A 211,493-nucleotide genomic window follows, 5' to 3' on the forward strand; every position below is an offset into this window, starting at 1 on the left:
TATAGCATGTTGGAGGGCATCATTCTGTATATATTTTAACTTTTGATACTTTATGAACATTTTATTTTGAATGCCAGAGACCTTTACTTGAGATTAAAGATCCCCCTATCAGACATGTATTAAGACATATAAAACACTCTGCATGGAACAATAATTTGTGTCTATGTTTTTTCTACAAAAAAGTGTAATTACCTCCTTAAAATCCTTAAAATGAAATCATCTCCTCCCTTCTTCCTCATTAAAAAAACCCACAATCTATGAATATGAAAATTTCAGAAGTTTAACTGTTGGACACAAGACATCTCCTACTTTATTGTAGAGTCCATCCTCAGTGTTTGTGCACTGGAGGCTTCAAGTTTCCACATCACACTTGTTTAAGTTGAATATTGGACCAGGGTTTGCTTCCAAACTAGTTGTGATGTCACAAATAATGCTCATAGGCCCTGAAAATTGGATTTTTGGTAAACACAGAGAAACTTTTCACTTTCAGCAGATCAATGTGAAAACAGATTGCTAGTGTCAAACTCTGCATGTACATCATTTTGCACAGTGAAGAGAACAATACCCAACTGTCAGAAAAAGAAGAAAAACATATTTTTGAGAGGAGGGGGACTATTTAATTATTTTTACAATCTGGTATTGCCACTTTCACTTGAACCCTCCACTGAAAAATGTATTTGCTTATTTTTATTTCACCTCATGCTAGAAGGCTGTTTTCACATTTATGAAGTGAAGAGAGAAAGTTTCTCTGTGCTCACTTTAAATCTGAGTTTAAGCCATGAATATGTCATGTGACATCACAACTAGTTTGTAGCCAATCGTGGTCCTGTATGCAGCTTATACAAGCGTGATGTGGAAACTTGAAGCCTCCAGTGCACAAACACTGAGAATGGACTTTACACTGAAGTAGGAAACATCTTGTGTCCAGCTGTTAAACTTTTGAAATGAAACAATATTTGCATATGTATAGATTCTGTATGTTTAACAATGTAATTCAATTTTTTACCATACCATATCAGAATGCGATCTTTTACCATATCAAATTATCATTAAAAGCAGAATATTTTTATATGTCTTAAACATGTCTGGAGGGGATTTTTAAGTAGAAGATATGAATACTTTTTCCACAACTGCAGTCTGCATATGAACATTTGGATCATGGCCATGTTCAATAAAAGATCTAATCCGATGTAGTCCAAAAGGATAAATCAGATAGTTATTAGGGGGAAAAAAATGTTGACCTGTATTCATTCTACCACGAAACCAGTGGAGGAAAATACAGAAACATCAGTAGCTTAACAGATTGGTAGGATGGGCGAGTGTCCAAGTTAGGAGTTGAAGGGAACAGCTTGAAGGCTAATGAGCCAGTCAAGTGGATATCCTCTAGAAAAATATGTCAGGAGCTGCTCTCATCTCAGTGATGTGCTTAACTGAAATATGGCTTAATTCCTCTTTGGACACACAGACCCTTGTTGGAATCTTTAAACTAATGAAGCAGAATAAACCCTTTTAACCTGTTGGACAACATGTGAAAAATACCACATCACTACGTTCAGTATGTACTAAACTCAGGAGAATCTCTATAAAACATAGAAAAACGAGCAGTCAGGTGTGCAAGAGTGTATACAAAAAGCTAAATATACATTCCAGTAAATGAATTGTAATATAAAATTAATAAGAAACTGCATGCTTAGCAATTTATCACTAAATTGCAGTTTTAATTTACATTTCAAACTGATGTGAAGCGAAAGCTGAAGGTGACCAGACCCTGCTGACCCCGTCAAGCAGATAAATGAACGGGAAAGATGTAAACTACCCATAGTTCCTTCTGTCTTTCATCTGTGCACTTAGCAGAGGCTATAACCTGCTCTGGAGAAGACAACAGGAAGTCTACCAATTTGACCGGCCAGCAGCATTTCAGTCTTTGACACACTCAGAGCCATTAACGCAGGCTAGACTTATGTATATGTTTGTGCATGTATGCACATCTACATTTGCACGTGGGTATGTCCAAATGTATGAATATGTTAACAAAACCTACAGGGAGGGTAGCCAATGCACCCACCATATCTCAACAAGTTGTGCAAATTTGTCCATCATACAAGTTTATCAGTTGATTCAGTCCCTTTCAGGAGGTGGACCCGCAGTGGAGACAAAAACAAACGCAAATATACATGTATAAAAGAAACAGCCAGGCAGGAATGTGAAGAATAATTCCAACCGATAACCACACAAGCAGCTCTGTGAAGCTGTACTTTTGCACAGCATTGCTTTGAGTTAAATGCTAACATTAGCATGCTAACATGCTCATAATGACAATCCCAAACCATATTATAAATCATGTTTAATAGGTATAATATTTAGCATATACACCATCTTAATTTAGCATGTTAGCGTGCTAATATTTGCTAATTAGCACCAAACACAAAGTACAGCTGAGATTGATGGAAATGTCATTGACCTGGTGACGGTGCTAAATGAAAAGTCAAGGGATCATCAAAGTTATTACAAATCATTCTGCAGGAAACATAGATGTCTGTGCCAAATGTCATGATCCATTCAAAAGTTGTTGAGATTTCATTTGACTACAAATGTCAACCTCATGGTGGCACTAGAGCAAAAACCAGCGAATCCTAGCCACTAGCATTTGTCAAATTGAAGATGAAAATGTGATATGAACGCCTTTGTACCATATCTTAATAGGAATTAAGTTAAAATCTGTCTTTGGTGTTCTGCAACCTGTTTTTGCCAAAATTATAATTCCATCATAAAAGATGCCAAGCATAAAGGTCGGACACTTAACTTATCATTATTGGGTTTATTAAGAAATATATATTTTATATACATATATATATATATATATATATATATATATATATATATGGCATGATTAGAATTGCATTATACATGATGGAAGACATTCATTTTCTTGTTACCTATCAGTCTGTCGAATAAAGGATTCAGTCCTCTGCCGAGTCAGTGAGATTTTCGAGGAACTGGAGCACTGTAGAAGCAAACTCCTCAAACTGGTGTCTGTCTGATGAATATAGGCAATGTTCATTAAGTAGAGTCAGGCATACCAGCCTTATGTGAATTCATGAGGGCAGGGGAGTGGGAGTGACTCTCCCCTCATGGTGACAGCTCTCCTGGAGTGAATCACTAAATGAGCTGTGAGCAGTAGCCCCCGCAGAGAGTTCTCATGGTGGAGCTGCTGAAACACATTCACAGTTCCCAACAGAATATCACCTGGACGAGGAAATTCAATCTAAATCCTGACATTGTTTTATTGTAAAGCAGGGATAACAGACAGTATAAGTCTGCATTCCAGACTCAACCCAGATAGCTACACTTGTAAAGAAAAACGTCAAAGGGGCCGTGGGAGAGAGAAAACGGTCGGGATTAATAGACGTTCTGCATCAAATACTTTTGACTCTGAGTTTTCTGCTGTGGTGGGTCCACAGCTGTTCTTCTTCACAGCATCTACATGCAAATGTCACCTGGCAAACAGGCCACCATGTAATAAGTCAAAATTAGAACCTTGGTTTATCTCTCCATGTTTATGAGGCGAGACAAACAGTAGCATTTTCCTTTTTTTTCTTCCATGAAATGAAAGCTGGTCCTGAAGAAAATCCCAACACTGAAGCTGGGGCAAAAAGTTTAGAAAGCTTTAGATAAAATCCCCCTTTAAGTCAGTCAGTAAATGACAAATATCATGAACATCAGTGCACTGGTTTGACACTTAAAGCTGCAATAATTGACTTTTTTGACCATTTGGGGGCTGCAGAACAAGCTGAAAGTTGTCTCATCATCTTATAAGGGTAACATGCCAAATGTGTTAGTAAACAGTTACTTACACATCTAGCAGACACAGAGCAACATTAATTTTGAGTTGTTTTTAAGTCCAACATTCACTCCTAGCTCAATATTTATTTCTCCTGTGGAAAATATCTGGCTCTTTAGCTGCTGTAAATGTTATGCTATGTTCAGCAACTAGGTAACTTTAGCTGTGTCTCAAATCACATACTTCTGTTAGTACACTTTCATGTAGTACACTGTGTACACTATGTACTTACTGGTGTAGTGCACAAATCTTGACAGGGTAGTGTTGTCTCAAATCAAACACAGCTGTTGTGCACTTACCAGCTACCGAATCATTACAGATTGCTAAATTAATAGGTAGTGTGTCTCCCTCAAGCCCAGGTCCTCTACCAGAGGCCCGGGAGTTTGAGGGTTCTGTGCAGTATCTTAGCTGTTCCTAGGACTGTGCTATTCTGGACAGAGACCTCAGATGTTGTGGTTTGTGAGTCACAGCCCCCAGTACACTGATTACCACTGGCACCACTGTTGCCTTTACTCCCCACATCTTTTCCAGCTCCTCTTTCAGCCCTTGGTATTTTTCGAGCTTCTCGTGTTCCTCTTCCTGATGTTGCTGTCGCTTGGGATTGCTACATCTATCACCACTGCCTTCTTCTGTTGTTTGTTGATCAACACCATGTCCTGTTGGTTAGCCATCACCAGTTTGTTAGTCTAGATCTGGAAGTATACATATATATATATATATATATATAGCATAGGCGTCAGGTGTTGGGGAACCAGGACACCCTGATGAGAAATGGGCTACTGGAACAAGACATAGATGGAGTAGAGCAGGGAATAGGGATCTGTTGGAATGCTACTATACAAGTAACCCCAATGAGAGGGGCTACATGCAGAGGTTGTGAGATATATGGTTGCTTCAAAACCTAACATCTAAGCTGACAAAGAAACAAATACTAGCTCAGTGTTCCAACATCCGCAAATGGCCACCGCTATCACAACTAGAGATTGATGAGGTACAACGAACATGCTACGGCAAGGGGGAGCCAGAACGATGGGTCGGGGGGAGATATCATCATCCCCACAGTCTGAGATTGGGTACCAAGCCCCAACAAGCCTTTACGACACATATTCTCTTACCACAAAGGCAACTGACCTGAGATTGAAAATCATGACCAAGCTGGACACCCGGCACCCTGGGCACTACGTATTATCCCTACAAGGACCATAACTGAGACCAATCAGCTGATATACACCACAGCAACAATGATCCTAGAGATGCTTGGCTACAAGATGAACACCTTAAGCCACAGAGAGCATGACCCCCCATTGAGAAGGAGGCTGGAGGCCAAAATCAAGGTGACACGGAGAGAAGTTAGTCAACTCTCAGAGCTACAGAAAGGTGTGGGGATGAAAGGGATACCTAGGAAGTACAACAAACTGTCTATACCTGAGGCACTGGAGACTGCCAAGCAAAGGCTCACAGCTCTGACTACCTGCCTGAAGAGATACATAAGAGAAGCAGAAGCCAGGAGAATAAATAGGATGTTCTCCACAGAACCATTCAAAGTGTACTCTCAGTGACAAGGTAATAACACGAGAACAGATCCACCCATGGCTGAGACTGAACAATACTGGAAGAGCATATGAGAGAAGGAGGCATCACAAAACACTAATGCTCAGTGTCTAGTGGATCTAAGAACAGACCACAGCAATATCTCAGAACAAGATCCAGTAACCATTACAATAGCAGACATCCAAGAAAGGGCATCAGATATGAAGAGCTGGACAGCACCGGGCCCTGACATGATCCACACCTACTGGCTAAAGAAACTAACTGCACTCCATGAACACCTGGCAGCACAAATGAACCAACTGCTGATGGATGGGATGCACCCAGATTAGTTAACCCAAGGACAGACACTTCTGATCATGAAGGATCCCCAGAGGGGCGCAATTCCATCCAACTACCGGCCAATAACCTGCCTCTGCACAACATGGAAGCTCCTGTCAGGCATCACAGTGGATAAGATGAATAGGCACATGGCCCAATACATGAGCAGGACCCAGAAAGGAATTGGTAGTAATATCAGGGGAGCCAAGCACCAGCTACTGGTCGATAGAGTAGTCACCCAAGACTGCGAGACCAGGAAGACCAACCTGTGCACCGCCTGGATTGACTACGAGAAAGTCTACAACTCAATGTCACACACGGATACTGCAATGCTTGGAAATGTACAACATCAACAGGACACTAAGGGCATTCATCAAGAACTCAATGGGGCTATGGAAAACAACTCTGGAGGCCAACTCAAAACCAATTGCACAAGTTACCATCAAGTATGGCTTATACCAAGGTGATGCACTATCCTCCCTGCTGTTCTGCATAGGCCTGAACCCACTCAGCCAGATCATCTCAAAGAGTGGCTACGGATACCGGTTCCGAAGTGGAACAACCATCAGTCATCTCCTCTACATGGATGACATGAAGCTGTATGCCAGGAATGAGCGAGACATCAACTCACTGATCCACATTGCCAGGATCTACAGCAACGACATCAGAATGGACTAGATAAGTGTGGTCAGATGGTATCAAAGAGAGGAAAGATGTTATTGAAGATGTTATAAAGTTATTATAAGAGAGAGACTCTGCACTAAGGACATTGAACTCTTATCTGTGTCACTAAGACCCCAGTATCTGAGTTTCCCCAACTTTTTGTTACAGTGGTGTATATCCATCCAAGGGCTAATGAGGTGAATGTACCGGAGACCATTGAACAGGTGATCCAAAGGCAACAGTCTATTTCCTCTGACTCCCTAGGGGACTTCAACCACTGTACTCTGAAAAAGACCCTGTGCAGTTTCCATCGGTACATTACCTGCCCCACGCACCATAATAAAAGCCTGGATTTATGTTATGGATCCATTAAAAGCGCATACAAATCCATAGCCAAGCCACCCACTAGGTCAGCTGATCACAACTCAGTGATCCTTGTTCCAGTTTATAAGACCATTGTGAGAAGGGAGAAAACACAGACTAAGAAGATTATAGCTTGCACTGATAATTCCATCCAACGTCTGCAGGGGTGCTATGACTGCACAGATTGAAAGGTATTTACTGACTCTTGTGCTGATATTGATGAACTCACTGATGTTATCAGTAGCTATGTATGTTACCTTTTTTGATGACATGAAAATTCTAGTGAAATCTCCTTAAATGTGTATCCAAATAGTAAGCCCTGGGTTACAAAGCCACTAAAGGCCCTCATGAATAAGAGAAACAAGGCATATTATGAGGGGAATTTAATGGAAAAGTATAGATTGCAATGTGAAATCAAATGTGAAATAAGGAGGGCAAAACAAGGCTATAAGAAAAAGCTTGAGAGAAACATGAGTAAAAATAATTATGGGTCTGCTTGGGATAGAATGCACACAATCTGGAGCTAAAGCAAAATTCATATCTGCATCAGCAATGCTTGTTTTGTTTGCTAAAAGGTCTTTCATTGTTGACAATACATAAATGACGATTTCTTTTATTCAGTCAGTATTGTGTTTTTCTGTTTGTTGGTTTAGAAATCTAAGTGTGACAAGTGAAGACACTCGTGGCGGGATCGTGAAGCACTGCAGCAAGGTTATAGGCAGGCTGGTCTGCCCAAATTATTCAAGAGACAAGCCCTGCAGAAAGCCTTCTTGGTGTTGACCACCTACTACACTCAGAGTTCCAACTCTCCCCTCATGTACCCATTTCAAGGTACCAAGGCTTAAAACAAACACAAGCATTCATTCGTTCCTACAGCTATTAGCTTGTTAAAGAGATATGCACTCTCACTTCACCGTAGTAATACTTTACTGTGATGTACTTTACTTTACTGTAGACTACAACCTACTGCGATGTGTGTTTGATTATGTCTTTTTTAACTTTTGTATTGTTCTTTTTGCTGTCTATTGCTGTGTTGCTCTTGGCCTGCGAAACAATTCCCCTGGGTCATAATAAAGTTGAACTTGAACTTGTGGACTTAACACTTACCAGTCTCTGAAACAGCAACAGTGCAAGAGAGCTAAAGGTTGTGATTCATACCTCTTGCAATCACACAGTCTCAGCCACAGATCTCTGCTTGTAGCTCTGATTTTTTAAAGATTGACCTCTGGATGGGTAAAGATATTGTCATAATACTGAGTCATGTTTTCATACTGTGCCTCGCTGTATATGATTACCTCTGTGCCTGTGCAGCTTGACTCACAGGCTTATTGTAAATTCCACTTTATTACACTGATAATCTGAAACAAAATGAGTTTCTGATATTTTTCCAGACTGCTTTTTTCAAATTTTCCATAAAGTGCTGTGTTTATCTTTGGTTTAAAAGGGTATATCATGATATTGCATATAGACAGCAATGCTTACACATTATACCTCAAATTTGTAACTTTGAAAAAAGTAGTGTGTATTGTGTTGAATGTAACTTCAAGTTTTTAACAAACAAGATCATGATGAACAAGTGTTCATTTGCAAGCTTTTCAGATTTTTTCCTCTTTTAACACATTTGGGCTAACTGTTTCCCCCTGCCTCCAGTCTTTTTGCTAAGTTAGGCTAAATATCTGCTGACTATAGATTCATACTTAGCTTACAGGCCAGAGAGTGGTATCATTCTCTCTAACTGACTCTTGGCACTGCACTATTAACCAAAATGTCAAACTATTCCTTTAAAGACAGGGAAATGTTCAGACAAATGCTCAGATGTAAAAGAAACCACCACACTGTAGCTATTTTAACATAAAAGCTAATGGCTGTATAAAACTAAGCTTTCAGATGTGTTGGTTGTCTTTTACAGGTGAGATTGAGAATGGTCCTTTTTCCACAGGACCTTTGCATCTTCAAGGACCAAACTCATTTGCTACCTAAAGCCTTATTGTTCATTAAGAAACTGACCTTGCAGGGTATGAAGCGGACTGTCCAGGTGAGAGCAAAGATAATCATATGGATCAGTTGTCAATGGTGTCACACACCCTCCTGTGGTCTTTACAGTGTACTTAGAGTCCGAGTAAAGGAAAACGAGAGATTTCATTTTAAACACAATATATATATACATTGTTGAAAACGTGAAAAGACTGTGAACTATGTAGTACTGAACTGTGGAGATGGAGCATTTCACCATATCTGTGTTCAGGATTTTTTGGGTGGGCCTGAAATGGTGGCTCTATGACATAGAGGGGTGATTTTTTTTAAAAATATTATCCATGTTGCTTGCCTTACACCGACAAACAAATTTTAAATGGTGTATTTTTATACGGGACTTAGGTATGAGCGTTGTGAACACAGAGGCTGTTCAGTTGGGCTGTGCTTTCAGCACCTTCAGCAGACCCGCCAACAGCCTTTCAGAGCAGAGAATAATGCTTATTTTCCCACGGTTCTGAAATCTAACTTTATATACTTAGCAATTTTTTTAATCATTCAAATTTGTCTGGGTGGTTAATAATACATTTTTCACAGACTTTAACAAAGCCACAGGAGCACAGAAGAAACAGATCCAAGTAAACTGTTCACAGTGAGGTCTATGTGTATCATCCCTCTGAGTAACTAGGGCATTGTTTCTGAAAAGAGATGCTGCTGTTGAATTGTTCAATGCTGTGAGCACCACAAGTAAAATTATATTCTTCTCCATTGTATTGAGGTAGTAGAAGAAATCGCAGAGATAGATATCGCAGAACCTGAGTAGTTCACTAACAAGGCTCAGAAAAACAAGGCTTACTGTGAAAAGCCTCTTGCATGAGTCTAACAAATTTAGCCAGAATCACGCTGTTTCACAAAGCCAACTCAAAGGTACTATAATCAGACTATGTCAGATCTGGTTTACGAGCTGCTCAGTTCATGACATCAAGCACAGATCACATCACCTCACAGTGAAGAAAACTGTGGTGTTGGCAGCCCCAGAGCAGCACAGTAACACAGTAGTAATACATCAAAAACACCTTAAATACCTCTGTTAGATCATTATGTTTCAGTGCACTACTTCTGTTGCAACCCTGTCTCCTAGAAATTACTTTTTATATACCACTTAATTGCAACAGCAAATTCATTTTGCAGTAGCATAATGCTGACCGAATTACTTTTGACTAAATGTTATTAATTATAATGACAAAATGTTATTAATTAACATATCTGGCATTTGGCAGGAAAAAAAAAAGTTGCAGCCCATGTCAAAATGTGACATGGGCTGCAATGGACAGCTCTTCATATCCCAGACTTTTCTCTTCCCCACAACAAACATGCTTAATTACAGCCGAAATCTGTAGAGAAGAACTCCCTCTGTAAGGGAACTAAATCTGTAATTGCCACCCGACCACTAAATGCATCAAAGTCAAGCAATAGGCCACTTCAATATCAATTGCACAGTAATGGATGCTTCAACTGGCTGTTCACTTGTCCTTGAACTTATAAGCTGCCTGGCATGATTTCTGCTTTTGAGGTTCATCACAATGGAATGAAAACTCATGACCCTCCTTTGTTGTCACCTAGAAACTTTTATTTTCTTCTCTTTTTTTCATTATTATATTAGCTAAGGTGTATTCTGAGTGCTGTACTTGATATGAGCAGAAGCACTTCCATATAGGGAATGTCAAGCAGGATCCTATTAAAATATTGTAGCTAAAGAGTATATTTCAGTCAGTGTACATTTCAAGTCTGGGTCTTGGATAGTTTTCATGCAGGCAAATACTGTCAACGCAAGCCATTCACAGCAAAACCAATGAAAAATAATAGTTTCACTGCTGCACCTGAGGCTGAAAAGAAACCAATTCACTACATGGTTACAATCTAATTATGATTTACCCAGAAAATCATGTCTGACTCTATGAGCTCAGGTTATTAATTGGTCTCAATGGCGCTGCAGTCATCATCTGCATGAACAATACCTTCATTTGTTCATACCTCTGTGCAGTTGGATGTTTACCTATCTGCCATGACGAAAGCAGTCATGGTCTAATTAAGGTCCCCATTTACTCACAATCCAGCCAGTTTCCTTCTTTTCTAAGCCTAAACAATCAGATTATACAATGAGGTATCAGTCAAGCTAAATGGTAATGAGAGCATGGAAAAAGAGCCTCCTTGTGACAGGTCGCCATCATCTATCAGCCTTTATCCTGGACCACACAGACCTCTTTCAGGTCTGCTTCTATAATCAGCCATGATATTGGTGTGTGAAAGCTCATCACATTACCAAGAAATGTACCAAGGAAATATTGATTTGTATGTTTTATCCACAGCTGGCCAATACATGTTCACACAGCACTGTGACCTTTAACCACACAGATATTGGACATGGATGGAGATGGAAGAGTTTGGGTAGTTTTTTTTTTTATCCCTGCCAGCTCATATGTCTTTATTTGAAGGTTGACATGGGTACGCTGTCCAGGCAGAAGTTTTATACAGTACTGTAAGATGCTGCGGCATGTTGTGATGAATGTAATTAATTACGGCGGTGACGGTAGGCAACCTGCATCCATATCCCTCTTCCTCCATCTCCCCTCCTGCTCTGAGAAAGCTCCATCCAACTGTCCCCACCAGTTCATCTCTATTAGGGAGCAAATGAGCTGTCGAGCTGCCCGCAGAAGTGTTCAGACAACAAAGAATGGTTTTCAGCCCTCTGGAAAGGCTCCTGTCACCCCTGTATGGGTATCTACCTTCCACTCCACATGCCGAGGCCACTGATCGATCAATAACCTAGACACTGATTGCTTCTTTAAAAGAAAAAGTAAGCCTTTATAAGCCACTTAAATACATTGATTAAAAATTTAGCTCCGCAAACATGCTCATTAGGAACAATTTTGGTAATAGGAGTGGGCATTGCTCATGAAATATCCCTGTTCTCTGGGTAATTGTAAATTCTGACCCAGAAACAAAAGCTTAGAGAAAAGACAATGGTGCCAGGCCCAGCCACTCATTTGTCTTAATCTGGATAAACTCCTTTATCCTTCATCTGCCTTTAATTCTCTCACTTCTTATTTGCTCTGTCATCAATACCGGCAACAGCCAAAGTGGGCCAGCCAGCAGCCAAGGAGAGCGAACATTAACACGGCGTCCCTGACAAATGTCCTTAAGAACAAAAAATGCTAAATAATTTCAGGAAAGTTGAGGAAATTCAAACATCAGTAGCCACTGAGGCCTTCATGGTGCGTCAGAGGCAGGAGAACCCTAGCAATGCTGACCTTTGGGTGTCGGAGCAATCAATCAGCCTGACCCTGTAGGTGCTCCAGCTCTCCAAAACAGCCCAGTCTGTACCCTTGATATCTGCCTAATAGGAGGCATTACATTAATCTCGCTAGTGACACTGGTTACGAGAGCGCCAGACGTTTAACTTCCTGGGTGCTACAATTCAACCTTCCAACATGCAAAAGACTAAACTTTTATAAAATAAAAAAAAATATGCCATCAAAAGATGACCTTATAGATTTTTAAGGCCTGTTGTATGTGTAAATTTAAGTTTCTTGATAATGGATGTCAAAACTCAGAAAGTCTTAAATATCGACCAACCAACTTCTTTTAGATCAGTAAAATCATCATAGTGAGAAAATGTTTTTCTTCCCAACTGGGTTTGTTGAAATACTGTGACTCACCAAAAGGACACAGACATCATTTGTTGCAAATCATTGACAAATGAACTTTCAGAATACTCTAAACCATGTTTTTTTCAAGGTATTAACATTTTAGGAAAAGGTTAATGTTTCATGATTGACAGATATTTCATTTCAATGCTCAACGCCCCCAAAAAAGCTAAATGAAAACACCCTGAATCTAAACACCTTAAGGTGTTTTGTGGTTATTTGACTGCTCTGACTAAATCATGCTGCCTCATAGCTGCATAAAAATGCGCTGGTATTAATCACAGCTGCTGCTGTTCAGTTGTCATCATCCAAACAGAATGTTATCTAAAACTCTAATGTTAATCCTTGTACTGATCCATGTTCCTACCTATTGATCTTTTCCTGGTTATGTCTGCCATACTCAACACAACTATTGCATTCTTTAAAGCTACTATGTGTAGAGGTTTTATGCGACAGTGTTAAACTCTTTGCTGTTCTTGATGCTACCACCAGATGGCATTAAGAAATCCTAAATGTAGGATGTAAGATCTAGATCAATATATAAGAACTAATCAATATTTCATTGTTAAAAATTGACATCAGTGTAAGGTGTGTTCAGACAGAAAGCAAAGCGGATTTTCGCCTTGCTTCATTCACACGAGTTTGACTGCTGGACCATTTGTGTTTATTCACCCCAAACATACCCAGACCAGAATCCTAATTGGCCCAATCAGGTTGTTTCAGTTAGATCCATAGATATGGATATATATGCCAACAAAACACTGCTATGCCCACACCTATCCAGCAAGTGGCAGCATACAGCAAGCAAAATCCTTGTTTGCTTCTTCCTCTTTTTGCCAAGTCATGACAGTCATTCAGTCAGCAAACAGCATGAAAAATGGACAACGAAATAGGAGAGATGCCATCAAAAAATAAAAATATCTGTGTACATATTTTAATACCTGGGAGACTATTTTCCCACTCCCACTAGTCAATTAATCGATTAGTTGCCAACTATTAAATTAATTGGCAACTATTTTGAGAATCGATTAATCGTTTTGAGTCATTTTTCAGATATTTCCTAATTCTCTGACACCAGCCTCTTAAATGTGAATATTTTCTGGTTTATTTAGTCTTTTAGACAGTAATTGAATATTTTTGTATTGTGGACTGTTGGTTGGGACAAAACAAGAGATTTTAGGTTGCATCTTGGCATTGGGCAATGGCGATCGACATTTTTCACCATTTTCAGACATGTTATAGACCAAACAACTGATCGATTAATCGAGAAAATAATCTACAGATTAATCGATAATGAAAATAATTGTTAGTTGCAGCTCTACTTTGTTCACTCCCTCTGGGACAGTCTCAACAGCCACTTTGCTGCTCAGTGGACTGTCTCTCTAGTTTAGTTGAATCAATTTTATCTTGCTGCAGGACTTTCTACAGCTGGTCTTACTGACTTTGTGACACTGCCATCAAACAGGTGGTTAAGAACCTCCTGATTGCCTTAGATTTAAGTACTCCCCCAGTTCAGGTGCTATTTGATCTTACTGCCACTCTCAATACAGCTGATTGGAGTGTACTCCTGAGCCATTTCTGACAAAATACTGCACATTATGGCCCAGCTCTTTCTTGACTTCTCCCCAAGCTCTCAAATGGAATGCACTGTGTTTCTTTCAACATGATATCTGAATACCCCAAAGGTAACTAAGGTGCAGCACAAGGTTCAGTGCCAGACTCACAGGAGTTTTTTAACTTCATGTTGTATTTTGTAAGATCCTACATAGTGACCTAATTTATTTATTATTAAGTGAAACATAAGCATTTCAAAGACCACACACAACTCAAAAACATGGAATTTTTCAGTCTGCTGTAATTAAGGCCGTGGATTCTACTGAAATGTTCAAACTGAAACATTCTCAGCGTCATATGATCATACTGAGCACCATTTATCTTAGGAGGAATTCACTCTCTACCTTTCCTACCACAGACAGCACTGATAGAGTGAATAAGTGTTAAGAGAGTTTTGCTTTGCAAAGTTGTGCATGTGTGTGTGTGTTTGTATGTGTGAGAGAGACACCAGTGCAAGTGAATGTAGGATTGTGGTTGCTGTGGCTCCTCCTGCAGACAAATGCAGATTCTGTCACTGGCCAAACTCCCATCCAACCACCAGATTACATGTACCTTATGCTTTAACCCCTTTCTCTCTGTTCATGTTACTGTGCTTTTACTGCTCTGGTTGATACATGCTTAGCCATCCAGGCATGGGATTTCTGTAAGAGTAAGACCATTCAAATATTTATTTTCATCATCAATTGCATTATTTCCAAGTGAATGAGAAGGGAAGCAAATATTATTTTTGATTTTGATGGGGACACAGTAGTTTCAAAACATGAGTCTGTTTGCACCAGAAAGGGTGAAAATCAGTGTGCTCCAGTCTCTTTTTTATCTAAAGTTTGCTGCCCTTGATTTGAGAAGCACCTGATGCAGCTTTACAACACTCCAAAATGTGCAGAGAACTCCTTTTTACAAAACAAATATTAGCTTGGTGCTAATGTGACCTAATCCCTAAAAATGTAGAAACACCTGTAAGAAATTTACCAGTCAACAACCATTGATGTATGAAGGAAAGAAATAACACAGCCAGATATAATCAGGCTATATCAATCATGTGGAAAAAAAAAGATAAGTCTTTTCTTTTTTCCTCTCTTTTTTCTAATTTTTTTCCCAAATATTTACTGAGAAACTACAATTGTGTAAACATTTGTAGAAGTTTGCAGAACATTAGGAAGTTAGTAAAATATTTCATGTTTTCTTATTATTTTCATCTTTTAAAGCTCCGTCCACAGAAATAGAATCCAACAAATTCCAAAAACCCTCTGCAGCCCAAACATTATTTGAAGGCAGAGTATTGGTTGAATTAAAATTAAACAGTTGGTCTCCTCACACAAATATCTTGGTGTTTTTATTGACGATTCATTAACCTGAAACAACCATGTGGACAGTCTCTGTAGCAGATTACAACAACAACTGCACTTCCTACATCGACTCAGAGTTCATAGTATTGATCAAAAATTTATTATTATTATTTATTTATTATTATTATTTAATTTAGACTTTTATCAGGCAGTTTTAGAGAGCCTTATCAGATAGAGCATCACAGCTTGGTTTGATAATCTCTCTGTGCTGCTAAAGTCCAAACTGGTCCAGCTGATGAAGACTGCATGGAAGATTACAAGGGTAAAACAACATACATCCCTGCAGTCTACTTAGGAACAGACTACACTAAGGCAAGCCAATAGGATAGTAACTGACCCATCCCATGTTCTATACACTGAGTACCAGCTACTGCCCTCAGGTAGGAGAGTCATTCGTAGCAGAATAAATAGATTTAAAAATTCATTTATCCCGGTGTCAATAAAACTTTTAAATAGTGGCATATAAGGCCAGGATGGACACTGGATGTTTTATGTAAGGGATTTTTAATGAAAAAGAGATTTTCTCTGTTTTTTATTGATGTGACTATTTTCTCTGTTTGCCTAGGTACTTTAAGAACCATGGTATGTTACTTATTTACATCTTTGTATATTTTCTGTATGTAAAATGGTTTTAGTACCTTGTTTGTTATTTATAAACTCATTTGTATTTTGTCTTTGTATATGAAATGTTGTCTTTTAATGGCTGCAGCATGGGTGAAGAGCCCAAGACAAATTTCCCAAAATAAAGTTAATCTTAATCTTAAACCTCAATGTTTGAAGCCAAAGAATAGCTTCACTTTTAATTCTAACAAGTCGGAATTTATTTATAGATATCTTAAATTATACATCTGATCAGTTTTCAACTGATTTTGGTGTTTTGACATGTCAAACTGAAATTGTAGATGTATATATAAAATGGATTGTTCTTTGTAACCATTTTATGGTCACATGGCTTGCCATCCATGAATCCCCACCTGATTAAATCTCCACACTGATGACTTGAGGTAGCTGGGATGTATGAGGCTGCAGGCAGCACGTGTGTTATGTCAATACCTTGAGGTGGCTGGCTTTCCCTTCATCTCACAGGGGAATTGAATCAAACACACATCTGTAAGGTTTCGTGTCATTTACCTCTTGCACTTGACTTCAGTGAGGAAAGAGAAAACTCTCTTTATAGAATTGTCACACTTTCTTTAATGCTTAGAGCATGGCTCACTCACACTGGATACAGACATACAAGCTGCTGTAGAGGAAAGAGCCCCAAACAGTGGGGCAAATACTTTTAATCAGTTTCATACCAACCTTTAGGAGTTGTTGTGACTACTCTATGCGTAATTATACCCAAACAGACATGGCAGGATGTGTTTCAGAATAAACAGATGTTCTTTGTCTCCCTTTCACACAGGAACATACTGTTCAGATGTAAAAAGTGATTTCTATGACTATCACAAAGCATTTTAACCTTTCACAAGTTCACACAAGCATTTATACATATTCATAAAATAATTTCCTTCACAAAGGTCAGCCGCAATATTTCCATTGGTTATGTGAAGTGCAGCCTGCAGCCAATTAAGTGTTATTAAAACATAATTAATCCGATGCTCATTCCTACATATTAGAATGCTGCCAACTGCCATTTATTCCATAATCCAATACGCCAAAAATAGCAAATGGGTTGATTGAACATCATCAATTACATATGTAGTACATTTACAAGCACAAAGTTTAATCTATTTGTAAGCACATTTGCATCAGCCTGCACATACAATCTACCTCATGCTGTCCAGTCAAGGTGTTATGGAGTCATTTTCCTGTTGTTCCTGTTGCAAACACAAACCAATAAATTGGCAACTTATCTTAATAAGTCAGCCTTCACATGGGTATCCATGGGAAATTTTAGGGGGATGATATTCTATAATCCTTAAGTATCAGTGAAGGTATGGTTCCCTCCTGTCCTACTCCGCCAAAGCAAATAGGCTGCCCGCGTGCTTGGCCAAAAACAATGTTTTTGTAAGTTACGGTCAATCAAAGCCGAGCTGCACCACCCAGCGCTTTCATTTCCCTCAAGTCCCCCAAGTTATTGCTCCCTGATCTGTGCTGTAATGCAGCTTTCACTCTCTGATTTCCAAACGACTGCAAAATATGGAAACAAACAGACAGAATAAGAAAGTTTTGTGTTGAGAGATGTGTGCTGAGATGGATGGGACTCATCATGACTCTCTTCCTGACAATGTTTAAAGAGGACCTATTATACTTTTCCCTATTTTTAGCCATATATATAATGTTACAATGTCAGATGTTCATATTAAATGTGACCAAAGTGTCAAATAATGAGTTAAACGTATGCAGAAGTAATCCCTGTGAGCAAAAAGCACTGGCTTCAGACTGCTCTGAATGCTTGGTTTCCAATGTTTTTTTTTCCACAGGTCCTCTTTAAACTGGTTTTACAAGGATAATCATGGCTGAATCTGTTGTTTAATTTGTTAAATGAAAAAAAGAAAAAAAAACTAATTTTTTTTTTTTTTTTTTTTTTTTTTAGAAGACCAAAGTCAGACAATTTCAAATTCTGTACATAGGGGCTTTTTTATATAATGTAAAAATTCCAGTTCTGTGTATTTCTTGTATCCCCAGAGACTCTGAAGCCTTCCTGAATTGTACTATATATATTTCTGACCTATAACCCCAAGCCCAAAGTTTAAGCTAAACAACACACTGAATGTCTGTGGACTGTTTTTCACATTACTGTATCACCTGAAACTGTTCAAGACTTCTTAGTAGGTTAAGTGTCCACACCAGAGTATCCACATATGTCCGGAATTCACATACCATGCATGGTATCATATCTTTATCAGGCACTATACATTTAACTGCAACCAAATGCTTTAGCCTGCAGTGTGTAAAACCAATGTGTACACCTGATTGTTATGAACAATCTGCAGTTGATTCATATTCTCAGATCACCACTGATATACAGTATGTCCAAGTCAAACTGACATACATGAGGGCAGAGACATCAGGCTGCAATCTACTCACGATCCAGGCACACAACCAGGAGGCTGTTGAGTTTCTTGGCCCTCTTCTTGATGCAGGTTGCCATCTAGTGGTTTTACTGAGACTTCACCCTTCCTCCAGTGTGAAATGAGGTTTCACATCACTATTACAGAAGAAAATCTGTATAAAATTAGCAAATTATATTCCTGTGAATTTACACAATGTAGTTACAATTTAGACAATGACTAATTCACTCTACAAAAATTATAAAAGACAGATAAAATATTATTCTGTAATGTGAACACAAAAGACCAGGCATAACTAATTCAATGATTCCCAAATTGGGGGGTGCATAGACCCTTTTTTTTTTAAAGGTGATATTTTGACCTGTCAGACACAAGTGTCACTAATAACAACACTTATTGCAGCACTGCACTGCAATAACTGGAGCTGGAGCAGCATCATAATTGATGTTATTAGTTCCACCTGTGCTTTCCTGTGATGACAAGTCAGAATGTCTTCATTTGGGAACAATAAAGAAACACAAGTCCTGTGATGCCAGGAGGACTATCAGGATCAGGATTCAGGTCAGCAAGATTTATTAAAATAGCAAAACATGTCAATTACAAGACAGACACACATTTGACAGGGAAGAAGAGAAAAACTGGTGATTTCATCAGTCAAATAAGAAGCAAGTAAGAATCTTGCTCTGGAGTGTCAATATAGCAGAAGAGTCTTGTGTTTTTTGTTTGTAAAAACTCTGGACAAAGTTTAACTTTTTCATTTGCACAACAAAATTCTTGAAAGAATCTTGGGAAAAAGAGGCAGTTTATTGTATTTAAATACAATTGAACTAGGTCCATTTTGTGACTATAGTTGTCCAAGTTGATAAAATTGTAATCAATTTATGTGTCCTGATGATATGTTCACTCAATCTGCTGTAGCCCCTCAATGATTTGTCAATTTTTAGGAGGTCTGTAAGGCACCGTATTTGCAGGATTAGACATCTTTTTTTTATGCTCAAATTGTTTGAAATTTTGACTTCAAGTCCATCAGGCTGCTTTATTTGTCTTTAACCATATAAACGTGTAGTATAATCACAGCTCTGGTTTTGGTGAAAATATCAGATATATGTTTGTGTAATAAATGTGCTAAAACGTGCTGTTAGATGATGGTGGGTTAACATGAATGTTTGGTTTGTTAGTTAATAATTCCCTGAGGAATCAGTCATGTAAATGACCAGACACGAAAATAAAACAATTCATTCATTCATTTTTTCATTCATTCAAATTTGAAATTGATTTTGGTCTGTAAATAAACAAACAAAAAAGATGACTTGAGAGGCCACTGCTACTGAAAAACAGTGGGTTACTGCACTCAGCAAAGAAAATAATTCTGATTTTCTTTTCTTTGATTTTTTTTTTTTAAAAAAACGTTGGAAACTGATTTACTTTTCAATCAAATAGGGGTCTATTTTTTGTTTTTATTTATATATTTATTTATTTAGTGTCTGTTTTAATTCTTGATAGTCGACCAGCGAAGCAGCATTATATTTAATAGTTTTATAATTAATCATAACTTTGATGTACAAAACTTGTCAGCAGCTGGACTAACTCTCACTGTTATTGACATCATTTCCTTTTTAATAAAAGACACCTGACAACATTATAGTCCATCCCAAACTCTACACTTTTTATGAGGAAGAATTCATTACATCCTTTTATGAAGAGTAGCTTTTGTGAAGCTCTAGTGCTCCTCATCATCTTCATACAGCTTTTAACACACAAATCAAAATATCAAAGAGTTTTCATTCATATCAACCAGCAGCAACATAACATTAGAGACATTAGAGAGCCAGTGTAGTAACAAGTATATTTTTGCCACTAGAGGGCGCTCCTCACCAAATTATACAGGTTTATATTTCAGATTTCCTCTGCTTTGATTGATGTACGTGTAATTTCAAGTTTGAAAATGGTCCCAGTGCTTTTTCTTCCATTTGACCTCCCGCTTGGTGAATGACTGCAGATGATATGAGAACAGTAATGTAGTTTTACATGATGTCTTCTCACCTAAAAATAAAAAACAAAAAACAGTAGCCTACGTATTTTGAAGGGTCAAACACTTTTTTTATTTGTAAACGCAGGGTAAATTGGATTATATCTATATGTATCTGTACTGTTTATAATTATTTTGTTGTTGTTTGAAAGTGCAGAGAGGCACTGACACTAAAAGCCCGGTGCTGAAGCTGCTCGGTGACTCTGAACACAACTGCAGACTCCAACAAGCGTCTTTTTGTCCAAACATCTTCTTATCTTCGCTGCCTCTGCTCCGTCAATCCCCATTTGTGTCGAGATTACACTCACATAAGATTATCTTTACGCTCTTTATTAACCTATTCTTTCAGTGCTTAGACAAAGGCCTGTGGTAGCTGTACGCGCCATCAGCAGGCCAACAGCCCATTATTACAAATCACAATAGAATTTACCGACATAAATCAGCTTTATATTCGTCTGAGCAACAGGTTTATACAGATTTATTTTCTGTATTATTATTGTTGTTATTATTATTTCTATATTATTAGTATTATATATGCATATGTCTATTATTAGTATTAATAGTATTATTATTATTGTAGCCTAGATTCGTTAATGAATTAGCCTATTAATTAAATTATATGTGACAAATTATTTTAGGTGTGATCCAGTCACTGTCTTCGTGTTCAAATCGTAGAAAGAAAATATAATTTTATATCGCTTCAATCATCTTTCCGGTGATCATCTCATCTATCAGGATTTTATACCTTCTAATCGTTTAGTGAGCGTCACGTCTATTTATTTTACAAATATGAGTTTAAGGGTTTAAATTTTAGATTACCTGTAAATTTAGAAGATGGAAATTGAGATGATTCATTATGTTAAAGTGCGATGATGGTTTGAGGGTGACGGGCTCTCTGGCAGCTGCTGTCTTGGCTGCAGATGAACTGGAAAAAGTGCCAATCTTTCAGTCATTGATCTCTCACTGGGTCAGCCTGCAACTGCTTTATTTAACTCTTGACACTTTACAAAAATGAAGGAGACTGAGCAACCCGCTGTCAGCACGCTGCTTAAAAACTCTAATACGATATATGTGTTTTTCAATAGGCCTAGTGATCATTTTAGAAAGACTTTAAAACAAGATAATAAAATCAATGTATATAATCAGGGGGAAATGCGGGTATAAATTAGAAACAGAGGACCATTTACAGAATTAGAAAATGTGTATATACTGCATCCCTTCATCGTGAAGAAATACAGTCAAAATTGTGAATCACCTCGCGTTGAAAACCTTTTAAAATCCACAATCTTTTCCCCGGTGAGCAAATGGGCAGCAAGGTGCATTTGCTGAAGCCTTTCAAATGCTAACGTGGCCATATTTCACTCTTACAACCTTCTCACATCTCCATAAAATATTCCAGCACTCAGAGTGATGACTGGAGCCTGGCGCTTTTTCTCACACACTTTCACCGTAATAACGCAGTTTGTCTGAAAAAACACACATTATCTCAGTCATAGAAAAGCGAGCTCTGTCCTTTAAGGAGTTTATACTCTGTAATGATCAGTACAGTGTTGTCTGAAAGGCCAGTGGCTGCTGCTTTAAAAAAAAAAAAAAAAAAAAAATCCAGTTCTTTCAAATATGTAATGGGAAGCGTGAAATAATAGGGATGTTCAGCAAGATGGAGTAAAGTGAGTGAACAGTAATCTTTAATGCAGGAATAACTCGGTTTATCCGACCTCATTTTCCAAAGTAGCGGGATCAATCACAAAATATTAAAACACGATGAAGAAAAGTCCAAGCTGCATGTCATATCAACGTATGTATTCTAAAGAATCAAAATAATGTTGAAATGATTCGCTTTTCTTTAAACCGTCTCACGATATTTTATTTTAACTAATAAAATCTCCAATCTGCGTCAAATTCACTAAAAACCACGAAAACATCCTTCTTCGCCCCCGCCGGCTCCCGTATCTACTTTAATATACTCACACTGTCTTCAGTAGGAGCTTATAATGTAAATGTATACTCTTTGTCATATGTGGAAACAAAGATTTCCACCGTGTGAGACGCATCATTAACAGCGCCGCAAAAGATCTTAATAGAGTGTAGCTTCTGGTGCATTCACGGTCACCTCCGACTCTCTGACTTCCGCAATTTTCAAGTCTTAAATACAGCAACAATCAAGTTGTTTTACTTGTTGATAGCAAAATTATTATAGCTTATAGATTATTTTCTATAGTTCAGCTATTTGCCACTGTAGAAAAATTCTGGAAAACTGTGTATGTATATCAAGCATGGTCTGTTAAAATACATTTAAATTACAGATAAAAATACAACAATTCTATTTTTCAGAAAAGAGAACTTTATAGAGGCCTAAATAGAAAAATAACCTATACGTTATCCTACTTTTTTCGGTTGTTGGTTTGCTCTGAAACGCCATTTTTCCGCAACATGGATCATCATCTATCATGAATAAATCCAGTCAGTCCTATTTAGCGCTGAGTTGGCTCGTTCCTATGCAACTCAACTGGAAACTCTCATTTCCGACAGTACATCAACGCAGCACCCGTCCAGCGGAGACGCACATGTGAAGCAGCGGAGTTTCCGTCTCCTCCAATCAGGACGCCGTTTCACTCAGCCCTGTCCAATGGGAATAACGCGCGTGCAGGTGGCTGCGCTGTTATCAACGGGTCCCGCTTCACTCTCAGCATAGAGCGAGTCCATTTATGGAAAGACAGGCCGAGCCCTTAATGGTTCCCATCAAAACCACTAAAACCATCATCAGCCCGGCCGACTTCCGCGAGGATTCCTGTGGCGGGCGCATGCAGCTCTCTCCCAGCTGACAGACTGACACCAAAACAAACACGCGGAGAGACATTTTTGGGGGTTGAACAAGCTCTTCACTTCCCAAGAGAGAAGAAGTTCAGCTTTCCTCAAGTTTTTCAACATTCCCAGAGTCTGCTGCTTCTTTATCCAGGATACTGCCGGAGGAGGCGGCAGAAGTGGCCTGGCTCCAGAACAGCACCAGACCGCTCTGTGCCGTTATCCACTCTGATATTAGTTTAATTTAATATCCTGTTTTTATCCGAGCGACTTTGGTGGTTCATGTTCACAAATGTTAGCTGTCGGGCAGATGGAGGCTAACCGGCAGAGTGCTTTCGTCCTGGGCAGCACCCCGCTGGCGGCGTTGCACAACATGACCGAGATGAAGACGTCCCTGTTCCCGTACGCGCTGCAGCAGAGCCCGGCGGGCTTTAAGGCACCCCACCTCTCCAACCTCAGCTCTCATTTAGCCGGGGCGACCCCTCACGGAATAAGCGACATCCTGGGGAGACCCGTCGCCACTGCGGGACAGCTGCTCTCCGGCTTCCCCAGGATAAACGGCCTGGCCACCACCGCAGCCGCCGCCGCAGCAGCGGGGATGTACTTCAGCCCGGCGGTGTCGCGGTACCCGAAGCCCCTGGCCGAGCTGCCGGGGAGGGCGCCCATCTTCTGGCCCGGGGTGATGCAGGGTTCTCCCTGGAGGGACCCGCGAGTTCCTTGTCCCAGTAAGTCCTGGTTCTCTGTCCGTTTTTGCGCGTTTATGAATAGTTTAAATTCAGAAAGAGTCAAGAATTATGCACGAGGCTGTGAGATGTTTTTATAAAGCTTTGTTTCTTATTTTAGACACTGTTTTAGGCCTGTAAGAGTTCTGCTACACAAACATAAACAACTACACTTACATACAGGCCTAGTTTCACACAAACATCACAGCATCTAAATATAGTTTTATGAATATTGCACTTGTACCAAAAGAATAAAAAATCATTAAGTAATTTAGCCAATTAAAATTATTTTTGAGCATCAAAGACACATTATAACTCCATATTAGAGCAATAAAGGAATCTAATGTGATATTTTAAAATAATAATATTTTTATAAACTTGTAGTTACACACGAGACAGTTTGTCAGTAAACTCATGCAGCTCAGACACTCTGAGCTGTTTTAGGAATATTTTAGGCACATTTTTAGTTGAGGGATGGTTGTTGAGTAAATGTGTAAACATTAAGTGTAAAATAACATGTTTACTCCCAGTCTGAATAAACCTCTTTATGTATCTTTTTCCAGCCCAAGCTAACTTAATGATGGACAAGGACGGCAAGAAGAAACACTCCAGACCCACTTTTTCAGGACAGCAGATTTTTGCACTGGAAAAAACTTTCGAGCAGACGAAATACCTGGCCGGCCCAGAGAGAGCCCGCCTGGCCTACTCATTAGGAATGACCGAGAGTCAAGTCAAGGTAAAGACTGTCAGCACCTGCTGAGGAATTTTTGGCAAATGTGGAAAATATCATGTGGCTTCTCTGCAATCTGAGAAATCCCACTTTTGGCTGCGCAGGCCAAGAAAATGAGTTATTACTGAACAATTACATTTACAACTTGCTTATATTATCCTTCTCAAAATAATAATAATTGTTATTGTTATTGTAATTATTATTATTGTGTTATTTAATAATATATGATATATAACGTGATTAAGTTATATCCAGGACTATTTACACCTGTTATGATTAGTGTGAACTAGTGAACCATTTCTCTTTGTGCCTTCACTTTATTACTCTCTTATTTTTGGACCTGTTGAGCATCTTTGCGCGTCTCTCCCTTCTCAACAGGTTTGGTTTCAGAACAGAAGAACCAAATGGCGGAAGAGACACGCAGCAGAGATGGCCACGGCCAAGAAGAAACACGACTCTGAGACGGAGAAGATGAAGGAGAGCTCGGATAACGAGGACGACGACGAATACAACAAACCACTGGACCCAAATTCAGACGACGAGAAAATCACGAGACTGTTGAAAAAGCACAAGGCCACCAACCTGGCGCTGATCAGCCCCTGCAGTAACAGTTCGGACACCTTGTGATGCCCACAGCTTGGGGTGGGGGGCAAAGTAGGGGGGCCAAAGGGTCCAACAGAGACTTTGTCGCACTCTTTCCGACCCCCTTTCCACCTGACATTATGAACATGCGTCCGAGGTGATCGCATTTTGTCTTGACAGAGCAAGAAAACGCGTAAAAAGCAAGAGACGCACTGAAGACGCGCTCACCAAAACGTGAATCCAAATCCACTTACAGACGCGTATAAACGGAGATATGACTTCTGTCAGAACTGGACCATCAGAAGACTCATAATGACAAGTTCATGTCAGCTGAAAGGACAAAAATATTGGGACAGGAAATTTGTTTTGGCGACGCAATTCAGTTTTTACGCATACAAGTGGAGTTTTAACAACGGGTGTAAATGTAAACAAAATATTATATACACACAATCTGGATCAGTGTTGGGCTTATCACACACACTCACACTAATAGTGTGAATCATTACTCTTATTACACGAGTAATGCTACTCCACTCTGGCAGTGTAATTCACACACTTGTTACATTATTTTCCATTACACCTCTCCTTCAATGATTAGCAGCCTTTGTCACCTTACAGAGTCATGAAGGTCGTTCATTTCGCTCTGAATGAGACTGCTGAATGTTCTTATTAATTGATGATATAAATCTTAAGACTCATAATATTTTCACTTGGAAGAAAAGTACATAATTGCCAGTCTTTTTTCTTTTTTTTTGCAGTAAAAGTGCACACAGTTTTTGGGCAGCTTAAATCTGTTTTTTTGTTTTTTGTTTTTGGTGAAAACAAAGGCAACCACTTTTATGTACAGGCTTCATTTCTGAGGGATGGTGGGTGAGATTTTCATCTATGACTGTCTGCTTTTATTGAAGCTGATTTATTAGCAGCCACAACACTGATCCGGATGTCAGACGCATGTGTAATATGGCAGGTGTAAACGGGGCCTGTGATGCTTTTAAAGCTCAGTTTAACCAGGGTATCCACTGTCCTAAAAGGCGAGAGAATAAAGAGGTGAGAGGAGGCGCAGGTGCTGCAGCCTGAAAATGAAAAATGTACGTCAGATTGTATTGTATATATTTTTTACTGAATAAGTTATGTTGTTTGAACCAGTGGAAACGTGGCAGCCTTTTCTCCCCCGCAGCCCTGACGCGCTTATTTCCCTCTCAAATATACCTGCTGCTTCCTTTTTATTCCTGATTGTCGCCCATTTCTCCACGTTTTACAATTCTCAGTTCAGTACCGGCACACAAATGTAAAGACACAAACTGCTGTAAATAATCACTGTAAAAAAAACAACAAAAAAACAGCTTGTTTTAACGACATGACAGTACACACTTTTCTTTGGTTTCATTTGGAAGAGTTTTATGTTTTTACCTCATCAGACAGCGGAATAGAAAACTGGACATTGTTTATGTTGCTATTAAAGAGAGTATTATTGCTTCCGGGAAGGTTATAGGAAGAAAAAACACTTTGTATTATGAATAAATTATTTAACAAGCATTTTAGTTTTATTATGGGTTTTGTTTTAATGTATGGGCTTAATATAAATTAAAGATAAATTCATGACTATCAGTAACTGAATTTCATTATTGGTAACTGTGACGCTGATGTGCTGTGAGAGGGATTATATTATATTACAGACTGCACGGAAAACAAGGACCTGAAGTTAGAACAACAACAACAACAATAATAATTTCACAATACATTTAATTTAGCTCACGTATTTTTTTTTTTTTACCAAAAAACAAAGTGACATTTTCGATTTTTTTTCCTTCAGGTTCAACTTAAATTTTATTTTTCAATAATTTATTCCATCAGGTTACATTAAGTAATACAGATTCTATAAAACATTAATATTGTAGCACATGATACACTGTTAGATATTTGAAAAGTATTATTATTAAAGGTGCAGCTGTTTAATGATTTTAAGGAATCAAAGCAGGAAACGCGCACTTCGTTCTAATGACGGCTGTTTGATTTTGCACTCATGTTTCCTGCAAACTCAGAATGAAGCTCTACAGTCCAGATGTCCTGCTATCTGACCTCTAGTAGAATTTATTGTAAATATATCCAAGAAAACTATCGATTATGGGTTTATAATGGTTTCTGTTAAACAGTTATAGATTTGTGTTCAACTCAAACCCAGTAGCATAGAGACGCTTGACAGAAGTGCTCCCTCTCTGTCCATAATCAAGTATTACAGCTGGATTCTTCTCTGTAGGTTGAATCAATGGGAGCTTTATGCACCGTGTCATTTGGATTAAACCAATCAGATATTAGCACTCATAAAATCTAATCCCATTTAGGAGTGAGTGTGATAATCTATATGATGTGATTCAGAATGAAGAAAACGAAAAAGAAAAGTACTTTGATAAAAGCCCCGATATGTAAGAGTGACTTTTTAAATTCTCCACCATGAAGATAAATATACACATTTATATTCCAACACGTGGAATGATGATTATTTATTCTTTGGTATATATTTGGTATATCTCCCCCAATTGAATTTAAGATTTGTCTGTGTGTTTGTATAGAATCCGTCATAAGATTATTAGTGAAACTCTGAATTGTTTAATTTTTTGGATAAGTTCATATAAGCCAAAACTCTCAAAATATCTTCTCTTCTATTTACATTAGACTCTTCAATCTCTTAATTCCTAAAGCAGCTTCTTATAGATGTATATGACGTCAGCCGGATAAAAGTGCGTTAAAGGGCCTCCAAACATTTGACAGCGTGAATTCGCTCTTTTAATGCACGGAATCAGATTTTTACAACATATCCTGCGGGAATATTAACAAATGCGGTGATAATAAAATCTAAGTAGATAAACCCAAAGGAATGTTATTTTTCGTTGAGGCTGGTGTGGAGGCCCATCATCAGCCAGTTCAAACTGGTGTGACAGAAAGAAGAGCTGTGTGTGTGTGTGTGTGTGTGTGAGGCCTGTCACTGTGTAATAATACTCTGATGCTCTTGTGGAAGGCTCATTGATGAAAGCCTTTTATTTAGAACTCTTATTGTAGTAAAGAGGTAAAATGAGGACAAACAGCCGTTGAGCTCTAATGGTTTTTATTGCTTGAGAACTGCATCACCTACAGTAGAGGCCAGGCCGTCCAGAGGGGCTAGAATAAAATCTCTATCTGCTTTTTATAAGATGGAGTGAAGGAAAACTGCGGCTTATACTCCTACAGTATACACAATGACCAGCAGGAACAAAAACAAGCAGGGCTTCTTTTTTTTTTCTTTTTCTTTTTTTTTTAAACTTTTTGCCTACGAACCAAATCACACAAGACAACATAAATTCTGCTGCAGGCACAAAATCATTTCCACTTGCGGTGATTTAGATGAAAGAAAAAATCACTGAGGATCAATCTGACGGCTTCACACAGTCTGAAATCTGTAGTGTAGTAAATGAAATCGATAAAAAGAAACGCTGGCGTTTCATAACAGCCGTCTCCCATCGCCTCATTTAATGCTCAAATTATTTGCAATGAAGGCTACATAGAAAACAGATAAAAAGCAAGTCTTCCTGGTCTTTCCCCGCATTTAGAGTTTCTCTATTATTTTTTTTTTTAACATTTCATAATCAATACCTTTACCGTCTGACTTAAGTATTTAATAACTCTTACACACTTCATGTCTGTGTAGGATACTTGGCACCATAATGCAGTAACAAAAATAGACCAAAAAAAAAAAAAAAAAAAAAAAGTTTACATTTTAAAGATACCCAAGCCTATCTAAAATATCACATTCAGAACCATAATATTATTAAGTAGAAATAAGTTAGAGTAAGAATAATAATGAAATAATGTGAGAGTGCTATATATGAAACATTATCTTATATACTTGCATGGTCTATGGCACTGCTTAAAACATTCTTGGATAGGCAATAAATCACGTTGGCTGAACAGTTGCTCTGTTTCTCTTCTCTTGTACTGACTATTCAAAGGTCACTGTGGCTGCAGGAACACCCAAACAGTCACTCTGTCTGCACACGCTTCAGCATAAACATTTTGGTAAGAATTATAAATTATCTCTTTAAAAAGTACAGTATATAAAATGAGACTCAACTGATGTGTCAGGCATGGCAGTGTGTTGTGCACACAACAACAACAACTCAAAACAAAAAATATATATATATAGAAACAGTTGAAATAAACTGAAAAGATGCATCTATTCCAACAAAAAAGGACCACAAAGTTTGGTCAGAAAAGAGAACGGCACTAAAACCATCAACAACTCTATGTTATACTGTCCAATGTACAAATAAACCTAACAATATAGATATACAACTTTTTTTGCATTGCACTTTTCTTTTTTTAAAACACCTTACATACTGTATGGAAAGTAGCTTCTATACATAGAGGCATACCTAAAAATGGCGAGTACGGTGTCTAAAAGTATGTAGTAGGACTGATTTCAATTAGAGTTTTGGCAACGAGGCTGTGGCATGGAAAAGAGTCGTCCGTCCTTTTCTTTTTTTTTCTTTTTTTTTTTTTCTCTCTGGGGGAATGGGGTTGCATGGCAACGGTGAGGTCAGCGATGTGTGTCTTGTCTGGAGCCGGGCCCTCGGGTGCTAGTCCACATCTCAACAAGTGTTTTATGGAGAGAAAACGACTGAGTTTTCATATGAATGAGGTGTCAGGACAACTGCAACTGATCAGCACTGCTGAAAAGTTTGTCTAGGTTCTTCAGTGTACGCTTGTGCAAAGTGTGTGTGTGTGTGTGTGTGTGTGTGAGTATGTGTGTGTATATATATGTATATATGTGTGTATGTTGGTGTCCTGTTTGTTTCTCCTTGTGTTTTCATAGAGGTGCTTCACGGAATATCTTCTCCCCCCTTTGGCAACACTTCCCTGTGGAGAAAAAGAAAAGGAAAAGTTTTACTCCAACACACTCACATATTGTTTTCAAAGAATAAATGACCCACTCTTTTCTTTTCAAAGTTCAAATACAAGATGCAGCTAGTTTGTGAGTACATGTCTTAAAATGACTGCAGCATTTTAAGCAATCAGCAACCATGATGTCTGATGGTATTTATCATCAGTTTAATGATAAATTATTTTAAATAAAAAGGCAGATTTGCCTTCAGGAACATTAGTGCAAAGTAATGAAAAATCAAGCAAATCAAAGCAAACAATAGCAACAATGGAAAGAATTATAATAAAGAAAAAAATAATATTTACCACGACATCACTGCACCACACAACACTTGTGCTTATTTGCATTAGGTTTACCTGCCCCCGCTGTTATTCGGAAGGACAGGAAGACAGGCTGGCAGGGGGACAGAGACAAATCGGAGTTAGAAAAAAGAAAAAAAAGAGAGCAGTTACAGAAGACTTTATTAATGCTCTTTGGGACAAGTGTGAGCTCTTTTTCCCTCTCTGAGCTCCTAGGACACACAGGTTAAACTCACACTACCAGCGCTGTGCATTTTTGGGCCCGTGTGCTAACTACATCGGACATTTTTTAAACATAGCCAGCTGTGATTTTAGCAGTAGTGTGTGGCTGGGAGGTGAGGGCCGCTGCAGTGGCTGTCAGTGTGCACAGGTCACCTCGCACACACACACTACTGTCTGTGTCACACTAAGTAATGATGAAAGACCTGACTTAAGGCGCCTCTCTTTCAGCGGAAGACCTTCTGTCTGACACCGCAGAGACTGAAGCGACAGTGTTCAACACTTTCTATACAGAAAAATAAATCCTCTCTGCTGCTGTGACCTCTCGCCTACTGTTTGGCTTTTTTTTTTTTTTTTTTAAAGGGCAGATAGTTGTTTTTTTTTTAATAAAGCTGCTGATAAGTGAAATTAAATGTCAATATTTCATACATATGTTCATATTTAGACATACAATATGTAACACACATAGCTGTTTCCCTAAAATAAGTGCAGATGTGTTGAGAGAAGTCCATCCTTTTCCATTCCAGAGGCAGACTGCCTGAATCACACACGGACACTTTAATCACCACAACACACACTCACACACACACACACAGACACACACACAGACACAGACACAGAGAAAGAGAGAGAGAGAGGGAGGACAGGAGGTGAGCAGAGCCCCTGTTGTTACCTTGTGGTCCCCCATGCAGACATTGGGCCCAATGTTATCATAGACTATAGACTTCTCTTCATTTTCAGGCTGCAGAGACACAAAACCAAAACCTGAGTACAGCAGTGAACAAAACATCACAGTGGTTAGATGAAGGTGCTGCGGCGCAGCGTGTGTTACACACTGAATACACACAGGATGCACAGTCAGCAGCACAGTGTTTGTGTTTACACTGTACAACCATTACAGGCTTGTGTCGGCTTTTATGACACGTTCATGGATGAGCAATCAATGTACGAGCTTCATTAAACACAATTAGCAGGAAGTAAAAGTAACCTGGAGGTAGCAGATAAACATGAGCTTCAAACGTGGCTTTCAGCTCCACTGTAGAGGTCAAATAACAGTTTTCACAACAACAAAATATATGATGTGTCGATAACATTCTAATTTTATCATGAGTGCGGCAACTTTCTGTGGTTTATTTGCTACATGCCGTAAGATGTTTAGTTTCTATGTACACTACAGGGATTCTCAGCCATTCAGTTTGAATGAATATGAATTTGTAAAGGTTTATTCTACACTATTAGACTGGATAACTATTAGTAAAAATATGACAATTCACATGAAAAAAAAGAATCACAACCAACAGAAAGTGAAAAAATCTGTATCAATCATGTTGTTCAAGTGTTTAATCAAACTTTTATGATGCTAGATTTAATCATTTATTGATGACTCAGGAAACATCGCAAAGACTTTTTTTTTCTTTCTTCAGTGTTCTCACAGATTGTGAAGGAGCAGCAGCACAGCGTCTGAATTATGAAAAACACAAACATCCACTGAACTGAACGCACCTTTTAGAAAGTGTTTTCACTTTGAAACGTATGCACTGCGGTGAAGAGAAATGAAAAGGAGGAGTAATTTACAAAGTGGGCATTTGCCTCTCGACCAGATACACTCCCACCATAATCTAAGTGCCTATCTGAGGGAATCATGTTTCAATATCACTTTCTGCACACAAAGAAGCTGTTACCCACTCAGACATGAATCTGCAGACTGGAGTATAAATCATACTTGTCTGGTTGAACTAAAGACTTTTTAAACAGCCACCCAACCCCCGCACGCACACACACACACACACACGCACACACACACACACACACACACACACACAGAGGCTGGTGGGTGCTACCAGTTGTGACTCGGTGAGCTGTGCTGGCGCTTCAGAAGAAAGACACAGAGAGCTTGAGAATGAACCATAGAGTGAAATCCAAATTAACTTCAGACCAATCCTGCAGGGGAGCGGGGTCAGCACGCGCTGTGCCGCCACCTCACTCTACCTTTTCTAGCAGGCCACGCACTGGCACCTCTCTATTTGTCTGGCGGCCGGCCCCGAGCCGCTGCCTCCCAAAGCCGGAGATACATTCATCAAACACACACTTGATAATTTACAAAGGCAGCATAAAATTGTGGATTTTCGGGCTGCATAATCTTTAGACAGATAAACAAATTACCCGGGGCCCTCCGGCAGAGAGGGAGCGCTCGCTCGGCTAAACATTCATTACCGGCACTCCTGGAGCTGGTGCTGCGCTGCACAGCCAGCGGGCAACCTTTGGCGTGTTAGGGCTCGGCAAGCAGAAAATAACATGATGGCGAGTTAACCGACCGTGCCATGATAGATGACGCCACACACCAGGCTGTTTACGGACCTATGTCTCAACAATCTGTAATGCTCGGAGCCTGAGAGTGTGTGCTCAGTGAATCATCAGCCAATCTGCGAACACACTAACTGTCTGCATTACAAGCAATTAGCCGGTGCTTGAGGAGAAGAAAGCAAACAACAAAACAGCTGTGTGCACGTGAATCACTTTTGACATCATTCTGACACATTAAGTGGGTGATATGTGAAACAAACGGGGGTGTCATCATTTTAAAAACACTTTAGCCATTGTGTTTCTCATCTTACTGTAATACACGGTTATTGTTTTAGTGTGGCTTCAGTCAGTGAAGAAGAAAGATCAGGAAGGAATTTCTCATTTGTGGTGGACAAAAGAAAGCCAAACTTCCTGAGCGGCCCCCTGCTGTGGACCGTTAGTGTACAATACACTGCTGCATCTCTTTCAAACACATTAACAGATGAAAGCCTGCAAGTCGCAGCTCTGAAAAGACTCTAAATTTAAAGTTCACAGCTCGTGTGCTTAGAATCCAGAGTTCGGGATCTAAAAATGGTTGAAAATGTGGCTTTTTTCCAGATGAAAAGGTGTTGTCTCATGGAAAACACAGCTAAAAAAAAATCTGGGAAAACTTTGCGAGGCTGCATGGTGGATTTCTAAGTAATCCAGCAAACAAAATAGTGAGTCAGAAGTGAACAGACTGCAGCACAGGCTGTGGGAGGAGGGGGGGGGGGAGGTGGCAGATTGGCTGCAGTTTACAATGCTGGGATGGATTTGAAGGGGAGTGGGGGGCCTGCAGGGTTCGACTCTCTGAGGAGGGAGACAGATCTGTGGCTTTATGAAGAAGATGGGGCCCACTGGAACTCTATAAGTGCCGGGATATATATACTGTCTTGGTGGACCCATAGCTTAGCGCTCCAAATTAATATTCACAGACACCGCATCCTTCCATCTGTGAAGTGACAGAGGAGGGGGAGGAAAGAGCACGGGTAACAGTGTGGATCAAGGACGATGGAGCTGTAGATAATAGAGAGTGATGAATGAAAAGGCACCTGTATTTCTGAGGGAGAACTGCTGACATTTTGGTCACAATATGTAGGAAATCTGGATTTTAAAAGCTTCTGAATTGGATAAAAAGCGTCAGTTTGGATGAAGCTCACCTTTAAGACCAGGTCTCGGGCAGTAGAAGACATGAGGATTCGGTCACACCAGGCAGGGCATCTGGTGTTCATGTACTCCTTCCCCTGATTGCTGTCTTCACTGTATGGATAACTGAAGACACACACAAGCAAAAAAAACATTTATGGTAATTTCTACACATAAAAGTTGTATCCAAATAAAAACGAACTTTACAATGAGAATAATAAATGCATAGCACTATACAAGAATAACAAACTGCTGTACAAAGAACAAGACAATAAAGGAAAGCCAATCAGGAAAGCAATAACTGTGATGCATATGAATCAGCAGGGCTGCAGAGGAGCAATAAATATGAGACGTCACGTCATCTGCCTTATCTCAGAGACAGATCAAAATGTTTTCCCGGGAAAACAGGAGGTCCATTAGTATGACCAATCATCTGAGTAATCTCTTGAATCAACACACATGGATGGCTCAATCAAAGCAATCTTTCTCTGCCAACTGTACAGGTTGTGAGTGTGTGTTTGAGAGAAAGAGAGAGAGAGAGACAGAGAGAGAGGGAGATGGGGGGAAAATAAGAAGAAAGAACGAGAGCGATTTAGATGGAGCGGGCCAGAAGGAGATTCAGTTGCCCATATGTATGGCTACATCCCTACACGGTCATCAAAAACAGATTAGGTGCGGCGGGAAATGGCCAAGAGAGATTGTATCTTGGAACAGCAGGGAACAATCGCATGATTTAAGCGACGGCGGGGCTGGAGTCGGGCGAGGAGCCATCGAGCTGATACAGATTTACATTGTTGAGAATTCAATTTGCCCCTTCGGCTCATCAAACTGCTTCAGATTTACACGCCACCAATCCAATTTGTTTGTCGGCGCTCATCAGGATGTAAGAGCGGGCTTACATACTGTAATACCAATCCAATTTGCTCCTTCAGTGCCACGCGTGCTAACCGTAGCGTACCACAAAGTGACTCCTCTCCCAGGACGGTGATATCCTAATGATAAAATAAACACGCGCGCACACACACACACACACACACACACACACACACACACACACACTGTGCTTTTGATTCATTAGTCTTGCCAAGCTCTGATAACTTAATTGGACTTTGTGCTAAGGCAGAATACATTCAATGAGTATTTGTTGTGATTGCTTTGCATGTACACGCCTGCATTCATATCACTGTAACTAACACTGATAGAGCTGCTGGTACTATGACTTACTGCTTTCACTAGTAAAAATGAATGTTGTAAGAAAAGCACCACTACTCCAGGTGTTTACAGTTATCCCACAGCTGGTCTAACACCAGTACACTGTGATATGGTGACCATTTTTGTAAACTGTGAACAAATGTGTGTGTGTGTGTGGTGGTCTGTGTTTGTGGGGTTAAGGCTGGGGCATGAGAAGGCTCACATGCACACACACACACACACAGAGCCCCCCCACCAGGTGTACAAACAGACCTGTGGAGAGCTACTTAGAGAAGTTCCCTGCCTCCAATTAGCATTAATAGCACTTAAACCATGGGGGAAATGCATGGGGGTTTTGGTATGCTAATCAAAGGGCTAAAGAAGTGATCCCGGGATAAAAGAGAGCATGAAGAATAGGATGAGTGAAACAGAGATAGACAGGGAGGCAGAAGAGAGGGGATAAAGACGGATCAGACAGAAAGAGGCAAAGTGAGGGTGGAAAAGAGCAAAGTCTTCAAAGGGCTGCTGGAGCTGCTTGACTTCAGGGTGGCCTGAATGCTCCTGCTTCCTGAGGGACGGACCCTGGCCTTAAACAGCCTGTGAACAATCCTGCTATCAGGGTCTGGAAGCCACTCTGTTAGAGCTTTATTGACTAACAAGCCTGGGGTCATTTTGGTGTTAAAGAGATTGAGAGAAAATCAAGTTTTCCCCTTACCTCCTTCAAACAATGAACTCCCTCCTGATAGCAAACTTCCCCCGAGCACTTCAGCGACAAAACTTTGCTTCGTTCAGTTATTTTTGATGACAGAAAGCCATTGTAAAAGCTGATTAAAATACTCAACAATGGCCATTAAAGGGCCATTCTGCGTCCCTGTGTGTGTGCAGGTATAGGTTGTTCCCATTTCTGTTTTACCGCACCCTCCATTGGCTCCAATAGAGATAACAAGTCTTAATGCAACAGCAAACAGTGGAATGGCGCGCTGGGGCCAAAGTGATTAATGTGTCCGATTAGCAAGCTCACAAACTTATTGCGGAAGGTAAACGGTCCAAGAGGGCATGTGGGCTGGAGGCCGTCAGCTCCTATCAGACCCTTATCGCCCACAGCAAGACTAATTACACTAATTAATGGGTCAAGCTGATAACTCCAACAATTGTGTATCTGTATAGGAGGGGAAGCTGTACTTCAAGGGATCCACCCACTCATACACACACACAGCATGTATGTCCAAAACATACATGCAAACAGCCACATATAAAGCTTTACTAACTCTGGTCCCAGCGCTAACATACCGATAATGACTAAATTAGGAGAGCACCTTTTGAAACAGAAAGGTCTTAATAGGAAAATGCAGCCATTAACTGTCATTAGTGGGGTTGAAAACAAAGGCACGGAAGATGTGACAGTTATTATACAAGCAGGGTTGCTATATTTGGCAAACAAATTATGATTTGATACAGTACCAGTCAAAAGTTTAGACACACCCTCCCATTCCCTTAAGGAAGTGTGTCCCAACTTTTGACAGGTGCTGTAGATGTTATTCTGTCCTGAAAGTGATGCAACTCAACAGGACCAATTATGTTTTGATAGTTTGCAGACATTAAGAAATTACATGTGCTATGACTCATTTTCTGTACTTTTTTTGTGCACCGCAGTCAGAAAACAGCGACTGTGGATATTCACAACCACGGGTAGTGCTTCATATATGCTATGTGCAGAATTTTGTTTAGACTGAACTTTTTGAATTTTGAAGCAGAAATGGAGGAAATATGGGTTTTACATACAATTCAAAATAGTGGAATAACTATCATGGGAAATAATACTGATTTGGATTTGTCTTCAACCAAGAAGGCTGAGGGAATAAATTGCACTCTACTCTGTAGGGTTCAGGATCTTTTGAAGAAAATTTAAGGTTAACTAATCCAACAAAATATTACTATAAGGCCAAACTGTTTAATTTGGACATATGAAATTTACAGCACTTACTAAATCCAATCTTGTGAAATATAAGGCTATGTACTGTATGTCTACAGTATACTCAACTGTTCTGCAGGTGCATAGATCTTCAGATGAGTCCAAAAGTGACAGAGCTAAAAATATCTGCACAGTGCAGCCAGTTCCTTTAAACATACTGTACATCCAAGTGACCAAGTTTAAAAAATAAAATTAATTAAAACTTACAGTACATTATATGCTTACATGCTGCAAATGTGCGCAATCGAAAAAGTGACTAGAGAAAAGTTCTAGATATGACCCTACTGATGGTCTGAAGACTGAAATATCTGTCTTGCAACTTTGTCTAGGTCATAAAAGTGTAAACGGATAACTTGCGTCCAATAAGAATGTCACAAATACGGACAGTTCTGCTTTCCTCAACAACTATTCCTTACATGAAAACCTATATAGTGGTGCAACCTGACTTGCTTACAGTTACTTTTTGAGAAAATTTGACATAAGAATACTGTTTTCTGGCTTGTTGGCTCCTTCTTTGGTGTTGCTGACCACATCTCAGATGACATGTGTGTGCACGGTCAGACATGGAGAACTTCTAGCACCCATTGAGAGCTGATTCATTTATGCTTGGTTTAGGGTTTAATGTTTGACTGGGCCGCTGACACATTACTTACATGTATTCCGGCTGGTGTCAGCTTGTTTGTCTCGCCACAGTAAAAACTGGCAAAGTGAGCACAGGCCCTACCTTTAGTGTGTCACTCAGCCTCACCCAGCAGAGGGAGAGGCTGTTGAGACATTCATTACAGTGCTGTACAAGCTACTGTATCTACACCACACGTTATTTGTATAACATTGAATAGCTTAGCTCCTTAAAACAATGAACAATAAAACTTAGATATCACTTGAAAAGGAGGATAGAAAATCAAAAGATTCAACCACAAAAGGAATAAGACAAACTAAAAAACTGAGATACTGTAGTTAGGCTGGGCTACCAACCGGCCTCCCCAGGACCAGACACTCCTGGCATGGACTGCTCCAGGCCAGACTTCCTTGTCCCATATTCTCCTATCTCTCCATCGAAAGCTATTACCTTGTTCTAAATAATGACAAATATGTGACAGGCCAAACAGTGGACTATTCAGTTGTTCAGTATTTAATGAGGGCAATATAAACTTGGGAATATAGGTAGGGCAGGAAGCCAAAGATAAGAGTCATACTATCAGTGACATGAGGTCAAGGGTGCTAAACAGCCTCATGGGATGTTGGAGTGGCTGTGGCAGGGCTGCGATTGGCTAAAAAGTCAGGAATGACTCGCTGCCTCTACAGCTATGTTTGTTTGCCGTTGTCAGGGGAGGCTTGGCAAAACACAACACACACACTCATACACAGATTCAAAAAGATCAGCCAAATGCTATCAATAAAGCTGAATGTTTGCTTCAGTTTGTAGAGCTGGGAGGCTCGCAGGCACAACATTGGCATAGTGCAGTACAAACAGAATGAAATGCCATCAGTAGCTCATGGCTCACAGCCTGCTGGGGTTCGGCTATTACATGTTCTGCCTTTAGCTGCTCTAAATGAAGACGAAGACACAGATGGCATCCATTTAATCGTCTCTGTGTAAGATTGTTTTAAACAAAGCCTCCATTTCAGTGGCATCATCTCAGACGAGAGGCAATGACACATGACAGTGGACAATCTTCAGCTATTATCGCCACAATGGCCCCTCATCATTTTCACAGGCTCTCTAGTAGTTAGAATGATGGATGCTCTGATGGCTCTAAAACAATGTTCCTGTTCAGTAGATCAGCCTGTAACGCTGGATCCTGTGGCTGATGTGAGCCAACACGAGCCACACACTTACAGTGCCTCGGCCGCAGTGCTTTAACCCAACATTGTCATTAAAGTACATCTGTGGTTCTCCTTAAATGGAGTCATACATCCAGTATAGGATGGCTGTTCACATTGAAGAGAACAAGACGCCTCCTTCATATAGGATGCAAATAGCAGGGCTATAGGACCAATGTGATCACGGTCAAATACACAACTACACATTGAGAGAGGATGACATCATTAGTACAGGCCTACAGAGATCACGGGAGCTGTATGAAGAGTGTTATTCACAGAACAAGGACAGTTACTGTATACAGGAGAGCCATCTGTGTGAGCACTTCCAATGAGCTCAAAACGAGTCTTGAGGAATTCTCCACCGCTCTGATAATTCACTCATATGTACTTATTAGCAGTTATGGAGGAACTGGCAGGTGGCCATTTGTGTCACCTGATCAAAATTTCCTCTCCTCCAAAAGAGCAAAGTCATTCTGCCTGATATCAGCTTTCAAACCTCCCCCTTCCTCCTTCATGAACCTCTGAAAGTTGTAGCTTTTCCCAGCAGGCAAGTCACTTTGTTGGCTTGTCCTCATAGTCCTGCAGCGTTTGGAAAATGTATGCTAATGTGCCAAGGTTGGTCCCAGGGTGCTTCCTCTGAGTTTCCTGCCAGGCACCAAATAGTAAAGACACAACTGTTTATCAGTTTCTGCCTCCTCACTGGCTTCACCTCCTGACCCCCGGGCCATGCTCTGCTCCTTTCCTTCGTTCCATGTCTAGACTTAACAAACACAGACACATGGGACTGGAGCCATCCTTTCCCCTCTCATGCATTCCCATCATTCTGTCTATATATACTACAACAGAAGTATGGTTGAGCATTGGAACAAATGAGAAAAATACATGCTATAAGGATACATTTTCTCTGTACTAGTTGATTCCCAAACAAAACATTTCTGCACATTTTTGACTGTCGGTTGGTCCACAGACTGAAATATCTTGACAACTACTGGACAGATTGCGAAGAAATTTAGTACAGACATTCATGTCCCATAGAAGATGAATCCTACTGACTTTAGTGAACTACTCACTTTTTCTCTAGTGCCACCATGAGGTTCACATTTGTGGTTCAGTGTGAAATACAACTATCAGATAGATTGCCATGATATTTACAAAAGATATTCAAGGTCCCTTGAGGATACATTCCAACAACTTTGGTGATCCTGACTTTTTGTTTAGCACCACCAACAAGTAAATACTTTCACTTATGCTATGATACTGTGTATCTCAACATGTACTCAATGGATTAGCACATAATCTGATACGTCATGGTTCCCAGATGACTGGTGATCCTCTGACTTTTCCTCAAGTACCACAGTGAAGTTGACTTTTCAGTTCTTCATTGAAATATCTCGAAAACTATTGGATGGATTGCTGTGAAATTTGGTGCACACATTCATGGTCCCCACACGATTAATTGTTATAGCTCTGATCTCCTGACTCTTCATCTAGCACCATCATCTGGTCAAAATTTAATTTTGTCCAATACTTTGGTTTATGACCGAATACCTCCAAGACCCATGACATTCCCATAAACCTGCTAATCATCAACATGCTAGCATTATCATTGTGAAAATTTTAGAGCCTACTAGCAGTGTTTCACAGAGCTGCTAGCATGGCTGTAGACTCCAAGTCATGTTAGATTAATGGTAAGCCACACTCTTAACTTCGGAGCAAGTCAAATACTCGTTTATAGCAAGCACATGCCCAACATGCAACAGCAGTTCCTGAAAGAGGGGAAAGAATGACTGAACTGATTCACCCTTTTTGCCCAGATTTTCCGAGCTGGTGTAGAGGTTGAAATTTCCATGCTACCACTGTCCATCCAAAGATACACATTTATACATCTATGCAAATGCAAAAATACCAACTGGTAGTGTTTCTAGTGAATTCCCAGATGTTATGTACTGTATATGTATTTCCCATGGCTTCTTCCTCTGTCCCACTTTTTCACTTTGCAACAGATATGGGACAGCAACTGCCTTTTCTACTCCTGGCTTTTCCCATTTTTCCTTCCACCAACCGTAAGCGATTTCCAAACCATTTCCATGCCCTGAAATCACTCATGATTTGCCTATTGATGGAGTTGTACCGCTGCTCTGATGTCACTCAAAATCTCCCTCAAAGCCCATTCCCAGTAACCATGTTACAGGCAGAATACATTCCACTGCTCCCTCATTGTCCACGGCATTTCCTCCTGAGCTGGGGTCCCGATTCAATTTTTGCATCGATCTTGTGCAAAAAAAGGGCAAAGAAATCGGATCAGAGGAGTACTAAAAGCTTTCCTTTAAATCAATCACAATGCATGAATAAGTTACTTGTGCCTTAGTATGTTTTAGGGGATATTACCTTAGTTATGCCATTTCAAATATGAAATCAAAAGTATAATAATGTACAGTAAAACTTACCATTATTTTCAGTCAAATGGCCATGCTGCAGCCTATGTAAAGATAATGATCTAATGGCTGGTTGCAGTCTCATACATTACACGTGATGGAGAAACTGTGTCTAAATAAATGAGTGGTTTCTGATTAATAGACTCATCTATTCTCTCACAGTACACTGGTTAAGAAATCTGTGTATGACTATATGTGTGTGTGTATGAGCGGTCCCGCGGCCTATCACTGCACGGCAGCCGACTGGCTCCAGGTCCAGCTGTGACAAGGCATGGGCAAATTCCTCACCTCGGTGCCCGAGTACTTAGACTTGTCACGGCCAACTTTGACAGACGACTTTTTGAAAGTAAAGCGATATGCTTTTTACAGCTTGCAGCCTCTGCAGCGATGCAGGGGGAAGAATTCAAGTGTGTAAATATGGAGGCAGAAATCTATGTCGGCCAAAAACTGGATGTGCATTCCAAAAAATGTAAATGGGAGCTGTTGGCCAGGGATGCTTCAGCTGTGGTTATCTAGTAAAAAAGCTGGAGATGATTGAGGCTACTGCCACGTATGTACATGAGTAGCTGGAACCAATCAGTCAGTTTGTGTTATCCAGTTCATCCTTGACAGCATGTCTCATTTTGTGACAACTTCTTACCCACCACTGGACAACAGGCAGAATTAACTTGCAGATTAAATGTTTGTGACTAGTATTGATTTATAGATTTAAACAAAAGTGAGCCGTGTGTGTGTGTGTGTGTGTGTGAGGGTGTGTGTTGGTGAGGGTGTGTTTTGATGGCCTGCATTAAAAAGAGTAATAACCTCACAGATGGCGAGGGGCTGGTCCGGAGCAGGCTATGTGATGGAGAACAATCGTTGAGGCTTGATTGCTCAAGGAGCACAAGGCAGACCTGACAGGGGGAGGGGTTCCAGTACATGTGTGTGTGTGTGTGTGGGGTGTGTGTATGTGAGAAGTGGGAGGAGGGGGTTGTTTAAGTTTAACTAGGCCACTGCTACCCATTACAGGGCTGACAATGATGTGGTTTGTCGCGCACACAGAGTAGATCAAATCAAATTTCATATGCTGCTCCCGGGTTTCATCTATTTGATTCATCATCACCTCAAGTATGTGGAAATCATTTGTATTCTCACACAGCAGCACATTCATTCCTCCCTGTGGAGAGATGATTCAGTATTATATGGATAGGTGCAAAAGTCAGCCAGTGTAAAAGGACAATAAATCCACCTGTCACTTATGCAAAGTGATGTAAATGGGGTCCCTGATTAAGACACAGAGTCATTTAAAAAACAGGGACTTGCAGAACCTTGACACACACATACACACACACCTACTCAGTCTCGAACTCTCACACTCTCACACATGATAACTTAATCTCAAACTCACACTCAAAGCCACTCACACATACACACACGCCATGTATCTCAAGCTCTCTTTCTTTCTCTTTCTCACACACACACACACCCACACCCACACACACACTAAAATCCCCCGCCGCCCTGCGCCTGCCACTAGAGCAGTTTATCAAGTAATTATTGTTTGATTACAGCGTTTCATTATCTGCACTGATTGAGTCACAACCGACGGCAAAGGTCAAGCGCCATTAACGCGCTGCTCCCGAAACATATTTCCACGCCGGCCGCGTGTTTGCCCTCCCTCTCCTCTGAAAGGGCTAATTGCAAATGCATTTGTTTGAGGAAGAGGAGAGGAGACCACCCACTCCAATCTCCCCCAAGTCCCACTGAGACGGAATATCAATGCCGCCCAAAGCGTTCTCTTGGCGGCACACGCACCACACACACACATATGAAAAAACATACACAAGGGAGCAGTTTGGGGCCATATCCAATCATACTTAACAACTGATACCCATCAAACACAGATCCAGCAGCTCTCATAAAACCATTTTGGACAATAAGGAGGTGATTGACTCCTTCTGATTGTACATAATAATAATGACTCCTTGTGGCCAGGATTTGGTCAGCTTAGTCACTGCATCTACAACACTAGTGCAATGCCCGTTCAAAACATGCCTGTTTGGAACAGGCCATTGCTTATTGTTTGTCGAGAACCGCATATGTATGTATCAACTGACAAATGTGTCAATTAAAACGATAAGGAATTAATGAATTAAATGGTTTAAATCCAGACACAAACTTCACCAGTGAGACTAAACTGAGGTTGAACCATAGAAGCAATTTACAGTCTTCCATTGGTTGATTCTGCAGCCAATCAAATGTGTCTGCACTCTTATTGGCTAGTTTTACAACCTCTGTTTTTTCTCTCCTCTGTGGACTCATGTTTTCCTCTCCGACAGTTTAACTGAGTGGGGCGCGTTCCTTTGTCCTGCTCAGCAAGTCAGAGCTCAGAAGCCCCACCCCGCTGTGATGTGATGGTGTTTATATCAAACAGCCCTTGCTGCACTCAGACACAGAGCTAAGCGGCTTGCTGTTTGCTTGTTTATTCAAAGTTTGATAAATGTGTTGCACTGCGCTTCCTTGGGTCCTCAACAGTACACCTTCCAAGTGTGAAGTTGATTGGATGAAAAATTGTTGAAATACTAGAAGGACACACATACATACAGACAGAGATTCCTTCTAGAGAGTGATCATGTAATCATGCCCTGTGGTTAACTAAAGAGGTCTTAATTTCCTTTATGTCATTATTCAGTGAAAACCATTTATCTCCAAATTAGACGATTTTGAATTTTTGAGATAGTCTGAGGGATTAAGTGTTATTTTATGGGTTGAGAAATTTCTACCACCCCTTAGGCTAAATAAGACATTTAAAACAATTATCTCAAAAATGCATGTCACAGTGAGTGACAAGGGTTCTTCTGAATATTGGATATAGATTGCATTAAATGAATTCCTTTGTGTTAAAGGAGCTTTTTTCTTATGTCCGGTGACTGCAGCTGGGCAAAAATCACAGGCCAATTATGTACTTGCATACTCTATGTCCTGCTAATACTCAGGATGTCTGAAAGTTTTGTCGTAAATGTAAGAGTTTTAATGAACTTCTGAATATTTGGTGGGGTGGAATTTAAGTCAAATAACCCCTGACAGGGACATGATAACTAACACTTTAAATTCAACATTTAATCAAGGCCTAGAAGATTTCACATTTTAATCATAGATATTTTAAAAATTCGAGACATGACATCACTGCAATAATGTACTACAGTAGCAAAACATAGAACAGTAGTGTAGCGTTGTAGTTATAAGGAGTGTGAATGCATAAGGTGTGTTGCATGTGATGTAAAGAGGGTCCATACCTGGGTGGGAAAGAGATCTCCAGTTCATGCAGCCGATCCTTGAACAACGACAGCTCTTTGTCAAACTCTAAAAGCTGTATAAAAAAAAAAAAGAAAAGAAAAAGCAATCAGTGGAGGGATGAGGAGAGACAGAAGCATCAATAAACTCATTACAAATGAAATCATATTACTTTTTTTTTAAAAAACCTTTTTTTTCTCTTTTCCAGCTCTGCTCTACATTCACACAGATACAGTAAACATCTTCCCTTGTCCTGATCTTTAAAGCTGGTTGTTGACAACAACCAATATTCAATTTTTGTGATCAAGTATATGTTTCTCAAAACCTTGATTTAATAACAGAACAGTATGAGACTTCAGGTTTGTCTTTGGTAAAAATAGGTAGGTCAACAAACATACATGCTAAGATAATCTTTATTCACACCTTGTCTTATTCAGACAGTTTTGCTGGATGGCTTGTACTACAATAAACTGATCCATAGAAAATTCATTGGCAACTATTTTGATAATCAATTAATCATTTAAGCTCATTTTCAAGAAAATTTCCAAACATTTGATGGTTCCAGCTTCTCAAATATGAGAATTTGCTGTCTTTCCTTGTCTTTCATTATAGTACACTGAATATCTTTGGGGTGTAGACAGAACAAGAAATCTGATGACATCACCTTGGGCCCTTGGAAATTGTGATGGGCATTTTCCACAGTTTTACAGATAAAATGATTGATTAATTGAGAGGATAATCTGTAGATCAATCCATGGTAAAAATAATCCTTTGTTGTAGCCCTTAATGTCAGAATTCAGAGTTTCAAAGGAAACTGAAAAGGCCCGATGAACACTGAAGTCAAAACCCTTCTAACAACAGGCTCCAGTCTCAGTGAGGTGTGGATTATAATAAGCCGAATGAGAGTTGATGATACCATCTTTTGGCTTATTCAGTCACGTCCATTTACCCAACACTGGCAAGAATTGACAGCAGTTGACCAGTTGTGTGTGTGTGTGTGTGTGTGTGTTCCTAGCCCTGTCCTACTAGGGGTCTATCTCTCCACACTGACAGTGCATCCACACGCTCTTCATCAATCATGTCTCCTCACCCAGCTGTATTCACTCACTAGAGTGTACACACACACTTCCCCCAATTTCCCCCCTTTCACAAAACCCATAAATCATTAGTGAAAAGTGCAATTAGCAGCTTCTTGTACACATTAATTATCTAGGAGATGAACAGGTAGCTAGGGCACCTGCATGACTGCCTCCCTGAGAGATTGACAGCGACGTTTCCCAGCAACTCCCCCCCTCACCCCCGGAGGGCCTTGTGCTAGCCCCGCCCTTTCCTTTAAGACAGGAAGACATCAGAAGGGACCCAAGACATGTTCATTTAGTGGTAAATTGGGCCGTTGTACATGTTTCAAACACGAGGCTACAATTATGGCCTGATGAAGACCTCATTCTAGATGGGAAGAGTCTGACAGCAGCTCTATAGGCAGCTTGACGTTAATGACATTACATGGGTGTATTACAATATGTTGATAGGTACATGATGAAATATCCACAGAGATGTACACAGGGGTAATATTTAGAAGAAGATCCTCCCAAAGTGGAGACACGGGAGGAAGGGTGGACATCATATGAGTATTATTATAACACTGGAATGTAACTACTGTTTTCCATTTACGCTGACATATTTATGCTATCCGTCTATGACTGTGTGCATTTGTCTGTTGGGTACATATGTATAAATACGCCAGCATGTGCCTTCACAATCGCGCTTGGTGTTTGTGTGTATGTGTGATTGTGTGTCAGTGGTGTAGAACAGTGGCCATTACTTCCAGGCAGAGGGGCCTCCCAGTCGGAGTCTCTGTGGTTCAGGAGGGCAGATGTGCTGCATTCATCAAACTCACACTGCCGGGGTCACAGGAGAGACTCACACACTGTGGATGAAGGATGGCAGAGCAGGGGATGCAACCCCACGCTCCACTGTGCACCCCGTCTCACCATCCACCCACTGATACCTTCTTCTAGTGTGTGTGCATGTTATAGTTTGTCCAATACAGTACTTTTAAGGCCAATATCAATATTTGAGTTTTTTAAAAATTGGACAATTACCATAATGACTTTAATATGAGATGATATTTTTTTTCTGGAAATTATAATTGAAAAAGAGGGGGTTGTATTATATTTGAGGTACTCGCACCATCAGATGTCCTTTTTGAATGGGTTAATGTAACAGCGGCAACAACAAAGAGTGTTGTGTTATGGGTTGTTTGTAGCCTTAATGTTGCCTTTGGGATTTTCTGATGGCTCATGTAACTTGCTTTGCTGCATGGAGGAGATAAATTCCTGATGAGTGAAACAAGGCGAAAGCATCTTCCGAAATCATTACTGCAGAAACGGACCGAAGCCCAAAGCAGTCAAGAATTACTGCTGTATCACAGAATGTCCTGATGAGGACCTTAAAAAAGATATCGGGCCCCTTCCAGGAGCCTGACAGGAGAGAGTGTAAATACGTGACTAATAAACAGAATGAAGAGGTACGCTTGCTTAAGCTACATAAATGTGGGATTTACTTTCTGCTTTAATGAAAGTAATCAATGTCACATTTTTTACAAGAGAAAAGACTTCAAAGATGAGGATTATTGTTGGACTAAGAGTATCTCTGGGAAACCTTCCCAGCAGAACTAGATTTTGTTTTGTAGTCATCTTATATTCCAGCCAATATGGTAAATATGTTGCGATACACAGTAATTTTTCAACAAACAATTTTGATAAGGATCCCTTACATTATTTTTGTTAGAATTGTAATTTTATATTTGAAAAAAAACTTGTCAGTACTCTCTGGTGGACAAACTCTTTCTGAATTACTGCAAACATATCTTTGGTATTTTAGTATTGAAATTTCTACTCATTTATTGTCCGACATATACACCAATACTGATATATCTGTAGCGAGCTAATATTGGCTATTACTGGATATTTATAATGTGTGTGTGTAAGTGTGTGAGGTTGACATAAAACATGGGAAACAGAAATGGTGGAAAGTGAAAGTGCATGCAAGAGGATATTTAACAATCCAGTATACTAGTATAATAGCATAAGCTCATATTGATATTTAAAAATTTTGGTAACAAGCCAGTTGGTATCACTATATTCTGTATGTACACGTGCATCTACATGCTCACAGGTGTGTCTGTTTGAGGTAAAGCTCCTCAGATTATAAGTGTTCGACACAGTTAAAACAGCAGGAGATGAGCAACATATGGCTGTGTTGGTCTACTATGTGTTAAGTGAATGTTGAGTAATTCATTCAGGTGGGTGGAAAACCCTGCGGCCAGAAATTTCACACTACATTTCATCCCAGGTCAATTAAGCATAATGCTCCGCTGCCGGGTCAGTGGTTTAAAAAAACAGCTTATATTGGTTCAAGGCCTCCTGACATTATAAAACCAGGAGTAGTTTGTCAACCAGAAATGACCTTGGGAGTTGTGGAGGAGGTGGTGCGAGATGATGCAGCTCCGGCAATATCACGGAAGGGAAAAAAGATGAAGAAGTGTCTGGGTAAAAACTACCCTGTCATGGGCTCAAATTTCTGACTTTGCTTGGATGATCAGCACCCTCTTAAATCAGTGTGGGGGTGATAGTTAAGAAGCAGGAAGTTGAGGGGGGTAAAAAGAGGGAATACGAGGTCTTTGGCCCCCCAACCGTCCCTCTCGGCGTGCTGGCGGCTTGTCCACCACCTGTAATTGTGCTTTGATTTACGCGTTGTCAAATATCCCCTGTGACAACACCTGCTGCCATTAAAACCCATCAATAAATGTTGGGGTGAAAGGTCATTTAATTTGATTTTTACACCTCACACTTGGCTTTCATTGCAGCGGCCATATTTTCCCTTCTTTTTATGGGATCTTCATTATTTCGTGTGGAAAAGCGATAAACTGTCACTGACGGGGGGATGGCAGATTGGTACAGAGAGGGGGCAACGCAAACAAAACTCAAAGCTACAGCGCACTGAACCGCTGAACTCTCAATTTTTTATGTCTATTAAATTATGCAGAGAGGGATGAAATTAGATGATTTCTGATTCAATGATGAGAAAAATGTCAGCAAAAAGACACAGATGTCCACAATAAGGGCTTAATTTGGACTTTTTTTGCACCTAGAGTTACTAGGCTATGACTGTAAAAACTTAATCTTTTTCCAAGAGTACATACAGCCTAGTGTGCATGTATGCTATCTGTTCTGATAAGGCTAAGTAAGCAATCAATACTTTCCCCAACTATTCAGAATAGAGATGAGCGACACTAAGAGACAGCCAGGGACCCAATGCAGCATCAGTTTATACAAATCCTATAAGGTCAGATTTCATTTAGCATGGCTTCTGTATTAGCACTTAAGAGCTCCGACAGGGAAAATATGAAACAACTTTGGGCTGGAGAGGCATTAATTTTTTTTTTTTCCAGGGCCCGCTCATGTTTAAAGCGTCTCGAGGCTTTTGAGTAATGCTGAGGGCGACGCTGCCAGCATGACAAGGAGAGGCAGGCCAGACAGAAAGGTTCATCACTTACTACAGCTAGTACACAAACACACCCTCCTCTCCCAGTCCCCCATCTGCCGACACCACACTGATAAAGTTACAATAAAGAGATACTGAAACAAAATCAATGGGGATGGAGGAGGGGGACGGCCCCCCGGGTGTGTGTCTGTGTGTACTCCAGGATAGGACGAAACTGTGTGCTGATTGCAAATCTACAGATGCACAGCACAAACATGACCAGTACGCATGCGTGCGCGCGCACACACACACACACACCACAGTCCTCCCATCTCTCCATCGGAGCAAGGCCCCGCGCTGCCCCTTGACGCCACGAGCACCCGGAAAATTTAATCTTCCCAAATACTCATCAGGGCTCTCCATCGTCCCGCCGTGACAGCGCTGGGGATAATTAATTATACAATTTCGATGGGAATATCGACTAAACAAACCTATTAATCATAGCAAAAGTCAATAGGCATGGACACATTCAATCATGTCCCGGCCAATGATTACTCCTCTCAAAATACAATAATTATTTTCAAGAGCTGCCTCGAATTAAATTTCTGTCAAGCTGGTACAAGTCTTGCAGTTGATGAAGGATGCAATGGATTTTTTTTTTCTTTCCCCTTCCCCAGTGGAGAAGTGTGAGGAGGGACATTTATCCTTTTGGAAAGGTAGTTTGTTTTATAAGGATCATAACATGGTGTGTTTAACTAGACCATGACCATCAGATTATCTCTGATGCCCCCATTATGTCGTCCATCTTGTCTGGCTTGGTGAGGAGGAGGAGGAGGAGACGGAGGAAGGGAGGGAGGTGGAATTGGGGGGTGAGGGGGGGGGGGGGGGTGCCCCAGCAACCTACAGCTGCTGTTGCACAGTCAGGGTCCCTACACATTTCTGCTGATCAAATTCAATGATTTTTCCATGTCATACAGTACAATGTGCAAGGTCAATATCTGCCAACATCTGTGTCTTCCAAATCCCATCTTTGGTTAAAAGGCTGAAGCGTGTCCTTTGTGGCCTTTTTTATACCTTTATCACTGGTATATGCTTTGTATGCTTTTCTTTGGGAAAGAGGACACGTGTTAGTTGATTATTCTCCTTCAAAAATAAACAGATGTCCAACTGATGGGTCTAGCAGATTGACTTGTTCATATAACAGAAATTGTGTGACTATGCGTTACTAAACCTACAGAACTTTATTTTAAATTCTTTTCATTCTTTTTCTGAGTTTCCAAAAATATCAATACAGTTAAATATCCCCTCCAGATATGCTTTAAATACTCTACTTTAAATAATAATTAAATTAACCAATTCATGATGATAAATTAATTTACGTTTTTGCTAAAACCGACACTTGTCCATTTTGAGTGATGAGCTTCTAGCTTCTGTAGTGACATTGTTTGCTACATGTCTGATGGTGCTGACTGAAACTCTGCAAAAAAAGGCTTAAACAGCTTCCTGCAGCACAATCCACTGTCACACCAGTCCCACTTATAGTTCATACATGCCTGATGTCTCCCAAAAGCATTTCATATCCAACATTACTGCCTATGGTTGGCAAGACAAATATGTAAAACTTTCATAAACAAAATGTAAGACTTTAAATACTTTCTAAGCCCTTTTTTATGAAACTAAATTCAATGCTTTTCAACACCTGCAGATAACCTGTATGTAATGCCATGGCACATGTAGGCAAAATATCACAAAATCAAAGCTTCATTGTTATACATCACATTAGACAAAACCTTGTGTGTGTGTCTGTGTGTGTGTGTGTGTGTGTGTGTGTGTGTGTGTGTGTGTGTGTGTGTGTGTGTGTGTCCTTCAGAGGATTTTTAGCAAGGTCCAACTTTGCACTACTTAATGCAATATGTGGCCATATAAAAGTTGAAGTGTGTATCAGGTGTTTTCTTCTGCAGTCACTTAAATGTTCACCTCATCTAAACTCAATCTCATTTAAAAGTTATTCCAAAGACATTTGGCCTCTCAGTGGGGACAAAGACAGTGTGTGTGTGTGTGTGTGTATGAGGCCAAAATGATGTGAGAGCATCAGTCAATGCATCTGCATGTCTCAGGTCAGCAGCTGCATTAATGATATTTTGTACATGTGCTTGTTTTTCCTTTACACTGCTCTTTCTATGCCCATTATCCAAATATAAAAGACCTCAAATCAAATCTTGTGGCTGCAAAGAATCTTTTGATTTTCATTCTTGTGCTCTGTCCAAGTTACAGATAATCAGTTTGAAATGCAGTAAATGGCAGCCATTGTTACTACGCAGTGGAAAAAGAAAGTCTATAAAGTCAATAAAACAAATTAAATTAGTAATAAATAACTTGAAGAGGAGAGATGATGGAGAGAGGATGAATATATAAAGGGTTAGAAAGCCAAGGAGGTGACTTACTGAGGTCCCATTGTTTTCCCGGAAAACGTCCTGGTTGACATAATTAAAAAGCTTCTTTTCAAGTTGAAGAACAACCTAAACCAGCAGCAAGAGAGGAAAAGGGGACTGATTAATATCAATATTAAAGTGAAGTGTGCTTAGTAATCAGAGAGCTAATGAACAGCAGTGTGCTGCAGTGGTCAGCAGTACTGTTAACTCTACATGTGTTTCACTGACGCATCACACCACATTATGTTGAATGTAAAAACTACCTGTAATGTCTCAGAAAGAGGTTACAGGTATGTTAAAGGGGAACAACAATGAGAATTTTTTGAAATAATCAATATATTTAGGAATTATGTTTATATTTCCATTTTTGAACCATATTTCCATTAAGGCTTGGTCACATCAGCATTTAAAACAGCAACATTTCACAGCTAAATCATTTGTTTTTAGTTGATAAGCTACATTCAATGGATTTGCACGCAGGGGAAAAGTAAAAGTCCACTGAAATCTTTTGTGTCTAGTTCAAATTTGATTAACTTTGACACACAAATTTTCGCTGTTGACCATTAGCAACCATCTTGAGAGTCCTGACCTTTCCAGGAACACAGCTGGAGAGTCCAAAATGGAGGAAGTTATTGTAGCTTTTTAGTTGTGATGCATCATCCAGTTTTATTTAATCCTCCTCAAAATATACATTTTTCCATAAAAGAGATGTTTTTTGAAATTATGAGACATTAGAGAAGTTAAGAGCTGATGGAAGAAATTTCTCCTTTGAACAAAGTGTGAACTTAATGTCCTGTTAGTATCCAAGGTAAAGAGCTTGCTAACAGTTGGCAAGCTAGCTAACTCAAAGAGCTTTTATCCTCCTCTTCGGCCTGTCATGTGATTAAATCATGTACAATCCTAAAAAAAAATTTCACCTATGAGCAACTACCGCTAGTAAGCTCCCAAAGAAGATACATTTTGCTATCTCAATTTCTGGTGTGACCAGCCTTAAAGAGATGGATTTGGATTTTCTGAAGTGGGGTTGTATGAGGTACTTAACCATAGTCAGTGTAATACCTGCAGTAGATTTGGGTCTTCCCGGTTTGGAGAAGCAGACAGGAGTATCGGCAAAGAAGCTAAGCAATGTACTGCTATGGATGGCACCTGCAGCAAAATGTATTTTTGCCACCTAAAAAAATTATCAGTTTACATTTACGCTATATTTAGAATATTTTCACCGCTTTACCTTGCCGTCAGACAGCCCTTTCCTTTGGCACTAAATTTTCTCAACCGTAGAACTTATGTATTCCTATGCATGCTGCTTATTGTTTTATGCCACATCAGCACTCTCTGACCCAAACAGCTGATCTATGTTTTGCTGCTGGCCCCGTCCACAGCAGTACATTGCTTAGCTTTTATGCTGGTACCCCTGCCTGCTTCTCCAACCTGGGGGGTGTGTCGACCGCCATCTACTGCAGGTAATAAACTGACTGTGGATAAGTACCTCATACAACCCCACTTCAAAAAATCCAAACTATCCCTTTAAGACAAATTTGATTTTATTGAAATTCAACAAAACAGTATTATATACGTTTTTTTCAAATCTATGTTCATTTTAATAAGGTTATGACAAGTCAATATTTTGACAGGCAGTTTACCTTTCGGTCATTATCACTTTCTCGGAATATTAGCTTGTCGACTTCATTGGTGTCGGCGGTTCTGACTGTCTGCATGGTGGCAGTGGAGCAGAGACTCTGGAGGTGAGAGAGGAAGAAAATGAATCATCACAAAGAGACAAAGAAGCAGGAGAGGAAGGTAAAGGTATACCCCCTACGAGAAATGTATGCACTTTGTGTGTTGATAAGAAAAAAGAAAGAAGTGAATAGAATGGATAACTGTGGCTGTCACCCACACATCATAAAAACACACATGCACACATACACTTTCTACAGTAACATTTATGCTCTACGGCCACACTTTTACTGCAGTCCTGGTACCCAACACTATGCACAATCCTGTGATGCATCTGAATGATTTTTAAAGAACCGTCCCACAAACAACCAGCTCACTGTCCCTTCTCTTTATTTGGGTCTATGTACTGACCCCATGGACTGTGTGCATGGTTAAATTCCCCTTTGTGGACTCTTTTAACAATTAGTTAAACATTCGACCATCTGTGTTTGAAGACAGTTGAATGAGGTAATCCCTCAGCCAGTGGTTCCCATACCACACGGCAGAGACTGGGTGACCTGATTGAAATTCAAAGCACAGATTAGATAATCGGGTCAAGCCAATATAGCAGGCAGAAAAAGGCCCTTTAGACTGAAATGTCACAAATCAGTCCTGCTTCGGCCACGAAGAAACGGCACACCAGATTAGAACAAACACCATGCCCTGAGAGAAAGTGGAACAACTTCCCCCCACTGCCTCAAATCCATTTCTTCATGCTCACCCCCCCTTCCCCAAAAGCAACTTTCTAAAGCCCTAACAAATCGCTCCATCTTTCACTCATTTAGGCCATCCAAATGCAGGGTCAATATGGTCCCCTGGCAGCCAAATGCTAATGCGCTTAAGTGCGCTTAAGCAGCTTTGTGCAATGAATAGGCCAAGGAAGGAGCTAGTGAGAGGGGCAAGAGATACTTTCCCTGTCAAAAAGTCATTGTAGCCACAGCTAGCAAAGACAACCACAGAAAGTACTTTTTTACCATCTCTGATTAGTACCCAATGCACATTATGTGAACCTAGTATCATTTCTGCTCAAAATGTTCAGTACATTTTAGATATTAATAGCAAAAACTACAAGACTCCGGAAAGTCTAGTGAAGGTTGTGAGTTTGACATATTAAAAAAATATTTTAAAATGGACCTTAGTGGTTTTGGATTCTAAAAGCATCAGGGTCTTGTAATTCTTCCAAGCGAGCCCCTTCTGTCGCCTGCTTTGCAAATCCAAAAATCAGTCAAGCAGAAATCCCTGGCCACTTCACAGTTACCGCCGAAGCCAGAAGCTCACACTGCTTACTGGCACAAAAAGCATCAATATTTAAAGCACAGAAATAGCCCCTCCATTCATGTTCAAATAATTTTGATAATCCAGTAAGCGAGGCTCAAATCAAAGAGCGGTCATCACGAAACAGGAACATGTCCTCAACATTTGGCAGTGGTACATTGACCAATCACATGTAAATGAGTGTAGATATGAACAGAGGGGACGATACATATAGGTTTCTTCTTAGAGAATAGTGGAATGACATATTTCCCAGTGAGATAATTGGTCTGCAGGTTTTGTATTCACGTTAGCTACACCTTGTGCCAAATGTCAGCTCAGTAAGAAAAAAAAGACAATTAGCTAATGCTGTCTTACCTTGTAGGAAAATGGCTTTTCCCAGAATGGTGACATTTTAGATTCCTGGGTGAATTAAACTATTTTAGCTTTAGTGAAACTAATGATTCCAACTGCCGATTTTACATTTGGCCTTTTGGCAAGAGTAACAAAGCACAGAAGCTGAAGACACCTGATTTATTTGAGGTGTGTGTTACATATGTACATCCATAGTGTAAATGAACATGTTTTTATTCATTTTTATTTCAAAACTATTAAAGAGTGTAGCAGGTCACCGCTGATGTGGTCAGTCCTTTACTGTAGGTATCCTGGGTTGGACCTTTGCATGCAGTGAATGCTGTGATGTGACTGATTGATCCATTCATAAGTTCATTGACTGACCAATCAGTGTGTCAGAATGGTTGGTGGTGGCTGATTGCACTGATTGATCACAGCTCTCCTACTGTCGTCCTCTGTGAAAAAAACATCCCCCTCATCCAACACAGATTCCAGGCTCAGCCCTTGCTCATCCCAGTGCCTCTGTCATAAGATCTGCCCACCAAACACCAAGATGGGGCAAATGAGAACCCCATGCTGTCACTTAAGGCCATATCAATGCAGTGATGTCTCCTTCCTACTGCCAGCAGAACCCAGGTGCTTGTGCAGAATCTCTGAATAAATCTCTTCTTCTTCATGCAAGCCTTCAAAGCTCTTGCCTCCTAAGCACATTACATGTAGACACGCTCTCACTGACCACCCTAAATGATATTACCATAATTCATTTGACTGCAATTGCCTCCTTATTTGATACATGCCAATTAGTCTGAGGGAGGGAGTGAGGAAGACAGCCAATGGGAAAACAATAACGGACAGCTGTCATGAAAAGCAGCTATAGTCCAGGGGACAGTAAGGATGTCTTCACTCCTCTGGGCTCTTTAACGGATCCTGCAAAGTGACTTGGCATTACATCTCTGCATTATGGGTCACAGGTCAACACTGAGTGTTTGTACAGGGCCAGAGGCCGGGGGGCTGGGATGAGAGGTTGCCGAGGAAGGCGCTGGCTTTGTGCATCAATGGAGGATAATCTCATGACTGTCGGAGGAGGAAGCGGCTGTTTAAAGGAGCTCTCTATTCCAGCTGCTCTCCTTAGAAGAGAGGTTAAAGCAATCTGTGCCACTTCAAAGACCAAAGACACACACACACAACCAAGCCTTCTGTCTCCAGTCCTGCCAACAGATGGAGGCAATCCACTGTGCCCAACTTAAACACTAAGAAACCCACCCACAACACCATGACATTCCTGACAATGCAAAAGCAGCAGGCTCTACTCTGATGGGATGCAGACACAGAGAAGATTATATTGAAAAATTGGTCTCACACTGCGAAGGCCAATTTTTTTTAGCATTTCATTAGAACATTAAAACCTTCATCCTCGATTCTTGGAGATGCAGGTCTGGCATTTTGATCTGCATTTTTTTTGCCCAACACAAAGTTGGTCAACAGATAAAAAGGGGTTCTCTGTGAATTTGCCAGCAATGTGCTGAATCAGGTGCAAACTTCAGAGGGAAAAAAGACTAGTGTACTGGCACTTTCTGTACTTTGGCACTTGATTTAAGATTTGTTTGTATTGTTGTGACTCTTATTTCATTATAGTGTATGGCTTGTGGCACTTGGACAATGGTTCTGGCAGCTCTGGCCTGTTAGAGTTACTATCTAATGACAAATGTACACCTACAGCATTCTAAGTTGACTATATCAGTATTTGCTTTATGCTAATTTTGTCATACTGACTCTGATGAAGACACAGTAATGTTGAAATGTTAGTCTGGTTAATAGAATTTTAGTAGCAGAAATTTGTGGCATACTAGCCAGTGTACAATTAATTTTAACTTTTTAATTCCAGTCCAATACAATGATTTAACACTATTCATTAAACTGTCATTCCACCCCATATAATAATCCATTGAGTGCATTTAGAACTCAGTGATTAAACCTCAATTAGGTAGAGAGAGCACTGTATGAGACTGTGCAGAGAGAGACAGAGGATGAGTGGACAATGAGCTAACTATTCATTCTTCATTACCAGAGGCAGGGGACAGGGGCTCCCCTTTGTGTCAGCAGGGGCAGTGGCATTGTCAGAATGCACCATTATTTTCTCACTGCCACGCAAAGTGAGGCTGCCAGCTGAGTTAAGGTGTGCCAGCGGGGCTGGCAGGTTCAGCATGAATTGCTTAGCACTCCGATCACTTTTCTTCCGATCGCCACCGTTCATCACACCCATCCCACATGCGTGATTGCGACATCTGCGCGAGTGGGGTAGAAGGGGGCATCCAAAGTAGGCAACAACAAATTTGGCCTCTTGCTTTCCTGCCAGCTATTACACAGGAAAGCCAGTAAATCAGCTGTGACCCTCCCCACCTGATCTGACTGGACACAAGCCAGAGTTATCCACTCCTCTCTCCCTGTGGCCGGCTAATTTAATGCTTCCAAACACGCTGGATTAATCATTGACAAACAGAAGAGGATGGGGATTCAACATGGAGGAGAGGTGACAGTAGACACGTAATCACCCGCCAAGTTAGCCTATGTGTGACCCACTGGTCAGCAGTTGACCCTAGTAAACCTGGCCTGTGTCACCCCTAACAGCAAGTAACACTCACACAAACTCTCAACCCTTCCCATGAACCCATTGGGCTGTGTGAGAGAGCTGACGCTGAGGGTTGATGGCAGTGTGTGCGTTGTAGGAGGTCTCCTAACCTGCCACGCCCTCACCAAAAATGAGCTTGGAGAGGTAAGAGGGCGTGCGAGGTAGTGATAATGTGCCCTATTTATCTTGTGCATTATAACATCTGGGAAACTTCTCTAAAAACAATGGCACGCATTGAGGGCTGCCATTCTGGCTTTACCTTCAGAAACTGGCCAAAAGCATTTGTCCCCTTGGAATGGATAATGGACAGGCCACAAATCATTCAGGACAACAGGACGGAGGGGTGTGTGCGTGTGAGAGAGAAACTGAATGTATGTGTATGTTTTGTGTGAGTGTGTGTGTGTTCCCCCCTGGTATTTAACTTCTCTGCTGGCCCATTCTGCAGGGCCCCGCAGGACAAATTGCCCTGCATGGTTGTCTTTGAGAGGCAGTGCAGCGCGCAGAGAAAGGGACAGGGCTGAAACACAGGGAACAGGCCTATAAAAATTCATCACTTTGACCCCGGCGACCTCCCACTACTGGGGGGTTACACACACACACACACACACACACACACAGAGAGAGAGAGAGAGATGCACGAGCACGCACTTGCCCACCCACCCAAACTCACACTCGAAGCTGGGAGCAAATATTCTGAAATTAGATCCACACATTTTGAGTAAAGCCTTACACTAACAGAAACATGCTAACTTAAACATGTCCTATAAGACTACTGAAGTCAGAGAAATGTACTAAGCCTCCTGATCTCTCTGTCTCTTTCTCTCACACATACACACTAGCAAGCACAATGGCCATGGAAAAGCCTTCTACACAGGAAAAGGCCACCAGATGCTTCATTGTGACTGTTTCTCTGTGTAAAGTAGTGGCAGTAAAAGGAGGGTGGGTTCTCCTGAGGCGTATTAGTCCCAGTAAGAGGAGGACATTGTCTCAGGCCGGGCTCTTGACACATTACTGCCACCTATACAAAGAAAACCTAATGAGAGATTTAATCTGAGATACCTCCCCTGCCACTTTTAATCTGCACTTTGAAACCAACTGCGGCAGATGTCTGCAAGACTGTTTAACGTACCAGGTTCTCTTAACCTCTCAATAAGGTCATACACACTCAGATTGCTCAATAGCCATCTTAATGTGGCATTCATTTGAATGTTGTTAGCTGCAGTTGTAATGTTTCTGAAAGGGAGCTTTGTGATCTGAAGGAGTAGCCAGCAGCGCTACTGCAATTCATGTTTTCTTTTTAACACCCTAGACTTAAAAAGTACATTTATCCTGTTAATGAGAAAACAAATTCACATCCAACCGTGAAGCAATCATTGAAGCACATTTAAATATAGCCAACCGAAGTGCTATTGATAGAGTATAAACACTTACTAAGCACCTAAAAACATTGCACTCTCATTTACCTATTCCACCGTAGCTCTCGCTAGGAATCAATTAAAGGAAACAGACAGTGAGGTAATCTGTCGTTGTTGAGTCAATTACAGAATATCGAAAACCCAATCAGTGATTGGTGATTAGTGACTGTCCAATAAGAATGCAGACTCTGCTGAGTTCATTACTCTGGAATTCGATAAAGATCAGGACCGGACAATTAATGAAAGTCTAATTCTGTCCCTTGTAAAAAGGAAGCGTGGTTGGATGAATATCAAATATGCAACAGAGATTCCTTCGCTTGTTAGAAATTTCCAACTTAATCTAGGATTCACTCCATTAACACTGATCAAATCCAGAGAAAACCAGAGAGAATTACCAAAACAGTTGATGGCTTTTTCAGCCAGGCAGGTGACCAACCATCTTCCTTCTAGTGTGTACTGGGAGGAGAAGACCCAAGTGAGGCACAAAACCCTCCTCATTCACAAAGAACATTGATTCATTTGGAGCACCACCCTTTAATTTGTTTGCACCATTTCATCTAAATGATGTGCTTGTCCACCAGGGTGAGAGAGAGAGGTGTAATTCAGCCAAGGAAAGGGGAAAGAGGAAGGTACTGAGGGGAGGAGGAGGGGTCTTGACACCCCACCACAGGGCGCTAGGCAACCATCTAGTGGGTGGGCTTTGTGATACATTTTACCAATTTTTCATGCCCATCCCTCTTGATGTGACCCCACTCAGGGCCTTTTATGCCCCTGACAGCTCTGCGCAGGAAAACATGCTGCCGCTCTGATAGCATGAAATCGGGAACAAAGACCCCCAGGGAGAGGAGAAGGGGGCCACTGAGGCACGCTGTGCTCCGGTCCCGCCTGGCTCTGGACACAAACAGATGTTAGGCCAGCCCCGGCTCTCTTGGCCCCCTGAAAGAGGAGGCCCTGTCGGAGAAATGGGCCTGAAATGCATTGTTTTGGGTCTCCTCTAAGACAAAAACAGGAGCCACTCCTTCTGAAAGGGCCCGGCAATATGGCCGTCACAGATAAATCACACAAGGGGGACTGAGAGAAAGGCCCATGAATTCTCAATGTGGCCCTTAATGGGCCCTCTTAAATATGATGGGATATTTGTGTGCGGATGTGAATGGAGCCCGGTGACTTTTAATGTCAGTGGGCAGAGTTGTTTAAAAGCCCATGGTGCCAACACTGGGTTTACAGCTGTGTTACAATGAGCCATTCTGTAGGAACATCACTCTGCTGCTGACAGTAAAGATTCACACTGGGAAACCTGGAGGCCAAGTTGTTTCAATAATCCTATCACTTCTACTGTCACAATGGCCTCCTGAAGAACAACAGAACATTACATTGTATCATCACTGATCTGTTGTCCTTTTTAATTTTGCTGTGGACTGAACCAAAGCAAATAAACACCATGAATTAAAGGCATCGCCTAATTTGAATAGGAACTGTGACTGACTTGTTGAATGGGCAGCCATGCGCAGCCATACTTAAAGAGACTGCTGCTTTGCATATGCATTAGAACTAACTATAATGATTATAATTCTGGAAATAGCAATGGAGACAGTGTCTGTGCATGTTTGTGCACAACTCCCAGAGACAACATGTGTTATCTTGGCAAACTCTCCAACCTTCAGAGAGAGAAAAAACAATTATTGTGCTGTGCTTCACAAAGGCTGAGGACTGCATTAGTCAAAAATAGACTGACATCACACAAGTTGGACACTATGTGCCAGGCACAAAGAGATTCCTATCCTTCACAGTTTATGCCACATTTCATCTGGACTAAATAATAGCATCACTGTTAACTGGTGGCTGTTCCTCCTTGTGATTTCAAAGGCGTGGGTGCATTTTGACTACCCGAAGAAAAGACAAACCATCAATAAAGCTACAAAAAAACACTGAGCTGGAAGCCGAAGTTGATTAATTGTGATTTATAGATTACATTGTTTAAAGGTGGTGGATTATTAACAGGGAACGGCAACATGACAGGACAAAGTAAAGGAGAAAATTAATAATCAAACGAATGTGCGAGTGAATATGTTTGGGATAGTGAGGAAGAACAACAGGAGAATGAGTGTATTTCAGGGCAGTTTGGGGCTATAAATTGTGTCTAAATATGGATGACAGGATTTTGAATTATTTAAAATGATCACTTTCAGTAGAATTCATTGTGCATTGTGTATTAGCAGTACAGCTGACAATTCTTTCTTGGATGTTATATACAGCAATAAATCAATGTTCTGCAAGCCGTGGCTGTCAAACAACTGGTTACCCAAAAATTTCCTCTACTCTCTGACTTTCTTTAAATGAAATATTCAGAGAGAAGAGGTGACAGTGCACCAGTAGTGCAGCAGCAAGTTAAAAGAGAGATCTCTACATTGGCTCCAGCTGGAGAAGACGGCAGCAGTGAATGATTGAAGGGTAACTCAGGTTACATCCCTGACCGGGGCCAACCCCAGGGGCCTACAAGGCAACGCGCCCTCCCAGGCCCTGTTAGTGCCAGGCTCTGCGCTCATCCTTGGCTTGGTTGATCACGCCATCCCGCTGTTGGCATGGTGTTCCCAGCTGCCAGTCACAGTGCCCCCCCACCTCCAAGTACACAATGGCAATAGCATGGCTGGCGCCGGGCTCAAACGGCCTGTTGTTAATGAGCAGGACCAACAGAAGCCACTGCTTGTTCTTCATTTGCCAGCGTTTTAATTATATGGACAGCGCTCCCATCAAAGCTGCATCGCTCAAGTTACGCCCTCATAGCTGAACTCTTTTTTCCTCTGTGTCTTCAGCGCAGCTGAAAAGCAAACAGAGAGAAGAGAGAGATAACAGGGGCTGTTGTCTAGAGGGAATAGTCTCCCTCTATATCCAGATGGGTTATCTGTGATATAATGGGCCCTCATTGTGATAGATTGGACTCTTCTAGGCAGATAATAAGCCTTTATTGTATTCTAAGGAAACATCTCCATCATAGGCTTCACCTGTAAGGCTATCAACAGACATGGGTCAAATAGCAGGTGCTAATAACTCTGTTTTAACTTACATGGTACACTAAATGGGTGGAGTTTCCTGCATCAGGACAATTGAGGCAGTGTCAGGTTAGTTGTCTTTCACAGAGAATTATATTGATTTAGTGGGCTCCAACAAACCATGTAAAGGATTTGCAAATAGAATTTGGCCCAGGTCTGGCAATAAAATAGTAAAATACAACACTCCTCTCAGTATGTCCAGCTTGCTGACACTTTATATTTGGGACTGAAGTAAAGAAGAAAAGAGAATTGTTATAATACCATCCTTGTGCACTGTGACATAGAAACTGTCAAATTTATTGTAATAAAGTCTTCCCTTTTTAGTCTAAATCTTATTAACTACATGAGGCCTGTAATGTGTAAATGTATACATCTGTAACTGTGGGTGTAAATGCATAAGTGTTATCTAGGAAAACTGAGGGCAGCCAAGGAGGGATGCAGTCCCTAGTGTCAGGGGTTCCACAGAACAGAGGCCCAATCAGTGCTGGCCCGCTGGTTAATGGATGGATGGCCCCCAAAATTAATTAGCCTGACTAATGTAGTGTACACTTAATTACACTGGCTGCCTTTTGATTTATAGCTAGCAAGATACACACATGCTAGTCAAAGTCGGGCTAAAAAGGGAAAATTGTTTACCCTTTACTGGTGCAAATTATTTACCCAGACTAGGTTCAGCAACTAGGACAATGGCCATCAACTATCTAATGAACTCTTGTTGGTTGCAACAAGAGGGGCAACACAATGACTGTAGGTCTGTAGCCTGTACTTTCCTTCCACTACAGTATAAATGTCCAATTATTAAAAAAAATTGAAGCTAAACATGGTTCTCCAAGATACTTAGTCAATCACGTACCGATTCTTCAGACTTGATTAAGGCAATAGTATTTCTACCAAAATGCAAGTTTAGCTTCTACAAATAGAAGAACATAAATTTACAAAAATAGAGAGGCACATCCATCTAGAGCCTTGTGTACATACATGCAGCAATAAACATAAATACAGAGAAGATGGCATTCATGACAAGATTTGTCTTAAACATGTCTGCTAAAAAAAATCTTCACTGTCATGGGCGTTTGTATTGAGTGATTTCGCTGTGTGAAAAATAAATGATCTATCATGCTGGCCTGTCATTACTGAGCATTTTACAGCATTCATTAGGAGAGGGGCTAGTCTAGGGCCCCACCTTTAATTTCATGCTGCTCAAGCGAGAGAAAGGACACAGGACAAAGGAAGGAAGATTGATGCCTGGTCCAGCCCTCTGCACTTCCAGCAGACGCAGACAGGGGGTGCTGATTCTAAACTCTCTCCAGTCTGTGAAAGGCCAGCTAGCCTAATGAAATCTGTCTATGTAGCAGCAGATCAGGCCCAATTAAAACAGCCCCACGCCATGTCACGGGGACAGTAGATCAAGTCAGCAATTAACCTTCCCGCTGGCCTCAATCAATCCTTAAATTGGAGCATGCTGGCCAGCAGCACACAATCTCTGCAGATATTAAATTTACATTCTATTAAGTTTAATTAGGAGGGATTTTAAATATACTAGGAGTCCAGGCACGGAGCCCTGAGCCTGTCATCGACACTGCTGATTCATGACTACTGGCCACTGGCTCGAGGGATAGACACACTCTCACACACTGCTATACACTGTATACCACCCATTGACTGAAGCACGGACCCAAGGAAAACCTGTGTTCGCTGTTTGTGTGAGTGGGTCAACAAGGGTTATCTGACCTGCCTCCATGACTAAGCTCCCAACGTGGGGTCTGACACTGCTCAGCTGCAGTAAGAAAGGGTGAGCATGGATTTCGATAGTAAGATTATTTAAGGGTTTATTATAGGATTACTATTGTAACCTTACTGTTACTACAATACAAACATGATACATATTGTAAATGACTAGTGTTTTGCACTTTGAATGCCCTGTCTGATCCTGCAGGATTCATGACCATTACTGCCTGCTCCAACAGATTCACCATCCTCCTGTCTGCTGCCCCTGAGGTTCTGATCACTTCTAAATACAACAATGTTGTTTACTGACATCTGCCACATCACAACTGTAAAAGTTCATATGAGGATGTGTACTGTGGAAATTAGGTTTATTAAATGTCTTTACAAGGAAAAAAACAGCTGCAGCTTGAGGAAGTGGTAATTCAAATGTATAAAAATGTTAATCAGTAAATTGTAAATGCTGATTCCAATTGTAGCAGTTACAAGGCAGCCGTTAGAGCAGCAGAGTTCAGGAAGGATGTGCATTTAGATGCATATTTATGATCGTACGATTCTTAGTGAATATGCTCACTGTGTACTCCCATCTCCATTATTGTAACATTTGCCCTCAACATTTGCGATGGGATCCCGATCCTTCGTCCCACTTATACATAATTCTTCTTGACTGTAAAGATGATTATAGAGCAGATTTTTCACTACCATTTTATAAGGTGACCAAATAAAGAAAAGAAATTATTACACCTGATTGTCCATATTAAAGTTCTCCAAAATTGCGATGTCGACAACCTGTTTAACACAAAATTATAAGATTTGGTGCAATTTCCAGTTAAGCAGTAATGTGTATGGAACTACAGCATACCACCCAGGTCCTAAATAATCAAGAGCTGATCAACTGTTTCCCTGAGACCAACATATCTAGTATTGAACATGAGTTGAACACAGCTCTTCCATGTCATATACAGAGATTGGAAATGAGAGGGGTATAATTCAGCATAATCCATTCCAAGTCAGATTTTACCTGTTTCACACTCACACTGGTGACCTCAGGGATGCCAACGGTATTTGGGCACTCCTCACAAACTTAGGTATCGGGTCTCAGGTGCTAGGTTGTGGCTTTTACATGAAAGATTAAAAGAATTCACGGGCAGCACATCAACAAGTAGGCTGTGGGGTATCTGATTTGCCAGACATCAAAACCCTTCCTTTGCTGTTCTCCGTTTCATCAGCACCGATGCAAAGCGTGATCAAGCCAAAGCATGATCAGACTCATGGGAGAGGAGAGGAAGGTTGGTGGGGACTGGACCACCTCCAGGCTGCTCAGCCCTAGCATTAGTCTCCACGTGGCTGTGTCCTTTGTCTGCCAGTCAAAGGGCCGCTGAATGGGGGTCAATTGAAACCAATTCCCTCTGTCGGACACAATTAATGGGGTTGCCCGGGCTGGGCAAGAGGGGGGCTGCCGCAGGCCTTTGGTTACTGATCCTGCCGCACAAGCATGCCAGGAATTTGCCACCTGGAATTTGCCCTGTGACAATAACAAACCCACCCCCTTCCAAACCCACCTCCTTTTTTTGTACACACATGGATACATCCTAAAATACCCCTTGTCTCATACACCCACCCACAAGGCAGGATGGGTGACAGGGAAGTGGCTAGTGGTTGTCCACAGTCTAGTCACCCACAATGGACCAGAAACAGAGAAGAAGAGAAGTGGTGTAGCGTGCAGCTGTAGAGAAATGTCCTGGAGTATTTTCTGACCCAGTGACTCTCAAAGTGGGGCCTAAAGATACACATGGGTGCTTGAGGGTTGTCTTGGGTGTTCTACAAATCAAAAGGCAAGTAGTTTAATTTTGCAATCATTTCATCCACTTAACAGAGTGAAAGTATCCATTCATCTGCATGGCAATTTTGGTCCCTTTGCAAAATTCCTATCGATTTAATGTAGAGAGGGAACAGTGAGAAAAGCAAGAAATGAGACTCACAGTGAGAATGAGAGTCAGTCTCTCTGTGTCTGAATCAATCTTCGGATAAGTATGGACGATCGATTCACCACCAGCCCATCTACAGTTAAGCACTTCAGTGGATGTGCACTAATTGTCCTGTTGACATTAATTGTCATTAAAGGGCTTAAAATGGCCGCCCGGCTGTGAGTTACACCCCACACTGAGGTTGCAACCCATTTGTTTATTGGTGACATCACAGCTCTCCCTGCCGTGAACACACAGGCCGCTGTTAAATCAGACAGGTTGGCCACTGCGCTCGACAGGTTTACACGTAGCAGTGCTGCCCCTTTAACGACGTGTTTCGAACAGATGACATCATCAACCTTTTCTGTTGTTCCCATTAAATGGTCAGCATGTTTGAGAAACCCTTATTAAGCTGGAGGGAGAATATCTAGGTGTGTGTGTGTGTGTGTGTGCTTTATGCAACAGCCCACAACTCTAACTTCCTGAGTCAAAAAAGCCCCCCTGCATTGCTGATACACCCCTTTAAATGGGGTGAATCAATCAGATTCATTTGGCCTAACAAATTGGTTTGTGTGTGTGTATTTGTGTGCGTGTGTATTCGCTCTGGATGTGAATGTGTATGTGAATGGGGGCCAAGGTGCATAAGAATGGAGCTGTGTGGAGGGGAGAGGGGGCAGAGATGGACACACACCGATGCAGGCCTAACACATCCCTAGAAAAGGGGTCATGACCCCTAGTGCACTCAAACAGCATTTCAGAGTGGTAGAGACATGGAGAGGGTAAGTGCTTACCTACCACAGAGCAGCATGGACAAGACAGGAAACATGAGGAGAGAGTTATCTAGATTAGCTACACACGATAAACACAGATAGGCTCAGACGATGCCCAAATCATCTCATCTGACTTTGTTTGATTAGATGCTTTCCTTTTAGCTTAATGCACCCATGTTGCTTGCCAGTAATGGCATTGAAAACACATTTTTCTTATAAAGCCAAGTAACATTTTATATATCTTAATGTGTAGAACACTGTGTCTTTTGTTACAGATATGCTGATAAGATATAAAACAGCCTATCATTGATATAAAATCACTGTGGCAACCTAAATGTGCGCCAGGTGACATTTAATTGCAATAGCTGACTTCTCAATGGCCCCAGTGTTTGCACATCTGCTGTTGTGGATTCTGTACTTGGATTTATTATCTACTAAGCGACGCATGTTCACATGATCAGTGAGTTAATGTAACCCAATTACAAAACCAAAATCAAATGTACTGCACAAACTTTGAGGCAATCAATCAATGCTCCTGATAGATTGCTGAGTAAAAACATGTGACGTTTATCCCACTTAGCTGACCCTCTGGTGATTTACTGCCCCCCTGGTGGCCAGATGACTAAACTACAAAAGGTTTCTTCTTGTGTGCTGCACACAGCAAAGTCCTTCCTAAGTCATTTGAGCAAAACTTCCATTCAGAAAACCTTCCCTCCTCTTCCCTTCTCCCATGAATGGGGCTCTGGATTGAAATGAACAATGCCCACACCTTGAACAGGCCCACTGATTCGAGGGCCATTGTGCTGCAGAGGAGGGAGAGGATCGGCCAACAAGTGGCTCTCCCACTCTGTTATCATAGGACACCACTGTCTGCGGTGGGCCTTTATGACTTGTTATGCCACTAAACCCCCATCTCCTCATGGAGAATGCTGAATGACTGCACTACCTTGGCTCTCACCGGCCTCATTTGCACCAAGAGAAGGAGGGGAGGAGGAGGAGAGGGAGGGAGCAGGAGAGGAAGGGAGAGAGAAAGAGCAGTGAATGGCACCATAACATAACAATGCACTTGGAGGCTCAGTTGGCAAACACAGCTGGGCAAGCCACAGTGAAGCATTTAATGAGTCATAACTCTAAAGAGACAGTGAGCTACTAAAACCACTTTTACTATATTGCACTCTCTCTCTCTCTCTCTCACACACACACACATACACAGTGTTTTATTGTACATAACTACATATGTATAGAGTATTTCAGCAAACAGTTGTGCACACATTTCCCATATCACCCAGATCTACACAATTAGTTCATCATTTACCAATTCATCAAATACAATACAAAAACACTCACCTCAATAACCTGCTTTGAGTCCAGCCTGAAGTTAAAGTCCCCAAAGACAAAATATGGCACCCTCTCATACCGCTGGTCCGTGATCCTGCAAGACATTACAACCACCTGTCAGTGAGTGTTTCAAACAACCATCACAACCTCTGATGAGTACAGGCAGCCTGAATGCACCAGAAAAAATCATCATTCCTAATTATCCTGAATTATAACCATGAATTATAAATAGCAGGAAAAAATCTGAAAACCATCATCTGGAGAAATTTTATCAGTGGTTGTTAAAGGACTGTTACAGATGTGATCTGATGATTCCTCTGACCTCTGGGCATTTAGTTGATGAGGACCACAGCACCACCTGGTGGTCTGAACACTTTGATTAGGCGGTTTCATTTCTACAGAGGAGGGGACAAGATTTTTTTTTTTTTTGGAAAGGTTTGTGTCTTTTTATACTCTGGCTTTTAGTACATGAGTTTTATGGCATTCATAGTTTATCAGATAGTACACAAAGTATTGTAAACATTAAGATGGGGCAGATAGAGGATATGATACACACATTTAATTTGAAATCTGAAAAATAGGCCTATTATGAGGATTAATAAGGTGTTTAAATAACTTGCAATCCTGAAAAAAATTAAATCATGTTTCTGGACAAACCATGTGTCAGGGGTCAGATCAAAACATGCAACACTCATTGATGGAACAATCATATCTTCTTGATGGAACAAGAGTGCAGCACCAATTTAGCATTGAAGATTCCACGATGGACAATTTAAAAAAAAAAACAGTGATATGGCCCTTTTTTATTCCATGCATTCTTTAGCTTAGTTTCAGGCAGAGATGAGGAGCGGGCTACAGAGGTCTGGTAAACGCACTTCTTTTTCCATAACCTGTAAATAGTTTGATGTGTAAAATCGCTGCAGAAACCTAATAATAATGTCTAAAAAATGGTCATATTTTCTACGTGCATCTATTTATGCAAAAACAAAGGAATGAGAGATTGAAACAACTCAGTGACCATCTTTCCCATCATCCATGTCAGCCCTGCAACAAGTTAAGACTCCTTTACTGTACCTGCTCCATCTGGCAAAGTGCTAGGGGGACGAAGTAAACATGCTTTCAATTCAAACTGTTAATTCTCAGCTGACACCACAATTCACTTAATAAATCTTGATTATTTCCTTTGATGGCAAAGTTAGACAATTTGATCGAAAATTCACTTTGCTGAATTGATCAAAAGGAGAGTGAACTGACCCAAACAACGAAGAGATACATCCTGGAGATACTCTCTGTGTTAGTCCTGCACTCAGTGAAGACAGGAGCCCAGCAACTGATTTGTTGGTGGGCTTATAGGTTCAGACCAAGAGTCAGTAACAGACTTGTATATCATAAGGGACTATCTACCCAGTCTACCACACACTCTGCTTCACTTGGAATCTGACTGAAAGGAATCTATTTATTGTGCTTTTTTGATGCCTTCAACGGGTCGTTAAATCCAACACATTTTAATGTCTCTTGTCTTGCTAATGTTTTTAATGCACTGAATGCATTGCTTTTTAAACCAGAGAGATAAGTGTCGGAGGATTCATAGAGTATAGATCCTATCTGTCATGGACTAGTTCCAAATATCCAGAACCTCGCCGTAGTGCCAGCATCCCAGTGACTTAAAAAAAAAAAAAAAAAAAAAAAAAAAACGCAACTAAGCGACATATAATTAACTCCTATGCCTCATCACCTACTTAAAAGTGGCTCTTCTACAGAGCAGAGATAGGAAATTAAGGTGGACGTAGCACAGCCTCTTGTGTAATTAATGATTCAGGATGCTTGGCTCGCTATCTCCACTAATCGCGCGGATAAATCTCACTGTGAACTTCCCAGGCCCAGATAACAATATATTTATGGGGCTGTAAAGAGAGAAGCCTCTTCTTGGTGGTGGGTCTCGGCTCGGCCGGCTGTCGTAAAGCATGGTCCCTTCCTCTCTATGAGGCAGGGAGAGTGAAGGGCAGGGAGGCGAAGGGGACTGGAGTAAGAGGCGGGGAACACGGCTATTATATTAAATAGAGACTGTGTAACTTGACATCCCATTATATTAAAGAGACACTAGATTGTCTTTCTATCCTGCAGGTTTTTCTAGAGGGGTCAACATGGAGATGGGAAAAGATTCAAGAATTTCATCTTCAAAATAAGAATGAAAATATTTCATGGTTGTGATTGATGTGATAACTAATTTCTAAGACTGTTCTTGACCATTAACCAATTGACAAATGAGCGCTTCAAAACAAAATCCACCATTTTTATCTGTTAATTTAATCATTCAATCATTCTTAATTTTACTAGCAATTTGGGCTGCAAGTAATGATTATTCCCTTCATAAATTAATCTGCCAATTATTTGCTTGATTGATCAGTCAACTGTTTGGTCTTTAAAATAGAAATAGACAATAGTGAAAAATGCATATTACAATTTGTCAGATCCCAATTTGACAATTACAAATTACTTGTTTTAAACAAGACCCAAAAATATTCAGTTTATGGTAATTAAAAAAAAAAACCTAAAGAAAGAAAAGGTGCAGATCATGTGGAACCAGTGAATCTTTTTCATCTTTGCTTAAAAGACGCAAAGTTGTTTGTTGTATCAATTTTTTGCCAATCAACTAATTAATTAATCGACATGTCTAGGTTCTACTCAATACATAATGGCCTATAGTTTAATGTCAGTAGCGTCAAACATTATTGGCAGTGCGTACAGTTGTTGACAGAGGGGTGGTATTGGTACAAGCTGTAGCCTCAGGAACCCTGATAGACTCAAAATGAACAGCAAGTGTACACCTTGCAGACATGATGAAATTTGGTCACCTTGAAGCCCTCATGAATCCTTCAGCTTACATAGATACAGAAAGTACAATTTGTTTTTAAGTCCTGACATCTTAAACCTTCATCACTGCTAAAAATAACATTATTTCAGATAATCAGCAAAAGTTTCAGTTCAATTTTGGGATCCATCGACCTTTGGAAAACACAATTCCCCTTTACCTGAGTGCATCACTTCTTCACAGCTACCTGAGGGGAAACAGTGGATCCAATACCTTCTTCGAAACAAGGAAAATGTGTCTCACATTTACAAATTGGTGCTTTTACAGCATTTGGTTATGTAAGTCACTTACATAGATGGTCTCAAAACCAAAGGATTGCTGATTCAGTAACCACAAGATTCTACATTGTGAGTAACCATGGATCCTGGAGCAAAAGAATAAACTCCTACAGTCTGACTCACCGCACATCAGTACAGATAAATAGACTGCACTAGTTAAAAAAAACTATGTGTGTATGTAGGACCCATGTCCATCTATAAAAAGGTAGAAAATGGGGGCAGGGGGACATCCAGATTTCTGTGTGTGCGTGTGTAAGCAGTAGCTCATTAATACACTCAAACTGGTACTGATGTCATTAATGACCTTACATCCTGGTGCTAAGAGACTCAGCTCTATTCAAACAGGGTTAGTGGCCAGTTTATCCTGCTGTCCTGAATGGAGGGCAGTAAAATGGCTGTACACAGGCGTCACTGCAGTTGTTATATGCCTGGGAACTCATGTATTCCTTGTGCTAATGCAGAGTTTACCACATGCCAGCAGCTATGAGTGAAGAATATAAACCAAAAGTCAGTCCACTAAAATCCAAACTTCAGTCAGTAATCTGTACAAATGCCAATCAGACGATGATGAACAAAGATAAGAAAGCGGGGTAATAGATGAATGGGGAAGAAGAGAAATGAGTGGTGCAGTCTGTTTGAAGGAAAAGAAAGAGATGGTGAAAAATGAAAGAGAAGGAGGCAGGGAGATAAGGAGTGAGAGTGTATGTGTGTTTCTCCATAGCCTGGAGGTCTTTCTACTCTACGTCCTGTAGCTTTATCCTGCTAACAGCCATGTCTAATACCCGAAGCCGGGCTGTTTTGTCTGCTGTTCGAAGGTATCAGCCACAGGTCAGAAGGTAACACTCTGTTTACACGATCATTTCCTAAAGCACTCATGCTGACCCGCTGGTGTGAAAGTTGACTTTTTTCTTGGCCTTTGTGGGGGGAACGAAGAATTGCAACATTAGCTACAGCTACTGGGCGTGAAAGGGCCCTGAGGGTGGGGGGTCCCAACTTGGGGCCCCCCCCCCCTCGCTGACCCTCACCCTCGGCGGGGGCCCCATTAGCCTCGTCATCTCAGTTCATTCAGGCAAACTGTAACAGTGTCAGTGACATTCTCCCACAAAGACGCACTCCTTTACACAGTCTATAAACATGCTTTCTCCTGGCCAATTCATCGCGCAGTGACACCCCTGAAAGAGCCTCTTCACAAGGGCCGTTCTCACTGAGGTTTGGGCTGGGGCCTTCATCAGGCCTTCCTAGGGGCCACACAAAGACAGGGGTCAGACGCTAATTTATAACATGGCCCCCGACTCTGCTCCCAGGCTCCTTAAACCACCAGCACAAAGCAACCACCGCACATTCTCTCTTTCTGATTCTCCTTCTCTCTCTCTCACACACACACACACACACACACACACACAAACATGCTGTCATAGACAAAAAGAAGAAGCATGTTCCCAAGACTGAAAATGCTCTTGCACCGAAGACACTGACAGCATCTCAATCTCTCAGATAACACACATAAATACCACAATAACACATCCAAAATCTGTCTGCTTTGGAATCTTTCTCCCTCGATCCCTCACTGACTCCTCGGCAGATTAAATGCTGTGATTGACAGCTAAACTGAGCCGTAATAGACAGTCTATATGGGATTATGAGGGTGCAACTGGGGGCCATGTCATGATTATATTGACAAGATGACTTACCATAAGTTGGCCGGTCAGATTGGACTTTGCACACAATAGCTGGGCTGAGCGCAGTCATCCATTGTAAGTAAATGTTGAGAATTTGGGAGAATGTTAACATTGTGAAGAATGTGCAGGGTGACGTCTTTCTGAATAGGACAGGGGTGGCCCCTGACAGGACCTTTGACACTGCAGGACTGCCTTCCCCACGTCCCCCTGTTAGCACCCAAGCTCCTCTGCAACGCCCAACCCACCGAGAACGCCGTGCAGGAGAGAGAGGGTACTGAGGGGGTGCAGGGGTGTCGCTGCGGTCACGCAGAGGTTACGGAATAAGTCAACTCAAGCACTGTCAACACAAACTCAAGATGGAGAAGACCTCTTTGAGTAAAGGTGGAGCCAATTATTGAAATAATGTGAAGAGTGAATATTCTGTCACTCTCGCTGAGGTGTCTTCTGAATCTTTACTGCATGGAATTTTGTCTAAAATGGCCTGGAAGGTGGAGAAATCATTTTTGTCTACATGGCTGTTTGATTATGGACATAATCTAAAAAGCATTAGAAAAGATAGAGCTGCAGTTTGCACTCAAGGCTGGATTATCAACTGGGTAAAGCAGGCAACTGCTTCCAGAGGCCCCAAAAGCCCCAGCTTCACTGTATGTGAGTTGGTTTTTGGTAATTTTATTAATTGCAAATGTCTTAATTTTGTTATTTTAATTTTTTATTGCACTAACGTAAAGAATTTTCCTAAATAGATAAAATAAAATAAAATAAAAAATCTAAATGAATTGTGTTTTAACAAATTATCACAAATGCACATAGAGAAAACCTGGGCCATTATTCCAGTATAGAATAGTATAGAACAGTGTAGTACTAGTGCAAAATACAATGAGGCTGCCATCTATAGTGAGGAAACCTCTTCTTAGATCATTTCTTATCAGCTTTTAAGTCCGAATTCTGGCATCATGGCAACACTCATAAATATTAACTGTGAGATAAGCTAAACAAGGAAAATGTAGTCAAATAAATATTTGTCTTGTTTCTCATCTAAAGTACTGTATATCTAATTTTAATTAGTTTATGAGGTCAACAAAGTCATAAATAAAGAACTTTTGAGAGTGAAGAGAAACTAGCTGCAAAGCTGCCTCCTCCAACATTCTGAATGGCCCATGTCCATCTATAAAAAGGTAGTAAATGAGGGAAGGGGACATCCAGATTTCTGTGTGTGCGTGCGTGCGTGCGTGCGTGCATGTGTGTGTGTGTGTGTGTGTGTGTGTGAAATAAACAGGTCCACTATGAGCAGAGAGACACTGGGGAAGATTAACCTCTGCTCCTGCAGGCCTCCCAGGGTGAGGAGTCACAGTGACACCACACACACACACACACACACACACACACACACACACACACACACACACACACACACACACACACACACACACACAAACACACACACAGTGTAATTTGTATATAGCTACTGTATGTCAAAGTGTCTTCTTTTGATTTAGTTACCAGAAATGAACACATTAGAAAAAAGTAGTTAATTATCTGGTACATGTTCTGGTATTGTTATGCATTGAAAAAAGTGAGCATTTAGCATAATGCACACATGAACGCATACACACTACTCTCTTTAATAAATGAATTCTGGCTTTATGGAGGATCTCCCTGCGATTATCCAACCCTCCCTCTTGCAGCTCAACATGTCTATTGGCTGGAAACTAGCCGGCCTTTCTCTGCTCTTTCAGCCTGTTGTTCTGGGAAAAGCCTAAAGGGAAACATTTAGATTGGAGGGCTCTTTGAGACGCTCTGACAGTTGACTGATGACCGTCCATAAAATGACAAAGCATCACTGTGTGGTGGCCAGTGCGGCCCACTGCCTCCCCATGGGAAACTAATTGCTTTGAATTGTTAACGGCAACATTATTTTTCTGCCAATCATTGCTTTTCAATGCCCCGAAAATGAGCATGAAACAAGTCTTTTCAGCGAACAAAACAGTTAAATGTCCCCAATGTTGATCAAATTAACTTCAGCACTGTGACAATGGACTATATTTGTGTGAAAATAATGGCACGCCACAAAGGACGCCTTCATGCCAGGATTTCACAGTTGTAATGTAAAACTGTTCTCCCCTGAACCGGACCAGCCACTCTGAATGGGGGTTGGAAAAAAGAAACAAACTCCAATACACAAAGGGATTTTTTTAAGGAAGAGGAAAAAAACCTGTTGATTTTATCTCATGCTATGATTTCACAGGCTCATTTAGCAGCCATGGTTTCCATCCTCTAGAGAGACCCGGGATTCAGCCTTACTGTCATTATACAGCTGTCTCTTACAGATGTAAGCAAACAAGAAGAATTATTTACTGCATACACATCAATAGTATTTTTGGCTGATATTTTAACATAATGCATTAACTTAAAAATATATCTCTAAAGAAAGGTATTTTTTTTTTTTACATTGTGTACAAATAAAAACTATTAAAGCTTTACATAATTAGAAAACAATGATCTTCCACATCAAGGCGTAGCTGAGTCAACACGGTAAATAATGCCTGATGCAGCTTTGAGCACATATGTGCATTTTCAAAGGACAGGAAAACAAGCAGGGGATAAATTTCAAGCAGAGCTCTGCTTTGCTCTCATGGAAGTGGCCCACACATCAGCGCAGGCTATAGAGCTGTGCTTTTTTGATGTGACTCAATAGTGAGGTCTGGCTGGCTAAACGCTGTTCCTTCTCAGCATTGTTCCCCTGAGGCCTTGATGCACTTTGGAGATAAACACCGTTTAGCAGTTAAAAGGGCCACAGAGGAAAAGGCTTATCAGATGTGTTCTCAATGGGCCGTAAGCTGCATTATTAGGCCTGGGCCCCAGATAAGGTGGAGGCTGAAGTTTGATGCCCAGTAGCAGAGCTCTGTCCCCAGCACTGCTGTGTGATCAGACTCCTGTGCCGGCTGCTTCATGGATCTCAGCTGGTGGTGTGTTCAGCAACCCCCCCTCCCCTCCTCTCCCCATCCCGCAATGAGAGATTAGAGCTCAGAGGAGAGAGGAGAGAGAAGAGTGAAGGGGGGGCGAGTTTGGCTTTAGATATTCCCCCTGTCCCTTTTCCTGCTCTGCTTTCTGGGGGTAGGAGTTAGAGTTAGGACAATGGTCAAAAAGATGGTTCCCAACCAGCCGCTGAATGGGAACACTGTTGGTGGTAGCGCTTCATTCAAAGCCCGGCCCGGGCACATTGTCCTCCCAGATCGGCAGAGGAGAATGGAGTTTGCTGGTGGCTGCCAAAAGGTTAGCAGCCTCTGTGAAAGGACCGACCCATTATTCACTGCCCTTTACAGAGCCCAAGGACCCTTTGTGCTCCTCCTCCCTTCCCTCTGCACCGCCAGCTTTTTCTCACTCTGGTGCTCCGGATCTGCGCCCAACGGTTTCCCCCAAAGTGAGTGACTGAGGCGCGATGCCCCCACTATCCCACCCCTGGACCCCTAGCTTGGAATACCAGGCTAGCCAACATATAAAACCTCACCATCACCACCTTGTCTCACACCATTAGCCCCTCCACCCCAGACCCTGTAAAAAACTCTTTAAATGATATGGCCCAGAAGTAACAACAAGGTTTCCATCTTCAACACAAGGGGATTTAGAAAGAGGGAGCGTGGAAACTGCCACTCAGCCAGCACAATTTCTATTCACTCCCCTCAGCCACCCAAATACAACTCAGAGACTCAACTATTTAGGTCTATTTATGAGCCAACCCTTGAAAATAAATCAACTGCAAAAGCATGACGAAAGCAGAGGAAACAGGATGAAAACACTTAAGTGTAAGCAACAAGAAAGGTCCTTTTGAAACTTCATTATGCCAGTAAATCCAGGTAAGTTACAGCGTCATAAAAACAGCAAAAGCTGCCATATTCTTAAAACACTCTCACTTCCCTGTCCATTAAAGGCGGACCATTCTTTCATCAAATCAAGAATGAAGTACAGGTAAAATATGACCTCGTAGAGAATACTTTAAAAAGCGCCTCATAATTCATGCACATCAGAAAGCCTGGTGGTAATGTATGCCACCCATATATGCATGTAGTTATTCAAAGTGGAGGTGGCGAGGAGCCTTGTCGTGCATTCTGATGCCATTTGAATGGGAGGTCACCTGCTGCAAGGCTGGTACTAAGCTTTTATTCTGTGTTAGCATGGCCAGGTAGGGAGCAGGGGTTGTACCACGCACTCTATCATTCTGCTCCGCTGCAAATGGATATCCCATAAATCATATTAGAATTGCCTATGAGTGGATAGCATGGTTTGTATAGAGGCTGTCTTTACTTAGTGCAGAGTGAGGAAATCTTTAACCCTATTATTATGATTCCTAGAGCCTTGCCAGTGTAATAAAAAATGTTAAACGAATTTTGAGAATGCATCCTCCTGGGAGCATGAATGTGCAAATTGCTCGGCAATCTGACTTTTAGATTATGATGTATTTTGTATAGAATTGGAAACTTTGGCTGGGTGCTGGTGCAACAGGAAAGGTCAAGTCAACAATCTACAGACTATGAACATTTACAGCAAATTGAATTGATATCAGGGCATTCGTTTTTGATATCTAGTGTACAAAGCTGAGCTCATGAAGTGTTAAGAATGAAAAAGCTTCCTCCTCTGGGGAACATGAATGTGCACAGAAAACATGGCAGTCAAATTAGGAGGGATCCTTTGTGACCCATTTCCAACCCATTACGAGATGAAAGTGAACCAAAGTGTTTGTCCAGGGGGAATTCGGACCTGATAGTGGTGCAAAACATAGGATCATTAAAATGATCCTGTGGAGGCCATGACTATCAATATAAGATTTTATTGCCGGTAGTGGGATAGAAACGAGGATGAATGAAGGATTATACTACAAAAATACAGAAAAATGCTGAAAAGTAAGAAGGACTTAGAGAAAGGTTTAGGAAAAGAAAAGATAAAAGAGAGTTGGGAGTTCACAGACCGTGTAGTGAGTAAGACCCCCCCCCCACCACACACTTCTACAGTCAGATGTAATCCCACTGGTCTAGGGCTGAATCCCACCATTACAATATCAATACAGGTTTTGTCATGTCAGGCAAGACTGGATTGTGACTAGTATCTACAAGCTTTTTTTGTATCTACAACCATTCTTTTTATTTATCCCTGGCGGTGACCGGTTTTTCATCCGACACACCTGTCCTGGCTATAAGACTTTCTGAAGTGGAAGAACTTTGCAGTTATCATTACCTTCTAAATATATCTGCAATTTGATGGCATCTGAAAATTTGCAGGTTAAGTAGAGGGATTCATACCCAAAATACCTTGTTCCTAATTTAATTTGAGCACATGCTTCTCAACTAAGAGTAGACATGTTATACAGAGAATGATTCCAAAAAACACTGTAAAGTATGATTAAGTCTCTTTACAGTCATATATCAATGAAACATTTGTTTGCAGTAGGAACAGGGCTTGCCTTGATCTTATCAAGAATCACAGTAGAGGGATTGAAAATAAGAGAAATGGATGTAGTGTACCTGTCTAAAACGTAGCCAAGCGCCTTCTGCCTGGTCCCAGAGTAGACCGAAGGGCTATTCTCCCAGGCCACCAGGTTGGAAGCATCATGGAAAAGGTGGATGTTGACCAGATCAAAGGCACTGTGTTGGAAAAACATAGCGTGAGCAACTAGCCAGAACATCAATTTCACTCCAACTGACAAACTGATATATTACAAACTAATTGCTACTTGCTTTTAACTTAGTACTTGTAAGCATCTTTAGCATTGATAAGAACTCACTGTTTTGGAATCCATCTCTGTACACATAAATGATATTGGACAATTAATTTATGGTTGTTGACCTATAAGTGAATGTGATGAGAATGGATCCCATGAGAGACAGAGATCTGTGAATCAAGGCATTACATGAGCTTTTAATTGTATGATTAAACAGTAACAATGAGATATTTCTGTCATTATCGAATTGCTACACATTCCTAACAAAAACACACTTCTAATACAGATGCTATTTAACCTGCTATATGCTACATGCAGGTGTGGATACCAATACAAGCACTAATTTGCTTTCTTTCAGTTTGTCCTGTCAGGCAAAAGCAAGATAGCTCAATGTACAGTGATGAACATCTCCCTGCTGATCCTATCAATCTACTGTGTTTTGTTAGCATGGCGTTTAGCAGGGAGACCCAGAGGAATTGCTCTTATCTCATGGGGTTTATTGTGCGGCGACATCCTGAACAAATGAATACATGCATGGCCTCTGCTATCTGTGTCGATCCTATCTTTGATCTGATCTCCCTATTCTTCACCAGCCTCTCTCTCTCTCTCTCTCTCCACTGCTCTTGTCAAACGTCATGCCCCTATTAAATGCTTACCGTTTCAGCTCTTTAGTTCTCATGTCATCCCTCTATTAGATTACAATCCCCCTCTTCCACCCCTCAGTCACCCTCCCCCCCACCGCCCCCCTCCGTCCCCTGCTCTGCACACTGGAAGCAAGCGTTTGTATTCATCCCATACAGGTTCAATTGCATGTAATGTTTTTTGTCATCTGTCATATGCAACTGCTTGACTAACGTGATTACGTCTAATCAAATCCCTGCTCTCTTTGCGTGGAACACTGTCCGGAGAGGATCCAGCTACCTAACTCACTCTCTCTGTCCATGTTTGTCTACCACAACCGCACCTCGCAAAGCTCACTGTGAGATGTCATGACATGGTTAGATCTTCATCTCTAATCACAATGATACACTTGTAAAGATTGAGGGCTGAACAGAGATGAGATGGGATGTATTGTTGCAGGGACTTATTAAAAAGACTCACCAGTCAGCCAGGGCCCATCGAGTTCTGATGAATCCCTTTCTGGACCACTTGCACTGCAGAACAGAGAGACTCAATTTAGTGTGACAGTTGTAGAGTTTGACGTTGCTAAGGTTTTCAGTCGTCATCATGAGGCAAAAGAGAGATATTATGTCAACTGAAGAGAAGAGAAGGAAGAGAAGTAACCATATCCGTTGTGTGGGAGAACAATTTCATTACAAAAATCATAAACAATTCAATTAACAGATGAGTGGATTAATAGATTAGCAGTGGTGGGAAGTAACCACATTTATTAAAGAACTTAAGTACAATTTTGATGTACTTGTACTTAAGGAAGTCCACCTGATGATACTTTATTCTTCTACTTCACTACATTGCAGAGGAAAATATTGTCCTTTTTACTCCGTTACATGCATCAATAATATAAATCCAGCAATTTAATATATATTATAATACAATAATCTGAAAAAGGCATACTTCTTCTGCTTTTTTTGTATTTTATGTGATGGTAAAAATGAAGGTACTGGACTGTTGGTTGGACAAAACAAGCAATTTGATAACATTCATTTGGACCAAAAGAATATCTTATTAATTGAGAAAATAATCAGCACATTAATCAATAATAAAAATAATCCTTAGCTGCAGCCTTAAACAAGTGGAACACTTCACAAAATTATATGTAAAGATTCTAAATGGGCAGGAAGTTTGTTTATTTGTTTAAACCCAACTAAAACTCAACTTTACTTTTCAGATATTTTGTTTGCAACATGTGTGATGAATAAATTGAGAGAAATGTTATGAACTTCTGGCTTCATTCCAGAGCCTCCCGCCTGTATAGGTGAAAGTCATCCAAAACATACAGAGCATATAAGCCACAGTATGGACATCTAGTATGCAGCTGTTTGATCAGATCCCACCAGCCCTGAGTTAATTATCCAATCACAAGTCCAAAGATCTTTCTCAAACAGCACATGATTCACCATGAAGCTGGTTATTAAATGAGAGACAAATTGATGTTGTGAGTGTTCTCATTCTGAATAGATAGATCAGTCTCTTTCCCTCGGCCTCTCTCTTTCTGTCTATCTCTCTCTGATACTCCTAATGGGGAGTTAACTGCGGTGATGAATAAACTAATTATGGGCCAGGTCACATAATTACAAATTGACTAATTTTATTTAAAAAACTCAGATGCAAATTAAAGGCTAAGAGGTATTTGATTGCGCCTCACATCCTTCAATCTGCATTAGTACAAGATTAACTGTATCAAATTGAATTACATTAGCATACTTGAATTAATCCATACTGCCTCGGCAGGATGTATGGGCCCAATTATAACTCGCTGTCCCAATATTGTGACTTTGAAAGCAGCAAATGGAATTGGATTTGAGTGTCACACTGCGGCATAACTGACTGACCTTACACTTAAAAATATATGTTTTTTTTAAACAAACTGAATCAGAATATATTGAAAAGATAAATACAAGCAATGAGGAGTGAGTATGTTCAGTAATCACTGTACATGTATATTCAATTACATACCGACTTTGTTGCATGGAAAATCTATTACTGCACTACATGTTTTCATCTGAGAGCTGCTGATGTAAAGTTGAGTAAAGAAAGTGAATGTTTGAGGGGGAGGGGGGGGGGACTTGCTCAGTGCCCATACGAGCTCTGACTGCAGCCAGAGACGTTTAATCTCGATTTAATTTAAAGAGCCATTAACTACAATCACAGCATTAAAATCCATCACTTGCTTGACACCCGGCCCCAGATTGCCCCATTTCCTCCACGTATGACTGATTGACCCCCTGCTTCATCGCTTGCTTATAAACACGTTCACGACACACATGAGGTAAACACGCGGATGACTATGATGGTGAAGTAGTACATGCATCCATGTATTTTTATTTTGTAAAAAAAAGGAGTCCAGTCGAGACAATTATATCATGCAATCAATCAAAGTGCAGAAGAAGAAAGGTGTCTCTCTCTCTCTCTTTCTCTCTATCTCTCTATTGGGTAACATGATGACATCATGATTTGGTTGCTGCAGCTGATATTGGAGTAGAGATGATGACACAGATGCTGTCCAGCCCCATTTAATCTCCTGCTGAAACATCATCATCACTCCCTCCCTCCCTCCCTCCCTCCCTCCCTCACACACACAAAAACACACACAAAAATAGCAGATTTTAGTCAATATACTCTTTGAAACACCAAATCAGAGTTATTAAGAATAGGAGACATATTCGGATTAAATGGATAGGTGACATGTAATCATATTATATATCAGGTTTAGTGGCTGTAAAGAGTCACTGGGCGGGGATGAGGGTGGGAGTCAAAGGGCAACGGTAAAAGGTCACAAGGCTCAGGGTGACATTGGCTGACCTTCCACAGGTCAGCGATGGCGTCTCCGCCCCTGACAGTGATGAACAGCGGCTACACAGTGGGTCACATCCAGGGGTGTCGGGCAATACATATGCGGGCTGACCGCAACACACACACACACACACACACAGGATGAGAAAGAGAGACAGACAGGAGGGGGGAAAAAAAACAGACAAGATGGGGTGGAGTAGGGTAGTAGAACCATCAGATTCACTGGAAATCACTATATAAAACTCCCCAATTGTGACCAATGGAAAATTACACCCCTATAAAATGTCAAACGTGACACAGTCAGGACACACACACACACACATTAGTCCCAATTCTTGTCCAAAACACCCTCTCGCCTCCGTTTCCCAGTCCATCCCGTTTGATTCTTTGACCTTTCGTATATTTCAGCTCAAAGTCCGACCCCCATAAATAATATTATGGCGGGGGTGATGTTGGAGGGAGGGGTGATAGAAGAGTGCAGGACAGGGCGGGGGGGTGAGGAGGGGGTTACACAAAAGCCCTGTGACAGAAATGCACTGTGAGTAATAAGTAATACACACAAACGCTGATTGATTTGAGCCCCAGTAGACAGTCGCATTTATCTTTATTCCATCATCCAGGGGGGCCCATCAAATAAGAGAGGGCCTCACATAGGGTTTATGTGACTGGACAGCACATGGACATACGTGTGTGTGTGTGTGTGTGTGTGTGTGTGCTCTCGGATAAAGATGTACCACATGTACGGAATGCAGTCTCTGTCACTGTCACCACTCTCATATCGCAGTAAACACAACATAGGACTTTAAGCTTTCACATTGTAAACTAAGTTGAAAGAAAATGATGGACAAAAAGAGTCAAAAAGCAGTTGAAATTAGTTTTTTGCGGTTATAAAATTAATTTTTCTGATCCTTCCGTACACACAAAAAAAAAATGAGTGTAGAAAGCCTTCATTTGGCTTTCATTCCCCCTCATTTATGAGAGAATAATGCGGTCTCATGGATCACGCCTGTCACACAGAACAGCATCTGTGTCACAGGTGTCTTGTCTGGTGATAAATGCGGAGAGAATTTTACAAGCAATGCCAGTTTAAATGACTTCATCTCCTTAACGTACGCATCGCACCTATGAATCACATGTGGTGTTTAAATCAAAGGAGTAAAATATGAAGGAAGTTAACTTTCATCGAGGGCAGAACTTGAAAGTAATCACAGCCCCGTATCACAGCTTACTACAGAGGGCACTAAAAGGGTATGAAAAGTCAGTGCTTTTATGGACATGCTCATGGTGCCAAACAACAAATACAAACTCATATGGATGTTGATCTACAGCCTGCCGGCTATTTTCTTCCTTTCTCTTTTTTTTTTCAGCGCCTGTGTAAAACAATCAATAGCAAGGGCACATTAAGGTCTGGGTCGTATACTTTATTTATATAAGGCAATGACAAATCCTTATGATGCAATGGTTTTTGGAGGCATGTATTACTGCGCCAAACAAATAAATATATTAATGCCCACTGGGGAGGTGGAGAGATTGACGGAACAACGGGAAACGACAAGCCGCCAAATCCATCACGGCGACCTTTCAAAAGAAATGCGCCCACAATTTTGTCCACTTCCTTCTTATTCAGCATTTCAATTAATGTCCCCGCTTCTTTCCCCTTCACTTACAGCTATAACTCAGGGTGGGATTACAGAAAGAAGTGATGTTTTGCATATGTGGAGGGGTTGTCACTTAAATCAGAATCAAATAGGAGCAGAAAGGTCCACGAGCAAGAAGCAGGAATGTAAGTAATTTTAGCCGATATTTTACGATATTGAGTTTAGCCACTTTTAAGAGCTGAAACAGAAAGCGATCGTAAAAGGATCTTTTCAAATGTTATGTAATATTATCCTGGAAAAAGACTGAAGTTCTGATTGTTTTGAATAACCACTGACGCGCTGGTCGGATACTGAGTAAGACTCTTTGTGAGCACGCTTCTCGGTGTTGTCTGCACATGCACTTTTAGCTATTACTGTGTACAGACACACACACACACACACACACACCATGAGTATAAACAATTGTCTCAAGTGCGCTGAAATGTACTGACTGACATTCTGTTTCTCACTTTTTATACACACACACACACACACCATACACATAGAAAAAGCCCTCCTACCATGATGTCATCAACATGTCGCTCAGTGACACTTTATTAATGGGGGACTGTAAAGGTAAGACACAAGCAGGGAAACACACACATCTGTCTTCCACCAGCTACCTGAGCTGTCCGCTATCACTCTGCAACCTTCCTCGGAGGATTCTGTCTGACAAACAGGATGAATTTCAAATAAAACCTACTTTATTTGCATTGAAAATGAGTTGCGAGCATGTAAACAAGATACCTGCCCTCTGTGTCTTTTCTGTGTCTCTTTCCACATTCGTCACCATAGCTACTTGACACGTCTAAGACTGCGTGACCCAAAACTGAATGAGCTGGGGACATGAGCAACTGGTTCGGGTCTGTGTGTGGCGTTCTGTCCGGTCCAAGATCCCGGTGTAATAGGATTCCTCAAAGCTGCAGATGGATGGCAAATCCAGGCGGTTTCATCTACTAAAAGAGGGCATAAATCACGAGCGGAGGAAGCGGGGACGAGGCAGGGGTTATCACCAGTCTGCCTCCCTCATGAGAGCTTTGCATTAAAGCATTAGTGAAATTAATTCATCTTTCATAAGAGGTTTGAGCAGTATCTGTGATCTATGATAACAACCAATTTCTCACTACGGAGGGCCGGAGGAGGAGGAGGAGGAGAAGGAGGAGGAGGAGGGAGACAGGAGAAAAAAAAAAAAAAAAAAAAATACTCGGCGACCCTGATAGACTACACAAATCTGCTCTTTTTAAATGGGCTAACATTATCTGGAGTGCTGCTCTCTGGAGCATCATCCCAGATTCATATCCCAGTCGGGAAAGAAGCATAAATCACCGGGCAAAACTTTTCTCATCTACCCCCCCTCCTCCCGCACCTCCTTTCTCTCTACATCACTCCCCTCATCCCTCTCGCACTGCGCCGTGCCAGGTTTGTTTGGTGGTTTTCTTTGCTTGTCCTGTTAAACACAGAACAATGCTTTGCTGTAATCATTTTAAATGGCTTTGCGCCTCAATCAGTGTAATTGGTTTTAGATCATCTCTGGAAAACTGAGTCGTGAAACTGTTGGGGTATGTGTGTGTGAATGCATATGTTTGTGTGCATGTTTAAGGGTGACTAGGGGTTGGGGAGGAGGAGGGAGGGGGGGTGAGCGGGGTGGGGTGGGGTGGGGGGGCTCGCAGTGTGTGAAAGAGACGGAAATTGGGGGGAAGTGTGTGAAGGGGCCGTATCCATCTGTTTTGCATATATTTGCGGAGGCGGCCGTCGGAGCATGGTTGACAGATGAGTGGGGAGTGCGGGGATGACACACGGGCGGTTGTGCTCTTTATTACTATATCAGCACAGCTCTGCTCAGCGCTCAGCTCCCCTCTGATGGCGCACCGCACCACACCGGAAAACTGAAACACAGCGGAGTGAGCAGAGAATTGCTCCACGGGACACGGCAGACACAGCGAGGAGTTTCTCTGTTTCACGATTTGAATTTTTTGACTGATTTGTCTTCAAATCAGCCGTGTGTCGGCCGGATTTCCTCGAAGCAGAGAAAAAAAAACTGGGATTGTAAAACAAAAGAAAAAAAGACTTGAGAAAAATCAATAAAGAAGTAGGATGGGAGAATTTGATTATTGTAGAAATTATTATCTGGATTTTGGCAATAAAAGAACAAGACTCACAGGTTAAGATATTTTATAAGGTTTCTTTTGCAAGTCAGCACTGATCACTTTTTCAGTTTAGTTTCTGTTAAAGAGCTGTGTGTTAATTCATCACCGTGCCACTGTGATTTCTGTCATTTGACGTCTCAACAGGAAGATGACAACACCACGTGTTTATTACACTACCCACCTCAGGAAAGTAGTCCTGTGGAAACTTCTCCTTCTCCAGGGAGGGTGTGCTTTCTAGTGTCTCTGAGCAGGTTTCCTTCCCGACCACCTTCCTGAATTTCTTGGCTGATGGAGAGAGAGAAGAGGGACAGAGACAGAAAGAGAGGAAAAGAGGAAAAGACAAGAAGCTTATTGTTACAAACATGGAAGGTTCATTTTTGGAGACCCCACGTGTGATTGAGATTCTCACGAATAACATTAGTGCTCACTGAGAGCCACAGCCACCTTCGCCTTCCTCAGACAACTGCCCCACCTGCTGGTCAGAGTGAGGAACATCTACATTCAGTTGAAGAGAGTGTCAGAGGTCACGACGTGGGTAAAATAAAAATATACATACACCTGTCTTAGATTTAACAGGATGATTGTAGTTAATGGGTTTAAGTACTGTAAGTAGAATCACTTCAACTCTCTTGTATGCTTGTGGTTCTTTCATCCAATTAGGTTCTTGTAAGAGATGTGTAAAGCTTGCAGCAGAGCATAGTTGACTGCCTACATTTGTAAACAGTAGTTGCTAGATTATGTATTTAAGTGAAGGGCTTTGCTGTGTCAGGGTAATTTCTATATTTACTATAATCTAAACGTAACATACAACATCTACTGCATGTCTGTTCATCCTAGAAGTGGGATCTGTCCTCTGTTAGTTAAAGCTGGGGGTCTTGTACGTTGTAAAGATTGTAAAGTCTTCTGAGGCATGTTTGTGATTTTGGAATATATACATAAAATTGACATTGACAGTGCAACAGAACTAATGTGATAAAAAAGTCCATATTCAAACTTATGTACAGTGCAAGCATCACTGCCAAGAGTGAGTTGGTGACGTGTGTGTGTGGGGGAGGACTGGTTTTAAATTATTGCTGTGAGACAACATAGTTTTATACAAACATCTGCTAATAGAATTTTTATTTGCATAAAGCATTTAACCTTCTAAGAGTTTTTTAAGTAGTCATGGTGAAACTTGAAAACACAGTCTTTCTCAGCAGTCTCAGCAGGAATAATATGGAATTGTAAGCAGTTTGTTTTATTCCAATTTTGTTCAACTTTGTGAGCATTTCCAACTGTTGAGTATTATACCGAACATTATAATGAGGTGGTTGTATTGTTAAACCTCCAATATCGGGTCACTTACAAAAATCACCAAGTGACTTTCTTAAAGAGCATCCAACAGGCCTTTTTCAAGACATTTGACACATCACAGTAGAAAAGCACAGGTGTAAATAATAAAACAAATGATGGCTGAATTCCATTTAGCTGCTTCAGTTTCAGGGTCCAGGTACCAGGCACGCTGGCTGACTGTCACAGCTTACTGAAACACTTGCATAGAACTGAGACATTGTTAATGTTACTAGTAACACCTGTGCTTTTCCTACTTTGACAAGTCAAAATGTCTGCTGTGAGAAAAACAAAAGAAAACATCAACAAACCTACACAGTATGTACAGTAGTTTATGTAATTCAGATTTGAAATCTAATCTTGAAAGTATGTGTGTGTGCGCGTGGGGAGTGGTCCTCTCCCCTCTCGACCCCTCCCCTGCCTTCGCCCTGTCCTTCACTGGGGTAACTGGTGCTAATGCTGACTTGGGTCTAATAGGAAGCGAGACGCCTCCACATCTATATCCCTTCTTTAATTAGCACGGCCGCCAGACCCCGGGGCCCTCTGACACCGCAGGCTGATGAGACCGCTGTAACTGTCCAATAACCCGCCGCACACCATTACTGTAGGCCCGAAATCATATGAATTAAATCCTAATATTAATAAGCATTACCATTCTGTCCCGCTCCCTTTACATTATCCTCAAAGCCAATCTTAGCTCGCTGGTTTTGATGGAAGCTGGAATAGCCTGCAAATGGTTTGTGTGTGATATGCAGGGGTGGGATGAGGGGCCATGATGTGAGGATTTCATTTCAAGATACTGGCAGTGATGTATATGTGTGAGTTGTGAGTGTGTTGTAAAGAGAAGGGGAGGGGCTCACCTTTGAAATCAAACTGGTGGATGTTTTTCAAAGACTCGTGGATAAAGTAGAAACTTCCAAGAGCCTGCAAGAAGAAAAGATTTTGTGAGATGGTGAATAATTCCTATGCATACTTCTTCAAAACATTCATTTCTCGAGTGAATCTGGATCCAGCTTTTCACAATATTTAGTGTGCGAAGGATCAGCCTAATGTGAGAACGCTGCGCTGATAAACTGCGCTGAAAGTCTTTAACACACTCCACAGCACACTTCCCACAGCTCCGCTCAAACACTACACACCATTGTCTACACAACAACAGGTGCAACGTGCTCTCGGTACAGTACACTCAGCGCCATCTCTGTACACCCTATTCTTGGGCTCAGAGTCTTCTAATGTGGGTGAGTCAACAATTTGAGCTTTCAAAAGGACACATTCAGATGGACTTTTGAATGAGCAAAGATCAACTTCAATAGGCTTAAAATCTTAATTTTCCCTGTGAACAATCAGGAAACTTTCCCAGTCGGTGGACAAGCCAATCAAACTCTGTGGGAAGAAGTGAGAGTCGTGCAGAGGGGGATTTGATGCGGTTCACAGTCCACTACACTGCTTTCTGTTGCTCCTCTTTACATTTAGGGCAAATGGAGGCAAAGCTCAAGCTCAATCCTCTGTGTCTTTGAGATAGCAGACCTTTGGCTCGGGATAATTCTCAGTCTCCTTTCTCCCCTCAAAGAGAGAAGCAGACGGGGGTGAGTAACTTTTACGATAAAGAACAGAGCGACCAAATTAAAACATAAGTGAGTAGAGTGAGAAAACAATGGCTTAAGGCAGAGAGTGGAGGAGAGAATACAGTGAAGTTGCAAGGTAGGAGATAGAAAAAGAAAGATACCTACGCTCAGGTACAGTAGAGATGAAGAGAGGATGGAGGGGAGAGATCAAAAGAAAGAGAAGACAGCAGAAGAAAAGACTCCAGGCATGGAGGAGGATTTAGTCGAGGGTTTTCCTGTGTTTTCCTATTGAGGCTGGTGCAGACGCCTCTCTCCGACACGCTGGGAGAGAGTTTGTGCCCGGCCCGGCCTCTGCATTATTTATGAGCGCCGGCACATCTTGAGATTAAACATTTGCTGATTTGTCAAAAGCACAAACATGAGGTCCTGCCCATCTCCTTGACATATAAGTTCAGCCGAAGGAAAAAAACACTGTCGCACATTTAATTGATGAGAAGAGCGGCTGGTGACCCGAACCCCGCCGCGTTCCCCTCCCTCCGTTATTCCTTCCTTGCTCTGACGGAGGACAGAGGAAAAAAAAGGGAGATGGAAGGAGGAAGAGTGGGTGGGAAGGGGGGGGGGGGCGCACATGAGAGGGGACGGTGTTGGGTGAAGGCAGGACTCAAGGTCACAGCTCCCCATCGCGAGAGGACGGCTTCCAGGAAGGCCCCCCTATACTTATTTGTGCTCACATGTCTTTATGTTCTCTTTCACCTTAAACTGCCACCGAGAGACTTAGAAGACAGAGATGGATAGGGAAACAGGGCGAGCGATTTGTCAAAATGGTGCCACTATGCTAACTGCTGATGTTTGTGTGAATCTTTCAGTGGGTAGTGAAGTAAAAATGACCATATGTTGAAATATGACATGAGAAATTTATATTTCATACTATTACAAATTAAATTGCAATAGCACAATTTTTCAGCTAAGTCAAAATATTACAGCTGATAAAATGAGTTGATCAACAGAAAACTAATAGACAACATTTTTTAATAATTCCCAAAGATGTAGTCATTCCAGCTACAAATATGAAGATGTACTGCTATTCTCTGTTTTATAGTGGTGTAAACTGAATATCTTTGGGTTAAACTGTTGAATCAATAAAAAAGCAATATGAAGTTTTGCAATAGACAAAATTATTTCTGATTATAAATCTATTTGAATCATAAATCTATTCATAAATCAGATTTATCTATTACAAAAATAATTAGTTGCAGCTTCCAAAGTACACTCGCTGGCTTAAAGAAAATTTATGTTTGACCCAAAAACCTGACCCAGAAACCTTAATGATGGTCTCTGAAAAGAAAAAAAATAAATAAATAAAATAATATAATGAATGATTAAACCCTTTCGTTGTCTCTGCTGCAGTAGAGGCTGATCCCTCTACAGGCCCTCAGTGAATGAGACAGACCACTAAAAACAAAATTAATATGACATCAAACAAATCGGCACAAATCAATTTTCAAATAAATGATAAGCAACTATGCTTAAGTGGCTATCCGTGTAATCGCAAAAATCTACTTAACCCTCAACCCTAATAAATATTTATTTGACATCAGGGTTTAAAACCCAGCAGCTGCTGTGCTCTCTCTCTCCTCTCCTCTGCCTCCCTGCTGCACTCTTCATGAAGAAGCTATTATATTAGCAGGGCGCAATTAATCCATTTGTCTCCTTACATGACAGGCTCAAAATATTCATTAGGGCAGGACTGCGCTGACAGGCCATGCTTATCTTTTACCAGTAGCTTTACAATGGCCTGTGTCAAACGTATGTTTGTCACGTCCCACTTTATTGATTAGCTGCCAGATTCACTTGAAATAATTAAAAGTATATTTTACATATTTATAAACCCTACTGCCACGGCGGCTACTTAATTTTCCATTAGTAAAATGCAGTCTATTAAGTGCACCATGAGGGCCGCGGGGGAGGTAAGGGGAAATGAGTAATCACCATAATTGTAGACAGAAAGACAATAACCGCGCCATAAAAGCAGGGGTTTTATGACTCGTTCTGGCAATGCTATCTCTTATCACAAGTCGTATTGGCTACGCCGCTCTGAGATAAGGGCACACTGACACAACGGCGGCTGTGCTCGCTTTCCGTGTGTGTGTTTATGTGTGTGTGGGTGTGTGTGTGTGTGTGTTTCATGCAAGTGTGCAGTTGACATTTCCAAAACCCCAGCAGATATGGGCTGAACAAGTCCCAATAGACTGGCTGGTGGAAAATAGAGACTTGAGAGCTGCAGTACATAGCCTGCATACTTTGCTCCGCTGAATGCTTTATCGATACTGAGGGCTGCAAAAATTAGTTCTGGCCGATGAAGAGAAGCAGGAATTCTGTGACCTCTGAATAGATTTTCTGCGTTTAATGTGAAAAATGAGCCATAAAGCAAACATAAAAGTAATAATTTTTCTTCAAGGTCTCACCTCCAATCTGTGCTGAGGGAGAGCGGGGCCAGTCCCAGGAGAGCTGACACATACACACTCTAGTGTCATCAGAGTGTCACTGTACAACTTCAGAGGGTAATGTTCTGCTGTCCCCCAGCCGCTAGCAAAGTGCAGGCTTATGGGTTTGTGGAGCACAGTGATGAGAATGTGTGTCCAATAATGTTTTAATAGGGAAAATAGACGATACACTCAAGAAGGAGATCAGTAAAGTGAAGCTCACTCTGAGATGTTGACTGTGGTTGAACAACAGGATGCTTTGATTAAGATAGTATTCTTTTTTTTTTTAACTCTATCAGATGTTGTGGTTGTAGATGTGCACAGGTAGAATGTCTGTCTGCACCCTCTTGATGAAAAGTGTCCGTTGTAAATTATTGTTAATTGTGGCAATAGAAGTAGGAACTCCTCTACACACCTTGGGATGATTGCTTATTCCATGGAAAACCGATGGCACCACTCTTGTGGTGCTGTGATAAAGGCTCGTTTGCTGAAATGCGTCATCATCCAGTAAGTAATAAAACAGTTAACTGACGCCAAGGTATTGGGGTTTTGGAGTTTTTTTGGAGTGCCGCTATCAGTTCATAGGTATTAGTCTTCTGTTAGTACAACTGGCGTTTCATCTTTTGGCAGAGTTGCAGGTTGTAAACAAGCCAACAGTCTAGTCAGATTATCTAAACCTCTTTATTTGGAGGTAAGACTGAAAGTGAGCACACTTGACATTTAGGTAATTAATAGGCCTAATTGCAAAGGAAAACTGCATGCAAATTAGAGCTCAAATAATTCATTTGTCAATTTCCATTGACAGAAAAGTAAATGGCAACAATTTTGATCATCAATAAATCATTTATGTTTTTGTTTTGTTTTTTTGTTGATGTTTTTTCAGCAAAAATGCCAAATATATACTGGTTTCAATTTCCAGGAAAATATGCCGGGCATTTTTCACTATTTTCTGACACTTTATAGTCCAAACGATGAATCAAGAAAATAATCAGTAGTAGAATCAACAAGGAAGTGTGGTAGGTTAAAGTTGAAGTCGGTCTGTAAAAATGTGATGGATGTTTACAACAGTAATTTACTGTCCGCCTTCATAGTTTTTTTCAAAATAGGTTTGGTTCAAGGGGTTTGTTGACAACCTGTTTGATCATCTGACTGCTTGTGTTCCTTTTAAGCAATGTTGACAGATTTCCAGATCTCAGCAAGTAACCTGATGAACAGTACCATCCATTATTACTGACAGGAGGAACAGCCAAAACTCTAAAAATAAGATTTGGTTGTAATGACCAGAATTACCCTTTAACAACACTTCTTTTCAAGCGATACAGTGCTTGCTCTGTAATCAGGGTTGACTCTGTGTTCGGGTTACATGGCTCGTTACAGCTACCTCTGAGAAATATCTCCCCAGGGTTTTCTGTGGCATTTTGCCTTCTAGACAGCAGAGACAAAATGGGCTGTTTTCCAGTTTATATCTCGTTGCTCAGAAATCCCTGGAGTCCCCTCATCTGTCAAACCACAATTGAGGCAACACTTCCACATAAACCTGCACAGAGAAACATAACCACAAAAAAACAACTCAAATATGTACACACACATACACACAGTCTTATCGGAAAGGTCAATCAGATATGCTGTCATGAAGAAATGGTGTTTCGATACATCAGGACCACATGCTATGTCACAACAGCTTAGAGCAGCGGGAATAGACATAAGCTCTGACTAATAGGTACATAATACCCTCATTAGTCACTAAAGACCAGCATTCATACATGGCTAAATTCTAAACATCCTTCAAACCAAACTGTAAAGGGTGAATCTTTCAGCAGACAATAGAGCAGCATGCTATGTGCTCCGACAACAGCTAGTGAATGTAAGAATCCACATTTCTATTTCAAGATCAGCCCTCTATGTCCCAGCAAGGGACCCATTGATATGCAGGATCGTAGGCTAAAAGAGCACCTTCACAGGAGCCTCTCTGCACAAATCTCCAATACTGCACAAACAGCCTGTTTGTCATCCCCGGCAAGGAAAACACCCCGGCACAAAAGTGAGCAGCATCAATAGAGATGGCTTGCTTTTTCAGCTCGGAGATACAGATGGAGAAGCCTTAGTATTTTCTACCCCTCCTGAGCCCGCCGCCCACCCCCGGGCTGCCATATGTGTTTGCCAAGGCCCTCTCCCAGTGCCATTGATTGAGTATTCAGAGTATTGAGCCACAGTGTCTATTATTCATCGGCTGCCTGGAAAGCCTGACTGGATACACAGACAAAACTCTCATTAAAACTTCCTCTGTCACTTCCTGTGATTTGAAAGCGGCCCGAGTGTTGGAGTCATCAGTCACGTCCTGAAGGAGCCCTTGTCTCAGGGGTGTGTGTTAGTGTGTGTGTTGGGGAGCAAAGGTAAGGGACAGATGGAAAGAATTAGACTGATCGAAGATGTAGTAAAAGGAAACATGTTCACTTGAATTTACTTATTTATTTCACAGTAAGATAAACAAGTAAGTTAAGCTTACTCTCCTTAATGCTCTTCCACTGCCCCCATGAGGGATTTCATGAGCAAACCTTGCAAGAAAATTGGTTTACATGGCAAAGCAGGACTAGTATTGATCCCTTACAATTAAAACAGCAGCACAGCAGATTCTCCATTCTGATTCACTAGAAGACCACCTGAACCTCATTTTGACTGGTATTGTGACTACAGTGGATCATTTTTTACCTTACAATACCAACAAGACTAGAGTCTACAGCCACAATAGTAGCTTTGTACGGCTATAATGGTTATTATGATAAAAACACAAATTGAAATAGATAAACCAAAGTATTGGATAAATTGAAAAGTCAGTGGATCACCAAAATTCACACAAGAAAACCAGATGAACAAAGAAAAAGGATCCATGCAGCAATTGTCAAGACATTTCATTTTGAAACACAAATGTCAATTTGCTGGCGGCGCTGAAGGAAAAGTCTGGGAATCACAAAGGTCAGCAAGATTCATCCTCTGGGTACCACGGATATTAGTACCAAATTTCATGGCAATAGTTATTGAAACAGTTCACTAAAAAACAAAAATGCCAACCTCATCGTGGCGATAAAGGGAAAGTCAGTGAATCACCAAAGTCAGTAGGATTCATCCTCTGGGGAACATGAATGTCTCCACAAACTTTTATGGCAATCCATCCAATAGATGGTATTTCAGTCTGGACCAAAGTGATGGACCGACCGACACCGCCATCCCTAGATCCACAAAAGGAGACCACCATATTGGTTGCATTTTCCAAACTCAAACTCCATCCACCCATTCATTGATTGTCTATTTCAAGTAAACCACCACTGCTGTATGAATCTGTTATGATATCTGTATTTTACCTCTGTAGACTCTGAAGGTTTTTGGCAGAGTGTTTCCGGGCTTCCACTTCATTATTCTAAAATCTCCCAGAATGCAGAGCGACATACGCTCATGATTGATCTCAAAACCACTGATTTTATTTTCTTTTGAGGAAAATATTATGGATGGGTCTAAACAAGGCATAATTGGCCAAACCCACGGCAGCGCCTGACCTGCCAACAATCCAGACCCACTCCCAAGGTTGGCTGCCTCGCTGGGAAATATTGTGCATTAATTTCATTTAGTCTCCCCTCCAACATTCAATGGTAGAAGTTAATTAAATTGCTTGTCCATTGTGTTCATCCACTTACAAAGTTAATGATATTGTGCCGGGGAATTAAAGAGCGTTTTATAAAGCGCACGGGATGGGAGCTGGCAGGCACTACATTGCCCAGTTGAACCCTGTCAGTCGGCGGGCTTCTGGACCCTCTAATTAGCGGTGAAATGGATGCTTCCATCTGCCAATTTCCTGCCACGCTCATCAGTCGTGCAGTCACTCCTCTAACCTGCCCGGCAGAGGGGTCTAAAGCAATAAAACCATCACAGCAATGACATTCAACAAAAAAAGGAAAAGTGAATACACGTATACATGATATGACTCAGACTTTAAAAGTGCTTCTCTATAATTTTTTTTGCTCTAGACCACATCATTGGCTTCTTCAGCATAATCCAGATGGAAGAGTTTGATAACTTTGTTAAAATTGTTCGATACGCACAGTAATAGCACCTCGTTTCTATTTTCAGAGAAGATGGTTTGAATATGTCTGATAAAGCAGGGAGAAAGTAATGTGCTTCATTTGATGTTACCAATTTTGATGAAATGTGCTGTATCTTTGAATCAAAGATACATCACTCCTGTCCTAATTAAAGGACAAAAATCTAAATTCAATCTAATGCATGATTTCTGCTCAGTCCCCAATTTCTAGTAAGGTAGCAGTGCCCTGTTCACTAGACAGAATGATTAATGCTCATATGTATTCCAACTGCGTATTTACTAATACCATGTTGCTACTTCAGCAGCTTTTAACGAGGACATAAAAACAGAGGATCAAAGTAAATGGGATTACACCTGTGGGGCCTGCGCTGCTGTTGACCTCTTAATGAGACTGGGCAAAATGGTCCTTTGCATGGCAGAGCAGTCCAAATAAATTCATGGTGAAAATAAATTAAACAGCAGCTCCACACAGGTACACCTTACACATAAAGTACAGGTTCACCCAGAGACAACCGCTACTGCAGTAGCCAATGGTGATGCTAGTTAGTCAGACACGAGGAGTACTACTCTGCCTGTGAAAAGAATTCTCCTCTGCGGCTCTGGAGGGAGCTTTCCAAAATTTGAAAAATAACTGATGTAATTTTTTGCTTGAGCTATAACAAAAGGTGGAGGTGTGGGGTTTGAAAAATGGGCATTTATGAGGTAGAGAGGGGGTAATGAAAGATGCTACTGAGTTGCATTATGGGAAGTGTTAGGATTCAGTGTTTCTGAAGCTTGACCTATAGTAAGGAGTAAAATTCAGCATATCTTGGCCTCTGATGCTTTGATCTTGACCATTCTAATTTTGTCTCTTGTCCCCCAGTTTATTAAGCACAATGCTAAATCACTGAGGTATTCCTTTAACCTAGGGTAGAGCCCTTTTTATCCAGAATCCAACACTAACCTAAACAAAATTGATGTTTTCAAATTGCTAATTTTATCTGACCAACAGTCCAAAGGCACAAAAGTTTTACATTTATGATCCTATAATAATAGAGAAAAGCAAGCAAACCTTCACAATTGAAAAGATGAAATCAACAGTTTAATATTTTCACATGCATCTCTACATCTTCCAAAGATAGTCTATGTAAGGTTTCTTAACCTGCTTCTCTATCTTAACATTCATTTTGGTCACGTGGGTGTACACTGCACTTTGAAAGGCATTGACTGGTCAGGGGTAATTAAAAAAAAGCTGTAACCAGAAACACAGGAACTCATAAAAACCACTTAGAAAATCCTTTACAAGCTATAGATTAGTTAATATCACTTCATCTTAACTCAGAGATCTTTTACAATATATTTTCAATGCCTCGAGGTCATCAGGACCTTGCATGCCTTGTATATATATATATGATGTTCAGTGTTAAACAGAATGTTTTAACCTAATTAGAGAGCAATGTCAGAGACTGCTCTGTTGTGTCTCATGCTCTGGTGAATTGCTGTTGACTAGAGCAGTTTAACAAAGTAAGCAGAGCACTTTAAAGGTCACTTGACCCCATGATTTACACACAGCTATGCTAAGATTGTTCTGTAACTTCATAATAAAGCTCAGGTCAAAACACTGCAGTGTACAACACAACTAGTACCAAAACAGGATGTAATATTCATTCAGTGACAAACAGCGAGGAGCAATATGCAAGATACTTAAAGATCTGAGGGAAATTTTACAATGTCTGTCCCAGCTAACAAGGTCAACTTCTCAACCCTAACTATATCAGACATCTGCAACTGAGCATGCAGATGTCTGATATAGTCTTCTTTCTTCACAGGAAAATAATCTTTTGAAAGCAATCTTCAAATAAACCGCTGATCGTAAAGGCCAACATGGTAAATGTCCACTTTCTTTAAATAACTACGCTGTCTGGCCTTGACAAAATCACCGTTTTAAAAAGGGATATGAAGATGATGAATATTTGCCTTATTAGATTATTCCCAAAGATGAAAAATCAAAGTCTGAACAATTGAGGTATCCATTAGTAATTAAAATGACATTACCTCCTCTCTATTTTCTCAGGCCACTGCTTGGTTGCCAGGGCCATTATTCAATTGTTTCGGATGCTGGGAGATAAAATGTCTTTAATATACTTATGCTCATTAATGTAAATCATATTTGGCTATGGATGTCCAATAATCAAAAAGAATATTTCAACTTGTAATTCCCCATCTGTAAAAGTATTCCCATTAGGGCAAGAGGCCCATGCAAATGACAGGTCTTTGAGCTCATTGATTTTTTTTTTTTTTCATCTCTGCATTTTGGAAAGGCCACTAATGTTGTCATGGACTGTTCATCAATCTATATTATTATCTGATTTAATATTGCGCCTATTCATGTGGCCTCATTTGTGAAAAGAATTGATTGAATTAGGATCATGCAGACTGTAGGGAGAATGGAAGCAATATAATTTTAAGTGATCACTGTGGTCAAATGAAGACTGTAAAGAAGTTTGGCTTTGAAAAGTTTTTGATAGTGACTGACAGCAGAACTTGTTTACTTTCATGCATGTTCATGTTTTGTTTTTTTTTTTGCAAAATCTAATCCTATTTTAAAAGGGGTGCACACACAGATGTCAACATCTGGGGTAGAGTGACCGGTGACATAAGCAACTTTCTGTGTCCAATAATCAGTATTGAGCAACTCTCCCTAAGGACGCTAAGACAGCTGTCAGAGCTGTGATGTCAGCTAGAAAAGTAATCAGTCAGCTTCTGTCTGGAGGCAGCTTTGATTCTGTCCCTGTCCCACGCTGCCTGTGGCTAGCTCATGTGGCCTTGTAATGACAAAGTGGCATCCTTGGCTGCCCAATGAGATACAGCTCTATTGCGCAGACCCATAATGAAATATATTAGTTTGCTGCATCTTAGTGGCATAACTTTGTCACTTGTGAGAAGAATTTATCAGGGAGGTCCTCATTTCTCTGCATCAAGAGCCCTTCCTCCTCCCTTAGTACAAACACAACTCTTCCTAAATGAAGGCAACATCGTCTAGATCATGAGCATGAAACATCTATAAAATATGACAGCTTCCCCAGCACAGGGACAATCGATGGTGGTCTATCTCCTTGGGCCCAGAGACTGGATTGCACTCTCCTCTGAAGATTCAAGCCGAAAAGTCGCCACATCAGAGGAGAGGGTTCAGTTTTGAGGTCGCGTTCAGAAAAATCATTTTTTTCCCCTCGATGTATAAAAAAAATAAGCAGCTTTCTGTCTGTGTTCTGTCTGGGTATGAGCAGAGGCGTTCTCTGAGCACAACAGTGACCACAGGACCGTGAAGCTTTAGAGGAGTCTGCAAAAACACACGCAGCGGCTCGTCTCAGGCTAAGACGCCCGTCCGGTGGCTCTTTGTGGCCTTCTTTGTCTTTATGTAAAAACCAATGCTCGCCAATGATGTGTTATGTAAAATTCCCAGAGGCTTGATTTAAATGGTTGGATATCCTCCATGCTAGCTTAGTTATACTCCAGTGCATCGCCCCTAAGAGCACATGGACGCTGCATGAAAAGCAAATGTAAATGCAGCCTCAGCTTCTTAGATAACAAGAAATTATGTCATGGGGTTTTTTCCTCTTATTGTATTATTATAATAATAAATAAAAAAGAGTGAACAACAGAGGACTTTTCTTACGCAGATGTTTCTTTTTATCCGTACAAATCACAGCATCCGGCCTTTTCCGTGGCCCCTCTTGAAAGACAGCTTTAAGATGTGAGTGAGCAGAGGTCCTGTGCCAGGGGCAAGAGTGGCAGCAAACCCACGTCTGCTCTCCTGTAAATATAACAACCGCAGAAATGTGGGAAGAAAAGAGGATTTGCAGGGGCCCACGCAGGTCTGCAACAAGTCTCCTGGGCCACCCTTTTGAATGCTCAACAGATGACCAGGTGGTACTGTATTGTATATCATTAGGTCACGTGTAAGAGGAGGAGAATACGCCATGTACAGTGCATCTGTTACATCTGAGACCAAATCAGACTCAATGTTACACATGACTTTGGCTTTGCATTTGCCATTGTGAAGATTTGGAACAGTGGCTATGCATAAACAAGGGATAAAACATTAACAACCAAGCTAGAGGGTCTGAGGCGAGGTGCAGATGAATTACATAACTATGCTGTATCAGTGTATCTGAAGGAAATTGTGCCTTTAAACAGGGATCAGACATGTAGTCATGGATGATTCTGTGCTTTTAATTTCTTTTTTTATGCTGTTCTTATTGTATTACTATGTGTGTATTGTGCAGTTTAGTATGTCTTTTCCTGTCTAATTATATAAAAGCCCATCTAGAGACGGGTGTCGCAAAATTGTAAATTAAAAAAATAAAAGTGAACGGTCTGAAAAGGATGATTTATCTCAGTAACTGTGACACACTAACAGCTTCTACCTGTAGCTGATACTAGAAAACACTTGTAGCATGTGAAGAAGAGTCAACTAGGTTAACAGTTTGGCTGATTAACTAGCAAGTCATTCTGCAATGTAACTGGTTTCAGTATTAACCTGCATTACAAACACTACTGACTCTAGCCGCTACTGAATCTTTTAGCTAGTAACTCAGATGTCTTAACAAGATAGTTAGCAACAGTTAGCTTACTTATTATAAATCAATCACATTTTTTTCAAAAACACATTTTACAGTGGTATAATTCTTCTGCTCAGAAAAAGCACGTATATTAATCATAATGTATATTTACTTCTGTTGGATCTCCAGACTTTCACTTAGACCATCGGATCATAAACCTTGTCTGTCATGACTTCCCTGTTTGCTTCCACGAATCTTTATAGTCTTGCAAGCATGAGAACGTTCTTTTGTCTTTATCATCTCCAAATTAATCTGATCGATAGGCCTTTTTCACACCTGCTATGACACCATTGATTCGTCATAGCAGGAAAAGAACAGGTGAAACTAATAACACTAACGATAGCTCTGCTCCAGGAATTAATCACTCACTTGCTGAAAGTCTGTTAGATCCTGTATATCAATAATTATCTGATCTTATCTGTAAGCGAATATCACAGTTCAATGGTCCTAAAGTCTCAAAGATACAGGCTAGGCAGAGATAAGACTCACTTCTCTTTAGCTCTGCATTTTGAGAAATGCTTCATTTCCAGTTGGCCAAAGAACGCTTTGAATTTTTTTTTTTTGTAAAGCACAGAAATGTAATTAGGCAGTTAAAACTAAGAGCTTGAATTTAACTGAAAGAGCATAACATCCAATCTAATTAGAGGGCTCTTTAATGAGATCGTAATTAGCTACAGCATGGTGCACACAGGGTGCCACTGTGGCTTGAACTTGTGCAAGGACCCTGCTGACTGGGGCACCCTTTGTGTTAGATTGGTTCCCACTTGGGAAGCATTACTCACTGAAATATGGTTATACTTTGCTTTATACCATTATAAGACACCGCTTGGATATGCTCTGAGGGTCAGACAGAGGTTTTGGCTGCTCATTAGGTTTACAGGCAAAAGTTTAAGATGTTACATGAAGTGAAAGATCCTGTTCTGGGAAGGTTTGAGTTTCTAATGAATTGTCTTTTTAGCTTAACTGTGAGTGTTTCCTACTTCAAGCAGCTGTAAACACCACAAACAGATGAACATACAGCATAAAACAAGGGCAACAAACCTAACTAACATTGGGGTGAGTGAATGTAGTCAATAAACAGGCCTATATATTTGCTTGGTCAATCATAGGAGATGCATTTTGGTGTGTGCATGAAACAACATAGAGACAATACATCATAAGCTAGCTATTGCACGCTCCGCCCTAAAACAAACCCACAGTAAGTTTCATCAGGCAAGTCCTGGAGGTCCTGTAGTTGCTAGTTGCCTTTCTGTTTGCTCGGCACCGCCCCTCATCTGCTGAAGCCCGTCTACCTCTGACCTCCAGAACCTTACAGCGACTGCATTAATTTTCCTAACAAAAATCAATCGGTCGAGGAATGGGACAAGGAGGAAGGCCCTTATTATTACACCAGGCAGGACACACCCTCTGGCTGGGAGTGTACGGCTGTTTTTATAGGTAATAGTTTAACAGGGGGTGGCGGCTAGGGGACAAAGGGATTGCTCATTTCCCTTGACCCCAGAGATGAGTCATTCCAAATAAACTTACACGTGCCTCATTTAATAGCATTAGAAAATTAGGCCTTAAGACAATTTTGGGGTTATTTGATGTGAATTTGTTCTTTGTTAATCACAAGGGGGGAAGCATATGAGATTAATTTGTTTGAAAAGATGGCATTGGAGTGTCGAGATTTGAAAAGGAAAATAATGCATTCAGTCAAGGGCAAGAGAGTGCATATGACTGCAAATTTCCAGCCATGTGGCTGTTTCATTTTTGTCTATTTATATACTGGCTAGCCGAACAGACTCGCAAACATTCCCCAAAATCAGATTAGGAAATTATGAGCCCTATAATTAACCGGCTGTTTCAGTCGAGAGCTTTGGCTTCCTATTTCCTAATGAAGACCAAGTGAAAAATGATTTAATAATGCAACAAATGTGCTTTATGAGCTATTAATATGTAGTACATAACATAAACATGACAACAATATTGGCTACACATTTAAAGATCTGAATAAACTGTCTACGGTGGGCAGACTATAGAGTTATGACAGTTAAAGAGGAGAGGCAGGCGCTGCATGGAGAGCTTGTGATGCCATTACTCTGACAGCAAGCGAGGGATCATCAGCCGTGAGAGGGAGGTGGAGTGACTGAGTGTGTGTTTAAAATGGCCTATGTGTTTAAAATGTGCTGCACAATACCTGCTAATTCTATTAAGTGCTTCTGTGGTGTGGCTGCGTGGTTATGGGTTGATGTAAATGGACGGCTGGTTGACTAAACAATGCAATAGCATTAGAATAAGGTGATTGGATGACAGAGTGGAGTAGAAGGCCTGAGCCCAGCCACCCCGGGACTTGCCAAGTCCATTACGTGTATTGGAGACATCTTGATATCCGTCATTGTTGCCAGCCAAATACAAAGAAGAGGTTGTTGTTTTGTTTGGCCTTCATTGTCAAGATGGCTTCCACCTCGGGACATCCAGGTGCAGGTAATGCAATCAAATGAGGACCTCACAAACAATCCCCCCTTTTTCAATCTGCACAGGGGCCTTTGGGCTGTTTTAGGAAACACTGGTAGTAACCTGGCTCAAGGACAAGAGCACACTTGAGTTGTGTTTTGACTTTGCCACAACACCACCACTACTTTATTTTATGATGTGTACCTGTTTCCATAAATCATTTCTAAAGCTGCTGTCAGCACACAGTGGAGAGCATCAAGAAAGTTTGAGAGGAAGAGGAGAGAATGGATGTGGAGGCTCATAGTTACCACCGTGATAGCACTGTAATTTTAAAACAGCTGTTAGCAAGTTGCCAAAGTAAGGTAAGGTAGGCAATACCCTCAAAGTAGTCCAACACTGTTATAGGAGAACACAATCACTTCGATTGGAACTGTCACATGCACTCATTAACTGTGCATATATCTGCACTGCACATAACTGGTTCAAAGTTGAACATGTTTGAATGTTGAAAGAGAAATATGATCCAAGAATCTTTCCATTCCTGCGTACTAAATTTTAGAATGGGCCTCATGCATGAATGTTTTCATATTTTTCCCTTCTATTTGTTTTTGCACAAAGCAATAAGAGGAAAATAAGAAAATCCTATCTGGAATTCAACAAACTCTCTAAACTGCCTGAACTTGTTGTAAATGGCTTGTTTCAGCCTGATGAATGCCACTTGTTCATGAGGAGGTGCGTTTGTGAGATGTAATCATTAGCATAATCCACGCCCCTAAAATTGCCATATAAGGCTCCATATTACGCTCCGTTTGTGGGTTGAGTTTCATTCACAAAAAGTTCCCAAAGAGTAAAAACACTGCACAGCCTCAAGTCCTGCTTTCAGAAATCAGAAGACAAACAAATTTATGGGTGACAGCAGGAGACTTGAAACAATTAGAAAATATGAATCCAATCTAAAGAAGGAGTGCTTTGACATGAAGTTAGATTTTAAAAAACATCTTTCTAAAGTAAAGCGCTTCATGATGGGAGGCAGTCAAGGGATGTGACAATGTGACACAGAGATGTTAGAGAAAAGTAACACAACATGAAACTGGACAGAGAGCTGCAGAGAGACACAGAGGCAGCTGTCGCACAGAGAGTAGTTTCCAACAACTACTGAAATGTAGAAGTTGCTGCACCAGAACATGGACATAAAAATCATAAAATCTAAAAAACCTTTGAAATAAATTGCAGCCATGACGATGAACATATGGTAAACAGAATATAAATTTTGCATTAAGTTTGTTTTGCTTTTTCAGTATCATATTTAAACTCCAAATTAATTCAGATTAGGGCATTATAATTTTAAGTGAAACAAGTGTTTCTCCCCAGTAAAGAAAGGCAGAGATGATGTGTTCATGACACATACGACATGTCTGAACCATTCATAAATTTTGTTTGTGCCTAAAAGAGAATTCTAAGTACAGTACAAGAAAATTGATGAATCTCACAAATGTTCTTAAATCACTCGTACATGCATTTTAAGAACAAATCTGTTCATGTTAGTGCTTCTTGCATGAGACCCAATTTGTTCTAAAAGTATACTGACTTGTCCGGAAAGGCACTTTTTCCCAAAGTGGCTTTTTCCCTTATAAACGCCTGCATTAGGAGCAATTTTGTAATTCAGTTCTTGCTTAAGGAAACTGTGACATGTGGATGGGAGGAGTTGGGGATTGAACCACAAACCACCCTAGCTACACCACCAATCAAAACCATCTTTAACCAGCATTTTTCATTGTATCATCGGCTGTTTGAGGAAAACTGTATAAACTAACAATGCACCAGTAAAATTATTCAACCCAATAGGTAGATTTTACAATTTAATGAAGCAATATTGAATACTTAATAAAAAAACATCAAAGGATCAAGTTTGATGAGAATGGTGAAGTACAATAAGTATACTATGATATACATTACAGTATATTAATCAGTTAAGTTAAACATTACATCATGTGGACAGAGCTTAAAGTGGGTAAAAAGTCGTACACTTATTTTTAGTGGAAATGTTTCATGTCAGGCTAATGGATTTGAATACTCATCCTTCCTGGATGCACACACAGCGCCAGCTTTATTCTTATCAGGCCTCTCACTCTAAGAGCCAGTCATTAAACGCACTTGTGTGGAGTGTGATTGTTTGAGTGTGTTCATTGGAGACAGGTGTCAAGAGGTTGTTTCTACCGCTATAATTACTCCACAACACAGCGCTTACCAGACGAGCCACTGGCTTTCTCCAAACTGGGGAGAAATTGCTTGGATTTAATGTAACAATCCCCCCCCTCCCCTGATATTAACCAGCTGTGCGTGACATCAGCCTCGAGTGAGGAGATCAATTCCCCAGGAAAGGGTCGTCTTCTTCAGACAGGCCGGTGAGCCAGGATGAGAGGGAGAATCACGGACCAGCACTTCCACCGCTGGGGGGGATGTTTGGATTAGAGGCTGGCGGCTCAGTGAAGGTGTCTCACCCCTGTTCCCTCTCCCACCTTAACAACCCTCCCCCCCTTGCCCCTCCCTCCTTCTGTACATGATACCTGGCATGGGGTAAGGTGCTCCCAGAGGAGGCAGGGGATATATATATACACTTAGGCAGGAGAAAGGTCAGGCGGGCTGAATGTGGCAGGCAAACAGGCAGTGGGGGTCTGGGGGCCTGGGGATGAATCACAGGAGAATTGGTGCATGGCAGTGAATGAATAACCCGCCATGGCTCCCCAAACCCCATTATTTCCCTCCTTCTCCAGCGGGGCCTGAAATTCATGTCTGCGCATGCTGCCAGTTCATTAGGGGGAGGATGTCATTCCTCTTCTGGCTGCGGCAGGACAGGCCAGGCGGGCCCCAGGAGGACCCAGCCCTGTTTAATTCCACATCAACCGCTCCACTGAGGGCCTTAATCTCTGCTTGTGTGATCAATACTATATCAGTGTAAATTAAAATGACAATTTTAAAGTAATTAAGCCTGTTAATGCTCGATTCAAATGTCATTATTTGCACGAGCAGGAGCAGAGGGTGGCTCTGCTTGGCGTGTGTGTGTGTGTGTGGGGGAGGGTTTTTGTTCTTTTTTTTTTTTTTTTTTGAAGAGGGGGCTAAATTAGAAGCCATGTCCACAGTGACAGGTAAAACGCTTTAACTGGCACGGCACGATGTTGCCGCCGCAGCTCACCAAAAGGAGGGCTTAACAAAAGCAGATTAACTCTCCACCCATGCCGGCCCTGAGACCTCTCCAATTTCAGAGGAGGGTAACCCAATTGCTGAAATTTGATTTGTACAACCAAACCCAATTATGGCCATATTAGATGAGAAGTGGCAGGGAGAGAACGCTTGCCGACGGAGGCAGGGAAAACAGAGGGGGCGGGAGAGGGTGCGGGGAAAAAAAGAAACGTTACACAATAAAAATGCACTTAACTATAGAATGAAGCCCAGCAGTAATTGTGTGATTAGATTATTTTTGTCTCCCTCCTCACTCTGCTTTTGAAAGGCTATTTAGAGTCATTGTGATGGTTAGAGTGAAATAAATGGGGCCCAACGTTAACCTTGTCCCCATGTGTATGTATGTGTGTGTGTCCTGTCTCATGAGGTGAGGTGATGTGTAAGTGAAAAGGAAATGAAATGATCACATTGTTGGTTGTTATTATGACAGGCTCACAGCCAATGGCCAGCGACCCTCTACTCCTTTTAGAGGAGATTCACCAATTACACCCAGTCAAACTGCTTAGGGGCCACACAGGGTCCAACAAACCACACTTCCGAGAGGGGACCTAACATCATTAAGAATTAGACCTGCACTTTCCACCTCCTGTTTCTTCATTTCCCTCATGCTCCGGATAGGAACACATAACGCACACAACGAGCCTCGGGAAAGAGAATTTCCCTGCACTAAAAAAAATGCCCATATCTCACAATTAGCAGCTAACGACTCACGTGCTGACAAAACAAGAGGAAGTGTAGCGATTAAAAGGAAGCCATTAGCACGGTGGTATGGATCGCTCATGGATGTGTCCGTCACTGCTCAGCTCATTCAGCAAAAGAAGCAGACGGCCGACATGAGACAGAACAATTCTACGACGCCGTTGTCACTGTTGTTGAACCACCTCAGTGACAGTTACAGGAAATAGTTCAAATCTGTTTTAAGCAGCGATTGTTTAGCAGCTCCCCTCCAAATGTCCCACAATGGTGCGATCGCTTGTATTCAGATGAATGATAAGAATTGTCTGAATGTTAATTGATATTAATGTGAAACATCTTTATGCTACACACTCGGCATTTAAGATATAAGTGTAGAAAAATTTCATCAGACATGAGAAGGCAAATTTTAATGTAATTTTCTCTGACTGAAAGAAACAACTTGTAGAACGTTGTGAGCTATTAAACATTTGAAATTGAACTGACTTTATCACAAAGTCTGCAACAGTACAGCATGAACCCTGAGCACTGTCCTCAGTGATGCAGCTCCATGAATTATTAAATACTTGCCAATAGTGAGCAGATAGAAAGCATCCCTGCTGAAAAACAAGGGCAACCTGTGGGTATTTAATTAGCAGGGTGGGTGCTCCTATGCATGCCTGATCATGCAGGGTAAAGGACACCCAGGGGCCTTTCAGAGGGCCGGAGAAAGCTTGGCATTGTATTGGTTTGCGTCCAAGCTGTCCGATCCATCATGCTGTCTGTTGACTGGTGTTTGCAGAGCCAGCCCTTATTAATTATCAGCTCATTTGGAGAGGAGGGGGTGTGGGTAGTAGGTGGTAGGTCCCCTTTGATCAATGGAAGCAATCGCTCCAAGAGAACTCTGCTGAGGGTGATTAAGGTCAATTTGGATGTTTGTTCCAGGAGAGGATGAGCGGACGCGGCTGGGATGGAAATGTGAGAGGTGAGTGTGTTAGCTGTAGATAGTTAATCCACATCACTGTGTCTTATTGGCAACAGACTTATACAAGTGTGATATGGGACTTGAAGCCTGCTGTGCACATACATTGAGAATGGACATCATGTGTCCAGCTGTTCAACTTTTGAAATCAACGATGTTCATATATCCAGATATTCTGGATTTTTAAATGAGAGAATTTAACTGTTTTGTGGAAAAAATGTATCAGACAGAAAATATTATTCAAATCAGAGTATTCTTATATGTCTTAATACATATCTGGACGAGCCATCCATCATTTCTATGCTGAGGTGCCCTTGAGCAAGTTCCAGTGTAGTTACATTGTCCAACAGAAAAGCGAAAGAAAATGCTAATCTATGTATTCTATTTTTTTTAAAACGGGTTAAAAAGTACACAAAAGGTGTATTGAAAATCCTGTTGAAACAATTACTTAATCAATCAATTGGTTGAATGCCAGAAAATTCTAATAATCAATTAGTCGTTTAATGTTTATAACACCTGATTGAAAATCTTAAGGTATTAAACTTTTGGTCAAACAAAACAAGCACTTTAAAGAGGGCATCTTAGGCTCTGGGACTTTATGCATTAAAATGCTGCTTCTATGTAAATGAATCACTACTAATAATGATCCAATGATAATTTTTCATAATATAACATTCTGAAAGTGCACTTTCTGCACACTAAGTACTTTTACTTTACTTTTTTACTACTAATGCGCGTTTTGCTGATATTTCTGTACTTTTACTTTACTAAGATTTAGTAAAAACTCTGTATTAGGCTTCCATGACTGGTAATAAATACCAATATGACTCAGTAACAGGGCATCAATGTTTGAATACACTGTACATATACATGTTTGTGTGTATGATACACGTTGCTGTGCAGATTTTTGGAGAATAAATTGAGTGGGGTGGGGTGGGTGGGAATCTTTTTTTCTCCTTGGAGAGCGGGACTGTGAGAGCTGTGAGGGCTCTCAATAGACAGAGGATTATGGAAATCAAAACTGAGAGATTAGCTAATGGGAATATAATGGCCAGTGACTGCCTGGGTCAGCTATGCCATGCAAATGAAGCGGCTATAACCGGTGGTGGAGGAAGAATCGATATGTATAGACAAAGTGCTGGCTAGTGACAGCTCTATGTCGGTAATGCTACACACACAACATACATGTATATGCACATCTAGGCATACAAGCACACGCGCGCACACACACATACACACAGAGTGAGGGCCTGACGCCAGCAGACAGGAGTGAGCTTTCAGCGAGAGGACCCGGCTCAAGTGGGGAACCGGAGATATCGCCAGCTCTGGCCCTGCTCCCTCTCACTGATGTCAACAGGCAGCATGTGATTCTCCTCGACGCCTGGCTCTCATCCCCACTGACACAGCACTGAGATGCAGATGCAGATGCTGGTGCAGTCCCACTCTCCACGCTCCATCAAATATCTATTCATCCCGAGTTGGCCCCAAAACAGAACAAACGTCCTTGTGGACAATCAATAGTGGTGCGACCGGGACGGCCAAGTATTACGACAGCATTTAGATACACTAAGTAGTTTATTTTCCTACGGACTCTGGACAATCTGACATCCGCCATTTAGGATGTGCAGATATTAACCTTCTTGGGATGTATGAGGTAAAGCAGGTGTCGTAAAACGCAATTGACTGGGACACATGACAGCTTTCATCATCAAACTAAATGGAACATCGCCTCTCTTATATATCAGAATACCAATTTTGAGCATGTCAGAAAAAATTTCAATTTCAGGTGGGGCTTGCCGTGCCTGGCCTCTCTCCCCTCTCATTTTCATTCCTGCCCGCTCGGCACAGCCATTCATCAGGACCCGGGCAGAGGACACCTCCCGCCTGCTCACAAATGCATGGAGCAGGCAATAAAATTAACCTTGTGGCAATTGTTTTCCCACCCGTTTGATGGCCCCGTGTCAGCTCATCTGTTACGGCGGGAAGGAATAAAAAAGTCAAGCTCGGATGTGCAAAAAATTATGACTCAAGGGGGTAAAAGGGGGGGGGTACCTGTATGGAGCCGAGCTAATGCCAGATTATGGAGTCAAAGCCCGATCAATCAGCGTTGGGAGTAGCTGAAAAAATGGTTGCTTGTTGATTTGTGTCTGGGAACAATAAAGAGCATCAAGAGCCTCGTAGGTGGTTATTATGAAGACTACTGAGCAACAAGACAGTCTGATATTTTTTTACAGTTCAGCTAGCCACTATCCCTGACCCGGCCCTTTCACTGGGCGGAGGGACAAGACGGAGGAGGGAGGACGGTGAGAGGAGGGAGGAGGGGAGGTGGGGGGGGGGATAAAAATCCTTCAGAGGGTGTTTATTTGCTCTCAACACCTCCTAAGCGATCAATATTTTTAATTTGGGTCCGAGTTATTATTTTTCACATCACTGCGCCGGGGAGCAGAGTAAAGTGGCTCATATTTTAGCACTAAAAAGATCGATATGACAGGCTCACCTTCACTCTGCCCCTTCGGTGGCTGGGGGCCGCACATCATAATGGACGGTGGCGAGGTACACCCGGCCCGCCTCATGCTGGAATCACATCATTATCTGTGGCTGGAGACCCCCCCTCCCACCCCACCACCACCACCCCACACACACACACACACACACACACACACACATATATCCCACCCTCCACTGCAGGACAACAACACCTCCACCTCTAACACAACTGATTTACTCCCTCAGCCAGATCCCGTCCAAACACACACACACACACACAGGTAAACACTTTATCAGAGCGCTGTTTATGAGGAGAAGTTTTGTGGGTGTGTGTGTGTGTGTGTGTGTGTGTGTGTGTGTGTGAGTGAGAGCAGCCCATGCCCAGTGCAGTGATGATCCAGGAGGGCAAAAGGCTCCATTCCTTAGATTTGACTCCTTGTAATAAATGCATCAATTTCTCCACCTCTTTACACTATCCATTAATTATATATACTGTACATTTTCAGTCAAAATGTTTTCAGAGGGAATGCCCACTCTCTCTCTCGCTCATAACTCAAGTCTGATGGTAGATTCATTGATTGTCGCTCAACACATGTCCTGAGTGTGTGTGTGTGTGTGTGGGATTCCGCGTGCCTGCTTGCGTCAGTGTTTATTCGGCTTTGACACTATACGTGTATGTGTGTGTGTGTGTGTGTGTGTGTATGCACTTATGTCTGCCCTGAGAGTATGACTGATGGCCCAGGAGAGTTATGGCCGGGCGATATTACCGAGCTGACATCTACTCCATTCAAGTGGCCTCAGTCGGTGCCGTACTTCTCACCATATTGAAATAAGAGCTCTCTTAGATTTAGTTTGCAATATTTTAACCTGCTTATATGCCTGGGAGGTGGAGGATGGATGAAGTAGAGGAGGAGGAGGAGGAGGAGGGCTGCTCCTGCTAGTTAACCTCTTTGTGTAAAACCAACAGACTGTACACAGGGACCCCTCCTCTATGACCCCACTTTCTCTGGATCCCGCTGTATATAATCTCTATATGCAACCCAGGTTTTGTTTCATCATAAAAGCAGAACAGGAGGGTGATATAAGATGTAGTTAAAAAAAAAAAAAAAAAAGGTGATAAATGCAAGTGACACGCATTTCTGTGCAATACCGTAAACACACTCACGCTGAGGCCCTGTCAGCACAGAGGGACACTAAGTGTTCATAAATTCCTGGCTGAGCAGAGCGGTACTGATGATTGCATTACAGCACGCTGCCTGGAGGAGAATTAAGGACTCACCTCTGAAGCAGAGTGAGGCTGAGCTGCTGGCAGCTACTGACTGGGCTGCTCGACCAACCAGAGATCAGAAGGCTGTTTAGGCAGGACGGGGGAACGAGCAAATCAGAATTTAGGCATTTAGCTGATTATTTAGGTGAAATCCTTAAATGTACAATGAGAGACAGTAGGTGGGATTTTTGTGCCTTGCTAAAAGACCCATCAACATGTGGGTGTCTCTTTCATGAGACAGCCTTTTAATACTAAAGTCCACCTCAGTAAAGCTGGGTTGTCTTTGTTTTTAGTCTACAGCATTTGCTGTACCTGCATGTTGCTGTTGTACACTGTGCTTCCTGTCTTTATGATACTATGTTACACTTTTGACAAGAGAACTAGTGTGAAGCAGTATGGAGCAGTTTATTTGCTGATCTGACAGCTCCACCCACGCTGTTAATTTTAAAGCAACCTCAAGAACTTTTGATTCAGTTTATTCTCCTCACTATTCAGTTTTCTTTCGCTGAGTAACTCACCTGTATATTAGTCATTGTTGTTCTTATGTGTTTGTTGTTGTCTTTTTCTTTATTTTTAGCCATGCTAGAGACATCACTTAATGGTCTGTCCATCAGTCTGCCAATATAGATTGAAATGTGGCAACAACTACTTGATGATCCCGTGACTTTACCTTTGGCACCAATCTCAGGATGAACTGTAATCACTTTGGTGATTCCACCATCTACTAATGACATTCCCATCAGCCTCAACTGTACTTTATGTTTTGTGCTACTTAGCACATGTTAGCATGCTAACATACTAAACTAAGATGATGAACATGGTAAGTATTATACCTTCTTAACATCAGCATGTTAGCATGCAGACATTAGCATTTAGCTGGAGCCACTGATGTGCCAAAGTACAGCCTCCAGGCCACTAGCTCGGCTGTAGACTCTTTGTCCTGTTGTTGTTTGTTGCTGTTTGCCTGTTACAACTGAAACTATTGTTGATCAACAGAAAATCTGCAACCATTGTGAGAATCAATCAATCTTTTTTTAATCTGAAATTACAGCTTCTAGAATAATAATATTAGTTTTTTAGTCTAATATAGTCTATAATAGTAAAGTGAATATCTAAAGTACATGTATATATTTGGACTGAAACACAAAATCAGACATTAACATAAGTTAACTTGGGTTCTGGGAAATTGTAACATTATAGTATTAGTATTCTCACTATTTTCTGATATTATAGATCATACAGTTAATTTATCAATGGTCAAATCATAGTAAAAATAATCATTAGTTGCAGCCCTACTGTTTTGTTACTCTCCTGTAAAACACTTTGAATTATATTTGAATAAAATGTTGCTACACAACCTCTACAAATGAAAATGAATGTTCTAAAAGTACAATGTCACAAGAATTGGACTTCAGATTTTCACTGTATGTCATCCTGTTTTCCTCCAATTATCTGATAATCTTAAAAAAAACTCATCTACACTATAGTATACATATATACTGTATATGTGTTTGTTCAAATCCTAATTACTCCAGCAAGAGCAAGGGTGGTTTTATGATGTGAAGTGCAAGTTGTTTCACATTAAATTAAGTGGTTGAACCATTGACCATGTTCACATACAGCCTAATAGAATATCAGTTAGATTTATTTCAAAATGTAACACTGCAAGTCAAATCTAAACTTCTTCTGGATTCACGCCGTAGTTTGCATGTGCTGTAAAATAAAACACTGAGTGACCCCATAAAAAGCTGCAAACATGCACAAGAGTTTTGACATATATGACACAAACGAGACGGGATAAAGTGCTTGATACTCTAACATCGTCTCCTACGGTGAAAACACTTGCAAACACATAGACAAAAACACACAGGCGCGGATGCATACACACACAACCACAGGGTAAAAAAGGAGACAGCGGTGTCCTGTCAAGCCACAGAGCCTGATTTATCCTCCGTCGCTGCTCTCATTCCTGTCCTGCAGACCACAGACATGAGGGATGCCTTTAATTTCCCATTAAAATGCCCTGGAACAACAGAGGGCTGAGGAGGCAGTGTGTGCCGCTGTGTATCACTGTCTGTGTATGTGGATAGCTTGATTAGACTGTGTGACAGTGTGTGTTTGTGCATGCGAGTTTGCTGGCATTTCTGGTGGAGCTCTACAGACATCACAGTACAAGTGTGTGTCAGGAAGCGGTAACAGGGGCAGACATTAGCGCACATCATTCCAGATGACACGGGCTGCAGCTCCAGGGCCAGGCCCACGATAAATATTAATGGCCAAGAACAAGTGGATTGGGAGTTGAGTTATCAGGGCGGGCCTTCCTAATTGACATTTTACCTGCTGTATACCTTAACAGGGCTGTAAAACACCGGCTCGGGGCTCAGCCGTAGGGGGGACGTGTCAGTCAAGCTCTTCCCCATCACAGCTACCTTCCTCTGGGAGGAGAGGAGGAGTTCCAGCTCGCCCGCAGTTCTCATTGTTCAGATTCAGCATCAAGGTGCGACATGTAGCATTTTAACATTATTACAGTTTAATTCGGGAAAAATTAAGACGCGGTAAACAAATGTGGCTGCAACCTCTTCATCATATTTAAATTGTATGTCAGCAGGTTGGATTTGGTGGAAATTCTGTTGATTTTCACTCAAAAAATGTCAAACTTTATAAACAATTTAAAGGGGATTTGGTTTATCATTTCTACAGTATCTGAAAAAATGCCTTTCTAAGATGCAAAAGTCCTGCTGTTAAATAGATATTTATGGTTTTCATTTCTATAAATTTAAGGTTTTTTTAAATTTACAGTTAGGACTACAACTTATGATTATTTCCATTACTTTAGTTCATAAAATTTAAATTTAAATGAATAAAATGTTTTCAAAAATAGCCATAACAATCTCTCAAAGACAAACCTGACTAAACTAATAGTTTTTTGTGTTTGACCAACAATTCAAAATCCAACAATATCCAATTTACTATCACAAATGACCACTAAACCAGTAATATTCACATTTAAGAAGCGGAAACCAGTGAAGTTTTAGCATTTTTGCTTAAAAATGACTTCTGCAATTAATCGCTTTTGCAATTAAAGCTGTCGATTAAGTTTGTGTCAGTGGTCTAATCAATGAATTGGCTTCAGCTCTCATCACAGTTGCAAAAAAAAAAAAGGGTCCCTTTTACATAACTTCACACGTTCATTTATCAATCACATTCCTCTCTTTCACTGACACAGAAATGCAGTTCAAACACACACGCACACACACTCACACTCCCACACTGGGCAAGTAAACAATCTGGCCTTTAGCGTACACTCGCTACATTACTACACTCCCACTCATCCGAAACATTCACTTGGACTTCCAAAGAAACTACGTAACTGCATACAAAAACACAACAGCACACACACACACATACACACACACACACACAAGAAGTGGAAGCTTTGGACCCAGAAAAGTGTTCCCACTTACATTATCTGAAAATTGACAGGCGGGGCAGACAACAAACAATTATCCCCGGAGCACGAGGGGGGGAGAAAATCGAAGATTGAGAAAACAAATATGAGTGATGTCATCAAAGCTAAATGGCAAGCCCTGTGTGAGAAAGACTGGAGAGTCTATTCATATTTACTGTTGCAAGGATTTCAATATCAGCATCATAGAAAGCACATCAGATGTTTCTCTTTCCGCTGACTGATTCACAAAGAGAAGCGCAAACTGCGATCTCTATTTGATGAAAATGAAAATACAACAAAAAGGTTAATCTATACACAAACACCATTAAATAAACAGCTCATAATGCCGGGATATTAGCGGCGCTTATATGAAACGGCAGATAATTATATTTTCTAAAGGCCAATGTTTGTAATATTTTTTTGAAAAGAGCAAATGTGACTCAGTGTGTGCTGTGATTTATGAGCGTTTGTGGACGTGCAGTGTAGCGTGGTGATAACGCTGAAAACATGGAGGGGAACCAGGACAGACACACCTCAGTAATCACAGACAAACTGTGACCTCAGTCCATATCTGAACCACATCAATATGGTCTTATATGCTCTTTTTTCCACATAATCTCCGGGGAATGCAGAGATGATTATTTGACACACCAGTAGTCTGTCCATTAACAATCTAACATAAAACTAAACTTAAAAGCATGTTTCCTTGTAAACTACAGGATGGTTGCAGAGCACAGGGCTCCAGTCCTGTCAGTGGAGTTTGGTTTGAGTATTTGGCTCCACCAAGAGGCCAAAGACAAAACAATTCTTCAGCTGCGGGACAAATAAATGAACCAAGAAGGTCATTCCTTCAAAAGTCATACTGTAATATCATAGACAGCCATATTTGATTCATAGATGACAGTAATATTCATTGAGATAGAAAAGAGAAAGGATTTGAAGAGAGATAGTATATTAATCATTATCGGCCAATGGTCTGTGTATTACACTGTCATAATACTGCACACTTGAACAGTTTGATAAAATTGGAGAAACTCAAATATTTGTATAGTAACTTTTAGTTTTATTGGCTTGGGCAATGGTATTTTAGCCTTTGAATCTGTTGCTTTAACCATAATGTTCTGTTTGGGGCCCTCTTTAACAGTTCAAAAATACTTAGTCGTCATTGTTTTATCAGCTTGATATTTCCTGAATTTTCCTAATCTTCTGAGATTTCCTTATTTGGTGTAATAGGTGTAAAAGCGAAGGATTATGTCTACAAAAGTTTCTCATAAAGTAGGGTTTACTGATGCCAGAAGAAAAAGAAAAAGTTATTTAAAAAGGTAAAAAATGTGTTGATTTTGCAGTTATTAATTGTACACACACAGCAGTGAGGTCTGTGGGACCCTAATCAATGAGTAAGTCAAGCCAATGTAAAATAATAACACAAGGGTTAAAGTGATTGCCTTAAAATTTACTTTTGTTAATTAAAGTAACAAATGTCAAAGAATCCATGACTGCTCAATTAATTCTGATAATCAATAAAGAAGCAGTCCCAAAACACTGAACAAGTTAAACCTGAGAAACACTCAGCACAACACAAATTTATTTCCAAACATCTACTGCCATCTTGTGGATATCTGCTGTTACTGCACATTGAGGGGGTGAACACAATAGACTGTGTTACAGTTCAATATACTATTATAAATATAATATTAAGCTGGAATTTAAGTCTTGAGTTCAGTAACATTTATTCTATGCAATGTCTCTCATGCACAATAAGCACATCACAGTAAGTATAAGTATATATACTGTAGTTTTTCTTTGTATCATCTAATGGTTGCAAGTCACTCCACTGATCAGCTTATGAAGTTTTACAGTTCCTGTGCAAAACAGCCTGATGCTTGTTGTCTTTCTGTGGCTCTACGTTTATGCAGTATTTAGGTCTTGATAGGCAAAGCACCCAAATGAAGCATTTTTTTTTTTTTTATATAAACCCATTTGAAGTCGGCAATGCCAAACACCCTGGCTGAAGTTTTCAGCAGGTGTTGGCTGTTGTGACAATTGTGCTCGGCCTTTTCTCACCTAACATGCAAACATGTTTAGGGTGACAGTTTTCAGTTTAAGGTCTGTCTACATCAAACATTTCAACCACAAGCTAAGATTCCACCACAGTGTCCTAATTTAAGAGCTGCGATCACAAAATGACTTGTGCGAAGACATCGGTGCACCGTAACTGTCTCAGATATTTCCTCGTTATGAACATCAGAATTCAGAGAAATGGTGGGCTGTCACACTTTTACTGCTAATGTCACCACTACGACTATTACTGGTAGTGAGGGTAAAATGCGTGAGGACATTTTTTTTTTTTAATGTTTAATTTGATTTGGGGTTTTTTGTAAAGAAGATTTTGAGGCTTTACATCAGTTTGAAAGTAGACTTAGTTTAACGAAGCTGTTTAATGGAAACAGTCTGAGGTCCTCGGTGGTATCATATCTCAAAATTTCTTGAAATAACAGAAATGTTGTTTTTGTCTCTTATTTACAATCACAAACATAACTGTGCTGTGTATTTTCTGTTTCGTAGTAAAAAAAATAAGGATAGTTATTGCAAATGTTTTTAATTTGCAATAATGCAGTAATACAGTTTTGGCAAATCAGTGTTAAATTTAATCGTGGTTTAGAAAATTGAATTGAGGGAAAAAGAAATAATCATCTCTTGAATCAAATCACCAACTTGAGGAATCAAATCGAACTGTCAAACCTAACTTACCTCATGTAAATCAGGTGAACGACAATTTAAAGATCAGCGTTTGTGAACGTGCAAATGTGAATGCACCATCAGTGTACTTACTGTGAAATGCTCCTGGGATTTGTAGTTCTCATCGAGGTAGACGCGGGCTCTGCTGTACTCCTTCATGGCATCACTGGACAACAGCTCTCTGGTGGACAGAAAACACACACACATCAAGGAATGTCAACAGAAGCCAAAAAAATCTAACATTTCCTCAACTTAAAGTAAAGTTAAGATACCTTCCAATGAAGCTAACATGTATCCTGATAAACACTTTGCACTATAAGGCACAGTCTTGAAAATAAAAACACATGTAGCTGACGTACAGCTGTGATGCGTCCAGTGGGGGGAGTAGCCCGCTCAGTTTAAAACAGACTACTCCTGCTTGTTCCACGAGCCATGAAGTGGGCGTTGCCTTATCAGAGAAATGGCTATGGTCAAAACTATTAGACCTAATAACACATCATGAGCACAACACTTACTTGACAAAACTATCCACGTGTGACATGGACGCCTCGTAATTCTTCCCACCCACCTCTTGACAGTGCACTGCCAAGAAGTGAGGCTTATGGGACTGCACTGTCTGTAAGGGAGGAGAGAGAAAAACACAGGTCAACAAGGAAGGAAAGGGACAAACAGTTCCACTACAAATAACTTTATTTTTAAGTGCAGGTGTATCCATAACTTCTGTAAAAACACCATATGTCAGTAAGCCCAGTAAGCGCGATACGTCATCATAAACAAAACTTTTATTATTCAGCCAAGCGCAACACCTATATGAGCATGGTGCCTGAGCCTCTACAATTCTTCCTAACTCAGCTTTGTGACATGCTACTATATTTACACAAGACGAAGTGCCTTGCTAATGTAGGCAGAAGGCACTTAGTGAGCTTGTTCCACAAGCATAACGCCGGCCCCTCTTCATCGACCATCAGGGATGTGCCTGCAGCGCTGTATGTATGTACAGCAGGGTGTGACGGATGCTCACACGTCACGACTTGTGCTGACACATCACTCACTATACTAATAAAAACTGGGCTGATGCAGGAATATGTCAAGAATGCTTATCGGAGTATGGGCAAGACTCCAGGAAATACAAACTGTGATAGAAAAAAGATTGCGGTGAAATTAAACATAAACTTTTACAAATTGGTCTTTACATGTGTAACATGAAAAGTGGTAATATTCACTTCCTGCTAGGCACTTGAGTCACATGACCTGATGTTGCTTTCCTTTAAAATTTCCTCTTACACGGAGTGAGGTGTTTGTGAGCACCCTGTCAGAGGTGTTCAGAGTGGCTGACCTCTAATGGAAAATCAATATCACAGAGTGATTTACAGCACTCACAAGCACTCACAGGGTCGGGCCTATGGATGGTAGGCAGAAGCTATACATCAATGTCACAGAGTGGTGGTGGTGGTGGGGGGAGCTACAAATGGTCCCCGAACCTGAACTCAGCCCTGCTACTTCACCAGCACCCCACCTCAGCGTTGCATTATGCTCACTACAGGCCCAATCAAATAAAAGTAATGTATGGCAATAACACTATGGATTTTCCATCAACCCATGGCTTGTCACTTAGCTCCAATGACCCAGGAATGGGGGGGGGACCTGCAGCAGCTCAAACTTGGAAAGATTAGTGGACCTATCAACTCACGATGGAAAAGGTCACACTCTCAAGGAGCTTGCAACTAATGTCAGGGTCCGATGTGACGTGTGTGCGAGTGTGTGTGTGTATGTGCGCACACTTACATGCTTGTGTTATTCAACTGCATTCTATTTATCTTTCCGAGCTGTAAATTCAGCTATGCTTTGGCAAACAGACAACGGTGGTAATTTAATTACCAGAATCACAGACACTATCAGCCTAAAACCAAACATCAACCAATGACTTTACTTTGGCAAAGAGCTAACATGTGACCGATATCCAATTACATTTATCACCGCTAACAAGAAACTCTGTTGACATTAAAGTGATGACCGAAATATTGACACGCCAAATATTGTATCTCTAAAACCTGTTTTTATGATGGGCAACAACAGCAGTGGCCTCTCTAAACAATCCTCAAATAGTGACAGCTGCTGTGGCAGCGGTGAGAAAAGCCTGTCTGGCCATGCTGACATGAGTAACAGAGTGCTGCCATATGGGATCATTTCTCAACCTCACAAGGATGTCAGACGCTGATGTGTTTGATATGGAGGTGTGTCCTCTCGTCCTCTTTCTTCCTTCCTCCCTCCTTTCCATGACCTGATTCTTTAAAACATTCAAATTCCAAGGCGGTTCCCATTTGTTTCTATTACATATTTGTCAAACTGTGCAACGCCTTTTACAGTATGTACTACCCTCCTGCAGTCTAATCAAATTAAATCTTTCAAATTCACAGTCCTACACTCAGAGATAACAGCAAGTATCTAGACTGCTCCTGGATCTGAGACATACGTAGTGAAAGACACATAAATAACCCCTGACATAAACATAAAAAAATGTAAGTGTTCTTGTTTGCAGTTGAAACGTTTGAAATGGTTGAAATACCGAGGCAGTGGAAGATGAATTCCAAGTACTAAAGGAAGTAGAATTTGTAGTTAAAATGAAAGTGCTGAAACAAGTTGACATTTTAGTTTAAGAGTGAGCAGTGAATGAAGTTGAAGTGCCGACTGAAGTGAAGTAACAGTTGAAGTGAAAGAGCTGAAAGGAAGCATAGTTGAAACATACTTGAAAATTTTACCGTCTGTTGAAGTGGGAGGTCCTGAAAAAGAAATCTGTGACACCTCAAGTGCATAAACTGAAAGAATGTGTCAGTTAAAGTGTCGGCTGTGTGAGTGTAAACGGTGAAAGCAGTTGTAGTAAATTGTGTGTGAGCAGTGGAAGTTGTGAGAGTTAAAAAGACGAAGTTTGGTTGTTGTTCACAGGTAAGACCTGAAACCTGAAAGGGTTTAAAGTTTCAGTCAAAGTGTAAAACATAGAAATGATTCAAATGTCAGTTAAAGAGATAGATGTGAATGCAGTTGAAGTCGATGTGTATCCACTGAAAGCAGCTGAATTGTCATTTGAAGAGTAAAAGATAAAAGCAGTTGAAATGTCTGTTGATATGTAAGTGGTAAAAGTAGTTGATGAGATAGACGTTCGGTAAACATGGTTTATAGAGGTCTTGCAATGGTTTCACAACACACGCTAACAGAACAGAAATCACGGTTTAAGATTGTAAGTACTCAGGACTGACTCACTTTTGCTGAAAACAACAGACTTGAAAAGCTACGAAACTATATTTTTAAATCTGAGTCATTTATGCCAAAGAATATAAGTTGGTGTTTTTTCATTGTGTTTCATCTTTATAAACTGGTGTAAAGGTCTAAAGCTGCACTGTGTGCCAGACATAATCTACTAGACAGAGAGGGCCTTTGATGAAGACTAATCAGTAGAGCCTGAGTCCTATTTCATGGTTCCTATTTGGAGGTGGGAAATACTCACAGAAATCAGGGAAGTCTGTGAGCTGACGTACATTGAGTGTTTTTTGCTTTACCATGCAACTGTGGTGCAGTCGCTCACGCAAAAGATTCTGTGTAAATAATACAGAGAATATGGGGCCCTCAGGATACAATCTGTAGTTTAGTGGACCATCCAAGTTAAAAAAAAAGATGGATTTTTTCCCCTATAAAACCCTATGTCAAGAAGGCCTGATATCAACAGAGAGTTCAGGAACCATAATATAATTAGAGATTGGGCATTTAAAATAACAAAAAGACCAATTAACTATCCCATGACCTTCAACACTGTGCGTCTCTGCAATTTACAGATCACAAGACTGGATGTGGAGACCTGACACAATCACTGGCCCGTGACGGTCCAGAGAAGTTTCCAATGCAAATCAGCTGTGGGATTATTCAATTGAGTGCGGTGAAATGCAAAACACTGTTTACATTACTACAGCAGCGCCGGATTCCCATTTAACCCAGTCTATTGCACACATGCCGAGCAGGGAAATGACCCTGCTTTGCTTACGTGTAAATGACCGGGGTATCCTGACACAGACGGAGAGTCCTGATACAGGATTTGATTGGACTCACTGGAGCGGCATGAGAAATAAGGAAATGAGGAACAAAGACTATGAGAGGTTTGACATGGATGCAATAACTACGGCTTTTCAAATAATAGTTACAGCAGTGACATTTACACTATAAACTATATGATTATTTATCTAAGTTGACATCCAAGAGTTTGTGGGAGGTTTCGATCAAAAGCTTCTTTTGTTTTCTCACTTCATTTAGATTCATACAGTCAAATATGAATCAACCAATGACTTACTTAATTTTCCAAAAATGCAAAATGCAGCTTGTGAGTTTTGGTGATCCAAACTTGTGATCCAAATAACTATGATATTTTTGGCACTGGGTCAAAGTCAAAACCTTACCTGAACTTAATGGATGTTTATGCACTCTTTCCTGTAATTTGTTTTCTGTGATGTTCATACCAGAACATGTGAAGAAATAGCTAAATGAGTAATAGCATAAACTCTGTTTCATTTTGTTAAATCACTCTTTACAAGTATGAGTAAGTACCGGCAAGTCGATGTAAATATGTGTTCCTTTACGGCGCTAAAACCTGACAATCAAACAGTAGATTCCTGTAATTGGTTCAGATGACATTATCACTGCTGCGAAACTGCAGCACCGTTAAAAGAGACCTACATTTCCAGGCATTTTAGTTTGTTCTCACCTGCCCAAATAAACTGAACTTTGAAGTTTACACTACTGAGTTTGTCTAAACTGCTCCAAACATGCTTAGTATGAAGAGGGCCTGTTGGAAAACACAGCCTCTGCAAAATGAGTCAAACAGTAGGAAAGATATAAAGAGAATATGAAAGGCAGATCAAAACAGGAGAGCACTGAAGAAGGTTTTGCAGTAGCTGGTGCAAATATGCCAATGGACTATGATCAAGGTGTGTCATCAAATAAATCATTTTATTTCCTTAAGGAATTCCCTCGCTGTTCCCTGTGCTGAATAGCTGAACGGAACAAGACACAACAGCTACAATACACACAGACACCCAGACACACAGTACATAAAGATATGCAGAAGGAGTGCAGGTACTGACAGGCAACCTTGTTCAATGGCTTTTGCTGTGGTTGCAGCTCCGTAAAAGCCAGTTCAACAGCTTTTATTGTTTATTTTCCAGGATGCTGAAGTGGAACTATGGCATGATTAGTTTTGACACATAAAAAAAAAAATTGACAGCTTTTTCCTTACAAGCGACCTGTATGTCAGCAACAGTTGACTGAATGTGGAATGCACACAGTTGCCATGAAGCAGCAGTGCACGCAGAATTTTTGGGGAGTGTTGCCGTGTGAATGGGCAATATCCCTTTCACGAGTACCTTCAAATGTTTCCTGATGGCAAGATGTTATGTTATGATTAAAGCAACAGCGCTGATTCTCTTTATTGGGTGTGAGACCAAAGGTTTCCTGTGTGAAACAGCATTTGGATTCTTGCCAAGCCCACTCAAAGCAGAAGTCACAATACTCTACTGCATTAAATGCCAAATATGCTTTTCTTTTTCATATGCACTGAGGTTTTTCAGTGGAAAACATATCATAGTTGTAAGAGTTCATGACTAAACAGCAGGCTAACTGGTGGACCAGAGGACACAGTGAGTGTATTGTGTGTGCAGAGGGGTCACGATGAGCTAGCGCAGCGTGGCTGATTGTAGCTCGAGCCGTCACTGCTGGTTGTTCCCAGCCGCGCCGAGTTCAGAGTCTGATGCTTCTTTCCATGACGTCAGCCAACAGCAGCACAGAGCTGGCATGAGGCTACAGGCCTGCCTGCTTTACACAGGGGCACACCTCTCTTCCTCTCACTCTCTGCCTACATGCTGTTCTTTCCCTCTCTCTCCCCACACAGGCATTAGGAGATGTGATACCTTCCTCTAAAACACGTAAGCCTGCACCACAATGCAAACAGAATTCCTCAACAGCCGTAACCAGGACATGCTTCCTCATACAAACACATACACGCTTTGTGGAGGCTGGAATCACCTGGCAAACAACATGTTTTGGCACGTCAGTGACAGTAATTATTACAAGGAAGACTAAAGCAAAGTTGACAGAGACCCAGAGACCCATTTAATTTAAAAAAAAAAACACAGGAAAGTGGTTAATGAGTTGAAGAAGTCATGTTTCACTGAAACTCTTACAGAATTAAATAGTTTCAAACTGAGATAAACCTATTAAATACTGGAAAATTCAAACCTAAAAGAGAGAAAAACAGCAAGGGGACGTGCTTTTGAAAGAAAAGCATAAAGAAAGGGATCATATAAGATAAGAAAAGTAAAGAGACACAGAGAAGCTTGGCTAACATGACAGAAGAGGAGAGGGAAGGCTATGCTAAGCTAAGGACAAAAAGACTCCAAACCAAAGGATTTAATACACCAAACAGCTAGCAGTCTTCCTCTCACTCAAGTGAAGTTGTAGAGTAGTACGGTAAGCCCCTTCATATCCACAACTCTTATTCTAAGTTTTCACCCCAAGACATACAAAGCTAGCCCTGCCCTAACTTAAAGTAGTCTGCTATAGTAAGTAGCAGCAGAGGGAGCAGTAGATGGTACAATGTTGCAGAATACCTTGATAAAACCCTGCCCCCTTGTCATTAACTACCCAACAGAAGTGAAAAGTGCACAGGCAAAAAAAGCTTATAAACACAAAATAGTGAGATAAAACCCAGAAGCCACACAGGAGAGACACTGGTTATAACTAACCTGTTACTGTACACCGACAGTACTGACGCCTGGCGGAAAACCTTAAACAAGATTTTTTTTAGGCCACCAAAATGTTACAATTAACCTTCATGAACTGAAAACACACTGAAATAGTAACGGCTAAGGCTACACCTATACTGTGAATCTGAGGTTATGTTATCTAGCCAATGTTGTTGCCACAGTCGCGACTTGTCAATCACAACGTAGCGACATCCCCAAAGCATTCCCTGCTTTATCGTCAAATTTAAATTAAATGGGACGTAATTTACAAAATAAACATCATGCTGTATTGAAGACTTGAAACAAGCCATAAACTCATCGGTAAAATGTTTACTGCCGTAATAAATCAAGTGAGAAGTAGGGTCATTTTCACATAGTCTTCCATACAATCCGACTTCTTTTTAGAGCCACTGGAGTCGCCCCCTGATGGCCATTAGAGAGAATGCAGGTTTAAGGCACTTCCGCAGTGGCTTCACTTTTCAGACCCGGAACAACTGCTGCTTAGGAGCACATTCTCCGCGCCTCATCCTGCATGACATCCTGCTAGTCAAGCCTGACACCCAAATATGAGGAGTTACGCTGATGCACTGATGACACTAACCAGTGCTGCTCATTAATTTATTTATGCATCCTTCTCCTTTGTCCCATGCAGAATGAGTTAGCCTATTTGTTATTGGACATTACTGAAGAGTACATCTCTGACATCACAATAATACTCATAATCTGTTTTGGTCTTTTATAAAGACCAGATTTAAAAAGATTCTTCTGCAAATAAGTAGGCGGAAGATAAAATTCTGCAAAATTGTAATTAAATCAAATAATTGGTTAGTTGGTTATAAATACATAAATATGCTATTAGTTGACTAAAATTGTCTTGGGTCAAGGATGGCCATACCTTCTATTCAATGCTGTAGGTTTTATCTCTTCTTTAAAACTGTTTATTTTTGTATTTGCCAATGATAACAATGAAGCCTTTTACTGTTTCCATGTGGAATATTTAGTGTCTTAATTCTTCACTGTTCAGATGTAAGAGTGAATCCCCTGAATTCAGAGAAAACACCAAAGACACAGACATCATCATCATCCTCTAAGAGACCTGGTGTATATCAGGCTCTGTCACTACTGTTAAAAGGAGGAGGGATTCAGGAGGGATTATTATCTGGAACAAAGAAGAAATGTCAAATTACATTACCCCCATAAAATATGAACACTCACACATATGGCTTAAAATAAAACAAGACATCATTAACCCTCCAGACAGACATATTCCTGTGTCCTGCCTACATCCCCCTTAGTGACTCACCATACTATGATGAAGATATCTTCCCCTGCAGTTTCCAGGCCCATGGAAGTATGCTAAATTGTGGGGACCTGAATGCACGCAGTAGCTCTTTACCTGACCACAGAGCTAGGTAACTTTCATATATTTGGACAAAACTTCCTACAAAACATAACTAACCTTCCTCGTCACAACTCTGACCTCCAGGTTAACAAGAATGGCAGAGACCTCTTGCAACTCTGTCAAAGCCTGGGTCTGTACACTGTCAAAAGCAGGGTACAAGGAGGCTCTTCTTTTCTTTTTTTTTTCTTTTTGCTCACCTCTTGGCAACAGCACAGTTGATTGCATGGTAACAGATCTTGATCCTTTCTCTCTCTCAGTGAATTAACAATTAATCCATTGACCCCTCTGTCTGACCACAGCCAAATTACTGTGTTTCTCAAAAGGACAGAGACAAACAACAGCACACATCCACAGCCTTTTAATATCAAGAAATCAAACAGAAGGACTGAAAACAGCACAGAAGAGTTCCAGATAGCAATAAGCACCCCTGAAATTCAAACACTATTAGATACCTTTCTGGACACCACATATGTTTATAGTAAAGAAGGCATAAATGATGCAGTTAGACATGTCAATCACATCATCATGCAAAAAATTACAATTAGGCTAAAACAATTCAAAAATAAACCGAAGAATCCCAAAGATGACAATAGGTTTGATAAAGAATGTAAAGAAATTAGACAAAAGCTTAGGAGATTATCCAATCAAAAACACAGAGATCCAGGAAATGTAGACTTGCGCCTTCTTTACTGTGACACACTTAAACACACAGAATCAAAAAGGCACAATAAACACACAAACTACTGACATTAATTGAGGAATCCATAAACACAAACTGATTTGGGGAAAAATGAAATAAACTTAAGAAATCCAAATCTATAGAACTGGCAATACAGAATGGAGACATATGAGTCAGTCATTTCCAAACACTTCTACCAACAATTATACAACACGTAGTTCCAACCAAGCAATCCGATTGGTCAACAGACGTTTAGAACATGCTCCAAATCAGCATGACAGCACACCTAACCATGCTCAAATGAAAAAAGCCTTGTCACTAAAAACATTACTCCACCATTCATCAGAAGTACAGACCGTGACATTGCGATAAGAACAACAGTCACTTCTGGGTAGACGACTGGTGGTTGATTTGAATTGTGGAGATATGTGAACTTGGCAAACTTGTTTTTTCTGTTCTCATTTTCAGTCGTAACTGTAACGTTTGAAGATATATAGTTAAACATGGTGGTCCGACCTATCTGACGTTTCTGCTGGGTTTATTTTATGTACTGTGTTGCTTTGCTAGTGTCTTTGGTTTGTTTTGTCTTGTGGGGGGATTAGCGGTGAAAACCCGGAGCGGAACTTTGAGTTGTCTTTTGTATTTGTGAAACTGGATTGAACTGAACTGATAAGGGGTTTCCCAACTGGATTGAACGCTGAGACTGTGGCATGAGTTACACACACACACCCTCACACACACTGGAAAACCCGAACCTTTCTCCACCCTTTTATCGTTACCCGGCAACCCTATACACAGCAAAACTTAGCCATTTTCCCTTCACTTGAGAGTATATCTCAGCTCCCACACTGGCATCCTCTATCAGCTGTGTCGGTGAGTCAGTGACATGGCGCCACTAACTTAAAAATGTCTGTGAAGTTTGTAGACGTAGTAGCTAAATCTGTCCATGGAAAAAAAAAAATTTTTCAGTGGATATCTTAGTTACACGAAGACTGAGCTAGCAAAGGAGTTTTGTGTTTATATGCTTGGGAAATCCCACGATCTCTAACTCAACTTGGCTGGTTGACTCAGCAGGGACTAGAAAACGTCTGTTGCTAGGTCGTTACTAAGGGTCAGCCTACTTGCTGGAGTAGTAAACTAGGCTTCATTTCATAGGAGTCTACTGACGTGAGTGATTGTTTTCCAGGTCTTAGTCATATCCCATGTATTTCCATGGAAACGGAGATAACACAAGCAAACAGTTTTTTTTATTTTTAGAGAGAACTGCCTCACAATATGAAAACATTTTGTTTATATCTTTTATTTTGTTGGTAAATGTTGTATAATCGCAATATTACACTCGAGGGTGTGATGCGGTCAGGAACAAGGCGCTTGCGCCAAGTTCCGTAAGCATCGTGCCAACAATGACGGTGAAGCACACCCTCAAGTGCAATATTGCTTAATTTTACCAACCAAACCAGACCCAAATCAAAACCAAATAATAACAAAATTAAATCAACTAGTATTGCCCATAAAAGAAAATCAGATTCCCCTGACTCCCCCATTACTGAGCAGGAACTAAAAGAAAAACTACTGTGCACTAAAACCAGAAAAAGCCAGCTGGCTTGACAGCGTCATGAATGAGATGCTGAAATACACAAGCGCAAAATTCCTATTGGCTATCCTGAAACTCTTCAATTTGAATCTGAGTATAGTTTACGTCCCTGACATCTGGAATCATGGTCATGGACATGAATTTGACTACCAAGTGGAATAATTACCAAGACATCTGTGTCAACAGTAATGTGGGGAAGGTTCTCTGTGGCATTATAAATTCAAGACTCATAAACATCCCTACAAGCACAGTATCTTGAGTAAAAGTCATATTGGATTTGTATCACACCTTAATTGACAAACATATTCACCAAAATAATAACAAAATCTTTACATGTTTCATAGATTTCAAAAAGGCATTCAATTCTATTTGGGTAAAACATGTGTAATAATTAAATCAATGTACACAAACAATAAGTGTGGTAGAAAAACTGGCAACAAAAGGACATTTTTCTCTCTGACGCGTGGAGTGAGACAAGGCTGCTGTGTGAGTCTGACTCTAGTCAACATCTATATTAAAGAACTGGCCACCATCCTAGAGAAATCAACAGCACCTGGTCTCACTCTACACGACTCAGATCAAATTCCTGCTCTATGCAGATGACCTGGTTCTGCTGTCTCCTACAGAACAGAGGTTACAGCAGAACCTGGACCTGCTAGAGCAGTACTGCCAGACCTGGGCCCTAGAGCAATTAGGCCTAAATACTGGTTTCATCTATAAAACAGTGACCCCCACTCCTATCACTACAAAGCCCTGCAATGCCAAGAGCTGAGCAGAGAAAAGAGTCCCTTCACTCAGCTGGTCCTGATGCTTAGTTCATTTTCTAACCCTGTTCTGCCTCAGGACCAGTCTGAGAACAAATCAATTACAGTCAACCAAATTATAACACGACAGAAACAAAACTACGTCAGCAATCGGAACAAACAAACAAAACACAAAGCAAAATGCAATGTTATCTGGCCCTAAATAGACAGTACATGACAGACTACCTGACCACAGTGACTGACAGTCAACAAAGTACAGAGTCAGTGAGTACAGCCTGGCCATCGACACAGGCCAACACAACAAAATCATGGCTCCCCAAAGAGCAGCCGTTCTGCCAACTGTGCAAAAAGACAAAGTCAAGACAGAGCTGCACTTTCTAACAGAATGCACAAAACTCCAGCCAGTCCGAACAAAATATTTCCCCAAATTCAAATACAAACATCCTGAATTTGAACACATGACCGACGTAAATAAAATACCGATCCTGTTGGGAGATCACATGGAGAGCTGCAGTCTGGCAGCTGAGTATGTCTTTACCTGCCACACTATGAGGAACACTGAGTGATTTACTATAGATTTGGTGGCCTGAGAACGATCATAAAAACCATTAAAACTGGAAGTGAGGGCCCAAAACTAGACTGCAAGATCAGTATCAGAAACGGAGGCATATTTTAATTGATTGGTATTGGTAAGATGGAGCCTAATGCAGTTCAGATCATTTTTTTGTGTTCCAAATATACTGCTTGTAAACCGTGCTTCATTAAAAATCACAGAGCAGTATGGAAATTATATAGCTACCATATCATTTCTCTCTCTGAGGCATTTCTCTGGTAGAAATTACCACTCTGAAGTGCTGCTGTTGGTTGACAGACCTGCATTTGAACTTCAGTATTTCTTGTCAGAGATGCTGTAAAAATCCATTCTAAACCTCACGGCGAAAACAGTTGAAGAAAAAAAAAAAAAAACCGTTATGACCAAAAAAAAAAAAATGTAAGTTTTGTTTTTTTATTTTCAGTTAAAGCACCTCCTACATTAGTGTTTTACAGGAGGAGTGAATATCTGCTACCAGTGATGATGTCCATAATTTGACTGGTGCAATATCTGCATGTGCTGTGACTGAAAATATTATAACTGATTAGTTAATATTGCTTTAATTCCAGTGGCCACAAAGGCAGTTAATTAGCTGAGGGGCCGCTGTAAACTTCCACTTTACAAGTGAAATACAAACTTTAAAAGTATGATGAGTCCTTCCAAATGTTGCTAATAGTTAATAACATGCGCTGTGTTTAAACACCACATTTAAATAAAAATTTGAGCTAGACAGTATGACGTTCTGCAGTCTGAAGCGCACCACTGAAGTCAACAGAGCGTCAAGTAACACCAGCTTTCGGATATCAGTCAATCAGTTGTGTAGGAAACGTCCACCCACGGGTTGAAAGTTTAGATCTTGTTTCAATTAACATAAATATCCTCTTTTGAAAAAATGAGAACATATGCAAAATAGCTGCGGTATCATTAACGTAGGGCTACAAGTGACTGTTAGTTTCTTAATTAACTGATTAATCATCATGGTGAAAAATTCCCACCACAATGTCCTGGAACATATGGTGATGTCTTCATGTTCTTCAAAGTTGAGTTTAGTATCACATTTTATCACAACGTTTGGGATTTCTGCCTGTGAAATAACTTCAACGATTAATCGATTATCAAAATAATTGCAGATTGTCATTCTGTCAGTCAGCTAATCAACTAACTGTTTCAGCTCCACATCACAATTTAGTTTTCCTTACATAAAAAGTGAGGATTCGAATTTGAGTTCGACTTTAAGGTGGAGGAGTCAGCATTAGAAAGATACTCGGCATGACATGACATGGAATCAGGATCAGGGACTTCCTTCAGTGTATTTCCTTCACTATACAAAATATCAGCTAAATTTAGTTTCTGCTGAGTGAAAGAATGGAGTCATGAGGCCCGCCTCAATATGCTTCAGCTCTTAATAAGATACTAACTGCAGCTGATTTGAAGTAATGTGAAGAACACTTAATGGAACATATTGGTTTGGTCATTAGCAGGGAATCTAATCATGTCATCTATATTTATTTTGTGGTTATTAGTCCGGGATCACATTTAATCTGTATCATGTCCATTCAGTTTATATGAGGAAATCCATTACTCCTACGTGCAACAGCATTTGAACAGGTCTTAGAATACATATTGTCTTCCTCAAAACACTTCATCAGGTAATTTGACATGTAGTAAATACTGTTATAAAGTCAACTAATCATCTGAACATCATGTTTTCAAGCTACAAGTATAAATTTCTATGTCCTTGCGGCGATATTTGGATTTATGACTGACAGCGTTCCTGTATACGCTTCAGGCCAAACAGAATGGCCGCAGTCAGGCAGTGTGTGTATGTACGTGTGTGTGTGTGTGTGTGTTCAGGGTGAGTCTAGAATACTTTCTGTCACAACCAATCGACCAGCGGTTCCTGGGAATAGTAAATAGGATTGTGTGTTTTTCTTAACAGTGTTTGAGGTGTCATTTATTTACTTGGTTTACATACTGATCTGAACTAACCACTTTTTCCAGCTACTCACCAGCCACTGTTGCATTTATATTAGCTGTACACATAGACGCGGTGGAAGGTTTGGCTTTCTGGACCGGTCAGCAGTAGCAGAAAAAAAAGGAGGGTAGCTGTCCAGTGCAGAGAAGTCAAATAATACATCTGCACCAATGCAGGCACCGGGAGGAAAAAGGTACGCAAAAAGGCTTTGACAGGCAGAAACTCAGAATGGCGATGCAAGCTTGAAGCATATTAAAATATATGAAAATATTTCTGCACTGAATAGCTTTCTGCATTTATATTAGGAACACTTGAAACAAAAGGATGTTAGACTTCTACCCGCAAAAGTACATTTCCTCAAAAAAACATTATTATGCATTATGAATGAGGTGTGAAGAAACAAGATAACGCAACATCCTAAAATATAAACCTTTGCTGTCAGTGTGAGTCAGTACATAGCCTCTGTTTATGAACATACAGTGTATCCTTGACACTGTGTAATATAAAGTATACCCTCAGAGAAGTAGCATTTGTGGTAATTGGTGGTCAGACGGTTAGATGTTCGTACTGCTTTGTTTCTTTAAAGATGTAGCTCTCTTTATGAAATGCAAAACTATTTTAATTTGACAGTCAACACTTCTCTAAAACATACAGCATTATACAGCTAAAAAGCCAGTCTTGTAGTGTTGGTCAATGTGAAGTTATTTCACTAACTTACACTGAAAATATTTTTATTCATTCATTCATTCATTCATTCATTCACCATTATGCTTACAGCTCAGGATAATAATAGTGTCGTGATTGGAACATAAATGTCTGGGTCACATGCACTTCTCACAGGATACTTCTACAATATGAAGCTGCAGGTGGATAGCTGCTGTAAGTTAAACCACTTCCTGGTGAGAAAATCACCCTTAAGTGTTTTGTCTGTGAGTGAAACTGTGTGTCTTTACATTTACATTGCCTCTATATGCTGAGCAGTGAATTTCTACTCACTCCAAAACAAAATCCCCCTTTCTCTCACCTATAGCATGTTGAAGTTCCTGTATAGCAGAGCAAACTTTGGCGCCGCATCATCAGGCTACAGACGTTCATGTCTCTTGGCGCTGGCACCGATATGCTGCAATTTGCTGACACACAAATCAATACAGGGCTATTTAGGCCGGGAGTGTCGAGAAAACACTTTCAGAATTGCTCGATTCCGGTCATCTCCGCTGATGAATTTGGAGATAAAGTTAATTTCATTCTCTGTTTCATCTTCTCTTTCTTACTCAGTGTGTTTCTCCTTGCGTGTCTTTCATTATCTGTGTTGTTTCTATGTCACTTTCTTTTTGTCTCACTCTGTCTCTATATTTATCAAGTGTTACCACCTTTGACTTTCACGGCTTTGTATCAACATCTGCACGGAAGGTTTGATACTGGCGGCGTGATTGATACTCTTCTTTCTTTTCTTTTTTTTTTTAAAGTTGAAATGAAATTTGAATTCTCCTTATTTTTTGTGTTAGGAAATATAAACTATAGTGATCCTGAAGCAATTTTCCATGCATTTTTTTTTTTTTCAAAAGTGGATAAACTGTTTTCTGACACATTTGTGCTACATGCTGTGCTACTGACTAGTGAACACCATCGCCCCATTGATGCCTGTTTCAACAAGCACATGTGGCATTAGTGGTAAGAGACATCTGTCCCTGTGAGAGGACTAATCATGCTTTTAACTTTGTATATGATAACGATATGATGATGTTAGCGCTGGTTCCTGCTAGATGTTACTTTTTGATCGTGTTATTGCAACACCTGCTGATGCAAGGAAGGAGAGTAGCTTCCATCAGCAGTCTTTCTTACTGACATGAGAAGACTGTCAAAACTCACAGCAACTGGTATTACTGTGTTATATTAACCGCTGACTTGAATCATGACATGGCGTAACCAACATGCTGCGTCATGGAGTAACTCTAGGGCTGCAACTAACAATTATTTTCAGTATTGATTAATCCGTTAGTTGTTTGGTCTATTAAATGTCAGAAAATAGTGAAAAGTGTTGATTGCTGTTTCCCAAAGCCTAAGATGCAACCTAAAATATATTGTTTTGTCCCATCCAACAGTCTCCAATATGATTATCAAAATAGTTAAGACATTAATTTTCTGTCTATGGACTAATCAATGAATCGACTAATCCTTGCAGCTCTATCCAAATCATATATGAGGCTAAGCAATGGCTAAAAACATTCCTCTCCAGCTGGTTAACTGCTTGTGTGATCGCTGGACTTGAAGAAATATAATATATTGTCCAAATGCAACAACTGTCACTGGGACCAGAAGTTCACACTTAATGGAAAACACTAATGTGGGGGCACTATAAACTGCGGAAAAACATGTCAAACTTGAAACTCTTCTTTTTGATAATTGTGATTTTGGTCAGATAAGTACACCAGTTATATATTCTTAGTTAAATTTATTTCAGCATCAGTCGGCTTGAACTACTCCAGTCTGCATAAATATGCCCTCTGGAGGTGGCACTGCAATGGAAACATCTTGCAGAATATATATATATATATATTCTGCATTCACTTCTCCAGAAAAAGTTGTTAAGAAGAAGTTTGGTTATATTTCAAAACTAAAAACAAAACAAAAACTGTTTTCTTTGTCTTCACTCTCTCTGTCTCTCACTTTCAGCAGCACTTTCAGACAGCAGTTAGAGTTTGAGCTGCCTCACTTCCCTTACCCCAGTGGAAAGAGTTGTGGTTAGTCAGGGGTTCCTATGTAGATGAAAAGGTAAGATATGAAACATGACTGAGCTTGAGCTTTTGCTTTCTGAAAAACAATGCATGTAGAGGAGGGAAAATATGGTGAATAAGGTCACAGCTGCTTAACCCGACATTAGTCTGCAAGATTTTTAAAAAGACAGGATCGGTTGATGATGAAAAGATTAGAATAAGTGAGGGCTGCTGCTCAAAAAGAAAGTCACAATAGTCACAGTCCATGTAGATCTTTGCACAAAAGAGGAGACTCATGCCTTCACTTGACTTCAATCTACAGAACTTATAATCACGTGGACTAGCCTCAAGGTTGTGGTCACAGTCCCATGAGAGCACTTCAAACTATAGAAACACATGGCTGCCTTGTTCATTCAATGCACATCCATTGTACTGCTAATGTAGGAAATTGGATCGAATGATGTGGAAAAATAAGGAGATTACAAATTATAATAACAGATGCTGAAATAGTAAAAACTGTAGTATAACACAAAGTCTGGATTGTTTCAGAACAAAATCAACACTCAAACACTCAAACTATGCCGTAAAAAACAGGAAATTACATTTGTAAATTACAACTGAACTAAATTAATCGACTTTTTTCCAATAGATTTATTTAAAGATTATTCATAGATGTATTAATTTAAAGAATAATGGGAAAAACGAGGTTTGCGTCAGCACGACGTCAAAACACATGATTGTACTAAAACCGCAGCCAGAACCTAAGTTACTGCACATGTATCAGTGCAGGACACAGCTACCAGGAATCTTATACGTCTGCTCAGTCACCTCACTTCACCTTACTATGCAAAGCAAAAGTTTCTCGTTTCAGCAGCAGTGAACTGATCCTCAAACACCCCCACAGAACAACAAAAAATGAACCTCCCAACTCCAAACGGTGATTTATTACTAGCTGGACTAAAATGATTATAATATTTGAGGCTGGATACAGTATCACTTACCTGGTAAAACTCCCTCAGCCATGTTTTCTGTAGATTTTCAGGCTGCAAAGAAAAGAGAAAAAAAAAGCCATTAGTGACATCATTAAGGATTTCTCTTACAATATCGTTGATCAGGGGCAAAATGTGTGTTTTTTCAAGTTTCAGGTGGGTCAGGTGAGAAAAAAAAAACCTTCTATACCTACTAGACTTCTGGGTAGTGTCTTAAGATTTCCTTCATTCTGGTTAAAGCAGATATGAGTTATCTACAAACCTGTTAGACCTAACCCTGACTTTCTCTCACTTTGGTCTATGAGTCAGAGATGGTAAATAGAGATTCAGATTAGAGAAATACATATACCCTATATGTACGTATGTACCTATTATATGCATCTTCTGACAGGAAGTTGCCTTCCTCCACTAACAGGATCTTCCTCTCAGGGTCACCAGTCACATGCTACAGGGCATCGACAAATCTCTCGCCTTGTCTTTCTCTTTCTTTTACCTTTTTTTGCTCTGTCTGTATCTGCCATTCCCCCTCTCTCTCTCTGTCTCTCTCTCTCTCTCTCTCTCTCTCTCTCCTCCGCTTTAAAAGGCTATTCCCAGGCCTGGACTTCATTTAGTTTGTGCGGTGGAAACAGAGACAGGGCCCTGGGCAGTCTACCATTTAAGGAGAGATCTCCCTATGTCGATAACTAGGTCGGATGAACGACTGGTGTATGTGTGTGTGTGTGTGTGTGTGTGTGTGTGTGTGTGTGTGTGTGTGTGCGCCTGTGTTTGTGTGTGTATTGGGAAGTTTGTCCTAATAAAACTAGCCTATAATAAGAATACGCAAGGGGATGTGCAGGCTCTGTTGGTATCTGTAACAAAGCCCTAATATATTACAGACATAGATGCATCCTTGGATGGCATCAAGGCACAACGCATATCAAATACCTGATTGCCATGACAACTTTATATAAAAACATTTTACGGTACTTACGTGACTTATATCAACTATCAAATTTTATTCTCATTGTAGTGCACTTGGTAGTTATACTCTGTTTAGCACTGAGGAATCAAATCCTCGTAAACATGAATATGTCTCTACATAGATGACCAACATTAATTGTATACAAGTGAGCATATGAATCATTGATTTACTTTGGAAATCACTCAAAACCTCCCAAGTAAGGGTGAAAAGGCCTTATAAGCCTGACAAACCACTGATAACTGATCTGAAATGTCAGCAGCCCAAAAAGTAGCACTATTGTCCTCTGTCTAAGGTAAATAGACTTAATGAGGGGAAAAGTATGAAAATGCAACATTAATGCAACATTACAAGATGTGAAAATCTGCAAAGCTGGTCACACTAAGTCACACTAACATCAACTAGTCAAGGTATGTTCCAGAAAAACGGAAAGTAAAAAAATAAAGTGAACGTTAGTTGAGAAGATTGACACCACTCTGGGTGTGTGTGTGAATTATTGAAGCTGAGCTGAGAGGTGTTTAAGACTGAAAGAAGAGAGAAAACAGATAGCAAAAGTTCAAAAGTGTATCTAAAGCAGTCTGTGTAAACAGTATACAAGCAGTTGTGTAAAAAAAAAAAAAAACAGCAATTTGTGGTTTTAGGGGAAGTTACAAACTGTAACATTATCTTGCTGAACAACAGTGTATCTGTTCACCCGACACGTCTGTGCACAGCATCTCCAGCTATACTGCTGGTTGCCAGGCAACCTCACTGTGAAAAAAAACTCCAGGAATTCACTGCACCCAGGCGTTACTCATTATAGCATGTAACTCCCCCTAAAACCCAAAATTCCATTGTCACATTTTTGTTTGTGTACAAATAAAATACGATATCAGTGACTCATAGTTAATAGCCGTTTCCCCCCCCCCCCTGCTTCCAGTCTTCAAGCTAAGCTAAGCTAAGATAAACTAAATGATCTAGATCTGCAGTTAAAGCACAGACACTAGTGGTATCAATCTTCTCATCTAACTCTAGTAAAGAAAAAGCAATTCTTAAAATGTTGAACCATCCCTTCAACATCAAAGAAGGAATTAACTGCAGACATTTGTTTTAGAAAGCAAGAATGAAGTGCACATTATTCCTCATAAGTCCAGAATGTATGAGAGTGACCTAAACATAGCACACCTGTATCTCCACAGATAAAACACTACTATACTGACACATTAATAAATGTGGTCAGGAGCTTATCCCTGATATATGCTGACATTTCCAGGGGCACCTAAATGTCTCAAGACATAGCAAGTGTGTGTGTGTGTGTGTGTGTGTGTGTGTGCACCATCGTCCCAGCCTCAGCCAGATCAGACAGAGCATAGGTCTATATAAGGACATAAGCACTGGACCTTGTCATTAGTCACATGGACAGAGGAAGAGAAAAAGAGAGCGAGACGGAGACAGGCACACAGAGGAACAGAAAGGCTCAAACCAGAGATTTGCCATCTGACCATCTCTGTTAATGTTGTAAAGAGCCGACCAGTCAGAAGTTTACATTTGACAGGTCAGACTGATGGGTGTTCCTGTTTTATGGCTCGGTACATGTAGAGGTTGTGTGTTTGAGTTGCAGGGCTTATTGGCAAGTGGTTCACCGAAACCACAAATATGATTCTGTGCACATTTCAAGTTTTGATCCTAATCCTATGAAGTGTGGGATCCCAGTGATCGTACCATACAGTAACATCACAGCCCTTGACGAATCATCCGGATATTTTTAGCTCTTTCCATCGGTTGTTTCTCCTAGGACCACTGTTAGCTGCACTCTCTGCAATTTCAAAGGTTTCCTGTGTATCACACTCACATCACACAGACACTCAGCAGTGCAGGGTGCAAGTGCGACAGATTTCTCTACATACAGTGTCTTTAAAAAAAAAAAAAATCTCACTGCAAGTGCACGAGTGGACCCTGCATGAACCAACACAGCGGTGGGGTGACTGCGGTATTGAGGCAATAAAACCATACTGTTAACACTTTTATAAACAAATCTTAAAAGTATCTCATCTGGGGAATACATGTCCTAGATCAACTCGACGTGAAGCAGAAAGAAAACAGCAGCTTGGTAGAAATGCATCCAGAGCTTTCTAGAGTGTTCAGATTTAGGTTGACCCGACTCTGATGTGCTGCCATTCTAGGAGACAGATGTTGACCTTGCCAGGGTGGCTCAGATGAGGACCAGCGGGGCCCTTAGAGACCCAGTGCCCTGTAGAGAAAGTAGGCTAATAGCAGGAAGGGAGCACAGACCAAGGCTTCTTGTCAGTGAGCTATATCCGTAGCCGCAGCACTTTGTCATCGCCCTCAGCTCATCAGAAGTTAATTTGCAGTTAATTAGAAAGTGGGGCTATACTGGCAGAGAGGTAAAAATAAACCCATACCCTCCCCAGCCTCTCCTCCACATACACCTCCTCTTTCCACTGGCAATTTCACTCGCTTAGTTCTCTCCACCTCCTCTCTCTTCTTTACCCATGCCTCTGTTTTCTCAATCGATGGCCTACTTTTCAGATAGTGTGGAGAACTAAGAGACTCTTCTCGGGTTTTTAGTGAAAATCTGTTTTAAATCCCAGTAGCCAAGAGGTAGATCTTAAGTGTTCGTGCCCGTTTGATAAGCATGACCGTAAAGTTTGGACTATGGACCAAACAGAGGCATCTTAAAATTGTCCACAGTCCACCAGCCAAAGAGTTAGAATCAAACAAATTTGCTTTGAACACAAACTCTACTCGGTAAGACTTCTTTAAATTTACATCACTTCCATTGCATTCAACATAGAGCTGTAAACAAAGTGGAAAGTGGAAAGTGGATTTCAATATGACAAGATACCTTTACCTTTTCAGTTTGATCTCTCAATAAAACCTGGCAACTTTGAACTGATCAGCTCTTCTTTTAACTGGGACGCCACATTACTTTCTGTGGGGACTGAGGGTAAGTATGACTTATCATCTTGTGACAAGATATTTGCCAAATTGCAAATGCCCAATCTTTGAATTTAACCAATAACAAAGCAAAGCAAAGCAAATGCAAAGCACTGTAGCTGGTCATGCTCTCCAAAATGCGGCATCACACAGAGTAGTTACATTCTACTATGTGAAAGACCTCAGACAAAACATTAAAGCTGCAACATTTTTGAGTTGATATACCTACATGTATCTTAAAAGGTCTGGTCACCCTTATCACAAAAAATAAATATCTTCAAACTTACCCCTAATAGTGTCAAACAATGTAGATAGTTTCAGTCTTATGTGTTCAGGTTACATGATACAGTATCTGCCACTGAAACTTACTACTGCTCAATGCAATAGAGTTAATTATTGTCCACTATATATATAGTCCCACTGAAACAGCGAAATGTGGATTATCCCAAGTAATCAGTGCATTGTTACCAGTCCCATTCTATTAAGATGGACTACTTAAGTTTGAAAGGCAAGGCAAAAGCAAAAGTAAAGATATGACTCCACAGCACCAGATGTGTGTGAGAAATCATGTTTTTTTGCGATTCTACTTAACTGACTTGTTCCCCTAAACCACAAAGCGACAGAGAATAACATGTTGTTGACAACGTGTTATTCTCTGTAATTAGGCCTCACTATTTGTAAATTGTCCTTATTTGCAAAAGTGTAATTCTTGTGTAAGGTGTGGTGACCTCTACCCAGAGGAAGTGATGAATTAAAACTTGTGGCAAAGGTTTTTGAGAAAATTATTCTCACAAGATAACTGTATAACTAGCATTGTAGGAATATTGTCAGCTCGTAGTCTGCTCTCAAAATGCTAACAATTTCATGCTCGGGGGTCATGACCTGAAGTGCACACACTGTTATCCCTTTGTGGCTCCTCAATGATGCATCCTTTAGCTGATGGTGTTGCAGCATTCCCCAAGCCCAGCGTGGTATTACAGAAGGCCATTTAAACTGAGATTGGTGGGGATATTACGTCAAAGGGCCGCCCCGTTAAAGACCCCTGTGGCGATCTGCTGGGAACACATGGCCACCACATGAGTTTCCTCCTTCTCCTCCTACTCCTCATACTCAGTAATCCTCATGCTGTTTTCTCTTGGCCTCCATTTCAACTTCAATATTATTATTTTCATTAGCTTCTGCTGATCCCTACGTTTGTCCATCCTCCCCGTCTTCTCTGGTTGTTATTTTGCTTCATCCTTAACAAATGTGCTATTCTCCCATTCCCAACAAGCGTGCCCAGCTCTCACTTTCTCAGACCAGAGCTGCGGGTCAGCATGGGGTAAGAGAAATACAGTTCAAGAAAAACTTTGCTCTGTAGCGTGCAACCTCTATAATTGAAAATACAGGAGTGGAAATGAGGTGTCTTAAAAAAGCAACAGTTGCTTGGTTACACCTGGCACTAATACTAGACACACACAGGTCTACCGCAGAAAAAAAAGCTGCATTTGACGTACAACTTACAAGCCAAGGTACAGTGCAGCTCTAATGTGGTTCTCTCCAGGCCCGTTTGGGACTGCAGGCAGACAGCACTGGATAATTTCAAAAGAAATGCTTGTGGGGAAGCGACTGAAAATAGAACAACCGTCTCTACATGTGTTCGAGTTTCTTTGAAGGACATCTTAAATGTAACATGCATGTGCCAGGTGGTGGATGCTTTTATCCGCGGTGGCTGACACACTGGTGTGAATGATGTGGGCTGATACAGGACGTATCTGAATGGAATATGCTGACAGTAGACATTTTGTGCCAATATTGAATACTACACAAAACAAAGCCATGGGTAGGAAGCTGAATGGTTGGTTGATTTCATATTAAAATCACAAACTGAATTAATACAATTTTCAAATCGCAAGAGCTATTATTAAAATTACATTACATGGTAACTTCTTAACCCGCTGTAAAAGGTGAAAGTTTTGGTGACCATTTAATCAAGTGATATGACGCTTTGATCCACACTGAAATATCTCGACAACAATTGAAATTATGTACAGACATTCATGTTCCCCAGAGGATGTATCCTACAGACTTTGGTGATCCCCAACGTGTAACTAAGGTGTAAAAGTATTTCTTAGTTTTAAAAAAAAAAAAAAAGTGCTACCACAGCTCTTTACTGTTAAATTTGTAAAGTCAGCAGAGTCATACTCAACCCTAATACCTTTTCCATTTTAGCAGCGTGAAGGCAGTAGTGTGAATGGCAAATATTTCAATTATGTAGGAAGATTATATTTGTCGGAGCCCAAACATCACAATTGTTGCACCTAGTTGCCCAGTGGTAGCAAAACTTGCATTAGTGCCATGCACTGCAAATTCAGCATAGTCTCAAATTGTTTTGTTTTGAAGCCATCCATGTCAAGTTGGATATGCAAAATAACTGCCAGGATGACCTTTCAGAGAACCGAATGAAAAGCATCCTTTTAAGCACATATTCAGTGAGTCGTGTCCAAACTGAGTAGACAAACTATGAGCTAGGCATTATAAGAAGATACACAACCTTTCTTTCAAATCATAACCACCTCATTTGCCTTTCAAAATGAGAGAATAAACCAGTGACAGCTTTGACTACTAGGAAGGCTTGGAATGTTTCTCCAAACCGCCATCACTCACAAAAAAATCTTTTTATAGAGACTCCCTACAAACCTGTGATATTGTTCCAAACCAACTCAATTATAGCCATTATCTCTTAATAATAGGATTTTATTTCCGTGTAAACAACGCAAACAACCTGACTAATAACAATGAAAAGCTGCCAGCTGCTAGATCACAAACAAATACTTAAATACAGATGTTAAAGTGTAGCAGTGGCAGTGTGCAGAGGCCTTTCACATCAAAGCCCTGTTTTTCTTCGACCCTAGTGGCACAGCTCTTGTGCATGGGCAGCGTGTGTGTTATGTGTGTTGACAGACTGTTAGAAAGGAGGTTATTGGCTTTCAGGGGAGCAGGCAGCTGCCTAAAAATACCCTGCCTAGATGGAGGCCATCGACTGCGGGAGGGGATGGGAGGAAGGAGAGCAGCTGGAGAATCAGCAGGGGAATCGGCCAATTGGCTGGCCCAGTGTCCGCCAACAGGTTCCTGCCGATGTCACTTTCCCTAACAACTGTGCTTCACAGTTGCTCTGCGGTGGCTGGATGACGCAGAGGTGCGTCCCTTCAGTGTTTTATGTAACTCCACATCAAAGAGGCTCATTATGGAATTAATTAGAGCAAAGCCACATTAAGAAAACACTGAATTAGACCTTGCTCCCGAGACATGTCTTTACCCTTGTGGAGGATAAGGTACGAAGGAGGGTCAAGCCATCAGTAGTGCTTGTTGGATCTAAAAGTGTTTGAAATCCCCCCCTTTGCCCACACCGTCTATACATCAGAATTAGGAGGGCTGCATCCTATAATTTGTTCAACTTTCAGAAACAAACAAGCAAACTTTTTGTCATTCTTCACAAAACTACTTCTGTTCATGTGTACAGCCGTGTGCAACACCATGATCGTCTTTGCAGACAGACTGAAAATGTTCGTCGTTATCCCCAATTGAACAATTATCGCATTTCGTCCTTCAACAGGCTTTTCACCCCGCCTTAAGAGTTTGGTCTTTGGAACAGCTATGGACTATTTGTCTTTTAGACATGGTCAGACAACACTTTGAACAAACTAGTTCATTTGAAGCATACCCCAGCCTTTAGACTGGTATGGAGGAGAGTTGGACAGATTTTCAAACAACAATGTCAGTACTACCCTCAAAATTTAGACGCTTATATGCAAATGTCATCAAGCTCCAATAAGGTATGGGTGAATAGGTGTCAGTACACTGTGACATTACTGGTGGGACTGGTGGTGACCAGTACAACAGAGCACACCTTTAGCTACATCAACCACACCCAGCACCCAGGGGTAAAATGGACTTTCAACCATACAGGGCAGTGCAACACTGCTTTTCAGCCCGGTGTTAAGTTACTCTTTCAAAACTATATTAACTATAAACTTTAAATTTACAGTTTTGGTTTGGTCTCAGATGAGCTATACATTTACATCAGCTCCACCGCTGTTCCTGAGGAAGGCAGCTATATCAGGTGCAATTTCCAACCAGATCAAATATGCTTGATATTTGCAATCATGTCACACCAATAAACTTTCAGCATTGGCTGCATCCCATCATTTACCAGCATGTCAAGTGTGTGATCACTGAATGTTGATGCAAAGTTTATCTCATGATATTTTTAATTTAGTAAGTAACCACGACTAAATAAGGTCATATAGTATCGGTTTCAGTTTGTTTCATTAAGCTTTTTTGCTCAACCAATCATTTCTCTCATGCACTTCTTTAGTAGCAATGAACTCCTGAGCATGTTTACGTACCTTTCACCTAATGCATGCTGGGAAAGGTTACACACCCTCATGACCCTGAACAGAAAGATGATGTTGTAGAGAATGCATGATGGAGTTCTTGTTTCTCAAAGTTTTGTTAAAAGCTTTTCTACCCTGCTATGAAAAAAAAAGATTCTGGAGAAAAATGTATACATTTTTTCTGACTGTATTACACGGGCTTCATACCAGCCACTCTAGGATGGATGAGGAGGAATCAGAGGACAAGTGCAGGTGAGGATAAAGTACTGAGAGCTTTGAGAGGGATAGACTGCTGACAGAGGCTGGATGGTGTACATTTTACTAATAATAATTTCATACTAAGAAAACAGCTCACAGTCATTTACCACAAGACCACAAAACCTTATGTGCAAAAAAAAAAGAAAAAGTATATGCTCAGCATAAACAGAATCATAGCTGCAGGGAAGATGCAGCAGTGCAATAGTGAACAAAGAAAATCAGAAAAGTAGTATTCATATAAATGCACTCACACCCACCCATTTTAGTGTGAATCAAGACTGCAATCAGCTGGGATTTATGTAGATTGAGTGTCATCAGAAAACAGGAAATTACAGCACTCAGAGCAACCACAGCTGTGTGGTTGGAAAGCCTTTTCCTCACTGCGTGAGACTGCAGTGCACTCACTACCATTCAAAAGCTCACACACCTTTTAGATGGATGGATATCTGTTGAGAGGGACACTTACAGTAAAGGCTCAGACTTCTAAATAAATCATTTCATCAGGCATTTCTATCACAGTAGACAACATTTCTGTACACATTCACAGTTTACTATTCATAAGAAGCAGATGAAAATCAAGTATAATTATCTCATAAATTACGTCTCACTGTAAAACTCAATAGTGAAAAGTGTTCACATGCAATACACGCTAGGCTTAAAGGAAGCCCGGGAACTGACAGAATAGTGTGAGCTCTCCCACTCACACCTCTGCCATGTGTTACTCAACACAGACAGCAAACTCCCTGCAACAATATGATGCAGAGAGCTTCTGTACTGTACTTCACTACCTCTTTAGTGGGATGTCAAACAGGAACCTTGAAGATATGGCAATTTCCAGCGAAAGCACTAAAGAAAGGGAGGGGGAGGGTGACTAAGCATTTATGTGTGTAACTCTCATGTACGCTGTACGAGGTTAGAATTTGACGGATGGTGCAAGGACATCTTATGCAATGTTATTCTCATTTACTGGGCTTAGATTCATTTCATTCAACGCTAACATTTCATTAAATTATATTCTTTATGTATCAAATTTGCAAAGAATTACATAAACTGTAAGTGCCTTTAAAATGATGTCAAAATGTGCCTATCAAACAAATGTTAACCATTACTGCAGAGTTACAAAGCAGTAGATTCAAACTGCAATAACATCCATGCATGCTGCAAATGAATGTTTCCTCATGCTGCATCTATGTCAACCCCACAGGTATTGCATGATAATGCATACACCCAGGTGCTGTACTATGAAATGTGGGTTGTTGTTAATGTGGCAAATCAAAACAGAACTGCACAACTTATAGACACACACTAAACCAAAAATGTGCCAAACCACAGGCCACTGGCTTCCCAGCTGCTGTGGCGCTAACTAAAGAAATAGAAGTTGAATTAGATAATGTAGCCAAGCCGACTGCAATTGATGCAAATGATTCAAGCGTCAATATCAAGGTTGTCAGAATCAATATAGATTTTAATTTCACTGCAGAGTACATGTAAGCGTGTGTGTGTGTATAAAAAAAGGTCAGGCACATGCAGCACTCCACAAAAATCAGGACATGTCATCACAAGACGCCTAAAAATAATCCACTGGAGGTTTGTCAAGCCCTTTGTGGAGGAGCCACTTAAAGTCATACTCCACTCACAATCAACCTTTAAACTATCAAATATTCACCTATAGCAGCTGTGAAAAAAATTGCATCTAAATGAGGAACAGAGGTTGTGGTCTGACTGTGGTTACAATGCATTTAAATAATGGATGGGGAAAGTGGAAAAGCAACACTTGCCCCTCCCTTGTTGCCACCACTGAGGTGCCCTTGAGCAAGGCCCTTAATCCCAACTGCTCCAGTGGAGCGGCTCAATGGCAAGCAGATCACACTGTGGTTGTACTGAGCAGCTTCTAGGTGTGAATGTGTGTAACTGAGTGAATGTGATCAGGGCGTTCCTGCAAAAGAGAGGCTTCCTCTCCGTGAGACTTCCCTGAATAAATAAAGCTTAAAAAAATAGTGGCCAGTTTACAAAGCAAAATAATATAACGTTCAAATAAACTTATCAAAATACTCCTGAAACATAATCCGCCTCCCTGCTATCACTCCATATATCCAGTATGTTCTAAACTGTCATATTTTTGCTACTATGAGGCTAAAGCCATTGTTTTGGTCTCAAGCCGGTCAAGCTGACCAGGACATTCCCCATTCAAAACATTATCAGTAGTGTCAGGACAAGACATTTTCAACAGAATAACATACTGAGACAATGAAAATGTGCCTTCCATTCACAATTTATAATCACAAAGGAGTCTAGTGAGAATTAGAATTAACTAAAACTTTACTTTTGTTACACTAATAACAATAACTAAGACACTGGATACCGACTGGTCAGAGCTAGGGGTGTAACGATCCATTGATCTGGATCGATGTATCGGTTCAATGATCAACGATCCAATATCATCGATGCAAAGTGAAACATCGACCCATCTCATCATCTTTAAGATACTTTATTTTGAAATTCCCATGGCACGCCTGTGTCACCATTTCCATCCCAGTGAGCCTCCTTCCTAAAAATTGAAACAGTGCTAGCGCCAGGCACATAATGGCAAGCCGCCAAGAAAAAGACAATGTGGATATGTACTCCCCTCTTGGGAATAAATCAGCGGTGTGGAAATATTTTCGGATTTCAGAGAAAAGACAGGTCAACAGACAAAGCACATGCCGTATGCAAACAATGAAATTACGAGCTAAAATACTCAGGAAACACAACGAACCTGGCCAGGAACCTTAAAAAGAAACACAACATTGACCCCTGTGCTAGCATTAACACGTCAGATGCTTGCTCACCAGCTTTGACCAGCATTTTTCCGAAGTACAACTCTAAAAGAGCGATGAGTATCACAGCTGCTGTTTCATATTTCATTTGCAAATACATGAGGCCTTCCAGTGTTGTCGAGAACAACGGTTTTCATGAGCTACTGCAGACTCTGGAGCAGAAATATGCAATCCCGTCGAGACAGCGCTTCAGTGAAACTTGCATATCGAGTCTGTACAGTCAAGTTAAAGATGGTAAATGGGCTGCATTTATAAAGCGCCTTTCTAGTCTTCCAACCATTCAAAATGCTTTACACTACATGCCAACATTCACCCATTCACACACACATTCATATGCTGACTGCAGAGACTGCCATGCAAGGTGCCAACCTGCTCATCAGGAGGAGTTTCTAATGCTCTACTGCTCACACCCACACACTGATGGCACAGCTTTCAGGAGCAATTTGGGGTTCAGTATCTCACCACAAGGACACTTCAACATGCAGACTGGAGGAGCCATGGGTCAAATCACCAATCCTCCAACTAGTGGATGACCTGCTCTACCTCTGAGCCACAGCCGCCCCAAAAGATGAGATTAAACGTGAGTTAATGAACGCAGAATGAGTCTCTATCACTACAGATGGATGGATGTCATGTACAACAGATGCCTATGTAACTGTGACCTGTCTTCATATTGACACCGACTGGCGAAGGAAGAATTCTGTTCTTCAGGCACATATTTTGACACACACGGGCAAATCTTGGGACAGCTTTGAAAGAAGCCTGTGAGGAGTGGTATATACACGATAAAAAACCTGCGCTTGTAACAGATAACGCCACCAGCATGTCCCTAGCCGGAGTAGAGACAAATCTGTCACCCCACATCAAATGCTTGGGACATATTATAAACACAGAAAGGCCTTAAGTGTGCTGGTGTTGCACGTCTTCTGGGCAGAGTGAGACGGGTCGTGTCATTTTTCCACCACAGCACGGTAGCAACCACAGTTTTGAAAGAGAAGCAGAAGTTGCTTGGAATTCCAGAACATGAACTGTTCCAGCGTATGCTCATGTCTTGTTTTACTTTGTTTGACATGTTGGATCGTTTTTTGGAGCAACAAGCTGCAGCGTGTGCTTCACTCCTGGACAGAAAACTAAGGAAACGCGCAAATGATGTTAATACACTCAACAAAAGTAACATGACCGCAGCTGAAGACTTGGTTAAGCTACTGGTACCAGTGAAAAGTGCCACCACCATCATGGGTGAGGGAGATCCTCCCACTGTGTCTATCATTGCACCACTTGAAGATAAATTGTTGGAGCATTTCAGTAACTCAGGGGAAGACTCCACTTTCGTAACAGAAATGAAGCAGACTAGGGTCAGGGAGCTTGATGTGCAGAAGTCCTGCATAGAGTATCTGCCATTTGTAAGTGGGGAGGAGAGAGATGCTACTTTCCAGTGTCTCATATGTGAGGCTGCAGAGCTGTAGGACTAGAAGGTAGGATCATATTTTTTTGTCTAGTTTTGGTAATGTTTTAGAAATACAAACATTATTCATGATGAATAATATAATCATTACTTCTTTTAGTGTTGAAATGCTTTCCATTTGTTACTCTGTGTATGTGTGTGTGGAACGTGTTGTTGACTCAATGTTATAAACAAGTGAATGAGTTAAATCATAATCAGCTAACAAGTGTCTGAAGTGCACACAAAAGGTATTTTGTCTTCTGAAATAATTTAGTCTTGTGTTTTGTGTCACTTTAGAATACGTTCTCGCTTCCAAGATGTCAAAGGCATTTCAAGATCTCTTCGGTGACACATTCTGCACTGTGGACCCTAGCCTGACTGACAGGACCTCCAGAGAGCTAGCCCATGCTGAAGTTGCTATGTATAAAGACACTGCATCTTTGATCCTGGGAGGTAATGTGTTAATGTGGTAGGTAATGTGGTGGTCAACAGACTGAGTTTCCTCTCCTGGTAAACCTTGCCAAAACATACCTTTGCATTCCAGGTACTCATTTCCCCCTCTGAGCGTGAATTTAGCACTGCAGGTTACATTTTCCGTTCAGAACGCAGCGTTTTGTCTCCTGAACATGTTGATCAGTTTGTTTTTTTGAAGAAAAACCTCCAAAGACGAACACTGAAGGACATACTTGACTAGAGATCCCATAGTGAGCCAATGAGCTGTAATCAAACTACTGATGACTACACTTTGTTCTAACAACTGAAATGTATTGATGTAAAGGTTAAGTGGTGACCTTGGTTCTAACTGTTAAAAATATATTGTTTATGAGACACTAAATATGAGTGAAGGTCTAAACAAAAATCCTACTTCAATGTGTAAAAAATGGTAACTTAAAGTTCTTTCAGTTTTGTTTTATAGGATGTGAAAATTGTAATGATCAATATCTCTAAACCACTGAGCACAAAGATAGAACCTTGTAAATCCAAGGTGATGACGCACTGATGTGCATGGTTTATGTTCACAATTGAAAGGTCATCCATGGCTCTTTAATTTAACTAATAAAAAACATTTGCACTTAAACATGAGAAATGTGGCACTTTATAGTGAACAACAGGAGGTCTGTTTTTACTCTTTTTTACAGTATTAAAAAGAATAGATTGTTTTCCATTAAAATGTCCGGAAGAGCTCAGTAATAAACAAATCATATTTTAGTTGCTTCTTGTAAGTTGATATAAATGTAAGTGATTATATTAAATGGGCATATAATATCGTCTCATATCAATCGCAGGCCCATACGCTTTTATTTCTTTCCGCAATTATCTACGAAATACAAGGGAATCTATGAATCATCAAATGTGATTCTGTTTCTGGGTGTGTGTTTCTGTATACAGTAGAAAAATGGGTGACTAAATAACAGGGAAACTCATCACCACTGAGAGGAAGGGTGTGTCTGGTGTTTTAGATGCCACCCAGACCCACCACATTGTAATTACAAGTCACAAACCACACGCAGATAAAGACTATCCATACTGCGAGGGCCTGCTGAGTCTCCCTTTGATCCACACTGAGGTTTGTTTCCTAACCCTGCTTACTGTATCTCGGTTGTTCAGTAGGGACTACGTGGGTAATTTAATGCACATGATCATAATACAAATGACAAACTGGTGCTATAAATCTGTCTTCTATTTTGGTGGTCACAGAGAATAACCACCACAACAATTTCCAAACTCAATACATTTTCCGAACATTATCTCTTGACTGACTTGATCTCGGGTGGCGTCGTTTATTGCTTTTTATGGATCTATTAACTCTGGGCTCCAACCCTTGGATATTAGAAGCGTATTACATTTGCAACATTTTCAATGATTCCAACGAGGACTTGCCCTGAATTTAGCCCAATAATGACTGGCTCTGGTCTGAAGCAAGGTTTTCCCTAATGTTTCATGCTTATTCTGAGTAACAAGGGATAATATGCCAGCAGGAAACAAGGCCAAAATCTATTCAGAGAATAAATTCTGCTGTGTGGGTTATTTGCTGCAGCTAAATGGCTATATAACCTAGCCTATTCTGAGTTTAGGGCAAAGGGTATGGTGGTAACTTAAAATAGATTCCCAATACTTTTCACACCTGTCAAAAAAGGACAAAACTATCCTGACCAACTCCTCCGTACCTTTTAAAGATGTTAATTAATGAACTCAAGTTTGTTTTTAACAGGGTACAAAGATGAGGTTTTTTTCTACTTCTGACATCAACAGGTAGAATGCTGACGGCATGCCATCTTGTCCTTTAAAAAGACGAAGTGCAGAAAAGTGTCCTTGAGCAAGGCTCTTTCATACTTGTGTGTGAAGCAGCTCATCAGCAGTGAAAGGCCGAGGCTGGAGCAAAGAACATCCACGTCTGAATGAACGCAACTCTTCTGGAAAAGAAATAAAAACTCAACTTTTACAAGCACCAGACACTTTCCTGAAGAATCAAACAACGTTCCACATGGCATCAAGTAATTGAAAGATCTAATAAAATGCGGCATAGGCCTGGTTACTGTCACTGTAAGTAGAACATCTTATTCACTCAAACAATAACCTGCGAAGGCTCTCAAGCACAAGGGCATGGAAGCCTTCTGCATTACAAGGAAAATGAGAAAATCTGAAACTGTGCTATGCTGAGGTTTTCTACATAAACATTCATAGATCAGTAGGGCAACCGCTAAGAAAACTGGGAGGATTTCTTATTGTTTTGAGTCGAGAATGCATTCCATGTGAGATTTAAAAGCTATGTCAGATGCAATGCTGAAGGTTAATCCTTATGTTTACTTTGCTCCTGCCAGGGTAATTCAACAGAGAGAGCAGAAACGGTAGCTATGCTGCAGAATAAGTCACATCATCAAGGCGCCCAACAACGAGTGTATCTGCACAATATTTATAATGCCTAAAATCTTGGCAGTGATTTTCTAAAAATAACTCCATCGTCATTATCAGTCCTTTTCCCAAGAACCTTTGGGACTTCCCTAAAAGTTACAGACTGGCTTCTACTTTCTGACTTCTTTGGCTGCTTCACTCATTTATTTTTCTTCTATGAAGAATATGAACATGTGAAGACAGAGGAGCTGTTTCAGCAGTTGGTGGTGACTGGTCAGAGTTTCGGTTTTAATAAAATACAACTTCAGGTATTTGTAAGATCCTTAGAGAAAAGTAAGGATCAAAGACTTCAGCAACATTTTCAGTATTAACTTTATTATGAGACCAAAACGTTTCAGCCTATGGCTTTCCTTCATCAGGGTCAACGGTGCAGCCTTCATCAGATGACTAACAAAATAGTAGTAGTAACAGTAGTAGTAAATAAACTAAAATTATGTTGTGTTGCTGGAGTTTGGATCCTTCAGAGCTGCGTTTTTTTGGCCATATGAGAACATGTGACAAGGAGCAGGGGATTCCCAAAAGTCTCAAATCCAAAAAGTTGCGCAACTGAAAAATGGACACAAGCATGTAGAGCTGCAACATTTAGTCAATTAATCTTTTAGTCAATCAACAGAAACTTAACTGGAATTTTAAATAATGATTCATTTTCAAGAACTATTCTCTAGTTGCAGCTTCTCCAATGTGATGATTTGCTGTTTTTTTAATCACTGTAAATGGAATATGTCAGAGTTTTGGACTGTTGGTTGTACATTTGAAATGGAGTGTGAAATTGAAAGTGTAATTAAAAGCTTTTTCTGGAATTTTCGACCACATTTTGTGGCCTTCAGCGGATTTTGCTCAGACTAATGAAGACCATGAAATGCCTTTTGGTTTTTTTTTTGTTGTTTTTGATTTTTGTCAAAGAAATTTCACATTTGACTCTCGGAAACTGTGATGGGCAATTTTACTTTTTTTTTTTGTATATTTTGTAGACTAAACAATTCATCAGTTAATCTGGAAAATAATTGGCAGATGAACTGGTAATGAAAATGATTGTTAGTTGCAGCCCTAGATATTTACATTTACATTTATTCAGACACAATAATTCTACCTGGCCTCATTCTATTTGCATTGACATGGACAGTACATCATATAATCAGTTTTTGACATTCTGATCTTCTGGACTTTATTTTTTATCCATCACCTTCTGACCAATGAAACACAGCCAGTCAAATCACCCTTTATTTAAATTCACCCTGAAGGACAATGCTCATTACCATATTAACCATACTTACAAAGAACTTTCTAAATATGCAAGGACAAGACATTCAGCAACACATTTGACCATTACCACTACAATAAACATTAGAATACAGTATTACTACACAGCTGCCCACTAATAACTCTGTCTACAGAATAGTGGTGTAACGGTTCATGTATTCGTCCCGAAGCGTTCGGTACAAGATGTTCAGTATGATATGCAACTTTCCCGTGTTCGGTACGCTCCCTGACCCAAACAACTACTGTCAAAATAGTTTAATAATCCAGTTATTGCGACGTACGGAACCATAATTCTAGTGCTTGAATTCTACCCAGAACGTTTTGGCAGTGCACCATTTAGCTGTAGCCTGCTAATGGATGTATGCCCACCAGCTTAGCCAAGTTACCCTGGTTACCCATGCTCATGTAGTGTCGCTGCCGACATTATTATTAAAATATGGACCGTTATCTCTGTATTTAAACAATACCACGTCTCCCTCGTCCCACTCCCCTCTCTGTGACAGTCAGCTTTGAGTGAAGCCGTTCAGAACAACTATAAACACATTTGATTTCCAACGTGGTCGGACAACACATTGTGAGCAAAAAACTGCTGTCAGCAGGTATTCTGACTCCTTGCAGGAAACAGAAAGGTTATTATCTTTTTCCACTGCAGCACAACTAAACTCTTTCAGTAATAGTTTCCACTGCAGCAACTAAACGGTTTCAGTAACAGCTTTGGCCAACAAGCCATTGTTCGATGTTTACATTTTTCAAAACAAAAAGGACAAAAACATTATTTTCTTCCTTTCTTTTTTTCCTGCTGTATTGAACACGTACCGAACCGTGACTCAAAAACCGAGGTACAAACCGCACTGTGAATTTTGTGTACCATTACATCCCTCATACAGAAACTCCATAAGTGCTTTCACTGCCTTAACAAGTGGTGAGGTGCTCAGCGCCTGACTGGCCTGAGGACATCTTGAGGGACATACTTAGAAACGCGTGCATAATTTAGCAACGGAATAAAGAGAGACAGAATTAGGGTGTCACAGATTCCACATGAAAAGCCTGCTCTACTTTCTCAAGCTTTGAAAAGTCACTCAGATGCCTTCCATCTCTAGAGGCATCTGCACAGAAATGTTTGATGAGGATGGAAAGCTTTTTTTTTTTTTTTTAGTTCTGTTTTTATGTTGGTGCATGTTTGTGTACAAGGTCCAGGTCTAAAACTGATTATGATATTGATTCTGGACTTTGTGTCTTGGTGTTAGGGACCATTACTTGTATTGATTCAACAGAAACAAAGAGGGACATTTGGTGTTAATCTTGAGAGCTACCAGGAAAGACAAATGTCACAGAAACTGCAAAAAAACAATCTAATAAAAGCCTTTTCCCTGGTTATATGAATAACAGGATACTAGGCTATTAACATGCAATGCTATTTACCGTTGCTATTGACTGAATATGTCAATCATGTCTTCATTTGTAAGCAAGATCAATCAGAAACTCCAATACAGGGGCTCTCACAATAGCCTTTTTGTTCATATTTAATTTACTGTATGTTGGCTAAAGGTGAGCCTGGAGAGGTTTGACAACTGCATGTAAATGAGACTGTAAATGTAAATATTTAGACATCCACGAATCAGTGAGAGCCGCGACAATTAGTCTTTTAATCGACCGACAGAAAACTAATTTGCTGCTATTCCGAAAATGGATTATTTTTTCAAGTCAAACAATTAAATGGTTCCAAGCTCTCAAATGTGAGAATGTGCTGCTTTCTGTGGTCTTACATTATAGTAAATTGATTGTCTTTGGATTCTGGGCTGTTGGTTGGACAAACAAGACAATGATGACATTAGCTTGGGTTGGAAGGAAATTGCGATGGGCTCTTCTCACTGTTTTCTGGTGTTTTACAGATTAAATAATCAAATCAGTGTTGACCCTGGCAGGTGTAGTGTGGTTATTCAGTATGAGAAAGTAAAAAAAAAAAACTCACACTAATTATGACTATAATCAAACACATAATAAGAGGTTATTTATCATAACAAGGTCTAATGTGTCTTTTGAGTCCACCCAAAAGTGGACTCAAGTGTGCCTGATCGTGGTACTGATATGTTGGAGTTTATTTGGAGTTTTAGTTGGAGTTTATTTTGTTACAAACAGAAACCTCATTTTTAAACTCTTACTTTAACATGACTCTCATTTTAATCCTGAATTTGTATCTTAAAGGCTGCATTAAGAACAATATGAGCTCAGTAGATAAGTCCACTGAATGAGCGATTTATCTTTGGTTTAGAGGAAATAAAGAAGATATAATCATCCTGTAATCTGTTCCTGTGTGAGAGTAAGATGTGATTACACCTGTAGTGCAAATCCCTGTCACCAGTATCTGTGTGCGTGGTGCGTGATTTGCCGACGCGATGTACCTGACCTTTTGTTTTCTGCAAAAAGTGATGAGGTATCGCACAGATCAACTTTTGATTTCCTTAGTAAATGAAGTCATTGTGAACTATTATCTAGCAAGGAAGTAACAGGAAATGGTTAAGAGTAGGAGGAGAGACACAATGTTTGTAGTACAAGTTGGGTTTCCTTCAAGTGGCAGCGTATAACCTCCTACTTCCTGTACAAGAATTGCATTATTCTAGAAATACTGTAACTGTACCACTGCTCTGCTTCTCTGCCTTTCTTTGGGTCATCAATAACTCATCTCTGAATCATAAGCCTCTGCTATTTTTGCCCCCTCTCTGTCCACGTTGTCCTCTGTCCTCTAACCCCTTAGTTGCCGTATTTTTGGTCTTTCCCTCTTGCCGTTGTCTGTTCTTATCTCGCACCGCTCTCCTGCACACAGCATCCTGTTTGCACTGGGGCAGGACAAACATTGTCTCTGTGTGACGCCGAAGACATTTCACAGGCTATCACGTTTTCAGCATGGGCCTGATATCTCTATAATTGGGTTCTTCCTGCTGTGGGAGTGCGACAGAGAGGGAGAGAGAGAGAGAGAGAGAGAGAGGGAGAGAGAGAGAGAGAGAGAGAATGGAAAGAGAAAAAAAGAGGGGGGAGGAAAGAGAAAAGGAGTGAGCAACAAGGGGGGGGCACAGAAGGGTCAGTTTCCATTTCCACCAGGACCCCATTAAAATATCTCCGAGAAGGCCCGCAACAATTCTTTCTGTCAGCGTGTACTATGTAGAGCAGAAAGATCAACATGGGGATCCGTGTCAAACAAAAATAGCTTAAATCCACCATAGTTCGTCAGGCAAGCCCAAAACGGGACAAACCAGACTCTCCTCCATTCTTTAAACGAGAAAACATGTCCAAAATATGTCCAAATCAAGAATATATCTCCCATGTAGTCCTCTCATTTAATGGTTCCCCTCGGCATTGACCTTCATAGTGTGCCAGAAAACCGGACTTACAAAATAAACAGTGGAGAGGGCGCTTGATTTCCACAACACAGTGCCTATGCTCAGACCTCAACCAAACCCAGAGTGCATGAGTCACGCCTCAGAAACACCACAACAGCCTTTAGTGGTAAAACCTGCGCCAGGCAAAGATGTTAGACACACGACAAGCTCGTTAAAGATGGCTGACCATCTGCTGAAGTAGCAGAAATATTCAAGTAAATGCCCCAGCTGTGTCTAGAACCTGTATGTAAGGTTTTTGGTGGTGGTATTTAGACTGCTGAAGAATAAAAAGAGTATTTCCCCATGACATGGCCCTGTAGCTGACCTCTCTGTATTATTTTCTGCTTCCATGAGTTACATGGGTACTCTGTATTTGAGCCCAACCCAGATAGGGTCACTGCGAACGGGGCATATGCAATTTCCTTTATCATTTTCCTTTTTTGGCGATTTAGGTTCACAGCTCTCATGACAAGCTTGAATAATTTCACAATCCACTTTCACAATTTTCTTATGAACTGACATCACAGAGCAGCGGTTGGGAAAGTGGTGTGGCTAGCCCACATTTCAGAGGACATTTCAAGTGTGTCATACATTTGACAGCATGAGGAGTTAATAACTTATTTTAGAGTTCAAAGACTGGCCTAGTGGCCATGTAGGTCATTTCAAAGACAGAGAGAGTGGGGAGAGAATTAGGGGTAGATGTGTCTTTGCCCACCACGGTACTGTGAGCTGAAGAAGTGTCTTTAATGAAAAGACTTTGATCCAAACAAACATAAAATGTCAGTTCAAGCATTCACACATATTTTCTCTGTTTAATGAAGTCACAAGTGTGCCTAAGTTGTTTGATCTTTGGCACATGGTCTACTGTGACAATCTTGGATCTATGTGAAAAACTATTTACAGTCTATAGCCATGCTAGTGGCCCTGTGATGCTGTATTTAGGCAAAGCAATGCTTTAAGTGAAAAATGCTAGTGTCAACAAGATAACGTAGTGAAAATAAAAAGCTCATTATTTGCAAGTATAATGTTTACGGTATTAGTTACGCATGTTAGCATGCAAACATTTGCTAAGTAGCTCTAAACACAATGTACAGCTGGGGCTTGTGGGAATGTCATTAGTTTTAGTATTGGAGTATTGTACAAAGGGAAACTTTGACGCGATGAAAAGACGAAACATTATAACAAATCATCCTCTGGAGACCATGAATGACTGAACTATGTTTCATGGCAATCCATCTGATAGTTGTGGAGACTTTTCACTAAAAAAACAAAAACGTCCATCTCATGTTGGCACTGCGGGAAAAGTCAGGGGATCACCAAAGTCATTTGGCTTCATTTTCTGGGGACCATGAATGTCTGTGCAAAAATTTGTACCAATCCATCATGTAGATGTACAGATATTTCAGTACATAAGTGAAATGCCGACCTGCTAATTGGGCAAGACGAAAAGTCAGAGGATCACCAGAGTCATTAGGGTTCATTCTCTGGGCACCATTAATACCTGTTCCATTTTTCCTGACAATCCATCAAATAGTTGTCAAAACATTTCACTATAAAACAAAAATGTCAAACTCATTATGGTACTAGAGGAAATGTCAGGGGATCAGCAAAGTTATTAGGATTCATCCTCTAGGGACCATTAATGCCAGTAAAAAATTTTATGCCGAGCCATAGTCGTTGAGACATTTCAGTCTGACCGCCAGACCATCAGATCAACATTGCCATCCCTGGAGCCAGACCTTTGATAAAAATTATGGCTAAAAATCCTTTAACTACATTCTGAAGACCAGTAAATTATCCAATATTCACTCTAAAATGTAGTAAATGCCTTGGAACTAAAAATATATGTTGTATTGGAGTATTGTACTGTACAGACTTACCTGTCTTACTGTTGAAGCCAGCAGCAATACAACCAATCTAATTTGCTCTAATCCCAAGTGTAATTTTTTAAAATATTCACACATCTAGCCAAATATACTGAGAAATGAGGGTAGTCCAAGAATGGGATGACCCTCAAACACACACTGCTACATCACAAAGATGAGTGGGAGCTGTAATGTAGGCAGACACTGAAAACAACTATTCACCTGAGCAAATGCAAACACTTTTGGGCACAGCAGACTGCCAAATCTGAACACTGACCTGCCTCAGTTCTATTCCTATCCTCAAAATGATTCATTGTTTTCAAGCATTATTTCTCTGGAACAGCGTCCTTGCTGTCTGTCGGGCTACATCTCCCTTTAGAGTGCAGTGAGCTCCCGCCTCACAAAACACCTCATCAGTTTTACAGATGCAACCACCCGGGTTCCTATTTACTTCAGTCTGTTCCCATTCATCATCTGATATATCTAATCACGTCTCCAGGGCAGTCCTGTCACTCTCTGGTGACCTTCCAGCAACATAAAGGCATACAATAAGACAGGACGAAATGGGGAAACTGCACACAGTCAAACTGATACACACATACACACACACACACACACACACAGGATAAGGACTGTAGACTGGTCATCATGAGAGACGCATAAACAGGAATTGAGAGACAAAGTTCTATGTAATCTCTCTGTTCCAGATGCTTAATTCATACAAACTCACAAACAGCCTTTGCCTAGACACACACCCTGTTGTCTCTGACAAAAACTAAACCATTTGAGCTAACTCAAACACCCTGTGGCAAAGAAACTTCACTGAGTCCAAGAGACAGATGCAAAACATTGTGTGCCCAACCTCACCTTCACCTCGCCTGAGGTGAAATGGACGTGGGAAACACACACTGGGCCTGCTCATGCACACTCACTCTGATATAGAGGGGTGGGTTAGACCATAGGGACGTTCTTTTGACTCTTTTGACTCTGCAGCTAAGTATCACCTTTCTCACATCCGAGTTTATGGTAACCACAATAACCATAAGTACTAGAGGAAGAAGAATGGCTGCATCTTGGTTTAGTGTGCTTCTCATTTTATCAGGTTTTATTTCTCCTAAAGGCTGGGTCAAACCAGCATTGAAAACGTCAACATTTTGCAGCAAAATCAGTTTGTTTTAATAGAATAAATAACAATTGTTTTGATTATGATTAAATAGTCGATTATTTTCTCAATTAATCAATTGTCTGATCAACAGTCCAAAACATAAAATATTAATTTTACAATCAAATACTGAATACTGAAACAACTGAGACACTATAACTAGAAATTAATTGGTATTTTGCTTGAAAAGTGGCTTAAATGATGGCTAGTTGTTGTGTTGTTAAAATAGTTGTGGATTATTTTCTGTCCATCAACTAGAGAATTAATCATCTAATAGTTTCAACTCTAGAGGGAACAGGGAGCCAAGTCCAAAATGGAGGAGGCTATCATAGCTTATCATCTGTGTTGCATCATCTAGCTCTTAATCCTCTTCTGTTGAGAGTATAAACTGCTCCACAAAACAGGAATGGTTTTAAGCCCTTCATGAGACAGGAGTCAATAGTACAAATACTATATGTGTCTCTTGAATAAACAAGCTTGCTAATTGACATTTAGAAAGCCCGGATAGCTATTGTGAACATGACTGTGACCGACTAGTGCTACTAGCATGTTCCTAGCTGGCTAGTGCGTTAGCCATTAGCTCACCAGCTAGCCCTGTGAGTACTCCCTACGTCACACAATTCTGCTTCCACCAATTAACTTTGCTGCACTATTTTCTGGTGTGACTGGGCCTTATTGGTTGCATGTTCAGAAAATAAGATCTTTTGAGTCTCATCAGGCATGTTTACTATGAACTAATGTTATTAAGATTTAATACAACTTTTTAAAAAGGGGTACAACATATTCTGGAAAATATATGTTTCATATTTTAATAAATTATAACAAATTTATGTTTTTATTGAAGGTCTCTGAAGTGGATTATGGCTTTTATATGAGCCTGCCTTCAGAGTTTGACATGTTTCAGTAGAGCAATTAATCTCCTACAGTATAACTAGATAAAAAATCTGTTATCTAGGGACTATCAGTTCATTCCTGCCTGTATTTCCAATGGTTTGTTACAGTATTAGAATCAATCTTTGTGCTCATTTTGGTAATCAAAAGTTCATTCAAGGACACCAACAAGATTAAGTTATCTAGATCGGTTCATTTAATTTCAGCTTTTGTAAAAATCCATGAGGATGGGAGGATACTGTAGGAGACAAGGAGCCTTTAGGAGAAAGAGAGTTCAGTGAACCTAGAAGTACCAAAGGTCAGCTAAGGGTCACATGTCATTTTACCCCCCATTTTCATGTGTCTTCATGTTTATGCATAAGCAGCTTTTTTTTTTTTTTAATCCTAATATCCAGTGAGGTCAACTACCTTGACAATGGAATTCTCAAGCACCAGTAAAAATTCCCACTGCTGATCTGGCATATCAGTTGGCCGGGGTTCCCACAGTCCTGCACTTGTTTTTCTAGTTGAGAAGAGGGAAGCAGAAAATATGAAAGAAGGGAAAGGCCAGACCCAGACCAGCTTCCCCGGCCACCTATCTTCTTGAGTGTCCCTTCACACACCACTTCACCTTGGCCAGCAACCAATCAGATAAGACAAAAAAAAAAAAAAAAGAGTCACTTTTCCTTTCGCATTTCACTGTCACTATGTTTGGATACATGTATGCATGTATATATATGTGAGCACAAAGGAGAGAAAAAGCACTTCAGGCTAGTCCAATGCGCTTGACTAACTGCAGAGAATGCAGACATACAGTAGATTTCACTCCCCATGCACTCCACTTGACCACCATTTCATCGAGAAACTGAGAATGCACTTTTTCAGCATATTTAAACAGTAAACACACACTGGAGATTCACAGTACTGAAGCTGAGACTTGAGGCTAACTGTTAAACAAGGTGTCATTTAAATTGACAAAATTCTGCTTATAAGCACACTTACTCCATCAAACGTATGTGTGATCAGAGCTTAAAAGTTGAAAAACTGGACTAATGCATGACTGGACTGACAAACGTGCAGTGTGATGGATGCAGACCCTTTCTTATTTACACATAAACTCTTGATTCAGAACCAGTGAACAAACAAAGGCCTGCTGCTGAGCTGCAGCTCTGACTAGAGATGCTGCTATTCAGCAGGGCTTAGACTACCTGTGCTCATTTAAGCAAGAGCACTATGAATAGAGCTGTGTTTTTCCATCCATGAATCCTTGAGTGATGTTTTATCTTGCTGCATTACACAAACAACACAAAGGTACATTAATATGTTGAAATTCAATTATGTAGACTTGAAGTAAATTGGAATATTACACAGTATTCCGGTCTACTGATTACTAGGGGTAGTGCTCCAGATAAAGATGAGTGCAACAGAAGAATGTATCAACATAACTAGTGTCGGGGTGTAAAAATAAACTGCACACTGCTTCTAAAACAGATTCATATTCCTAGAATCCATATCCCTGTATCTCTGTGTTAGAGATTTGTAATGAAGATGTGCAACTTGAAGCAACAGCGAGCTAATAATTTTTAACTCATTTTACAAGACAGAAGCACAAAACAGATGCCAGACCTTGTAAACCCTTGTACTCTTTTGTGTCTGACAGTTTTATGTCTATTGGACCGCTTTAAATAGCCTAAGTACATGATTTTTTTTTCTGCTGCCATACTATTTCAGTGGTACTGTGAAGCTGGGATATTTCTACAACCCGGCTGACACACTAAGCAAGGCTTGTGCAGGGACGTGTGTTTAAAATTTTTACTTACACAATTTAACAAGGTTTCCATCTGTCACACAGACAAAGCAAATACCTATAAAAGCTAAATGATGAGCATTAGCAGGTGAATAAATGTACTCTTTTTTTGCAGCAGCAGCAGGCATTCCTCTTCCCTTTCTAACTAGCCTCTTTTCTGGCCAAATTGGGTAATAAAAATCTGTGAAGCAGGCAAGGTAGAGAAGATACCATCTGTTCAGCTGGTATGTGGACTGGTATCTCAGGGCTGGTCTGTCCCATGGAGCCCGAGAGACGAACGGACACTTGTGTGAAGGAGCGATGACAGGCTGCAGGCAAACGGCCAGGGCAACCCTTCATAAGTGTGTGTGTGTGTGTGTGTGTGTGTGTGTGTGTGTGTGTGTGTGTGTGTGTGTGTGTGAGCGTGTGTGTGTTTGTGTGTGTATACGGGCCAAATGTGAAGCCTTTTTCCTTTTATCTAAAACCTGTCAATCCAACCTCACCACTCAAATCACTGCTCAACTGTCCACTTTTCTGTTCAATGAAAACAATGTTACAAAGAACTGTTGCTGTTTTAGTGACAGATCTTCAGTTCTTTCATCAGTGACGCCAACTCAACCATCTGAAACATCTCTGATACAGCAGAGCTAGAGAAAGGAAAGAAACATCTATAATGAAACACTGACAGTGAAATTCAGAATGTGTCCCTAAGCAAAAAAAAACATTATATACACAAGTCAAATCAGAACTTAACCCTTGAAATACTTGATCCCTACTTGTATTATTGTCTTCTATGCCAACTTCCGCTCTGTTTTTGTCACTGGAAGCGGTTTCCCTGGCCGGGAACCATGGGACCTTTTTCCTGACAACACCGTAAAGAAATAATAGGATGTCTTGGACAAAGATATTGTATACTTGTGGTTGAGGTCTATATATAGCCGCCAGAGGAGAAGCAGAAGTGGTGGAGAGGCGAGGGAGGGTTTGCATTGTTCGAGCTGTCCGCAGTGGAAACTTTACTGTCGGTAGTGGAAGACCAAGTGATAACCCTCAGCAAAGGCCAGGGGTGATAAGCTAATGAGAGGGACCCCCCCCAAACACACACACACACAGGACTCTTCCGTACACATGAACACATATGTGCTGGAAAACTGGCAAAGCCCCAGTGACAATTTCAGAAACAAAGGGGAAATCAGTGGGGAGTGGTCAAGCCCCCACCCAGCTGTTCCCGACTCAGCAGACAAATCAGCACAGTGGACAATAGAACTGCAGCTAGTCCTGCTTTTTAGCTTTAGTGTTGTGATCACTATTAATAAACACAATGTTCTGTTTCAATTATGGGAAACAATATCTCATTAGTATTTTTTTTCTATTTGTATGAAAATGTCTTTCCCTCATTTAATTCATTCCCATAATTGTCTGTTACTGTTGTCCTTATTTACCAAGACGATCATGGATTCCCACTTAATTTGTGAGTAGCTTACATATCAATTTAACATGCATACAGCTGGCAGCTCCTAACAAAAGTCGTTGCACAAGATTTAAAAGGTAGGGTTGAACAATATATAGTTATTATATTAAAAATCACACAATGAAAAAGTGCAATTTTCAATTCACAAGAGCCCTAATTTTAATCATAACTTATATAATTAACAAGCTGTAGAAAGTCAAAGTATAAGCTGCTGGTTGTTGATTTCTATATAATGACAATGTCTCCAGTAAATTTTAAATGGCGGTAGTGCTAGCTTGATAGCTCACCTTTTAAAGCTCTGAGTTTGGACGTTCAGGATTCAAAGCGACAGAGCAGCTTGTTGTGTCAGTCTGTGAAGCTAACGTTAGCTCGAGCAGCTACAGTGAAGAGATGTTTCATCATTATGTGTCAGTGTCACACTATCAGATAGACCAGACCAGCAGTTTGTCAATAATACAATAAGTGGTCAAATTTGCGGTTGTTATCAATTATTATGACACCACTTTTGGATGGAATGATTGTATCTGAGTGATGTGAAATATACAGATAATGTAACATCTTTATAAATATGAACTCAATTGGTCAGTACCTCTATAAAAACTAAGTCACCTTAATTAATGTCAACCACAAATACAGGTCTGCTGTTAAATTTATTTTAAAAAATGATCACAATTTAAATTGCAATGGCAATATTGCACAGTTAATAACAGCAATTAGATATTTACCACAACACATTAATCCCCATTTAATGCTATCTACCTTAGGCCAGTTTTATGCTCTATGTAAGCAAAATAAAAGGCAATAAATTGGGTATTTCTCACAACAAATAAATTTTAAAAAACTTGTGCCAACACTTATCAGTGTCAGTTTTTGGCTGATAATCAGGCTTAGGTACTTTTCACTATTTTAGAATACAGTACTGATCTGATGATCAATATTACAAACAATTAATGTATTCAAAGTAGGCAACACTTCTGGGCCTTCATTTTCTCCAGAAGTGAGGCTGAGAGTGGGAGGACTAATGATGCAGTAATTAAAGCAGGCGCCAAGCTCCAACACTACAGCAGCTTGCTGAGGAGTAACACTCAATATCCCCCCCCCCCCCCCCACCCCCCCGTGCAGCTGGCCCTTTATTTGCATCTGAGGGAAGAAAACAACATGAGCATTTTGGATGCAGCACAACAACTGACCTGCAATAACCACAAAACAAATATTTCCAAGTATTGCTTACACAGCTCTACAGACAGCTTTCCACACCGTGCTTTCGCAAGTACATTAAGCTCAAATTTGTGTGTTAGTGTGTGTGCTTGAGTGCGTATTATATATTGCACTCAGTGCATATCTTGGCTTGCCTAAAATGGGAACCGAAGGGTGTCAAACAGTCAAATACTGATGTTCATTGGGAGGGAGTTTTCCATTATGGCTTAGCAAGTTGTTGAGAGAAACCAGACGCAGTTCTCGGTGATAGAGGATATACTTTTAAGCAATGAAACACTCTGATTAATGCACGCACAAAGTTTTTAATTCACCAAAAATGTGTGTTCGTGACCAAATCACGGTCGATATTTATAGCAGCATAGCATACAGTAATACCATCCAGGTGCTCAGACCAACAACATGACTCCGGAGCAGGAAAACCGAACGCAAGAGTCTGGAGGAAAAGTGTAGTCATAAGCGTAGTCAGTACCAGGCCCTGCTTAATGACTTGGCCAGACCAGCTAGTACATTTTCAAGCTGGGGCCACGGTGGAAAAAAAACAATGGCCATAACAGGGAAATATTCACCCACCGACTGTACGTGGAGCTGAGACAATAAGCACTCTCCATCAAAGGCTTAGGGTTAAATAAACACCCGTCCTGCTGGGAATGTGTGGTTGAGTGTGTATGGGAAAAAGATAAAGGGAACTGGTGAGTGTAGAGGTCTCTGCGGGGGATAAAGGGAGCGAGAAGAGAGAAGAAGTGCAACAGTAAGAGAGCCTTTTTCTCTCTGGAATCGTAACACGGGTATATGCAAAGAATCTAGACTACAGCTTCTTATCTGGTGAAAGCCTGCAGGTGAAAACTTGCTAATAATCTTCTTCCCCCGAGTGACCAAAATGAACAGTTCTGTCTAACCTGCATAACAAGTTAATCAGAGCATGTCTCAGAGGACTTTACAGAGGAGGACCTGACATGTGACTCTTATCATATGCCCTTCAGATATGTGAGCAGACTTATTTTTTTGTAAGCTGTACATTTGTAAGGAGAGTGAAATTATTCAAATGAGGATTTTTCAGTGGCAATGGCACACAGAGAGAGTAAAGTCAGCTCACAAGAATTTAGAAGCAAGACAGGAGGATAGTAATGTCTGTATGTCAGTCAGTCAATTTGTTTCAAAAACCATCAGTTGGGTTTAAGGCGCAATTTGCCCTCTGTCATATCTAAATCTAAGATGATAGATGAAGCTTCTTCATAGTGTTGGGCGATATGACCAAAATATCACATCCTGATATAGGTCATTTCATATCCTGATAACGATAACTATGCAGATATAGCACATTTTAAATCAACGAATAAATAGTTGGTTCGTGCAAATGCATAACTGGTGATATGGATTGAAGTGCAGTAGATACGAACTCCATTTAAAGGAATAGTTCGCCACTTTTGGGAGGCACATCTAGCATGGTTCTGTTCCAAAGATTTAAATGATGTCACAGTACAAGTTGCCAAGTTTGGTACCATCGTGCCTGTTCAGAGATCTATGCTAAAAACCTGCGCTCACAGACTGGATCTGGAAACTCTTGGACAGCAAATAAGCACACTGTTGAATTATTTCTTCAACAATGTGATAATCTACAAGTAAAAATCTAAAAAGTTTGATCAGTTTTAGAGCCAGTTCCTCGATATCAAACCATAGATTTTATTTTCACCTATCAAAGTCAGTCAAACATGTGTGCAAAGCAAAATCTGCTGATTAACAGGCTAAAATATGCAACTTATTTTTCATTGAAATGTCATATTTTTTTAGTAAACAATGCCATCTTGTATCAGCTCAACTGTAGCAGTGTGTTAGGACAGACAGCCATTCACTGTTTTACTTGGACTTTTACTGCAGTCAAATAGTTCAGACTGTATTGGCTGAAAGTTTGAGAACAGACAGAACAATGGCTATAAATAACAGATGCATTCAAATTATGTTGTCTCACAAAAAGGAGACCAATAAAATTATCTTCTGGGTTTTACGAAGCCGCAACGGCGAGTTTGCTTTCACACAGCCAAATCTGGGTTGTAAAGAGAAAACACAGTCTATGGATCAGATTACTCAAACAATTCTTCTTTAACATGATAAAGTCATTTCTGGAATAACTGCATTGATAGTGAGGGACTGCTGAGGCTATAAAAATACCACAAAAAGTCAGTAGAAAATCCAGTCTTGCAAAGCTATCCCCTTCCATTAATCCAAACTGTAAAGACATGTGATCTCTGTGACCAACATAAAATTTTCTACAACTTTTTTTTTTTTTTTTTTCAACAAACCCTGCAGCTGCTGGTGAGCTATCTTGGTGTAATGTGGTGCAAAGCAGGGAGGACAGACTATCTCAAGGCCCTGCTTCTACGACAGCGCGGGTAGGCGCGGAGCCACGGCTCCTTTATTTAAGAAGTTTGGCTTCTGTGGAGATAAAAGAGGTATGAGCACTTCTGTAATCATTCAGTGTGTGTGTGTCACTCCCCTGCAGACTGTGAGAAAACACAGCAGGACGGAGAGAATAGCATGTGCGTGTGTTCATGTGAACGTGTGACTATAACAAACACAGTAAGAGGTGTAAAACCCACATCATCACTACAGGTTCTATGTAAGTGAAGTGGACCGTAGATAAAAAAAAATGTAAGTGGACGGGCAGCCTGCTGTTGCTAAGCTAGCTCTTTAAAACACACACTTTGGGTTTACAAGATGAAAGTGAGCCAAATTCCTTTGATAAACACCGCTGACGCAAGCTCCAATACTGCACATAAACTGTGCACAGAAACTCCAGGTATAAACACCAACAATTTCATGACACACAGTTAAAAACATTATCTGCAGACGATCCAAAAGTCTTAACCTCGGAAAAGTTTGACTTTACTTGTTTTTTTACTCTGTACAATGTGTTTTTAGATAAAATCATTCAAGTGAGAAAGAAGGTGTGAACTTTCCGACCACATCAATATGCGAACGGAGGAAAAAAAGTCTTATTTCTCATCATGTAAGGGTCCGACCATCCATGTACAACACGGTGCATTAAAGGAGCCGAAACTCTGTTAAAAGTACCGACTGAAAACTTGGCTGTGTTATCATATACTTGCATTACACATATGTGTGAAGAGCCTTCCCTTTTCTCCGAATGTGAGGTTTTTGACTTTCTTACACCACAGCATTGCATCATGAGGGTGGGATTATTTCAAAAATGATAAACAAACTAACACTGCACTTCCCTGTGCTCAAGACTGCAATAATGCATGACCATTGAGACACTTGCAGAAAAGGTTCTGGTAAAGAAGCATCAGCTGTTTGCAGGATTTTAAAGTCCACATAAAAACACATTTTCTGACTTACTCCTAGTCGTGGCCTTACAGATACTTTTTGATTTCGTGACAAGCTTTTAAGGTATTTCAAACTTCAGACCTATGCAAGGGGAATTCCATTCATCTTCATTATACCAGGGTGTCAACAGAAATCTCAGAAAGATATCTCAAAACATCCGAAGGTAAGAACAAACCTGTCTGATTGGCTAGATATAACCACTGAAGAAAAAGAAAGTCAGAAAATGTCTTTTTTTTTGTGATTTGGGTGAGTTTGGGGTTGAACTTAATGCATGCTGAAGACAAACTTTAACAGCACAAGTACATCATAATGTATGAACATAACTGCACATCAATATTGCTGTAGCTTTTGGTATTAACCCTCTCCTTCATTATCTCTCATTTTACCCTATTAGTTGAATGTGACACAAGAACTGAAAACATTGTAGACACACTCAACTTCAAACACAATGAATGACGCAACAGACAAACATGTCTGGACGTGGAGGTAATCCGCAGTGTGTATTCTGTCTTCAGGTAACTTCTCTCTGCATGTCAGCTAGCATTCAGCTGCTGAAGCGTCATGGCTCCGAGGCTACGGGGCTGTAACGCTGCAGCAACATGAATGCACTATTGGCACGGTAGCACTGTATCAGCCCTATATGTTTACAAGCACAGAGCTCTCTGTGCTTAACCTGATACTCAAGTAACCTATTTTTGTGTTGATGTATGTACTGTAAATGTCACGAATGGCTTAGAATAACCCAGTTATGGCTCACACATGAGAAATCAGGTTAGGATGCCTCATTTGCTGCCGTAGTAAACAATTTACGGCTGGTTCTGAAACGCTTGACCCTTTTTATGGTTGTCAGTGTTGCCCTGATGCTATGTTTTGATGTCAACAAAAAGTGGCAGCGAGCAGTACTAATTAAATAGTACACCAATAACTAATTTAGAGTTCTACATAGCTTCCTGTCTTTTGCGTGCAATGTTATTTACTCCAGCAAGAGTTGACTGTTACCTTTTGTACAATTAACGGATACAGATGTCATTTAAAACCAGTCAAAAAGATCCTCGACGTCAAGTGTTATTTGATGTAATCTATGTCATCTCCTCTGTGGCTGATATAACTGCAACAAGTTGAACATGACTGAACACGATAAGAAACGACAACTTGATACTGGGGGCGACCGAACCCCGACTTGTTGTCTCACCAGGCAATCTTATGAATGAGTACTTGGCTTCATCAGTGGGATGGGTGGGGAATGGGAGGGGGGGTGGGGGGGGGGGGGGGGGGGGTGTGTGTCCCTCTCTGGCTTTCCCATCCTGGATAATTATGGCTCTTGGAGTGAACCCAAGCTTCCCTTGCTCCGCATCGACACTCCCACCCTTATCCCAGTTTCTTATCTGTGTCCAATGGGGCCTGGCTGTTCATTGTCCCATTCTGCTCACATACACATGCACACATTCAATTAAATCCTCCTGAGCAAGGGAGGTGGGGGGTGGGGGGGGGGGAGGTCAGTGAACTCTGGAAAAAGTTGTTGACCCACTGTAAAGTCCCTGTCTCGTGTTATATATTACAGAGAGAGTCAGTGTGTACGTCTGTCTCCGGATTCACATATATGTCTGTGCATGCGTCATTTCCCCCGAGAGACCTCCACTGTAAACTCCCCTGTCTGGTTCTGAGTGACTGCTTATTTTGCCTGGTAAGATCAACAGCTCAGGCCGGCCGGGGGGGACAGATGGTTCTCCACATCAGCAACATAATCATTTCCACACCTCTGCTGATTTGGGCCTAAACAGACTCTCCTGCTCTGTGTTGTTCCTGGAACATGGTGACCTGACTCAGCACCTGGGAGATACAGCTCAGGAAAAACAGCCTGATAAGCTCTGTGTACAAAGACGATACAGTGCAAACAAACAGGAGGATAAAATGATGTCATACCCTCAATAATTCATTACAATGTGTACGAGGCCACATTGAGTAGTAGTGTGAAATCTCTGATTTTACCAGATAACATAAGGTTGTTGAATTTCCTAAGTTGGATTAAAGTCTGGCGTGAATCACATGGAGCATCTACAGTACAACCTCAGCTCTGTCCAGTTTTGGAAATATGAGCGACCGAAACAACAACTCAAAAACAGAAACATGTCAGAGCTCAGGTTTGTCTGAGTGAGGTGACCCGAGACTTCCAAGAGAGCCTTGAAGCAATTTGTGTGCAGTCAGGAAGCGATATGACTAAAGTAAGGGAAGTGGCCATGAAAAATACACATTTAAAAAAGCAGAGGACCACCATGCACACATCCATACAGGGGGTGGGTCAACATCCACACATCTTCACGAAATATGCAGTTTTAGCTGGTGTGCTAGCCAGTGCAGAACATGCTAGCACAAGTCAGTTTTCTCTGTACTAAGCATTTAACTGCACCCCGGGATTCTCTGCTCTCAGGATTTTAGATCATTTCATGAGTTAGTGAAGAGCTCCAAGCTCAATAAGTTCACACAGTTAATTCAAAAGACATATTTGGACCAGTGATTCCTGTTTTTTAACTGGGATATAAATTATTCCTCTTTTATTGAGCAGTATATAGCTTCCTCCATTTTATACTCTCTGTCCCAAAGTGGAAATCAACTCAAAAAATTTGAGCAGATTTACTTCACCACCACGGGCAAATCCTCTGATCGCAGCAATTCAAATGAGATTAATTAAATTTCCCGTATTAAATGATGGTGTGACTGGGCCTTTACAGTCGACAAAGCTTTGTATGTCTGGAATTCCTATAATTGCTTATCAATGGAATGATTTCATTAAAAGTTTATGGTTTTCCCAATTATTTCAGATGAACACTATAAATTTAAACCTGCCACTGCAAAACAGCTGAAGATGAAAGTGGCGATGTCGACAGAAAACTATTACTCCTTAATAAGATAAACGTTGCCTAATTATTTTCCAAGACATTTTGTTGAAGCTAACTTGTTGACTGTCCTGCTGTTACAGCGACAGGCTGTAACAAGTCGGTGAAGTCTGGCATACATTCCATCATTAGAGTGAGTGGCTGTGTGAAGACAACCCAGACCACTGAGTTACCTCTCAGAACAGGGAAAAATATTATCCTGGAGGGACATAATCTTTCACCCCTAGTGACAGTCTGGAGTCTGTGCAGAGTGGCCTACAGCTGCAGGGCTTTCCTCTAGACTTTAACACTATCATACAGGCGACAGTTTTCCACTTCCAAAATGAGATTTTCATGCAAATCATCACACATACAACAGCATACCACATGCAAAACATGTTGTCTGAGAGTCTGATTCACAACATTTGTGAAGCAATCTCATTTTGTTGTGCATTACGCAAATAGGTTTCATTTTAAAATCAAAGTATATTGACAGGGCAGGGAATTATACTGAGATATTTTTCTAATATCTTGCATTTTCATAAGACTTTTTTGATAAAATAAGGCAGTAATAAAGAATTTAAGATGATAACCGAATGTGAATACAGTATGTTTGAATGCCTTTGGCTTCCCGATGCCTGCTGGTGGCAGCTTCCAGCTCTTTCCAACATCTTTTCCTTTTGAAATTCTAATTCCCTGTTATGACAGGATGGAGGAGGGCAGAGCAGGGAGAACACCAAAATAGCATCATCTGATCTTTCTTTCATAAACTTTTCCACTCCTGCAGCAATACACTGGAACAGAGTTTGGCAGAGGACGAAAAGCGAAATCAAGCTGTCGGATGAAGTATTTAGTCACAGTCTCTGCTGTTGAGCTTCTCCTCATAAAACCTGAGCTAAAACATGGAGTGTTGGACACAAACTAAAGACTTGATTTTAAGAATAAAGCTATTCTCACATCATTAGCTTTCTCCATTTCAACTTCTTATCGGCACAGCATCACGTCTGGGATCACATTTTTGAACTTCATACATTGCTGCTATTGCCAACACTGTAACTACAAACGCTGCATGCTCAATTACATTATTCAGTTAAGGAATTCACTACCAACGACCATGTGACTATAATCTAAATATAGTTTCCTGAGTCTATGCTGGCTGCAGTAACATCTTTACATGTTTATAAAAGAAAATACAGTTTGGCCGCACTGCTCCTCTCCACTAATGAGATGCAGAGGACTGAATTTTGTAATGACAAACACAAATGAAATGCTTAAAAACCACCAAAAAAAACACATTGTGTAATAGTCATTGAAGACAGGGAGCAGCGTACGCACAGCTTCCAGGTTTGAGGACACAGTCAGGCAGGTATTTTTTCCTGCTCTGTTCTATCTTTAGTGGTGTAAATATGGCAGCTCAGTGGGGTCCAGGCAGTGATAGCCTGAGCTAATGAGCTGTCAGTGGACAGGAGAGGGAGAAACAGAGGTAGTGGGGGGGGGGTGAGACATGATGAAAAATAAGTTGGAAAACAAAACCCACAAGGGGGGCTATTCATAGTAATCCACTGCATCACCATATGGTCATTTTGGGCTTGGCAAACAGGAGGTGTATGTAATCAAAAACAGAGTGGTTGTAATCAAAAGGAAACCACAGCCAGTGACCGGTGTTTACTGCAGTGGAAGCACTTGAGGAGAATGTAGGAACCGTCATTAGAATCATAGGAACAGAGAGGAGTCATTGTCTTCCAAAACATCTCATCGGCTTACATCTACAGCTATAAAAGGTAGTAGGAGAGTTGGCATCAGTTTGTCAGATTTTAATCATTTGGCTTAATCCATCGGAGCTTTCCTCTGGAAAATCTCCAAAAGTCATGATATGATCTCTCTATTACTGTCAGCGAGCCAGCCTGAGTTACCACCACACAAACACATGGCAGAGCGGACAGGAACACTCACATCACACCTATACTTTGTTGTGTTTGGACCAAACCGTAGTAGGAAAGTTGACTTTTTTTGCTGGGTTCATTTAGGTTCACGCTGCAGAGCTGCAAGCAAACCGAGGCCTGTAAACACAACTGACAAAGACTCATAAGTGGCTCATTCACTGGACTGAGCTGTGGTATCTGTGGTAAAGTTCTGAGTGGTGGAGGAAGTTAAATCAACTGGATTCCAGTCCCTGCAACTTAAGTGAAGCATGATGGACGCATCTGCACAGGCTTGTCTGTGATATATTTTCTCAGATGTTCATGCCAGATAAGGAAAACATGAACATTATCGGAATATGAGAAAGCAACCCAGGTGGCAGCTTGTGCTCGACACTTAATTGTTTGTTGAGTTAGGTTTTCCATGGATGAATTTCAACCACTGAATTTTACACTCTGGAGTCATTTCCTGCTTCTTTGTTGGTACAGTAGATTACATTCACACTTCAAGAACTACACCTCCATCCTCTTGTAAAATAACAAAAGCTGCACTGCACTGCAGGCGTCATGGTGTGGTTATTTGGTGACACCCAAGTCCAGTAAGATCCCACCTGGTTAAACAAACCGAACTACAAAGGAAAACACGTAAGAGCTCTTCAAACAGTTTTTAAGTGAAACATGCCCATGTATTGGCATGAATTTCCAACTTAAGTTCAACTCAGCTGTAACGGTTAGCTAATAAAGACTCATATCTATCATCAGCTTCGTCTGGTCTTCAGTGCTGCGCCACAGGTCTGCTACTGAGTGGCATGTTTTGATGAGGTTTGTGAGATACCACCGTGGCATTTCAAAGGATCGCCTGGATCAAGCAAGTCATTCACAACCTCATTAACTTACTTATAACTATCTAGGCTATCTTTCCTGTGGTGGATGTTAGCGGGCATGACAATGTCAGACAGCTGACAGTTAAGCAGGATAATTAATCAGCTTCATCTACTGTACGCTGAACTGTGAGTTAAAGGCTGACTTTAGATCAGGAATCCTGCAGAACCCATGGGATTCCTGCAGTGTCTTCCCACTGTGTCTTGAGGATGGGAACGGATGATAAAGTCAAGCCTGGGGAGAAGATATCCTGAGGCTTTGGAGGACTTAATGTATGTTATAACTTCACCATCGCCTGGGAGCCTTTTAATATGCAGAAACTGTTTCAGCACAGCATTTATCATTATTATCATTATTTGCTCAACATAAATTGAGAAAATCTGTTACCCAGGAGGCAGATTTTGAGCTCTATCAGTGAATAGTCAAAAGCTCAACAAAACTAAACATGAGAAATGCTGTATTTGACTGAAACTGGATAACACTACAAGTAACAGAATCAGAACAGAATCTGATGGGAATAAATAAATCAAGACCAGACAGAAGTGGAAGAAAATTTCGGTCATGTATCATCTTCTACTGTGTGTGGTGATTCAAGTGTAGTACAGTTACATCAGCCTCTCGCTGCTCCCTTAAAAGCTGAACCTTGTTGTGTTTGAACTGACCAGATGACCAACTGCAAAACTTAAGAAACAAACAATCCAGCTCTCAGCTGGAGGGGTTACTTTACCTTTAAAAAACACAAAAGTAAGCATGGGAGACTCAACAAAAAGCAAATAAAGGTAAACTCTTGAAAGCCATTTTAAACACGGGGGAGAAAACAATGTTTTCCATCATAATTAGATTGACAGAGAGCCAGATTGAAAGACTGGAAAATGGCTTAGGCTTGAGAGTGACTGTTTGTCTTCTGCTTTAGATACTGTTCAGACAATAACTAATAACTGGATCAGGATAATAGCCAAATGGGCTGGATGGAGATTATTTGCCATAATGAATAACAGTGTGAAAGGAATAACCAGAGCTGTGTTATGAGGGTAGAAAAATACTGAGTCATCTAACTGCAAAACAGCGTCTCGGAACAACATTATTGTGTGACTAAATAATTACAGCAAGGCACTGAGACTGGCTGAGACAGAGGTTCTATTCCCTGCTGTTTGTGGGCACAGTCCGGGCCTTTAATGTGTTTTGTATGTTAAAAATACACTGATACTGTATGTTTATTTAATTTGCTCATACCCTGACCATAGACCCTAGTATGGGTCCAGCTCCAGTGAGACCTTACAGTGATCCATGATGCAGCTCGATAGCTTCTTTCATTAGATCCTACCTGCTTCTTTCCAAACCCCACATCCCCAATTTGTCTGCCTGGTGCCCAAATGGTGATAAAAAATTCTCAGACTTTGGAAAGCTCCCTCCAGAACCATAGAGGACATTATGCAACTTTCACTGGCTATGTCCTGACATGATGAATAAACTGAACTTAGTGTGTAAAATCAGTGAAGTGCTCCTTTCAGTTTATTGTTAAACTTAAAATTATACAGATAAAAAGATTCAAAGTGTATATGAAATCTGGGTAGTAGCAGTAAGTCAAGTCAAATTTATTTATATAGCTCAACATCATAAATTGCTTTAAAATTTATACAACATCCTCTATCCTTCGAGCAACTCAGATCAACTCTGATAAGGAAAAACTCATAGACATGCAACAGATGTTGTGTGTAGCAGTAAAGGCAGCAGTTCTGGACTAACGGCATTAAAGTAATAATGTTAGTTGAATCTAATTTCTTCAACTCTTCAAATGCAGGAGACGATATAGGGTTTCAGGAGGCGGCCAGTTTCAGTAAGCTTAGGACGCACTGACTTTCAGAACAAACCGAGTGAGTCGGACTGACTGTGTCCACTGTGCTCCCTACGCGCTCCAAATTTTATCTGCGTCACTCCAATCTAAACTTTAAAACCCGAGGCGTCAAGCTCCCAGGGGCACGACAGTATGACAACGCCGCCCAACATCATCCGATCCTAAATGCACCCATCAGTCGCTGACATTTGTTCAGAGCTGTCTTATCCTGTCATTCTATCTCCCTCCTACACCTTCAATCAACAGGACGGAAAAAAAAAAAATCTGTGTATATTTTATGCTAAAGGTTTGAATCGACACTTGCAGAGTGGCACTCCTTGTTCAAACACACCACAACTGTATGTTAAGAGTGTGTTTACATTTGTAATGGCTATAAACACAGAAGCCTGCAGCCGCAGAAATCAAGCTCTATGAGATGACATGGGAATATACGTCCAACTTTATCGGGGTCTCGTTAGGCCACCATAACACAGAATCTTTTCATCTACATAAGATCTAAATTTGGAGACGGCGTTAAAAGCATTCCACAAAGACTTCATTCAACTTTCATATGCATCAAAAAGGGGAACCAGCACACTGAAGACTATAGACTCATACTGAATCCAATCAGCACATCTACTCATAGAAGGAAACACGCTATAATGTGCATTTTGACTCAGTCTGTTCAAAGTCTGGTGGAGCAAAAAAAAAAAAAAAAAAATTCCACGAGACACCCAAAGCTGGGCGCTTGTGAGAGACAGGCTATTTATAGGCTTACTCCAGAGAGGGAAACAGCTCTTCCCTCATGTTTGGGATCAGCACTTCACACGGGTGAAAGGAAGGGGGGGGAAGAGGGAGACTCACCATTGACACAACACTGAAAGTGACACAAAGTGTTTAAACTTGAAACATTTAGTCAACATATGAGTTACACTTTCCACCATAATTTAGTGCCATCAGATACCAAGCTACAGCCTAAGATAGAAGAAGGAAAGAGTCCAAATTTATGATAACAGCTACAGATAGCATTCAACAGCATGCACAGGCACTCCTTAGGAGACCTGACACACCTATTTTTACACAGAACATGGTTTTGCTTTCTTCAGCCAAACAAGTGTGTTGCTTTAAAGTGACTATTCAAATACTGCTTGCTCTTATAATGGTGCAAATAGGACATTGGTGCGTGTGTGTGTGCAGCGTCAGTTTTTATCATAACACACACTACTCACAGCTTACGAAATATCCTGCGTCTTGTGTTCAGTGAGATACTACAGGGCAGCCATGACATGAATAAAAAAATTAACTGGAAGGTGTCAAAACATCAGTTGCCCCACTCCATGTTGCAGAAAAAAACTGTCATGTGTAATGAGTGAAGTGCTTCTTATCTAATATCTTGTCTTGTGAAACTGTTGTCAACAAAGAAAAAACTAAAAAAAAAGATATGCAACCACTGATATCAGTAAAGATCTATTACACTTTTAGCAGTATATTGTTTGTACTGCTTTTTAAAACTTACACAAGTTTAACTGTATTGTCTGTGATGCATACAAACATTTTACATCAGCCTAAAAGGTGATTGTACTCTGCAAAGGTCAAGAGCTTCTGCACACTTGTAGTTAAGGTTGGATATATGATAACAACTGGATCTTGTGTTGGTCATGTTAACACTACAGTAGTGATACAGGTGATGACCAGTGCTCATATCTTTACCTAGCCATTCATACAGGACAGGCAGAAAACATGAAAGAAAAAGTGGGTCATTGCATATGTAGAATACATAGGTTTTAACACATGGAGCTAGCATGTGTCTTTATGGTTATTATGAAAGGCCCATGTGTTCATACATGAGAGTATAGGTGTTCAGGCGAGTCGTGACCAGCTGAGACGTTATTTAGCGTCACATAAAGGAGTTAACTGTGTGTAAAAAAAAAAAAAAAAAAAAAAAAACAATTACAAGCACAACACTGGTGTAAACAGACAGCTGACAGACAGCGTGTATCAACGGGGAAACTCACATCCTCGAACAGGGATCCGACGTTGGCGGTCACCAGCAGTATTCCTGTGCCCTGCGCTGTTGTCAGCTTCCCTGCCATAATTCTCTCTCGCAGGTGGGTCGGGGGACTTGAACAGCGCACTTTACAGGTAAGAAGCGGAAAAAACAAACAAACAAACAGGAGCCGGCGAATGTCTCACGAAACTGGTTAGAACACTGAGAATTTGCGACTGAAGCCGGGGTTGAGGCGGCTCGGCTGGAGCATATTTTTCAGCAGTGGCCGCGCATCTACTAGGAGTTGCTTTGCAGTAGAAGGTCCGTTTGGCGGCGGCGGTTAGCGTGCTGGTGCTCTCGTGCTACTTTTTCACGTTCAGAGCCATCGTAAAAGTTTCCGTTTTAATCCACGGCGAGTGCTTGAGGGCTCTGGCTCATTTCAGCGAGGAGTGTTTCCCCAGCTTTGTGCAGTGTAAAAAGTCTCCCTCCTAAAGCAGGACTCTCTGCCAGGACCATTGCCTTCACTGTTTAGAGAGGATAGGCTGGAGTCCTTCACTGCTCTGACGTCACCGTGCCAATGGAAACACGGGGCTCTCTTAAAGGGCCAGCGCACCGTAAACACAGCAGCTCCCCTTCTCACGTCACGACGTCCATTATCGGACACAGCTGGGCAACCCCACGGTCTTTTTCAGTATGTCCACCACTTATGTTGCCTGCAACTGGAAATTAAAGATCCCCTCCAAACATGTTTTAAGATGTATATAGATATGCTCTACTTTGAATAATAATTTGTCTGGTATATTTTTTTCACAAAAAAGCTCAATTATCTTGTTGAAATCCTTAAAATTACATCTACCCTTTCTCCCTCATTAATAATTCCAGAATATACAAATATGCAAATATTTTTCATTTCTGAAGTTTAACTGTTTGACGCAAGATGTCTCCTATTTCACTGTAGAGTCCATTCTCAGTGTTTGTGCACTGGAGACTTCAAGTTTCCATATTATACTTGTGTGAGTTGAATGTTGAACCACAACTGGCTTACAAACTATTTATGATGTCACAAATCCTGCTCATAGACCCATCCACTGAAATTGGATTTTTAATCAACACAGAGACACTGTCACTTTCAGCAGATGAATGTGAAAACAGTCTTCTAGTGTCAAACTCTGCACATACATCATTCTGCACAGTGAAGCTCAAACATCCAACGGTAGGAACAAAAAGAAAGACACATTTCTGAGTGGAAGGGGACTTTAAGCAACTGTCTTATTTACATAAACTATTTCTATTTTTCTCATAATGGACAACAATATTCCATGTATTTGAATGAAATCTACATGTTAATGGCATGGGCTGATGGAGTGCTTTCCATGAACGGGTTAAAATTATAGAAGCAATGCTTTCAATGAACAGCTTCAAGGTTCAGAGACATACATACAACAATGTAACCTCTTTGTCATGGCATACTTATCCATGAATCTCACTGATGCCATGTGTCCTTGAGGATGCCACAGGCATGGTTTATATCTGACACAAGCAAACACGAGCTTGTTCATCCTTCATGTAGAAACAACTGAACACATTCAGTTGAAATTGCAGTTAAAATCTAGTCCACCGGGACCACATTGAACCACTGATGGATTCCTTTTTTTTCACTTAAGAATGGTCAGTACCACTTTTTTCTTTTTGTTTGCATTTTCTCTTCTTTATTGGATTTTATTGGGAATTAAATTTATGGGAGAAAGACAGCGAACATACAGAGCTGTTGCACTGTCCTGGGTCAGTTTAAAACTCATAATGTCTTGTTTAAAGCTTGTATCCATTATGTTGTTTTTTGTTTGTTTGTTTTTTGCTAAACTGAAATATCATCTGTGAAATAGAGTCATCCAAATCATCTAAAAAATTGTATGCATCTATGCTTTTGAGATCAACTTGTCAAGTTTTCAGTTTTTCAAGTCTATTTGATAGACAGGTGATAGCCTAGCATTAAACAAATTAACCACCACACATGTTTTTTTAAATGTCAGAATCAACAGATATGCCATTTTCACAGTAGACATTTTGACATGTTACAGTAGGAAAGGCATAGGTGTAAATAATAAAATGAATGCTTCAGTTTCAGGCTCCTGATATTGCGCATACTGCTTACCGTCACACTCTCATGGCTTACGAGGACACTTGAATATAACAGTCATTGTTACTGATATTAAGACCTGTGCTTTTCCTACTATAAAAAGTCAAAATTCCTGCTATGAAATAAGCTCAACTATATAAGCTATAAGCTCAAAAGTGCAGATTTTCACACAAATATCAACAACTTCACCATCTAACGTAACATTTTGATTACTTCACACCATGTGGTGGAGGACAACATACAGAAAGTTATACGTTTTACTGTTAAAGTTGCAATGAGTCATTTTTGACCACTATTAGGCGGAAACACATGGAAATAAGTTATTTACACTGAAATATGTTATCATGTTCTAATATGGTTAGCAAACCATTTATTAGTTATTTATTCGGCATTGTGGATATACCTTTGTAGTCTTGTTCAATGTTCACTGGCATTTTTGCACCATGGTCCACCAACATCAAAAATGTCTGTATCTCTTTAGCTTGCTAGTTGTTTTTTTCATTTCACACTGGGCAGGTAATGTAATGTAACTGCTTGTGGGCTGAAAGAGTGACTACAGATCACTTTAAATAAACCAGCACTGTTTTTGTTTGTAGAACCTAGACATCAAAACTGTGAAGGGAAAATGGCCTGAGGTGTTGAATTTGAAACTCTGTCAAATTACAGTGAGTCATATGATTCATTGCTAATTTTTTTTTTAAAATGCTGTTTAATGGCATTAATGGTTTTAAAACAGCTTGTTTAATACAACACGGTGTGATTTCTAGTATGGATACATCATCATCATATCACACCTCTGATTAGCCATGATTAGAGCCTCCTGAAATCATTGGATGCCTCACAGCAGGTAACTATCACATCCATCTATGTAACTGGGCTTACTAAGCAGCCATTGGCAGACAGCTACAATGCTCCTGACCTGACATGCATGTCCTAACATGTTGTGCTACAGAGTTTAGATGATAATTGGCCTTTCCATTGCGTGAGCGATCCTTGCATAGACCTAGACGTCCTTTGCCAAATGTGGACACGCACTCTTTGATCTAAAGATTTCCTATTTAGGTTTTGGCAGGAAGATCTTGGAAAACAAATCATATTATGTCTGGAAACCTTGGATTTTGCCAAGGTGTTCAGTTACAGCCAAGCCTACGTGTAATACATTATTGTGAATGAGAATAGATTATATTGGCCTGTTTCTGGCATCACAAAACCTGTTTGTTGACAACATATTGCTCATCTAGTATTAGCTCACCTGTTTTCTTACACGAGGCTTGGCACTGAGCTGGGAAAACAGGGAACTGCATCTGAAAATTGACTGTTCAGTGCTGGCTTAGGCTTCAGAGTACATTTGATTTCAGTAAGCAGAGCTCAAAACTGACTTTGTACTTTAAAATATCTACAGTATTGTTATATAAATGGCCATGTACACCTGTTTGAATGCAGTGGACTGACAGTTGTGGTCGTCATCCAAATTTCGGGATGAAAAATGATCAGTGGTGTCGCTTTTTGTCACCTTTTAGCATTTGAAACCTAACATCTGGCAGTAGCACAGCTTGACCCTCCTGCATCATTCACAGATCATCATGTATTAATTACAGACATGCTTTTCACGCGGCATGATGTGATCTCCCCTGATGGTTTTGAGGGAGCCTGGGACCATAAATAGCTCACTCCAGTCAAAGGTTTGAGGTCAACAGCTCAGGGCAGGCATGTGACACACTGGATAACAGAGCAATGAGCTCCTGTTCCTGAACAGGACAGATGAGGTAAGAAACAGAGTGAGAGCTTTCTTTATTGACCAAGGTAATACATGTCCATGAACATCTCTTGGTGCCACTGGAGCAGAGAAATGGGATGATGGGCAAACATTTTAGGCCTCTGATATGTGAATAGTATGTCACCACATTCAGTATGCATCCAGCTGTGCAGATATAACAGGAGGGAACAGTGGCAATCCTCAAATGGCTAAAGGATGGCACATGAAGCTATTATGTTAACAGCATCAGCAGAGTGTGTGTATGTGTGCGAAAGTGAGTGTGTTTGGGGAGGGGGGCCACGGTCATGGCTGACTAAGAGTCTTTGAAGAGAGCTGAGAGATTATCGCCAAAATGAGAGTGCTCACAGCTGTGTCTGGCATGGGAGTGTGTGTGTGTGTGTGTGTGTGTGTGTGTGTGTGTGTTTGTGTGTCTCCCTGTTTATAGTGTGTCTCTGTGACTCCATGTTGTGATTGTGTTTTCATGAGTGTGTGTTTGTTTGCCATGTTCTGTATGTGTGAACATGATATGCCACTGAATATCCATAATCAGTCATTCAGAGATATGAAGAGGATAATGATAACATTCAAAGGAAAGACATTAGGGCCAGTGCTATTGTGTGTGTAGTTTGGTGTGTGTACATGTACAGGGCTTTAATTAAAAACAGATCAGACCACCCTTGAAAACAATCCAAACTAGATTATATCTCTTTCACTGAATGTTATACTCAGCACTATCGCAGTAAACTAAGTACCATTAGAGCTGTGTAAACTGTGTGGACTGTACTGGAACATTCTTAGTCTGACTGACTAATGTTTATCATGAAGTTAACAACTTTTTGTTCCTGTATAGACATAAGTCAGGCTGGGTTTGGGTGACTGAGAGTTAATAGTTTTGCTCAGGAGGAGGCCAAAAGAAGACAAAGTGAGAAAAAAAAAAAATACCATTACCGGTGTCCTTAATAGGCAGAAGAGGAATGAAGGAAAGAAGAGACGGAGGATGAGGAGGACAGAGGAGAGAGGGGAGGAAAATGAAGTGGGTGGCTCGCTACAAGTAGAGCTCATCAAGCCCAACAATAAATAACAAATGAACCTAATCTTTAGAGGAATAGTTTGACATTTTGGGAAATTCACGTGTTTGCTCTCTTGCTGAGAGAAAAGACTCACCAGAAAGAGTCACTGTGACATTCATCTGCTTGTCCTCACAAAATATTTGGTTCTACAAACTTGATGACATGTAGGGAGTACTTGCAGGGCTGATTGGTAAACTACTGTAGCTAGCTGATGAATTAACAGCTAACTAACCTGCTAGCCAGTCAGGATACGCTTGCGCTAGTCAGCCACAATAGCTCCCCAAGCTTCTTTCTATTCTCTGCATTGTGCTGTTTACTCCCCCTGGTATTTTGTTCTCAGGATTTTACATCAATTCACTCAATAAAGAGTTTATTGAAGAGGGGGAAAAAAACTCCTCAAGCTCATGAACTTACTAAAAGCTAGCTTGGTAGCTAGCGGGATGATTGGTTCACACCATAGACTGTATGTATGTTGTATACAGTCTACGGTTCACACAGTTTATTCAGACAAGGTATTTATTGACTCACGTATTGTGAAGCAGTTCATACAGAGAGAGGGTGGTTAAAGGAATAATTTGACATTCAGCAAAACTGATTTCGCTTTCTTTTGAAGATTGACACAACTCTCATGACTGCACGGTAAATATGTAGCTGAAGCCAACAGCTGGTTAGCTTACTTAAGCAGACTGGAAACGGGAAACAGCTAGCCTGGCTCTGTCTGAAGGTAAAAAACATCTGCCTACCATAGGGTGACCATATTTTCAAACACCCAAACCGGGACCCTTAAGTGTACCTCACATTCACACACGTGCACAAGTATGTGCTTATGCACGTAACATAAGGATGGGGGCGTTTTCATCAGGATGGGGGAAAATGATTTCAGCGCTTAACACACCTACTGAGCGCACCTTTCAACACCATGGACAGCTCCTCAGCAGATGAGAAATTACGTTTTGTCTCCCAAAATCCACCAAGGTATTTGTCAGTGTGCACAAGCGCAGGCTGCCAGCTAAATGGCCGACTGTGACACATTCTGTGCCAGCTTTTTTTTTTTTTTTTAATAAAACAAGGTACAAAGTCTTTGTGGCCTATAAATAATTTTATAGGCTATAACATCAAACTATAACATAAAAATAACTTTAACTTACATCTTCACAACGCTATGCTACAAGCTAGTCTTGAGTTCACAAAGATTAAAACGTCAAAACATTAAATCACCATTGCACCTTGTTAATAACAAAAAACCGAGCCTTTAAAGGAAGTTGCCTTTAAGAAGATTGGTGGGTACTTTACACTTTGCAGTCTTTCTTCTTAGTTAGAGTTTCTTTTCTGGAGCTCTCAGCCCTCACGGAAACCACCACTTATGTTTGGCTGTCTTAATATGATCTTTTATATCAGTATTTCCACCATGCATGTATACTTGCACTGTGTGCAGAACTCAGCATGTTCATTGCCAGGTACTATATGAAGGAAGTAGTAAGCCTCCTGGAGCTCTTTAGATTAGACCAACTCTTTCTTCAGGATGATAACATAGCGTCATAGGCTAGCAACAGCCTTGACAACGACACATTGATTGATTGATACACGTACAGACAAATCAGTGTTGAATTCAGACACATGGTGCATTATCTATGTTTTTATATTGGGTTATGTAATAATGAATGGGACAGAACATGATAAATGTCTATGTAAGTGCGGAAAACAAGTATTATATAATAATTATTATTTGGATTGTGGTGAAAACCAGGATAATTTGGTAGTGAATGTTGAAAACAGGGACATTTTAGTGTTTTACAAGCTGGGACAAATATTCGCTGGGACAATCCTGGACAAACCGGGACATCTGGTCACCGTAGTCTTCCAGTACCTCTAAGGCAATTGACACAGTATATCTGGTTTGTTTAATCTGTATAAAATCCAAAGTGTAAAAACAACAATTTGCCGTTTCACAGGAAGTATGTGCTGAACATTTACCTGGCTGGAATCATAACTTCCTGGAGTCTCTGCTGTTAAGTTCATTTGCTTTAGAGTTGCTGGTTGACAGATTTTTTTTAAACCTTTAGACAGTGCCAGGCTATCTGTTTTCTCTTGCCTCTAGTCTTTATGCTAAGCTAAGCTAACCATCTCTCCTCTATAGCTTCATAGTGATTGCACAGACATTAGAGTGGTATTGATCTTCTCATCTAACCCTCGGCAAGAAAGTGAATTTCCCAAAATGTTGAACTCTTTAAAATGATACTTCAGATTAAAGCAATCCCAGGCAACCATCATCTTGGTCTGCTGGTTTGCTTCTGCCAAGGCTAGCATACCTCCATCACTTTTCTTCCTGCTAATCAAACAGCTTGAAGGGAGTGCAAGTGGAAATGGCCCTAAAAATAACAGGACAAATATGTGTGGAGGTCTGTGTGCACACAGATAACAACACAGGTAATGTGTTCCATGAGGGTCAGTAAATACTACACAGTTAGTTCTGGGCAGGATATCCCACAGGGAAACGTAAGGAGGGGGTAATGAAATTTGTGTGTGTGTGTGTGTGTCCACTGCTGATAAGGAAGTTCTACGCACTGGCCAGGAGCTCCTCCTTCTGCACTCTGGGTAATGGAAAAAATTATGTGGAATTCCAGACTGCAAGCAAGTATGTGCACTTTGACCCCATCTCTCTACTGCTTAAATTCGCTTATCTAAAAATAGGAAAACCTGGAAATAATCTGGCTTTCTCATGTCTCCAAAGGAGCAGGGATTCAGCTATGTAATGATGTATTAAGACTGTCTCAACATCAAGTTTTATCTCCAGCTGCACTCAGGAATCAGTCATGTAGACCTGATGTATGTATCCCAAGGGAGCCAGCTTTGTTAGCATGGGAATTTACCATGAGAAAACTGTTTCATTAGCGGAGTGGAGCTCTGTGTGTGCACTTGGTGTGCTGGAGAATGTGCGCGTATGTGTGTGTGTGTGTGTGTGGTTGAAGTTTTATTCCTGGGACAATTTATATCTCTGACATGTTTCCATATTATTTGAATACACTATACTGTTTTCAAACTATATGTTTAGTGAAGAACAGTTTGTATTATCTGAGGATGATGTTCATTTATTGACAGTTTCTTTGACTGAAATACATAAAGTAAAATTTATTTACACGTTTTTTTTACAACGTTTTTCACAGACATTAGTCACAAAGTGTTTTTCATGAGCATCATGAATCAAAGAAGAAAAACACATTACACATAGAAACGTAAAAATGCCGATTTGTTTCTTACAGGTTAGCCAAATGCTTGTCTAAACAAGTGTGTTTTTAGCTGCTTTTTAAATGAATAAACAGAATCAGCAGACCGTAAGGGTGCGGGCAGAGCATTCCATAGTTTAGGAGCCGCGGCACCTAAAAGAGGCATCATTTTCATGGGGGTAACATTGGGAAACAGTGTGAGTTTCACTGCTCTATTTGCGCTATGTTTTTAAAATGTTTTATCCCTTAACATACAGTTCCCTCTTTTGTTCCCCCAATAGCTTTAAGGTTTTAGAATAATCTTATTCCACGCAGTCTGACAATATCATATTCTGTATCAGCTTGTTCCTGCTCTTCATTGAAGCTATGATGGAAGTTTATTCTTGACCTTGGGAAAAGTAGTTATCCTAATTCAAGCTCCCCTCACTAGTCTACCAAGTGCTTCTGATGTTTTTATCAGTGAATGGAGTTTATTCAGTTGACATGGACATGGCTCAGTTGTCATAATGTGAGTTAAGTATGGAAATTCAACCTTGTTTTTTTTTCCAGAGTCTTTTTATACACATTTAAAAATGTAGCCTATTTACGTATCTTTGGGAATTTGGGATTTGTGCTGGAATTCAACATAGAGTTCTGTGGGTTTGAACTATTTTGATTGTACAGCACGAAACACATAGCACATAGCATGAGGTCGAGAAGATTGGCCCACTGGCAGGCCACTCCTTGTTGAGGGGTTAACTGATGGTAGTAATCATATCATGTCATAACATGAATTTTCAAAGCATAAAAAAACAATTCTCAATACATGTATGTCATGTCAGGACCAGAAGGAACTAATGTCAACCCTGGTAGTCAGTCTTGCCTAACATTACCTTGTGCAGAGTAAAGGGGTTGACACGTACATTATTGTAAATGCAGTTTGTTTGTTTGTTTACAGTCAAAAAGGTCAAGAGATTACTCAAATATGATGTTGATTAATTCATCATCTGTACAATTGAATTGTGCCAAACTGATATATCTGTAAAATGAAATAAGTAACTTTTTTTTTTACTAATGTGTGAAAAGAAAATGAATGATAGATACATATTCTCACTGATATGTTCAGTTGCTAACTGATTTGTTTTTATAGAATGATTGCTAATTGCTTGAAGAAAAGTGACTGTTGCAGAGCAGAATGCTAAATATATATCATTGTATGACTAATTTTGTTTCATGAATAGCAGTTGTTAAAAAGATGTCAGAATGAAGTATAATTAATGTGGAAGCCAACATGCATTGAATTCCCTTTTTAAAAAGTTTGACAGTGAGACAGTTGACGGTTAGTTTCTCAAAACATAACTCAAATATCGTCAGGATTAGGTGATTGAATTGAGACAATATTTTTACCACAAGGCAAATTTGTCCTTTTTTAGACTGACTGCATAAAATGCAATTCATGAAAACATGACCTGAATTAACCTGTTTCAAGAAATCTTCACTTACACTTGAGTCATTTCATCATCTAGTCAGAAATATGGGGAAAGAATACTGCCCCCCAAGCAAAGACCCAAACAAACAAAGTGGGCATACAGGGCCATGAAAAGCCTATTTTCCCAAATTGGGAGCTTCAGTTAACCCTCACATTATTTCAGTTGGGTCAGTTCACAAAGTTAGGCTTTTCTGCCTGGACTGTACCCTTAAATCTCTGGCATATTTCTCCACCTCTCTCTCTTGGCCAGAGTAGATCCCACAGCGAGGAAGCCTATTTTGGAGCACCCAGTGGGTGCTTTATAATATCGCCCATACTAATTTATCCTCCCTTACCAATTAATTTGGAGCACGTTATTCTTCTGGGACAAAGGTCAGTTATTTTCTGAAAGAGGCTGCTGATGGCCTAAATCATTTTATTTCAAGGGGGACTGACTGAGCCATGAGTTGAAGCAGGGACAGTTTTACCATACTATTTTTAGAATATTTCTAATGATGTAACTTTGAAACTCTATGGAAACCTACTGTATACTTATACTTTTAACCTTAAAAAAACCATACATGGAAACTTAAAGCAGCAATAATCTATATTTTTCTTGGATCAAATGACCCTATCACAGTATTCCTGTAACAGTGTGTGACTCCTCCTAGCTGGTTAAATTAGAGTTGTGTTTGTCAGAAGTCCATCAGTGGATGTGCAACAATTTCTTGCATTTGAATGCACAAGACTGAAATGATTCACACCACTTTTTACAGACTTTTCCATTAATCTTGGTGGCTGCACAAGTTCTCAGACCCATACAGTTAAGAATCCAGGAATATTATTCAATCCATATCTTACATTTTAGCCACATATCAAGCATATAACACAAACTGCCTTCTTCCATTGTAAAATAGCCCACATACGCCCAATTTGATCAAATTCAGAATCCTCATACATGCCTTCATAACATCTAGAATAGACTACTGTAATGCACTTTTCCCTGGCCGACCTGAGACAGCAACAAAAGGTCTTCAACTGGTCCAGAATGCAGCTGCCAGAGTCCTCACAAGGTCTAAAACGTTGGATCATATAACACCAGTATTGATGTCTCTGCATTGGCTACTGGTTCATGCAAGAGCTGATCTCAAAATCCTCCTTCTTACCTATAAGGCTTTAAATGGACTGGCTCCTTCATATATCTCCAGCCTTATTGCTCCATATACTCCATCACATCCTTTACGTTCCCTTGGTGCCAGTTACTTAATTGTTCCTTAATTCAGTAAGAACACTTTTGGTGGTCGAGGTTTGGCGAACTGAGCTCCTCTTCTCTGGAATAATCTACCACTGCACATTTGGGAGGAAAGCTCTGCTGACAGTTTCAAATCCAGGCTCAAAACACATCTTTTTTCTGTTTACAATGACCTTTTCTAATTTCACTGACTGAGAACCCAAATCACTGACTGTAGCTACACCAACCCTGTTAGGGTTATATGATCTCTGTTTTAAAATGACTAACCTCAACCTTGTTGTAATATTAACATTTCTACCCGTGTATGTGTGTGTCAGTGCGTGTATGCGTATGTACTTTTACATGTAATATTGTTTGCTTCTTTTTTCTCATGTTTATGGACTTGTAAAGTGTACAGAGACTCTCTGGGTGATGTGCACTTAAAATAAACTGAAGTTGAAGTTGAACTGAAGTTGAATGGGGTCAATCATATTGACAAGCACAACTCTGCAGTTCCCCTCAGCTCTATGGAGCATTTTAGCATTTTTCAGCTCATTGATTTGGTTTTACAGCCTGTAACTTTAATGCCTTAGTTCACTCTTAACATTTATATCAATCCTTTATCCAGCCACAGAAGGCGACTCCTAAAAAACCCCTTGTAGGCTTCCTGCCCAGCCCCAAACAACAAACAGACAAAGTTAGCAACTAGCTGGTGAACATAGTGGAGAATGTAGCAGCTACTGTAAATAACCAGATATTTCCATCAGGATCTGTTACAGACAAAAACAAATCTAAAAGCAGAGAAAATATTGGCCTTACATTAGTCAGGTGGACAGAAACAAGACTACAATTAAATGCTCTGTCTGTTGGATGTTGGCTAACAAGTACACCGTAGCAACTTTAAAAAGTGATAATACGCCGATGTTGTGTGAGGGTTAACTGCTTATTTTGCTAATGTATTGTCAATCTGTACTCTTTAGTATTTTTACATAAACAATGGTTCAAATTGTCATATAATATGAAAGGAGCCATTTATAATGATGAACACACAGAATATTACGACCCAAATCAACAACATTTTAGTGTCTGTCAGCTCATTGTTCCGGTTTTACAGGTCACAACTTAACTGCTTTGGTTCACTCTCACCTCTCTCATCAGCCTCGTTTCCAGTCGCAGCAGGAAGCTGTTTTCAATTTTTTTTAAAAACATCTCTTATGAGCCCACTCTATGCTGCCTGCATACAGACAAAGTTAGTGAATAGCTAGTGAACAACTGGAGCATTCAACTGCTAAGAGAAGATCATTTAAAGCTTTAAGGGGTGCAGTTTCTGTGCTTGCCCTCAAACCTCACTGTAATTTCTCAAAGAGACCATTACCATGAATGAAAGAAATTATCTGCTCTGTTACAATTTTTAAATTAATAACAATGTGGTGTTTACAGCTTGTTTCCTTGCCTCAAAATGACCAAAAAAACAAAAACAACAAAAAAAAACCCTACCAAAAAACAAAAAAAAACTGCTTTGTTCCCTTTCTCTTATGTTCGCTGTGTGACCTCTCACATTGAATAAAACCATTGCACTTGCACCTTTCAGTCTTCCATGATCCTTCTGTGGTCACTTCTTATGGTAGTGACCTCTGAATTCATGCTTATTCTAACAAAACATATAACCTAATCTCTCCTCTCCTCTCCTCTCCTCTCCTCTCCTCTCCTCTCTTCTCCTCTCCTCTCCTCTCTTCTCGTCATTTGCCACCTGCACACAACAGGTTGGACCCAAATCTGTCAAATCTTGGAAATGGCATTTACCAGCACACAAGGACTCTTCTTCTATTAGTGCCATCTAGAGGGGATACACTAATCACACACACAGGGTCCCTTGCTTTTACAAAATGGCAAAACTTACAATACGAGTGACGATATCTTCTGTTACAAAGCATCTTTGTATAAAAGCAGGCTTTTTTTTCAGTAAATAGGGTCTGCTCAGAAATACTTGTGCGTCACAGGCCTGAAGCCATTCACCAAAACTAAATACAACAACCATTTTAGCAACAACAGCCCATCCAAAATACATAGGAGGTTGCCCCACTTTGGGCCAAGATCACCTCTCCCACTCATTCCTCTATTCATTCAAACCATAACTGGCAATATGTCAAGCGAACGACCCCGTGATTCAGACTTCTTGTAATGAGAGGACTGTACTAAATATAAACCGAGAGGATTAAGCCCTTTTTTGCTGCTTGTCAAACACAAAGCTCCTGAAGGTGCTGAAAACAGGCCTGTGTGTATCTAGGAAACGGCTGCTGCCAAAATGGGAAACAAACCTCGCTCTGTGCTGCTCTCCAGAGCCTTATGTAAATGTCCCGGCAGAGTGGGGCTTAATTGACATCAACTGGTGGCCCCAGCCAGACTGAAAATGATGAAATTGTTCCACCTTGTGACCAACAGATGTTTGCTTTCAGGATCATAACTGAGCCTCCTTGTTTGACCTGTTTATATATGTTTTGGCTGTAGAGAATAAACTCTTTACCAGAAATGTAGAAATACGTAGGCACAAAGACTGGTTGAACAACTCAACTAAACATGGGTGCAAGATACTTGATGATGGTTGATACATGAAACATGATGGTTAAGAGAAAAAAACACACAATATACACAATACTGTAATAAAACTATGATGCTTGCATTCTTACTTTATTCCAGGAGATGGCAGTAGAGATCAAGGCTCTTCTAACATTTGCAGCATTGATCTAATTTCATAAGAGGCATCTTGCATAGTGAAAGAGGATATGAGCAAATAAATGTCAGACTTTCAGTCATTATCTGAAGTGCATCTGTAAGACCTACTGGAGGTCACTCTATGTCCTGTTTTACATGATGTTTGCCTACACCCTACTCTGTTGTCATCATATTAACAGATAGGCTTCTGTAAATTTAGTTTTTAGATTTTGTTTTATCAGCTTGTCCTTTCATAGAATAATATTGTACTAATCTATACATGTTGGGCATGTTTGATGTTTGAAGAAATCCTGTTTTCAACATGGACACCCTCATCTTGATAAGGCTGTAGGCTTCTTGCTCAGAAGCATAATTTCATACTTGATGTGTCTCTATGAAACCTCCATTCTCAAAAGCAGTGGTTCTTAAACTGGGGGCGTGTAGAGCCATTGCAGATTGAAAAATGTGAAACGCCTCTGTAGTTGAATTAATCTGATTAATTTGGGAACAATAAAGAGTGCTTAGGTCCAAAGAGGAGGTTAACAGAGAGGTCAAACGTGCCATCAAAACTGCCAAACTGAAATATAGAGACAAAGTGGAGCAAACATTTATGCGAGGGAACATCTGCTCAGCTTGACAGGGTCTCAAGAACATGGCAGCTGTGAATACTGCTTCCACCACCTGCAAACTCATTCAGGTTGCAGGCAGCACCCCAGCATCACTCCCTAATGACCTCAACTCCATCTCCACACTCAAACCTGGTGACTCTGCCCTCACCATAAACACAGAGGATGTGGTGAAAGCCTTCAAGAACACCCAAGTGAACACAGCACCTAGGCCAGACTACATCAGTGGCTGTACCCTGAGGTACTGTGCTGAGCAGCTAGGGGGCATGTTTGAGCTCCTGTTCCAGAGCTTCATGGCTTGCGGCATAGTTCCCCAGCTGTGGAAACACTCCACAGTTATTCCCTTACCAAAGAAGGGCATTATCAAGGCCCTGAATGACCTCAGGCCTGTGGCTCTCACCTCTCTTGTGATGAAGGCTATGGAGAGGGTCATCAAAAACTATATCATCAAGGCAAAAGACTCACAGATGGACCCACTCCTGTTTGCGGGCAGAGGGGTTGACGAAACAAAAACATTCATTATAGACACCATATATAAGCATCTGGAACACCCCAAGACTACAGCAAGACTTGTGTTTGCAGACTTCTCCTCAGCATTCAACATCCTGCAGCCACACATTCGTGCTGAGAAACTCACCACTCGCTTCCATCTACAAGACCGACTAATCCTGTGGATAATGGACTTTGTCACCAACAGGTCACACAGAGTGCTGGTCAACAACACCTTCTCGGATCTCCTACACACTTCAACTGGTTCCCCGCAGGGCTGTGTCCTCTCACCCCCGCTCTTCATCCTCTATACTGATGACTGCAGGTCCACCCACCCAAACTGTCACATGGTCAAGTTCACTGATGACACACTCCTCCTGTCTCTGCTTTCAGGCCCCTCATTGCACAACAGCTCAGCTCTTCATGAGTTTGTGGAGTTGTGTGACAATTCCCACCTGGATCTTAATGTGAGCAAGAACAGGGAGATGGTAGTGACCTTCTCGAACAAGCAGAGGGAACTGGCTGCAGAAGTCATCACCACTATCTCACAGGAAGCCCGTAGAGAGGAATATAAGTACCTGGGCACAATCTTCAATAACCTGCTGAAATTTGCCTCCAACACAGAGGAGATCCTCAGGAAATGCCAGCAGCGGCAGTATCTCCTGAGGAAGCTCAACTCCTTTGGGGTTATCAAAGGACATCCTCACAACATTTTACTACTTTTTCATTGAAAGCGTCATAATATTGACATCGTCTGTCACCTGCTGGTTCCACTCCATCAGCCTCCAGAACAGAAACCGCCTGCAGAGCACAGTCAAAGTCTGCTCCAAAATTATTGGACTCCCTGTCAGAGCCCTCTCCACCCTATGCGAGCAGCAGATGCTAAGGTCAGCTGGCAGGATCCTACAGGACCCCTCATGTGTCCCCTGTTCCCTGTGTTTGAGTGGCTTCCCTCAGGATGCTGGCTTTGCTGCCCAGGCTGCAGGACACAGAGGAGAAGGGCAACCTTTGTCCCCAAAGCTGTTCAGCTCCTCAACTCCCAGCCATGCAGACACACACACACACACACACACACACTCAATCAGACTCATGGTTTTTGCACTGAACCACATTGAATTGAACTGAATTGAACTGAAACATAAAACTTCGGGCTAATATTTCTAAAAGGCTTTTAAAAAAAAGAAGATACATTTTAAGAAGTGATTTATTGACTCCTCAGATGTTCAGGCAGGGAGGTCCAGAGCTCAGGGGCCCTGACTGCAAAAGCCCAGTCTCCTTTAGCCTTGAGCAGGGTCTTACAGCCAGAAAGGCCATGCCTAAAGATCTGAAGCTCATAGGGGAACAACAAATTTGACAACAAAAAAGCCAGTAAAGAAAAGCATGAATTACTGTATTTTCCCAAGTACACAGATCTCTACCACAAAGTGTTAAAATTCCATAGTTTATACTGTAATAACATAGCAGTACTCGAGTAGTTGTACTACTAGCAGAACTTTATTGAGTCCACAGATGGAAATACCTTGAGCACAGTCACCACATAAATGTAAAAATAATGAATATGACAAGCGCCAGTGAAACCACTTTGGTTACACAAAGGACGAAAGGACCAACATGTCAGTAACATTCTGAAACATAAAATAAATGAACATTAGTTGTTGCATGAGAATGTGGTCATTACAAAGCCTCATGGCACCACAAATGTATACAAAAGGTTAAACAAACACATAAGCATCTTAAAAAACATAAAAAATAAAAAAGATGCAGATTCTCCATCTGGTGAGGAAGGCCATAAGATGTGCTTGACAGCCACTGAAACACAAAGTAAGTGGTCTGTGTTGAGATTTGTTTTTGTTAAGCTCCAGTTTTCAAGGTCAATAATAACCCTATAAATTCAACCTAAAAATCTTATTTGGTCTCAGTAGCAATCTGTCATTCACTTATGAAGTTGGGTGATTGTGTTAATGATTTTTTTATGACATTTAATAACGTGCTCACTGAGTGTTAGAATCCAGTTACTTCTGATGTGCCACTGGGTGGCAGTGTTGCATTTATATTGCTTTAGCTCTCTGGATAATAACAGGCCTTTGGTTGTAATTGTACAGACATTTATTTAATGGGATGCAACAGTGCCAGTTTGTATTGTCTGGATAATTTAGTCAGTCAAGCATTATCTGACCTTGTGATCCTGCGATCAAGACAGATGAACCATCATACAGCTGAGTATTGAAAATCATTCACTTGTCAATTAACACAAATGATTCCCAAGGTATCTTCAGTCTTTCGTGAAATTTTGGTTCAATTTAAGTTAAACAGCTTTTGAAGCCCATCACTTCAGAGTTGTGGGTGGTATCCAGGAGCCACTGGCTAATGCCCACAGTGTCCAGAAGCCCATTATCCAGTCCAGATGAGGGGGCATGATAACATCCTGAGTGACAGCTCTGTGGCAGCTGTGTGGTGAGGGAGGTTACCCCCACCCCACCATTCGCCTCTGAGTGTCCGTTCACAGAGGGAGGCGTTTGTTACTGTGTGACAGCTGTCATGGCCCCCTCTCGCCCTCACCCCTTCCTCCACCACAGCTTTCCACATCATTACCTCTCACAAGAACCTGCTGTCCCTTAAAACCTGAGACTTGTCAATAAAAGGAGAAATCTCTGCATATGAAGAAGGAATTTGGTGCAGTGATTAAACTCAGTCAAATTATGAGACTCCGAGCAATGAAATGAAGCCTTAAAATTAAAACACTTCGTCTGGAACAAAGAAAATGGAAAGAAAGAAACACCTACAGAAGTTTCAACCTTTTCAAAAGAAATCCAAGATACAAGATGTCACATTGCACACACTCTTTATTTGATTGACAGATGACATTTGGGAAGTGGAACGCAGCAAGACCACAGCCACAGGCAGTTAGCAGACAATATGTAGCAAGAAAAAACTTGGAAGTGTACAGTAAACCATTAAAATAAGTTGTCAAGTTCTGAATACTAAACATGCACATTTCACTTTCAAGCCTTCAGTAAAATTTGTAAACACTTTCATAATGAAAATCTTCTTTGCCTGACTAATCAGAGATGCTGATGCAGGAAAACTGTATATATTGTATAAGACTGACAATGGAGAACGGTCCAAACCTGGGGGACAGGACTCCCAAAGGGTACCAAGATAAATCTGATGGGTCACCAAATTATTAAAAAGAGTTAACAGCCATGTTAGCTCCTCTGTGAGGCTCTGCTTAGGTACAGCGGTGCTTTGCTTTGAGTTAAATGCTAATGATGCTGTCAGTAGATTTTCAGGTATTTGGTCATGAAGCAAAGTATTGGACAAATTAAGAAATTGATCTGATAATGGCAATAGAAATTGGTGGAATGACCAACTAACAGACTGACACTTTCTCATCTTTATCTCATGTAAAGATGAAAAAGGAAAAATATTTGTATTAAATAAAATTGTTTATTTTTTCTGACCTTTCTCTCATTTTTGCTTTTTTCTTGTGAAACAATGAATACTTGTCATCATTAACATATCACCTCTGAAAATGAAATAGCCTGCGCAGGAAAAATCTCTCTTTGGTTTAAATGCTCACAATTTATATCTACACTCAGGCCATATTCTGTAGTGAGGGGTCACAAGTAGACACTCCTTCATTTTAGTTTCAATACTAATAAAGTTTAAATATTTCTCGTATATAATGCTGCTTTCTCACCAAAGCCCCGGGAAGCACAATTTCATGTCATCATACTGTATGTAGCACTGAACTGAAAATATAAATGTAACTGGGGTGAGATGACAATAAAGGTCCTTGTATCCTTGTATCTTCTAAGTTAAATAGCCATGGTCATCCTGGAGACCTTGTGGAGGTGTGTGACATACAGTAGATACATATGTAGAGAAGAAGAGCAGTGCAGTATGTGGTGGTGAGCGAGCATTGATAGTCCTGGGGTTGAGATGGCTATTGCAATGAAAGCAGATGTGGCTTTTTATTAAAGGATGAGTCATAGATTTGTCAGTTCTTCTGTATACATATAGTACTGCTATATTTCATGACATCGCTATTTAGGGTTGGGTAATATTGCCTGTGGTTTTCATTGAAAACTCTGTTACTGTCATCAATTCCCAACATGATGACTATAGTACAGATGGACCATGTCAAACTGAGGGAAAGCATCCTGTTTTTTTTTTTTTGTGGGAAGGACTTAATCTGGGCTGGTTCTGAAGTGGCTTTTCCAGTGAAAGTCTGGCAAACTTGAATTTTAGCATGAAGAAGACACAAGACATCTGTTTTAACAGGCTCATTCCAAAAGTGGTGTTCTAATTGGCTTTTTTTTAAAAATACATTTTTGATGTAACATTTTTATGTCACTTTTACTCATTTTTCTGTATCACTACAGTTAAAATGTGCAAATGGTACTATACTAGCTAGAATCACATCGACTCTCTTACTTCTACATAACTTATGGCTTCTTTTATTGTTAACTCTTGTAATCACATTTGGACTTCGAAATGTGCCTGCGGATTTGTTTTAGTTTTTAATTTGAAGAAGAAGAAGTCAGCAGGGAGACAGTTTTGTAATAGAATGAATGTCTCCACCCAGGGCTGAAACTGCTGTGTGGGATTCTTTCCTGTAAATGTACGATAACTTTTCTACTCTTGTGCGGCGCTTATCTCTCTATTGTGCTGTAAAATGCAGAACAAACTTGTGTTGTACAGAATAGATTGTGAATCACAACATGACTTCCTAATTCACTACAGCATAAAAGTTAATTTAATCAGATATTAAATCTATATATGTTGTGCTTCCCTTCCAAAAACCATACTCATCTGTCTCCAGTGCAAGTCAGCTACATATAACTTATCACCCTGTAAAGATTTAACAAAGACTTTAAGGGAAACTGAAGGCTTTTAAAGGTTTCTGATATGTGTTTTTTTCATTGAGTAATACCTGAACAGTATAGAACAATCCAGGCCATTTGTCGAATGAGTCACAGGCTGAGCCGTTAATTCAGGGAGGAGGTTAATCCAATGATGGTAATGACACAGACTTTCCTGTACGTACCACTGTTCTGTTGATTCATGGCCTGGTTTCCACAAAGTCTCTGGCAAGGTCACCTTAAAGCACACACACACACACACACACACAGTTCACAGAGGCTTAGACATCTATATGGTCTGTGAGTGTCTGATGAATAAGCCAAAACAAATACTTGGTTTCACTCTGAATCAGAAACTTGTAAAAAAGCAAAAACAAAAAAAACCTAACTTTGCAACTACCGTGTAGAAAACAAATAGCACAAATAGTTCGTAGCTTAGTTAAATTTACCCCAAAAGTCATTAGCTCCTTGGGCTACTGCTTGCATGTGTCAGGGTTATGCTAATTTGTTAACCTTGCTTGCTGGCTGAAAAGCTAACTACAAAAGGACATCAAAGAAATAAGTCAGAAACTTTTGTTTCGGAGGATCTTTTTATGAGCACTAATCGACTTTTACCTGAATAAATTTTCGCAAAAGTAAAGTAAAAACACTACATAAGCAATAAGCCCTATTTGGTTGACTCATCCCTATTAGCCAAATGTTAGCTTACGTTAACTACGGCAACTAGCTCCTTTGTTGTAACTTTAAGGACTTTCCGCATCTCATCTAACTTTATACTTATTTTATTATATTACATTAAACTAGAAAGAACACACACATACAATATTGAATTCAGCTGCTTTTATATGGGGTAGTTTAAAACCAGATTCACTCAAGTGAAAATTGCAAACAAATATAATCTTGGTTTCTTCCAAGGGACCATTCATCTTTTCCAGGTGGACAGCAAGCCAGAACAGACATAAATTAATAAAATTGCTTGTCAGCCAGTCCACTGCTTCCCTTTACCTTTATATGGACACAATCTGAACTGAGGCAAACAAAAGCTAAATGGCAACACTATGGAGGTTATGGGTTTGTGATGGGGTTCACTGCTTCTTTAGTCCCACTTTCCATTCTCATCCAAGGTGTCACCATTATTTGTAAAAAAACAAACAAACAGCACAATGATTAATAGTACAAAAAATAATTATGGTGTTAATGATAAGTTAAGCTCATATGTTAGAATGTATAAGGAGCTACTCATATGCAGCAGTAACATACAAAAAGCTACATGGTAGCAAAGACAGAGGTCATATGATTGAGGGTTGATTTTCTGTGCTGTTGTTCATTTTTTCACCTTGGTTCACCATGCCTCCATCCCATATAATTCCACTCTGCATGACTCACCGAGCTAGTATCAAGGTAGTCTGACTCTGATTCCGTCCAAAAGGTTACACCACTGTGATTCAGACTCTGAATCACTTTACTGTAATGTGCTCATGATCCCTGGTGCATATGGTGTGAGTGAGTGATTGAATGTGCATTCACTTACATGTTCGCTATGTGTGTGTATTGTGAGAGCAGCAGCCTGTGTACCAGGGGGGTTTCCATTAAGATATTCTATTTCACTTCAGCTGTGAGGGGAAACATGCATGATAATTATTTTAGATCTGACAGCAAATTAAACACAGATTGTGTCATATTTAATTAGGGGGTAATTAATTGCTGCTCTGATTAAGGGCGAATCTCAGATACATTCACTGTGGCTGATTCATTCAAATAGTGTATAACTGCTGTAATGCCTTAGTGTATGGCTGTACCAAAGATGCAGTGCAGTGCTTTTGTCTGTCAGAAAAAGCCATTGATTTCTTCCATGCTGATAACTCTGATGTGTTTGTGTGTGTGTGTGTGTGTGTGTGTGTGTGTGTGTGTGTGTGTGTGTGTGTGTGTGTGAGTCACTCATCTGAGCTGGGGCTGGGAGCTGTCGATGAGATGAGTGGAAAACCTGTCAGAGAGTGAGGTGGCAGTTAGATACCACCATGGCCCGGGGGAATTGTGGGTGAGAAATGTGTTGCCTGCTGGATTTCACCATCGTCCTCCAACCATTAATGATGTGGGGAGACGGTGTAAAAAGGCCTATTAATATATTCAAACAAGGCTCTGTTACACTAGCCTCCATCATTGTATTTTAAGGTTGAGTTTGTATTTCATTGGTCTTTCTGAAAAGAAGAGAGGTAATTGTGGGTTTTTCTGTCCATATTCTAAGTTAAATGTGCATCTACTTCGAAGCACCTTGTCATTTTGACCAAGATAAATGACAATTATTGCATTCATACTACAGATTGAATGGGCCTATAGGCATGCAAAACCTTAATGGAGCTGTAGCTGTTGAATGCTAACAAAATAGTCATTGTTCATGGATATCAAAAATATCCAGTTTAGCATAAAATGTCATATTTTAAGTATCATATTTTAGGTTATTAGATATTTAGGTTTTAGATCTTATTGGCTGATGGAAGTAGCCCTGTATGACAAGAACATAATCTGGCCAAAGATAGTGTCTATCTTAGAAAATATTTGGCTTTCTATAAACTGGTGTAAAAAATTTATATATGTATATATAAATACATATATGTATATATGTATATGTATATGTATGTGTGTGTATATATATATATATATATATATATATATATATATATATATATATATATTTATATGTATATATATAGTGATCTACTGAAATTTATGGAAGCCGGGAGGGGCCATGGAGAAACAAAAACTAATTTGTGCTCCTGATTTAATACCTTGTGTGCACAGATTACTTAATACTCTCGACCTATTTTGCCAGAAGTTTGAAGAAAGTGACGAAGAAGACATTGCACACAATCACTTATTTCTTGATGTGGGGCTGATGCATGGTGAATCATGGATGTGGTGAATGCAGAGCGGTTAAAACTTGTTTGATTTACTTCAGGTTTGCTATTAACCCTGAACCCTGAAGCTGAGTTTTTATTTATTTATTTAACTGGATGATATCTGCAGGAACATGAAAGTTTTGTGGTGAAAAAATCAGTTATCCTGTAGAATACATTTACCGTAAGGGATCTCAGAGATAGCACAGTGTTGTGCTTACTGCACAAGCCCAAACCTGAAGTTTATCCACATAGTCCAAAATCCAAATAAAACCTTATTAAATTCAAGTGATTCATAGTGAGGGAGTATGCAGGATGAAAGAATGGCATGAGGGTAAATTGTATTAAATTGAAAGCACAAATTCTTAAATTGAGGGCACAAATTAGTTATTTCTCCATGGCCCCTTCCAGGCTCCATAGAAATTCCTCATCAGATGGCTGATTAAGCCATAGTTGCTCCAAACATATTTGCTGCCCAAAAATTAGAGATGACAGGTTCGACTCTTTTTACCTACTCAAGTTTGTATGAGTCACTTAAAAAAGAGAGTCAGGTTTTCAGTTTTCAGTGATCAGTCATGTGAGTTAAATGTTTACTATGTCAGAACTTATTTAGCAAAGGTGCTTTCACCTCCTATTTAGCGCATTAACTCTTAACTCTTAACTCTCTCTCTTTCAAAAAAGGCAAAAATGACTTCAAGCGAGTATAAAAACTTTTTTGCTAAATTCAGGAAGTTTTTTTATTTTTTTCTGTTTCCATCAATCTTTTCCAATACAATACTTCAAAATGCGCATAAAAATACATTGATGGAAACACGGCTAGTGATTGTGCAATCTGAGACCTTCAGCTCCGGGCTGGGAGAGTGAATACTGAGTTGAAACAAGTGCCAAAGTGGTTGCTTTTCTCACAGGGCTAGGTTAATACAGTAATTAACTTGATACATTTCCACAAATGCAGTTAATATAAGAGTTGTACAAAAGTGACGTCTTGCCTCGTCATCACAGTTTGCACTAGTTAGTAGTAGTAAAAGTAAAAAGAGTTTCTTTCGAATGATTCATTCATGAGTTGCACATCACTACAAAAAATGCCAAAAATGACCAAGTCCTGTTTTGTAGATGTGTTTTTGATGAATGCAGTCATCACAGTGACAAATACATATTGCATTTCCTGTGATGGCATCACAATAAAAGTCTCTGTGTTTCACCGGTTGAATGTTTTTAATGTCAACTAGCAGCAGCAGGAAACATTGAGTTTGGATTAGCATTACTTATGACCAAATAATACCTAACCAGTATCATTTCCATCAGCCTCAGCTGTACTTTGTATTTAGTGCTAATTAGCAAATGTTACAATGCTAACAAAAAACATGGTAAACAATATATACCTGCTTAACATCATCATATTGCCATAGTGATGTTGCGAGCATGCTGACGTTAGCATTAGCTTAGTCACACAGAGCAGCTAGCATAGTTGTACTTTCAATTCTGGAATTCTGGCTGTTTCAATATCAGTCAGTCAGTTTCAATATCAGTCATAAAATGTCATAGCCTATGAGAACGTATCACTTACCCTAGTTTATATCTAAGCTTTTCCATGTGTTTGAAGGCAGTGAGACCTAAAAAGCACTAATTTTAAAAAATTATATCTGAAACTGTAAAAGTGATTTAATACTCACATGTAAAGCATATTTAACTTTGCAAAATAAGTTCATAGATTTTCTCCGTTGCTGTAATATCTTATCTGACCTTCATTCAAAGTGACTGCTGACATTCCTAGAATTCACCCGAGGGAATGAAACCTCAAAACTTGATCTGACGCCCTGAGACACAAAGCAGCAATTACGGAAAAAAATTACACTTGTTATCGTAAAAATACACTTCGCCTTTCCTGTGTCTGAATTCGTGTTGATGTTTCACACAAGTGAGAGAGTCCTTGATGAGGCAGTGATATTGAACCCTCTTTAAAATGCCTGTGCGTTTCACATGGAGAGACAGAGATAATGACTGCTATGGGTATGAACGCACACATTGGTATTTCCTCCCTCTGGGAACACAGCCCACAATCAAGGCCTGAAACACTGATTCATCAAGACACATACTGTAGGGAGATACAGAGGGAGAGAGAATCTGAAAGAAAGGAGGAGAGAGAACTGGAGAGCCAGAACTTGTAATTTGTTCTGTACATTTATCATTTCTTCGGTGTCAGATGTTACTTTAATAAGAGTGTGTAGAACATTTCAAAGGGTTTAACGTGGTTTCTGGTGCAGATGTCAGCATGCTTTTCCAGCTGTGGGACTGAATATGAAGTGAGAGTTGTGGAATGACATGAGCAGCTTCTTTTACCCACTGCGGAGAGGGTGGTGGCGTGCAGGAGACTGGAGCTGCGGTTATTATTCTCTAGAACACCATCTGATGCTGATCTGCCATACAAGGCCAAAGAATGTCAAAAATGAGGGAGGGCAGGGAGTGTATGAAGCCGCCTCTCTTGCTTTCGCATCTCAGGACGCGCACATTTACTTTACACGGTTGTGAGCTCGCATGGAGGCAAATGCAGACATCCACACATGCATGCACACACACACACACACACAGAAATATTGAAGAATCAACAGTTCCCAGGCCTCAGGAGGTGGAAGCTATGCAAGCTCAGCTGCTCTGACTTACAGTAAGCAAGTAAGCTCCTTGGCTTAACCACAACCTGAGCACAGATCTGTTTTCTTTTCTCCCAGAGAGCCGAGCTAAGAACATTTGCACAGTCCCCCCAAGCGCTGGAGGTAAATTATCTGGTGCTTGCACCATGTCATAGTATGTTATCACATCAGCACTTATAACACCAAAATCTGAGACTGAAATCATTTAATTTCAATGGAACTGCTACAATCAGTGGATTTAATTGTGGAGGCAGAGCAAAGTTACGCAGTGCTTTTGCATAGAATTCAATTTTGGTGAACTCTGACACACCAATTTGTGCCCTTGACTAGTTGCAAACCACCTTGCCAGTACTGAACTTTAAAGGACCAGTGTGTAGGATTTAGTGGCATCTAGCGGTGAGGCTGCAGATCGCAACCAACTGAATACCCTTCCCCTTTTCCATACAAGCATGTAGGAGAACCGACGGTGGTCGCAAAACTTGCGAAAAATGCAAAAAGCCCTCTCTAGAGCCAGTGTTTGGTTTGTCCATTCTGGGCTACTGTAGAAACATGGTGGTGCAACATGGCGGGCTCCGTAGAAGAAGACCACGTATAGATATAAAGGGCTCATTCTAAGGTAACGAAAACACAACTATTCTTATTTTCAGGTGATTATACACTATTTAAAACATACTTACGAATATTATATTGCATTTAGCTTGTCATTTAAAATTTTGTTGGATGTGTGCATCTGATTCCCTTTAGTGTTTTGCACATCAAAAGTACAAGGAGACTGGATGCATTTCCATATGGAAGAAGGTGGGAATAAATTCAGTCAAGTTTCAGAAGTTTTCTCCTTTTCCATTCTCTTATTTTGCGGCACTAATAAACTGTTTCCTGTTGGCTGCCACACATCTTTCAGACTTTAATGATCAAAACCAAAATCTAAAATCAGTCAACTGATCAAGTGATTACTTTAATCTGATGATCACAGAATATTGTTCAGCATAAAATGTGTGATTATATTTGATGTTGCATGTGTATGTACATAATGTTTATGGTTGATTCTGACTGAGGCCATTTTCATTTTGGCACCTGTAGCAGCCCGGCCCCACCCCATTATCAAAAGGCGCTAATCCACTGGATCCTGTTAACCTCACACACGCAACCCCCCCATGCCCCCTCCACTCTTCTTCTGAGTTAATTAGATTGCAGTCTGTTCAGTGGAGAGAGTTTTGGGAGCCATCCGGGGCTCCAGTAAGCGCCTGTTGTGGTGGTGCTGCAATGTTAATAGTCCTGGATTAGTGAGACAATGGACAATGGAGGTGGTGCTGGGATCAAGCTGTGAGGAGGCAGGGTTCACAGATGGGATCAGCATAGCTGCAGGGCCGGGCTGCATACACACACACACGCACACAAGGGACATGGGAGTCAATGCAAGTGTGCAAAAATCTACATACACGTGTGTCTGTGAGGACACAGCCATGGATGCACAGACTTCTGTTTTTCGCATCTACTTTGCACCCATTTTCTCCACTGTGAAGGATCACATTATCACATTGCAGAGTTACAGATGAACACATTCCAATCCCAAATCTGAACACACACACACACGAGTTACCTAATCCGTTTTTTTCATCATCATCATCTCCTATGTCAAGTATCACATTATCACGTTCCTGAATCACAGACAGACACATTCCGATTTAAGATCCTTAAACCAGATTCCAATCCCTAATATGAGTGTGCAGTTCACTGAGGAGAACAGGATCTGTGTGTGTGTTTGGCGCACTATGTGTGAGTCGATGATCTTGGAATGTCCTTTTCCATTGTGCCTGATGCTTTTGATGTTGGCAACATGCTGCGGTTCAAAATAATAGACGGATAAAGAAGAACCAGAGCAGCCAGAGGGCACACACGGACTGGAGGATAACTTTGAAAAGCCAAACAGAAAGAGATACCATCAGATAAGCAATGCAGTAAATACCACCACATGTAAGGAATGTGTGTATGTGCATGCATGTGTGAGTGTAGACAGAGAAAACCAGAAAGATGAGAGACCAAAGATGACAGATGGTGTGTAAGGTTACATATTAAGATATGAACACACCCTGATCAGAGCGTGGGCTAACCCCCCTTCTTAATGTACACAACACCTTCTCACACATTTGTGGTTAATATGTGTCAAGCTGTTACAATACTGATATAGCTCTCCAGAGAATAATTTGATTGGCACACACACTTCAAAAGAGGTTTGGGGGGAAATTAAATGTCAGCCTTGTTAAAATGTGAATACATAATCAAATATATTTACAAATGAGCCTTAGTGGTTTATCTGCTCATATTACTAGCTGGGTTAGCTTTGGCTCATAACAAAATGCCACAAATGGAAGCATTTAGATCATTTAAAAAAATAATTCTACTGATATTTCTGTGATAAGAAGCTGTGATATTCAAAATAAATAAATGTTGCATATAGTTTGCTTGTTAAAATTAGTATTTAGTATTAGTGATGAGACAAGATTAAGAGTTTTGTACAGACATATAGCAGCTCTGTGAGGCTGTACTTTGGTACAGAGGCACTTTGTGCTAAATGCTAATATCAGCAAGCTAACTATGACAATATTAATATGTTGATTAGGCTAAAGTAGCCTAAATAGGCTTCATCCTATGTCAACCATGAATGTCTGTACAATTTTTCTGTACAAAACACAAAAAACGACAGCTGGCATTATACTTCCTAGAGCCATGCTGCTGACATGGCTAAACACACTAAAATGTTAGTGTGTTATTCAGAGCTTTGCAACTTGTTTGGACAAGCTCAAAACTGTTACAGCATTGTCTTCATAATGAATCACAACCACTGACCCACCCGACTGTCACTGGGTGAATTATGTAATATCAGTGTGCTGAACAAAAATGTTATTTTGTAGTGATATGACTTCATCACATACTTGTGTAACATATAGGTGTGGTGAATGCAGTCTCTCCTTGAATTTCCTGTTCTTAGAACAAACTCAAATAAATGAATTGTGTGTTCTTATGCAAATGATGTCATAACCACACCTGTGTGTTGATATGACTTGCTGAGAGGACATATGGCAAGAAATGGTCACCCAACATGCAACTGATATATAATCAGATTAAAGGATTAACAATTAATCAGTAACATATTAAAAATGAATTGGCTCTATAATCTCGAACTAGTGAAAGACTGAAAACACAAGCAACATCATAGACTCAAAATATAATACAAGCTCTTTATTTGACTCTTTATTTCATGTACTGCTCAGTTTGCAGCTCAAATATGACTGATTACCACAAAAGAATCTCATCCCTTGTCTTCTTCCATCTTTTTTAGTCTTCTCATGTCACATGGGTTCATCATTATGAGAGACCCCTTTTACATTACACTTTCAGTCATTTCATCCACTGTTAAGATGAAAATATTTATGAGTGCAGCTCTAAAGAAAAATCACACACACCTGGATATACCAAGACTGGCAAACACAAAGGCTATAAACAACAAAAAGCTTTCAGTGGAAGTTCAACCACTTGGGCTTCTATGTGAAAGGGCATAAAAAGTCATTTACAGCCTTACTGCTTGTTTTCTTTCAAGGTCAAATGTCACTCATGCCCGTTCATCTAGCACTTTAACATTTCAGATGCAGCTAGCCACTCATAAATCCAGCATGACCTTTTAATACTCTACTTTTCCTCTGAGTTTCCTTTACAAAATACAGACGCATTCTCGATACATGCAGCTGCCAAAACTGGCTATTATACGATCATTAGTCAGCTTAGTCAACATTATCCTGTAATTTTATTTTCACACAGATGCCGCAGACATCTCTTCCTTCCTATGGTGACGCTAGTACACTGATGGTTTAAAACCCTTGAGGATGGTTTGCCTGACTGTGGCTCCAGTAAAGAACACCAGTACAGTCATTGGACAATGGAGGAGGTGGTAAACAGGAGGTTGAGAAAGAGAAGAAAGAAAAGGCCAGATGGGAAGACACACAAGACCGAGACAAAAGACCCTCTACTGATAAATCCTTTTGAGGGAAAAAATAAATTAACTTCATGGGTATGATCTACACACTCCCACATCTTTAAAACTGATTTCATGAAGAGATGCTGAGGAATTGCCCATGATTTCTCCATGTTATATTTCTCCATATGAGTGCCCATCCCCCTTTAGTCCCTGCAGTGAGAGCAGGCAAGCTGGTAAAGTTGGGGGCAGGGCGACTCTCTTTCTTTCGGTCTCTAGAGCCCGCTGACAGCTGCTCTGAGAGGCCTGGGGCTGCTGCTTACTGCCGGGCAGAACCACAGCCACATCCTGGAAGATACAGCGAAGGACTCATGCATGGTCACAGCCATGAACTGCCACAAACTGGAGCAACCTGAAATAAAGACAGCCTTGACAAAGAAGTCCCGATGTTTACTCAATCTGTCCACTTATGTTAATATTTGAGGAATCCCTGTGTGGCTGCACGGAAAGGAAGAGAGACATGACACACAATTGTGCACTGTTTAAAGGTTTAAAGTCCATCGTAACTGACGGCTGCTTCCTGTCGGGCCCAAATCGTGATTACTCAGGTCACATGGATTGACCCACAGGCTGTCATGTAAACTGTCAAGTGGAACCGCACCCAAATCCTTGAAAAATGTATCTGGTCTCTTCCTGGAATCGTGTGAGCCTGTTTGGGAAAGGTTGCATATTTGGCAATCATTTGCTAAAGGAAATTCAAAAATTGCATAATGCAGCTATTAGGGAACATTTTTTTACTTTGATGTCCTTAACCAGAATTGGAATTGCTGAGACATATGACTGTACAAGTTTCAATACTCCCATTCACTTTCAAAAAACCCCCCAAACTTAACATATTACGTAAAATGACCCACATGTAAGGTGTTTATTATCCTTATTACATTATAAAGGCACAGAGAGACAGAGGGTGGAGACAAGGTGCTACTGAATTTAAATGAGAGACTGAAGTGATCAAACCCCAAATGATTAACCTGGATCAATAAAACGACCCAATTTAAAAAGCCCGGCCAGCAAACTTAGGCTGTCAATACTGATGACAAGAATGAGAAATGACTCCGAGGCATCAAGGACAAAAGAGGAGACAGCTCTCCCATGCATGGCTCTGGAGACGTGCCAAAGCCTGTTTTTGAAGCCACCATACCATTTGCCTAGCAACTCCAAGGACAGGTGGAACACGTCAAATAAACACAGACACGTCAGGCTGGATGTTCCTCATTTTCTTCATGACTGCAAAGTGCAGAGTAGAACATTTTCACACGCTCACTCGGAGTAAAGTTTTCCACCACAGTAAATAAACAGGAAATTACCTCCTCATAGTGACGTTTGTAATATGACGTCTTATAATCCTGATCAGTCCAAGAGTATACAGTAGAGTGCAAAATTATTTGCTACTGCAAGTCTCTTGTCTATGGAAGCCCATCTCAGCCAGGAAATGAAAAGAGATACAAATAAAAATGATTCGGTGTATGAGCCAGAATTTTCAAGGAGGCGGTCAAATGGACAGTAGTAGTACTTTTCTAGGGGGTCAATGCTCCATCCAAGGGGCACAATAAACAATACTGTGAATACACATGCTGAGTGCTACAAAATAATATCAAAATGATGTTAAGACTGGATATTAGACATGATATTTTAAACATATAACTTTGTTTTATTTTAGATGACTGTGAACAAAAGGGGACTTTTGGAAATTTTCTGCTTATGTAATAATGACAAACATCTGGAAAGTCACATCTGATATCAGATATCAGACACATAAGATATCAGACATCATAAAAATTGATCCTACAGCTCTGAGCTAATGTTAGCTAACATAACTATTGCTCAGCCCTTAATCTCTATAAACAGATATCTGCATATGAATGCAGAATCTGTAGACAAGGGACAAGATTTTGGGATTGGAAGCGTTCTGGTTTCCGTTTCCATTCCAGTGATTTCTACAGGAACATGCTTTGGTTGCTTGCAGGTTAACAGTCCTTGTGCGGAGCAAAATAGGCGGAAAGCATTAGCTGAAATGTCTGGACCTAAAACACCTACAAAAGTATTAATGTTTATTTGGTTTTAAACTGTTAACTGAGTGTTAATTAGCTACTTGTGAAACAATCCAGTCAACTCCAACTCCATTCTTGCCTCTGAGGTTGCTAATCGGACTGTAAACAATGGGAGTGTATAGACACAGGTCCGCAGTGCACATTTACTAGGTTCAACAGTCTAACTCTTCCTTTGGACAATTGTGCGCAGGGAGGTTGTAGTAACAGGACATGTTATGTTTTAATAGGGACACTGTTGCAATTGGGTGGTCTGGCTCAAAATGTGTTATTTCATTGACTAAGTAAGTCAGAGTTTTTATCCTACCATGAGCTTTTTTTGTTTTTATTATGGTTTAGTGAGTCAAAATGTTGACTTATGAGTATATTTATTTTCATTATGAGAGCAGAACTGGGACTCCATACTTGTCACTATCCAGTTATACAGTAACTTGCTGACCTCAAATTCAGCGAGTCCGCTTCAATAAACCCTCTTGAGAAAGTTTTAGCGAAGTTCCGGAGGACAATTCCATTAACATCCGTATCATGTTACTCCTTTAACTGGACCACCCAACATGCCTAATCTGGGGTAGCAGACATGTCGTCTGAACAATGTCAAGGCAGGTTTGCTTTCTTAGCTTCTCTCAGCTCTGCGCCTGTTCCTGCGAGCATCCTCTCACACAAAGCTCAGACAGGCCAGGCTTCCTCCAAAGTTAATTACGGCCACAGCTTGCGTGGAGGCATATCATTAGCAGTAATTGCACACAGCATCCCACTGCCATGTGCCTCCCTTTTTTGTCCCAGATTTACGCTGCACTGATCCATGAAGGAGCAGCGCACCGCTCCAAATGCGGTGAATGGGAACGTGGTGGATGGAGGGGAAGGAGGGATGCAACTCCAGGCCTCCGTGTGTGAGCATGTGTTCACATCTATCAACGGGAGGAAATCAGGGAGTCTGGGAGTGGGTTTGAAAGATGCCGGGGTAAAAAAACGGCACATGTGGATGAATTGTGCAGTTCCATGTCAACTCCAGGAAATATGGGGATTATGGAGTGTGTTTGTTGTGTAAGCACGTGTATGGGTATATGTGTGTGTGTTTTCATATCAACAGTGAGGCAGTTGTTCTCTCTTGCTTGGTTGAAAAACTGGTTGGTACACGCTGAACCATGAACTGTAGATTTTCTAATCCAAATGCAATTAGCCTGTTTTTCATCTCTTCAGTGTGAGCAGGCAGATGGCTGAGGCCCACATTGGAGAGATCCACTTGTAAAGCATGCTGTCACAGTACACCATCGCACTACACCTGTATGGAAATGGAGCTCTGCAAAGATTTTGGGGCTTGACATCAAATGAGTCTGAATTACAGTATTAATATAATATTCAGGCTTCTAGCTCATATCCTGGTTAATAGTTTGACATTTTGGGAAATTTGCAATGGATTAGAATGGATTAGTAATGTAAGACTACGAGGCTAAGGTTTTATAGGCACATTCATGAATATACCGATGAATATGAAATAATCTATAATCTTAGCATGTCAGATAATATTGAAACATGTGCTAAAATCCTCATTGTGAATAAACAGGAGCAGCCATTTTCCTCTAAAGTATGCTCCTAGCCAAGAGACCCACAGTGGAAGGCGATGTTGGCTGCATTTCAATAAAAACCGCCCCCAGCATGACAAATCTCTCTTCAGTGGTCACTGCTGTCCTGCCTGCAGGTCTTCCAGCAAAGCGTTTCTTTGTTTCACGCATGTTGTGTATAAATGTATGTGTGTATGTGTGTTTGTGTGGGACTCCACAGCTAGGTTGAGATAATGCATCGCAATCCCTGAATTCCTCCCTCCGACCTCACCTGCAGAGTGTGGCAGATCGACGCTGAGCAACAGCCACTGAGCCAAAACACAGTCTCAGATGGCGAGGACCTGCCTGCGGGAAGAACAGACTTAACACACACTAGAAAAACCAACATAGACACTACAGCTGTACTAAACACAGAGGCACAGCCAGATGGGTTTATCTAAACTATAAATCAGAGTTCTATTTCCACTGGAGCTTTTATAACTGTGAATACCATACAATCAACTCTGATATAAAGGAGCTTCTTCCACAGCTAACAAGTGTTACATATGATAAGCTTTAAGAAGTCACTGACAAGTTGGGATTGTACTCAGCTCCTGTAGTGCTTTAGTTCCAGGGAAACAGAGTGGAGAGTTATGAAATGTCTGGCAGCAGACACAGCCAGGTCAGAGGTATGAAATGAGAGCAGGCGTGGGGGAAGGGAAGTCTACAGCTGAGCCTCTATAGTAAAATGATCTGATCAGGAGATAGCAAGAGAGAGGGAGATGAGGGTCAACTCACCTTGACTGGCCTATCCACTGAGCCGCACACTCTAGTTATGCAACAGACATACTTAACCACTCCTATTTGTGACACGGAGGCTACAAATCAACACGCTTGGCATGGCCACAGCTGAGGAAGAGCCTGGAGGATGGGTGAGGAAGACAAGACAGGAAGGAGGATAGAAGGAGAGATACAGGGAGAGCATATATTACAGTGAGGAGCAGAATGAGCTCAGTGTGCTACTAACCTGGCTCGATTTAGCCCTATTTCCACTCAAAAGATGTGTGTAGTCACAGCACTGAAAGGCACGTCTAGTACAAGCTCCATGAATTTGAGGGTTTACATTACTTTTAAATGGTTCCTATGTTAAGTGAGAACAGACAGGACCAAAGTTAGCACCACCACTTTGGCAGTACACAAACGCCAGTCTCAAGTTGTTGCTTAACCGGAGCGTATGCAACTCGATGACAGCAAACATGTGACCACAGAAATTAGAGGACAAGTGGTTTAGTTACATATTGAAATGGACCCGAGAGCTGTGTCTACACTAAATCTTGAGGCTGATCTGTCAAAGATTAAAGGAATAGTTTGACATTCTAGGAAATGTTTACCTTCTTGCAGAGGCTAATGAGAATTTTACTACTCTGTGGTGTCAATCTTCTCATCTGATGCTAACATGCTAACAAGCAAAGAAGCAGTCAATAGGGGTTGTGAGGTATTAATGAATAAATGTAATACATTTGCCTTTCCCTTTTCAAATACATATGTGATGACGTAAAAAATAGTTTACTGTATTAAAGGACCACTCCAGCAATTTAGTATTGCACCTCTAAAAGACTGGAGGATAAGGGATGCCAACATCTTTCAAACCCTGCACCAACTGTTTCCTGGCTTTACATTAAAAATGTGAAATCTCAAGCCAACCATGTTTACAATATGTTGGAAGGATTAGAAAGATTGGAAAGATTCCTGTTACGACAATTGAGTCAGTCATATGAAGGTTTAAAACATTGAACATTGGCAAAATTTCATTAATCCATTAAATTTGGGTTAAATTACATTAAACGATGGACTGTGGCTGACGTGAGGTCCATGTTTGCTTGGTTTACAGGCACGTCTGTATTACACTATTCAAGACAATTTTTGTTTGTGAGTTCCTAATTGCTTGTGCCTAAAAGTATAGAAAATGGCCATTATTCCCTTCAAACTTTGCTTTGCGTTTGTGACCTGGACAATGATATTTTGAAATGTATTTATTTCCAATGGGAAAAACAAGCAAATTTGCACATTTTCATTCACATGAAGTCAGAAAAACCAACACATGAATCAAAATTAACATGTATTTATACTAAAGTTATACAAAAGTGGCAGAAGCAGAGCCCATCTTGACGGGTGAAGAAGCTGGAAAAAGTTAGATGACGCTTACTGTGATCTGCAACGTGCACACTTTCATCTAACAAGTCCCACTGATTCAAACTAGACATCAAAAGCTCAACATTAGACTCTGTAAGACCAACATCTCTGATCAAGTCATTGAGGTCTCTTTGGTTGTGGTAGTATGGGTTTCTGAACTGATGGGCTTAAGGCCCCTGTATTTATACTACTAGGCTATTTATATTACTGGAAGGTTCTCTAAAGTTCTTTATTAGCCACTCAGCACTGAATCTATCTGAAATGTTCTGGAAAACAGATCAATTTCAGAATATCACTGTCCTGGTCATAAATGCAATGTCTGAAGGGAATAATGGCCACTTTCTGTACTTTTTAGGAATAAGCAATTAAGAAATAACACTTACTACCCAGGAACAAAAAACAAGTAAAATTTGTTACAGTGTT

At 40.5% G+C, this 211,493-nt stretch overlaps 2 protein-coding genes across 3 annotated transcripts; one reads left to right on the plus strand and one right to left on the minus strand.

Moving 5' to 3' along the window:
• The first annotated feature begins 18,879 nt into the window (after positions 1-18,879).
• nkx6.2 (NK6 homeobox 2) lies at positions 18,880-26,864 on the plus strand. Of its 2 annotated transcripts, none has more exons than XM_042433531.1 (4): positions 18,880-18,952; positions 22,950-23,947; positions 24,508-24,680; positions 25,053-26,864. In XM_042433531.1, the coding sequence occupies exons 2-4, from the start codon at positions 23,515-23,517 to the stop codon at positions 25,299-25,301; spliced, it is 855 nt and encodes a 284-aa protein (XP_042289465.1). In that variant the 5' UTR covers positions 18,880-18,952; positions 22,950-23,514; the 3' UTR covers positions 25,302-26,864. The 2 variants fall into 2 exon arrangements, with proteins under 2 accessions (XP_042289465.1, XP_042289466.1); XM_042433532.1 differs by having other exon boundaries at positions 18,891-18,952; positions 23,571-23,947.
• Positions 26,865-28,342: 1,478 nt separating this feature from the next.
• Positions 28,343-176,701, minus strand: LOC121911885 (inositol polyphosphate-5-phosphatase A). Its single transcript, XM_042433815.1, has 16 exons — positions 176,188-176,701; positions 134,627-134,668; positions 117,639-117,739; positions 117,217-117,304; positions 87,971-88,034; positions 85,963-86,066; positions 79,625-79,677; positions 78,327-78,446; positions 67,991-68,075; positions 53,410-53,505; positions 51,782-51,856; positions 44,855-44,928; positions 34,172-34,283; positions 31,363-31,431; positions 30,477-30,564; positions 28,343-30,146 (listed from the first exon to the last, which is right to left on the minus strand). Exons 1-15 carry the CDS (start codon positions 176,263-176,265, stop codon positions 30,484-30,486), a joined length of 1,242 nt encoding a protein of 413 aa, XP_042289749.1. The 5' UTR covers positions 176,266-176,701; the 3' UTR covers positions 28,343-30,146; positions 30,477-30,483.
• Positions 176,702-211,493: the final 34,792 nt, after the last annotated feature.

This window comes from Thunnus maccoyii, chromosome 14 (genome assembly GCF_910596095.1).
Source record: "Thunnus maccoyii chromosome 14, fThuMac1.1, whole genome shotgun sequence".
In the NCBI taxonomy this organism is placed as follows: Eukaryota; Metazoa; Chordata; class Actinopteri; order Scombriformes; family Scombridae; genus Thunnus; species Thunnus maccoyii.

Excerpts from the sequence above, each read along its gene's own strand:
- nkx6.2 (XM_042433531.1), top strand. The coding sequence starts at position 23,515 with ATGTTAGCTGTCGGGCAGATGGAGGCTAACCGGCAGAGTGCTTTCGTC. Across the intron at positions 23,948-24,507 it reads CCCGCGAGTTCCTTGTCCCA|CCCAAGCTAACTTAATGATG; the intron begins GTAAGTCCTGGT and ends ATCTTTTTCCAG. Across the intron at positions 24,681-25,052 it reads TGACCGAGAGTCAAGTCAAG|GTTTGGTTTCAGAACAGAAG; the intron begins GTAAAGACTGTC and ends CCTTCTCAACAG.
- LOC121911885 (XM_042433815.1), bottom strand. The coding sequence starts at position 176,265 with ATGGCAGGGAAGCTGACAACAGCGCAGGGCACAGGAATACTGCTGGTG. Across the intron at positions 117,305-117,638 it reads CACGTGGATAGTTTTGTCAA|AGAGCTGTTGTCCAGTGATG; the intron begins GTAAGTGTTGTG and ends TCTGTCCACCAG. Across the intron at positions 68,076-78,326 it reads CTTGGCTACGTTTTAGACAG|GATCACGGACCAGCGGTATG; the intron begins GTACACTACATC and ends AATGTCTTGCAG.